Source organism: Oncorhynchus mykiss, chromosome 5 (assembly GCF_057628025.1).
Source record: "Oncorhynchus mykiss isolate SJ-2025 chromosome 5, ASM5762802v1, whole genome shotgun sequence".
NCBI classification, from domain to species: domain Eukaryota; kingdom Metazoa; phylum Chordata; class Actinopteri; order Salmoniformes; family Salmonidae; genus Oncorhynchus; species Oncorhynchus mykiss.
Window position 1 is genome coordinate 78089397 of NC_143026.1, and position 288358 is coordinate 78377754.

The 288358-nt window shown below is 42.1% G+C and overlaps 8 protein-coding genes, 3 long non-coding RNA genes and 1 pseudogene across 27 annotated transcripts; 9 read left to right on the top strand and 3 right to left on the bottom strand.

Moving 5' to 3' along the window:
- Nucleotides 1-13117: 13117 nt before the first annotated feature.
- On the top strand, nucleotides 13118-14506 carry LOC149983585 (uncharacterized). Its single transcript, XR_016496442.1, has 3 exons — nucleotides 13118-13640; nucleotides 14210-14276; nucleotides 14358-14506. It is a non-coding gene; the product is annotated as an uncharacterized LOC149983585 (long non-coding RNA).
- Nucleotides 14507-22160: 7654 nt separating this feature from the next.
- On the top strand, nucleotides 22161-24790 carry LOC110524585 (regulator of G protein signaling 21). 2 transcript variants are annotated; one of them, XM_021604386.3, is made up of 5 exons: nucleotides 22161-22354; nucleotides 22845-22914; nucleotides 22997-23088; nucleotides 23773-23939; nucleotides 24135-24790. In XM_021604386.3, exons 1-5 carry the CDS (start codon nucleotides 22288-22290, stop codon nucleotides 24309-24311), a joined length of 573 nt encoding a protein of 190 aa, XP_021460061.3. In that variant the 5' UTR covers nucleotides 22161-22287; the 3' UTR covers nucleotides 24312-24790. The 2 variants fall into 2 exon arrangements, with proteins under 2 accessions (XP_021460061.3, XP_021460062.3); XM_021604387.3 differs by having other exon boundaries at nucleotides 23018-23088.
- A 14679-nt stretch (nucleotides 24791-39469) lies between these two features.
- Nucleotides 39470-40663, top strand: LOC149983586 (regulator of G protein signaling 8-like; annotated as a pseudogene).
- A 2184-nt stretch (nucleotides 40664-42847) lies between these two features.
- LOC110524586 (regulator of G protein signaling 21) lies at nucleotides 42848-46564 on the top strand. Of its 2 annotated transcripts, none has more exons than XM_021604388.3 (5): nucleotides 42848-43941; nucleotides 44289-44345; nucleotides 44811-44875; nucleotides 45032-45198; nucleotides 45384-46564. In XM_021604388.3, the coding sequence occupies exons 1-5, from the start codon at nucleotides 43856-43858 to the stop codon at nucleotides 45570-45572; spliced, it is 564 nt and encodes a 187-aa protein (XP_021460063.1). In that variant the 5' UTR covers nucleotides 42848-43855; the 3' UTR covers nucleotides 45573-46564. The 2 variants fall into 2 exon arrangements, with proteins under 2 accessions (XP_021460063.1, XP_021460064.1); XM_021604389.3 differs by having other exon boundaries at nucleotides 42863-43941; nucleotides 44814-44875.
- Nucleotides 46565-54646: 8082 nt separating this feature from the next.
- On the top strand, nucleotides 54647-56667 carry LOC110524588 (regulator of G protein signaling 21). Its single transcript, XM_021604393.3, has 5 exons — nucleotides 54647-54840; nucleotides 54949-55038; nucleotides 55222-55283; nucleotides 55535-55701; nucleotides 55827-56667. The coding sequence occupies exons 1-5, from the start codon at nucleotides 54752-54754 to the stop codon at nucleotides 56013-56015; spliced, it is 597 nt and encodes a 198-aa protein (XP_021460068.2). The 5' UTR covers nucleotides 54647-54751; the 3' UTR covers nucleotides 56016-56667.
- A 2700-nt stretch (nucleotides 56668-59367) lies between these two features.
- Nucleotides 59368-66455, bottom strand: uchl5 (ubiquitin carboxyl-terminal hydrolase L5). Of its 4 annotated transcripts, none has more exons than XR_016496323.1 (11): nucleotides 66220-66358; nucleotides 65623-65686; nucleotides 63835-63940; nucleotides 63215-63340; nucleotides 63027-63088; nucleotides 62742-62802; nucleotides 61914-61977; nucleotides 61706-61808; nucleotides 60744-60857; nucleotides 60503-60601; nucleotides 59368-60277 (listed from the first exon to the last, which is right to left on the bottom strand). XR_016496323.1 is itself a non-coding variant. In XM_021604391.3 (11 exons), exons 1-11 carry the CDS (start codon nucleotides 66293-66295, stop codon nucleotides 60233-60235), a joined length of 990 nt encoding a protein of 329 aa, XP_021460066.3. In that variant the 5' UTR covers nucleotides 66296-66455; the 3' UTR covers nucleotides 59368-60232. The 4 variants fall into 4 exon arrangements, 2 of the variants coding, with proteins under 2 accessions (XP_021460066.3, XP_021460067.3); XM_021604391.3 differs by having other exon boundaries at nucleotides 62672-62802; nucleotides 66220-66455; XM_021604392.3 differs by lacking the exons at nucleotides 65623-65686; nucleotides 66220-66358 and adding an exon at nucleotides 64156-65362 and having other exon boundaries at nucleotides 62672-62802.
- A 137-nt stretch (nucleotides 66456-66592) lies between these two features.
- glrx2 (glutaredoxin 2) lies at nucleotides 66593-69415 on the bottom strand. Of its 5 annotated transcripts, none has more exons than XM_021604397.3 (4): nucleotides 69005-69415; nucleotides 68169-68238; nucleotides 67916-68092; nucleotides 66593-67460 (listed from the first exon to the last, which is right to left on the bottom strand). In XM_021604397.3, the coding sequence occupies exons 2-4, from the start codon at nucleotides 68235-68237 to the stop codon at nucleotides 67296-67298; spliced, it is 411 nt and encodes a 136-aa protein (XP_021460072.2). In that variant the 5' UTR covers nucleotide 68238; nucleotides 69005-69415; the 3' UTR covers nucleotides 66593-67295. The 5 variants fall into 5 exon arrangements, with proteins under 5 accessions (XP_021460072.2, XP_021460071.2, XP_021460070.3 ...); XM_021604396.3 differs by having other exon boundaries at nucleotides 69066-69212; XM_021604395.3 differs by having other exon boundaries at nucleotides 68789-69084.
- An 8118-nt stretch (nucleotides 69416-77533) lies between these two features.
- Nucleotides 77534-125426, top strand: LOC110524593 (volume-regulated anion channel subunit LRRC8C). 4 transcript variants are annotated; one of them, XM_090236039.1, is made up of 7 exons: nucleotides 77534-77733; nucleotides 97301-97443; nucleotides 102005-102379; nucleotides 102555-103153; nucleotides 103554-103875; nucleotides 106614-106976; nucleotides 107190-110835. In XM_090236039.1, the coding sequence occupies exons 2-7, from the start codon at nucleotides 97306-97308 to the stop codon at nucleotides 107754-107756; spliced, it is 2364 nt and encodes a 787-aa protein (XP_090092165.1). In that variant the 5' UTR covers nucleotides 77534-77733; nucleotides 97301-97305; the 3' UTR covers nucleotides 107757-110835. The 4 variants fall into 4 exon arrangements, with proteins under 4 accessions (XP_090092165.1, XP_090092167.1, XP_090092166.1 ...); XM_090236040.1 differs by lacking the exon at nucleotides 77534-77733 and adding an exon at nucleotides 88209-88356; XM_090236041.1 differs by lacking the exons at nucleotides 106614-106976; nucleotides 107190-110835 and adding an exon at nucleotides 125267-125426.
- A 1246-nt stretch (nucleotides 125427-126672) lies between these two features.
- On the top strand, nucleotides 126673-133725 carry LOC110524594 (uncharacterized). Of its 2 annotated transcripts, XR_016496324.1 has the most exons (4): nucleotides 126673-127296; nucleotides 128874-129033; nucleotides 129203-129436; nucleotides 130280-133725. It is a non-coding gene; the product is annotated as an uncharacterized LOC110524594 (long non-coding RNA). The 2 variants fall into 2 exon arrangements; XR_002473614.3 differs by lacking the exon at nucleotides 130280-133725 and having other exon boundaries at nucleotides 129203-129513.
- LOC149983587 (uncharacterized) lies at nucleotides 129192-130250 on the bottom strand. The gene is made up of 2 exons (XR_016496325.1): nucleotides 129445-130250; nucleotides 129192-129390 (listed from the first exon to the last, which is right to left on the bottom strand). It is a non-coding gene; the product is annotated as an uncharacterized LOC149983587 (long non-coding RNA).
- Nucleotides 133726-140206: 6481 nt separating the features above from the next.
- Nucleotides 140207-163986, top strand: LOC110524592 (volume-regulated anion channel subunit LRRC8C). Of its 4 annotated transcripts, none has more exons than XM_021604400.3 (7): nucleotides 140207-140945; nucleotides 147045-147190; nucleotides 154698-155093; nucleotides 157409-158016; nucleotides 158255-158576; nucleotides 158657-159019; nucleotides 159350-163986. In XM_021604400.3, the coding sequence occupies exons 2-7, from the start codon at nucleotides 147053-147055 to the stop codon at nucleotides 159914-159916; spliced, it is 2394 nt and encodes a 797-aa protein (XP_021460075.3). In that variant the 5' UTR covers nucleotides 140207-140945; nucleotides 147045-147052; the 3' UTR covers nucleotides 159917-163986. The 4 variants fall into 4 exon arrangements, with proteins under 4 accessions (XP_021460075.3, XP_021460076.3, XP_090092169.1 ...); XM_021604401.3 differs by having other exon boundaries at nucleotides 154698-155084; XM_090236043.1 differs by lacking the exon at nucleotides 147045-147190 and having other exon boundaries at nucleotides 140683-140945; nucleotides 154698-155084.
- Nucleotides 163987-174613: 10627 nt separating this feature from the next.
- LOC110524591 (volume-regulated anion channel subunit LRRC8D-like) lies at nucleotides 174614-187665 on the top strand. The gene is made up of 2 exons (XM_021604399.3): nucleotides 174614-175748; nucleotides 182529-187665. Coding segments are annotated over exons 1-2 (2544 nt in total). The 5' UTR covers nucleotides 174614-175747; the 3' UTR covers nucleotides 185072-187665.
- Nucleotides 187666-288358: the final 100693 nt, after the last annotated feature.

Below are 288358 nucleotides of genomic sequence, written 5' to 3' on the forward strand. Positions count from 1 at the left end.
CATAGCTTATCAATTATCAGAGAGTTTTGTGTTCATATTAGGGCATAAATAGTATGGCTATTGCTTACATGTGTAGACTAACTGCTTAACATTCACCAATCCGAATAAACAGTTAATTATTATCCACTAACTGCAATGGCAAATAACATCATTTTGGTGCCGAAAAGCAGGCTATAGTAGCTAACATCTCCTGTGAAGCCTTGTGTATCTTATTCTGTCTCTCTGAGGGATTGGAGCTTGCACCATGATGTTGCTACTGCCGGTTTCCTCATAGCCGATTGGAAGTCACAACGGGTATAAACAAGTTACAATCATAACATTATGTTCATGTTGGGCAAACTGACTAAGACACAAAGGTTAACTGATAGTGAGAACAGACTATTTATCTAAAAGCAGGCATATCTCCCACAGATCGTCAAGGGGTATTGCTAAACATGTGGAAATGCTAGTAATAAGTTCTAATGCTTTCCTCCCCATATGTCTGGATTTGTGCTGAGCATTTTTATAAACGCAGAGAGGCTGAGGCAGGGGTACATTTATTAGTGATACATTCAGTCTGAAACAGCGAGAGAGATACAGCTTGCCTCGCCTAACTCTGTGTTTCTCTGTGCATTTGTAAAGCAGAGAGAGAACGAGAAAGAGAGAGATAGAGAGAGAGAGAAAGAAGGAGAGAGAGAAAGAGAGAGAGAGAGAGAGAGATGGGGTGAAAGAGAAACAGCTAAATTCCCCAGGTGGGGGATAAAAATGTATTATATAATTTCCAAGCTGTCAGAAGTCTAATGTAACAGCCAGGTCACCTGTGATACAAGTCCGTATTCGACATCCATCCAGTGAGCATTGTTATCTTCAAGTAGCTTTTTAGGTTTTTAGGCTTTTTAAGTAGGTTTTGCTATGGCATCGTGGATGGGGATGGTGAATGTGTATAAGCATCTACCTCTGATTCCAAACATCAAGTTTGAATCCAGGCAAAAACATTTTTTTTTTAGATTTTTGTTTTAAGCCTATCCCAAACTTTAATCCTTACCTTAACCATTCAGAGTTAATGTCTAAACTTAGCTTTAAACAATATGACGTTTGCAACAACTTCGAAATTTGACGTTTGAGAACATGAATAAACATTCTGACGTAAGACTGTGAGAGCTAGTTGAATATAAGGTTAATAAACAAAATGCAGCCAATGGAACAGTAGGAAGTAAATGCATCATAGGTAGTATAGTGGATTGTCATAATTTTGTAGAGGAACTCATACATTGAAATTCTGTCCATGAAAGTATGACTGCAAAAATAACAGCCCAAGATTACAGTTTGGTGACATATATCAATTATCTCCCCCTCTCTCCATCCGTTTCTTCCCTTCCACTCTTCCTCCCTCCGTCTTTCACTCCCTCCCATACAGCAGTCACCTACTTATCAGCCAGTGACCCAGAACCCAGGTGACGTAGGACTCATTCATCCCACAGGTTTATATTCAGCGTCTTGTAAACTCTGTGTTATTAAAACACTTCCTTGGGACATCATTTACCACGGCCCAGTTAGCCTAGAGAAAGGCCAACAAGTTTAGAATCAGTTTCTTCTCCCGCTAGCGTTACAGGGTACATACAGTAGGGGTTACCAGACCTGCGATAATTGGTACAGCAAACTCTGGACCTCTCCAATTTTCACACAATTCAGGCATCAAGCGATTACTCTAAATATGGAAGCTTGCTAATATTGCATTGCCATTCAGAGAGTTTGTGTGTCTGGTTAAGCTGGTGTGTGCAGAGAGAGCAAGGGTGTGTGGCTGCTTCGCTTGCCTTCCGTCTGCCGCTGTTCAGTTCTGTTGGCCCTTGGGAATACACTGGTTCTGGGCAGGACGAAGGGAGTGCCAGGAATGAAATATGATTTAAACGCTTGCGCTGAAATGGCCAATATCACATTTGAAGCATATGTGTTTCCATGCCTTTAAGACACAAGGGTTCATTATGCCCAAGATTTGATGTATTTTGAAGAATTTCAATGTTTATTGTTGTATATTCCTCCCCTGACGTGGGCATTAATATCATACTGCCCATTGCCTTGTTTCTTTGCTATGGACTAAGCATGAGGAAGAATCATGTTCCCATTTATCCTCCCAGGCCTGTTTGGCTATTTCAGGTCAGCCAGAGAAAATAGCTGGTGAATTATGGCAAAGCTTCCTGTGATGGATGAGGATTTGGTCCCGTTTGAAAGACAAAGAAAATTAATGGGCTTGATCATTTGCAGAGTGACTGGGGATGAGGCCTCATCAGCAGAGCGGGCAGACCTGTCTGAAGTGAGCACAGTGTCATTGGGTGCTGGGACAGACATTAGGATTAGCTATCAATCTCATCTCATGTCTTGTCTGAGTCTGAGGGGGGCCAATCAAGACGGCTTAAGAGGCTTACATATTCCACCAGCCTGATGGATCTATCTATAAGCTGAACTTGGATCTGTCATACTGTGTATACAATATACATGTTACTGTCAAGATAAAGGAAACACTTGAGTCAATTAGGGATACAATGTATATTGAAAGCAGATGCTCACCTTAACACAATTAACATCTCATCATGCTTGGGGTCATGCCTTAATAGGGCAAGTTGTGGCCCAATGACCTATTCATTTAAGACACTTTATGTTGGTGTTTCCTTTATTTTGGCAGTTACCTGTAGATGTCCTCACTTGATGCATTTTCCATGTGGCTCAAACAATGTCCCTTTTCCAAAAGGATCCTACCTTGCCTTAGCCCTTCCTCCCTTTGTTTATTCCTTCCTTCCTCCATTACTCACCTCTTTCCTTCCTTCCTCCCTTCTTTCCTTCCTTCCCCCATTACTCCCTTCCCTCTCCTTCCTTCCATCCTTCCTTCTGTCCGATCTGTAGCCTGAGTAATTGAATAAGTGTCCAATCTTATTCTAAAAACTGAAAGTATTGTCCTCTGAGTCTGTCTCCTATTTTTACAAGGTCTAAAATCACTTTTATGTCCAAGAAGAGGTCAGGGGACTCTATTAAATTTGACTCTCTGACAAAAAAACTTTAAGGACACATACTCAGCTATAAAATGCATGCATTCACAGTCTCTCAAAATGAAGACAGCAGGAGACTTCCCAATTGCTGAGAGCCTATCTGAGAGGCATCCACAATCTCTCCTCTATCAGATGATGATCAGCCCACCATGACTAGATTACGTGGGGCTAACCCATGAGGCTTCCTCCATGATTACTTTACTGATTGGAAAAATAGGAGGCCCTTACAAGCTCTGTCAATCAACCATACTGGTGTGTTCAGATAAATTATAGGGCGAAATGTCACCCTTTCTTCTTGGTTTTACAGTCTGGGAAACACGCAGCATACCTAAAGGTTGGCCAATTTACCAATTTCACAAACAAACAATGGAAAATGCATCAAACTCATACACATAAATATGCATAAGTTTCAGCTCCAGTGATCACAGCCTGCAAACATGTGAACATCTCGAAACAGCTATGAGATGTTTGTGCATTTGTGTGTGTTTTTTGTTTGTGTGTGCATATGCTTGCATGCTGAGCAAACACTTAACATTTCATTAAAGATAGATTTTTATTTTTGTGGTTTTTGTTTACTTTGTTACATGACATGGCCTTGTTATCGGGACTGCTGTGGAATAGTCTGCTTGAAAGAACTCCGCCACTGTCACGTTCTGACCTCTATTTCCTTTGTTTTTGTATTTATTTAGTATGGTCAGGGCGTGAGTTGGGTGGGCAGTCTATGTTTGTTTTTCTATGTTTTGGGGCAGTTCTATGTTTTCGGCCTAGTATGGTTCTCAATCAGAGGCAGGTGTCATTAGTTGTCTCTGATTGAGAATCATACTTAGGTAGCCTGGGTTTCACTGTGTGTTTGTGGGTGATTGTTCCTGTCTTTGTGTAGTATTCACCAGATAGGCTGTATTAGGTTTTGAGTTCTCACGTTTCTTGTTTTTTCGTTAGTTTGTTCATGTATAGTGTCGTGAATAAAATACAATGAACAACCACCACGCTGCGCTTTGGTCCGCTTCTCCTCCTCCTACAGACGAACGCCGTTACAGAATCACCCACCACAACAGGACCAAGCGGTGTGGTAATGGGCAAAGGAAAAAGCAGCAGGAGCAGCGCGAGGAGGTATGGACATGGGAGGACGAATTAGACGGAAGAGGACCCTGGGCTCAGCCAGGAGAATATCGCCGTCCCAAAGAAGAACTGGAGGCGGCAAAAGCGGAGAGGCGCTGGTATGAGGAGGCAGCGCGGCGTCGTGGATGGAAGCCCGGGAGTCAGCCCCAAAAATTTCTTGGGGGGGGGCTAACAGGGAGTATGGCTACGCCAGGTAGGAGACCTGAGCCAACTTCCTGTGGTTACCGGGGGGCTAGAGAGACCGGGCAGGCACCGTGTTATGCTGTGGAGCGCACGGTGTCCCCAGTGCGGGTGCACAGCCCGGTGCGGTACATTCCAGCTCCGCGTATTGGCCGGGCTAGAGTGGGCATCGAGCCAAGTGCCATGAAGCCGGCTCTACGCATCTGGTCTCCAGTGCGTCTCCTTGGGCCGGCTTACATGGCACCAGCCTTGCGCACGGTGTCCCCGGTTCGCCTGCATAGCCCAGTGCGGGCTATTCCACCTCGCCGCACTGGCAGGGCGACCGGGACAATTCAACCAGGTAAGGTTGGGCAGGCTCGGTGCTCAAGAGCTCCAGTGCGCCTGCACGGCCCGGTCTATCCGTCACCACCTCCACACCCCAGCCCTCCGGTGGCAGCTCCCCGTACCAGGCTGTCTCTCCGGCCCATCCGTCCAGAGCATTCCTCCTCTCCAGCGCTGCCGGAGTCTCCCGCCTCTCCGGCGCTACCAGAGCCTTCCTCCTCTCCAGCGCTGCCGGAGCCTCCCGCCTGTCCGGCGCCGCTGCCGGAGCCTCCCGCCTGTCCGGCGCCTCTGCCGGAGCCTCCCGTCTGTCCGGCGCCATCGGAGCTTCCCGTCTGCCCAACGCCGCCAGCGCCGCCCGTCTGCCCGGCGCCGCCAGCGCCGCCCGTCTGCCCGGCGCCGCCAGCGCCGCCCGTCTGCCCGGCGCCGCCAGCGCCGCCCGTCTGCCCGGCGCCGCCAGCGCCGCCCGTCTGCCCGGCGCCGCCAGCGCCGCCCGTCTGCCCGGCGCCGCCAGCGCCGCCCGTCTGCCCGGCGCCGCCAGCGCCGCCCGTCTGCCCGGCGCCGCCAGCGCCGCCCGTCTGCCCGGCGCCGCCAGCGCCGCCCGTCTGCCCGGCGCCGCCAGCGCCGCCCGTCTGCCCGGCGCCGCCAGTGCCGCCCGTCTGCCAGGGGCCGCCAGTGCCGCCCGTCAGCCAGGGGCCGCCAGTGCCGCCAGTCAGCCAGGGGCCGCCAGTGCCGCCAGTCAGCCAGGGGCCGCCAGTCAGCCAGGGGCCGCCAGTGCCGCCAGTCAGCCAGGGGCCGCTAGAGCCCCTCCGCCCCGAGCAGCTGTCCCTCTGTCCCGAGCAGCTGTCCCTCTGTCCCGAGCAGCTGTCCCTCTGTCCCGAGCAGCTGTCCCTCTGTCCCGAGCAGCTGTCCCTCTGTCCCGAGCAGCTGTCCCTCTGTCCCGAGAAGCTGCCCCTCTGTCCCAAGCAGCCCCTCTGTCCAGTGGGGTCATTGAGAGGGGTGGGCATGGTGAGTAAGCCACGGAGGCGGACAATAAGGCGGACTGAGACAATGGCGAAGTGGGGTCCGCGTCCCGCGCCAGAGCCGCCACCGCGGACAGACGCCCACCCAGACCCTCCCCTATAGGTCAAGGTTTTGCGGCCGGAGTCCGCACTTTTGGGGGGGGGTACTGTCACGTTCTGACCTCTATTTCCTTTGTTTTTGTATTTATTTAGTATGGTCAGGGCGTGAGTTGGGTGGGCAGTCTATGTTTGTTTTTCTATGTTTTGGGGCAGTTCTATGTTTTCGGCCTAGTATGGTTCTCAATCAGAGGCAGGTGTCATTAGTTGTCTCTGATTGAGAATCATACTTAGGTAGCCTGGGTTTCACTGTGTGTTTGTGGGTGATTGTTCCTGTCTTTGTGTAGTATTCACCAGATAGGCTGTATTAGGTTTTGAGTTCTCACGTTTCTTGTTTTTTCGTTAGTTTGTTCATGTATAGTGTCGTGAATAAAATACAATGAACAACCACCACGCTGCGCTTTGGTCCGCTTCTCCTCCTCCTACAGACGAACGCCGTTACAGCCACTCTCTGCAGACCTGAGCACTGTTGGAAATTGTGTGTGCGCGCGTGTGTGCGTACGTGTGTGCATGCGTGCATGAGTGTCGGATCCTCCATTTAGCTAGCTAGCATTAGTAGGGCTCTGTCAGAGTTTACGAACAGAGGACCACAGTGAGGTGGGGAGAGCACAGAGCACTGGAGTGCAGAAAGCCAACATGTGGTGCGCTACAAACTGACACACAGATCTGCTCATCATTCTGACGCGACCAGGACAGGAGGACTGATGAAGATCCATGCCGTGGAGCTCTCAGTGTCTCTGCATTTAACACTGTAGGCAAGAGGTGGGCAACCCTGCAAGCAAGTATGTAAGATTGCACACCCTTGTATTAAAGTATTGTGGAATGAAATAAATGTTATTCATGATGTGTGTTGTGTCCTGTATATAAAAACAACAGCCTATCCATCACTAAATCGGCAGCAACAGCGAACAGATCCCGAAGTTACCAAGAGGATCAAAGGTGGATCAAGGGTCATGGTTATTCACCTTTATAATTTCTGTATTGTAAGACCACAGAACACACTGCTGTGAGGGTCTAATGAAAGAGAAAATAATGTGTTATTGCCCACATGTTGTATCTTCTCTCTTCTCTCTCATCCCTTTGTCCGTTAAATGACGCATTTAGTTCCCAGTACAGACCTAAGCACCTCTAGTGCTTGTCAAAAGGAAAGGGACCATAAAGCTTTTGTGGTGTGAAATCTACCATTACCCCCCTCCACTTTCTCGCTCTTCCCTCTGGTGTACTTACTAACCTTTTACTGCAGTGGGCTAAATCAGGGTCACGCAGTGATTCTTGGTAGTCTTAAGCAAATCTACTTGGAAGGAAAAGTATACACTACATCACACACATGGTTATGGGCTTACAAAAAAAGACACCTGTACTATGTCAGATATGGAGTTGAAATGAATTCAATTTTGAGATTGCATCCCAATATTGGCCTTTATATACTTCACAGAAGACTGAAATATAACAAAACAGTTTGACATAGAAACATTGGATTTTAGTCGTATAAAAAAAATATCTCTATTAATTATGAAAAATAACATTCCATTCATGAGGCCAGAGAAGGCACTTTTTGTCATTAACTGCAGAAAAGGGCTACGCTATATAGAGCGACACACAAAAGGGTTACTCCCTGGGAGAAGGTCTGTAACAGTACAAGAAAGAATGGAAAAGAGAAAGAGATGCTTTCTTCCTATTTCTTGAGAAACATTGTGAGCGACAGGACCCATTGAAAAATGAATTTGGCTTTGACATGGGCCCTTTCAATGGACATTTACTGCTGACACAAACAAATAAAGTGAAAACATAACAGCTAGTGCAGATGATGATGAAATTGAATTGCAACAAAGGTCATATGAGTACAACAGAGTCCCATCAAAACAAAATTCTAAAGTCGTATTCAGAGAGACATGGGTGAGACAAGATTAGATGTGGGGGTATTGGCATCCGTGGAAAATCCTCCAGCAGCTCTTGTAAGAGGTAGGTGCTTTTTAAAATCTCTGTTTTACAAGAACAAGAAACAAACTCTATGCCCTCAGGCAAAATATGCCACATATTGCCTAACTACCCACTGACGGATACATAATGGGTCGCAGGTGGCTACTGCAAGAACATTTCAACACAAAATTATATTTTAGGAAAGCCAAAAAGTCATTGACATATGCCGGCCTTTTGTAAACTTTTAGAGATCCCAAGAGAATAAACCAGTGTTGCTGCTTTTACTTCAGGATGAAAGAGCCCAGAAGACGTTCATTATTTGCTCATGCGTATTAGTCATTTTGTTGATAATGTAGAATGTAAACGGAGGTAATCTCGTTGATGAAGAGTTTCTGTCCATCCTCTTCCTCCCTGACATTAATCACATGGACTTCCTACTTCCTGTAAGCTTCAGTGAGGAGGACGAAAGTAATAGCTGCTCCCACAATAACTATACAAACTATACATTCACACAGACTAATAAATATTATTTATACATGGCACCATTAGATAAACTGGATGCTAATTGTACCATTCCACAGCTCAGAACAACTGGCGGCCTCCATTATTGTCAAGGTAATTAGTCATAATTTGCATAATTAAAAAGAAAACAACGGTGTAATAATTGATGAATACTCAATCAGAAGATCATTACAATGACTTGATCTGCATCTTCAGGCAGCAGACTGGAGAGGAGAGGAGGAGAGGAAACCAGCGGATTACAGGACAGCCTTGTACAAACTACAAAGGACCTTGATCTCTCAGTGTCTCTGCCTCTCTCTCCATCCCTCTCTCTCCAGTCCTCTGTGTCTTTATTGCTCTCTCTCTCTCTGTCTCTTTCTCTCTCTCTCTTTCACTCACTCTCTCCTGCACAGCTGAAGCAAACACACTCTAATAGAGTCATTGGGAAACGACAGTGTTTATTAATGTTTATTAACAAATGACTGCCTTACCTGGCTCACCAACTACTTCTCATACAGAGTTCAGTGTGTCAAATCGGAGGGCCTGTTGTCCGGACCTCTGGCAGTCTCTATGGGGGTGCCACAGGGTTAAATTCTCGGGCCGACTCTTTTCTCTGTATACATCAATGATGTCGCTCTTGCTGCTGGTGATTCTCTGATCCACCTCTACGCAGACGACACCATTCTGTATACTTCTGGCCCTTCTTTGGACACTGTGTTAACAACCCTCCAGACGTGCTTCAATGCCATACAACACTCCTTCCGTGGCCTCCAACTGCTCTCTTGACGCTACCCACATCCCTTAAGCGGGATAATTGTCATCAGCAACCGCTGAATAGCATAGCGCCACAGTCAAATAATACTACTAAAAAATATTAATATTCATGAAATCACAAGTGCAATATTGCAAAACACAGCTTAGATTTGTGTTAATCCACCTGTCGTCTCAGATTTAGAAATTATGCTTTACAGCGAAAGCAATCCAAGCGTTTGTGTAAGTTTATCGATCGCATGACAAATCATTAAGTACACTTAGCATCAGGTAGCTTGGTCACGAAAATCAGAAAAGCAATCAAATTAATCGTTTACCTTTGATGATCTTCGGATGTTTTCACTCACAAGACTCCCAGTTACACAACAAATGTTCCTTTTGTTCCATAAAGATTATTTTTATATCCAAAATACCTTGTTTGTTTGTCGCGTTATGTTCAGAAATCCACAGGAAAGAGCGGTCACGACAACGCAGACGAAAATTCCAAATAATATCCATAATGTCCACAGAAACATGTCAAACGTTTTTTTATAATCAATTCTCAGGTTGTTTTTAAAATATATATTCGATACTATATCAACCGAGACTGTAGGTTTTTCTATAGGACAGGGAGAAACAATGGCCGCTTTACTCTGTTGCGCAAAGCTCACTCTGAGAGCCCCCACCTATCCACTTACGCAATGTGATCTTTCTCGTTCATTTTTCAAAATAAAAGCCTGAAAATATGTCTAAAGACTCTTGACACCTTAGGGAAGCCACAGAAAAAGGAATCTGTTTGATATCCCTTTAAATGGAGGATAAGCATGCATAGGAACAGAGAGGTTTCAAAATAAGAGGCACTTCCTGATTGGATTTTCCTCAGGTTTTCGCCTGCAATATCAGTTCTGTTATCCTCACAGACAACATTTTGACTTCCAAACATACCCTCGTAAAACTGACTATCCTACCAATCCTTGAGTTCGGCGATGTCATTTACAAAATAGCCTCCAACACTCTACTCAGCAAATTGGATGTAGTCTATCACAGTGCCATTAGTTTTGTCACCAAAGCCCCATACACTACAAACCACTGCGACCTGTATGCTCTCGTTGGCTGGCCCTCGCTTCATCTTTATCGCCAAACCCACTGGCTCCAGGTCATCTATAAGTCTTTGCTAGGTAAAGCCCTGCCTTATCTCAGCTCACTGGTCACCATAGCAGCACCCACCCAAAACATACGCTCCAGCAGGTATATTTCACTGGTCATCCCCAAAGCCAACTCCTCCTTTGGCAGCCTTTCCTTCCAGTTCTCTGCTGCCAATGACCGGAACTAATTGCAAAAATCACTGAAGCTGGAGACTTAAATCTCCCTCACTAACTTTAAGCATCAGCTGTCATAGCAGCTTACTGATCATTGCACCTGTACACAGCCCATCTGTAAATAGCCCACCCAACTACCTCGTCGGCATATTGTTATTTGTTTTTCTGCTCTTTTGCACCCTAGTTTCTCTCTATTTACTTTCTACAGATCTATCACTCCTGTGTTTAATTGCTAAATTGTAATTATTTCGCCACTATGGCCTATTTATTGCCTTACCTCCCTAATCTTACTACATTTGCACATACTGTATATAGATTTTTCTATTGTGTCATTGACTGTACGTTTGTTCTTCCCACGTGTAACTTTGTGTTGTTTGTGTCGCACTGCTTTGCTTTATTTTGTCCAGGTTGCAGTTGTAAATGAGAACTTGCTCTCAATTGGCCTACCTGGTTTAAAAAAAGGTGAAATAAAAAATACATAAAAAAACATCTGTTGTCTTGTCGTGCAAAATTATAAAATACTTTTCCTTTGTCTCGTTTGTGTCCGTGAATATGTCAGGCACAATGGCACCAGTCTGTGGCGAGAAGACCATTACAGAGAACAAGTACAGAAACAGCAAAGACTGTGTTGAACAGGGGTATTGGCGGTCACCGGCGGTCACAAGTCATGACCGCAGTCAAATTCCACATTAATGTTTAGTGAAGGTAACTAGGCTTCTCCAAGCTCTAATGATGCTGATTTTATTTATTTATTTATTTATTTATTTATTTATTTATTTATTTATTTTTTTTTTTTTTTTTATTTTACCTTTATTTAACCAGGCAAGTCAGTTAAGAACAAATTCTTATTTTCAATGACGGCCTGGGAACAGTGGGTTAACTGCCTGTTCAGGGGCAGAACGACAGATTTGTACCTTGTCAGCTCGGGGGTTTGAACTCGCAACCTTCCGGTTACTAGTCCAACGCTCTAACCACTAGGCTACCCTGCCGCCCCAAAATGATGCTGATGGTCATTAGTAGCCTACCAAACTTGCTAACTGCCTGATACTCAGCAATCTATTGTTCCTCTAATCATTCTGACATCAATGCAAATGTAATAAAAAATCTTGACAGACCATGAGCTTATGTTAAACAAGATTTCTATAGGCTATGTAATTGCGTGAGAATAGTGAGTTTTGATGGCCTCTATTAAAAAGAGTAGGATCCCATCAGCTTTTAATAGGCTTACTGTCACTCCCTGACCTTAGTTATCTTTGTTTTCTTTATTATTTTGGTTAGCTCAGGGTGTGACGAGGGTGGCTTGTGTAGTTTTTGCATTGTCTAGGGGTTTTGTATGTCTAGGGGTTGTTGTATATCTAGGTGTTTATATGTCTATGGTTGCCTAGATTGGTTCCCAATCAAAGGCAGCTGTTTATCGTTGTCTCTGATTGGGGACCATATTTAGGTAGCCATATTCCTTGGGTATTTTGTGGGTTATTGTCTATGTGTAGTTGCCTGTCATTACTTGTTATTGTAGCTTCACGTTCGTTTTGTTAGTTTGTTAAGTGTTTAATTAAAAGAAGAATGTATTCTTATCACGCTGAGCCTTGGTCTCCTCCATACAACGAATGTGACACTTACCTACTATATTTATTGCTCAACTTTCCTAATATTAAGCACATTGCTTATCTTTACAACAGGAGCATAGCCTACATGGCTGGCATGAAAATGAACTACAGGAAAAGCGTCCTCCATTCGCTATTTAAGTGCATTGATGACAATAATGATAGTGGTCTTTTGTACTATGAGGGATAGTAGATTGACATAGACTAGTGTTTTTGCTGTTCGTTAGGCCTACTCATCTTGTTAGCTGACAAAAGTGAATGTGGACAGTTCTTCCAACATCTTCAATATGCGCCTCGGAATTCGATAAGTAGGACAAGCGCAGTTGTGTGGTTACTCAATTAAAAGTTTAGAGATTATGCCACGGACTTAGAGTTAATTTGTGGTTTAGTATGTTACCCTGCGTCACTGCTTCATTGCTCCAGACCACCGCAAGGGGGAGTTAGAGCACTGATTATGCTTTTGGAAGCTGTAAAAACGTTTGTCAGGCAGAGAACGACCTGTTTAAATTATGAGCAAAATATTCAATTTTATTTGGAACGGCACCCTCTGGGAAGAATTAAACTTGGTTAAGCTTTCATACTGTCCATTGAGTTTTTTACTCTGAGAATTAGAATCTAACAGAATGGCAAGCCAGACTAAATTAAAAGGGCCTATTGTCTCACCCCATGTTCAAGAATGGCCTTTTTCCCTTTATTCAGATTACAACCACTCACTTTCCATTATTTGAAAACAAAATCATCTCCAAAATATCGTTATTTTTTTAAACAAGGACATGAAAAGGAGATTGTGGACTCTGCAAACAACGTTTCCAGTCTGAGAATGAGAATGGTAAATGTCTGCAATTACGACATCCTTGAATACATTGGAATAGAAAAGAAGCCATCCATCCACCCATTATGAGCTGTTAGCAGGACAAGAGACTCTTGCCAAGAAGGAGGGTAGGGGGAGAATTGTATCATCACTTTCTCAAGCCAAAACGTCTTGATGGCCTTCTTTGCTTGTACTCTAGGCTTGGCAGAGTTGAATGTTTTCAGGTGATGCCAAACAAATTCGATCGGGTTTAACCTCTTTATCCTACCCCCTCCTTTTTCGAACATTCTGTTAAAAATCGCGCAACTTTTCAGCGTCCTGCTACTCATGCCAGGAATATAGTATATGCACATGATTAGTATGTGTGGATAGAAAACACTCTGAAGTTTCTAAAACGGGTTAAATCACGGCTGTGACTATAACAGAGCGTGTGTTTCAACGAAAAGCGCAAGAAAAACTGCTCACTGAAATCTGAAAAAAGTATCCATGCGCCCCTTTCATGGATTATTTAAAGGAAACCAAATTTAATATGGAGACGGATGCAATTCCTACAGCTTCCACACGATGTCGCCAAAAAGGTCATTTTCATTGACAAAAATCCATTGAGACATTACGAATAGATCATTGATTCCATCCAGCCTACCTCAATCGATTTTGGAAGATTGAAAAATGGACACTGTTTTCTTTTGTAGCTGCTATTGAATACAGATCGCCTAGTGATCAATTTGATCGCTTATTAACGTTTACAAATACCTAAAGTTGGGTTATAAAAGTAGGTTGAAGTTTTTTGTCAAAGAATATAGGCAACTTATATCATTTTTAAACATGACGTTGCGTGTTGGAAGATAGCTTTTTTCGTGATGCAGACAGGCCACACAAATGGATATTTTGGGCATTCATGGACGGATTTAATCGGGAAAAAGACCAAATTGTGATGTTTATGGGACATATAGGAGTGCCAACAAAGAATATCATCAAAGGTAATGAATGTTTTATATTTTATTTCTGCGTTTTGGGTAGCGCCGGCTACCGCAAAATCTGTTGTTTACGTGTCGTGCTGGTATTTTGAGGGGTGCATGCTATCAGATAATAGCTTCTCATGCTTTCGCCGAAAAGCATTTTAAAAATCTGACTTGTTGGCTAGATTCACAACGAGTGTAGCTTTAATTCAATACCCTACATGTCTATTTTAATGAACGTTTGAGTTTTAACGAGTACATTTAGCATTTAGCGTAGCGCATTTGCATTTCCAGGTGCCTACTTGAGACGCAGACATCTCAAGTAGGACCAAGAAGTTTTAAATCAGGAGACCTACATGTAGAAATGAAAAAAATTGTTGTAGAGATACTGTAGGTGTTGTAAGTAATTTAGTTATTTTTATTTAACCTTTATTTTACTACATAAAGGTCTACTTACTCTGCTGGCGTCTTGACCCAGTTTATGCCCTCATTTGCAACGCAAACCCAGGCAGCAGTGTGTTTTGGTCCAAGCCCTTTTCCGGCTTACAGACATAGCTTACAGCTTCTTTCTATGGTGCTACCCATTCCAGGGTTAGGACTGTAACCACCAGAGGACTTGAAAATGAGCCGGAGCTGAGAGGATCACCAAAACTTGGGGTATTTTGGTTTCAGTGCATTTTCTTAAAAATAAATGTAAATCGATAATTGTGTACTAAAAATGTGAACGTGTATTTGCAGAGCATACAACCATACGTAGGGCTGGACAACGGACAGCACCGAAAAAAACACATGGTTCCACAGAATACCAATTGGGATGGACCCCAAGGCAAATGTGGCTTCTTCGTCAACATCATTATGCTTTCGCTAATAAAATAATGGTAAAAATACTCTTTCAAAATGCAGATGTTTATTTCGTTATGGATCAATAACATATTTGTTTTACTTATTGTGTACATAATGTTGCTGCTACTGTCTCTTATGATCGAAAATAACTTCTGGACTTCAGAAAAATGATTACTCACCGCAGACTGGAAAAACAGTTTTCCTTTAACGAGTCCGACGAGAAGGATATCCTGCTTTCAATGGAACAGGCCCAGATCCACACCTTTTGTGTGAAGAAAAGACGCCGGACAAGGGGCCTCTTTTCCTTTTGAAAATCCGGAGGCTAGCGAGTAAACTCCCACTGCCTTCCATTCTTCTCGCTAACATGCAATCATTGGACAATAAAACGGAACGAATGATTAAGATTATCCTACCAACAAGACACTAAACTGTAACAACTTATTTTTCACTGAGGCGTGGCTGAACGGAGATACGGACAATATAGAGCAAGCAGGATTTTCCATGCACCGGCAGAACAGAGACGCTACCTCTGGTAAGACGAGGGGTGGGAATGTGTCTTTTTGTCAATAACAGCTGGTGCGCGATGTCTAATAGTAAAGAAGTTTTGAGGTATTGCTCGCCTGAGGTAGAGTACCTTATAATAAGCTGTAGACCGCACGATCTACCAAGAGAGTTCTCATCTGTATTATTCGTAGCCGTGTATTTACCACCACAAAACGAAGCTGGCACTGAGACCGCTCTTAACCAACTCTATAAGGCCATATGCAAAGAAGAAAATGCTCACCCAGAAGCAGCAGTCCTAGTGGCCGGGGACTTTAATGCAGGCAAACATGAATCAGTTTTACCAAATTTTTACCGCATGTCACATGTGCAACCAGGGGGGAAAAAATCCTAGACCACCTTTACACACACAGAGATGCATACAGAGCTCTCCCTCACCCTCCATTTGGCTAATCTGACCATAATTCTATCCTCCTGATTCCTTCTTTCAAGCAAAAACTAAAGCAGGAAGTACCAGTGACTTGCTCAATATGGAAGTGGTCAGAAAATGTGGATGCTACACTACAGGACTGTTTTGCTAGCACAGACTGGAATATGTTCCGGGGTTCATCCAATGGAAAGTAGCCTAGTGGTTAGAGCGTTGGACTAATAATTTAAAGGTTGCTAGATCGAATCCCTGAGCTGACAAGGTAAAAATCTGTCATTCTGCCCCTGAACAAGGCTGTTCCTAGGATGTCATTGAAAATAAACATTTGTTCTTTAACTGTCTTGCCTAGTTAAATATAAATAAATTGAGGAATACACCACCTCAGTCATCGGCTTCATCAATGAGGACGTCGTCCCCACATTGACTGTATGTGCATATCCCAACCAGAAGCCATGGATTACAGGCAATATCCTCATCGAGCTAAAGGCTAGAGATGCCGCATTCAAGGAGCGAAAGACTAATCTGGATGCTTATAAGAATTCCTGCTATGCCCTCAGACAAACAAGCAAAGTGTCTATTTAAGATTTTCTTCACATCGGCTACCGAGAGCGTTATCACACAGTCATCCAGAACAGCTGGTGCTCTCGTGCATGCTTCAGTGTTGCTTGCCTCGAAGCGAGCATAAAAGGCATTTAGCTCGTCTCTGGGTTTCCCTTTGTAGTCTGTGATAGTTTTCAAGCCCTGCCACATCCAATGAGCGTCAGAGCGGGTGTCGTACACTTCAATCTTAAACAGGTCAACATTCACAAAGCCATTGGGCCAGACGGATTACCAGGACGTGTACTCAAAGCATGCGTGGACCAACTGTTGAGTATCTTCACTGACATTTTCAACGTCTCCCTGACAGAGTCTGTAATACCTACATGTTTCAGTCAGACCACCACCAGACCTCCTCCAGGCTTGCCTGCCACATGGGGTCCCAAGGGACCGTTGGCCTTTGTGCAACAACACTTTTGGTGGCTTACCATGGTTCCTGTCATCGCCACTTTCATTGTCGCATGCACGATCTGTGCACAGAACAAGACGCCTCGGCAAGCTCCGACTGGTCTCCTTCAACCTCTGTCTGTCCCTCACCATCCCTGGTTTCACATATCCCTGGACATTGTCACCGGTCTCCCCCCATCTGATGGCAACACCGCTATCCAGACCGTAGTGGATCGGTTTTTCCAAAGATGCCCACTTCATTCCTCTCCCCAAGCTACCTTCTGCTAAAGAGACGGCCCAGCTCATGGTGCAGAACGTCTTCCAGATCCATGGACTGCCAGTGGACATGGTCTCCGACCGGGGTCCTCAGTTCTCATCCCAGTTCTGGAGGGGGTTCTGCACACTCATTGGGTCGTCGGCAAGCCTATCCTTCGGGTTCCACCCCCAGTCCATCATCCAGTCAGAGTGAACCAACCAAGACCTGGAGACGACACTGTGCTGCCTGGTCTCCGCCGAACCCCTCCATCTGGAGCCAGCAACTAGTTTGGGTCAAAAACACCTGCAACACCCTTCCTTGCTCTGCCACAGGTCTATCCCTCTTTGAGTGTTCCCTGGGGTATCAGCCCCCCTGAGCAGGAGGAAGAGGTCGGCATGCCTTCGGCCCAGATGTTTGTCCGCCGCTGTCGTTGAACCTGCAAGAGAGCCCGGTCGGCCCTTCTCAAGACCACATCCAGGTATCGACGACAAGCGGATGGCCACCGGACCCCGGCTCCCCAGTATCGGGCAGAAGGTTTTGCTCTTCACCCAAGATATGCCCCTTCACATGGAATCCAGCAAACTCTCCCCCTGGTTTATCGGCCCTCTCCCCATCTCCAAGGTCATTAGCCCCTCTGCTGTTTGTCTTCTGTTGCGCCACACCCTCAGTATACATCCCAATTTTCACGTTTCCAGAATTAAACCCATGTCTCACAGCCCTTTGTCTCCTGTTTTGTTTTGTTTCGTGAAACCTACCAGACTTTACCCTGTTTTCTAGTTTTTCCCGGTTTTGACCATTCTGCCTGCCCTGACCCTGAGACTGCATGCCGTTCTGTACCTTTCCACACAGCACTGGATTATTGACCCCTGTCTGCTCTGACCCTGAGACTGCCTGCCGTTCTGGACCTTTTTTCACCCTATCTGGATTACTGACCTGCCCTTGACCTGTTGTTTTGCCTGCCCCTGTACTAGTAATAAACTTGTGTTACTTCGACACTGTCTGCACCTGGTTCTTTCCTGAAACATGATACTTTCGGTTATTTGAAAACGAAATAATCTCGAAAATATCATTATTTTTTAATAAACAAGCCGTACTAGTTGGTTGCAATTTCAGTTTTATCCACCAGAAAAGACAGATACAACAAATATTGTGGTTAAACTCTATATACTCTATATACTCTATATACTCTAATATACTAATTGATTAAAAAAAAGGTGTAATCTTTGTAAATTGATGTCATAAATAGGACTGATGGAGTTATGTCACACGTGAAGCTAACACAAATATATGGAAATGGAAGTAGAATGGGGAAAAAGTTTTCAAACACTTGTTTTTCACAAGGGCTATATTAGCAGGACAATAGACAAGATGTAGTCCCAAAAACACATAGGGTCCAGCATATCTCTTGATGATGTCATTGAATGTCTTGCCAGCTTTGATCCATGCCTGGGCCTGCAGAACGTGAAGTTCATATTGAATAATGTGTTGCAAGCATTATTTTTCCTTATTTTACTTTTTACGAATGTATTTTATGGCTGACAAATTCTGCTATTCTGATGAATAGGGGCTCTATGACATCAGCCTCTCTATTGTTCTCTCTATGTGTGTAACAATGGGATGGTAAATGTGATCTGAATGGTTACAATGACCTAAATATTGGAATAAAGTAGGCTAATTATGGCAACTAATTGTTGCTTACTGAAACTCCCAAAATCATACACTTGTTATAATAGGATTGGAAGCAATAGCCTACCCGCGTGTGGTCAACTTTTTCAGTACAGTTTTGTGCTGCTCTGAAACATGCATGGCGACTGGTCTTGATAAATCAATTATATATTTTTTTTCACTGACTCTCCGTTAATTATTAAGGTATTGGTTAGCCTACAATTAGGGTGTGGAAATGTTAGGATTATTTTGATCTTCACTCGTCAGTAGCCCCAAGGCTCTCATTCCTATATGATCAGCCATTCATACAAATACTGCATGTGCGTTTGACCCCAGAGAATCTAGAACAGCCCTGCTCTGTTTTACCATGGGAGTTCATGTGTACTGCAGCACACAGCTATGTCAAATGTAGATGACAGTTCACAATGATTTAAAGGTTACACGTTGATTGTCACAGTCACATGTAAAACATATTTATGCAGCGTTTGGAGATGTGAATCTCCGACATCTACTAAAGATTCATTCCTCAACTGAATAATGTGGAAATTAGCAAATGATGGTGAACTGCGTTATTGTTTCATGTTAAAGACATGACAGCTTATTATAATGGAGTGAATGTATTGCAATATGGTGAATTACAATACAACGGTCACGTTGTACAGCGCCATATGTTCCTAATGATAACCCAGAGGGTTTCGTTTTTTGTTTTTTTGGAATAGAAACACCATAATAGTAATCAAATTAATTAAGTTACATTTCTTAAAATCAATCCCATATACTATGTTCTTACAAAAAAAATGCCTTAAGGACAGCAAAGTCAAGGTATTGGAGTGGCCATCACAAATCCCTGACCTCAATCCAATAGAAAATGTGTGGGCAGAACTGAAAAAGCATGTGCGAGCAAGGAGGCCTATAAACCTGACTCAGTTTCACCAGATCTGTCAGGAGGAATGGGACAAAATTCACCCAACTTATTGTGGGACGCTTGTGGAAGGCTACCCAAAACATTTGACCCAAGTTAAACAATTTAAAGGCAATGCTACCAAATACTAATTGAGTGTATGTAAACTTCTGACCCACTGGGAATGTGATGAAATAAATAAAAGCTGAAATAAATAATTCTCTCTACTTTTATTGAGACATTTCACATTCTTAAAATAAAGTGGTGATCCTAACTGGCCTAAGACAGGGAATTGTTACTAGGATTAAATATCAGGAATTGTCAAAAACTGAGTTTAAATGTATTTGGCTAAGGTGTATGTAAACTTCCGACTTCAACTGTATATATTTTTTCATTTCATGTTTTTTAGACCTGTCTGAAATAAATAATGTATGTATTGTGATGGTGTAGGCTGTATTAAATTGATTTAAAATGTCGATGTTCCCAAGGTACAAGGCTTGTAGGCTATTAACGGTAAATTACGGTGACACCTGTAGTTATTTGCTTGACAATCACAGGCTGACAAAATTTCATGACAGTCACAGCCCTTTGTACTGTACTGCGGCTCTGCATGGAACTGCTATTGTGGGGTGAGCCTGCAGTCAGACTGGTGTTACTGTGAAGGGACACAGACCCACGGAGGCCGCCAGATTACTCATTACACACCTACAGCCGGAAAGCGGCAGCAAACCAGGCAGACAAAACAACACATAAAATGGGAACCCAGACAGAGAAAAGGTAAAGCCTTTGTAAGTAATAACATTGATGCTCTGGATCAGGAGTCCCCCCCCCCCCCCAAACCAGATGGTATGTCCTGCCACAGAGCCAGAGAGCCAGAGAGCCAAACACTAAGGCCATGTATCAGTGGTCCTGGGGGCCGTCCTCCCAGCTGAGCTTTTAACATGAGCAACAGCGACCCACAGCCACTCTGTGCAAGGCAAACCCCACTGCCAAATGAGAGAGGAGAGGGAGAGAATCCTAGTAGAGACAGAGCTCCCCACAGTGGCTGATGGCATGGTGGTCATGGGATGTCATCTTGGGATGGGGTGATGCATTCAATCGGGTACTGTACTACTGTACACCAAATGGAAAAAGAGAGAGACAGAGAGAGGGGGGGGGGGGGGGGGGTTAGAGGGGGATATGGTTGTTATTGTAACATTGGAAGTGAACGGGGGTTTCTCCCTGTAAGCTGTGTGGTCAAATGCTAACTAGGGTGTAGTGTTGCCACAGAGTAAACAGAAGAGAGGAGAGAGAGAGGAGATAAAGCTGCTGGCTAGTCAACTCTCCAGTCAGTTTGGCATGGTAATCACCATGACTCCTTGTGAGAATACAAATCAAATGAATTAGATATGAACATCCCAGTCCTATTTCTCCTCTCATGAGAAAAATTAATTAAGAAAATAATAATGCAATTCAAATCGCTTGTTCGTATCCCCTGTCTCTCCATCTTGTTCTGTCTCTCTATTTTCCATCTTTCTCAATCTCCCATTTTCTCCCAATAGAGAGAATGAATTTGAGTGAATAGAGAGCGATTTGATCAGGAATCATTGCAATGTTATGATTTCTCTAAATAAAATAAAACATTTATTCAGTATGCATGGAGAGCAGTGTTTGTTGTTCAAAACAGAAGATGAGCTGAGCCAAACTAGTTCAGAGACGTCTCTTTTGCCTCTGTAAATAGCCGGAAGTTTACACACTGTTTACCTAAAAGTGTCTAAGGAGGTATAGGCTACTCAGGGATATCTTTTTGTTTACATTTACACTTGTGAAATCTTTGTTTAGCATTGTAGCTCATTTAAAAATCTCATGTTTGTTGATGCAGTGTTATAAACATTCATTATTTACTGCAGGTGTCTGCTTTAAGACTATAGATGTTGTATATTTTACAGGCATTATTTATCACTCATACTTGAGTCATTCCCTGCTGGCCCACACATCCTCTTCAGTGCACAAAGGTCAATAAATAAAGGTAAACAAATGAATTCATCACAAGCCTCAACAGGACAGAGATTTCTCACCTTGTGAACGGATGAATAGAGTGAGGTTGGCTGGGAGATGAAAGGCTGTTTCATTCAGCTTGGCCGAAGCACTGAGCCCAATGAATAAACTGGCCTTCACCTGCCATGGCAATAGTTCAGAGGGAACTAATGCAAGACAAATACATGACAAATAGGAAAAGGGCTAAGCCAGGTTTTATATCTGCTCCTGGACACAGACCAAGTAAAATGCCAGGGGAAACCACAGAACATGAATGGTTATGGAGGACAGCAGTGTGTACAGGCTTTTGTAAGACACCTGATTCAACACTAGCCACCTAATATATGCTCTTAAAAATAGTCCAACGTTAGTTGAATCAGGTGTGTAAGCGCTGGGCTGAACAAATACCTGCATACATTATGGAACATGGCACAGTGGCTCAGGGGAGGGAATGATCAGATCTGCCAGGTTTTGTTTGAGTAGCCAGATTCCCAGCTGCAGCAGTCTCAGCAGCAGTGTTTTACAGCACCTGTTCTCATTCTCCTAGCTGGCCCAGGGCGTCCCGCTGAGGGTCCATAAATCAGTCGTCGGTACTGGAGAGGGGTGGACAGGTAGAGACACTCTGCTGTCTCTGTCCCTGTTACTGTCATTCGTCTCGTTTTGCTCACTACACTGCCAGTTGTTCTGTCATCAGTAATTTTCAAAGCTGGGGGACGACAGTGTCTGTCTCGGTCCCCCCCATTTGGCAGAGATAGTGGTGTCTCCCTCCCTTCCTCCTCTCCTCTGCTGTCTGTGTTCATAGGAGAGTGATGGGTGAAGAGTTTGTCGTTGAACTGGGTCAAACATCTCTCTCTGATTTTTCAAGCTTCCCTGATTCCCATCCTAGGAATTTCAAAGTAAAAAAGCACAATAAAAACTCTGAGTCACCTCTTAACCCTCCCATCTGGCAATCCTCCTCCCAGCCCAACATGTGGATACTTGTGTGCTCTAGCCAGAGGGGAATAGCAAACAGGGGAATATAATAGGGAAGTCTAACTAGAACTGGGAAAAACATCAGAAGTTGTTGAGCATATATATGAGTGCTGATCTTCAGGACGAACAAACTCTGCTTTTCAGGGATATTGTAATCATATGCATACATTGTAAGTATTAGCTTTGAGCTTTGCTTTGGCTGTATAGAGAAATAGAGAAATGCTTGTGACATGACCACTCCTTTCACATTCCTTTCATTCCGTACTAAACATGGTTGGTGGACCTAGGCACGAATGAGTTATGCTTCATTGTAAGTGGTTAGTAGTTCATAGATAAGTAGTCTCTATTCACATTTGTGTATAAAATAAATGTTTGATACAGAACACTGCTCATGGATGATTGGTCAAAAATATTTTTTCTCTGGCTAATACTTATTATCGATTAATGAATCAATAATCATAATGGATGACCAGTCTTCTTAAACGGCTGCAGATTCTGACTGCTGAAGTTATGAGATTTCCTGTTTCTGTCCCATAATTCATAGCGAAACTGGCCAGTTGCTGTTCTGCTTTTGCATTTTTGGGGGGCAAAAAACATCTCTGACTAGACAGGCTTCCTGTGCTCTCTGTTGCCTCTGTCTTTCTTTCTCCCTCATTTTAGATCAGCTGTTTCCGTCATCACTCTCTCATGTTAGATGGTCTGATATCAGGCGAAGGGGCATGTACAGGAAGTAAGTCAACATTCTGTTCTGTATAAATGTAAACCATTTGAACATCATCATCATCCACAAAAAAAAAATTAAGAGTCTCTAGGCTTTTTTGTTGTTTTTGTAGGGCCCCCAAGCCCCCCATCGATGAAGTTGTTTCATGGCGACAATCCCTGAAAAAACTCCAGGAGTCTAAAAGTAAGACAATGTACTCTTCTTTACTCTCTCTCTCTACTACTATTGATACTGTTGATTGGTACTGTTGATACAGTCCTACCAAAACATTTGCAGGGAAGTGGTACCAGTATAAGCCTAAAGTCAGGGGGGACAAGCTGGCTGTCGTTGTACATATTTTGTCTTGTGTCGATTAGAGTCAGTTCTCCAGCAGTGATTTATATTAAGCAATTAGTGTGAGTAATGCAGTTTGCTGTTTGTTTGTGTTCCCAAAAGACTCATGAAAAATGGCACACCTGCATGGCTTTATAAGTAGGCTAAGCATTTTGAGAAGGAACAGTAGGCTACAAAGGACAATTATTCTCCCATAAGACATCTGCAATGGTTCACTCACATCTAAAACACGTTTTATGACATTGTACATGTTTTTTTAGGCAACAAAAGTTATTATACTGTTTGCTAATTTATTTGCATTGGTCAGCAAATGGAAGCCCAGAACATCTGTTGGTGAGCTTGAAAAAGCATCTCCTTAATAAACCCCTGTCAATTTCCTGAACCAGTTTGACAACTTTGTGGGCTAGCCTGCTCTCTCTAACTAAACCTGTGTTCTGCAGGTCATGGTCAGTGGCCATGCTTACATGTATGTGCCTGCCTGTGTGAATGTGAGTCTGTTTCACACCATCTCCTTTTTATGTCTCTACCGTGTAGCAGGGCAGCTGGCCTTCAGAGAGTTCCTGAGGACAGAGTACAGCGAGGAGAACATCTTGTTCTGGCTGGCCTGTGAGGAGTACAAGACCATCACCACCAGCAATGAGATAGCTATAGCAGCCAAAAGGATCTACGCAGAGTTTGTACATGTCGACGCTCCCAGACAGGTACGTAAAGACATCAGACGGAAATGTGTAGCTTAATCTTCTTTCCCCCTCTCTCTCTCTCTTTCTTTCATTTATTTTTTTAATCGTTAGCTCTCCGCCTCAAGCTGTCTCTCAATCATTCTGTCTATGTGTCCCTCTCTCTGTCCAACCTGATGGCTACACAAAGGCAATGTTTCATTCATTACTCAATTCCAGATAAACATCGACTGTGGGACCAGGCAGGAGATTACAAACAGCATGTCTCAGCCGACCCTGAGCTGCTTCGACAAGGCACAGAGACTGATATACAAGCTGATGAAAAAGGACTGTTATCCCAGATTCCTGAAATCTGAAATCTATCAAGGTCTTTTAGAACCATCAGAAGCCCGCTGAGGTTCCAGAACCAGGTGGAGAATAATAGCTGTTAACAACCAACAGTCTGTGGGCTGACAGGGATTCAACTCTCTCCGCTCTAACTAGCTGCCCATGTAAGTTCAGCATGGTTTAACTCTGGGCTGGAGCACAAAACACAGGCCCATGCTCTGTAGTCTGTCTAATAATAGTTCATCATCTAGCTCAGTGGCTCCTAATCTTATTCTGAGGTGTGGCCACCCAAAATATTTTCAACGTAAACATAAAGTGGAATACTCTCCATATAAATATGCTAATATTATAGATAATAGATATGATTACAAATGTTATACAGTACTGACTTTATTTAGAGTATAAAGCATTATGTATGTTTTATAACTTATTATTATCCATTGATTATCAATTGATCGTTACTTTTAACTGTAATAATTCATGGTATTCTCCTGATGTCTATGAAAACTAGGATATGTCATACCTGCCATTAAAGCCATGAAAAATAAGTTTCAGTCTATTTTTTGAATGTATGTGTTGTTTCTGTCTATGACAGGAATTCATCATGCCAACCCAATGCAGTGTTGTGTATGCGGGTGTATGTCATTAGGATTCAGAAAGCCAATCCAACACAATCAGTGCAGCATCAGCTGAGGTCATAGTCTCTTTCTCTCAGTCGTACCCTCATGTTGTTCTTCTTTATCTCTCAGACCCAGAGAAACCCCAAACGCTCTGTTCCCTAGGCAACCAGGCCAATGGGCCATCTTTGAGACCTCTCTCTCGCTCCTATCTCTGCCTCTCTCTTGTGTGTTGTGTTTTCACACATTGTACAGTGGGATTTCATGTTGTTTACAGTTCAATTGACCTCTCGGTGTTATGTGTAACACCAGTCCAGGTATGTATAGTTTCACCCCAGCAATGTCTGTGTACGCTATCCGTGATGCAGCAAAAATAATAATACTTTTTAAAAAATGAAGTAAGCTTTATGCAACATCTTTCTGAGTATGGACCCATCACACCTTTTATATCTCCCAGCAGGAGGCCATGTACTCTAGAAGGATCAACCGCCTGCCACTTCAACACACCAGACAGACACCATCTTCCCTCCACATACAGACCCCCACAAGGATATACACCTGGCATCTTCCACTTGTAAACATAGACACAATTAAATGTAACGCATACCAACCTGCTCTAGGATATGATACCATGTTCATTGCTTCCCTCAGTGAGTCCCACACATCCACACACACATAGGCACTTTAATTGTGTTTCCGGCCAAACTTATACAGTTTCAAGAAAAAGTATGTGAATTGTTCAAAAAACGTCACAATAGTCGACAAACACAGTGTTAAACTAACAACACACACATTTTTATTTTTATTGTCTATATTGAATACATAATTTAAACAATCACAGTGTAGGTTGGGAAAAGTATGTGAACCCCTAGGCTAATGACTTCTCCAAAAGCTAGTTGGAGTCAAGTGTCAGCTAACCTAGTGTCCAATCAATGAGACGGGATTGTTAGAGTTGCCCTCCAATATAAAAAACACTCACAAAATGTGAGTTTGCTATTCACATGAAGCATTGCCTGATGTGAACCATCCCTCGAACAAAAGATATTTCAGAAGATTAAGATTAAGAATTGTTGACTTGCATAAAGCTGGAAAGGGTTATAAAAGTATCTCTAAAAACCTTGATGTTCATCAGTCCACAGTAAGACAAATGTGTCTATAAATAGAGAAAGTTCAGCACTGTTTTTACTCTCCCTAGGAGTGGCAGTCCTGCAAAGATGAATGCAAGAAAATAGTGTGAATGCTCAATGAGAAGAAGAATCCTAGAGTGTCAGCTAAAGATTTATAGAAATCTCTGGAGCATGCTAACATCTCTGTTGATGTAAAACACTAAATACGAATGGTGTTCATGAGAGGACACCACGGAAGAAGCTACTACTGTCCAAAAGCAAACATTGCTGCTTGTCTAAAGTTCGCAAAAGAGCACCTGGATGTTCCATAGCACTACTGGCTAAATCTTCCGTGGACAGATGAAACTACAGTTGAGTTGTTTGGAAGGAACACGCAACATACTATCTGTGTAGAAAAAAGGCACAACACACCAACATCAAACCCTCATCCCAACTGTAAAGTAAGGTGGAGTGAGCATCATGGTTTGGGGCTAATTTGCTGCCTCATTTCCTGGACAGCTTGCTATCACCGACTAAAAAAATGAATTCCCAAGTTTATCAAGACATTTTGCAGGAGAATGTTAGGCTGTCTGTCCGCCAATTGAAGGACAACAACCCAAAAATAAGTACATCAACAACAGAATGGCTTCAACAGAAGACAATATGGCTTCTGGGGTGCACCATTCAGAGTCCTGACCTCAACCCAATTGAGATGCTGTGGCATGACCTTGAGAATGGTTCACACCAGAAATCCCAAGAATATTGCTGAACTGAAACAGATTTGTAAAAAGGAATGGTCCAAAATTCCTCCTGACCTTTGTGCAGGTCTGATCCGCAACTACAGAAAATATTTGGTTGAGGTGAGACTGTGATGGTACCCCTCTTATCGGCTCTTAACCAACCATGCTATTTTGTTTGTTTTTTCTCGTTTTTAGTATAAAAAAAATTTACATAATGTTGCTGATACCGTCTCTTATGACCAAAATGAGCTTCTGGACATCAGAACTGGATTGCTCACCTCAAACTGGAAGAATAGTTATTCTTCAATGAGTCGGACTGGAGGAATATAATACAGACACCCGACCATGCCCAGATCCCGGAGAAAGAGACTGAGATTTCATTGAAAGAGATCAGGGTGCCTTGTGAGGATTAGGTGACAAGTGGCTAATCCGCCATGACCTTCTATTCTGCTAGCTAACGTTCAATCGCTGGAAAATAAATGGGATGAACTGAAAACACGTTTATCCTACAAATGAAACATTAAAAATTGTAATATCTTATGTGTCACGCGGCTGAACGACGACATTAAGAACAGACAGCTGGTGAGTTATACACTCTATCGACAGGACAGAACAGCAGCCTCTGGTAAGACACAGGGCGGGGGCATTGATGTAAACAACAGCTGGTGCACGATATCTAAGGAAGTCTCGTGGTTTTGCTCACCTGAGGTAGAGTATCTCATGATAAGCTGAAGACCACACTATCTACCTAGAGAGTTTCCATCTGTATTTTTCGTAGCTGTCTACATACCACCACAGACTGATGCTGGCACTAAAACCACACTCAGAGAGCTGTATACCGCCATAAGCAAACAGGAAAACGATAATCTAGAGGCGGCGCTCCTAGTGGCAGGGACCTTTAATGCAGGGAAACTTAAATCAGTTTTACCTAATGTCTATCAGCATGTCAAATGTGCAACCAGAGGGGAAATAAATTCTCGACCATATTTACTCCACACACAGAGACATGTACAAAGCTCTCCCTCGCCCTCCATTTGGCAAATCTGACCATAATTCTATCCTCCTGATTAATGCAGACAAGCAAAAATTAAAGCAGGAAGCACCAGTGGCTTGGTCTATAAAAAAAGTGGTCAGATGAAGCAGATGCTAAACTACAGGACGATTTTGCTAGCACAGACTAGAATTTGTTCCGGGATTCTTCCGATGGCATTGCGGAGTACACCACATCAGTCACTGGCTTTATCAATAAGTGCATCGAGGACGTCGTCCTCACAGTGACTGTATGTACATACCCCAACCATAAGCCATGGATTACCAGCAACATTCGCACTGATCTAAAGGGTAGAGCTGCCGATTTCAAGGAAGTTTATAAGAAATCCCGCTCTGCCCTACGACGAACCATTAAAAGCAAAGTGTCAATACAGAACTAAGATCGAATCGTACTATACCGGCTCGACGCTCGTCGGATGTGGCAGGGCCTGCAAACTATTACAGGTTACAAAAGGAAGCACAGCTGAGAGCTGCCCAGTGACATGAGCCTACCAGACGAGCTAAATAACTTCTATGCTCGCTTTGCGGCAAGTAACACTGAAACATGCATGAGAGCATCAGCTGTTCCGGACGACTGTGTGATCACGCTCTCCACAGCTGATGTGAGTAAGACCTTTAAACAGGTCAACATTCACAAGGTCACAGGGCCAGATGGATTACCAGGACGTGCACTCCGAGCATGCACTGAGCAACTGGCAAGTGTCTTCACTGACATTTTCAACCTCTTCCTGTCTGAGTCTGTAATACCAACATGTTTCAAGCAGACCACCAGGGGTGCGTGCTCAGTCCCCTCCTGTACTCCCTGTTCACTCATGACTGCATGGCCATGCATGACTCCAACACCCTCATTAAGTTTGCTGATGACACAACAGTGGTAGGCCTGATCACCGATAACGATGAGGCAGCCTATAGGGAGGAGGTCAGAGTGATCACATTGGGAGAATGTAATGCTGATGTTAATGCCAAAACGCAGGTTGTTCTGCAATGCAACCCATCTGTTACTAAGGCTCTAAGTGTGTGTGTGTGTGTGTGTGTGTGTGTGTGTGTGTGTGTGTGTGTGTGTGTGTGTGTGTGTGTGTGTGTGTGTGTGTGTGTGTGTGTGTGTGTGTGTGTGTGTGTGTGTGTGCGTGCATGTACGTACGTGCGTGCGTGCGTGCGTGCGTGCGTGTGTTTAGCAGATGTTCTAGTAACATAAGCATTTTGCTGCACCCACTATCTCCTAACAATGCAGTAATGCCAAACAAGTACACAAATAATAAACAAAATAAATATATATTTATATATATCAAGAAATCAAGAAAGTTAGGAACGAGTCTAATTAACAATCCAAATAGCACTGTAACAGTAATCCAAATGCAATTTAATGTATTTACAATGGGGTAATTTACACAAGATCAGCTAGGAATGAGATGTACAGCAGTAGATTTATTAGAGTGAACTATGTCAAGAATCCAGTATATTCAGTACCAGTCAAAAGTTTGGACACACCTACTCATTCAAGGTTTTTTCTTTATTTGACTATTTTCAACATTGTAGAATAATGAAACAACACATATGGAATCATACAAGTGTTAAACAAAAAATACTAAATAAAGAAAAACCCTGGAATGAGTAGGTGTGTCCAAACTTTGACTGGTACTGTAAATAAATATGCAGTGTGTATAAACAGTGTAACTATAATACAATGTACAGTAGATTAAATGTTAGAATGAGCTACATCTGTATGTTGAGAATGCAGTAGGGTCCAGTGGTTTATTGTCTATACCATGGAAGAGCAGCGTTGGCTGTGTGAAAGTGTGAGAGTTTGTGTGTGAGTGAGTGTGTGTGTGTGTGTGTGTGTGTGTGTGTGTGTGTGTGTGTGTGTGTGTGTGTGTGTGTGTGTGTGTGTGTGTGTGTGTGTGTGTGTGTGTGTGTGTGTGTGTGTGTGTGTGTGTGTGTGTGTGTGTGTGTGTGTGTGTGTGTGTGTGTGTGTGTGTGTGTGATAGCTTGTGTGTGTGTTTGTGATAGTGAGTGAGTGTGCATCACCTGGTAGATGGCTAGTGATGTCTCTTCAACAGTCTATGGTCCAATAGAAGCTCTCGGTCTTAGCTCTGATGCAGATGTGCTGTCTCTTTCTGTCAGACGGTGACCAAGTGAACAGTCCGTGGCTCGGGTGACTGAGGTTGTTAATGTTCTTGTATGTGCGTGCGTGCTTGTGTGTGTGTCTGTTTGTGGTATGTGCATGTGTTTCTGTCTAACTACAGAAAAGAGAAACGTTCTCTTACCAAGACGGCGTCTGCCATTCGGAATATGAAACTTGAAGACAGAACATTAATAAGACAGTAGGGTTATAAAAGAGATTAGACCAGTGACCAACATCTACATAATACCACACCAGCCCAGGAATACAGCAGGGATTTAGGTCTCTACAAAACATACTATTGCACTAAAATAATCTGTTCCTCTGTCTATCTCCCTTTCAGGGCTGGAATGATAATACAAATCTGCCTGAGCCAATACAAAGATTGGATCAAAGCAACATAAACAATATCTCTGTCAATTATAGGACAGGGCATTGTTTGGGCCTGAAGAAAAGACAATAACACAGCATAATATATTTGGAAACAAAGAAACTTCAAGTTCCTAGTGTGAAGTGAAGTTTTCATTTGGTTGTTGAAGGTGACATTACATAGAGAAACACTATTGTGTCTTCATTCCTTTAACACCTGGTTACATAAACAAGTTAGAGCAGGCAGGGACAGACAAAAACACTGTGAAATCTCACAACATGGTAGAGACTTCATGCCATGCTAATCACATGTCCCTCTGAGTTGGCAGAGGGCCAGGGACATTGGGAAGAAGGATAGTTGTGAAAGCCTCTCAATCATCTCTTGGTGTGTGTGTGTGTGTGTGTGTGTGTGTGTGTGTGTGTGTGTGTGTGTGTGTGTGTGTGTGTGTGTGTGTGTGTGTGTGTGTGTGTGGGTGTGTGTGTGTGTGTGTGTGTGTGTGTGTGTGTGTGTGTGTGTGTGTGTGTGTGTGTGTGTGTGTGTGTGTGTGTGTGTGTGTGTGTGTGTGTGCGTGTGTGTGCGTGTGTGTCCTGAACTCCCTATTTGTAACATTGCACTGATATTGCCTAAAAATAAATACTTTACCCAAGACTATAAGGATATTTCCCATTGACTATCAGGGTTTTTCAGATCCCCTAACAATACAGTTTGCAGGTCCATCTGAAATATTATGAGATAGTAAGTACTATTCCTGGACCTGACTCCAAAAGCGAGCCATCGATGGACAGTACCAACAAATATGCTCTATGGATTCTGTTTAATTTAATCCCATACCTATTCTGATAGACCCCTGTGATGGCTGGGTGCTGATTTGGGAGACAGACAGGGAGGGGATAGAGGCCGTGAGGCCCCAACAGATTGGCCTTCTCTGGGCTGCAGAGTAGAAGAGATAACTCCCTGGGACTTTGGGTCTGGTAAAGTAGCAGCGGAAGAACTCACGGAGGGAAGGAGATAAGGTGTCTGAGTCTCTGCTGAGTCCCACAAATTGTCCCTGGTCCTGACTGGGAAAGGCTGAAGTCCTTTCACAGCTTACCTCCTGCAGTAGGGCTTTCTGCACTCTAATACCAAGCATTAAAGGTTTAGAAATGGGTTTCTTACATTATCTGGGAACATACCTTATCCCTAGTTCCTTCTGAACACCCCATTCTGAACAAACACACTCGCACACACACTCCCCACCTCTGATTCCCTCATCCCAGATGCTGCTTTGACAGTAAAGGTTAACAGTTCAGTATGTATGATGAAGGGTTCGCAGGTATGTTTGGAACGTCAATACTTGAGGAGAGTTAGATTCAAATTTTTCCAATTATATTATTTTAACATATTCGCTCCCTTCTCAGCATTACTCTACCACTGAATGTACAGCTCGGTTTCTTATTAATATCCACTAGATGGAAGCAAAGACGCCATTTCAATTGCACCATGTAACAGAAGCAGTAACTTTTTTCTGAACAAATGATTAATTATGAGTCAAAGTTTCAAAGAGAAATTCAAATTCATGAGCAAATGAACCATGGACCAGTTTAGTTTTTTTTAAATATATCATTTATCTCAACCTATACATTTAACAGGGCCCTATGCTATTGTTTCTGAATAATGTCATTGCATAAACTCATTGCATAAACTCTAAGTGAACCAAGTCTCTAGTCCTTGCAACCACACTATAGATTCTGCTGACCAAGGCCCGACAGACATGAGAATTTGAATCATAACGCCTGAGCTGTGTTTTCTATGGGGGGATTTCAGAAACCACAAAATATAACACTGTCAGTCTGACTTCTCCTGAATCTCCTGTGTTTCCTCGGATGCCAAGCCGTTTCACTTCCACCTCAGTTCAGAGGAAGTCTGTGAGGGTTTTGACGACACAGACACCCACCCTGTCCTCAGAGCTGTGCAGAATGGTGTCCCTCATCCCAACACTTAGATCTATGGAAAATGGTGTCCCTCATCCCAACACACTATAACCCTGACAATGGGTGCCAGATCGCTGTTGTGCTTTTACCTCTCCACTAGTTTTCCTATTGCAGGAAAAGGAAAGGAGGAGAACAGGAAGCCACTTTAGACTATTGGGACCCACGTTGAGTCCTGCATCACAAAACTATGATAGCCTCACCTATCGTGGGTGTGTACGTCATAAGCGGCAGCAGAATAGTAAGTGTGTGCACGTCCACTTGTTTTATGTGTCAATAAAGTTTCAGCAGCACACGGGCATTTGAAAGTTGCTTTGCATAGTTTGACAATACCATTGGCACTCCTGAGATGAGGTTGTCCTCATATATTTGCAGTTTTTCCTCAATATACAATAGTTATTCGATAATATGCCTCTTTACATTGTCTACTGCACCTTCATGTTGTAACACTGTAGTCATCTGCCTTCCTGTTCTTACACTATGTAAATGGCTGTGTTGTAACCAGGTTATTATTGTAAAGATGATTTATTTAATGAGATGTTAGTGAGATGCTAGTGCAATGCAACAACTCCTGCTAGCAGGTCAGATATTATTGACAGTAAGAACAAAACAAAACTGAGAACTGAGGCAAGACTGAGTCTCCTTTCTCAAAATGTTTAATATTGAAGTACAGAATTTCACAATTGACGCTATGTTGCTAAATTGAGTTAAAATCAGTCGCACTTTCACAATAGGGATTGCCAAAACACTGTAATTGGTGGAAATAAAAGGTTACATTGACATCCTGAGGCGTTAGTTCACTCATGGTTATTGCGAATGTGAGAAAGCTTATGTTTCTAGTCATGTCAGAGATGATTAGGTGCAAGTTGATTTGAGTGCATTCTTTGTAAACCAAAATTATATTTACCAAGCACATCTAGAACCTCTTTCTTGGTACCACACCATCTCACAAGGAAGCAGACAAGACAATGACAAAACAATAACCTTACCAACTATCTGCTGACACAATAACAAAATTACAGAACATAACAAATTGTCTCTACAAAACTTAATGCTCTACCACAAATACAACTGTATGGGTTCAATGTACATAATGGACAGTGGTGTGGCCGTCCCTCTCCCAGATAGACCCAGACAGACTAACAGAGCTAACAGAGTCCTACTCTATTCACAGGCCAGGCAATTAATGAATTGACTGTTTCATCTGCTGTCTCTTAGCTACTCATTATAATTTAATTAGCCAGTAGTCTAAAGACCTCATAATAGGTGTCACAGCCTGAGGCTCCACTTGAGAGAGAGAGAGAGAGAGAGAGAAGCAGAAAGAGGAAAAGCTGCTCTAAGGGTAACTTTCTCTGCTGGAAGATACAATAGCACAGTATAGTTCCACTAAACATGTAGGAATGTCACATCAGATGTCACAATCTAAAATCCCTCTGTCAGGGTTTATGAATAAATGTAGACTTCGAATAAATAGACTTCGATTGTAAAAAAAAATCTAATGAAATTTGACTGAAGTAATTGCCTGCTATAATGTGTCCAAGTGCTAGAGTAAAAATACACATTCCAAGAATTGAGCCATTTACAATGTAAATATACTTTTAATCTGTCTGTTTGTATATTTCAAGGCATGGCATATGAGGGTGCAGAGAGATACCGGATGGGTTGGATGATACTTTTCTTGTTAACCATTTCTAAAAAAACATATACAGTACTTCAAAACGGGAAATCAACCAATCCTCCATAGTTAACACAGTGGAAATGTCAAATTATTTATTATCTAAATGTTGAAAGTGTGTGGGCGACAGAGAGAAACAAAATGGTACAGTTTGAAGCCATGTGGCCGAGAGTGATGCTGGCGCTGGAGATGGGGGTGTGAGCAGGTGTGTCTGGCCAGGGGTGATGTTGTGGGTGTTTGTGTGGGTCTGTATCTTGTCATTTGTATGTGTATGTTTGGTTTTTGTATTGTAAAAATAAAATACAAAAATAAAATAAATGCAGCCATTTACAGTATCAATATAGTTCTCTGTCAATCATGTTGACTGTGGACTGCAAGTCGACATGTCCCAATGTCCGCATCCTATGATGCAACATCATGGCTGACTGGTAGTTACACACCCTGTGATGAAATAATACAACAAAAAAATGACAATACAGTGTTCTCTCCTGGAGGGCCGTGTATACAGACATTTGATTATTTGTAGCCTACATGTTCAAATCAAATCAAACTTTATTTGTCACACGACGAATGCAACAAGTGTAGACCTTAACGTGAAATGTTTTTTTAGAAGCCCTGACCAACAATGCAGTTCAAGAAAGAGTTAATAAAATATTTACCAAATAAACAAAAGTAAAATATAATTAAAAGTAACATAATAAAATAACAATAATGAGGTTATATACAGGGGGTATCGGTACCGAGTCAATGTGCGGGGGCACCGGTTAGTGGAGGTAATTTGTAGGTAAGGGTAATGTGAAGTGATTAATGCATAATGTATATAATGAATAGCGAGAAGAAGCAGTGTAAAAACAAAAGGGGGTTGCGGCAATTTTATCAATTGTTCAGCAGTCTTACGGCTTTGGGGTAGAAGCTGTAAGGAGACTTTTGGTCCTAGACTTGGCGCTCCAGTACCGCTTTCTGTGCGGTAGCAGAGAGAACAGTCTATGACTTGGGTGATTGCAGTCTTTGAAAAATGTTTGGTATTTCTTCTAACACCGCCTAGTATAGAGGTCCTGGATGTCAGGAAACGTGGCCCCAGTGATGTACTGGGCCGTATGCACTACCCTCTGTAGTGCCTTGTGGTTGGAGGCCGAGCAGTTGCCATACCATGCGGTGATGCAACCGGTCAGGATGCTCTCGATGGTACAGCTGTAGAACCTTTTGAGGATCTGGGGACCCATGCCAAATCTTTTCAGTCTCCTGAGGGGGAAAAATATGTTGTTGGGCCCTCTTCACCACTGTCTTGGTGTGTTTGGACCATGATAGTTAGTTGGTGATGTGGACACCAAGGAACTTGAAACTCTCGACCCGCTCCACTACAGCCCCATCGATGTAATGGGGGCCTGTTCGGCCCGCCTTTTCCTTAAGTCCATGATCAGCTCCTTTGTCTTGCTCACAGTGTCTTGCTCACACATGTTGCATGTGTTGGTGTCCCTCTTTACCACCCTGAAACTCAGTTAAATTAGATACACCTGAATGGAATGGATGAAAAGATTGGAAATAGAAAAATTATGGAAAAACAAACAGGAAAACACAATTACTTCTGTTCCAGGTAATCACATCAATAAACATTGGATGAGTGTCTGGATCACCCATAGTGATCTTTTCCATCCTGCTACCCAAACTTCAAAATAAACTAAACCAAACACACACAGAGCTCAAAGGGTGTCGTTGTAGATTACTTCTGTTAAGAACCAGTCATACATCTCAGATTCATAATCTAATCTAAATATGGTTCAGATTGAATTACGGCATTAGACACTAAGTTTAGAGCATCATTGTTTTATACATTGATTTTTTTTTATTGTTGATTACTGGAGAACTTATTTGTAACGCTTTTAATCTTTTTAATGAACTTATCTTATTAACACCTTATTCTAGCTAGCTATTTGTGTAGGTAGCTATCAAGTAAACCCAATGAAATTGACACATGTTCAATAAATGTAGAATAGTTGGACCTTTGTTGTACCACAATTATAGAATATTCTATTTGTTTATACAAAAATGAATAATAGGCCTATGTAAAGCACTTATGATAGCTTGGTTCGTTTTTTTGGGGTGACATTGTGTTCCAAAAGTGTTTTCCCCATAAGAGACCATTGTTGTGTTTTCTCTCACACCTTTACTCTGTTACTGATACAATGTCAACACACGGGTAGTGATATGATATGGGGCTGGTCATTGGTGTTCATGTGAGGGGAAGTAGAGTGAAAGAATGCTGCACATGCACATGTGCACACACACACACAGGCACACACGTACGCTACAGTACATACTGTACCTAGGGCATGACTCATCTGTTCATCCTTGTCCAAATCTGATTCGCCAAGACACGCCTCTATTTAGTTTTTCATAGTATCTGCATGTATGTATCTAATGGAAAACTTAGTTAGTTCATAATGAATCCCTAAAATATGTATGGAATTATAATTCCACATATAACCACATTATTGGTGCAAAACACATGACACAAGAAACACAAATCAAATCACCACAAAAGGTCACATCTATGTGAGTATATTCATTATTTCTACCTGGAGTTTAGTTTTTCCATTTCCACTAGCACAAACAACATGAATTTTCATATCCTCTGATGTCAGGGTTTATCTGTGGTCATTGTGAGCCCCTTTGGGACCCAGCCATTAGTCAAGCATGTCAAATGAGATACACATGAGGAGATTCTCAGTAGGTGGGTTGTCCTTCTGCTTTTACCCCTCCACATCACACACCATCTTAGTACCAGGGTTTGTAGCTAGGAAAGTTCAAAATACTCACACTAACTATAGGTAGATGTGACCAGACGATCTCTCCACAGGAGTCCACAAACACACCACAACACTCTAGGGGGAACTCAGGGGGAAGCTTCAAAAAAAATTATTTGCATGTTATGAAATTCCATATGCCTACAATTTCAGTGAGTCTTTCTATTCTTATCTATGGCTAGGGTAACCTAAGACAAAATAAAGCAGCAATAATAAGATCAACATAATCTGAGTCACAAGCCTTGTTGCAATAGATGAGAATATCGGACCACTCCCAGTTTTACAGACACACCTTTTTAGGACAGTATGATGGTTACCCATTTAGACTGCCAATGGCCATGGCCCCTTTTTCTATTACATATTATTCCCCATCTTATGTTACCAAAGTTACCATTCACAGTAAATGACAGATGTTCTCAGGAAGTTGTATGTGGAGGAGTATAGATGTGAGTAAATCCTGACGATCATATTAAGGTGGGCAGACAGACACTGCTCCTTAACATCTTCCTGTTTTAAAATATGGTCATTTCCATTCACTGGCATGCAATGTCTTCAGAGGGATTTATTATAGTGTTGAATCATGGAAGATGTGTCTTCATAGTGTGATTTAGTAATATATGTAGTATTTATACTGTAATACACAAACACTGTAGGAAATATCTCTCAAATGTTCCATTATATTGATGAATGGAAAAAACGGTGGAAGAAAGTGGGGCCCCGCGAGTGGTGCAGTGGTTTAAGGCACTGCAGTGTTAGCTGTGCCACTAGAGATTCTTGGTTCGAGTCCAGGCTCTGTCACAGCTGGCCGCAACTGGGGTGGTGCACAATTGGCCCAGCATCGTCTGGGTTAGGGGAAGGTTTGGCCGGCAGGGATCTCCTTGTCCTATCGTGCACTAGTGACTCCTGTGGCAGGCCGGGCGCAGTGCATGCTGGCACGGTTGCCAGGTGTACGGTATTTCCCCCAACAGATGGCTGGCTTTTGGGTTAAGTGGGCATTGTGTCAAGAAGTAGTGCGACTTAGCTGGGTTGTGTTTTGGAGGACGCACGGCTCTCGACCTCTGCCTCTCCCGAGTCCATAAGGAAGATGCAGCAATGAGACAAGACTGTAACTACCAATTGGATCCCACGAAAAAAGGGTAAAAAAAATACAGTTTGGACACATCTACTCATTCAAGAGTTTTTCTTTATTTTCTACATAGTGAAGACATCAAAACTTTGAAATAACACCTATGGAATCATGTAGTAACCAAAAAAGTGTTCATAAACAAATCAAAATATATTATATATTTTAGATTATTCAAAGTAGCCACCTTTTTCCTTGATGACAGCTTTGCACACTCTTGGCATTCTCTCAACCAGCTTCATGAGGAATGCTTTCCCAACAGTCTTGAAGGAGTTCCCACAAAAACGGAGTACTTGTTGGCTCCTTTTCCTTCACTCTGCGTTCCAACTCATCCCAAATCATCTCAATTGGGTTGAGGTCAGGTGATTGTGGAGGCCAGGTCATCTGATGCAGCACTCCATCACTCTACTTCTTGGTCAAATAATCCTTACACAGCCTGGAGGTGTGGTTTGGGTCATTGTCCTGTTGAAAAACAAATTATAGTCCCACCAAGCGCAGATGGGATGGAGTATCACTGCAGAATGCTGTGTTAGCCATACAGGTTAAGTGTGCCTTGAGTTCTAAATAAGTCACAGACAGTGTCACCAGCAAAACACCCCCCCACCATCACACCTCCTCCTCCATGCTTCATGGTGGGAACCACACACGGGAGATAATCCGTTCAGCTACTCTGCATCTCACACAGACATGGCGGTTGGAACCAAAAATCTCATATTTGGAATCATCAGACCGAAGGACAGATTTCTACCGATCTAATTTTCTACCGGTCTAAAGTTCATTGCTCGTGTTTCTTGGTCCAAGCAAGTCTCTTCTTATTATTGGTGTCCTTTAGTAGTGTTTTCTTTGCAGCAAATTGACCATGAAGGTCTGATTCACGCAGTCTCCTCTGAACAGTTGATGTTGTGATGTGTCTGTTACTTGAACTCTGTGGCGTATTTATTTGAGCAGCAATCTGAGGTGCAGTTAAATCTAATGAACTTATCCTCTGCAGCAGAGGTAACTCTGCATCTTCCTTTCCTGTGGCAGTCCTCATGAAAGCCAGTTTCATCATAGCGCTTGATGGTTTTTGCGACTGCACTTGAAGAAACGTTCAGTTCTTGAATTTTTCCACATTGACTGACTTTCATGTCTTAAAGTAATGATGGACTGTCGTTTCTCTTTGCTTATTTGAATAAACTTATACCATATAGGGCTATCTTCTGTATACCACCCCTATCTTGTCACAACACAACTGATTGGCTCAAACATTAGGAAGGAAAGAAATCCCACAAATTAACTTTTAACAGGGTACACCTGTTAAATCAAATGCATTCCAGGTGACTCATGGTTGACTGCATTCCAGGTGACTCAACCTCATGGTTGAGAGAATGCCAAGAGTGTGCAAAGCTATCATCAAGTCAAAGGGTGGCTACGTTGAAGAATCTCACATTTGTTCGACACTTTTTCAGTTACTACATGATTCCATGTGTTATTTCATAGTTTTGATGTCGTTACTACTATTCTACAACGTAGAAAATAGAAATAATAAATGAAAACCCTTGTATGAGAAGGTGTGTCCCAAACTTTTCACTGGTACTGTATATATCTAGGAAAGGGGCCTTTTAAGCATTCAATATATACAAACACATGAGGACAAATATAATATAATAAAATGAAATGCAGTAAGTGTTTTATATTTACACCAATACAGAAATAAAGAAAAGCTGTTGGTAATATATCAAGATCAGATCTTAATGTATACTACTTCCTCAATTTCCACAGGATCGATATCATTTTAAGCCGAAAAAGATAGAAAAAAGACATTCAGTGTATTCTGATACAGAAGATAAATGATGACTCCTTTTCTACAAAAATCAAGTAAGTACAGCAACATTAGAGACTATTTCACAACAATAACATGTCAAATAGTGATATTGATTTACAAAACCCATCTAATGCAAAAACGTGTCGTCAAGAGGACAGTAGAAGAATTCAACTAAGTCTTGAAGGACAAAAAGTAAGGACTGTTTTAACTACGTTGGCCCAGAGTACATTCATTATCTTCAATAGTGCAGTCTCATAAGACCACCTTCTGACTTTAGCATGCTAATCCCATAGGGTTCTTTGCAGCCTTCAGATCCTTCCTGCAGTCTGAATTCCGTGAGGAGAATATTGAGTTCTGGCTAGCATGCCGTGACTACAGAGAGAACACCTCGCCAGCCGACCTTTCCTGGAAAAAGCAAAATAGATCTACCAGGAGTTCCTCCATCCCCAGGCCTAGTGAGAGGTCAGTCTATGCTTCAGCTTTCACCTTGGTAGTAGCAGCTATCCAAATGCTAACATATTACAAGCTAAAGTAGCATACCCACAAATGTAGCTATAATTCCTAAAGTGTATACCATGTACAGTACTTTGCTGATGTGGGAAAAGGCTATTTTGTAATAGAGATAGCAAGATGACGGGCAAAGATAACAGCCTCTCATCAGAATCAGTTGACAACCATTGTAACTTTCTGACGTGGGACATTTACTCTTTCAAATACAGATAGCAAGCAGATGGGAAAATATATGATTTGAGCAAGCTCATGCAATGAATGAATGAATTGGCAAGCTTAGGGTGGAAAGATTACCATATCGTTCAGCTCAGGCCTTTCATAAAATGTTCATTGTCATTGTTTGCGTCTCGCCCCTACAAATTAACGTTGACCACCACATCCGTGAGAAGATCAAAACATCCATGAAGTCTCCTGGTCTGTGCTGCTTTGATGAGGCAGTGAGAAATGTGTACAGACTGATGGAAAGAGACTCATGCCCCAGGTTCCTCAGGTCAGATGCCTACCTAGGGTTCAGACGCAAAGCCAGGACCCTCTGATAGAGGTCAGGGATCAAGGGTTTCGGAGTCAAGATTCACACAGTCAAACAAGGAGAATGACCACAGGAAATGACTTGTGAGTTGTGGATAAAGATTAAATTAATATAAAGTATGGAGAAGGATTAAAGATGAGTGGTGTGTGGTGATGAGTGGTGAGTGGTGTGTGGTGATGTGTGGTGATGAGTGGTGTGTGGTGATGAGTGGTGACAATGATTCAGAGTACTAAACAGTACATTCATTCAAACCTCTAGACCACGTGTCAAACTTATTCCACAGAGGGCTGAGGAAATGCGTGTTTTTCGCTCCTCCCTTGTACTTGATCGATGAATAAGGGTCACTAATTATTAAAGACTCCCCTCACCTGGTTGCCTAGGTCTTAATTGAAAGGAAAAACTAAAAACCTGCATACACTAGGCCCTCCATGGAAAGAGTATGACACCCCTGCTGTAGACTGACTGACGAGTCAAAAGTGGCGTTTGCACCAAAAGTCAAATTCTAGGGAATGTATATAGATTGGAACTTAAGTTATGAATGGTTACAGAAATAACTTGCATATGGTTGCAAAAATGCAGAACATAAGTCTGCACTTCTATTAAAGTGTCCTTTGTTGTGGAAAAGGAACAAGTCTGTCTCTTCATTCCATGCTAATTGGACATTATATGTATGTATGCCAGCAGCATACCACCATGCATACCACTGCTGGCTTGCTTCTGAAGCTAAGCAGGGTAAGCATCAGTTCCTGGATGGGAGACCAGATGCTGCTGGAAGTGGTGTTGGAGGGCCAGTAGGAGGCACTCTTTCCTCTGGTCTAAAAAAAATATCCCAATACCCCAGGGCAGTGATTGGGGACACTGCCCTGTGTATGGTGCTGTCTTTCGGACGGGACGTTAAACAGGTACCCTGAATCTTTGAGGTCATTAAAGATCCCACTTATTCTAGGGGTGTTACCCTGGTGTCCTGGGTAAATTCCCAATCTGGCCCTCAAACCATCATGGTCACCTAATAATCCCCAGTTTACAATTGTCTCATTCATCCCCCTCCTCTCCCCTGTAACTATTCCCCAGGTCGTTGATGCAAATGAGAACGTGTTCTCAGTCAACTGACCTGGTAAAATAACGGATAAATAAGTGTATCTGTCAACAATAGGAAATATGAGTAACTGTTATTTGTTTAACTCTGTTAATACTAATATAGCATGGATGTTTCAATTTACATTATACTTCCATAAATCAGGATGTAAACGTTGTCAGGAAGGTTATCATTGACTTGTCCTATGACACTGAGTAATTGTCTGTGGTCGGTGGGCAGGGAGACTCACACAAAAACATTTTCCACAGCCTGCTACCTGCCTACCTGTAAGGCTGTTGTGCTCACATGTCAACTGTCTCAGCTAATTAGCCAGAGCTAGCCCATTAACAGTGTCATGAAGTTGGAAAAAAATGAGCCCTGTCACTCTTGACCCCTCTCTGTAGATGGCTCTATTCCTCAAAGTTGTGTCTTAAAAAGGCCATCTGGATGGCTCTAACAATAACTGTGAGTTTGACTCAGGACACCCACCAGTGGATTCAGTCATATGCCGTGATGCGTGGCAAATCACCCTGAATTTGTCCCCTTGTTAGGGACGTAATCTCATCACCAAGGAACAACTGTTTTTTTCTATGGCGACTTTTAGCAACTATGCACACTTCTTCGCTCCATCTAGATGTCCAAACCGCTGAAAGACACAAATGCCTGGAGGCTAGCTCAGCAGGATCTTCAATTGAGCATTGCATGACGATTCTGAGATAAACTACATTTTATTACACATACAAGGTTATGAATAAAAGCAGACTTCAATGGGATTGTATTATGTGAGAGTTGTTATTCTATTGGATAGAGGGAAGACCAGACAATAGTGCCTCATCTTACTATTCATTTGCTCAGTAAGCCTAGAGCATGGTATAATATATTATATTTACAAACATTATTTATTTATTTTTTGGAGGGGCTGAGGGCAGCTGGTGTAAGGCGATGTTCTTGCTAGATGACCAAGAGCTCACCTCTCCTATATCACCACAGCACGTAGGCGACATTGCTCCACCTTGTCCCTCACACACAGTCTGACACAGTTTTGCCCAGTCCCTAGTGGTTGTCATAACAGCCGAAGGGAAGTGGGTAATGTGCAGTGCATTTCAGACACTGTCTGAGTTACTCAATACCATCACTCAGGAACCTCTAGAATGGATACTGTTTGTATGGTGTTAATCACACAGGCGATTGCGGTGTGTTCATTTAAAACCTCTGATCAGTTGAGCTTTACTGTATTATATAAAAGTATTTGTGATGGTGTGGACGAGAGGGCACAAGGCACATTAAATATAATTGGACATGTTTTGATGTCCCTTGGTTGTGCTTGACTGCTTGTGGCCATCTTTGGGCAAGTTGAGGTGGGCCAAGTCAGTTACTGTGCAGAATGACAGACAGGCCATTGGACATGGCTGCCTACTGGTAAAGATCATTTGGCAAGTGAGGTTTATATGACTTTGGCTACTGTATGCAAAGGCTAGTTAGAAGAGAGTGAAAAATCTGATGTTGCCTACTGTAATCGCTCTATATTGATCAGACCAAAAACTGCTGTTAATATTTGTCAATAGAGCAAGTTTGCCTTTGATAATCCATTCACAGGTGTTTTACCTGTAAACCATCAACCTTCAGAAAAAGAAACACAACGTGTGGTACATATGATGCTTTTGGATATAACTTAAACATCCCAATGATGTTTCAACAGGGTACCAAAACGCAGAAAGTGAAGGTCATGATTTGCCTATCCCTCTCACTGTGTTTGTCATTTGCATCTGAGCAGCGAAGATAAAAAAGACTGTGGACATACAGAGCATGCTTTTAACAAGGGGACATTAGACCCTCCCTAAAAACAGAGGGAGAGAGAGAGCATGTCACAGAGAGAGGGGGAGAGAGAGTGTGTCGCAAAAAGAGAGAGCGTGTGTCACAGGAAGAGAGAAAGAGAGCGTGGAGGTTTCCTCTCTCGCTACGGTTTGCTGGGCCGGGTCTGATGTTTCAGTGTTTCACCATCCAGCCCCTAAGCAACGGGGCGCCCTGCATATAAGGCCTGAAGTGGGGGGAGACCCCTCCATACAGAGAGTGATCCATCGCAGCATGAGCAGCACCAGGAGACAGAGAGTGTGGAGTTAAAACATGCCCAGCCTAATCATCACAGAGACACTGACACAAACACAGCACTTCAATATGGAGCAGGACGACAGGGGGAGGAACAAGAACCTGTGAGTTTTTTATGCAGTCAACAGCTGGGGAATTTGGAAAATGTATTGTGGAGCTTTTGTATAAGTAATAAGCTTTATATTCAATGTAGTCTAGTAATACTCTGGATGTGTAATATACTTTCTAAATACAAAATACTTTGTATAGTTTCTTTTAAAATGCTTTTACATACGTATTAGCTTAATACTACATACTATAGGCCACATATTGTATATAAACACTGCATATGTTATACTAAACCTGTAAATACCTCCTACCTAGATACTACATACTGAGATGTCCTTATACAGCAATGGAATAAGTCTTGTTTTATGAGACGATCATGACATTTCTCTTTTTCTCTCCAAAGGGGAAAGAACTTTATTTGCCGACTGCAATGCATGTTCTCACACTCCACATCTGAGAGGTAAGTATTCTTACTCTTCCTTACACTGTCACTGCATTGATGCTAATTGTTATAATTTTGCATGTATTTTATTGTTCAAATGCCATGTGTATTCTAGCGTCCATCTATGGTAGTGTGTGAGATTCAAATGAAACTTCAGGACTTATGTTAACTTTGGCACAGCACAGGCACACACAAGCACACACAAGCATGCACACGCGTACACACGTACGCACGCACGCACACACACACGCACGCACACAAGCACGCACGCACGCATGCACGCACGCACGCATGCACGCACGCACACACACACACACAAAGCCCCAAGTGTTTGATACGTGAAATAATTTGATAACTGTGTGGCTATAATAATTTCTTAATTATGTTGATTCTATGTGCCCTTTTGTCCTCACGTCAAATACCAGATTATTTTTACCCAGATTTGACTCTAGTTGAGTCATCAAACACACATTTTCTTCCCAGCAGGCTAAGTTTAGAAGATACCCAACAATGGTCTCAGTCACTGGAGAGACTCCTTGAGTCTAAATGTAAGTTTTACTTCACGAGACGATCAAAATAGTTAGAGATAAGTAGCTAAATCAGATATTAAAAAATCTAAAAATGTGGAACAAAAACTCCATGTGTGCAGGCTTGGGGCTGTATCAGTGTTTCATTTCTTGGTTTGTTTTTATTCTTCCCCACAGATGGACTGGCCACCTTCAGAACCTTTCTGAAGTCTGAATTCAGCGATGAGAACATTGAGTTCTGGCTGACGTGTGAGGAGTACAAGAAAATCAAGTCATCGTTCAGAATGTCATCGAAGGCAAAGAAAATCTATGAGCAGTTCATAAAGGCTGAGGCTCCTAAAGAGGTAAGACTGTTATGTATTACAGTACATGGCTACATGTTAGAGATTCAAATAACCCTCTGTAACCTCATTGATGTTTCAATCTATTTCATCAACACCATCCAGTTATTAAACCACCCTCAAATGTCTCCAGACATGCTATATGAAATGCTTCTGTACTTTGTAAATCTAAATTAATCTTGTTCCAGATTAACATTGACTACTACACAAGGGAGCAGATCAAGAGTGCTGTGAAGACTCCTAACCTCCAATGCTTTGACGATGCCCAGAAGATTGTCTATGGGCTGATGGAGAGAGATTCGTACCCTCGCTTCCTGCGCTCAGACATTTACAGATCCCTCCTGGAGTCCCTCGCCGCTGACGCCGTCAAGGGATGATAGGAGAGGAGAAGATGACAGGAGAACATGAAAACAGTAACTGGAATGTTTGGGCTTCTACAGGATGGAAGGCTGACCCAGCACAGAGAGACTGGCAGGCCATGCCCTACAAAACATGGTTCCCACAATGCAGGACCACACCCTGAAACACTCTGCAAACAGCATTAGCCAAGAGAAAAATAAAGAAGCAAAGACAGAAGGAAAAGCAGAGAGGATATGGGGAACTCTACGGTGATGCGTGTTTGACCTGGATACTGCTGTCCTATCAGTGACTCTGGGAGTGACGTGTCGTATCATAAGTGATCAGATCATCTTTGACAGTGAATGAATCACATAGTGAATGACGATTGAACTGAAACACAACGTCAGAGAACCATGCAGTCCCCACTCAACCGGAGGTGCTTCCTGTCTTGATAAAGACAGAGAAGAGTGTGTCCGTGTGTGCGCGCGTGTGTGTGTGTGTCTGTGTGCGCGTAACAGGAAGCCTATGATACTGTGATAAGACATGAGATGCAGGGTGGACTTTCACTAGCAGTACTAACCTACGTGGTCAGGAGGAATGTAATGAAGGAAGGAGCATGTATTCAGCGGATACCGGCCAAACAGAATATACTCTCCTTTACACTATGAATGTTTAGTCTCTAAAATCAATCAAGTTTTGTGAAAGGCATTTTGATATTTACACTTGTAAGGAAGTTAAAGACTTCTTTCACTGTCTATCTTTTAAGAATGACCTATTGAGAAGTATAGGTTAAGTTGTGCAATTGTAGAGAGAAGAATAGTCTATGTCCAACTTTGTATATTGAACTTAACTCCTACTTATTTGATACAGAATGTTTCTGATTGCTTACTGAGCTAGAATGTTTATTCATTCAGATTTGCATGTTGTACTATTTATAACACACAGTCACTGTCTGGATGCTGACTTTTGCAATGCTTGTTAAAAAAAAAGTTATGATTATGTAGGATGACATTAAATTATTTGCAGACAAGGTACTTGTTGTCAATCACTAATTAGCAAAAATCTTTTCGGGTTCACTCTCAACAACTAAATTAAAAACCAACATTACACATAGTGATTGCTTTAATCTTTACAGCTCATTACATAGTAAATGTCTCAGACAGTCCATGATTTATCACAACAATGTTTTACCAGCAAAACATAAGCAAAACATAAGTATAATATATATATATATTATATTATATATAATATAATTCCATGAAGCGTGGTATACATTTATAAATGTGTGGCAATAGTACAGCCAAATCAATGTCACATGCTAATGTTAAATCATATCGCTTGACACACCACCTTCCCAGAAAGTAGTGAGAGGGCTATTACCATATAGTAAATCATGAGTTTGAGCACACTTGATGGTCTCCAATGCACGTGAAATCATCTCAATGTGCAAAAATAAAATTTCGCAGTTTATTAGGTACACCCATCAAGTACTGGGTCGGACCCCCCTTTGCCTCCAGAACAGCCTGAATTGTTCGGGGCATTCCACAAGTTGTCAGGAAAATGTTCGACAAGAATGGTGGTCCATGCTGACGCAATGGCATCACGCAATTTCTGCAGATTGGACAACGGTACATTCATGCTGTGAACAGTCCGTTCCTTCTCATCCCGAGTGGAACCCGGTGTAGTCGTCTGCGGCAATAGCCCATCCGTTACACGGATCGACAAGTTGCGCATTCCAAGATGCTGTTCTGCACACCACTGTTGTACTGTGCCAATATTTGTCTTTTTGTGGCCCACCTGTTAGAATACATGATTCTTGCCATTCTCCTTTGACCTCTCTCATCAACGAGCTGTTGTCGCTCACAGGAATGCCACTGACTGCATGTTTTTTGATTGTCGCACCATTCTCGGTAAACCCTAGACACTGTCATGCGTGAAAAGCCCAAGAGGGCAGCCATTTCTGAGATACTGGATCCAACACACCTGGCACACCTGGCACCACACTCAAAGTCACTTAGGTCAATCACTTTGCCCATTCTAACGTTAAATCAAAGAGTAACTGAATGCCTCGATGCCTGCCTACCTACTTTATATAGCAAGCCACGTGACTCACAGTCTGTAGAAGCGATTCATTTTCGTGAATGGGGTGGTGTACCTCATAAACTGGCCGGTGAGTCTATACACTTACATGCTGCACATACATCTGCTGCTACCAGACTCTTATTTACTATGACTAATGATGCACAATTTAAAAACTTGCCCCCATATCCCCCGTTACCTGATACATGTGTAAATATTGTATTATAAATTGTGCCTTCCTGTGTTATACTTATGCTAAAATGTCTATTCTATTCTACATGCTTTTGTTTTTGTCTGAAATAGTTATCGTCTTGTTTCAAAAGTGTTTTTTCTGCACCATGAACAACAGAAACAGGAAGAGCTGCTGCGTTTCAGTTTCTCGTCACAAGACCATGGTGATTATGAGAAGTAATGTGTTTTTACAGTAAATGGATATCTGATAAGAGACTGTGATCCTTCTGTTAATACCTATGACAACATGACACTGCATGTAAAGGTGTTTCATCATGGCAATGGCAGTGGGCCTAACATGTTATTTAGCATGGCTAGAAAAGTGTAGTGTTTTATGTGACCATTGTACACCACTGTAATGTATGCCAAGTTATACATAGTTGCTTCAAATACCTTCAACCAAATTAATACATTTGAAGCACCTTTGATTTTATTTGGCCTCAGAAACAAAATAGCACTAATAGTGCTTCCTGACTATGCTTAGAAATCGTAGTTGGAGACAAAATATACTTCACTGGTGGGAAACAGTGCTACGTAAGGCTTTTTGGAAGCATTACTGTCTTGGTAAATCACAATAAACACACCAGACCAGTTCCCTCTCTGTGTTGTGGTCCTCAATACCTTTGGTGATTTACCTGCTAGTGCCAATTCACAATGGGAATCATGACACACACACACACATACCTTTTTTTTCCCTCACCATTGGTTAGAGCCTGTAAGTAAGCATTTCCCTGTAAGGTGTTGTATTCGGCGCATGTGACAAACACACTTTGATTTGATTTGACACACAGAGACGCAGATGTACTGTGCTAATAATGATCTAGAACAAAAATACCAAAGTGTTAATACTAAGTCCTTGCTTGCTGCAACCACATGCATGGCCTCTGCTCAAAGTTGGTCAACGATGAATGGATGCTGTGACAGCTGAATACGTGACTCATACAGTATGAGGAAGGATTATGTACATGTGAGAGTTATTCCAAGGAAAACAGATCCCTCGCCAAGCATATCAACAAGAATGTACTTTCTTAATGTGGCTATTGTCTGAGAAGTGACTTAACTTTTCATCTGATTGGGTGAGTACAGTATGCATGGGCTGGCTGGGCAGAATATTATTTACATAGGATTAGGCTACCATGTTACCAACACAGAATCAATATTGAATAAAGGCAAATCTGCAACACATTGCAGGTGTTGATTTTTTTCAGCATTGAAAAAGGTAAATATAGATAAAATGACGCAGTTATTGATTTTAGAGGTTGTGATTGTGAGTCAGGCACTCTCCCTTTTCAGGTACTATGATGAACACATGTCCGGATATCATGTGGTTAACTGCCCTTAACCCTAACCTAACATCAACATCAACCCCAACTTGAACCCTAACGCTAACCCCAACCCACACACCACACTGCTGGATAAGACGGTTGTGGTTTAAATTCTGTGCAGCAGGATGGTCTAGGCCTATCTATATAACTACAGTTGAAGTCAGAAGTTGACATACACCATAGCAAAATACATTTAAACTCAGTTTTTCACAATTCCTGACATTTAATCAGAGTAGAAATTCCATGTCTTAGGTCAGTTAGGATCACCACATTATTTTAAGAATGTGAAATGTCAAAATAATAGTAGAGAGAATAACTGATTTCAGCTTTTATTTCTTTCATCACATTCCCAATGGGTCAGAAGTTTACATACACTCAATTAGTATTTGGTAGCATTGCCATTAAATAGTTTAACTTGGGTAAAATGTTTCTGGTAGCCTTCCACAAGCTTCCCACAATAGGTTGGGTGAATTTTGGACCATTACTCCTGACAGAGCTGGTGGAACTGAGTCAAGTTTGTAGATCTCCTTGCTCGCACATGCTTTTTCAGTTCTGCCCACAAATTTTCCATAGGATTGAGGTCAGGGCTTTGTGATGGCCACTCCAATATCTTGACTTTGCTGTCCTTAAGCCATTTTGCCACAACTTTGGAAGTATGCTTGGGTTCATTGTCCATTTGGAAGACCCAATTGCGACCAAGCTTTAACTTCCTGACTGATGTCTTGAGATGTTGCTTCAATATATCCACATAATTTTCCATCCTCGTGATGCCATCTATTTTGTAAAGTGCACCAGTCTCTCCTGCAGCAAAGCACTCCCACAACATGATGCTGCCACCCCCGTGCTTCAGGGTTGGGATGGTGTTCTTTGGCTTGCAAGCCTCCCCTTTTTCCTCCAAACATAACGATGGTCATTATGGCCAAACAGTTCTATTTTTGTTTCATCAGACCAGAGGACATCTCTACAAGAATTACACATTATCTTTGTCCCCATGTGCAGTTGCAAATGGAAGTTTGGCTTTTTTTATGGCAGTTTTGGAGCAGTGGCTTCTTCCTTGCTGAGCGGCCTTTCAGGTTATGTGAATATAGGACTTGTATAGATACTTTTGTACCTGTTTCCTCCAGCATCTTCACAAGGTCCTTTGCTGTTGTTCTGGGATTGATTTGCACTTTTCGCACCAAAGTATGTTCATCTCTAGGAGACAGAACGCGTCTCCTTCCTGAGCGGTATGACGGCTATGTGGTCCCATGGTGTTTATACTTGCATACTATTATTTGTACAGATGAACGTGGTACCTTCAGGTGTTTGGAAATTGCTCCCAAGGATGAACCAGACTTGTGGAAGTCTACCATTTTTTTTCTGATGTCTTGGCTGATTTCTTTTGATTTTCCCATGATATCAAACAAAGAGGCACTGAGTTTGAAGGTAGGCCTTGAAATACATCCACAGGTACACCCCCAATTGACTTAAATTATGTCATTTAGCCTATTAGAAGCTTCTAAAGCCATGACATAATTTTCTGGAATTTTCCAAGCTGTTTAAAGGCACAGTCAACTTAATGTATGTCAACTTCTGACCCACTGGAATTGTGATACAGTGAACTTTAAGTGAAATAATCTTGCACAAATTATATGTCCTAACAGACTTGCAAAAACTATAGTTTGTTAACGAGAAATGTGTGGAGTGGTTGAAAAAATGAGTTTTAATGAGTCCAACCTAAGTGTATGTAAACTTCTGACTTCAACTGTATATATTCTGTCATGTGGTTGTGTAATTTCTTCCCATGCCCTTTCTATCCTGCAGAGGACACTTTTGTATTTAATGATTTCTTCCTAACAGTGTGATTGCCAGCATGTGTGGCTGTCGTCGATGGCCACTCTCAAATTACGGATCAAATTTAACAAGCTTTTATCATGCCTTAAGATCAGTTCCCTTTCCTCCCCACTTTAAATCCCTCAACAGCAACACAGTGTCTCCGCCGTGACTACCACAAGACCACATCCTAGAGAACTACAGTGCATTCGGAAAGTATTCAGACCCCTTGACCTTAAAAAAAAAAAGACATTGCAGCCTTATTCTAAAATTGATTAAATTGTGTTTTCCCCTCATCAATCTACACACAATACATTTGAGCAAATGTATAAAAAAATATAAAAAAACTGAAATGTCACATTTACCTAAGTATTCAGACCCTTTACTCAGTACTTTCTTGAAAAACCTTTGGCAGCGATTACCGCCTCGAGTCTTCTTGGATATGACGCTTCAAGCTTGGCACACCTGTATTTGGGGAGTTTCTCCCATTATTCTCTGCAGATCTTCTCAAGCTCTGTCAGGTTGGATGGGGAGCGTCGCTGCAAAGCTATTTTCAGGTCTCTCCAGAGATGTTCAAGTCCGGGGTCTGTCTCGGCCACTCAATGACATTCAGAGACTTGTCCTGAAGCCACTCCTGCATGGTCTTGTCTGTGTGCTTAGGGTCGTTGTCCTGTTGGAAGGTGAATCTTCGCCCCAGTCTGAGGTTGTGAGCGCTCTGGAGCAGGTTTTCATCAAGGACCTCTCTGTGCTTTGCTCCATCAAGGACCTCTCTGTGCTTTGCTTTGCTCCATCTTTACCTGACTAGTCTCTCAGTCCCTGCCACTGAAAGACATCCCCACAGCATGATGCTGCCACCACCATGCTTCACCGTAGGGATGATGCCAGGTTTTCTCCAAACGTGACGCTTGGCATTCAGACCAAAGAAATCAATATTGGTTTCATTAGACCAGAGAAATGTGTTTCTCATGGTCTGAGATTCCTTTAGGTGCCTTTTGGCAAACTCTAAGCGGGCTGTCATGTGCCTTTTACTGAGGAGTGGCTTCCGCCTGGCCACTCTACCATAAAGGCCTGACTGGTGGAGTGCTGCAGAGATGGTTGTCCTGGAAGGTTCTCCCATCTCCACAGAGGAACTCTGGAGCTCTGTCAGAGTGACCATCGGGTTCTTGGTCACCTCCCTGACCTCCCTCCCTCTCCCCTGATTGCTCAGTTTGGCCGGGCTGCCAGCTCTTGAAAGCGTCTTGGTGGTTCCAAACTTCTTCCATTTAAGAATGATGGAGGCCACTGTGTTCTTGGGGACTTTCAAGGCTGCAGAAATGTTTTGGTACCCTTCCCCAGATCTGTGCCTCAACACAATCCTGTCTCTGAGCTCTACGGACAATCCTTCGACCTCATGTTTTGGTTTTTGCTCTGACATGTATTGTCAACTGTGGGACCTTATATAGACAGGTGTGTGCCTTTCCAAATCATGTCCAATCAATTGAATTTACCCAGCTGGAATCCAATCAAATTGTAGAAGCATCTCAAGGATGATCAATGGAAACAGGATGCACCTGAGCTCAATTTCGGGTCTCACAGCAAAGTGTCTGAATACTTATGTAAATATGGCATTTCAGTTTTTTTTTTTTATATATATATATATAAATTTGTACAAATTTCAAAAAATCTGTTTTGTCATTATGGGGTATTGTGTAGATTGATGATGAATTTAAAAAAAAAACATTATAGAATAAGGCTGTAACATAACAAAATGTGGAAAAAATCAGGTAGTCTGAATACTTTCCGAATGCACTGTTAATGGGCAATCTGATTTCAATCACTAGCCCTCTGGTATCAATCCCATGGCAAGATCCAAACACTTGTAATCTCTTTTGAGGAATTCTGCCTACTTGTAATACCACCGACTGACTATGACGTTGAGCAGTAATTAAATGACACTGAAGTAAAATATACCACTTTGTGTTTACGGAACATTTAAAACATTGTTCCCGTATTTATGCAAATTCACAGATTTTCCATTACTTTTTGTGGTGGTGCCACAGTGACATACAGTACTACACCTGCAGTATGCTGTATTTTCTGGTTAAGGACAAACATATTCAAATCACATCCACCATGCATTTGCATGAACCCAGACATCTTCTGACAGCTTCAAATACATATTAACATAGTAAAATAAATAAAAATGTGGAAAGATGCAAAGCTAGTGCGAAGCCAGGTGATGTGTGCGCTATTAAATGACCATGCTGGTGGGGCAAGAACCAGTCATTCAGGTTGTAGCACTATGCTGATAACTCACTTATCACTCTGAGTCAGTTGGACGAATACAACCATCTATTCAGGAAGATATAGTGTGTGTGTGTGTGTGTGTGTGTGTGTGTGTGTGTGTGTGTGTGTGTGTGTGTGTGTGTGTGTGTGTGTGTGTGTGAGTGTGTGTGTGAGAGAGAGAGAGAGAGAGAGAGAGAGAGAGAGAGAGAGAGAGAGAGAGAGAAAGAGGGTAAGAAGAGATAAGTAGGGAGAGAGGGAGAAAGAGGAGAGGGGGAGAGCAGAGGTAAAATAGTTTAGAGGTGAAAGGGTTTAGGTCATCTGTACAGAAAACAATGTGGTTAACCTCAAAATCTGACCAGTGACCCTCCTAAGATAGTCCACAGATAGTGGTTAACTGCATTACCTGGCACATTATTGCATCCGGTAATGTCCCTCCTCTTTCATATCAATCTAACGAAGGCAGTTACTAAGTTAATTGCAGGTTAGATCATTTCTAACTGGAAAAAATGGGAAAAAAACTTGGAGAATCAAATTGTATTCGTCACGTACATAGTCTACATCAGGTATAAAATAAGCAGCGAAATGCTTACTTTCTAGCTCCCTCAACAGTGCAGTATAATATCAATCAATTTATTTCCAACCCCTTCTTCCCATGTTGCTATTTTTTACAACCAAGAAACAGGAATGTAAGAAAACGTGTTTGATGGGCTACAGCATTCCAATCAGTATCAGGGCATATACTTTGTGTTGTGAAGCGGATATTGCATCATGTTCAGTCCTCCACATTATCATACTCTACATGCATTCTTTTGTTACGACATCTCCTACTGCTTGATTAGATCTGATTGGTTTAGTTAATCAAATATAAGTTTGTCTTTATAACTGCTATTGGGTGGGGGTTGGGGAGATTTGAGACTTGCACTTAGGAGCAAAATACGTTTTTAATTGTATGAAGTGTATTACAGTTATTTCCTTTGATGTTGCTGTAACTTTTATCCTGAGACTTTGAGAATTTCAGTTTAAGTGGATAGGAAAGACCCCAACTCAGAAAAGGCATCAAGGCCCCATGATAAACAAATGTTCATGTTGACAAAACAAGGTTTCAAACTCACCCTCTGACCAATCCTATCCTCGTCAGTCCTCTAAACTTTAATATGGTTTTGGAGGGCCTTGGTGTGCCTCTACGTCATTGGCTCACCGTCTCACCCTGAGTTAAAAATGGAAGCACAAGCACTCAGTAGTGTAAACATTTACACTAACCAGCCAATCACATTCCCTAGCACTGCCTTTTTCTCCCTCAGGCTCTTACCATCAGCGGATGGCCTAGTCAACTGTTTACATAGAGTGGGCCAATCAGGTTACAGATCTGTTACTCTAGTCTAGGCCCACCTTTCTAGCATGACGATATCAGAGAGAAACTATAAAGTGCTCTGACTGCTCTAGAGGGAGGTAGATTAACTTGCTTGCTATAGTCAGGACTATATTCAGTGTTTCCCCACAGAATCATGAGAGAGTGTGTTGTATCAGAAAGGGACATGGCGTGTACAGACTGTATGAAGGCATCGGATTTCTCTATTGATACAAAAGGAATCAAGTAAGTTATTTAATGATTAATGTTTGTATTATTAATGCTGGTTGTTATGACATTGTTCAGCGATGATAGCAGTCACAGTATCCTAACAGAAATTACTGAATTTTTCAGGAAAAGAAATTGGAGGACAAGGATACGCTATCTTTTGAAGATCACCTCTTCTTTTTCTTCTTCAAAATGCATGGCAGGAAGATCTTACAGGTGAGGCTCAGGGATTTGAATTAGGTACTATTATGGAAGTAAAGTAAGGACTATGATAAGGCTCTATATTCTGATTATGATCCAACTTAATATGTATCACTGTTAGCAGTATTTACTACTACTACTACTACTGTATGCTTCTTGTACATGTTGCTCGGATATGACTGTTCTCTTCTTCCTCAGGCCAACAGTGGAGGAAGTCAACCAATGGGCACAGTCACTTGACAAACTCCTGAGTCACAAATGTAAGTGCCACCCCCTGAGTGTTATAGCTCATATGATAGCAGCATGATTGTATGAAACTGGCACAAAGGTCATTGGGTAACAATTTATACGAATTAAGTGAGTCAACTTGAAGTGAAGTACAGTTGTAACTAAACTGTACCTCTGATTGGTTGATATTTGACCCTTGACCTCAACTTAGCTTGAATGTTTCTTCCACTGCTTGCTTTGTTCTGTTCTCTCTCCCTAATTCCTTCCTCGTTCTGTCCTGCAGATGGAAAGGCAGCGTTTCAGATATTCCTAAAGTCAGAGTTCTGTGATGAGAACATAGAGTTCTGGACGGCCTGTGAGGAGTTCAGGACCATGACGTCTCTAGGGAAACTGTCGTCGAGGGCCAGAACCATCTATGAAGAGTTCATCCAGTGTGATGCTCCTAAAGAGGTGAGATTACCTTTCACTACTGTTATTTGTTGTTTTTTCCCAAATCACATTATCTAATGCCATTATGTGATCATTCTGATTGTACAAAGACTTACTGTGGTTCTTGTCTCTATGTTTGGCTGCAGATCAACCTGGACTACCAGACGAAGGACGCTATCATCCAGAGCCTGCGTCTGCCCAGCCTGACGTGTTTCCTGTCGGCCCAGAAGAAGGTGTTTAACCTGATGGAGAACAACTCGTACCCTCGCTTCATCCACTCTGAGCTCTACAAGGAACTGTGTGCCGTCACCAGGGGAGAGGGGAAATATCTTTAAGATTACTACTCGCAAGGATTGACTATGTAGTCAAGCATTACATGAAGTTACATGGAATGTAAAACCATTTCACATTTGAGCCATGTGGCCATTGGCAATGCTGTAGCGCACTATTTATAAACAGTACTGTAGTGTAGGAAGTACAGCGAATAACTAGCTGTAAATGGCTTAGCCTTTACACTTGAAAAATGTTCATTCAACTGTGCATCCTTGGTTTTGCAGAGTCAGCCAAAACAACACCGGGACCTTTGTGCACATGATTATGCAGATCAGATGTAAAGTTGTTTTGTTATTGGCTCAAAATGGAATTGCTTATCCAGTTGTTTTTGAATGCACTTTAGTCAGTTTCACCAAACACCAGTACCGGTAAATAACTGGCTACTAACTATTTGCAATTGATTGTATACGATGTGCGCAAGTACTTTCTGGGACCAGTCATATAGGTTTACATTGGCAACTGTTTTGCTGGAGAGGTGAATGGAGGTGAATGTTTTGCATTGCATAGAGGTGTTTACACTAAACATTGTAGCGGAAATGGTTTTAACCATTCCAATGAGTTCCGTTCATCGTGGGTGCAGCTGGACTGCAACACTATTGTTTTTCCTTATTTATCGTACATACATGTCAAATAAAATAATGTTGAATTCAGAAACAATGTATTTTCTAGTTACTGGGCCCAGAAGGTGGGCCCAGGTGGGCCCAGAAGGTTTTAACACAGTGTTAGTAATGATAAAAAAGACCACAGATCCAACTGAAATAACAAACCATAATTTCAATATGACAGCGAATGACTGTCCATGACATGATAAACTATACAAATCAAATGTATTAATATAGCCTTTCTTACATCAGCTGATATATCAAAGTGCTGTACAGAAACCCAGCCTAAAAACCCAAACAGCAAGCAATGCAGGTGTAGAAGCACGTTATACCTTACAACTTCCCAGCAGTAGGCCTACCTTGAGGCAGCTGAGGAATGGAATGTTTTGGTGTAAAGAGACTACATATGAGGTCTCCCCAGTCTTCTCCCTTCCAGGCCTAATATTTACTCAACAAACTCAAACTTCCAAGACATAAATACCTGCATCAGATCAATTCTCTTTCTCACAACTCCTGCATGAAATCCATCTACTGTACTCTACCAGTAAAATAATGTCTGCAGAACGCGTAATTCTGCTTCCATCGGAACAGTGTGTTCCCGCAGCGGGATAGGGAGGTTCCAGGAAGAATTGTTCTGTGGTCCACATGCAAACGAGAACATCATGACTGACGTAAGGTACTGTATCTCCGTACCGCTGAGGATGTGCAGACTTTGTGTCACTTTCCTGACATGACAGAGCGCCGTTAGTAAGGATGTGCATGAGCTCATAGTAAAAGCTGACACTGAACAGACAGCCAGACACCTCTCCTCTCTGACAGCTGGCCTGTAGTACTAGGACCCATGGCTTGTGTTGATATTTCACAGGCCTAATATAGGACAATTTCTCTCCAAACACATCTCAACCCAAACAGCTCAAAAATAACTCCATACACTCTAACATGAAGGCATAATAAGACATCCATCTAACACATTAGTCCAAACAGACCAGAAACAACTGAATATGTTTCTTAGCAACGGGCTAATAGTTATGCAAAAGGTCAGTTTTTCCCCCCACTAAACATCCAGTCAAAACTGTGCAAGAACTATCGTGGTGGATACTAATACACCACCACGAGAATCAGAAAACATATCCTTGCATGTCTTTCTCCCTCTGAGTTTGTGCTTAAGCTATATATGGACTCACCCATATCAGGACAACAGAGTACTACAATGTATTCTCTAACTGTGCAGAGATGTCAGTGACATAGCACTTAACACCTTAAAATAACATATTAAAGCTCAGTTGGTATGTATTCCAAACATACACTATCTATTCATGACACATGCACGTGGCCTAAATTTCGGGAAGTAAGTGTTCCTTCTTTTCTTTCGGGTGGATTGCAAAAACTTGTTTTATATGCTCCTACAGTGGAACTGGGCAGGCCTGCAAATAGCAGATTCTGCTGCTTAGGTTCTTGTATACACAGAAAGGATACACATAGAAGAGGGTAAGTTGTAAACGTCAGCCTAAGTACAGTAAATTCAAACCCAGAAAGGCAGGAGTAAAGCATCAGGCACATAATTTCTTAATTATTAGTACACATGGAGCCATAAGATTGAAGAGGTTTCATGCTTGAAAAGGACTCCCAAGTTTCTTACAGGTTGGCAGCTTGAGAACAGGATCTACAGCAACCAACTAAAAGGAAACAAATAAATGTTCTGATCGTATCTATTGCAGAAAAACATCATTCCTCATAAGCTTTAAATCATATATAAATGCATGTTCATTGGCAGAACTTTAGTGTACTTTAATGCTGTAGGCTACAGATCAGGCATACAAAAACCAACCGAGTATTAGAAAATGAAATACAAATTTGGTCACACAACATGGCTATCAGTGAAAAACAGGGGAAGGACAGCGTCTGGCTGTCTGCAAGTCATGGCCCTATGCAAGGCACAATCTGCAGAAGGTAAAAGGAGGAAATGACTGTTTGATGCAGTTAGCTATAGTCTGCCAGTGTTGTGGACATGGCGGACTACAACGAGCCAACTCTGCGTCAGAATTCTGCGTCATTGTGTCAACCTAACGTCACATGGTCAAAACTCACTGCGCCAGCTAAGAGGTTCAGTAATGGTCTCTAAGGTGAAACATGACTAATGTCCTGATCTAAAGAATTTTAACCTGATTTGGTGTGCATTTTTTAGACTGAGTGGCACTTATCAAAAGGCAGTTGGATGTGACACTGTTGCTTGTGTACAGTCAATTATTGATAGGTTGCCTGTATAATACAGAGTTGCCTGTATATTTGTGACATCGTAGGCGGCTCTTAGTGATTAGACACAGGTTGACATTTGTCATGAGTCATGTCTGAGTGATTGTCTTAGATAGCCAATTTTAATTTTGCAGCTGGTCTATAATATAAACATTTCATGAAAACAAGAAAAATAGCTTTTTGATCTTAATTTAAGGTCAGGGTTAGGAGTGTAGTTAAGGTTAGGATTAAAATCTGATTTTATGACTGTGCCAGCTAGTGTCCACTGCAGAGCTGCCTCCAGAACAAGATTCATGACGAAAAATGCTAACCTGCTGATAAGGCCAGCAGCATCAAGGAATTTGGGGATCATGGGATAGAACATGATCTGTGACATGAATGACTATTTATGGGTACTAATAATGATGGGAGTTGAATACTATTAAACCTGAAAACTTACTTGCATACACACACAAACTTGAAGATGTGGGCCTACACTATGACAGAATGCAATTAACAATCAAACTACAACACATTTTATTATGAAAATAAGACAGGCTCATTTAAACATCTTTCCAGGCATACATTACAGCTTAGCGGTAGACGTGGGTGGGAGTCAACACAGTTCTTGTCTATCCCACTGCCCGTGTGCTCATGTCTGTGGGGGGTGGGGGGTCACATGAATACGACGACTGATGAGTGTGAGTGTTAGTGCTGAGCAGAGTTGTGCTTTTTGAGGTCGGTTCGGTTTCGGTTCAATTATTAAAAAATATCACGATTTTCGATTATTTTTTTCAACATTAAATGCATTATGATAGATATTTTTAATGGAAATTCCAAAGCCAAAAATAGTCAGCATTCAATTGCCAAAACATTAAAAATAATCCATTGTCTTTGTCAGGTCCACATTGGCTAGATATCAATAGAAAAACAGGAAATTACTATGAAATACAATATTTCAGTTCTGTATATTACTAAGTTTTTATTTGATTACTTTATTATCTTTTATTCTTTAAAGTCGTCATCTCATCTCTGCTCAGGCAGTAGCAGTCTGAAGCAGCCAGTAACGTTATCTATGTGCTCCCTATAATGTACTGTCTTTAGTCATCATATTTAGCTAGCCTGCCTAAGTAGCCTATGATGCAGAGCTGTCTGATGAAATCATTTGACTAGTTCTTCAAAGTAGATAAGGCATACTTTCACAAACTGTCTCTATCCCTCTTGTCATTGTGGGTCTGTGTGTATCAGACCAGCGTCCCACATAGTTCTTGACTTGATTTCTGCGTTGGGCTCACAAAAAACTAAATGGAATTAAAGTAATTAAACTGAAGTCGTCGATTAGTTGTTTTATAACCCCCACCCTCACTCAGCACTAGTGACTGTGTTCACTTGGCTTCCTGGACTTTTTTGGCACTCTGCTTCTCCTTTGCCTGTGGAGATGACATACATTAGTCAGTGAGCAGCTGTCTGTGAGAGGTAAATATCACCCTCTAGTGGATATAAGTTATATAACACTATACTTCAAAACAGTTTAAAAAAAGACTAAAAGGTTTGCCATATATTGCATGTACCTTGTAGAGAACCTTCAACTACCATCATACAACAAAATTATATACACAAAATTCAAGTTTCTGCATCGACTAAAGAGATCTCACCTTTTCCACCAAAGGTATCAACTGCTGGTATTCTGCCAGTGTCTTCAGTAGTTCCATGATGAAGGGTAGGTAGTTATGCTTTCGTCGGATGTTTTCGATCTATAATAAAGTAAAAATAATGATATTTAAGGCAAACATTAAAATGTGTAATAACCCCACTAAATGCTCACATTGTTTTTGTTGGCTAAATGCCCATACCATTGTATTTGTCGGCTATTTGACCCATGGTCAGTGAACACACCTTGTATCGTTTGAGTTTCTGATTCTCCTCATCAATCAGCAGCTGATACTTGGCAATTTCTGATTGGATCGAGCTGAGGAGGGTGCTGCTCTGGTCTGTGTCCATTGGCTCTTCCTGGAAAAAAAGGGTGAGACAGTGTTTCCATTCGGTCAAATGTCCAACCAGATTTATATTTTCCGGACAGATGTGAGACTTCCCAGCCATAACAAATAGAAAACCATTTGAATGCCATCACATGTATGGTAATGCTTTTTAGGAGTGCCCACTTGTCAATATCCTATTTCCATGTCAATTTATCTTTCCAAATGTCTGTGCCTCCATGCTTGATACAGTAGCTAGTTGACAAGCTAGCTTGATTTGTACAGTTGTCATTTTTAAGATTGCTGCTCGACCAGGCATTAGATTAAAGAGAAGGAAAGCAAAAATCACTTTGTCTTAATACTCCTCGGTGTAAATGTCTGTAAGGGGGATTCATCTAGCAAACTAGCTAAACATTTCTCCTCTGCCTGCATACAGCAGTGCCTGACTAACTGGTGATGGGAAACTTTGCGTGATAGTACCATGATACCATTTTTTAAGTTTGTTAGCGAGAGTGCAAATTCAAAAGACAGGCAGAGTAGATGATGATACGATTGAAATACAACCTGACCCAAACTCTATGCATAGCAATGTGATTTATAGAGGATTTTATTTTTATCAGGATATTTTCTGCCGGATTGCAATGTTTTTATTTTTTGGTTATTTATTCATTTTATCTGCCAAAAGTCGGCAATTACCGGCTAATGGAAAATGCTGGAATGAGACCAACGTTACTTACTGCAGTTAGACTACATCTTTCTTTCATCATTAGCAGCAATTTTAAAGGACTTGATAAATGGCCCTGGAGGGCTGGTAATAGAAAATTCCTGGCCTGAAGACTGCCCCATGGGCATCATGGGTAACAGTGACACCACTTACAGTACCTCTGCAAGCTGGATCTGCAGCTCCGCTATCTTCCTCTCATAAATCATCTTCCTGTCTGACACGATGGCCATCAGGTTGAAGCGGATCTCTCCCTCACTGTACCTGAGAAGAGTGACGGAAGATGCACGAGCAAGCATAAACACAAACAGCATCAATATGACGCACTATTCAACAGTGGTCAAAATGTAATGGATCCAAAATATTTACTTCTGTATTCTTTTCTCAATCACTGGCCGAACTGCGTTGATCCAATCGTCCTGGTTACATACACCTGAAACACAAAACAAGAGGGGGTGAAACTATAAATAACGTTATAAAAAAATATATACATTTCATGGTAGAGCAGTGAGTGACTAGACACATGCAAGCATGTATCCTACTTTCCCACAGTCATACAACCAAAGAGAAAATCTATAAATCAATGGCCAACAAGCATATAGTGTAGAATAGGGTTTGTCTGGTTCAAGACATCACTACCCACACTCCTAATTCACTAGAAAAAATGCTGAATCGCCATCCAAAAGAATCTGAAAGGGCAGCTTATTTCAAATTCAGTTCTCGCTATTACTTGTAAAATGATGTAGGACAATAAAACAACTTTCTCTCTCTATACATCTAAATACACTGAGTATACCAAACATTAGGAACACCTTCCTAAAATGGAGTCGTCGTCCCCCCGCCACCCTTAGAACGGACTCAATTCATCGGGGCTTGGAATCTACAAGGTGTCGAAAGCGTTCCACAGGGATGCTCACCCATGTTGACTCCAAAGCATCCCACTATTGTGTCAAGTTAGCTGGATGTCTTTTGGGTGGTGGACCATTCTTGATTCACACAGGAAACTGTTGAGTATGAAAAACCCAATGATCAATAAAGGATCATAGTTTTCACCTGGTCAGTCTGTCATGGAAAGAAGTGTTCTTAATGTTTTGTATACGCAGTGTATATGACCCGTATGTGCATACCGAGGTCGATGGGCCCTTCACGTAGTCCGTCCAGCTCATAGAGCCTGCCATTGACAGGGACATAACTCACAAAGTGGAATGCTTCCTCATCCTTCGCTGAAGACTTTGCGTCAAACTCAAACATCTGCTGTCTGAAAACAAAGAAACAATCAAATAAGAAATTGACAGTTATATCTCATTAGCAGAGCAACTAACATCGTATTAAAACCAAAGCCTTTTTTCTCCCAAACTCTGTCTATTGAAAAACTACATGCAAACAAAATGGCAGGTTGTCTGCTTACAGCCAACCCTTCGATTTGTCTTGTGATGTCTGCGGTGAGACTATCATTCTCTGAAATCAAAAGAGTCAACTCACCTGGCAAAGCCGTTGTGAACTTGTCGAATAACTTCAGAGTTGCTGAGAGCCAGACCTTTCATCTTTATAGAAGAGAATATAATCAATGTGTGGGTGTTATGCAAATCCCAAGGACAAAACACTGACTGACAATAAAGAAAGAACAGCCTGCACAAAGTAAACGCTAACCAGAATCAGGCACAACTTACAGCAGCATCGAAGCTGAGTGAGAATTCGCTGAACTCTGTGAGTGTCTCTCCCAGCAGCATGTCAGAGTGAGTGCAGTTCAGCAGCACACTCACAATGGCCTGGGTAGCACACGCGTTATTTATCACCTGAAACAACACACAAAGACATTAGACATATGAGATCCTGCCAGATGCCCTTAGTGAGTGAGTTTTTATTTTTTTATTAACTTGGCAATACAGTGAAAAACAAATTCTTATTTACAATGATGGCCTACCCCGGCCAAACCCTCCCCTAACCGGACGACGCTGGGCCAATTGTGCGCCGCCCTATGGGACTCCCGATCATGGCGGGTTGTGATACAGCCTAGGATCGAACCCGGGTCTGTAGTGATGCCTCTAGCGCTGCGATGCAGTGCCTTAGACCACCGCACCACTCAGGATCCCAAATGCAGTCAATACATTGAACACAGTTACTGCAAGTAGACTCTTCTTCAAAATAGCTGCTATCAGCAAAATCAGTGCCAGGAAGAAAGTGACTTCTGAAAACACTTCTGAGGACTTTGAATATGTGCAAACTCTGCAATACATACAATGAATATATAATTTCCCCCTAGTCAAAGATGTCTAACCAAACCATGTACCTGCTTGGCAAAGAAGATGTTGTCAAGTCTTGAATCCTGAACGATAGAGCCTGCTGGTGCCTCACCTGGCTGCCACTTGAACAGGAAGATCAACCCATGAACTGGTCTGGAGAAAGAAAGAGAAGCCTAGTAACGTAAACTCACCCCATTCCGTACAAATGTGCGCAACCGTAACATTCAAACGAGGCTACAAAGAAAACGAATGGGACTGTAGCGACTGTGGTAACGTCAAAATCTGGGGTGTGAACTAGGTTTCTATTCAAGCGTTGATCGACATGGTAATGACTCTATAGTATTGGAGAAGAGTTGAAAAAAACTGACCCTCCGTTACATCTTGACGTGTCATGTCGTAACGTACAACACGCATAAAGCAAATATTTCTGTCTTACAATCTATCTCCACCAGGTGTAGCACTTCTATCATCGTTTAAAAACAAGAAATTGACAGTGACGGGGGTAAGGGGGGACACCTAGTCATTTTTTTCCTCATCATTGCATGCGATCATCATTCTCAAAGCCGCTGTTAACTTCTAAGATCACTTTAGCACTGCCCTAAAAACCCGATTCAAAGTCGACACACACATTCAAATAGGTATGTAATGACACATTATATAAACTCTTTATAGTGTTTTATTAATTACGTTTTAGAGGCAATAAGGTGATAAGTTGGAAAGATCTAGTGAAAAAAAATTAGCTATTTTCCAACACAACATCTCTCCTTCTCACTATCACGCATTAGTTTCGCTTCCCCAACCCGCCATTTTTAAAAAGACCCGACGGGGCTCATTGCCTGCTTGAATTATGCAGAAACAAGCAGCGTTTAGGTCATGTAATTGATTCTGTTGGAAAGGAGAGAAATTGTGCTTTACAATGGTGTTGACATTACAGTTGATCTGGAAGTATTACGTTTTTGGGGCCTAAAATAAGGCAAATTGTACGGACCAAGGCGATGTACGAGTTTACGTTAGCTAACACTTTTGTACATTGCGCTGTAACTTATTATTCGACCTAATTTTAGCGCCCAAAAAACAGAATACTTCCAGGTCAACTGTAATTTGACAAAACGCACAATTTCTCGCCTTTCCAGCAAAATCAATGACCAAACCGTCATGCTGCCCTTCTCTGCATGATTGAAGAAAGCAATGAGCTCCGTCGATCTTTTTAAATATGGCGGGTAGGGAAGTGAAACCTACTGCGTGATAGTGAGAAGGAGAGATGTTGTGTGGGAAAATTGCTTTTTTTCACTCGATCTTTCCAACTTATCACCTTATTGCCTCTAAAATGTAAATAAAACAATATAAAGAATATATATAGTGTGTCATTACATACCCATTTGCAGGTTTTTAGGGCGGTGCTAAAGTTATCTTCAGAAGTAAACAGCAGCTGTCGCGGCTTTTGAGAGTCATGATGGCTTGCAGTGATGACGCAGAAATACATCCGTTGTACTAGGTATCCCCGTATCCACTGTCCCTTTCTTGTTTTTAATCTGCACGACACAGAATGAGTTGCATTATACGTTACGTCACGACAGGTCACAATTTAACGTACAGCGTCAGAGGGGTCCGTTTTTTAAACTTTTCTCCAATACTATCGGGCTATTACCATGTCAATCAACGCATGAATAGAAGCGTAGTTCTCACCCCAGATTCTGATGCCAGCAGTCCCACTAGTTTTCATTGGAGCCTCGTTTGAATGGGTTGCGCAAATGTGTACGGAATGGGATTAGTCAACAGCATCACAGCGATATTATGTATTTGTGTTTCAAAGCAGAGATTAGGGCATGGCTTACTTCAGGTTTTCAAAGTTCTCTGGTTCCATACTCCATATTTCTTCAACCTGAGCTCCTTTACAACCTGGGTTAGTAGAAAGGGGAAATATGGGTTAGTTACTATGATAATTTAAAGCAATAGCTAACTAACTATATGGATAGAGGACAGGACACTAGCTATTCAATTTAACTAGTCTAGCCGTTTGAATTCGCAGAGGATTGCATCAACTATGACCAGTTTATCTAACTAGTTAGGCCTTCTTAATGTGTACAATATTCAACTGGAATAGCATGCAGTAAAAATGTCAGCTTTTAAAGGAATTTCAGTAGTCAGCTAGCTAACCCAGATACAGAGCCAGTGGGTGTCATGCTTAGTTAGCTACCACACTGGAATAAATTACGCCACCTAGTTAGCACGTTAGATAGCAGATGGCTAGATGGTGTTCAATCTGATTACAAAAATAGTTATGTTTATGAAATTTGCTGCACTGCAAACTAACACTACGGTCACAAAGGATGTGCGTAGCCAAGGCTACTTAATTAGCTCAGACTTTGCTATGGTTTGTTGGCGAACTTGCTAGAAAGTACTAGTAGCATGCTAGCATATAGCACACTCACCAAAGCCTTTGATCAATTCTGTGAAAACCCCAGGATCACTTTCCATAAGACACCATTCTCCTGCGCTTCCAGTCATTTTTATTTATTTCAAGAACAACCGTAGGGCAAGTAATTGTATTGCAGTAGACAAGCCTATATCTGTAGTAGCTAGTCAAATGAATCGATCCGCTGCGTAAATTGTGTTCAAGCGAAATCTCCCGGCATGTCTTTCAACAGGAATCGTGTGCAAATCGCGCAAGGGGGGCTGTCTGTGCAAATTATTTGTCATCATAGGCCTACATTTATTTTCTACATACTATTATATATAGTTGTCATTCCATTGGGCATTTCAAATGTTGCCACAACGTTACTAAAAATAACACATTGTAACAAGTAACACATTGTTGCTTTTATTATGAAGCGCTACCATAATTTTAACCAGTGTATCATGTCAAACCAGTTAATGTATTTCTTACTTCACAGGCATGCAAATAATTAGGCACAGTCCTCCTTTAAAAGATTGTGGAGTTTAATGGAATCCTGACCTGTTCACCGGACGTGCTACCTGTCCCAGACATGCTGTTTTCAACACTAGAGACAGCAGGAGTGATAGAGATCCTCTTAATGATCGGCTATGAAAAGCCAACTGACATTTACTTCTGAGGTGCTGACTTGCTGCACCCTCGACAACTACTGTGATTATTATTATTTTACCATGCTGGTCATTTATGAACATTTGAACATCTCGGCCATGTTCTGTTATAATCTCCACCCGGCACAGCCAGAAGAGGACTGGTCACCCCTCATAGCCGGGTTCCTCTCTAGGTTTTTTTCCTAGGTTTTGGCCTTTCTAGGGAGTTTTTCCTAGCCACTGTGCTTCTACACCTGCATTGCTTGCTGTTCGGGGTTTTAAACTGGGTTTCTGTACAGCACTTTGAGATATCAGCTGATGTAATAAATTTGATTTGATTTAATTCATTAAAATACTGTACATTCCCTGAATGTAGACGAAGGGTGACGATAACAAGTGATCACACAAAGTCGAGGAAACATTAAATAAACACAGGATAAATTACAGTGAGAATTAGAACGGTTAGTCATTTGGTGGACTCGAACTGTCCGCTGCCCGAGCCTTCAGTGTTAATTTTCACGCAGCACGGGGTACATTGTTCTATCAGAGGCAGCAGCTTTCCCTTCTGGTGTAGTTCCTTTGTGTCAGAGCCTCCTCCAATGCAGTTTCCATTGATGAAGACCCTCGGAACCTGTAACCACAAGTAACCCCATTAAAAATAACACACTAAATGGTGCTCATTAAACTAGAGCTCAGTTCAGCTGTTCTCTGTGTGCATAATAATAAGAACAATGTCCCTACTGGTCTGGTGCCAGTTGTGTTAACTTAGTGCTATTGCTATCAACAACAAGATAGCAACATACAGTCAGGTCAAATGTCAGACTCACCAGTAGAATCAGCAGATACATACTGTACATCTATGTAGCGTACATATGGCATTTAGGGTAAAAACATGAACAGTCCTCAATCAACAACCTACTTTTCACTTTGAGGGTTACAGAGAATGATCTATCATACTAAAGCTAAGGTGGCATATGTGAGATAGAATGTGATATGTAATTCAGCACATAGCAATGTAAAACACCATGGCAAAATTGATTGGAGAATGCAAATTGGTCATGATATAAACATGAGGTTGTTTCATACTGTTCTGGCACCGGTCATCTGCGCCAAGGCCTCTTGTAGTCGTCTTCCATCGTTGTGTTCATCCAGCTCTATCACCTTGTATGTAGCACCAATTTCATTGAATACATTTTTGGCCATTTTGCAATATGGACAAGTGGTCTTGGAAAATATGACAATGCAGTTATGAGACACCACCTCCTGAAGAGAAGAAAATCAATGTCAGACCAAGTCACCAACACACACAGAATCATGAGATGAAAATGTTAAATCTTACCTGTAGAAACTGACCACATGCTGTTGTGCTTGACAGACCACTTGAGCTGAAGGATGTGAAGTTTCCCATCCTGAAAGGACACACACAGGTTGTTAACTAGCCAACGTTATGTCAGTAAATAGATAACTAGCTAGCTAAAGCACCGATACAGACATGCACCAACCCATCAATGAAAATATTGTAGCAATAACCTTAAACATTTCAAGGCGTGTGCAGAAGATATTATCCCCATTATCAGTGATAATAGAACAATCAAACAGGTGAGACTGCGTTTGTATTTGGTGTCCATTCTGATGTCAACTAGCTATCTGTAGCGTTCGCTAGCAACCAGTCGAACATTCACAGCAAGGCAATGGCTGTGTACTAATCTGAAGGATTAGTTTGCGGTGGGATAAGGATTATCGCAACCATCAATTAACGTTAGCTAACGTTACCTATTTTCACGACACTCGTAAACATTAGCATGTTGGTCACATTTGATTCGCTAGCTTTCAAGTTTCGCCGTCAAATATATTACGATAGTTTAAAATGAATAACACATGGCTGCCTACATACATTATATTATACTGACAATATTATTTTATATTGGCATTTCAATGTTAAATAGCAGGGAAAGTGACCTTCGGCAACCGTTCCATACGAATCTGGACAGGAGTCCTCCTCGCGCTAACATCATTAGCAACGAAACCGCAAATAACATAGAATCAAACGGTTGGCCGAGGTAGAACACGCGGCTAATATACACGAAGTAGTGTAGAAAAAACATTAGCGTTTCTGTGTGACCACTACCTCCACTTGCTCTGTTTGCGATTTTACAATTGGCCGCACATGCTTACCTTGACTACCGGAAGTACATTATTATACAAGAGGGGTGGATCAAAGATATGTATAACTAACCCAAGAAAGTTCATCTCCCAGTGGGAGGAAATGAAGCGTAGTGGGAAGAACAAGCAAGGAGGTGGGCAAAACCAAACACAAACGATCGAGATCCTATTGGTGCGTTGTAGCATGTATTTGTATATTTCTGTTAGGGAACGCCTCTGTGAAGTGTGCGTGTGCACAAATTCGATTCGACTTTGCGCTCCTTCTAAAAAAAAGCTATTTTTCAACTAACTTTGGTAAACCGTCAAGTCTTTGCAAATTAGTGCACTGTTTTCGTTACATATTTTAAGTTTGGGAACAGAAACATGTATCCATCCTCTCCCATTGCCTGCACTGAACTTCCTCTCACTACCATATTTGGGGTTGAAAAAACTTAATTTTTCTTCTTCTTCTTTAAGATTGGGTTGACAGATCGCATCCAACTTTTAATGTGCATACACCTCCATCTACTGGAGTGTGAGGCCAGTCACGGCCTACCTAAATTAAACATTTCTTGTGTTACTTTTTGATGGATTAGATTTTACTTTAGTTTATTTAGTAAATATTTTATTAACTCTATTTTGTGAACTACATTGTTGGTTAAGGTCTTGTAAGTCTTGTAATTAAGCATGTTGTATTCGGCGCATGTGATAGATAACATTTTATTTGATTTATCTATGTCATACAGTTCACAAAATATCAACACATCCACTGTTTCCTCCACTAAACACTCATCACACAGATCTATTTTATGTCTCCCTATCATTCACAACTTGGCATTCAAACCTGTGTGCCCTAACAGGGTTCTATTCCACACAAATTCATCTCTCCTACATCCCATACTCCCTGCCTCATCCTTAACTGACCGGTACACATTATAAAATTGCCTCCCCTTACTACTAGCATCCCACTCCCTTTGCCAAAGATCGAGCCCTTTCGCCTGGATCAAGGACTTGACTGTGGCCCAACAGGACCTGAATATCTACCCCCTCTCTTCTCACAGCATTCTTAGCCACCACATCAGCCTTCTCATTACCCTCCACACCCACATTGACGGGAACCTAGCAAAAGCTTACCACCATTCCCATCCCCTCCAATCCTATTAACATCACCATCATCTCCACAAACAATTTCCCCCTATCCGACCTGCCAGTCTTCACACTACTCAACACTGCAGCTGAATCAGAGCAGATCCCCACTCTGAGTGGTTTGACCTCCTCCAACCATCTAAAACCTATAATCTTTGTCATCAACTCGGGTGCATACAGTGACACATAATCAGTTAACTGCTTAGATACTCTAACATTGAAATCTGGGATATACACCCCTGAAGCAACATCTCAAGACATCAGTCAGGAAGTTAAAGCTTGGTTGCAAATGGGTCTTCCAAATGAACACTGACCCCAAGCATACTTCCAAAGTTGTGGCAAAATGGCTTAAGGACAACAAAGTCAAGGTATTGTAGTGGACATCACAAAGCCCTGACCTCAATCCTATGGAAAATGTGTGGGCAGAACTGAAAAAGTGTGCGCGAGCAAGGAGGCCTACAAACCTGACTCAGTTACACCAGCTCTGTCAGGAGGAATGGGCCAAAATTCACCCAACTTCTTGTGGGAAGCTTGTGGAGGGCTACTCTAAACATTTGACCCAAGTTAAACAATTTAAAGGCAATGCTACCAAATACTAATTGAGTGTACGTAAACTTCTGACCCACTAGGAATGTGATGAAAGAAATAAAAGCTGAAATAAATCATTATGTCTACTTTAATCAGACATTTCACATTCTTAAAATAAAGTGGCGATCCTAACTGACCTAAGACAGGGAATTTGTACTAGGATTAAATGTCAGGATTTGTGTTAAACTAAGTTTAAATGTATTTGGCTAAGGTGTATGTAAACTTCCGACTTGAACTGTACAAATGAGATGAGTAATGCAAGGTATATACACATTATTAAAGTGGCACTATTAAAGTGACTAGTGATCCATTTATTAAAGTGGCCAATAATTTCAAGTCTGTATGTAGGCAGCAACCTCTCTGTGTTAGTGATGGCTGTTTTACTCCCCAACATTGGGTTGATACTGATAGGATCGAAAGAAAGGCAGGGCTGCTCTCAGATCAGCTTTCTCCATTCAAATCTTACCTTAGCATTATAATTATTCCTCTATACTGACAACGGATCAGCTCCTAGAGATACACTATATTTACAAAGTGGATTTGGCTATTTCAAGCCAGGCCCGTTGCTGACAGATTTATAAAATCAAGCACACAGCCATGCAATCTTCATAGACAAACATTGGCAGTAGAATGGCCTTACTGAAGTGCTCAGTGACTTTCAACGTGGCACCGTCATAGAATGCCACCTTTCCAACAAGTCAGTTCGTCAAATTTCTGCCCTGCTAGAGCTGCCCCAGTCAACTGTAAGTGCTGTTATTGTGAAGTGGAAATGTCTAAGATTAACAACAGCTCAGCTGTGTGGTAGGTCACACGAGCTCACAGGACGGGACCACCAAGTGCTGAAGCACGTTTTGTGTAAAAATTGTCTGTCCTCGGTTGCAACACTCACATTCGATTTCCAAATTGCCTCTGGAAGCAACGTCAGCGCAAGAACTGTTCGCCGGGAGCTTCATCAAATGGGTTACCATGGGCGAGCAGTTGTACATAAGCCTAAGATCACCATGCACAATGCCAGTCATCGGCTGGAGTTGTGTAAAGCTCGTCGCCATTGGACTCTGGAGCAGTGGAAATGCGTTCTCTGCAGTACTGAATCACACCATCTGGCAGTCCAATGGACGAATATGGGATTGGAGGATGCCAGGAGAACTCTATAGTTCCAACTGTAAAGTTAGGTGGAGGAGAAACAATGGTCTGGGGCTGTTTTTCATGGTTCGGGCTAGGCCCCTTAGTTCCAGGGAAGAGAAATCTTAACGCTACAGCATACAATGACATTCTAGATGATTCTGTGCTTCGAACTTTGAGGCAACAGTTTGGAGAAGGCCCTTTCCTGTTTCAGCATGACAATGCCCCCGTGCACAAAGCGCGGAAACTTACAGAAACTTTTTTTCGTGATTGTTGTGATCGGAACTTGACTGGCTTGCACAGAGCCCTGACCTCAACCCCGTCAAACACCTTTGGGATGAATTGGAACGCCGCCTGCGAGCCAGGCCTAATCGGCCCAACCTAATGCTCGTGGCTGAATGGAAGCAAGTCCCCGCTGCAATGTTCCAACATCTAGTGGAAAGCCTTCCCAGAAGAGTGTTGGCTGGTATAGCAGCAAAGGGGGACCAACTCCATATTAATGCCCATGATTTTGGAATGAGATGTTCGATGAGCAGTTGTCCACATACTTTTGATCAGGTAGTGTAGCTTGACCATTCTTCCACTGCTGAAACAGCAGTTTGATCAAACAAGAAATCCATTATTAATTTATATATTCTCCCACCAATAGCTTACCCATTCCATTTAATTTAACCTTTTACTGCAGTGGGATGAATCAGGGTCACGCAGAGTGTTTCTTGGTTGTGTTTCCCATCAACGTGGTAGGCCTACCATTTGTAAAACAGGCAGTTGCATTGGCTTTATTAGTCCTGATTCCTGTGACTAATAATTTTGGCTATTTAATTAAGCTAAATATCAGCTACCCAACTTTATCAGGAGTTATCCTGAGCCTAATTGCAATGGGAATCAAAGTGTTTACACATTAGGAAATGCAAAAGCATTTAATCATCTCGTCACAAAATTGATGGATACTAGCTTGAAACCTTGACTATCATGACAATTTAGCCCACGGGGTAAACCTCCTGGAGAGCAGTTGTGAGTAGCCTGATTTTCCGTTCCATATTGTCCATTTTACTTTGACCTTGTCCTGGTTTTAGGATGTTTGTTAAAATGCCATATTTACATCAAAGCTCTTTTTTGTTTTCTTATCAAAGTGTAGTGCCTTCAGAAAGTATTCATACCCCATTGACTATTTACATATTTTGTTGTGTTCAAGATGGGATTAAAATGTATTTAATTGTCTTTTTTGTGTCAAAGAGCTACACAAAATATGCATAGTGGAATGTGAAAGTGTAAGAAAAATTATAATATATATATATATTAAAAAGCACGAATATCCGAATATATCGAATATAATATAAAACACGAATATATCTGGATTACATAAGCATTCATCTCCCTGAGTTTATACATGTTAGAATCACATTTGGCAGCGATTACAGCTGTGTGTCTGCCTGGGCAAGTCTCTTAAGAGCTTTGCACACCTGGATTTTACAATATTTGCAATTGATTATTTTTACAATTCTTCAAGCTCTGTCAAGTTAGTTGTTGATCATTGTTAGACAGCCATTTTTGAGCTGATTCGAGTCAAAACAGTAACCAGCCCACTCAGCAACATTCAGTGTTGTCTTGGTAAGCAACTCAAGTGTATATTTGGCCATGTGTTTTAGTTATTGTACTGCTGAAAGGTGAATTTGTCTCCCAGTGTCTGTTGGAAAGCAAACGGAATCAGGTTTTCGTTTAGGAGTTTGCCTATGCTTAGCTCTATTCCATTTATTTCCATCCTACAAAACTCCCTAGACCTTGTCGATGATAAGCATACCCGTAATATGATGCAGCCACCAGCGTTCTTGAGAATTTGAAGAGTGGTTCTCAGCGATGTGTTGTGTTGAATTTGCCTCAAACGTAATGCTTTGTATTCAGGACATTATTATTTATTTTTTTACACATTTTAGTGCCTTAATTGCAAACAGGCTGCATGTTTTGGAATATGTTTATTCTGTACAGGCTTACTTCTTTTCACTCTGTTAATTAGGTTAGTATTGTTGAGTAACTACAGTGTGTTGATCTATCCTCAGTTTTCTCCAATTACAGTCATTAAACTCTGAAACTGTTCTAAAGTCACCATTTGTCTCATGGTGAAATCCCTCAGCGGTTTCCTTCCTTTTCGGCATCTGAGTTAGGAAGGACGCCTGTTCTTTGTAGTAACTGGGTGTAGTGACTGGTTGTAGTGACTGGTTTTATGTGTTGTTGGAGGTGTGTCTTATTCAGTCAAACTGCCGCCCTCCTCAATCTGCCCCTAATGGGCGGGCCGGCCCTGGGCACGTGCACAGATGGGGCTCTACCTGTGCCGGGCACATGCCCCTTTTGGCAATAGGCCTAGCTGATTATTGAATTGGAGCTGTCTATTTGTGAAGATAATGTGTTTTCTGGGCCGACTCTATGCCTTTTCGGGGCCCTAAGCGAGATTTGATTGGGCACCTTGCGGGTTAAACATTTTTGTGGTCTCCCCCTCTTGATGGCGGAGAGATAAATTAACATTTTGCAATGGGGCACAGAGAAACATTTTTAAGTTTTACAGCTAATTTACTGCAACTACACTCATTTTGCCATGCGGTGGAGAGACAGGTTTTCAGTTATAAAGCAAATTTCCTGCAATTCTACACGTACATATTACAATTCTACAAGTACATATTAGATTATATGGAATTCTACAAGTACATATTAGATTATATGGAATATATCATACAATGAAATGCACAAAACACAAGCTGTATATAATTTGTTAAAACATGGATTAACGCACAAAGAGATTCAATAAACACTAAAGAAATGCATAGCATAAAAGTGGCAAAAAATGTGCCGTTTCTACTGCACTGATATCTGAGTGAGAGTGACTAACAAAATTAATGAGGGCTCCCTGAAGATCAGGGCCCCTGGGCACATGCCCTGCGTGACCGGTAGGTATCAGGCCATGATTACTACAAGTTTAGATAGCTGGCTAGACTACTTTACCAATCTAAAAATTGTTAGCTGACATGGCTAATTGAGTGACTGTCAGTGACTGACATGACAAGGGAAAAATGTATGATGCACAACCCAATTTCGAACTAACACCTTGTGTATTCTACTATTCTAACTCTCAACAGTAAGTTGAGACCCCAACTGAGATCTTAAAAATATACATACATTGTTTTTTTTCCATTCTTATGCCCAGTGCCGGCTCTGTGTGTCTTGAATATAATTTAAAATGTTGAGACAAGAAGAAGGGGAGACGTGTGGCTAAGATATGGTGGGTCTCTCTCCATTCCAGAATGCATGCTCTCAGCTCTCCAGAATGCACTCAACGGTCTCCCGTCAATTCTTGTGCATTCATTTTTTCATTGTGTGAATTGTTTGCCCTTTGATTGTTTATTTTTATCACTGCCCCATTATTGTCACCAGTAGGTCTAGTAAATGTATTGTTAATCCCCATCATTTGGTTACATTAATTTATGTTAATGCGCGTATTAATGACAGAGTTCACAATCTGCTACACTTGTGAGAATCAAGTTTTGGTTTATTTCCTGACCATCATTTATGAGTTTTGTCAATTTTTGCATTGTCTTTTGTTTGGAGTGCTCCATGTGAGCAACGGGCATGTGTCTGGTTTCTCTGTCCTGATAACGTTGAGGAAGCACACACCTGAGCATGTATAGAAATTGGCCTACCTGGCCTGCTATGTGCAAATGCAGGGAAGTGCCCATTTGGGGATGTCTGTTTTCTGATTGTCTTAACTCACCACTATTAAGCTAAGTTTTTAATTTTTTCTTCACCTCACACAGTAAGTCAACAGTTTATTTTTTCAACATCCATTGCAAATGATAATTGGTCCTCACAATATCTGAAAAAAGATTTTTCCAAAATCTCCCAGGCCTCGATAATAACCAAGCCTCAGAATGAAAGAACAACATATCATGCATGATCTGATGATCCCATATATCCAATAGAAACGCCACAAAAACAGCTGTCTGTCCCAACCTCACTGGCGTGGGAAACTTTGAGACAATTTAGACATGATTTGTGTATGTGTAACGGATGTGAAACGGCTAGCTTAGTTAGTTAGCGGTGCGTGCTAAATAGCGTTTCAATCGGTGACGTCACTTGCTCTGAGACCTTGAAGTAGTAGTTCCCCTTGCTCTGCAAGGGCCGCTGCTTTTGTGGAGCGATGGGTAACGATGCTTCGTGGGTGACTGTTGTTGATGTGTGCAGAGGGTCCCTGGTTCGCGCCCGGGTATGGGCGAGGGGACGGTCTAAAGTTATACTATTACATATGTGTGTCATTCAGAGTGTGAAAGGGCAAAACAAAAGATTGAATTGTGGGGTATGGTAGTAGGTGCCAGGCGCACCGGTTTGAGTGTGTCAAGAACTGCAACTTTGCTGGGTTTTCACAACAGTTTCCCGTGTGTATCAAGTATGGTCTACCACCCAAAGGACATCCAGTTAACTTGACACAACTGTGGGAAGCATTGGAATCAAAATGGTCCAGCATCCCTGTGGAACGCTTTCGACAACTTATAGAGTCCATGCCCCGAAGAATTGCGGCTGTTCTGAGGGCTAAAGGAGGTGCAACTTAATATTAGGAAGGTGTTCTTAATGTTTTGTACACTCAGTGTATGTTTTATGTTTTGGGGGGTCAGTTTCAATTCACCTCAGAATAATGTCTTACATTGTGGCAATGTGGTTGAGTGGGTAAAATGTTTATGAAATGTACCATCTTACTGCCTCTCCTGTTTCTGATCTGTCAAAATAAAGCATAAATAATTAAAGGTGGTATTCTACCAAAAAATATTCTCCATAGAGCCTCATCAAACATTTAAGCTATAAACCATTTGTATTTTGATTGTATGAAAAACACAGTTTTTGTGTTTTTATGCTTCCTTATACATGCGATGAAACTCCAAAAAGGGCTTTCACAAAGCTTTCTTAAAAACACTTTTGGTGTTTCAGAGTACTGCATTTCTGTTTTAAAACACATTCTGTGTGTAATCCCACTTACATTGGGTTTACATTCAAACACCCTCCCAAGATCTCAGATCTCAGAGTCCCTACTTTTCATGATTTCAATACACAATCATGGTGTTTTAAGACTTTCTATTTTTACAGTGTATAACGGATGGCTACAGTATTTTTTACAATATTTTATTTTGACTGGAATTGTGTTGGGTCATTGTTAATAATACGTGCATCATTTATTGCAGTTCAAAAAAGTTTTTGCTAAATACTTAACTCATGCTGCTTTACCCTCTTAATTTAAAATAATAATTTCTCAAAGAGTGACCTATTTTTTGTTTGAGAACTTGCCCCCCAAAAGGTCTGTGCACAGCCTTGACTATTGACATCCCTTCCTTCATTGCCAAAGCTTTGGTTCTTTCTAACTGGAACCAATCAAGGGTAGTCCTTCCTTTTCTGGAACAAATCTGAGATGGCCTTCCAGATAATAAAACAGTCTACCGCACAAGCAATTTTCCATTAGCATTGAACTAGCTAGCTCACAAAAAGCGGAGGACACACCACTGGTTCGTTTAGTTAGATTAAACGTTTGCTATATTGCGTGGTTGTTTATAATGGAAGACACGTTTCCCAAAAACGATCTTCAACGTTCCTGAACAGACTTTCGACAGGTCTACATTTGCTTGGTTTGATGGGTGTGGCGGGGTGTGGCTTGAAGCAATTAGTGACGTATTTAAAGGGAAGCAGCCATTCCGAAAGCGTTCCCCAACCCCTCCCCGGTTTTCAACTGGTCATAAAGAACAGCACAGTTTCCGTTAAGTTGAATGTTGCACCCCGATTTTTCGTAGCCTACTGAACGCAGCACTGGTCCACAATGACATGATCGCTGCCGTTACGCTAAAAAAACAGTACCTATAGGCGGACGAACAGCAAGGGTAAGGAATATTTTGTTATTGTACTGATGGTAACGGTCAATGTTGTTTACATAGGGCAAATTTCGTAACATTATCTGTGACTGTATTTAGGTTTTACTGTAAATTAGCCTACACATTGTTGCCGGTAAGCGATATAGATAAACATTTTAACTTTCGCCTGTCTATAGCCCATGTAACCTGAGCCTCCTGCACTAGCTGGTACTGCTACTGAAGAGTGTTAATATTGAGTTAGGCAAACACCACATATCTCAATTAGTTTTATGCCCACACATTGTCTAGGCTTTATTATTTTGTTTAAAGGCAAGAAATATGAAAAGTGGTGGGGATTTCTCAAGTTTGGATAATTATATCACCTATTCCCGCATCTCCTACCCCTCTTCTCAAAAAGAAAATAGGAGAAAAGTAGTTGTGAAATGGCTTCACAGGCCATATGAATACCTGGTTAACTGTATGAGTGCCTATTTATTATACGAGGCAGATAATTCACACCATAGATTATTAGCCTTATACTGTATAGCCTATGACTAACTCCTTGAGTTTGTCGATATCCTGTCTAGAGGGAATGTTATTTTTTAAAATGTATATCTTATATTATAGACTATCGTATAATAGTGTAACGACAATTATTGACAATAACCTTGAACCCCCCAAAAAGTATTGTCATAATCGGGCTTCGGTAGGCCTAGGTTGTTGGGCCATTAACCGAAAGGTACACTGGTTCGAATCCCAGAGTCGGCAAGGTGGAAAAGTCTGCCTTTCTGCCCTTGAGTCAGGCAGTCAACCCCCAACAACAACTGCTCCCGGGCACTGATGACGTCGATTAAGGCAGCCCCCCGCACCTCTCTGATTTAGAGGGGTATGGTTAAATGCAGAAGGCACATTTAGATTGAATCGATTCCGTTGTGCAACTGACTAGGTACCCCTTTCCCTTTCTTGTGGCGGGGTGTGGCTTGAAGCAATGAGTGATGTATTTAAAAGGCAATGCCCATTCTGACAGTGTTCCCCAACCCCTCACCATTTTTCAACTAGTCGTTCAGAACAGCACTATTTCCGTTTTAATTGAATGTTGCATTCTGATTTTTTTGTACTGAACGCAGCCCGGATCCACAAGAACACAGCTGCCCTAAAAAACACCCATCGACATCCACTATAGAACCAAGGCTGTCAGACGGACATCACTAGGGACAAGCCCTGTACACATTGTGACTTATTTCATTACACCGTACGTCATCTTCATACAATCTTGTTCTGCTACGGAGAGCCTAAGATTGCCATTTTAGTAATTTAGCAGACACTCTTATACAGAGCAACACACAGTATTGAGTGCATACATTTTCATTATTGTTTGTACTGATCCCCCGTGGGAATCGAACCCATAACCTTAGCATTGCAAGTGCCATGATCTACCAACTGAGCCACATGGGACTAAGCCTCACAATGCAGAACATGATGGAGGAGAGTCTAGTCTCTCATCAGTGATCGCATTTGGTTTGGGAGATTGCAAAATTAAACCTTTTCATTTAAAACCTGTTGCGACTCTAGGGGCAGTATTTTAATTTTCGGATAAAAAAAAACGTTCCCGTTTTAAACGGGATATTTTGTCAGGACAAGATGCTAGAATATGCATATAATTGACAGCTTTGGATAGAAAACACTCTAAAGTTTCCAAAACGGTAAAGATATTGTCTGTGAGTATAACAGAACTGATGTTGCAGGCGAAAGCCTGAGAAAAATCCAATCCGGAAGTGCCCCAGGTTTTGAAAGCTCTGCGTTCCAATGAGTCCCTATTCAGCTGTGAATGTGCCATCAACGAGCTTACGCTTTCTACGTATTCCCCAAGGTGTCTACAGCATTGTGACGTAGTTTTACGCATTTCTGTTGAAGAATAGCCGTAGGCGGCCACATTGCGTAAGTGGCCACATGGTGGCTCCGAGAGAGATTCTCGCGTAAAATACAGAGGTAGCCATTACTCCAATCGGTCCTACTGAAAAACGAATTGTCCCGATGGATATATGCTGATTCCATTGATCATCCTTGAGATGTTTCTACAACTTGATTTGAGTCCACCTGTGGTAAATTGAATTGATTGGACATGATTTGGAAAGGCACACATCTGTCTATATAAGGTCCCACAGTTGACAGTGCTTGTCAGAACAAAAACCAAGCCATGAGGTTGAAGGAATTGTCCGTAAAGCTCTGTGAGAGAATTGTGTCGAGGCACAGATCTGGGGAAGAGTACCACGAAAATGCAGCATTGAAGGTCCCCAAGAACACAGTGGTCCAACATTCTTAAATGGAAGAAGTTTGGAACCACAAGCCTTGGTCAGGGTAATGATCAATAACCTGATGGTCACTCTGAGAGAGCTCCAGAGTTCCTCTGTGGAGATGGGAGAACCTTCCAGATGGACAACCATCTCTGCAGCACTCCATCAATCAGGCCTTTATGGTAGAGTGGCCAGACAGAAGACACTCCTCAGTAAAAGGCATATGACAGTCTGCTTGGAGTTTGCTAAAAGGCACCTAAAGGACTCAGACCATAAGAAACATGATTCTCTGGTCTGATGAAACCAAGATTGAACTATTTGGTTTGAATGACAAGCCTCACATCTGGAGGAAACCTGGCATCATCCCTATGGTGAAGCATGGTGTTGGCAGCATCATGATATGGGGATGTTTTTCAGTGGCAGGGACTGGGAGACTAGTTAGGATTGAAGGAAAGATGAACAGTAGAGTACAGATGAAAACCTGCTCCAGAGAGTTCAGGACCTCAGACTGGGGGCGAAGGTTCACCTTCCAACAGGACAACGACCCTAAGCACACAGCCAAGACAATGCAGGAGTGGCTTCGGGACAAGTCTCTGAATGTCCTTGAGTGGCCCAGCCAGAGCCCGGACTTGAACCCGATCCAACATCTCTGGAGAGACCTGAATATAGCTGTGCAGAGACGCTCTCCATCCAACCTAACAGAGCTTGAGAGGATCTGTGGAGAGGACTGGGAGAAACTCCACAAATACAGGTGTACCAAGCTTGGAGCGTCATATCCAAAAAGTCTCAAGGCTGTAATTGCTGCCAAAGGTGCTTCAAGAAAGTACTGAGTAAAGGGTCTGAATACTTATGTAAATGTGATATTTCAGTTTTGAATTTTTATGAAATGTGTAACATTTCTAAAAGCCTATTTTTGCTTTGTCATTGTGGGATATTGTGTGTAGATTTTTTCATAAGCTATTTAGAATAAGGCTATAATGTATCAAAATGTGGAAAAAGTCAAGGGGTCTGAATACTTTCCGAATGCACTGTAATTTGCTTAACAGCCAAAGTGTATTATTTAACATTACTATTAATTTAGTGTTCACTTAACGGAATGGGTAATTGTTTACACATTGCTACTTATTCGATAAAGCCATCACGAAAACCTCATTTTCATCTTGTTCTGTGGTTTGGTAATTCCTGTTCTTTTGACGGACTCTAGCTGCACTAAAGACAACTCAAAGTTTGTAAAAAATGATATGTATGCGGCATCCGTTTCTCAACAGAGCCTTCAACTGAAACATTGCGATACGACTCCGTTGCGACGGTCCCCCTTGAAATTAATGACATCCGGCGCCATGCAACGGACTGCTCCGATATAATGTGAATTAGGCATAAGGCACATTTTGTTATTGTATTATGATTGATTGTAAAGGTCCATGTTGTTTACATAGCGCATATTTCGTTAGAATGAGTAGTTACATGCACACAATAATACGATTGTTGTGAATAGTCAGATTAATTTGATAGTTTGATTTTAATGTTTACATCCGTTGCAAGAACAGCAATTGACCTAATAATCCTGTTTACATGGACACATCTGAAATAGGCTACTTGATGGGGAAATCGAAATAAACTTTCTACCACAGAGACCATGTTATTTTAAGAAATATAAAGATTTTTACTGTCTATAGCCCATGTAACCTGAGCCTTCTGCACTCTGGTACTGCTACTAAAGAGTGCTGATATTGAGTTTAGCATATACCACATAACTCAATTAGTTGACTGCTCACACTTAGCCTATATTATTTTGTTAAAAGGGTAGAAATATGAAAGTGGTGGGGATTACTCTAGTGGATAATGATATCACCTATTCCCCATTTCCTACCCCTCTGCTTCTCCACCCCATGGCTTCACAGAGTATATGATTAACTGGTTAGCAGAATGAGTGCCTATTTTTGCAAGGCAGAGAATTCACACCATACATTAGCCTTATACTGTATAGCCTAATACTAACACCTTTGAGTTTGTCAATATCCTGTCCAGAGGGGATGGTTTATGGTTGTTGTTTTTTGGGAAAGACCATTCATAGTATGTGTTTTGAAGTTGAACAAGGATAACAGTCTGCTTTAAGATCAGAAAATAGGCTCAGCAGTTTGCATTATGCAGTTGAAAAATATTTACCAGTTGTAGCTTATAATATATTTCCGGTTTCCATTGTACAAGTTATTTTTAAAAGATTTGTCCTACGTAAGTCTGACGTTATTGCATTATTGTTAACATTTAAGACCTATTGTTACAAGTTCACTCCACTATTCTCTCAAAGGGACCCTAGAGACTAATATTTTCTACAGTGTTTTTCCCTGGTCCTAATGAATATCTAATGAACCGATATTGAACAGGATGTGTTATCCTGGGGACTGACTGGGGACTGGGTGTGATCTAGCGCTGGCAGAATTGTCGTATTATAGTGTAACCCGGCATCCATGGACAATAACTGTGAAAAAATAAATGAACGTCAAATCATCTTAATACATTGATTTTAAGAGAAAGGGACATTCAACGTTATATTCAAGTAGCTATAGTTTACCCAATAGCAGTTTTACATTTTTTTTTACATGAAATGGGTAAAGTTGGTAGTCCTTTTACTCCTTAACTTGGTGGTCCTTTTACTCATGAACTCTTCAAAGAAACAATGAGCAAACACATAATAACATGATTATTGTGGATTGTCAGATTAATGTAGTTCATATAATAAAAATCAGGCTACCTGATGGGACTTTTGATGAATGCAGAACATCGACAATCAAAATAAAAATTCTACCACAGTGACCATGTTATTTTTGCGAAACCTTTTTGATTCTGAGTTGGGACATATAAGGTTTGTATGTGAAAACTATTTCTAAGATGCATACTTTCAGTTTTTCCGAAATCACTTCACTCATAAAAGGGAGGCTTTGCTAACGGTGCTGGCATATGTGTAGATGAAATACACAGCTGCAATGCCAATTAAGCTGTTTACATGTCCTAATAATTTGAAAGATTGCTTAGAAAACTAGATGTTTTAATCGGCTTATGCTTACTTCAATTTTAACCTTATGCCAATTAAGATAAGCAAGGTAAGGTGTTAACATGACTATTTCAATACTGGGCCTACTGCTACAATCAGTTTAACATCTAATTATTATTCTGCATGTAAACATACTCAATATTGTGAAGTACAATTAGAGATGTTAGTAGTACTGTATAGTCTCCACAGTGAAATACTCAGAATCTGTCTGTGACTTTCAGACAAAGTTGTATGCTGACCAACCCTGGTTAAAGATGATTGTTTTTTACTGGCATGGTGGTCTATTTAAAACAGTGCAGCTGTTTTTAATTGAACCTTTATTTTAAAACAGAGTCATGCTGAGACCAAGGTCTCTGTTTCAGAGCAGTCTTGTAATTATAAAAATATTGAAGGAATCTCCAGAGTAAGCCATCCCTTAGACCAGGCCTGGTCTGGATGCTCTAAATCCCCACTACAGATAAATTCATATTTTGGCGTATAGAAACATCTATAACAAAAATATCTAATTTTTGGCTTGAAAGTGCTAAAATTTTAGTGTTATTTGATGTACTAAAATATTTTTCTGTAGCACTCTTGAGACATGTTTTGATAGAGTTGTTTAGTGCTAAAGACTACATACACATTAATGGGTTGCTGGCCCATGTTGACGACAATGTTTCCAACAGTTGTGTCAATTTGGCTGGATATCCTTTGGGTGGTGGACACTTCTTGATACACAAGGGAAACTGTTGAGCATGAAAAACACAGCAGCGTTGCAGTTCTTGACACAAACCGGTGCACCTGGCACCTACTACCATACCCCGTTCAAAGGAATTTAAATATTGTGTCTTGGCCGTTCACCCTCTGAATGGCACACATACACAATTAATGTCTCAATTGTATCAAGGCTTTATAAATCCTTCTTTAACCTGTCTCCTACCCTTCTCCACTGATTGAAGTGGATTTAACAAGTGGCATCAATAAGGGATCATAGCTTTCTCTTGGATTCACCTGGTCAGTCTGTGTCATGGATAATATTTTGTACACTTAGTGTATATGTCAACAATCCTTCCTCCAAAGGACCCTTCTATGGATTACATTTCGTGAAAATCCCCAATATCATGGTTTTTCTTTGTCCTGATTTCAAATGGAAGCATTCAAGAACAAAATGAAAATTACTGTCAAACAATGACCATCTAGTTTGCTAATCTTCTTTCTAGAATATGATAAATCTGTTAATTCTTCAGTTGCTTCCTTAAACATGCTATTAGGGCTGGGCGATATGGCCAAAATATTATATCACAGTATTTTCCCAAAAATTTACAGTATGACGATATTTTATGTTTTTTTAATAATAAAAGTTGTAAATTTGCTTTATGAGCAGTGCGTGACCCTAGGGTAGCAACACATACATTCTAAGTGATTTCAATGGGTCTTTCTCCATTCTGATTGTTTTATACTGTTCAATTCAACCCCAAAAAAGTCATACTTTTCATTAATTTCCACACTGCCACATAGGGCTGCACAATATGGGCAAGCAATCTGGGCCTAATTTTTAACCAAATGTTGCAATTTGACTTACGATTTAGAGGAAAACACATGGGTTCACTGTTGGAATCATGTAAATAGAATGTCTATTCTAATTATATATTTTTGTCCACATTTTGTTACATTACTGACTATTCTAAAATTGATTAAGTAAAAAACAATCCTCAGCAATCTATACACAATACCCCATAATGACAAAGTGAAAACAGATTTTTAGAAAAACAGATAAATACCTCATTGTCCTCTTGCTCAGTTGTGCACTGGGGCCTCCCACTCCTCTTTCTATTCTGGTTAGACCCAGTTTACACTGTTCTGTTAAGGGAGTAGTACACAGCGTTGCATGAGATCTTCAGTTTATTGGCAAAGTCTCGCACCGTCATTTCTCAGAACAAGAATAGACTGACGAGTATCAGAAGAAAGTTTTTGGTTTCTGGCCATTTTGAGCCTGTAATCGAACCCACAGGTGCTGATGCTCCAGATACTCAACTAGTCTAAAGAAGGACAGTTTTATTGCTTCTTTAAGCAGAACAACAGTTAACATAAATGCAAAAGGAATTTCTAATGATCAATTAGCCTTTTAAAATGAGAAACTTGGATTAGCTAACACAACGTGCCATTGGAACACAGGAGTGATGGTTGCTGATAATGGGACTCTGTACACATATGTAGATATTCCATAAAAATCAGCTGTTTCCAGCTATAATAATCATTTACAACATTAACAATGTCTACACTGAATTTCGGATCAATTTGGTGTTATTTTAATGGACAAAAAAATTTGCTTTTATTTTGAAAACAAGGCCATTTCTAAGTGACCTCAGACTTTTGAATGGTTGTATATATAAATCAAATTAAAATATAGGACAAAACACACATCACGACCAGAGAGACAACATCAGACTACATAAAGATAGAGCTTAGACAACAACATAGCAAGGCAGCAACACATGACAACACAACATGGCAGCAGTACAACATGGTAGCAGTGCAAAACATGGTACAAGCATTATTGGGCACAGATAACAGCACAAAGGGCAAGAAGGTAGAGATAACAATACATAATGCAAAGCAGCCACAAATGTTAGTAAGAGTGTCCATGGCTGAGTCTTTGAATGAAAAGATTGAGATAAAACTGTCCAGTTTGGGTTTTTGTTGCAGCTCATTCCAGTCTCAAGCTGCAGCGAACTGAAAAGATGAGCTAACCAGGGATGTGTGTGTTTGGGGACCTTTAACAGAATTTGACTGGCAGAACAGGTGTATGTAGAGGATGAGGGCTGCAGTAAATATCTCAGATAGGGGGAGTGAGGTCTAAGAGGGTTTTATTAGTAATCATCAACCAGTGGGTCTTGCAACGTGTATACAGAGGAGTATAGATTGCAGTGATGTGTCCTAGAAGGAGTGTTGGTGGAAAATCTGATGGCCGAATTGTAAATAACATTTAGCTGCTCGAGAGCACCCTCACCCTTTACATATCAATTATGTCTCCGTAATCTAGCATGGGTAGGATGGTCATCTGAGTTAGGGTTATTTTGGCAGCTGGGGTGAAAGAGGAGCGATTACAATAGGAATCCAAGTCTAGATTTAACTTTAGTTTGCAGTTTTAATATGTGCTGAGAGAAGGACAATGTACCGTCTAGCCATGCTCACAAGTACTTGTATGAGGTGACTACCTCAAGCTCTAAACCCTCAGAGGAATTAATCACATCTGTGGGGAGAGGGGCATTCTTCTTACCAAACCACATTACCTTTGTTTTGGAGGTGTTCAGAACAAGATAAAGGGTAGAGAAAGCTTGTTGGATACTAAGAAAGTTTTGTTGTAGAGAGTTTAACACAAAATCCTGGGAGGAGCCAGCTGAGTATAAGACTATCATCTGCATATAAATGGATGAGAGAGCTTCCTACTGCCTGAGCTATGCTGTTGATGTAAATTGAGAAGAGTGTGGGGCCTAGGATTGAGCCTTAGGGTACTCCCTTTGCCGACAGGCAGTGGCTGAGACAGCAGATGTTCTGACTTTATACACTGCACTCTTTGATAGAAATAGTTAGCAAACCAGGCCAAAGACCCCTCAGAGACACCAATACTCCTTAGCTGGCCCACAAGAATGGAATGGTCTACCATATCAGAAGCTTTGGCCAAGTGAATAAAAATAGCAGCACAACATTGATTAGAATCAAGGGCAATGGTAACGTCATTGAGGACCTTTAAGGTTGCAGTTACACATCCATAACCTGAGCGGAAACCAGATTGCATACCAGAGAGAATAACATAGACATCAAGAAAGCCAGTCGGTTGATTATTGACAAGTTTTTCCAACACTTTTGATAAACAGGGCCAAATAGAAGGCCTATAACAGTTAGGATCAGCTTAATCTTCCACTTTAAATAAAGGACGAACTGTGGCTGCCTTCCAAGAAATTGGAACCTCCCCAGAAAGGAGAGACAGGTTTAAAAGGTTGAAGGTTGAAGGCTTGGAGATGACAGGGGCAGCAACCTTAAAGAAGAAAGGGTCTAAACCATCTGATCCAGATGTTTTTTGGGGGCCAAGTTTCAGGAGCTCCTTTAGTACATCGGACTCAGTGACCACCTGCAGGGAGAAACTTTGTTGTGGGCAGGGGAAAAAGTGGGAGAAGCGTCGGGGCTAGTCGCATTAGAAGGGGTTGGACGGGCAAGGAGGCATGGCTGAGTCAAATAGGAATCCTGACTTAATGAAGTGGTGATTAAAGTGCTCAGCCATGGGGGGGGGGTACTGTCACGTTCTGACCTTAATTCCTTTGTGATGTCTTTGTTTTAGTATGGTCAGGGCGTGAGTTGGGTGGGCAGTCTATGTTCTTTTTTCTATTATTTGGTATTTCTGTGTTTGGCCTGGTATGGTCAAATCAATCATTTCTGTGTTTGGCCTGGTATGGTCAAATCAATCAGAGGCAGCCGTCAATCGTTGTCCCTGATTGAGAACCATACTTAGGCAGACTGTTTTCACCTTTGTGTTATGGGTTATGAGTTATGGGTGATTATTTTCTGTTTAGTGTGTTTTGCACCTAATATTTCACCTTATTTCAGTTTCTGTGACAAAACAAGTGTAGATAATCATTGTACCATGTAAACTGCTGCAACAACCCAAAATAAAGTATTTTATTTTTAGCTGTTTAAAGCTGGTATAAAAAACGAAATGTAAAATATAAAAAAAACTGAACTTAAAAACAGGATGCATAGAAATAGTGCACATAGAACACATCTACCACTTCATAGACTTTAACGTGAAGATCTATAACTCACCTTTCTATGTGCATTTGGTCTGTCACCCAAAAGTTACATATTGCAGCTTTTAGCTAAAACTATGGACTTTATATAGTAAATTGCACATTATATGTTTCGACTATTTGTGTCTGAAGGACACATGACTAGAAGTCTAGGAGAGAGAGTGAGAGAGAGAGAGAAACTGGGACAAAGAGGCACAACTTTGGGACTTCTAACTGCACAAAGTAGGCCCCCCACTCCCACTGGAGCCATAAACTTGCACTTCACACCTCTGTTGCCAGGCCAGGTTGCTAGGGTTGCCTTATTCAACTGTGGGGTCAGCCAATCACAGCCAGTCATCTGGGGTCACAGATACCCAATTCCTGCCACTTTCTCTCAGTCTTCAGCAAGCAGTGGCAGAGTGAGGAGCTCTCTTATAAACCTCTGCCCTGCACACCAACAGCTGGGACACACCCAACTAACCTTTTTCCAGAGCCCTGGACTCTGACAACACACGCTAGTGTTAGTGCGTGCGTCCATGATATAGTAAGTGGACTTTGCTGGGTGTGGGAAACTGCTTGTTTATGTTTAGGCCAGCCAGTAGGTCTACGGGGGTGTAGTCATTATGGAAATCGTTTACCGTTTAAGAACCAAATGGAAGCAAACAAAGCAAAACCAGTTTCTATTGGACAAATTCTGGTAGGTCCATCCCCGTTTCATTCTGCTTGCTTCCGCTTAAGAAACATTTTGCAACAGAATTGGCAGAATGAATACACCCCAGGCTTGATCATATAGGCCTCAAGATGGCTGCTGTGTTGTGATGGCTGCCCCATGGCCTTTTGTTGTTTACATAGCATAGTCACATAGCATACTAGCCCTAAGCTATCTGCTATTGTATATTGTCATTCTGTGTGCCGTCTTAGTCCTTTGGTCAATGGTAGCTCTTTTCCCTGGTAGCCATCGCTGTTAGCCTTGCTAATTGTAGCTTCCCTGTATGCCTTGTACTGTACCTAGTTTACAAGCCCCTGGCCTAACGTGCTAGCCCACTGCTATATTGTTTATATTGAGTGTTATGTTTAAAATAGAGGACTCATCTTTATATCTGTACCATTATAGGATTTGTGACAGCATGGGCAGCGCTAATGAGGCTACAACCCATAGGAATCCCAACCCAGTTGACTTCTTTGACAATTTTAAAATGGTGGACGCCCTCAATGGCGCTGCTTATGCTAAAATGGCCTTTTGGTCACTAGAGGCCTATATCTTTCTCTATGCCTATTCTACATGCATACTCTCTATCTTCTGTTCTATTACAGATACCACCAGCACTACCACTATTACCAGTCCCCTCTTGCTATGTTGGTGTGTGTGTGAAATGAAATGTTTTCTGTGCATCCGTCTCCTACTGGTATTGGCACACCTTCTAACAGAGGCGCTGGGACGATTGTACCTACAGTTGAAGTCGGAGGTTTACATACACTTAGGTTGGAGTCATTAAAACTCGTTTTTCAACCACTCCACAAATTTCTTGTTAACCTCTCTTGGGTAGGGGGCAGTATTTTCACGTCCGGATGAAAAGCTTGCCCAAAGTAAACTGCCTGTTACTCAGGCCCAGAGGCTAAGATATGCATATAATTGGTAGATTTGGATAGAAAACACTCTAAAGTTTCCAGTGTCTGTGAGTATAACATAACTGATATGGCAGGCGAATCCCGAGGACAAACCATCTAAAAAATAATAATTTCAGCCTGCCACTGTTTTCAATGGCTGTCACTTTTATTATAAGGCGAAATCCTCCCAGATTGCAGTTCTTAGGGATTCCACTAGATGTCAACAGTCTTTAGAAAGAGTTTCATGCTGGTCTTTGGAAAAATGAGCCAGAAATGGTAGTTTTTCTAGGTGGCTCGCATTTTGGCTGTAGTGTTTCCAAGCCTGTGGAAGAGAGCGCGTTCTTTGGTATTTTTCTCGGGTAAAGACAATAACGATTCTCCATCTTAAATTTGATTGTTTATTTACGTATTAGGGTACCTAAGGTTGTTTGACTTGTTTGGAAAAGCTTATTAGTAACGTTTGTGATTAATTTTGTATGCATTTTGATGGAGGGAAACTGGGTGGATTATTGACTGAAGCGCGCCAGCTAAACTGAGTTTTTATGGATATAAAGAAGGACATTATCGAACAAAAGGACCATTTGTGATGTATCTGGGACCTTTTGGAGTGCCAACAGAAGAAGATCATCAAAGGTAAGGCATTTATTATATAGCTATTTCTGACTTTCGCGGCGCACCTGCCTGGTTGAAATATGTTTTTCATGCTTTTGTATGCAGAGCACTGTCCTCAGATAATCGCATGGTGTGCTTTCGCACACAGCGGCTGGATTAACAAGAAGTTAAGCTTGATTTTGATGTATTACACTTGTGATTTTATGAAAGTTAAATATTTATAATTCTGTAGTTTGAATTTCGCCCTCTGCAATTTCACCGGATGTTGGCCAGGTGGGACGCTACCGTCCTACCTGCCCATAAGAAGTTAACAAACTATAGTTTTGGCAAGTCGGTTAGGACATCTACTTTGCGCATGACACAAGTCATTTTTCCAACAATTGTTTACAGACAGATTATTTAACTTATTATTCACTGTATCACAATTCCAGTGGGTCAGAAGTTCACACACACTAAGTTGACTGTGCCTTTAAACAGCTTGGAAAATTCCAGAAAATTTGATGGTGGCTTTAGAAGATTCTGATAGGCTAATTGACATCATTTGAGTCAATTGGGGGTGTACCTGTGGATGTATTTCAAGGCCTACCTTCAATCTCAGTGCCTCTGTTTGAAACCATAGGAAATTCAAAAGAAATCAGCCAAGATCTCAGAAAAAATTGTAGACCTCCACAGGTCTGGTTCATCCTTGGGAGCAATTTCCAAATGTCTGAAGGTACAAACAATAGTATGCAAGTATAAACACCATGGGACCACGCAGCCGTCATACCGCTCAGGAAGGAGATGCGTTCTGTCTCCTAGAGATTAACGTACTTTGGTGTGAAAAGTGCAAATCAATCCCAGAACAACAGCAAACGACCTTGTGAAGATGCTGGGGCAAACAGGTAGAAATGCATCTAACGAGTCCTATATAGACATAACCTAAAAGGCCGCTCAGCAAGGAACAAGCCACTTCTCCAAAACCGCCATTAAAACGACAGACTACCGTTTGCAACTGCATATGGTGACAAGATTATACTTTTTGGAGAAATGTCCTCTGGTCTGATGAAACAAAAATAGAACTGTTTGGCCATAATGACCATCGTTATGTTTGGAGCAAAAAGGGGGGGCTTGCAATCCGAAGAACACCATCCTAACTGTGAAGCACGGGGTGGCAGCATCATGTTGTGGGGGTGCTTTGCTGCAGGAGGGACTGGTGCACTTCACAAAATATATGTCATCATGAGGATGGAAAATTATGTGGATATTTTGAAGCAACATCTCAGGACATCAGTCAGGAAGTTAAAGCTTGGTCGCAAATGGGTCTTCCAAATGGACAATGATCCCAAGCATACTTCCAAAGTTGTGGCAAAGTGGCTTAAGGACAGTAAAGTCAAGGTATTGGAGTGGCCATCACAAAGCCCTGACCTCAACCGTATAGAAAATGTGTGGGCAGAACTGAAAAAGCGTGTGGAGCAAGGAGGCCTACAAACCTGACTCAGTTACACCATCTTTGTCAGGAGGAATGGGCCAAAGTTCATACAAGTTATTGTGGGAAGCTTGTGGAAGGCTGCCCGACATGTTTGACCCAAGTAAAAAAAATGTAAAGACAATGCTACCAAATACTAATTGAGTGTATGTAAACTCCTGACCCACTGGGAATGTGATGAAAGAAATAAAAGTTTAAATCAATTATTCTTTCTACTATTACTCTGACATTTCAGATTCTTAAAATAATGTGGTGATCCTAACTGAGCTAAGACAGGGATTTTTTTTTTTTTTTACTCTGATTAAATGTCAGGAATTGTGAAAACTGAGTTTATGTATTTGTCTAAGGTGTATGTAAACTTCCGACTTCGACTGTAATTTAACTCTTTTGGAGATCACCACCAGTTGGTGGAGCTCTTTTTAAATCAGGGATAGTAAATTATGAGTCATTGTAGGCATGAGAGGCATACACTTATAAGGCCTTGATGATGCTACTAGCATAGCTCCATAAACAATGCATTCGGAAAGTATTCAGACCCCTTGACATTTTCCCCATTTTGATATGGTGCAGCCTTATTATAAAATGTATTGCATATATTTTTTCTCATCAATCTACACACTACCTGATAATGACAAAGCAAAAACATTTTTTTTTAAAGAAATGCTTGCATAAGTATTCAGACCCTTTGCTATGAGACTCGAAATTGAGCTCAGGTGCATGCTGTTTCCATTCATCATCCTTGAGATGTTCCTACAACTTGATTGGAGTCCACCTGTGGTATATAGAATTGATTGGACATGATTTGGAAAGGCACACACCTGTCTATATAAGGTCCCACAGTTGACAGTGCATGGCAGAGTAAAAACCAAGTAACATTGTCCATAGAGCCCAGAGACAGGATTGTGTCGAGGCACAGATCTGGTGAAGGTTTCCAAAACGATTCTTCAGCATTGAAGGTCCCTGAGAAAACAGTGGCCTCCATCATTCTTAAAACAAATTTGTTTGGAACCACCAAGACTCTAGAGCTGGCCGCCTGGCCAAACTGAGCAATCAGGGGAGAAGGGCCTTGGTCAGGGAGGTGACCAAGAACCTGATGGTCACTGAGAGAGCTCCAGAGTTCCTCTGTGGAGATGGGAGAATCTTCTCGAAAGACAACCATCTCCACCAATAAGGCCTTAATGGTAGAGTGCCCAGACGGAAGCAACTCGTCAGTAAAAGGCACATGACAGCACTCTTGGTGTTTGCCAAAAGTCACCTAAAGGATTATCAGACTATGAGAAACAAGATTCCCTGGTCTGATGAAGCCAAGATTAAACACTTTGGCCTGAATGCCAAGCATCACATCTGGAGGAAACTTGGCACCATCCCTATCGTGAAGCATGGTGTTGGCAAGATCATGGTGTGGGGATGTTTTTCAGTGGCAGGGACTGGGTACTCAGAGCACTCAGGACGTCAGACTGGGGCGAAGGTTCACCTTCGAACAGGACAACCCTAAGCACACAGCCAAGACAACGTAGGAGTGGAAGGAAAAAGAGGACTACAGAAAAAAGAGGACAGAGCACGCCCCCATTCTCATTGACGGGGCTGTAGTGGAGCAGGTTGAGAGCTTCGAGTTCCTTGGTGTCCACATCACCAACAAACTAACATGATCCAAGCACACCAAGACAGTCGTGAAGAGGGTATGACAAAACCTATTCCCCCTCATGAGACTGGAAAGATTTGGCATGGGTCCTCATATCCTCAAAAGGTTCTACAGATGCACCATCGAGAGCATCTTGACTGATTTCATCACTGCCTGTTATGGCAACTGCTCAGCCTCCAACCGCAAGGCACTACAGAGGGTAGTGCGTACAGCCCAGTACATTACTGGGACAAAGTTTCCTACCGTCCAGGACCTCTATACCGGCGGTGTCAGAGGAAGGCCTTAAATATTTTCAAAGACTCCAGCCACCCTAGTCATAGACAGTTCTCTCTGTTACCGCACAGCAAGCGGTACCGGAGTGCCAAGCCTAGGTCCAGGAGGCTTCTAAACAGCTTCTACCCCCAAGCCACTCCTGAACATCTAATCAAATGGCTACCCAGACTATTTGCATTGCCCCCCTCCCCCCTTTACACCATTGCTGCTTTCTGTTATCATCTATGCATAGTTACTTTAATAACTCTACCTACATGTACATATTACTTCAATTACCTCGACTAACCGGTACCGGTACCCCCCTGTATATAGTCTCGCTATTGTTATTTTACTGCTGCTCTTTAATTACTTGTTACTTTTATTTCCCTCTGTTTTTAAACTGCATTGTTAGGGGCTCGTAAGTAAGCATTTCACTAAGGTCTACCTGTTGTATTTGGGGCATGTGATAAATACAATTTGATTTGATTAAAAAAAAAATATATATATATATATATATATATATATATATATGTATGTATGTATATTGTATGTATGTATGCCATTTTACCTACCGGGAAAGAGATTTCTATTTTCAGAGAGCACAGTCTGGTTTTGAAAAATCAAGCATTGAGGCAATGGTGGTCTTTTTGCAACAAAATAAACAGTTTGGGTAACAAAATCAATTTTGTTTGTAAGTATATATGTCAAATGGCAGCCAAGCATCGATGATCATGTCACCAGAATAAGACCCTCAATGTTTATTGGAAAGGAGCATCTAGCTCATCACCTAGCACTTTCACCACCTTGTTAAGTTAATCATAACTTTTTTCATCTTTAGCCTTATAAGACTTCTCGGGGTGGGAGGACCACACGTCATCACATGACTCTAAGTTTACTTCGATATGATGGTTATTATATCAATATTTGCACATTAAAAGCATTTCTCGCATAATTAATTTTACCCAGACAAAAAGATACTACCTTGTCTGGCTATTTTGTTTTGTCAACAATCTGTAAAGTTTACCAAAAATGTACTGTTTCCATCAGACATGTCATTACATTTTTTTAAATCCGGAATGTATTTTACTTGCATAAAACAGTTGGATGGAAACCTGGATAGTAAAGCAAATGTATTCTGTTATGAGGATTTATTTATCCTGTCTTTTGTTAAGATTATAGCTATCTTAATTTCAGTCAACTGCTCCTGCTTAGGTCAGGCTCCTTTTAACGTTAGGTTCTAACTTCTTCCTTCTAGCCAGCTAGTTATAGCTAATGTTAGCTAGCTATCTGGCTAACAGTAGCTAGAGCCCTTGAACTAGCTAGCTAGCTAGCTAGCCACCTGACTGAAATATATTTTTTTTTTGTTTGTTTGAGGGATGTCTGTTGACAAGGCAGGAGTCGATGAACATTTTGCCAGCTTTGGCCTGGGCTGAGGTAGTTTGTTTCACGTCTCGGCCTGTGCCGTGGGCAGTTTTCTGTTGGTGAATGAATGCGCTACTAACAATGCAAATCTGGGGGTATCAGGCAAACATTTGTATTTGTATTTACTATGGATCTCCATTACTCTTCCTGTGGTCCAGCAAAATTAAGGCAGTTTATACCATTATAAAAACATTACAATACATTCACCGATTTCACAACAGACTGTGTGCCCTCAGGCCCCTACTCTACCACTACCACATATCTACAGTACTAAACCCAGGTGTATGTGTAGTGCGTATCTTATCGTATATTTGTGTGTGTGTGTGTGTCTGTGCCAATGTTTGTGTTGCTTCACAGTTCCCGCTGTTCCATAAGGTGTTTTTTATGTGTTTTTTAAAAATCTAATTTTACTGCTTGCCTCAGTTATTTGATATGGAATAGAGTTCCATGTAGTCATGGCTCTATGTAGTACTGTGTGCCTCCCATAGTCTGTTCTGGACTTGGGGACTGTGAAGAGACCTGTTGTGGCATGTCTTGTGGGGTATGCATGGGTGTCCGAGCTGTGTGCCAGTAGTTTAGACAGACAGCTCGGGGCATTCAACATGTCAATACCTCTCACAAATACAAGTAGTGATGAAGTCAATCTCTCCTCCAGTTTGAGCCAGGAGAGATTGACATGCATATTATTAATATTAGATCTCTGTGTACATCCAAGGGCCAGCCGTGCTGCCCTGTTCTGAGCCAATTGCAATTTTCCTAAGTCCTTTTTTGTGGCACCTCACCACATGACTGAACAGTAGTCAAGGTGCGACAAACTAGGGCCTGTAGGACCTGCCTTGTTGATAGTGTTGTTAAGAAGGCAGAGCATCGCTTTATTAAAGACAGACTTCTCCCCATCTTAGCTACTACTGCATCAATATGTTTTGACCATGACAGTTTACAATCTAGTGTTACTCCAAGCAGTTTAGTCATCTCAACTTGCTCAATTTCCACATTATTTTTTACAATATTTAGTTGAGGTTTAGGGTTTATTGAGTGTATTGTTCCAAATACAATACTTTTAATTTTAGAAATATTTAGGGCTAACTTATTCCTTTCCACACACTCTGAAACTAACTGCAGCTCTGAGTGTTGCAGTCATTTCAGTCGCTGTAGTATAACAAGCATAACGTAATCATGATTCCATTCGTTTGCAGAGGCAGGCGTAATTAGAACTCAGATCAATAATATGAGCATTCTGACCGTTGATAAACGCTCGGGAACGCAATAATTTGTGGGCAAACGATAATAAACTAAATAAAAGCTGAGTAAATGCAATTTCACAAATAAAAAGGGGCATAAATGGCATTTACCCTTGCAGCCAGGGACTTAGTGGAACTACCAAACACTTGCTCTGTCTAATTTGTAGACAAACTGTATCAACTGTATTAAATTGTACCTATTTTTAAGTACACAAATGAACACCCATCAAAATAAAGTTATTTCTTCTCTTTCTTGTGATGTACAGTAAGTGTCGAGACGGTGTGTTAAATCTTAAGACTAAGCTTTGGCGTTCTTATAGATTCAACTTTAAGCCAATGTATTCCATGAAACCCATTTCAGCCATTACCGGGGTGTTTTTGACAGATCATTACTTAAACATTTCTGAGGTCGTAATGTTACCGGGAAAAAACGACAGTCACAAACAAAAGTATGAAAGAGTCACAGGAGTAAAATCATAGTAATCAATCCAGCAAGATTTAACTGACAAGTGGATTTGGCACCCCTAAACACAGGAAAAGACAGATCCTCAGGTGGGCAAGGCATGCATGTTGCTTTTATCATGCCTCAGTTTATTGATACATCACACCAGTTTATTGAGTGTGGTTGTTGTACAGTCAAATCTTTAACGTTATCAAACTAGTCTGGAAGCTGGCCATATTTGTAATGAGTGCGCTGAGAGTCGGGAAGCAAGTACAGGGAGTGAGTGTTTTAAAAAATAAACAAAACACTACACGCCAAACTCAAACAACGCACCGACATGAAACAGAGTCAATAACACCTGAGAAAAGAACCAAGGGGAGTGACAGATACAGGGAAGATAATCAAGGAGGTGATGGAGTCCAGTTGTGTCATGAGGCGCTGGTGCACATGACTGGTGACAGGTGTGCGGGATAATCAGCAGCCTGATGACCTAGAGGCCAGAGAGGGAGTATACGTGACAATATTGAAAGTATAGGTCAGAATCCTCAAGGAAAGTGATAAGGGGATTTAAATGGAGGCTTAAAGGCAATATCCTTAATTTGTTGGGGAATAAAATCTGCCCTGCTACTTGGTTTGCTCCAAAGCAAAGGGATGAGGATGGAGAAATGTCACCACACATTAAATTCATAAATTGAGCTATGGTTGTAATAACTGGCACGCAAGGACTAAACATATTTTGAAGCTATACATTGTTTATAAATACATTGTTTGCAAACAATCCCAATGTCAGCTCTGTCCCAGCAGGAGCCATGATTCCTGTGACGGAGTTCCGACAGTTCTCAGAGCAGCAGCCACAGTTCCGGGTTCTGAAGCCCTGGTGGGATGTGTTCACAGACTACCTCTCTGTGGTCATGTTAATGATCGGAGTGTTCAGATGCACCCTACAGGTTAGTGCACAGACTACCTCTCTGTGGTCATGTTAATGATCGGAGTGTTCGAATGCACCCTACAGGTTAGTTCACAGACTACCTCTCTGTGGTCATGTTAATGATCGGAGTGTTCGGATGCACCCTACAGGTTAGTGCACAGACTACCTCTCTGTGGTCATGCTAATGATCGGAGTGTTCGGATGCACCCGACAGGTCAGTAGCATCAGACAGCTTCAAAATCTCTTGTTTCTATGAGGTGCATACACATTCTAAACATTTTGTAGCATACGCCTATACCCAGAGGTCAAAACTGGTTGAAGTTATGTTATGTTTCAGATTTCTGGTTGTAATTATGTAATTTTAAATTTTACTCTTGTAGTTCATATAGTCTGCCTTATGTTCTGTGTATAGTACAGTCATGTTTTTATAGCATATATTATGTATACTTCATCTGCTAGTACCACCTAGCTATAATTCGAGATATGTTGAAATGCTTAAATCAAGTCTTAAAGTGACTTGCTGAACAGCAGATATTAAAATAAATGGTAAATAAGAAGTCATTAGGGTGACAGCTCTAGACCTTTTATTGTGGCCGGTCCTGCAGTGACAAACAACCCAATGTTGGGTTCATGTTAATCTCACCCACCAGCGGGCTCTCTCTGGCGAGACATCTGGTTTCAGAGCACCTCAGAACGGGACTTAAATGGCAGTCAATGGCAGGCCTGGAGAAAACATCTGCAGGTTTTAATTGGCTGATCTTTCACTCCAGCACCATCTAGAACCTCCCCCTCTTTGTGGATTTCAATGTGCGACCATAGCAAGTAATGTGCTAAACAAGGAAGTGAGTTTGGGAATTTCAGAAAGTTATCAAATATAAACTTTATATCCCCGAACTAAGAATAAATTGGGCACTGCAAAAATAGTATGTATGCTGTGATAGAACATTCATTTTGATGGGTGATTTTCATTTCTTTCTTTTTTTTCTTTTTTTTTAACTTCCCATCAATTCAAGCCTGGGGAGGAGGTTAGGTTCATATAAGCAGCAGTCTGGCTGGCGTTTACCAGCGGAAGGGGAGGAAATTTCTGCACTCCACAAACAAACACACAGAAACACACACAGACCACACCGTGCACCAAACATGGCCCCCACCACCTGTCCCACCTCCTCTTCATAAACACATGGGGAACACATGGGAAACACACACTGCACCGCGCACCAAAAATGGCACCTCGCCTGCCCCACCCCCTCTTCATAAACAGATGGGATTTGTCCAAAATGGCACCCTATTCCCTATAGTGCACTGGTCAAAAGTAATGCAATAAATACAGAATAGGAGGCCATTTGGGATGTAGTCATGATTCCAGCTGCCCATAACCTGTCACTTCTCTTCACCACTCTGATCAATTGGAGATGGTGGAACTCGATCTGCCGATTCTGGGTTACATCCCAAATTAACCCTATTCCCTAAGTAGTGACCTACTTTTGACCAGTGCTCATAGGGGCTCCATCTACAGTGGGGCAACAAAAAGTATTTAGTCAGCCACCAATTGTGCAAGTTCTCCCACTTAAAAAGATGAGAGAAGCCTGTCATTTTTTATCATAGGTACACTTCAACTATGACAAACAAAATGAGGAAAGAAAATCCAGAAAATCACATTGTAGGATTTTTAATTTTATTTTTTTTTATTTTTTTTATTTTACCTTTATTTTTATTTTACCTTTACCTTTATTTTACCTTTACCAGGCAAGTCAGTTAAGAACAAATTCTTATTTTCAATGACGGCCTGGGAACAGTGGGTTAACTGCCTGTTCAGGGGCAGAACGACAGATTGTCAGCTCGGGGGTTTGAACTCGCAACCTTCCGGTTACTAGTCCAACGCTCTAACCACTAGGCTACCCTGCCGCCCCCTACCCTGAATTTATTTGCAAATTATGGTGGAAAATAAGTATTTCGTCACCTACAAACAAGCAAGATTTCTGGCTCTCACAGACCTGTAACTTCTTCTTTAAGAGGCTCCTCTGAAAGTCACCCAGTAAAATCCTACTTGAGTAAAAGTAAAAAAGCATTTGGTTTTAAATATACTTAAGTATCAGAAGTAAATGTAATTGCTGAAATATGCTTAAGTATCAAAAGTATAAACCATTTTAAATCCCTTATATTAAGCAAACCAGACACAATTTCATTTTTTATTTACTGTCAGCCAGGGGCACACTCCAACACTCAGACATCATTTACAAACAAAGCATTCGTGTTTAGTGAGTCCACCAGATCAGATGCAGTAAGGATGACCAGGTATTTTCTCTTTAAGTGCGTGAATTAGACTATTTTCCTGTCCTGCTAAGCATTCAAAATGTAACGTATTTTTGGGTGTCAAGGAAAATGTATGGAGGAGAAAGTACATTATTTTCTTTGGAATGTAGTGGAGAAAAAGTACAAAAATATAAGTACAGTACAGATACTCCAAAAAAATGACTTTACACCACTACCTGGGACCAGTCTGTCAAAACACCACCCATGTGATAACTTCCATTAGTTTATATTGGTGAACTGCAGCCTTGTCAAATAAGACAGTGTACTAGCTCTAATTAATACATTTCCTGCCTTTATGGGACTGTGTGTCTGAGTTTAGATTGGCAGAACCAGTGTTAACCTTCACCAAAGGGACATTTTAACAGAGAGAAGCCAAAGAATAGCTCTACACGCTAGCTACCACATATAGGGAGAGAAGGAGGGAGGGTAGAGAGAGACAGAGCAGGAGAATGAGTGAGAGTAAGAGAGGGGAGAGAGTGAGAGGGAAAGGGATAGTGAGAGTGAGAAAGATGAGAGATTGAGAGAGAGAGAGTATATATGGAGAGAAATAATTATGCTGCTCCTCTCTCCAGAGATTATACTCAGCAGGCCTGACTGTGTTTCTCCTTTCCTGCCCTGTACTGCTGCAGCACAACCATGAGGCTAATTTCCTCTGTCCCATAAACCACGTCACTGATCTGGATCTATGTAAAACCTTTCGAAGCTGAAGAAGAAAACAATTACATTTTTTTTTTCTCACTATAATTACATCACCACAACTTGGGTCCATGATTCATCTATGATCTCAATAGAAACAAATATCTATATGTTGTAAGTGTTTATAAAAGATGCAATGGCAGGTCAAAGCATAACAAATGAATTTGTTGGTACAGTATTGCATTAGAGTGAGTGTCTCCCTCTTCAGTCTGCGGTTGGCTAAAGCACTAATTGGTTATTTCCTGTCTGAGTCACATCTCTACCAGTGACGTCAGAGCAGAAAATGAGACATGGCCTGGTTTCCTGATAACAATGAAACTTAGGCTTACGATTGTTTTAACGATGCATCATTCCTACAACAGCTAAAGATGTAAAATGCGTTTCCCAAACACCACATAGAGAGAACGTTCGCTAAATGTGTCGTTAGACCATTTATCGATACTGATAAAATCAAAAGAAAAGCAGCGCTGCTCTCGGATCAGCTTACTCCATTCAAATTTTACCATAACATTAGATTTACGCTGCAATACTGATGACGGATCAGCTCCTAGAGATATTACCACATATGGCTTCAAATATCGAGTCGGCTTATAATGCTTACCCAATAAGAATGCGCTAAATTACCGATCGGGGACATCCTTGTGCACATGTTACACATGCAATACACTGAGTCATTAATTAGAGACCGTAGCCTATTGTCAAAATAGAACTCAATTGATTGAACATACTGTAGAATCTATTTCAATATGATTTGAAATATATAGGCCCATGTAACCTATTTATCTTCCTCTATGGGATTGGTGTCCCCTCCACTGGACGGTTGAGCTAACGTAGTCTAATGTGATTATCATGAGGTTGTAATTAACAAGAACATTTCCCAGGACATAGACATACAGTATCTGATATGAGTAGAAAGCTTTAATTTGTGTTAATCTAACTGCACTGTCTAATTTACAGCAGCTATTACAATGAAAGAATACCATGCAATTGTTTGAGGAGAGTGCATAGTTATTGTCACGACTTCTACCGAAGTCGGTCCCTCTCCTTGTTCGGGCGGTGTTCGGCGGTCGACATCACCGATCTTCTAGCCATCACTGATACATTTTTCATTTTCCATTTGTTTTGTCTTGTCTTCCTTCACACCTGGTTCCAATCCCATGAATTACATGTGTATTTAACCCTCTGTTTCCCATCATGTCCTGGTCAGAGATTCTGTAATAGCGTGTGTGTAGGTGGCAGGGAAGTCATGTGCAGGAGAATCGAACTTGGTATAAATGGAGTTGTTTAATAGACTTAACAAAACTCCATAACCAAAATTACAAGATAAATAAAAGTGGGGACAAGAGCCTGTCGCGCACCAGTACATAATACACAAACATACAAACAATCTCCGACAAGGACATGATGGGAAACAGAGGGTTAAATACATTCAAACATTGTATAATCATCAGCACAACTGGACAGTTTTTGTGTTATGAGAACATTTGTTGTGACCTAACGAATGTTCTTGGAACTTTCACAGAAACAATTTTGGTTTACGGAGTTATTGTTTGTTCTTTGTCTTCTTTCAGGTGAGGCAGGACAAAATCATCTGCCTTCCCCAAAAAATGACCATCTACAACCAAACAATACTCTTACCAAATAAAACTGCTGTGCAGCCGGATGTGCACGAGATGATGGGCCGGAAAACGAACCTGGACTTCCAGCAGTATAGCTTCATCAACCAGATGTGCTACGAGAAAGCTCTGCACTGGTACGCCAAGTACTTCCCTTACCTAGTCCTCATACACACCCTCATCTTCATGGTGTGTAGCAATTTCTGGTTCAAGTTCCCAGGCTCCAGCTCTAAGATAGAGCATTTCATCTCCATCTTGGGAAAGTGCTTTGACTCCCCCTGGACTACCAGAGCTCTGTCTGAGGTGTCTGGAGAGAACCCAGAGGAGAAGGTATTGTTGGTATGTGTTTGTATGTCTTGTATGTATTTACTGTGTGTGGGTGTGTGCATGCGTAAAATTATGTTTTGTCCAGGATTAGGCTCAATCTGTATCCCAGAAAACATCCCTATATTGTATATATTTGAAATAAAATGCATTAATCCATTAATTCATGAATTGATTCAAGGACATCAAGAAGAGTAGGGCGATCCTCAATGTGTCTGTAGAGGGGAACCTGGACAACCTGGAGAAGACCCAGTCCCTCAAATCCATTCCAGAGAAGATCGTAGTGGACAAGCCCACAGCCAGCGCCCTGGATAAGAAGGAAGGAGAACAGGCCAAAGCTCTATTTGAGAAGGTGAAGAAGTTCCGCCTGCACGTCGAAGAGGGGGACATCCTCTATGTTATGTATGTTCGCCAGACTGTTCTCAAAGTGTTCAAGTTCCTCCTCATCATCGCGTATAACAGTGCTTTAGTCTCTGAGGTACAGATCACAGTGAAGTGCAGTGTGGACATACAGGACATGACGGGATATAAGCATTTCTCCTGTAATCACACCATGGCCCACCTGTTCTCTAAGTTGTCGTACTGTTACCTGTGCTTCGTGGCTGTGTACGGATTCACCTGCCTCTACACTTCCTATTGGCTCTTCTACCGCTCACTGAAGGAGTACTCCTTTGAATACGTGAGGCAAGAAACGGGAATCGATGACATCCCAGACGTGAAGAATGACTTTGCCTTCATGCTGCACATGATCGACCAGTATGATCCACTGTATTCCAAGAGGTGCAAAACTTTTTCTTAAATTAGACAATTGTAAATTCTTTCAAGTGATTCAGATCTTTGTTGTTATTGATAAGTATGTAATACCTCCAGTTATAAAATTAACTATTCATGTGCTAATGCATAGCTGCCCTCTGCTCCAACCCATTGAAGGGGTTATTGTGTTACTATTTTTCCTTTAGTTTTTTTTCAAACTTACTTTTTAAATACTCTGCATTGTTGGTTAAAGGGCTTGTAAGTAAGCATTTCATGCTAAGGTCTACACTTGTTTTATTCAGCGCATGTGACAAATATGATTTTGATTTGAATAAAGCAGAAGAAAAGTTTCCATTGCACATCATTTTACATTGTTTTTTGGACAATAAAGTAATCTTCTTATTCTCTCTTTCGGTCTCTCTCTCAGGTTTGCAGTGTTCCTGTCTGAGGTCAGCGAGAACAAACTGAAACAGCTGAACCTGAACCACGAGTGGACACCAGAGAAGCTGCGTCAGAGACTGCTGACCAACCACAATGACAGACTGGAGCTGCAGCTGTTCATGCTGTCTGGGCTCCCGGACACCATCTTCGAGGTGACAGAGCTCCAGTCCCTGAAGCTAGAGATCATCAACAACGTAACCATCCCAGCCTCCATCGCCCAGCTGGAAAACCTCCAGGAGCTGTCTCTGTATCAGTGTTGCTTAAAGATCCACACCACAGCCACTTCCTTCCTCAAGGAGAAACTCAAGGTATGCTTTTCTGGTAGTGAATTTGGTGTGGCATGGTTTTTTATTTCTCTTGACATTGTTTTCTGTTTTTGTCTCGTACAGTATGTGTGTCAGCATTCCGTCTCAAACCACCCAGTTTATCATGCAGAATATACTATAGTAATTTCTGCAGTGTTTTGCGGACTGTAGTGTTTTTGATGACATTACTGTAGTATTTACTGTAGTGTTTTTGATGACATTACTGTAGTATTCACTGTCGTGTTTTTGATGACATTACTGTAGTATTTACTGTAGTGTTTTTGATGACATTACTGTAGTGTTTTTGATGACATTACTGTAGTATTTACTGTAGTGTTTTTGATGACATTACTGTAGTATTTACTGTAGTGTTTTTGGAGTCAAGTATTGTTATGAACCCAATAACTAGCCTATGGATATTGATGCACTCGCTTTGTCTAGAGGTCCTAGGCCTAGTTATAGAGCCTTCAAAAGTTATTCACACCCCTTGTCATTTTCCACATTTTGTTGTTACAAAGTGGGATTCAAATGGATTTAATTGTTATATTTTGTCAACGGTCTACACGAAATACGTGATAGAAGAAAAATTCAAACATTTGTAAAGATTTTTTTTTTTGCCAATTATTCTTTTCAAAATTCAACCTCTGACAAATTGGTTGTTGATTGTTGTTAGTTAACCACTTTGATTTGTAAGCAGATTTAAGTCAAAACTGTAACTCGGCCACTGATGAACGTTCACTGTCTTCTTGGTAAGCAACTACAATGTAGATTTGGCCTTGTGTTTTAGGTTATTGTCCTGTGAAAGGTCAATTAGTCTTCCAGTGTCTGGTGGAAAGCAGACTGAACCAGGTTTTCCTCTATGATTTTGCCTGTGCTTAGCTCCATTCTGTTTTTGCTTTTTATCCTGAAAAACTCCCCAGTCTTTAACGATTACAAGCATACCCATAAAATGATGCAGCCACCGCTATGCTTGAAAACATGGAGATTGGTACTCAGTAATGTCTTGCATTGGATTTGCCCCAAACTTAACACTTTGTATTCGGCACAAAAACTGAATTGCTTTGCCACATTTTTTGCAGTATTAGTTTAGTGCCTTGTTGCAAACAGGATGCATGTTTTAGAAAATGTGCATTCTGTACAGGCTTACTTCTTTTCGCTCTGTCAATTCGATTAGTATTGTGGAGTAACTACAATGTTGTTGAACCATTCTCAGTTTTCTCCTATCACAGCCATTAAACTCTGTAACCGTTTTAAAGTCACCATTGAGTGGTTTCCTTCCTCTCCGGCAACTCCGTTAGGAAGGACGCCTGTATCTTTGTAGTGACTGGAAGTATTGATACGCCTAGCAATCGGTGCCCTTTTTTGCGAGGCATTGGAAAACCTGGCTGGTCTTTGTGGTTGAATCTGTGTTCAAAATTCACTGCTCGACTGAGGGAACTTACAGATAATTGTAAGTGTGGTGTACAGAGATGAGGTAGTCATAAAAAAATAATGTTAAACACAATTATTGCCATGCAACTTATTTTGTGACTTGTTAAGCATGTTTTTACTCGTGAACTTATTAAGGCTTACCATAGCAAAGGGGGTATATACTTTTTGACTCAAGACATTTCAGCTTTTCATTTTTTATTAATTTGTAAAAAATGTTAAACATAATTTCACTTTATGGGGTATTCCAGTGACCAAAACATACTTTTATCAAGTTCATATTCCGGCTGTAACACAACAAAATGTGAAAAGTCAAGGGGTGTGAATACTTTCTGAAGGCACTGTACAAGGTCTGTAACCTGAAGGAATATGTGCATCTATGTGAGTAATCAGTGTATGCGCCTCGGTGTTGAATGTACACTACCGTTCAAAAGTTTAGGGTCACTTAGAAATGTCCTTGTTTTTGAAAGAAAATCTTTTTTTTTTTGTCCATTAAAATAACATCATATCGATCAGAAATACAGTGTAGACATGGTTAATGTTGTAAATGACTATTGTACCTGGAAACGGCAGATTTTTTTTATGGAATATCTACATAGGCATACAGAGGCTCATTATCAACCACCATCACTCCTGTGTTCCAATGGCATGTTGTGTTAGCTAATCCTAGTTATTCATTTTAAAAAGGCTAATTGATCATTAGAAATCCCTTTTGCAATTATGTTAGTACAGCTGAAAACTGTTCCCCTGATTAAATAAGCAATAAAACTGGTCTTCTTTAGACTAGTTGAGTATCTGGAGCATCAGCATTTGTGGATTTGATTACAGGCTCAAAATATCCAGAAACAAAGATCTTTCTTCTGAAACTCGTCAGTCTATTCTTGTTCTGAGAAATGAATGTGCGAGAAATTCCCAAGAAACTGAAGATCTCATACAACGCTGTGTACTACCTTCACAGAACAGAGCAAACTGGGTCTAATTAGAATAGAGAGGAGTGGGAGGCCCCGGTGCACAACTGAGCAAGAAGACAAGTACATTAGTGTCTAGTTTGAGAAAGACGCCTCACAAGTCCTCAACTTACAGCTTCATTAAATAGTACCCGCAAAACACCCGTCTCAACATCAACAGTGTAGAGGCGACTCAGGGATGCTTTTAAAATTCAACATTTGTGTACAATTTATACTTAAAATATCAAAGGGACTCAAAAGGCACTCAATGTATTGTAACAACCCATGTGTATTTTGTCTGCTGTTGTCGTTGACATTTAATTTCCACACAGGGATTAATGAAGTATCTATCGATCTCTATCTAAGGTGCTCAGGGTAAAGTTTGATGACAGCAGGGAGCTGCCTCATTGGCTGTACCACCTGCGGAATCTAGAGGAGCTCTACCTCTTTGGCTCATTGAGTCCTGACGCTTCGAAGAATGTGGGTCTGGAGTCCCTGAGGGAGCTGAAGCACCTGAAGACACTCTCGCTCAAAAGTAACTTTACAAAGATCCCCCAGTCCATCGTAGATGTGTCCAGCCACCTGCAGAGGCTGTACATCTACAATGATGGCACCAAGCTGGTGATGCTCAACAACCTGAAGAAAATGGTGAACTTGACTGAATTGGAGCTGGTGCACTGTGACCTGGAACGCATCCCACATGCTGTCTTTAGCCTCACGAACCTACAGGTATGATATACCATACTATGACTGCCTGATATGATCGTCTACAGTGTCTCAAAACTCTGAGTAGTCAGCCTACAGGCGTGATTTACTATAACTGCCTGCTATGATTGCATAGTGTCACACAACTAGGGTTGCAAAAAAATATATGTATGGCCAATTGCTGTAATTTTGTGGAATGACACTTATAATAAAAATGTTTTACTCTTAACTCTACAGGAGTTGGACCTGAAGGAAAACAACCTGCGCTCCATTGAGGAGATAGTCAGCTGCCAACACCTCCACAAGCTGACGTGCCTGAAACTCTGGCACAACAGTATCTGCTACATCCCTGAGCACATCAAGAAGCTTGGCAGCCTGGAGCGCCTCTACTTCAGCCACAACAAGATAGAGATCTTGTCCCCGCACCTGTTCTTATGCAACAAGCTTCGTTACCTGGACCTGTCCAACAACGACATCCGGTTCATTCCGCCGGAGATTGGCATCCTACAGAGTCTTCAGTATTTCTCTGTCACGTGCAACAAGATCGAGAACCTCCCAGACGAGCTCTTCTTTTGCAAGAAGCTCAAAACCCTCAAGCTGGGCAAGAATATGCTGTCTTTGCTCTCACCAAAGATCTCATACCTGGTTCTATTGACACACCTTGAACTGAAGGGCAACCATTTTGAGCTCCTGCCTCCAGAGCTGCGGTTCTGCCGGGCGTTGAAGCGTGGCGGTCTAGTGGTGGAGGACGTCCTGTTTGAAACCTTGCCTTCGGATATCAGAGACAAAATGAAGGCTGAGTGAAATGCTTTACAGTATCTATGCAAAAGGCCCTGCCATACACTAGCTTCCTGTCCAGGGGGTGTACTTTCACATCAAGCTGCCTTACATAAACAGGAGATTGGCTTCTGCCATATGGGCCATTCCGGCTTGGACAAGCCAATTTACATGTCTGTGCAAAAATAAAATGCCAATCTTGTCTTAATCTGACAATCATAGTCGACCAAAATGGTAGATTTTACTGTATACTTAGTTCATCATGATCAAACTCTAAACACTATATGCCCTCAGTTCGTAATGGGGAACAGTTATGATATTCATTGGTGTATGTTTTTGAGTATTATGTCTAAGTGTTGCTATATAACAGAAGGAAATATGGCTTTATGTTGTAATTTAATGGTTCTTAACAATATAATTAGTCACAGGCAAGGAATACTTAGCCCTGGTACCAGCCTATTTGTGCCAGAGGACAACAAATGCCCACTTTCATTGAAGCCACGGAAGTTCATGGCTGACTGCATTTTTGCAGGCATTGATAGCAAAAAACAGGATCCCCATTATAGTGAATGAAAAAAATTCAATCTTCGTGGTCAATGCGCTATTGCATCTTCACATAGGAATGAATGGTGTCATGTGATGGATGTCTTTGTCCATTCATATATACAGTCATTGATTTGTGCAACATTCGACTGCTTGTACTCGTAATGTTTTGCATGACATGGAGTGGCAAGGAGTGGAATGATAGCATAAACAGATATGGGACCAAGCTAAGGTATACTGTCCATCAGATGATATCAATTACTAGATTGCTTGTTCTTGAATTTATTACACTGTAATGTATTGTATAGTTTGTCTAGCATGCTTCATTCAACATAAACTGGATGGATTGCAGGCTTATAATCAGAAAATTAGAATGCATACTAGAATGGAAATTGTTAAGAATTCTCTAGTCTGTGGGGTAAAAGTGGAGAGAAGCATTCAAGGCAGTTGTGTCCTCTAGCCATCTCTATGGTCACTTGAGGACAGATGGCATTCATGACAGTTGTGCCCTCTAACCAGCTCTATGGCCAGATACAAAAACGGGCAGGTTTGAGGGCACCTCCTTTCTATTCCGGCAGAGAAGCGAAACATCCCACACCCACATTTTTCCTGATCTAGGCGGGGCCACTCTGGTCTACTTATTGCCCTCACCCTGCGGAAGGGGTGCCCCAGAGACTGTAGGGAAAGGAGATATCTCACTGGCTTTTTTTTTGGTCGCGGAGGGTGGAGCGAGTGGGATAGGGGACAATAAGTAGACCAGCGACAGCTGTTCCCTCTCATGTGAGCATGCCAGATATTATAGAGGCAGTGAGCTCACACTAGAAAGCATGCTTAAAGTATTTTTAGCATATTTGAGCATATTAACGTATGTGCTACTGTGCATCTGCTGGTGTGTGAATATCTTTTGAATGCATCAATGTTAACTCTTTAGGGACTATTGTGATGAGTCCAAAGACCAACATTGGAGTGAATCTGACTTTTGTCTGAGAATATTTTTTGATGATAAGTGTTACATAGTTAATTGGTAGTAGTTTTTTATAAAATACTACATTTATTAGTGGGTCTTATGCTTGTGGAAGGCTTATATTGAGCCTAAATATAATTTTGCTGACTATTTAAAATGCAGTGTATTTTACCATTAATTGTACAACAAAGCATATTTAGAGAAAACATTTTTAAAAATTGAAAGATATATATATCGGGAATCACCCACAAGTTTAAAAAAAAATCGAGATATAATTTTTAGGCCATGCCCAGCCCTAACTTCAAGTAGTAGAAGAAGAAAATGTACTACTTCAAAATGGAGATGGCGCTTCCCATAGTCCACACTTCAGTACATGACACACTCACATCAGGCAAGGATGCACAGGATTCTTGGAGGCAGAAAGACCCCATCGTCAACTGCGACCATTTTTGTTTATAAGTAATATCTAGATTTACGTCTCAACAAAAACCCTACTTTGGGTTCTTGTATGCTTACAATGTTGTTTTGATTATTGCATGAACAGTCGTTAAGATTATATTTGTTTGTGACCTTAGCAAAAATACCTATTTGTATCCAGCTAGAATGCTAACACCCATTTTAATGGTTGAAGTTGAGCTTTTTAAGTATAATGCAGTTTTTACATTATATTAAGCAAAACATTCATACGAGTCTTAAAATCAAATTTTAATCCTAAAGTTGTCTGAAATGTACTCATAAGCAACATGTAAATGGAGGCTTCTTTTGCTGGTGCTCTATGAGAACTCCCCCGTGTTCTGCAACCAATATAATACATGGTGGATTATATTTTTCCTTTTGGAAATGTGTTTTTTGCGTATCCCAACTCCCCCTGATACACCCTCGGAGAGTGGGGTCATGGCCATTATCAACGGCAACCTTGGCGCAATTAGGGTTAAGTGCCTTGCTCAAGGGCACATCCACAGATTTATTTCACTTTCTAGGTTCGGTTACCCTAGGTTCGGTTAGCCTCTCACAGACGACATAATGGGATATATACAATGTTTCGTCCTCTAACTATCTCTATGGTACCAACACCAAGTCAAGTAGCCATTTTGATTAATTTATCTGTTTTTTCTGTTACATGTAGTTGCTAATTGACACACCTTAAATCACTGTACACACCTTTTGATCGTTTGCTTATATTATGCTAATTAAGGCCTCTTTTTTGTGGCTATTGCATTGCTGCTTGAAATCTTTTCGTGAGCTTTATATTGTTTGATTGCCTGCCATATGCTATGCTATGTAGCCACCGCTAGCTTGCTCTAGCTTTTGTCTTCTATGCCACATGCTATTGCAGCCTCTTGGCCATGAGATTTGTTGCATTGCTGCACTAATTATGTATAACTTTACTCATTTACATTGTATTTGTATATTGTCATTGCATTGATATTCATATTATACCAGTTAACAGCCACATAATTATTCACATTATTGCGTGTTATTATTTGTACCTTTTTACTTTTGTAGATAAACCACACAATGCTACCTACCAGTAACTCGAGACCTCGGGGCTATAAGGTTCTGTCATTTTGGTTCAAATAAACTCAGCAAAAAAAGAAACGTCCTATCACTGTCAACTGCTTTTATTTTCAGCAAACTCAACATGTGTAAATATTTGTATGAACATACGATTAAACTGAGACATAAACTGAACAAGTTCCACAGACATATGACTAACAGAAATTGAATAATGTGTCCCTGAACAAAGGGGGGAGGGGTCAAAATCAAAAGTAACAGTCAGTATCTGTTGTGGCCACCAGCTACATTAAGTACTGCAGTGCATCTCCTCCTAATGGACTGCACCAGATTTGCCAGTTCTTGCTGTGAGACATTACCCCACTCTTCCACCAAGGCACCTACAAGTTCCCGGACATTTCTGGGGGGAATGGCGTTAGCTCTCACACTCCGATCCAACAGGTCCCAGACATGCTCAATGGGATTGAGATTCGGGCACTTCGCTGGCCATGGCAGAACACTGACATTCCTGTCTTGCAGGAAATCACGCACAGAATGAGCACTATGGCTGGTGGCATTGTCAAAAATCAAATCAAATGTTATTTGTCACATACACATGGTTTGCAGATGTTAATGCGAGTGTAGCGAAATGCTTGTGCTTCTAGTTCCGACAATGCAGTAATAACCAACAAGTAATCTAACTAACAATTCCAAAACTACTGTCTTAAACACACAAGTGTAAGGGGATAAAGAATATGTACATAAAGATATATGAATGAGTGATGGTACAGAGCGGCATAGGCAATAGTAGATGGTATCGAATACAGTATATACATATGAGATGAGTATGTAAACAAAGTGGCATAGTTAAAGTGGCTAGTGATACATGTATTACATAAAGGTGCAGTAGATGATATAGAGTACAGTATATACGTATACATATGAGATGAATAATGTAGGGTATGTAAACATTATATTAGGTAGCATTGTTTAAAGTGGCTAGTGATATTTATTATTTTTTTTTTTTTTTTTTTCCCAAGATGGCATAGCAGTTCAGACGTATTTTTGTCCTCGTCCTGTCGTGTATATAAATATATAGATATATTTACAACTTTTTTTTTTCACATACATTTTTAATTTTCCAAAAACTCATCTTCAGAACACTCTCCTGAAATCCGCTTCACCAATTTATATTTAAATAAAATTGTATTATTTACCTCAGATCTGTAATCCTCCGAGAGGCTAGCCAGAAATTAGCCAGTAGCTAGCCGGGAGCTAGTCAGAAGCTGGTCCAGAAGCTACTCTGAAGCTGGTTCAGAAGCTAGTTAGCTTATTTACTGGCTAATCGTTAGTACTCAGCTAACCACGGTTTGTGGTCATCGGCTGTCCTTTGGCTCGAGAATCTATCGCCAGTTTTGTACGGCGCAGCGCAGCGTGGCTCGGAACGGAACATACCGGATTTCGGCCGCTGGCTCTGGACATCCATACCTGGATCTCACAGCTAGCTAGCTGCTATCCGTGTGACTATCGGCTTTCGTCGATTCCGGAGCTAACATCAATTGTTCCGGAGCTAGCCAGCTGAAGAGTTCCATCAATCACTCCTGGGCTGCAGTCACCTATCCGGACCCGTTTTGCTGCCTACGCGGAGCCCCACCGGGCCTTCACAGTTGGACTGCCGACGTTGTCTACCCGAGGGAATTGTCCGGTTGGCTCCTCCGGCGCAACGTTGCCTGGGCGCCCATCTGCGGCCTGCTAGCCGTTGGCTATCTTATCGGCTGCTATCTGAATAAACAATCGGACAATTTTTATTTTGTTTTATTTTTATTTATTTATTTATTTTTCTTCTTGGGCCTCTATAACTATATCTATTGTTTTTATTTTTGTTGTTGTTGTGTGATTTGGATTAATCCCCTCTACCACACGGAAACCCACTAATCTACTGACGGAACGCAAGAGTTGGCTAATAACAGACCTCCATTCTATGCTAGCTTGCTCCTATGCTAGCTTGCTACCGATTTAGCTGTCTAAATCGCCGTGACCCCCAACCAACCTCTCCACTCACTGGACCCTTTTGATCACTCGACTGAGCATGCCTCTCCTTAATGTCAATATGCCTTGTCCATTGCTGTTCTGGTTAGTGTTTATTGGCTTATTTCACTGTAGAGCCTCTAGTCCTGCTCATTATACCTTATCCAACCTATTAGTTCCACCACCCACACATGCAATGACATCTCCTGGTTTCAATTATGTTTCTAGAGACAATATCTCTCTCTTCATCACTCAATACCTAGGTTTACCTCCACTGTATTCACATCCTACCTTACCTTTGTCTGTACATTATACCTTGATGCTATTTTATCGCCCCCAGAAACCTCCTTTTACTCTCTGTTCCAGACGTTCTAAACGACCAATTCTTATTGCTTTTAGCCGCACCCTTATTCTACTCCTACTCTGTTCCTCTGGCGATGTAGAGGTGAATCCAGGCCCTGCAGTGCCTAGCTCCACTCCTATTCCCCAGGCGCTCTCTTTTGACGACTTCTGTAACTGTAATAGCCTTGGTTTCATGCATGTTAACATTAGAAGCCTCCTCCCTAAGTTTGTTCTATTCACTGCTTTAGCACACTCTGCCAACCCGGATGTTCTAGCTGTGTCTGAATCCTGGCTTAGGAAGACCACCAAAAATTCAGACATTTTAATTCCAAACTACAACATTTTCAGACAAGATAGAACTGCCAAAGGGGGCGGTGTTGCAATCTACTGCAAAGATAGCCTGCAGAGTTCTGTCCTACTATCCAGGTCTGTACCCAAACAATTTGAACTTCTACTTTTAAAAATCCACCTCTCTAAAAACAAGTCTCTCACCGTTGCCGCCTGCTATAGAACACCCTCTGCCCCCAGCTGTGCTCTGGACACCATATGTGAACTGATTGCCCCCCATCTATCTTCAGAGCTTGTGCTGCTAGGCGACCTAAACTGGAACATGATATCATCCTAACCAACTTGCCAACTTGCCCTCTAAATACACCTCTGCTGTTTTCAACCAAGATCTCAGCGATCACTGCCTCATTGCCTGCATCCGTAATGGGTCAGCGGTCAAACGACCTCCACTCATCACTGTAAAATTCTCCCTGAAACACTTCAGCGAGCAGGCCTTTCTAATCGACCTGGCCGGGGAATCCTGGAAGGATATTGATCTCATCCCGTCAGTAGAGGATGCCTGGATATTTTTTTTAAATGCCTTCCTAACCATCTTAAATAAACATGCCCCATTCAAGAAATGTAGAACCAGGAACAGATATAGCCCTTGGTTCTCCCCAGACCTGACTGCCCTTAACCAACACAAAAACATCCTATGGCGTTCTGCATTAGCATCGAACAGCCCCCGTGATATGCAGCTATTCAGGGAAGCTAGAAACCATTATACACAGGCAGTTAGAAAAGCCAAGGCTAGCTTTTTCAAGCAGAAATTTGCTTCCTGCAACACTAACTCAAAAAAGTTCTGGGACACTGTAAAGTCCATGGAGAATAAGAACACCTCCTCCCAGCTTCCCACTGCACTGAAGATAGGAAACACTGTCACCACTGATAAATCCACCATAATTGAGAATTTCAATAAGCATTTTTCTACGGCTGGCCATGCTTTCCACCTGGCTACTCCTACCCCGGTCAACAGCACTACACCCCCCACAACAACTCGCCCAAGCCTTCCCCATTTCTCCTTCTCCCAAATCTGCTCAGCTGATGTTCTGAATGAGCTGCAAAATCTGGACCCCTACAAATCAGCCGGGCTAGACAATCTGGACCCTTTCTTTCTAAAATTATCTGCCAAAATTGTTGCCACCCCTATTACTAGCCTGTTCAACCTCTCTTTCGTGTCGTCTGAGATTCCCAAAGATTGGAAAGCAGCTGCGGTCATCCCCCTCTTCAAAGGGGGTGACACTCTTGACCCAAACTGCTACAGACCTATATCTATCCTACCATGCCTTTCTAAGGTCTTCGAAAGCCAAGTCAACAAACAGATTACCTACCATTTCGAATCTCACCATACCTTCTCTGCTATGCAATCTGGTTTCAGAGCTGGTCATGGATGCACCTCAGCCACGCTCAAGGTCCTAAATGATATCTTAACCGCCATCAATAAGAAACATTACTGTGCAGCCGTATTCATTGATCTGGCCAAGGCTTTCGACTCTGTCAATCACCACATCCTCATCGGCAGACTTGACAGCCTTGGTTTCTCAAATGATTGCCTCGCATGGATCACCAACTACTTCTCTGATAGAGTTCAGTGTGTCAAATCGGAGGGTCTGCTGTCCGGACCTCTGGCAGTCTCTATGGGGGTGCCACAGAGTTCAATTCTTGGACCGACTCTCTTCTCTGTATACATCAATGAGGTCGCTCTTGCTGCTGGTGAGTCTCTGATCCACCTCTACGCAGACGACACCATTCTGTATACTTCTGGCCCTTCTTTGGACACTGTGTTAACAACCCTCCAGGCAAGCTTCAATGCCATACAACTCTCCTTCCGTGGCCTCCAATTGCTCTTATATACAAGTAAAACTAAATGCATGCTCTTCAACCGATCGCTACCTGTACCTACCCGCCTGTCCAACATTACTACTCTGGACGGCTCTGACTTAGAATACGTGGACAACTACAAATACTTAGGTGTCTGGTTAGACTGTAAACTCTCCTTCCAGACCCATATCAAACATCTCCAATCCAAAGTTAAATCTAGAATTGGCTTCCTATTTCGCAACAAAGCATCCTTCACTCATGCTGCCAAACATACCCTTGTAAAACTGACCATCCTACCAATCCTCGACTTTGGCAATGTCATTTACAAAATAGCCTCCAATACCCTACTCAACAAATTGGATGCAGTCTATCACAGTGCAATCCGTTTTGTCACCAAAGCCCCATATACTACCCACCATTGCGACCTGTACGCTCTCGCTGGCTGGCCCTCGCTTCATACTCGTCGCCAAACCTACTGGCTCCATGTCATCTACAAGACCCTGCTAGGTAAAGTCCCCCTTATCTCAGCTCGCTGGTCACCATTGCATCTCCCACCTGTAGCACACGCTCCAGCAGGTATATCTCTCTAGTCACCCCCAAAACCAATTCTTTCTTTGGCCGCCTCTCCTTCCAGTTCTCTGCTGCCAATGACTGGAACGAACTACAAAAATCTCTGAAACTGGAAACACTTATCTCCCTCACTAGCTTTAAGCACCAACTGTCAGAGCAGCTCACAGATTACTGCACCTGTACATAGCCCACCTATAATTTAGCCCAAACAACTACCTCTTTCCCTACTGTATTTTATTTATTTATTTATTTTGCTCCTTTGCACCCCATTATTTTTATTTCTACTTTGCACATTCTCCCATTGCAAATCTACCATTCCAGTGTTTTACTTGCTATATTGTATTTACTTTGCCACCATGGCCTTTTTGCCTTTACCTCCCTTATCTCACCTCATTTGCTCACATCGTATATAGACTTGTTTATACTGTATTATTGACTGTATGTTTGTTTTACTCCATGTGTAACTCTGTGTCGTTGTATGTGTCGAACTGCTTTGCTTTATCTTGGCCAGGTCGCAATTGTAAATGAGAACTTGTTCTCAACTTGCCTACCTGGTTAAATAAAGGTGAAATAAATAAATAAATAAAAAATATATTTTACATCATTTCCCATCAATTCCCATTATTAAAGTGGCTGGAGTTGAGTCAGTGTGTTGGCAGCAGCCACTCAATGTTAGTGGTGGCTGTTTAACAGTCTGATGGCCTTGAGATAGAAGCTGTTTTTCAGTCTCTCAGTCCCAGCTTTGATGCACCTGTACTGACCTCGCCTTCTGGAAGATAGCGGGGTGAACAGGCAGTGGCTCGGGTGGGTGTTGTCCTTGATGATCTTTATGGCCTTCCTGTAACATCGGGTGGTGTAGGTGTCCTGGAGGGCAGGTAGTTTGCGTTGTGCAGACCTCACTACCCTCTGGAGAGCCTTACGGTTGTGGGCGGAGCAGTTGCCATTACCAGGCGGTGATACAGCCCTCCAGGATGCTCTCGATTGTGCATCTGTAGAAGTTTGTGAGTGATTTTGGTGACAAGCCGAATTTGTTCAGCCTTGTTCAGCAGCAGCGCCTTCTTCACGATGCTGTCTGTGTGGGTGGACCATTTCAGTTTGTCTGTGATGTGTATGCCAAGAAACTTAAAACTTGCTACCCTCTCCACTACTGTTCCATCGATGTGGATAGGGGGGTGTTCCCTCTGCTGTTTCCTGAAGTCCACAATCATCTCCTTAGTTTTGTTGACGTTGAGTGTGAGGTTATTTTCCTGACACCACACTCCGAGGGCCCTCACCTCCTCCCATGCTGGAGGGTCATGTCAGGATGAGCCTGGGAAGAGGATGTCTTCCCTGTAACGCACAGCATTGAGATTGCCTGCAATGACAACAAGCTCAGTCCGATGATGTGTTGACACACCACCCCAGACCATGACGGACCCTCCACCTCCAAATCGATCCCGCTCCAGATTACAGGCCTCGGTGTAACGCTCATTCCTTCAACGATAAACGCGAATCCGACCATCACCCCTGGTGAGACAAAATCGCGACTCATCAGTGAAGTGCACTTTTTGCCAGTCTTGTCTGGTCTTGCGACGGTGGGTTTCTGCCCATAGGCGATATTGTTGCCGGTGATGTCTGGTGAGAACCTGCCTTACAACAGGCCTACAAGGCCTCAGTCCAGCCTCTCTCAGCCTATTGCGAACAGTCTGAGCACTGATGAAGGAATTGTGCATTCCTGGTGTAACTCGGGCAGTTGTTGTTGCCATCCTGTACCTTTCCCCCAGGTGTGATGTTCGGATGTACCGATCCTGTGCAGGTGTTACACGGCGGCAGGGTAGCCTAGTGGTTAGAGCGTTGGACTAGTAACTATAGTAACTGGAAGGTTGCAAGTTCAAACCCCCGAGCTGACGAGGTACAAATCTGTCATTCTGCCCCTGAACAGGCAGTTTACCCACTGTTCCTAGGCCGTCATTGAAAATAAGAATTTGTTAGTTAGTTAAATAAAGGTTAAAAAAAAAAAAAAAATTTGGTCTGTCTCCCTGTAGCGCTGTCTTAGGTGTCTCATAGTACGGACATTGCAATTTATTGCCCTGGCCACATCTGCAGTCCTCATGCCTCCTCGCAGCATGCCTAAGGCACGTTCACGCAGATGAGCAGGGACCCTGGGCATCTTTCTTTTGGTGTTTTTCATTCAGGGTCTCAACCTACTGTGAGAGTTAGAATAATAACATTTCTAATTTGGTTGTGCATCACCCGTTTTTTCATGTTACGTCAGTTACTGACAGTCACTCCATTAACCCATGTTCGGCTAAAATATTTTAGTTTGGTAAGTTAGTGTATCCACCGACCTACAGTAAACTGCCCCCTTTTATTTTGTTTGTCACTCTCGACTCTGATATCATTAAAAAAGGCCAAATGTGTAGAATTGCAGGAAATTATCTGTAGCCCATTCGTGCCTCATGGGTGGACTGTTATTCATATTTTAAATGAATAACAGTCATGTAAATGTATATATGATGTAAATGTAATATGTAAACTTCTGACCCACTGGAATTGTGATACAGTGAATTGTAAGTAAAATATCTGTAAACAACGGTTGGAAAAATCACTTGCCATGCACAAAGTAGATGTCCTAACCGATTTGCAAAAACTATAGTTTGTTAACAAGAAATTTGTGGAGTGGTTGAAAAGGGAGTTTCAATGATTCCAACCTAAGTGTATGTAGGCTTCCGACTTCAACTGTACATAAAGCTTATTTCTCAAATATTCTGTGCTCAAATTTGTTTACATCCCTCTTAGTGAACATTTCTCCTTTGCCAACATAATCAATTTACCTGACAGGTGTGGCATATCAAGATGCTGATTAAACAGCATGATCATTGCACAGGAACACCTTGTGCTGGGGACAATAAAAGGCCACTCTAAAATGTGCAATTGTGTCACATAGCACAATTCCACAGATGTCTCAAGTTTTGAGGGAGTGTGTATTTAGCATGCTGACTGCAGGAATGTCCATCATCAAATTCCTTAATTTCTCTATCATAAGCCACTTCCAACATCGTCTAAATGAATTTGGCAGTATGTCCAACCGACCTCACAACCGCAGACCACGTGTAACCATGCCAGCCCAGGACCACCACATCCGGCTTCTTCACCTGCGGGATCGTCTGAGACCAGCCACCCAGACAGCTGATGAAACTAAGGAGAATTTACGTCTGTTTTTGGAATATATGCCTTTTAGATGTCTTTTCAGCATCATTTTTTGCTTACTAGGACTTTTCTAGTGTTCCTGGGCGTGTAGGAGGAGGTTGGTCTCGCCTAGGGCAGCAGAATGTACAGGACCGGGCCTGTTTCTAGTCTACATTAATGTGATAAATGTTGTCTCCTGTGAACTGGAACTAGCTAGCTAAGTGCTAACCTTAATGGTTTGCATATGTCAGACGTTGACACTATTAGCCTTCTTTGCCTCAGAAGCTGCTACTTCATGGCACTAGTATTCCACAAAATGTGCATTCTATCTGACACAAACTGTTTACATTTTCATTAATAGATATCATCAAGACCAGAACCACTTTCCGACCACATACCAACCCTGTATTACTACGCACTTGTCACTAGTAGTATAAGTGTGCGGTACTACACCCCCTTTTCATTCTTAAGGATATCAAGAAACATTCATGAAAAATATTATTTTGGCTAAATAAAATCATGACAAACTGTCATAATTTCAAATAAAATACTAACTTAATGTTTCTATTCAGCGTGAAACAGATATATGATTTAACTCTGTTCTTCTGCTTACTTTTTCTCCCTACGTTCACTTCAGAACACTTGTAATAATGAGCATTCTTTTCACATTCAGTTCCGTTTTTTTCAATGTCTCTTCTCTCTTTTTTTCACTTTTTTCATGAGAGTATATACATTTATATTTAGCTCTCTTTTCAAAGTGATTTTTCATGAGAGAATGGAAGGAATAAGGCTATAGAGTCAGAGGTTACTGGCACTTAACCCTTTGGTGGAGTTCGATCTTTACCACCAGCTCAACTCAACTGGACCTCGAAGCCAGTGCCACTGGGTTTTTTCATTGTTCCCCTGTAATCAGGCACTGATTTAGACCTGGGACGCCAGATGGTTGTAATTAATGATCAGGTTGAACAGAAAAACAGCAGGCTCCAGAACTCATAGGGGATACCTAGTCAGTTGTACAACTGAATGCCTTCAACAGAAAATGTGTCTTCCGCATTTAACCCAACCCCTCTGAATCCGAGAGGTGTGGGGGGCTGCCATAATCGACATCCACAGCGCCCAGGGAACAGTGGGTTAACTGCTTTGCTCAAGGGCAGAACGACAGATTTTTACCTTGTCAGCTTGAGGATTTGATCCAGCAACTTTTCGGTTACTGGCCCAACGCTCTAACCACTAGAATACACCTGATTTATACCATACCAGTGGTTTGATTTCTTTGCCATTTCTGGTGTGTGTGGTGCTTGTAGTGGATGAGAGCTCTGTGTTCTCTGGAAATGTAAGTCAGTGTACACGTTGTGTTGCTTGGTGTGCTTCTCAGGTATCTCATGTTGCGTCTACTGCTGACCTAATAACGATCCGATGGTGTAAGACCATGGCTCACTTGTCTGGGCCAAGACTACAGCTGGATGCCATCCTTGTGGACACTCCATGTGCACTGTAGCACCTGGTAGCAGCTCTGGGAGCTCTGGGAGTGGTTTTGCACCTTTGTTATAGTAGTGGTTTAATTAACCCACATACAAATGACAACATACAAATGCACACAAACATCCACAACATCACCCCTGTCCAGACTCACCTGCTAACACCTCATCTCCAGCACCCGCATCCCTTTCCGTCTCAAACTGCACCATTTTATTTCTCTATGTCGCCCACACACTTTCAACATTCGGACAATAAAGCACTTGGCCTTTCCATTGTGTTAATGATGGAGGATTGGTTGATTTACAGGTTTTAAGTATAATTTTTTTCAAAATGATTGACTAGAAAAGTAACATCCAACCCACCTGTTATCTCATTGCACCCTCATATGCCATGTGCCAGTATCAGTTATTTTTAAGTCTTGGTTCCAATTGTTTATATTTTTTTATATTTTTCTTCTAAGAGACTGTGTTGCTACTCTTGGACAGTATATGCTGTAGCGTTGTGTGGATACCATGTGGTGTGGTATTGCATGTTGGTGGACTCTGCTGGAACTTTGAAGAGTGCTCCTGAGTACTCTGCCTATGAGGACCTGTGCTGGGGAGAGTCAGTCCATTCGATTGTGCTTAGCCAGGGCTTGAATGAGTCAGTTTAATACCAGAGGCTGATGTAAAGCTTCTAATTTTATTGCTTGGCATGCCATTAGTGCTTTGTATGCCATTTCTAGGGTGCACTCCCTTCATTATGCTGATTGGCTGTATGTGCTGTTTTGTCTTTAATGTTCATCACTTTGGGATACTTGGTCATGTAATCAACAGGTATGACTAACCCCTGATCTTGAAGATGTCTACAGCCACTTTCAGCCAAGGGAACTCTGGAATATCATGTGAGAGTGGCGGCTCTTTCTGATTCTTGGGCTGATACTGTTGGCATGTGGTGCACATTTCAACCATTTGTTCGATGTCTCTTGTCATTCCAGGCCAATACAGGTGATTCCTGGCATGAGCTTTTGTGCGCTGCATTCCTCGATGAGCACCGTTAAGCTTCTGTAGCATGACTGTTCTCCTTGTTTTGGGAATGATGATTCTGTCTCCTGCAAGCATAACTCTGTTTTGTTCTGCTGCTGTGTCTCTGATTGACCAGTACTGATACAGTCTTGGGTTGAGCTGATTTCTCTGTTGTGGCCAACCTTTCCCGTGAACCTTGTAGCAGTTGTAATGTCATCTTTCTGTATTGCCTCGTTGAGATGTTTCAGCATGTCTTCATCAAGGGCGTCTGTTGCCTCCAGAGTGTAGATGATTTTCTCGTCTGTGACTTCATCAGTCTCTGTGTGTTGACTCTCCACGACCGCTCGTGGCAGCGTATCGGCGAGCAGCATGTTTTTCCTAGGTGTGTAGGATACGTTCAGGTCCTACCTCTGCAGCTGGAGGAGCTTCCTCTGGAGTCTGGATGGTGCTATTCCCAGTGGCTTCTTGAGTATGGACTATAGCGCCTTGTGATTGGACTGTACGTTCACTTTCATCCCATACACATACTGGTGGAACCTTTTGGCAGAAAACATAATGGTTAATAGCTCCTATTCTACTGTGCATTGACGCGTAGGCGATCGGTCGTCCCTCTTGTAGTAGACAGTAGACACGCCCCTACTCAGTCTTTGGATACGTTGGCCTGTATGACGAGTTGTTTCTGTGGATCAAAGAATTTCAGTGTTGGAGCAGGGATCAGAGCTGTTTTGAGCTTCTTCAGCACTTCCTGGAGCTCGTGCTGCCATTGCCAGGCCATGTCTTTGCGTAGCAGCTATCGTAGTGATGCTGTGAGTGATGCTTCATCAGGGATGTACTGTCAAATACTTTGTCATGCCCAGCAGTCATTGTAGTGCTGCTTTGTTAGCAGCTGGCTGCATTTCAGCTATTGCTCGCACCTTCCCTTCATCTGCTTTCACGCCATCTAGTGTAATTACGTGGCCCATGAACTTGACAGTGCTCACCTTGTACTTTATCTTCTCCTTGTTGAATGTCACGTTGACCTGCTCATCTCTTTCCATCACATTTTGTATCTTGTTATGTTCTTGCTCTGTGGCTACAGCGATGATCATGTCATCTGCAATGGTGTGAACAGCTTCGATGTCTCTGAATATGTCACAGTTGTGTTGCTGGAACACTTATTGGATGATTTGATCCTGCAGAGTAGGCATTTGACCCTGTATGGTCCCCATGGAGTGTTACATGTACACAGCAGTGAGGACTCTTTGATTAGCTTCACCTGCCAGTAGTCGTCCTTTTCAACCAAGATGATGAATATATTTCCAATCAGATTACTCAGCATGTCCTCTGTAGTTGGGATGGAGTAGTGTTTCCGGAGAACAGCTTTGTTCAGGTCGTGGGGATCCAAGCAAACTCGTAGTTTCCCAATCTTCTCTGTGACTGCATACCCTGCAGTGGGCTCTGTCACATGGTCTATCCTATGACATCAGCCTCCAGTAGCTGATTCAGTGATCTTTTTAGTCTGTCCATGACTGCCCATTGAATATTTCTGCAGCCATGTATGACAGGTGGGACGTCTGGGTTTACATGGATGTGATGTTCTCCAGGATTAGTTTGTCAGTTCAGTCATTTGCCTTGATGAGCCCTACCCAGCTAGCTAGTTCGTGCTTGTGGCTAGAAACTTCAGTGAGAATTTGAAACTTGTCTGCCGAAGTCGGGACTTATCGGACTACAAAATTAACAGATGTGCTTTAGCTGCCTGTCACCCTGGCCTGATATTAGCTACAGTATCTAGTTACTTCCCTCTTAAGTTACTGCAGGACAGCAGTGCTCAGCAGGTGGGAATCAGGAGCGAAGGACACACTGTGCCCCGTGTTGTTGTGTTGCCGGCTTGCAGGGCAAACGCTCCCCTTTGAGCAGCAGTACTGTGACATCCAGATTCTAGATGGTGATCCAATACTGCAAGTTATTTCTCCCTCGCCCATCGAAATGAAGACTTTCTTTTACAAGTTTTAAATCGCACCATGCTATTGTTGCTGGCTAGCTAAGAAGGGTTCATCAGGACAATTTACTGAACCGAATCCATTCGACATAAGTCATCAATTTCGGCACCAGGCATGTCCATATAGCCTCTCCCCTTTAGCTTGGCAGCTGTTTTTATGTTAACTCCGTTGTTTGTGCTCGACGAAATTCTGAAACCGGACCATGTTGTGGATTCGTATGAGTGGAGGACTCATTGACTAGGTAGGTATATAGATGACTAGTGAAGCTTGACTTTAAATACAAAATAATAATAATCTAATGACTTTTATCCAAAGTGACTTAGTCATGCTTGCATACATTTTACTTATGGGTGGTGCCAGGAATCAAACCCACTACACTGGCATTGCAAGGCTCTACCAACAGCTACAGAGGACCAAATTAAGTTACTTAGTTGACCTCAGATTACATGTTCATTCATCGATAGCTTCAAGACCAGAACCACTTTACAACTGTATGACAACCCTGTATTACTACGCGCTTGTCACTGATAGTATAAGTGTGCGGTACTATATACTACAACAACCAGCATCAGCTAAAATATTTAGATTAATCATGAAAATAAATTCACGTTCATAGAACTCTGGTTGCTATTACATGAACATTTCACAATCAGCCATGTGTTAGCTATAACCTGTGAATGCACATTAGCCAATATGAATGCAAAGCTTACGCCTATTCAACATGAATAATTGTTTTGTACAGTATGTCATGCATGGTCATTTCATGTGTATGTGAAAACAAAACTCATAGTCAAAGTAGATGAAGGAAGGTTTTGTAGGGCCAACATTTATGATATAGCCATTAGCCACTGATTGTAATAGATTATGACTAGACTAGATAATGACTTTACAAACATTTGTAAATAAAAATGTATTGCATTCAACATATCTTTATAACTCTTATTTGGATGTCAGACTTGCATCCAGAGCCTTTTCTGTGAATTTGAGAATGGTAACATTTCTCTAATCTACACTTTTTGTAAACTCAATTTTCAATGGCTGGTCACTCACTTTTTGTACCATTAAAAAGAGTTGATCCTCGGTTTTTAAATGTGGACCCTTTATCACTCTTTCCTTAATTGTAGAATCTCCAATGTATTTTTTTAATGGATTATTGGAGTTATTGATGTAATTGTCAATCCATGTTATGTTGTCAACATTGCTATTGAACTCAATGCATTCTGAAAATGGCTAAAACACCTTATAAACACTCCAAACCAACTTATTGTGTCTGAACCCAAGGTGTCAGACGTTGACACTACGAGCCTTCTTTGCCCCAGAAACAGCAACTTCATCGTGGAATACTAGTGCCATGAAATGTGCATTCTGACACAAATTGGATCATGACAATGAACGTGAGCTAATATACTTTGACTAATCATTTAAAATATTTTGCATTCAAAGAGGTCTGGTTGACATTACGTGAAGACAACACAATCAGCCATGTTATAACTTGTGAATAGCTTTGTTCCGCCTATTCAACATAGGCTAGGCTATTTCATGTGGATGTGAAAATAAAAATAGACTACTGACTGTTTTTAAAAAACATTTAATTCAATTAATTTCAAGGCAAATGTGGACAGCACACCTTTTAGACACCTACTCATAAACAGAAATGCATAAAAGGATGACAGCCAGGTCATCAAACCCGGGGACTTTGGGAAATGAGGAGCTGTGTTATTACTTTGACGGACTTTACAGGAAGATCTTGCGTTTTAAAGTTTTTTGTAAGGCAGACTGACAGTTTTATTTTGACATTCCTCTTGTTTCCCACCTCAGCTGGCTACAACAACCTGGAGGTGGCAGAGTATCTCCAGAAGCAAAGGGCTAACATTAACGCACAGGACAAGGGAGGCCTCATCCGTTTGCACAATGCTGCCTAATACAGGGTCCGTCAACTCAAAGATTACATCAGGCTTTTGAAGACGTTTTACATGCTGTACGGTTTGTAATATGGTTTTATAACAGACAATGCATACAGAATTGACACTGATCTGTTTCTGTCTGACCTGTCTTTGTGATTGTCTCCTTCCCCCTCCAGGTGTCGCCCATCTTCCCTATTATACCCTGTGTATTTATACACATGTTCTCTGTTAATCTGTTGCCAGTTTGTCAAGTCAACCAGCAGTTTTGCCTCAGCTCCTGCTTTTCCCAGTTTCTCCTTTTCTTTGACCCTTGCCTGTCCTGACTCAGAGCCCGCCTGCCTGACCACTCTGCCTGCCGACCTGCACCATTGCCCCACCTCTGGATTATTGACCTCTGCCTACCCTGAGCCTGCCTGCCGTCCGGTACCCACCTCTGGATTATTGACCTCTGCCTACCCTGAGCCTGCCTGCCGTCTGGTACCCACCTCTGGTTTACTGAGCCCTGCCTGTCTATTGCCTGCCCCTGTTGGATTATTAAACCATTGTTAATTCGACATTGTCTGCATCTGCGTCTTACCTTCATACCTGATACAGAATACCTACAGTGTGACCTTGGATATTTAACAGCTTAGGTGTCATCAGGCTTTAGAAGACATTGTGTGATTGTTGTGTTTACAAAACCGTACAGCACATACAATGGAAAAACACCCACAATGTGACCTTGTGGAAAGCCTAGCTATGTAACCGCTTGGATGTCATCAATTTTTGGGCAAGTCATTAGGTTAAATCATATCCTCTCCCCGCTGTCACTTGAGGGAAAAATTGTATTCACCTTATGTTGGATATGTAACAATTATTTACTTAACAGTAAGATATGTCTGTCCTGCTAATGTTGTGTTGTATGGTCTTCCCTCCACTCTAGCACCCTGCAGCTAGTCTGGGTGTTGAGGGCATGGGTTCTACTAGAGATGGCTTGAAGCTGACAATTGATCTTGGTGATTAAAAACCTAAAAGCTGGCATTCTATAGACAAGATGTGGTGTGTGACTCAAGAGAGCCTGGAAGAGTTGAGAACAATGCCTCATCTTCCTGGCATCTGTGAAACTAAGTAAAAGACCATCCTGTGTAGATAACCAAGGTGGCTTATGGGAAGGTTAAATGACTAAGCAATCTTGGTATCAGCTATATAAAAACTGTGCAACGTCAGTAAAGGCTAGACTGTCAAGACTGGTGGGCTGACGGTCTACTTGCAATAATTAATCGATATTAAATAAAGATGATTGAAGAAATGACCAAGTCTCTCCTGTCCTCTCTTCTACAGCACGTGGACATTGCGGCCCTCCTGATCAAGTTCAACAAGTGCGTGTGTGTGTGAACCCCACATACAACTGGGCCTTCACCCCTCTCCACAAGGTGGCTCAGAAGGGCTGTAATCTGCTGTGTGCTCTACTGCTGGCCCACAGAACTGACCCTATCATGAAGAAGCAGGAGAGACAGACCACCTGATCTGGCCACGATACCCATCCTTTCTCTGCTAGTGCTAACAGTAGATAACATGATTGTTACGTACACCTCTTCCTAGAGGGAACGCAACACCCTGCTACAACTCCCCTTTGAGCAGCAGTACTGTGACATCCAGATTCTAGATGGTGATCCAATACTGCAAGTTATTTCTCCCTCGCCCATCGAAATGAAGACTTTCTTTTACAAGTTTTAAATCGCACCATGCTATTGTTGCTGGCTAGCTAAGAAGGGTTCATCAGGACAATTTACTGAACCGAATCCATTCGACATAAGTCATCAATTTCGGCACCAGGCATGTCCATATAGCCTCTCCCCTTTAGCTTGGCAGCTGTTTTTATGTTAACTCCGTTGTTTGTGCTCGACGAAATTCTGAAACCGGACCATGTTGTGGATTCGTATGAGTGGAGGACTCATTGACTAGGTAGGTATATAGATGACTAGTGAAGCTTGACTTTAAATACAAAATAATAATAATCTAATGACTTTTATCCAAAGTGACTTAGTCATGCTTGCATACATTTTACTTATGGGTGGTGCCAGGAATCAAACCCACTACACTGGCATTGCAAGGCTCTACCAACAGCTACAGAGGACCAAATTAAGTTACTTAGTTGACCTCAGATTACATGTTCATTCATCGATAGCTTCAAGACCAGAACCACTTTACAACTGTATGACAACCCTGTATTACTACGCGCTTGTCACTGATAGTATAAGTGTGCGGTACTATATACTACAACAACCAGCATCAGCTAAAATATTTAGATTAATCATGAAAATAAATTCACGTTCATAGAACTCTGGTTGCTATTACATGAACATTTCACAATCAGCCATGTGTTAGCTATAACCTGTGAATGCACATTAGCCAATATGAATGCAAAGCTTACGCCTATTCAACATGAATAATTGTTTTGTACAGTATGTCATGCATGGTCATTTCATGTGTATGTGAAAACAAAACTCATAGTCAAAGTAGATGAAGGAAGGTTTTGTAGGGCCAACATTTATGATATAGCCATTAGCCACTGATTGTAATAGATTATGACTAGACTAGATAATGACTTTACAAACATTTGTAAATAAAAATGTATTGCATTCAACATATCTTTATAACTCTTATTTGGATGTCAGACTTGCATCCAGAGCCTTTTCTGTGAATTTGAGAATGGTAACATTTCTCTAATCTACACTTTTTGTAAACTCAATTTTCAATGGCTGGTCACTCACTTTTTGTACCATTAAAAAGAGTTGATCCTCGGTTTTTAAATGTGGACCCTTTATCACTCTTTCCTTAATTGTAGAATCTCCAATGTATTTTTTTAATGGATTATTGGAGTTATTGATGTAATTGTCAATCCATGTTATGTTGTCAACATTGCTATTGAACTCAATGCATTCTGAAAATGGCTAAAACACCTTATAAACACTCCAAACCAACTTATTGTGTCTGAACCCAAGGTGTCAGACGTTGACACTACGAGCCTTCTTTGCCCCAGAAACAGCAACTTCATCGTGGAATACTAGTGCCATGAAATGTGCATTCTGACACAAATTGGATCATGACAATGAACGTGAGCTAATATACTTTGACTAATCATTTAAAATATTTTGCATTCAAAGAGGTCTGGTTGACATTACGTGAAGACAACACAATCAGCCATGTTATAACTTGTGAATAGCTTTGTTCCGCCTATTCAACATAGGCTAGGCTATTTCATGTGGATGTGAAAATAAAAATAGACTACTGACTGTTTTTAAAAAACATTTAATTCAATTAATTTCAAGGCAAATGTGGACAGCACACCTTTTAGACACCTACTCATAAACAGAAATGCATAAAAGGATGACAGCCAGGTCATCAAACCCGGGGACTTTGGGAAATGAGGAGCTGTGTTATTACTTTGACGGACTTTACAGGAAGATCTTGCGTTTTAAAGTTTTTTGTAAGGCAGACTGACAGTTTTATTTTGACATTCCTCTTGTTTCCCACCTCAGCTGGCTACAACAACCTGGAGGTGGCAGAGTATCTCCAGAAGCAAAGGGCTAACATTAACGCACAGGACAAGGGAGGCCTCATCCGTTTGCACAATGCTGCCTAATACAGGGTCCGTCAACTCAAAGATTACATCAGGCTTTTGAAGACGTTTTACATGCTGTACGGTTTGTAATATGGTTTTATAACAGACAATGCATACAGAATTGACACTGATCTGTTTCTGTCTGACCTGTCTTTGTGATTGTCTCCTTCCCCCTCCAGGTGTCGCCCATCTTCCCTATTATACCCTGTGTATTTATACACATGTTCTCTGTTAATCTGTTGCCAGTTTGTCAAGTCAACCAGCAGTTTTGCCTCAGCTCCTGCTTTTCCCAGTTTCTCCTTTTCTTTGACCCTTGCCTGTCCTGACTCGGAGCCCGCCTGCCTGACCACTCTGCCTGCCGACCTGCACCATTGCCCCACCTCTGGATTATTGACCTCTGCCTACCCTGAGCCTGCCTGCCGTCCGGTACCCACCTCTGGATTATTGACCTCTGCCTACCCTGAGCCTGCCTGCCGTCTGGTACCCACCTCTGGTTTACTGAGCCCTGCCTGTCTATTGCCTGCCCCTGTTGGATTATTAAACCATTGTTAATTCGACATTGTCTGCATCTGCGTCTTACCTTCATACCTGATACAGAATACCTACAGTGTGACCTTGGATATTTAACAGCTTAGGTGTCATCAGGCTTTAGAAGACATTGTGTGATTGTTGTGTTTACAAAACCGTACAGCACATACAATGGAAAAACACCCACAATGTGACCTTGTGGAAAGCCTAGCTATGTAACCGCTTGGATGTCATCAATTTTTGGGCAAGTCATTAGGTTAAATCATATCCTCTCCCCGCTGTCACTTGAGGGAAAAATTGTATTCACCTTATGTTGGATATGTAACAATTATTTACTTAACAGTAAGATATGTCTGTCCTGCTAATGTTGTGTTGTATGGTCTTCCCTCCACTCTAGCACCCTGCAGCTAGTCTGGGTGTTGAGGGCATGGGTTCTACTAGAGATGGCTTGAAGCTGACAATTGATCTTGGTGATTAAAAACCTAAAAGCTGGCATTCTATAGACAAGATGTGGTGTGTGACTCAAGAGAGCCTGGAAGAGTTGAGAACAATGCCTCATCTTCCTGGCATCTGTGAAACTAAGTAAAAGACCATCCTGTGTAGATAACCAAGGTGGCTTATGGGAAGGTTAAATGACTAAGCAATCTTGGTATCAGCTATATAAAAACTGTGCAACGTCAGTAAAGGCTAGACTGTCAAGACTGGTGGGCTGACGGTCTACTTGCAATAATTAATCGATATTAAATAAAGATGATTGAAGAAATGACCAAGTCTCTCCTGTCCTCTCTTCTACAGCACGTGGACATTGCGGCCCTCCTGATCAAGTTCAACAAGTGCGTGTGTGTGTGAACCCCACATACAACTGGGCCTTCACCCCTCTCCACAAGGTGGCTCAGAAGGGCTGTAATCTGCTGTGTGCTCTACTGCTGGCCCACAGAACTGACCCTATCATGAAGAAGCAGGAGAGACAGACCACCTGATCTGGCCACGATACCCATCCTTTCTCTGCTAGTGCTAACAGTAGATAACATGATTGTTACGTACACCTCTTCCTAGAGGGAACGCAACACCCTGCTACAACTCAACTCCCCGTGGAGTGAAAGGGGTATGGGACTGTAGGTTTGACAAAGGCTGAGAATGGTACCGTTTACAAGGAATTTATTCTGTCACATGGTAATTTTTGGGAAAAGGGGCTGGATGGAACCAAAGCGAAGAAAGTAAATATCAAATCCCCCTCTCCTACCTTACCTGCCTACCCACTACTTAACTTAGCACCACCTGGTGCGCTAACCAAAATACAAGGGGTGGTCCGCCCAGGTCTTACCTAGTGGGCAAAGACAGTGAATACTACGGGTTATGTATGCCAGCAGGCCTCTTTCCTAAGCACTCCCTAGGTGCCTTCCCCTTCCCCCCTGGGAACAAATGAAACAGAATAATACAAACTACTTCACAACAAAAACTGAGAAAAAACTCAAGACATTAAAGAAACACTCTCTCTCTGAGCAACAAACTAACACATAACAATCAGCTCTCTTAGCAACAATTAACATAGTACATACCAAATCTCTTTCTGAGAAACAACCAACATATGATATAACCCTCAGCTCTCTTCTGAGCAGCAGAACACTGGCTTATATAGCTGGAGAAGGAGTCTAATGGGATACACCTGTATCCTGACGAGGGGGCGGGGTCAGCTCTCCAATCATCATTGGGGCCGACCAATCAGCTGCTTGTGGGAATTTCATGAAGCCATCCTGCAACACACACATACAAAACCACAACACAGAAACTGGGGAACGTAACAAAGATGTTAAATGAAAAGTGTTACTATCAGTATTATATGTTGATTTTCAACATAAACAAGAGCTGTCATTCGTTTTTTGTTCAAAATGGTAGACATAGTGAATGTATGCATGTGTTATATTTTTCTAGTTACACAACTGTCTGACAAGGACGTAGTCTGTTCATAATAATTCCCATCAAATATATTTTGACACACATGGCTGGGGAAACCCCTTATCACCCAGTAACTCTCCCTCTGACCACATCCTCCTCCTTCCTCAGGCTGATGATATCCGTACCCTGTTGATGTACACAATGCCCTCAGACGCAGAGAAGAGAGATCACCAGTTCATCAAACTCTCCATTCTCGGGACAACATACATTGCTCGATCAGTACATACATTGCTCGATTGGTACTTGATTGGCCCATTTGCCACCTAGCCAAACAGACTGATATTTTAATGCAGAAATCCATGACCTATTGTATTTGAACATTTTGTGTGTATTTCTTAGAAGCTCGCAAGCTAGTGGCGGGCTGTTCTGAGGTTCAAGCAGTTTAATTGTTTTTAATATCTGCTTATAATCAGTTATCAGTTAATACGCATGAAAAGATTAGCTGTGGAATTTTCCACTCCATTAGGATATTATTGTCTTGTAACTCATGTAAAGTGGAGTGCCTCCTCCACCAGGCCTTTAGGGTTGCAATGTTAAATGTAAAACTCTCTTCTCTTATAAGCTGAGGTGAACCAATGGACAGTAGACCAGCAGCAGTCAGTATGTAACCTGACGCAACTGGAGGTCATGATGGTATTTGTTTAGAACAAGAAAGAATACAAGTAGTTGGCCACTACAATGCAGAAAACTATATATTTACAGTGGCTCCAGTTCCAAACACAGTAGTTAAGTGCTACTGGAGGTCTTTATGGTGTTGAAGAACTCTTGGAAGTGATCCAGGCTGAGCTTGTGGGTGAGCTTGTTGTTCAGTAGGAGGGGGAGCTGGGCTGTACCAGGCTGTGGTTTGAGCTTGACGAGGCCCTCCCAGCAAGGACACGTAGTCTTATGCCTCAAACAGGAAGGAGTAGAGTACACAGTATTCATCATGGAAATGACTTGGGTGCCATATATACGGAACTGGGTGGAGTCTTGTGCAACTGTGTTGACTCCACAGAGCTACAGAAGAAAACAAGGGAGGAGAACTATTAATTGCCTTATCGCTTTACAACTTAGGCCCATAACCTATAGTTAATTATATTGGTTTTGAGTACCACCTTGGCTCATATATCCAGCAGGGCCCTTTCTGAAATGAGATGGGATAAAACTATTAGTTGTTTTAGCGGTGTAATGGCTCAAACTGTATTGTCCCCAGATGTTCATTTTGTTACATGTAGGGCTAAAATAATACAGAATAATTGAGTTGTTTATTGCACCGCTCTCTGCTTGACACACTGCAAAGTGGGTCAACTATTGTATTCATCTCCTTTGATTTGATATATGAAAATGTCTCCATGTTTTTATTTGTTTAGTTTTGTCAGGTGTACCTCAGTTGGTTGAACATGTTGCTAGCAATGCCAGAGTTGTGGGTTTGAGTCCGGCCTGGACAGTATAACAGATTTAGCTGGGCTTCTCCTCAATTACTCTGCAGCGCCGGTCGAGGGCTTCCAGGTGTAAGATTAACAAAACACGGCTATTGTGAACAATGTGCTGGCCATATTTGTTCGAGCTTTGGGTGGGCACTGGATTAGGCATCCTCACATAAAACAAAAGACGATAGCCCTGGCCTATTCCTGCGTGACAGAGTTCATCACACCCCGTTGGGAAAGTGTTTTTTAGATGCCATACACTATTGTCTTTAACAGTTGTTATAGAGGCAGCACATAATAGGCCAGGGCTTTATGTAAGGAATGAATATGATTGAACCCATTCTTACTCTGATGCAGCACTTATTGCATGTTTTGAATAGCAGGACAGAAATCAAGTACCTCATGCTGTACTCATGTTGAAAAGACAGGTCAAAGAGATCTCCTGGCAGGGGTTAGAAAGGATGGCCCCCCTACAGGTACAGCAAACGCTATGTTGGTTTGACTTCCCTGCAGTGAACAATGCTCCCCCCCAGTCCAGGTAATGCCAATGGCTTGTATGTGACAGTTATTTCAGTGGCTCTGACAATACATTATATTGAGCATCTTATAGAATCCTTGAGTTGGTATATTATACTACTTATATGAATATTTTTTATCAAACGCTGTCTATCCCTTAGAATCTACTAACATGTTATACAAGGCAACTTTACTGATTAATTGATTGATTAATTGGGACAAGGCTCGAATTTAAAAAGACATGTCATATACTGCATAACTTTTATCTGCTTTAGATTGGCATATGTTGACTTTGGAGGAAGGTGGTTAGATGGATTCAGATGCTAAACTTCTCCAAGACAGTATTAAAATAAGTCAAATAAATCTGATTTGTGTTTAAATTCATGAATTCATTTGTTTTGGGTTATAGAATATATAAATCATGAATTACCTTGATCCATGCCAGCATGCAATAACTTTACATTTTGAAACGAGAGTCATGCAATTGCATAGGACAGACTACATCATACATCTGCATCATAACTGCACACACATGCAAGTAATTACCTTCCCTGGTGTAAATCAATACTGAGAAGTTGTTTCACTCGTGCATAAATTAGGCTTGCGCCTCATGCACTAGGAGTAGCCTGTGACCGTATTTCCCATAATTATTTCGGCACCTAGTAAATGTCAGGTCTGTAGAGCGCTAACTTGAACATTATGAAAATTCTGTGCAACTTCCAGTGCGTGATTACTGTGAACACTGAGGCTGTATCAACCGTTTCTTACATTGGTCAAGTAGGCTACTGTGGCTATTTGATCACAATGTAAGCCTTCCAGAATGACCAACCATCAAAAACAATAGATAAAATACACGCATTAAACTTTTTAACACGGAAAAAGCTGTTATATCATTCAGTCTACAATAGCAGCCAGTGTGTGGTGTTCAATGACATTCCATGACTTTTGAAAAACAAATAGCATGCAGGGCTTGACATTAACCTGTTAATCTACTTGTAGTTCAGACAAGGAGGTGACTGAATGTTGTGTTTGATGCAAGAAACCACTTTACAAAATAAAATGCATTATTATTCCCATACCATTATTACGGAGAATCAGACAAATTATGCTACCGTCTGCCTATTGGCGATTTAGTTCATTCAAGCCTGTCTCAAAATACAACACTGCTCCTTGAAGACAAAAAGCTATTTACCAGACTCGCTTTTCAAAGATATCTAGATATGTAAACGTTTTGAATTATTGTAGGAAGCAATCACTCCCGATTACTGACAACAAATTGTCTGTAACTGGGCTAATAACTCACTAACTAGAAAAGGACATGAACAGGATATGAGCTTTGATCTCAAAACAAGCCATATTGGTTATTCTGCACCGGTCTATGTAGAGTATGGCTGAGTTATGCATGTCAATGTAATAGAATCCTACTCCGATGCGTTGCGCCTACAATAAAACATATTGCATAGTTAGTTTTACATACTAAGTCTTGCATAGTTCGTTTTGCTTCGGTATGTTGCATTGAAATGTGCTAATATTGCGTTGATTCGATCACACAGTAAAGGGAAACGTCGATAGTGTTAACGAGGAAAACTAGTTCAATGTCGTGCTTCTCTTAGCAGGCTCATATTTATTCTACATTGCAGTCTCGGGGAGCTGCGCGCAGTTTAGAGGAAACATTGCCTATGACCATATATATATATATATAGTTTAGTAAATAAGCTCCCCAAAAATGCCATATTGTTCGATTTGGTTTTGAAGCGTGAAAATTGGCATACTTGTATATTTTTTTTTACCTTGAACAAAACCTGATAGTGCCAGTTCAACAATTTTCAGGTTGGCCTGTAGCTCTCCCTATAGGTCAATAGTGAAAATGCATTTGCCTGCTCTTACAGATCTACATGGTCCCAAATATTTGTGGACACATGCTCGTCGAATATCTCACTCCAAAATCATGGGCATTAATATGGAGTTGGTCTCCCCTTTGCTGCTATAACAGCCTCCACTCTTCTGGGAAGACATTTCACTAGATGTTGGAACATTGCTGCTGGGACTTGGTTTCATTCAGCCACAAGCATAAGTGAGGTCGGGCACTGATGTTGAACGATTAGGCCTGGCTCGCAGTCGGTGTTCCAATTCATCCAAAAGGTGTTCGATGTGGTTGAGGTCAGGGCTCTGTACAGGCCAGTCAAGTTCTTCCACACCGATCTTGACAAACCATTTCTAATGGACCACACTTTGTGCACAGGGGCATTGTCATGCTGAAACAGGAAAGGGCATTCCCCAAATTGTTGCTTCAAAGTTGGAAGCACAGAATCGTCTAGAATGTCATTGTATGCTGTAGTGTTACGATTTCCCTTCACTGGAACTAAGGAGCCTAGTCCGAACCATAAAAAACAGCCCCAGACCATTATTCTTCCTCCACCAAACTTTACAGTTGGCACTATGCATTCAGGCAGGTAGCATTCTCCTGGTATCTACCAAACCCAGATTCGCCCGTCGGACTGCCAAATGGTGAAACGTGATTCATCCAGTGAACGCGTTTCCACTGCTCTAGAGTCCAATTGTAGCGAGCTTTACACCACTTCAGCCGATACTTGGCATTGCACATGGTGATCTTAGGCTTGTTTCCATCGGCTGCTCGCCCATGGAAACCCATTTCATGAACGTCCCAACGAACAGTTATTGTGCTGTCATTGCTTATAGAAGCAGTTTGGAACTCGGTAGTGAGTGTTGCAACCGAGGACAGACGATTTTTACGAGCTTCGCGCTTCAGCACTCAGTGTTCCTGTTCTGTGAGCTTCTGTGGCCTACTTCTTCTCGTCTGAGCCGTTGTAGCTCTTAGACATTTCCACTTCACAATAACAGCACTTACAGTTTACCGGGGCAGTTCTAGCAGGGCAGAAATTTGACGAACTGATTTGTTGGAAAGGTAGCATCCTATGACGGTGCCATGCTGAAAGTCACTTAGCTCTTCAGTATGGGCCATTCTAATGCCAATGTTTGTCTATAGAGATTGAACGGATGTGTGATCGATTGTATACACCTGTCAGCAGCAGGTGTGTCTGAAATAACAAAATCCACTAATTCGAAGGGTTGTCCACATACTTTTGGCCATGTAGTGTAGATTAAAATGTTTGTATTGGTTTGGGGAGCAACCAGAACCACATGGTCTTTGCGTCTACCTTGATGATCGCAACAATGATGAAAAGCCAGTATTAAATACAAAATAACCTTTAACACTCCAAGAAAGGTATATACATCATCCCCAAAGTCTACTGGTTACAATGATATATAATATATTATATACTGTGTCACTTTGAGGAAATTTGACAGGAAATATGTAATGTACACATCACTATAGGTAAAATCCCTTTAGGAATGCATTATATCCAGCAGGAAGATACAGTTCCAGTCAAAAGTCTGGACACACCTGGTGCCATATCGCAGCAGACCGGGAGAAGCGGCACACAATTGTCCCAGCGTCGTTCGGGTTAGGGGAGGGTTTGGCCGGCCTGATTGTCCTTGTCCCATCGCGCTCTAGTGACTCCTGTGGCGGGCTGTGCGCAATGCACCCTGACACGGTCGCCAGGTGTATGGTGTTTCCTCCGACACATTGGTGCTGCTGGCTTCCGGGTTAAGCGAGCATTGTGTCAAGAAGCAGTGTGGCTTGGCGGGGTAATGTTTCAGAGGATGTATGGCTCTCGACCTTCGCCACTCCCACGTCCGTAAGACTGTAACTACCAATTGGATATCACAAAAAAAAAAAATGGGGGTGGGGGGGGGGGACATCTACTCATTCAAGGGATTTTCTTTATTTGTACTATTTTCTACATTGTAGAATAATAATGAAGACACCAAAACTATGAAATAACACATGGAATCATGTAGTAATCAAAAAAGTGTTAAACAAATCAAAATATGTTCTATTTGAGATTCTTCAAAGTACATACCATTTGCCTTGATGACAGCTTTGCACACTCGGTATTCTCTTAACCTGCTTCATGACGAATGCTTTTCCAACAGTCTTGAAAGAGTTCCCACATATGCTGAGCACTTGTTGGGTGCTTTTTCTTCACTCTATGGTCCAACTCATCCCAAACCATCTCAAATGGGTTGAGGTCGGGTGATTGTGCAGGCCAGGTCATCTGATGCAGCACTCCATCACTCTCCTTCTTGGTCAAATAGCCCTTACCCAGCTTGGAGGTGTGTTTTGGGTCATTGTCCTGTTGAAAAATAAATGATAGTCACACTAAGCACAAACCAGATGGGATGGCGTATCGCTGCAGAATGCTGTGGTAGCCATGCTGGTTAAGTGTGCCTTGAATTCTAAATAAATCACTGACAGTGTCACCAGCAAAGCACCTCCACACCATCACACCATCTCCTCCATGCTTCACGGTGGAAACCACACATCCATTCACCTACTCTGCATTTCACAAAGACATGTTAGAACAAAAATCTCAAATTTGGCCTAATCAGACCAAAGGACAGATTTCTACCGGTCTAATGTCCATTGCTCGTGTTTCTTGGTCCAAGCACGTCTCTTCTTCTTATTGGTGTCCTTTAGTAGTGATTTCTTTGCAGCAATTCAACCACAAAGGCCTGATTCACGCAGTCTCCTCTGAACAGTTGATGTTGAGATGTTTCTGACCTCTGTGAAGTATTTTGGGGGGCTGTAATCTCTGCTGCAGTTAACTCGAATGAACAGATAATCTGCAGCAGAGGTAACGCTGGGTCTTCCTTTCCTGTGGCGGTCCTCATGAGAGCCAGTTTCATCATAGAGCTTGATGCTTTTTGAGACTACACTTGAAGAAACATTTAAAGTTTTTGAAATGTTCCGCATTGACTGACCTTCATGTCTTAAAGAAATGATGGACTGTTGTTTCTCTTTGCTTATTTCAGCTGTTCTTGCCATAATATGGACTTGGTCTTTTACCAAATAGGGCTATCTTCTGTATACCCCCCTACCTTGTCACAACACAACTGATTAGCTAAAGTGCATTAAGAAGGAAGGAAAGCTGTCATTAAGGCAAAGAGTGGCTACTTTGATTTGTTTAACACTTTTTTTGTTACTACATGATTCCATTTGTGTTGTTTCATAGTTTTGATGTCTTCACTATTAGTCTACAATGTATACAAGAGTAAAAATAAAGAAAAACCCTTGAATGAGTAGATGTGTCCAAACTTTTGACTGGTACTGTAAGTAACCCATTTGAACAAAATTCCTTTATGATGACACAACATGTCTAAGTATAGTAACAATGCAGATTTAATCTATTACACTGTAGGGCAGCTTTTTTCCAATATGGCCAGCAACCAGTTCCATGGCACCAAATAGGACAGGATTCATATGGCTGTATTTCCATAAATATATAATGCCCAATGACTGCTTAAAATGTTTGACCAGGTGTGGAGAGATATGGCATATATAATTTATGTGTCCTTAAAAAAAATCTTGAAAGTGGTGAGAAAGTGCTCCAAAATCTAACCGGATTATATTTTTTTGTCAATGATTTCACTCTCGTTTAAGTTTTGTTTTACATTCAAACCCTTAAACATTTTCTTTAGTATTATCTGAAGTCTACTGGTTACAATGATAGATAATATTATATACTCTGTAACTTTTAAGGAATGGGACAGCAAACCTGCCCAGTATATGTCACTCTAGGTAAAATCCCATAGGAATGCATTATAAATCCAGCAGAGAGATTAGTAACCCAGGGCCACAAACCAAGCCCCAGCATCAGCCACTCAGCAGATAAAACTCACCTCTCACTAAATCCAATAGTTTACTATCGCCATCTACCGGACGTAGTTAATCCCTACCACATGCATGTGAACTCCTTTTCTGTCCTAGATCCCTTTCATCCTTTTCTTTCCTCCTATCCAAGCTCCCTTTCGTTCCTCCTTTTTTAGCTTCCTTTCTTACTTCATTTAATCTTTTCCAAGCTCCCTTTCATTGCATCCTATGATAGCACCCATTCCTTTCATCCCCTCCCCAACAGTGCTTTCCTAGCTCCCTTTCTCCCTTTCCTTTCCAAGGTCACCTTATAATTGATAGCTCCTTTCCTCCTTTCATAGCTTCTCTTCCTATCTTCATTCCTCATTTCCTTTCTTCCTATACATTCTAAACTTCCCTTCCTTGATCCCTTTCCTAGCGTCCTTTCCTCCTTTCCTAGCTCCCTTTAATTTCCTCCTTTCCATTCCTCCTATTCATTCCTCATATTCTACTGTCCATTCCTCCTATCCTTTCTGGGATTTGTTTTCTTTCCTCCTTTTCTTTCCTAGCTCCCTTTTATTTCCTCATTTTCTAGATCCCTTTCTTCTTTCCTCTCCAGCTCCATTTTCGCCTTTCCTTTCCTAATTTCCTTTCCTCTCAAATGTTAACTGTCAAGGCTAAGGAGAAGAACCAGATGCAGACAGTTTCGAATTAACAAAAGTTTATTACAAAAACAAAGGGGCAGGCCAACGACAGGTCAAGGGCAGGCAGTAGTCCAGGGCAGTAGTCCAGGTCAGTAGTCCAGAGCAGAGTCTGAAAGGTACAGAACGGCAAGCAGGCTCAGGGAAGGCAGAATGGTCAAAACCCAGGAAAGCTAGAAAACAGGAACTAATGACAGACAGGCGCACAGGAAAAGCCACTGGTAGGTTTGAAGAAACAAAACGAAATGGCAGCAAACATACAGAGAACACAGGTATAAATACACTTGGGATAATGAGGAAGATGGGCGACACCTGGAGGGAGGTGGCGACAAGCACAAAGACAGGTGAAACAGATCAGGGTGTGACATTAACACCATTTTTGACAAATCCATCGTTTTTCTACATACAGATTTATGCTAGGAAAGGAGGAAAGGAAGCTAGGGAAGGAAATGGATCAAGGAAGGGAAGCTACTTTTTAGTTTTACTTGTAGTTTGTTTTACACCAGTAATAGTACTGCTACTTGAGTAAAATGTCATTAAAGTAACAGTACTTCTTCTTGAGTAGTATATATCAGTACTCTTTCCATCCTTGATGAAGATGCAAAAAACTGCATGAAATAAATAATATATATACTGAGCTATATTGTATGCTCCAAAAAATAGGGAAATTATATTATTTTGTGCTAATACAATTGCTCAGAGAAATAGATTTTGTTTACCAAGTGATGTTTATTTCTCAAAAAGATAGGGGTCAAAATGATTGGCACCGCTGTTCTCAATTCCTTTTAATGCCTCACCTTGCGAGGATAATGGCACTGAGCCAAATGCTTTATGAGATTGGAGAACATATTGGGCGGGATCTTAGACCGTCCCTCAAAACAGAGCTTTTCCTTGATATCCTTCGTCTGCATTTATGGACTACCCTCTTCAATTCAAACTAGCCCTAAACGTTTACCGGCTAGTCCCCGCCCTGACCGCGTCAGTCAGTCAGTAGGCTATAGTCTTTGTGCATCACAAACAGGAACATTGAACTAGCTTGCAGTCAGAAATAACGGAAAGCTGAGGACCACACCAGATCCACAAGGACATGATTGCCGCTGCTGCCCTAAAAAACACCCATCGACAAACCGCTACAGAATCTAGGCTGTCAGGCGGATATCACTAGGGTAAGGCACATTTTGTTATTGTATTCTTACATGATTGATGATAAATGTACATGTTGTTTTCATAGCGCATATTTCGTTACATTGTATTCGGGTTTTGCTGTAAATTAGCCTACACATTGTTGCCATGTTTGCATAGCAATATAAATATACCTTTTAACTTTGTCCTGTCTATAGCCCATGTAACCCGAGCCTCCTGCACTAGCTGACACTGCCTCTGAATAATGCTAACATTGAGTTAGGCATATGCCATGTACTGTAACTCAACTAGATTTAAACCCACACATAGGCTTTATTATTTTGTTTAAAGGCTAGAAATATGAAACGTGGTGGGAATTTCTCAAGTTTGGATAATGATATCACCTATTCCCCCATCCCCTCCCCCCTCTTCCCAAAAAGGAAAGAAGATGAAAAATAGTTCTTCAATATTATTCTCCATATGAATAACTGGTTAGCAGTATGAGTGCCTATTTATGGAAGACAGAGAATTCACACCATAGATTAGCCATATACTGTATACCCTAATACTAAACCCTTGAGCTTGTCAGTACCCTGTGGAGAGGGAATGGTTTATGTTTTGTTTTTTGTTTTTTGGGGATGGTGTCATATTTATCTTAATCTTATCTAGAGATGCAATGTTGTTACCTTCTATTATGTGGTTTGACGGTGAACTAAGAAAAGTCGGCTAAGGTTAACCTATAGGCTCCGCATGCAGTATGCAGTATGTAGTTGAATAATACTGGTAGTATAAGACATTTGGGATTTTCATTGTACAAGTTATTAAAAGATGTCCCAAGTCACTTACATAAGTCTGACGTTATTGTTATCATTTAAGACCTATTGTTACAATCACCCCTATTCTCTCAAAGTGACCCTGGGGTCTAATATTTTCTACATAGTTTTTCCATGGTCCTCCTAACTAATAAACCCATCTTGGACAGGATGTGTTATCCTTGGGACTGACTGGGGACTGGGTGTGATCTATCCAAGCATTCATGTCTGTCCCAAATGGAACCCTATTCCCTATATATTGTATCCCGAGAGCACTCTGGTTAAAAGTAGTGCACTATATAGGGTATAGGGTGCCATTTGGGACACAATCATAGTCTGTTTTGGGCAGGCCCAATAAGTCAGTGTTGGAGATTTGCAGAGTTTCCTGTCAGGAAGAGCCAGGCAAAGGATAAAACCCAGGCGGCCCAGACATCCAGGCCAGCTCACTGAGTTGACAAAGCAAATAACTTATCTTGGCTAGGGAGGAATCATTTGTAAAAAATGATCAAAGGCTATGTACAGTTTTTCCCACTATAGTTGATTGGAGTTAAACCGATACAGAGTGTTTACTAATGCCTTATACCCATTGGAACTTCATATACATTTGTATTATACAATATACACTGAGGATACAAAACATTAAGAACACCTGTCCTTTCCATGACATTGACAGACCAGGTGAAAGCAATGATCCCTTATTGATGTCACTTGTTAAATCCACTTCAGTCAGTGTAGATCAGGTATTCCCAAACTGGGGTACAATGACGTCGGGGGAAACGCCAAATAAAAATGTAATTCACATTTTTTAAACACATTTTCAAACAGTGCATTTATATTTTCCACCGGGGCTATACATTTGGGCGAGTGTTCAGCTAAATAACAGCACAAAGAAAAATTGTAATGAATACTCAGGGAGAAAAAGGTGTAGATTCACACGCAGAGTGCGGGAGATGTTAATTTCACCTTCGCAGAAGGCAGGAATCGTGGTCACAGGCAGGCAATGGTCATACACAGGTAGGTAAACAGGCAGGTGAGTCAAAGCTAGGACTGAAGGCTACAACTGCTTCTCACAAACGACCTAGGAAAAGGCTTAGTAGAGTCAAAATGAACAATACCTCACAAAGGCACAAACAGAATGAACTGAACTAAATAAGGAGCTGATGAGACCAGGTGAGTAACTAACACAGGTGAAATCAATGAATAAAAATGAAAGACAGGGCTACGTTCAAGAACAAAACGAAACAGAACACAAGGTTGACTAAGAAAATAAATACAAAACCTTACACAAATACAGGTAGCCTAGTCAAATAATTAACATCCAATCACAATAACAGTTACTCTGTCGCAGGAAATGTTCACTCTTGCGCAGACATTTAGAAACGAAACATGACAATTTGAAAAACAAGCCACAGGAGTTTTTTGAGCGAGAATAAAGATGACTTCCGAGTAAGACATGTATGAAAGCAACTGATACCATTAATAAGAAGATGCTAGAAGCGTCTTATATGGTGAGCTACCGAGTGGCTAAGACAGGCAAGCCCCATACTATTGTGGAGCACTTACACTACTGTTCAAGAGTTTGAAGTCACTTTTGGTCAGAAATACAGTGTAGAGGGTGTTAATGTTGTAAATGACTATTGTAGCTGGAAATTACAGATTTTAATGGAATATCTACATAGGTGTGCAGAGGCCCGTTATCAGCAACCATCACTCCTGTGTTCCAATGGCACGTTGTGTTAGCTAATCCAAGTTTATCATTTTAAAAGGCCAATTGATCATTAGAAAACCCTTTTGCAATTATGTTAGCACACCTGAAAACTGTTGTTCTGATTAAAGAAGCAATAAAACTGTCCTTCTTTAGACTAGTTGAGTATCAGCATCAGCATTTGTGGGTTCGATTACAGGCTCAAAATGGCCAGAAACAAAGAGCTCTCTTCTGAAACTCGTCAGTCTATTCTTGTTCTGAGAAATGAAGGCTATTCCATGTGAGAAATTGCCAATAAACTGAAGATCTCGTACAACTCTGTGCACTACTCCCTTCACAGAACAGCACCAACTGGCTCTAACCAGAATAGAAAGAGGAGTAGGAGGCCCCGGTGCACAAATGAGCAAGAGGACATGTACATTAGAGTGTCTAGTTTGAGAAACAGACGCCCCACAAGTCCTCCACTGGTAGCCTCATTAAATACCAGTCTCAACATCAACAGTGAAGAGGCAACTCCGGTATGATGGCCTTCTAGGCAGAGTTGCAAAGAAAAAGCCATATCTCAGACTGACAAATAAAATATTAAGATGTGCAAAATAACACACCCTTCAAGTACACCCTTCCCATTAACCTGTGGTGAGTTATTCACAATTTTTGACGAACAAATAAGGTGTTATATGTAGGATGGCTAAATAAAGAGCAAAATTATTGATTTTTATATTATTATTTGTGCCCTGGTCCTATAAGAGCTCTTTGTCACTTCCCACAAGCCGGGTTGTGAGAAAAACTCACACGGATTCTTATGTCTAATAGATGTATCGCAGAGTGTGTGTATGGCAGGCTTACAATGATGACAAAAAACAACATTTGAGAGTGCGCTGACCCTGGTGCTTGAGGGGGTACGCAGCTGGAGGTTGAATGTTTGAAAGGGTATAGGACTATAAAAAGTTTGGGAACCACTGGTGTAGATGAAGGGGAGGAGACAGGTTAAAGAAGGAGTTTTAAGCTTTGAGATAATTTTTTACATTTATTTTATTTCACCTTTATTTAACCAGGTAGGCAAGTTGAGAACAAGTTCTCATTTACAATTGCGACCTGGCCAAGATAAAGCAAAGCAGTTCGACACATACAACGACACAGAGTTACACATGGAGTAAAACAAACATACAGTCAATAATACAGTATAAACAAGTCTATATATGATGTGAGCAAATGAGGTGAGATAAGGGAGGTAAAGGCAAAAAAGGCCATGGTGGCAAAGTAAATACAATATAGCAAGTAAAACACTGGAATGGTAGATTTGCAATGGAAGAATGTGCAAAGTAGAAATAAAAATAATGGGGTGCAAAGGAGCAAAATAAATAAATAAATTAAATACAGTAGGGAAAGAGGTAGTTGTTTGGGCTAAATTATAGGTGGGCTATGTACAGGTGCAGTAATCTGTGAGCTGCTCTGACAGTTGGTGCTTAAAGCTAGTGAGGGAGATAAGTGTTTCCAGTTTCAGAGATTTTTGTAGTTCGTTCCAGTCATTGGCAGCAGAGAACTGGAAGGAGAGGCGGCCAAAGAAATAATTGGTTTTGGGGGTGACTAGAGAGATATACCTGCTGGAGCGTGTGCTACAAAGTCTTGTAGATGACATAGAGCCAGTGGGTTTGGCGACGAGTATGAAGCGAGGGCCAGCCAAGGTCGCAATGGTGGGTAGTATATGGGGCTTTCGTGACAAAACGGATTGAGGGATGGACTGTGTTTGTGTGGCATTCAGAGGACATGCAGTCATCTTGATACAACTGTGGGAAGCATTGGTGTCAACATGGGCCAGCATCCCTGTGGAATGCTTTCGACACCTTGTAGAGTCCATGCCCCAACAAATTGAGGCTGTTCTGATTGCAAAAGGGGGGCAACTCAATATTAGGAGGGTGTTCCTAATGTTTGGTATACTCAGTATACATTTCCATTAATATATATAGTTAAGTGTCATGTTAAAAATAATTGTATTGAACCTGAACTTTCTTCCACCCTTAATGTCGAGGTACGTACATGCATTATTTCCATATCTCAGGAACTCCTCAAGGGAACAGTGTGTTCAGTTGTAGGACAATAAAAGGACAATAGAGATGACACTATAGGTCTAGTTTCCACAGTAAAATCAGTATATCTGTGACTTTGAGACAAAGTTTTAGGCTTTCCAACTGGTTAAAGATGGTTGTTTGTTTCTAGTACGGTGGTCTATCTAAACAGTGCAGCTGTGTTATTAAAAGTCTCACATATTTAGCTGTAGCTCTCTTGAGATATGATTTGATAGACTATACACTTGTGTGGTTGTTTAGTGCTGAAGACTGTATATACTGTACATGAATTTAGAACAAAATTAAAACCATCGACAAACAAACACAGTCAAGTATATCTAACTTCTAGAATATGATATATTTATTAATTATTTAGTTGTGTCCTTATACATACTTATACACATACATATATTTATACGTAAGTAGCCTATATACATACTTTATCATGTAAATGTGACATTTTACAGAGTAAACTATATAGGCTAACTAATGTAAATGCTTCCCACTGGGCACAGATGTCAGTTCAACGTCTAGTTTTGTTTTACATTTCATTCAGTTGTCAACTAACGTCAAGTCAAAATGAAATCAACATAAATGTTAACCATCTTATATGATTTAGGGTAAAAGTTGGGTGAAAAAAAGACAACAATTCCTGATAATCCATTACCTTCATGATTTTTTGTATATGTAATCAGTTTTGATTTAACCAGTTTGTGCCCAGTGGGTTACTATTCTGGTTGTATTGTTTTACATTTTCATTAATGTGCAAACAGAGTAGAATCATACTCATGCTTTAAGAAATAACTTTCCAAAATAAGAGATTATCATAGGAAAAACATTTGACATCCTTTTCTCTTAATGTTGAAGAATGTTCCTCTGACTCAGATGCTGTTGATGAGAGAGGTGCTTATAAGGCCTTGATGATGCTACTAGCATGGCTCTATATATTATGTTATGATTCAGTTATCCAACAGGCAGATTGTTTAGTGTATGTCAGCCATGAAGTTTTGATCTAGACCAACTGCCAAAATCATGCCTCGGTTTATTGTTGTACAGTCAAATCATTAACAGTATCACCAGTACGAATTGACACACATGTTCATGTACGCAGGTATAGGTGCAACATGGTTTCTTTTCATGTTTAACAGCATGACAGGAAGCAGAGTTTAATTCACCCAAACCCCACACACAAAGGAAACCTTATTAGTTCCAAGTATTGTCTTGTGAAGGCTAGCTACATTTCCCCCTACAATTCCCCCTGCGTGTTCAACTAGTCTGGAAGCTGGCCATGTTGAACATATACAGTAGGTCAGCATCCTCCAGGAAAGTGACAAGGCCATTTAAATGGAGCTTCCAGACTTTTTTTCAACCAAAAGGCAGCCCTGCCACTTGGTTTGATAAAAATCTAATGGATGGGGATAGAGAAATTTAACCACTTTTAAATTCATAAATGGAGCTTTGATTGTAAAGATTGGCACATATAAGGACTAAACATATTTTGAAGCTATACATTGTTTATAAATACATTGTTTGCAAACAATCCCTAAATCTCTGTCTCAGCGGGAGCCATGATTCCTGTGACGGAGTTCCGGCAGTTCTCAGAGCAGGAGCCAGCATTCCGGGTTCTGAAGCCCTGGTGGGATGTGTTCACAGACTACCTCTCTGTGGTCATGTTAATGATCGGAGTGTTCGGATGCACCCTACAGGTTAGTGCACAGACTACCTCTCTGTGGTCATGCTAATGATCGGAGTGTTCGGATGCACATGACAGGTTAGTGCACACACTACCTCTCTGTCATCATGCTCATGATCTGAGTGTTCAGATACACAGTACAAGGTCAGTATCTTCAAACCTCACAATGTCTGATTTCCCCGCCTCAGAGTGTCCAAAAGGCCTGACTATCTAATGAACAATGTGCATACACATTATAACTTTATATTGTAGCATAGTCCTATACCTAGTCGGGCAAAAGTGGTTGAATTGATGTCATAATGAGAAATATGTTGTAATTCACACAGTATGCCTTGTGTGCTGTGTAGTTAGGATGTTATAGCAGATATTAGCCTTTAAAGTAACTTGCTGATTCACTGCTCTGTAGATCTACTGTGTCCTGTCCTGTAGTCACAAACAGCCCAGTGTTGGGTTCATGTAAGTTGCACAGTATAGTGGAAGTTTACCAACGGAAAGGGGAAAACATTCCTGCACTCCACACATACAAACACTCACACAGACACTGCGCACCAAAAATGTCTCCCGCCTGCCTCACCACGTCTTCATAAACACATGGGCTTCATCCGAAATGGTACCCTATTCCCTATATACGTAGTGCACTTCTTTTGTCCAGAGCCATCTGGAACACAGCCATGATTCCAGCGACCAGTGGCCTGTCACTTCCCTTCCCCTCACGACTCTGACCAGCTGCAGAGAGAGGGTGGAACCCTCCCTTATGGAAAAAAAAACATGAATTTCACATGATCACATGTGAGTGTTCCACAATCACATTTTGATCTGGTCACATGTGATTATATGTGAAGTTAATGTTATAACATGTGACAACATGTGAAGCAACATGTGATAACATGAAACTACACAGTGAAATCATGTTTTTCCACGTGAAATTGTAAGGATTAACCCGAGCCGCTATCCTTCTCCTCTTATAAACCCCTGTAGATTATAAGTCATTCTTTTTAGAAAAGCCCAAAACACCATTGACAGGAACTTGTTTATTGTGGTGAGAATATTCCGTGTTGTCCCTTGAAACAAGGGAAGGATCACTACAAAAATAATGACTATTTTGAAAAACTGTGTTCACATGACCCATCTGATGACCCTCATTAGTTTACATTGGTAGTTTACATGGTGAACTGAACCGCAGCCTAGTCAAAGCAGACAGCACTGTCCCTAATTAATACATTTCCTGGCATTATGGGATTGTTTGTCTCAGTTTACAGTAGTGGAGGTAAACACTGGCTCTGCCAAAGGGACATTTTTTAGCTTTACACACACAAGTGTAGCTACCGGATGTAGATGAACGGTAAGGGGGAAGGTGAGAGAGAGTGTGTGTGAGAGAGAAAGAAAGACAGAGAGAGAAAGAGAGCAGGACAGAGAGAGATAGAGACAGAGAGAGGGAGAGAAAGTAAAAGAAGAGAAAGATCAAGAGTGAGAAAGAGAAGTGTGTGTGTGTGTGTGCGTGCGTGTGTGCGTGTGAGAGAGAGAGATGGCCAGGGTGTGTAGAATTCTGCTGATCTCTGTTGTCATGACGTGGCTCTTTCTGGGTATCGATCGTGGCTTCCCCCTCTCACTCTCTCCTACACCCAGGTTCTGTTATCTCAGGTCGTAAATTCCTGGCGGAGACTATCTCCCCCTGGCCATGCTGAAAGAGAGACCACAGAGTGAACAAAGGATTTCATGTGGTTGAACTCCTAAATCCCCAAAATGTGAAAATGAAACTATATGTCCACTTGTGAGAATGTGGGAAGAGTCCGTGGACACTTAAAGGACAGTTATGTTGAGTGTGTTTCATTTGGTGACCTCACTAACGACAGGAAACACACATAACTATATCTCTGAATGTGTACATTTCTCAATTATGGTGTTTGCATCTAATTCTTGTATAAAATTAATGAGACATGAAACATTAAACTATTTGTGAAATGATGTAATGTGATGTTAAACCTTTAATGTGAGAGAATTGTATTCCCTTTAAAGCTTAACTAAGTCATTGGCCCACTCCCATAAGCACAGACATGATCTGGCGTCATGGAACACCCCTTTCCTATTGTTACGAATAAAACCCCCTCCTGAGGAAATCCTCTTCAGACTACGCATACCTCGGTGTAAGCTGAGGTGGCACAGGTTTGAGTACCAAGACTAAGCAAATCCACAGCGTGAGATTTGATTGCGAATAGTTATTAAATTACCATACCACGTGGAGCATTGGCTACATGGCTGGAAATGGTTAAACCCTGAGACTAGCGATCCCTACAGAATAAGAGCAAATCTTAGATAATGATTACTAGTCTGCAGCTAGACATGATGTAAACCTGGGACGAGAATACAGACAACCGCCAAAACATCTATTCTCTGACAACATTTCTGAATGGTACTCTGAAGTATCCATTCTAACCATGAATGACTTTGATCTTCGGGGAAACAGAAAGCGAGAGAGAGACTCGGATTAACTCTCCAGCAGATGGACCGGATTCCAACAGAGAAGATCACAACGACACATGGGCGTAATATATATTGATTGCAATTATTCCCGAATGAGTGAGCGTTGTGTGCAAAGGATTAGCATTTCAATTAATATAATTACAGTGGGGCAAAAAAGTATTTAGTCAGCCACCAATTGTGCAAGTTCTCCCACTTAAAAAGATGAGAGAGGCCTGTAATGTTCATCATAGGTACACTTCAACTATGACAGACAAAATGAGAAAAAAAAATAAAGAAAATCACATTGTAGGATTTGTAATGAATTTATTTGCAAATTATGGTGGAAATAAGTATTTGGTCACCTACAAACAAGCAAGATTTCTGGCTCTCACAGACCTGTAACTTCTTCTTTAAGAGGCTCCTCTGTCCTCCACTCGTTACCTGTATTAATGGTACCTTTTTGAACTTGTTATCAGTATAAAAGACACCTGTCCACAACCTCAAACAGTCATACTCCAAACTCCTCTATGGCCAAGAACAAAGAGCTGTCAAAGGACACCAGAAACAAAATTGTAGACCTGCACCAGGCTGGGAAGACTGCATCTGCAATAGGTAAGCAGCTTGGTTTGAAGAAATCAACTGTGGGAGCAATTATTAGGAAATGGAAGACATACAAGACCACTGAAAATCTCCCTCGATCTGGGGCTCCACGCAAGATCTCACCCCGTGGGGTCAAAATGATCACAAAAACGGTGAGCAAAAATCCCAGAACCACACGGGGGGACCTACTGAACGACCTGCAGAGAGCTGGGACCAAAGTAACAAAGCCTACCATCCTACCAGTAACACACTACGCCACCAGGGACTCAAATCCTGCAGTGCCAGACATGTCCCCCAGTACATGTCCAGGACTGTCTGAAGTTTGCTAGAGAGCATTTGGATGATCCAGAAAAGATTGGGAGAATATCATATGGATAGAACTTTTTGGTAAAAACTCAACTCGTCGTGTTTGGAGGACAAAGAATGCTGAGCTGCATCCAAAGAACACCATACGTACTGTGAAGCATGGGGGTGGAAACATCATGCTTTGGGGCTGTTTTTCTGCAAAGGGACCAGGACGACTGATCCTTGTAAAGGAAAAAATGAATGGGGCCATGTATTGTGAGATTTTGAGTGAAAACCTCCTTCCATCAGCAAGGGCATTGAAGATGAAACGTGGCTGGGTCTTTCAGCATGACAATGATCCCAAACACACCGCCCGGGCAACGAAGGAGTAGCTTCGTAAGCAGCATTTCAAGGTCCTGGAGTGGCCTAGCCAGTCTCCAGATCTCATCCCCATAGAACATTTTTGGAGCGAGTTGAAAGTCCGTGTTGCCCAGCAACAGCCCTAAAACATCACTGCTCTAGAGGAGATCTGCATGGAGGAATGGGCCAAAATACCAGCAACAGTGTGTGAAAACGTTTGACCTCTGTCATTGCCAACAAAGGGTATATAACAAAGTATTGAGATAAACTTTTGTTATTGACCAAATACTTATTTTCCACCATAATTTGCAAATAAATAAATTAAAAATCCTACAATGTGATTTTCTGGATTTTTTTTTCTCATTTTGTCTGTCATAGTTGAAGTGTACCTATGATGAAAATTACAGGCCTCTCTCATCTTTTTAAGTGGGAGAACTTGCACAATTGGTGGCTGACTAAATACTTTTTTGCCCCACTGTATATACTGTGTATAGTGATCCCTTTTGTCAGTCCACACCCACTTCCCTTTGTCCACCAAGCCGTCATATCGGCTTAGCCCACTTGGGAATCTTCCCTCTCCTTGTTAGTAAGCAATATCTACTGTTTGTTTGTTTATGCATTTCTGTGATTATTTAGTTAGTAAATAAATGATTAAGCCAATTGGTGTTGTCACACCCTGACCATAGTAAGTTGTTTATTCTCTGTGTTGGTTTTGGCGTGATAGTGACTTGGGTGGGTCATCTAGGTGAAATGTATTTCTATGGTGGCCTGATATGGTTCCCAATCAGAGGCAGCTGTTTATCATTGTCTCTGATTGGGGATCTTATTTAGGTAGCCTTATTGTCCTTATTGTGTTTGTGGGATCTTGTCTACATTTAGTTGCCTGAGTGCACACCAGTAGCTTCACGTTTCGTTTGTGCTTTATTGTTTTGTTTTGGTGAGTTTCAGTTTATTAAAATATGTGGAACTCTACTCACGCTGCGCCTTGGTCTACTCATTACAACGAGCATGAGAGAAGAACCCACATAAAACGGACCAAGCAGCATGGCCAGGAGGAATGGTCATGGGAGGAAATCCTGGATGGAGAAGGACCCTGGACGCAGGCCTGAGAGTATCGGCATTCAAGGGAGCAGTTGGAGGCAGCGAGAGCGGAACGGCGACGATACGAGGAGTTAGAACAACAACGGAAGCACGAGAGGCAGCCCCAAAACTTTTTTGCGGGGTGACACACGGGGAGATTGGCGGAGTCAGGGTTTAGACCTGAACCAACTCCTCGTGCTTACCGTGGGGAGCGTATGACCGGTCAGGCACCGTGTTATGCGGTGATGCGCACAGTGTCGCCAGTGCGCCTTCACAGCCCAGTGTGTCCTGTGCCAGCTTCCCGCACTTGCCGGGCTGGAGTGAGCATCCAGTCAGGAAGGGTTGTGCCAGCTCTGCACTCTAGACCTCCAGTGCGCCTCCACAGTCCAGTGCGTCCTGTGCCTCCTCCCCGCACTCGCCCTGAGGTGCGTGTCATCAGCCCGGTGCCACCTGTACCGGTCCCACGCATCAGGCCTCCAGTGCGCATCCACAGTCCAGTACGTCCTGTTCCTCTTCCTCGCACTCACCCTGAGGTGCGTCATCAGCCCGGTGCCACCTGTACCAGTCTCACGCATCAGGCCTCCAGTGCGCCTCCACAGTCCAGTACGTTCTGTGCCTCCTCCCCGCACTCGCCCTGAGTTGCGTGTCACCAGCCCGGTACCACCAGTGCCGGTACGACCAGTGCTGGCACCACGCATCAGGCCTCCAGTGTGCCTCCACAGTCCAGAGCTTCCGGCGACAGTTCCCAGTCCAGAACTTCGGGCAACAGTTCCCAGTCCAGAGCTTCCGGCGACAGTTCCCAGTCCAGAGCTTCCGGCAACAGTTCCCAGTCCAGAGCTTCCGGCGACAGTTCCCAGTCCAGAGCTTCCGGCGACAGTTTCCAGTCCGGAACCTCCACGACGGTCCACAGTCCGGAACCTCCAACGACAGTCCACGGTCCGCAACCTCCAGAGACGGTCTGCGGTCCGGAGCCTCCAGCGACGGTCGGCGGTCCAGAGCCTTCAGCAGGGTTCTCAGTTCAGAGCCTCCTGCGACGATCTACTGTCTGGTTCCTCCAGTGACAATCCACGGTCTGGAGCCTCCGACGACGATCCACGGTCCGGAGCTTCCGCCGACGATCCACGGTCCGGAGCTTCCGGTGATGTGCTCCGCACCGGAGCCACCCCCAATGCCCTGTGTCATCCATCATAGATGCCCACCCGGACCCTCCCCTATTGAGTCAGGTTTTGCGGTTGGAGTCCGCACCTTTGGGGGTGTACTGTCACACCCTGACCATAGTAAGCTGTTTATTCTCTGCGTTGGTTGGGGTGTGATAGTGACTTGGGTGGGTCATCTAGGTGAAATGTATTTCTATAGTGGCCTGATATGGTTCCCAATCAGATGCAGCTGTTTATCATTGTCTCTGATTGGGGATCATATTTAGGTAGCCTTATTGTCCTCATTGTGCTTGTGGGATCTTGTCTACATTTAGTTGCCTGAGTGCACACCAGTAGCTTCACGTTTCGTTTGTGCTTTATTGTTTTGGTGAGTTTCATTTTATTAAAATATGTGGAACTCTACTCACGCTGCGCCTTGGTCTACTCATTACGACGAGCGTGACAGGTGTATGGATAATTCATAGTTTAGGCTGGGTTCATGCAGATAACAAACAATTTACGATGTTTGGAATGAGAATGACGTGAGGTAAATAATAATTCATTTAATAGAAGACTAATTGATCAGATATTAAAATATCTGAAGTAATATTCGGAAAATTATAATTTTGTAATCTGAAGATTTTCCGTGGTCCCCCGGCTTCCTAGTTAATTACATTTACATTATTAGTTGAATCACGTAATAATAATTACAGAGAATTGATTTGATAAAATAACAGTCAACACTTTTAATGATGCCAAAGACACAACACTGTACTCAGCAAGTCTGACTTTTAATTTCTCCTGTCCTGCATTAAAAGAGAGAGAGCTTCCCCCTTTTCCAGCTGATTAGGCATTTTCTTTAGACACATTTTCCAGACAGAGTCCACATGGTATTTAGGCTATATCACTGGTCTGGCTCATAAGAAAAGCAAATATTTACAAAGCTGAAGAAAAATAAACTATATACATCACCACATTCATGATCAGTCTATAATTGCAGTAGAACAATTGGTAATGTTGTAAGTGTTATAAAAGTGCAATGGTAGGTCAAAGAATAACATATCATTTGGTGGTACAGTATTGCATTGCGTTACAATCAGTCTGACTCCCTCTTTAGTCTGCGGTGGCTAAAACACAAATTGGTCATTTCCTGTCTGAGTCACAGTCCTACCAATGTTGTCACAGAAGGAAATGAGAAATAACATCCGATATCCCCCTCTGTTGTTTGTATTATCATTGTATCTAATTTACTATAAGATACTGTTTTGTAATGAATTCATTGGAAATGGTACTCACTTTCCCACTGGGCACAGACGTCAGTTCCACATCTATTCCATGTTGATTCAATGTAATTGCCTAGTGGGTTAGCTCATTATTAAAAAATAAAAAAGAGCGAAAAAATAAATGTGCCTAATAAAATCTTAGGAAAATTACAATCAGTGAAGAATTTCAATATTGCAGAACTGTTTACTACTCAGTTATTGTGATATTGTGTATATATTGCCATCATTGGGTCTTGTTTGACAGTTCTATTGTCATCTTACATTAAGGTTGCTTGCTTTATTGTGAATGTCTTTTTTCACATTTCTTTTCATTCAGGTGGTGCAGGACAAAATCATCTGCCTTCCACAGAGAATATCAATGAACCAAACAATACCCTTACCAAATAAAACCGAGCTGGTCTCACCTGTTGTGTCGCAGGATGTGCATGAGATGATGGGCCTGAAAACCAACCTGGACCTTCAACAGTACAGCTTCATAAACCAGATGTGCTACGAGAAAGCCCTGCACTGGTACGCCAAGTACTTCCCTTACCTAGTCCTCATACACACCCTCATCTTCATGGTGTGTAGCAATTTCTGGTTCAAGTTCCCAGGCTCCAGCTCTAAGATAGAGCATTTCATCTCCATCTTGGGAAAGTGCTTTGACTCCCCCTGGACTACCAGAGCTCTGTCCGAGGTGTCTGGAGAGAACCCAGAGGAGAAGGTATTGTTGGTATGTGTTTGTACAGTATGTACTTTATGTTAGAATGTATATATGTTTCTATGTACACTGAGTGTACAAAACATTAAGAACACCTTCCTAATATTGAGTTGAACCCACCCCTCCACAGAGATGCTGATGCATGTTGACTCCAATGCTTCCCACAGTTATCTCAAGTTGACTGAATGTTCTTTGGGTGGTGGACCATTCTTGATACACACGAAAAACTGTTGAGCGTGAAAAACCAAGCAGTGTTGCAGTTCTTGACACAAACCGGTGCGCCGTTCAAAGGCACTTCACTATTTTTTCTTACCAATTCACCCTCTCAATGGCACATATACACAATCTCAATTATCTCAAGGCTCTAAAATTCTTCTTTAACTGGTCTCTTGCCCTTCATCTACACAGATTGAAGTGGATTTAACAAGTGACGTCAACAAGGGATCATAGCTTACACGTGGATTCAACTGGTCCAGTCTATATCTTGGAAAGAGCATGTGCTTATAATGTTTTTTACACGCAGTGTATAAATGTACAGTTGAAGTCGGAAGTTTACATACACTTAGGTTGGAGTCATTAAAACTCGTTTTTCAACCAATCCACAAATTTCTTGTTAACAAACTATAGTTTTAGTCGGTTAGGACATATACTTTTTGCATGACACAAGTCATTTTTCCAACAATTGTTTACAGACAGATTCTTTCTCTTATAATTCACTGTATCACAATTCCAGTGGGTCAGAAGTTTACTTACACTAAGTTGACCATGCCTTTAAACAGCTTGGAAAATTCCAGAAAATTATGTCATGGGTTTAGAAGCTTCTGATAGGGTAATTGACATCATTTGAGTCAATTGGAGGTGTACCTGTGGATGTATTTCAAGGCCTACCTTCAAACTCAGTGTCTCTTTGCTTGACATCATGGGAAAATCAAAAGAAATCAGCCAAGACTTCAGAAAAACAATTGTAGACCTCCACAGGTCTGGTTCATCCTTGGGAGCAATTTCCAAACGCCTGAAAGTACCACATTCATCTGTACAAACAATAGTACACAAGTATTAACACCATGGTACCAAGCAGCCGTCATACCACTCAGGAACAACAGCAAAGGACCTTGTGAAGATGCTGGAGGAAACAGGTACAAAAGTATCTATATCCACAGTAAAACGAGTCCTATATCGAAATAACCTGAAAGGCCGCTCAGCAAGGAAGAAGCCACTGCTCCAAAATCTCCATTAAAAAAAGCAAGACTACGGTTTGCAACTGCACATGGGGACAAAGATCGTACTTTTTGAAGAAATGTCCTCTGGTCTGATGAAGCAAAAGTGGAACTGTTTGGTCATAATTACCTTTGTTACATTTGGAGGAAAAAGGGAGAAGATTTCAAGCCGAAGAACACCATCCCAACCGTGAAGCACGGGGGTGGCAGCATCATGTTGTGGGAGTGCTTTGCTGCAGGAGAGACTGGTGCACTTCACAAAATAGATGGCATCATGATGAGGAAGGAAAATTATGTGGATGTATTGAAGCAACATCACAAGACATCAGTCAGGAAGTTAAAGATTGGTCACAAATGGGTCTTCCAAATGGACAATGACCCCAAGCATACTTCCAAAGTTGTGGCATTATGGCTTAAGGTCAACAAAGTCAAGGTATTGGAGTGGCCATCACAAAGCCCTGACCTCAATCCCATATAATTTTTTTGTCCAGAACTGAAAAAGCATGTGCAAGCAAGGAGGCCTACAAACCTGACTCAGTTACACCAGCTCTGTCATGAGGAATGGGCCAAAATTCATACAACTTATTGTGGGAATTTTGTGGAAGGCTACCTGAAACATTTAACCCAAGTTAATCAATTTAAAGGCAATCAAATACTAATTGAGTGTATGTAAACCTCTAACCCACTGGGAATGTGATGAGAAATAAAAGCTGAAATAAATAATTCTCTCTACTATTATTCTGACATTTCACATTCTTAAAATAAAGTGGTGATCCTAACTGACCTAAGACAGGGAATTTTTACTGGGATTAAATGTCAGGAATTGTGAAACTGAGTTTAAATGTATTTGGCTGAGGTGTCTGTAAACTTCCGACTTCAACTGTATGTATTGTTGCAGTCAAATGGCTGATGAAACTATGGGGCAGTTTCCTGGACACAGATAAAGCCTAGGCCTGGACTGAAAACTCAATGGAGAATCTCCTTTCAAAATTCTGTTTCGTCCAGGACTAGGCTCAATCTGTATCCGGGAAACAGCCCTGTATTGGATATATTTGAAATATTTCAAATAAAATGCATTCATTAATACATTTATTTATTTATTCATTCAAGGACAACAAGAACAACAGTGCCAGCAAAGCGATCCTCAACGTGTCTGTAGAGGGGAACCTGGACAGCCTGGAGAAGACCCAGTCCCTCAAATCCATCCCAGAGAAGATCGTAGTGGACAAGCCCACAGCCAGCGCTCTGGATAAGAAGGAAGGAGAACAGGCCAAAGCTCTATTTGAGAAGGTGAAGAAGTTCCGCCTGCATGTCGAAGAGGGGGAAATCCTCTACGTTATGTATGTTCGCCAGACTGTTCTCAAAGTGTTCAAGTTCCTCCTCATCATCGCGTATAACAGTGCTTTAGTCTCTGAGGTGCAGATCACAGTGAAGTGCAGTGTGGACATACAGGACATGACGGGATATAAGCATTTCTCCTGTAATCACACCATGGCCCACCTGTTCTCTAAGTTGTCGTACTGTTACCTGTGCTTCGTGGCTGTGTACGGATTCACCTGCCTCTACACTTCCTATTGGCTCTTCTACCGCTCACTGAAGGAGTACTCCTTTGAATATGTGCGGCAAGAAACGGGAATTGATGACATCCCAGACGTGAAGAATGACTTTGCCTTTATGCTGCACATGATCGACCAGTACGACCCACTGTACTCCAAAAGGTGTAAAATATATATTTTTTGAAAATGGTAAATTGTTTCAAGTAATTCAGCTCTTCGTTGCTGTTGATAAGTATGTAATGCCTCCAATTGTAAAACAAACCATTCGGGTGCAGTTGTATGGCTACCCCCTGCTCCAACCGTTCGGGGTTGGAATAAAGCAGAAGACAAAAGAAGAAGTTTCCATGGCATATCTGTCTACATTGGACAATAACGTATTCTTCTTCTTTCTTTCTCTCAGGTTTGCAGTGTTCTTGTCTGAGGTCAGTGAGAACAAACTGAAACAGCTGAACCTGAACCACGAGTGGACACCAGAGAAGCTGCGTCAGAGACTGCTGACCAACCATAACAACAGACTGGAGCTGCAGCTCTTCATGCTGTCTGGGCTCCCGGACACCATCTTCGAGGTGACAGAGCTCCAATCCCTGAAGCTAGAGATCATCAACAACGTAACCATCCCAGCCTCCATCGCCCAGCTGGAAAACCTCCAGGAGCTGTCTCTGTATCAGTGTTGCTTAAAGAGCCACACCACAGCCACTTCCTTCCTCAAGGATAACCTTAAGGTATGCTATTCTGGTAGTCTTTGGTGTGGCATGTTTTTATTTATTTTTTATAATAAAGTATCATTCTATCTTTATGTAAGGTGCTCAGGGTAAAGTTTGATGACAGCAGGGAACTGCCTCATTGGCTGTACCACCTGCGGAATCTAGAGGAGCTCTATCTCATTGGCTCACTGAGTCCTGACGCTTCTAAGAATGTGGTTCTGGAGTCTCTAAGGGAGCTGAAGAATCTGAAGACCCTCTCGCTCAAAAGTAACTTTACAAAGATTCCCCAGTCCATCGTAGACGTGTCCAGCCACCTGCAGAGGCTGTACGTTTACAACGATGGCACCAAGCTGGTGATGCTCAACAACCTGAAGAAGATGGTGAACCTGACTGAACTGGAGCTGGTGCACTGTGACCTGGAACGCATCCCACATGCTGTCTTTAGCCTCACGAACCTACAGGTATGATATGCTGTACCTTGACCGCCTGCTATGATCGCCTACAGTGTCTCAAACTCTATCTAGAATGGTCAACCTACAGGCATGATATACAGTACTATGACTGTCTGGTACGATTCCCTACAGTGTCTCCACACTGAGTGGCCCACAATGTGGTTTTTAAATATATAATGACTTTAAGCTCCTAGTTGAGCAAAGGGCCTTAAAGGTGCATCTCCAGCTAACTCTCTTCTGGGCTGTTTTCTTGACTTCAAATATGTCATATGTATTGCCAATTCCTGTAATATTGTGGAGTGACACTTAAAATACATTTGTATAACTCTAACTCTACAGGAGTTGGACTTGAAGGAAAACAACCTGCGCTCCATTGAGGAGATTGTCAGCTGCCAGCACCTCCACAAGCTGACGTGCCTGAAACTCTGGCACAACAGTATCTGCTACATCCCTGAGCACATTAAGAAGCTTGGCAGCCTGGAGCGCCTCTACTTCAGCCACAACAAGATAGAGATCTTGCCCTCGCACCTGTTCTTATGCAACAAGCTTCGTTACCTGGATCTGTCCAACAACGACATCCGGTTCATTCCGCCGGAGATTGGCGTCCTACAGAGTCTTCAGTACTTCTCTGTCACGTGCAACAAGATTGATAACCTCCCAGACGAGCTCTTCTTTTGCAAGAAGCTCAAAACCCTTAAGCTGGGCAAGAATACGCTGTCATTGCTCTCACCAAAGATCTCATACCTGGTTCTATTGACACACCTGGAACTGAAGGGCAACCATTTTGAGCTCCTGCCTCCAGAGCTGCGGTTCTGCCGGGCGTTGAAGCGTGGCGGTCTAGTGGTGGAGGACGTCCTGTTTGAAACCTTGCCTTCGGATATCAGAGACAAAATGAAGGCTGAGTGAAATGCCTTACAGAATCTGTGCAAAAGGCCCTGCGATACATTACTATCCTGTCCAGGGGGTGTACTTGTGCATCATGCTGCCTCACACTACATAAACAGGAGATTGTCTCCTGTCCTATGGGCCTATCTGGCTCGGACAAAGCAAGTTACTTATATGTGCAAAAATAAAATGCCAATCTTGTCTTAATCTGACAATCATAGTCTACCAAAATGGTAGATTTTACTGTATACTTAGTTTATCATGATCAAACTCTAAGCAGTATATTGTTCTGGGGTGGAAATTGTGATATTCATGCACAGCAAATTCTCCAGTGTTAAATCAACACTTACAGTGACAATTTTTTCTATACAGATCCACATGATTAACACTTTTAGTGTTATGCAATAACACTTCATATAGTATTTTTAACACTAGGAAGTGTATATAGTTTACACGAATGGTGTTATGCAATAACACCTTATACAGTATTTTTTTTAACCATTACGCAAAGAGGTCTGTATCTGTTGACAATGTCGCTTGTGTTGGATTAAGGAGATTACAATAATAATAATGTCTTTAATGCTACTTGTTATTATGTAAGCATTTACAAAGACTTCAGGACTAGCAGAAGACATATTCTAACTTAAATAAGTATAACCATAGACCACTTAAACTGATACAACACTTCCATTCATGGGTGCCAAAAACAACTAATTTAAAGCCATGCCTCAACTAAGCCACACCTCCAATATAATTTCCCAGTGCCTTGCCTTTTCAAGTTAATTGTAGATTTACCACCCATGAGAGTATTTGTTAGTGACAGAGACATGGTTGTTGAATTTATTAATGTCACTCCTGTGGACTTCCCACTAGGGCTGAATGTTATCATTAAAATATAATGCTTTAGGACAATACATTAAATATATAAGGCCTTACTTTGATGGCCAAGTTTTACCCTAACAGTGGTGCTAGGACAATCCTGGTTTACAGGCCACATCTGCAAGTCACATTATGCAGGCTTGCAAAGGGATGTAATTCCTATAGGAAACCAGGCAGATTTTTAATCATTCAGAATGACTGTAAGGGTTAGGAACATTGTGAGGAGACTACCTAAGTCAGGGATGGGCAACTCCAGTCTTCAGGATCCAGAAGGGTGTCACACTTTTCCTCCATCCCTAGCAAACACAGCTGATTAAACTAATTACGTTCTAAATTAGCTAGGGCAAAATGGTGACACCAATCAGGCCCCTCGGGGCCCGAGTTTTCCACCCCTTATCTAAACCATTTAAACTGGAACAGCCATTTAAGTAATAGTTGCATTTATTGCATCCATCTGATTGGATTAGTTGAGAAAAATGTATGTTATTTAAAAATTGTATTTGTGTACCATAATATTAATCAATCAATGTACATGCAAAAACACAGATTTTAAAAACAATCCTAAAAATGACTACCTCCAGTAGAGAATGCTGGGAAATGTGATAATGATGGGCATGGTTTTATTGGGAATGTTTTACTCTCCACAGAGTAAAACTGACACAATCAATTTCTCACACTTAACATTGGATATAAACACTAACACTGGGGTTATTGTACACTACTGAGTGTTAATTTCAGATTTAATTTAACTCCTGAATCAACACTAGAAATGTTACACTGACAAATCAACACTAGGTAACACTGGCCAATTTGCCTTGTGGGTGTATGTTTTGAGTAATATGTCTAAGTGTTACTTCATGTCAGAACGGAATAAAGCTTTGTGATGTAATTAAATGGTTCTTAACAATATAATTAGTCACAGGAAAGGTATATTTTGTAATGGGGCGTTGTTCATCTGCACCTGCCCGCAATTGCTAATAACCCATCCGCAAACGCCCGTCTATATGTGATAAAGTGAAAATCTCAATTGCTAATATAAAAAAAATGTGCTGTAGGATAGTGTGAGATGTCGGAACGATTTGACAGGGGGTGCAGTATTCTTTTTTGCCTGATTTAGATTAGTTTCTGGTTATAATTTCCAAAATTTTGTAGGCTATTTGTTATTCAACTTGTCATTAGGTCGATATGTTGCCCTAGAAGACTAAATAAACCTTTGATCACCAGAATAATGTGATACATTGATAGAAATAATGCTTCAATCTAGTTGACATAGGTAAAAAAGATTCTCTGTGCAAAATTTCGAAATTACATCAGTTTGACCGGTTCTAAGGAAACAGAAAAGTGTGAAAACGACCCAACATGTTTCTGATAAGATTTCAGTTCAGCTTGGATGCATATTTTATGTGGTTGAAATAGCTTAATGTCAGCTTTTATGATGCTGATAAAGATATCACCTCTACAGACACTATCTAACTGCCCATTCACATTCTCTCAAGATGCTGAAAGAAAGAAATCTAATTTCTCCACTCTTGTTCCCGAGTTCAAATTTTGCTTACATTTGATGTATCATTTTACTTAAATAAATGCTTAATTATGCAGGAGTTAATATTAAGTCTATGTGAGAGGTTATAGACCTACAGTCAGTGTTCAGATTTCATTTTCCATTTAACTCATCTGAACAGTAGGCTACAGTTCCCTTGACGTGCCATAGGCCTATTTGAAGTCCGTCTTGTGACTGTGGAATTTGTATAGTGCCTCACAATCATCACACACAACATTGCCAGCACTGCTATCATCCTCTTTAACCACTTCACCAATTCTTTCCCAAACATTACTTTTCTGTCCCTCTCTTCTCTTTATGTTCAACTCTCCATTTCACAGCTTTTCTCTTATTGAATTAAAGTCTGACATTGTCCTTTTTGCCTCCATGGATAGACGCTCACTTTTTTCTGCCCATTCCCAAGTGCATTTGGGTTTTGGCGTGTAGGCTATTTGGCACACCGACAGTTAGGCCCTAAACATTAAGCTTATGCACCAATGCCAGATAGCCTAAAATAATTAAAGAAAAACGTCAATGTAGCCTATAGATATACATTTCACAAGAATGATAGGTTACATTTACAGATTTTTTAAGTATTGTTTTCTTTTTAATCAAGCCGCCCGCTACCCACCCACCCTTCATCCCCACAATATTTCATGACCCTAAACCCATATAACCACGGGGACTGCTGGTTATGAGTCAACCCGCGCATCACTAATACTTAGCCTGGCTACCAGTCTATTTGTGCTAAGATTTGACTCCTTGTACTCTGTGTCTTATGCCAAACATAATGTTTGTGGAATGATAGTACAAACAGATCTGGGACCAGGCTAAGGTATACTGTCTATCAGAGGAACTCAACAACAGGATTGCTTGTTCTTGTATTATTGATATTGTTATTTATTACACTTGTTATACCGTATTATGCAGTGTCTAGCACAAGCTTCAATGAACATACACTGGATAGAATGTAGACCTATAATCAGAAAGATTGAATATATACAAGAATCAAAAGATTGAATGTATTATCCTGAAGGGCCTCATATTTGGACTTAATTTACTGTCCAAAGATATTCTAAAATAGATATACTAAAATGTTTTTTGAAATAACTTTTCTACTCAGTCTCTATATTATGTAGTACTCGGATAATGAAAGTACTTTATATAACAGTGTAGTTGGCTACAAGTGAAATGTGGACTCAGCTGTAACTGTTTGTCAATAGCCTGTGGCAAGACCATATTTATCAGGAGGGATAGCTAGTTTTAGTTAGTCACAGTTTACACAAGCTAAAAAAGACCAGCCATGTTGTAATTAACATATTTTTATTACAATCCACAAACCCCTTGCACACGCCTTATAGATAGAGAGGACAATAAAGTCCACGCCTTAGACATTACAGTGTATCATAATCAGAGCTGTGGATCACTGCAAAGGTGCCATGGTTAGCTGCTATCGTCATTTATAAAAACAGTCTCCCTACCGTATTTAGGGCGTTATATTCTAATGTTAAATATTCCAACCAAATTAATACAGATGGTAAAGAGTGAAAGATAATAAAAAGGCATATCTTTTGTGCATGTTTTTTTATCAGATCACCTTTGCTGTGTTTGGTTCTTCATGTTGATTAATAAAAACAGCCAGATGGCAGCTGCTTTAAATGTGGCACAAATATTTTGTAGTCTGTGTTATCCTATACCTATAAACCATGTTGCATCCCATTTCATGTATAGCTGCACTCCTGGTTTCCCTCAGAGAAAGTAAACCAAGTGTATTGCTGTTGTGTGTGGAATCAAAGTTGCACCCTAGGTGGCAGTGTTGTGCTTTGAATATAGACATGTTCAAGTGTCTGAGGGAAATTCTTTACTATAGGGGTACTCAATTTCTATTTTAGAAGGTCTGGTCACACAAATTTCCTAGGTGGCAAAGGTCAGGATGAATATTGTCATTATGCAGTGTAGTAACAAACCCCCACCTCACAACACATGTAACCCCAAACTGTTCAAAATATTTTAAAGCTAATTTCCTGCAATTCTACACATGTATATAAGTATCCAGACCCTTTGCTATGAGACTTAGATTTAGTTCAGATGCATCTTGTTTCCATTGATCATCATTGAGATGTTTCTACAACTTGATTGGAGTCCACCTGTGGTAAATTCAATTGATTGGACATGATTTGGTCACACACCTGTCTATTTAAGGTCCCACAGCTGACAGTGTACGTCAGAGCAAAAACCAAGCCTTGAGGTCAAAGGAATTGTCCGTAGAGCTCCGAGACAAGAGTATGTCGAGGCACAGATCTGGGGAAGAGTACCCAAAAATGTCTGCAGCATTGAAGGTCCCCAAGAACACAGTGGCCTCCATCATTCTTAAATGGAAGAAGTTTGGAACCACCTCTTACTAGAGCTGGCCACCAGGCCAAAGTAAGTAATCGGGGGTGAAGGGCCTTGGTCAGGGAGGGGCCTTGGTCAGTGAAGGGCCTTGGTCACCAAGAACTTGATGGTCACTCTGACAAAGCTCCAGAGTTTCTCTGTGGATAGGAGATAGGAGAAACTTCCAGAAGGACTCCCCCAATCAGGCAATTATGGTAGAGTGGCCAGATGGAAGCCACACCTCAGTAAAAGGCACATGACAGCCCGCTTGGAGTTTGCCAAAAGGCATTTAAAGGACTCTCAGACCATGAGAAACAAGATTCCCTTGTCTGATAAAACCAAGATTGAAATCTGGCCTGAATGCCAAGCTTCAAGTCTGGAGGAAACCAGTCACTGCTCATCATCTGGCCAATACCATCCCTATGGTGAAGCATGGTGGTGGCAGCATCATGCTGTGGGGATGTTATTCAGCGGCAGGGACTGGGAGACAAGTCAGGATCGAGGGAAAGATGAACGGAGCAAAGTACAGAGAGATACTTGATGAAAACATGCTCCAGAGTGCTCAGGACCTCAGACTGGGGTGAAGGTTCACCTTCTAACAGGACAACGACCCTAAGCACACAGCAAAGACAACGCAGTAGTCTCTGAATGTCATTGAGTGGCCCAGCCAGAGCCCGGACTTGAACCCGATCGAACGTCTCTGGAGCAGACGAGCGACCTGAATAATTTTGCACGCCCAATTTTTCAGTTTTTGATTTGTTAAAAAAGTTTGAAATATCCAATAAAAGTTGTTCCACTTCATGATTGTGTCCCACTTGTTGTTGATTCTTCACAAAAAAATACAGTTTTATATCTTTATGTTTGAAGCCTGAAATGTGGCAAAAGGTCGCAAAGTTCAAGGGGGCCGAATACTTTCGCAAGGCACTGTAACTCTGGGTCTTTCTTTTCTGTGGTGGTCCTCATGAGAGCCAGTTTCATCATAGCGCTTGATGGCTTTTGCGACTGCACTTGAAGAAACTTTAAAAGTTCTTGAAATGTTCCATATTGACTGACCTGGACTGTCGTTTCTCCTTTCTTATTTGAGCTGTTCTTGCCATAATATGGACTTGGTCTTTTACCAAATAGGGCTATCTTCTGTATACCACCCCACAGTACATTGTCACAATTTTTAATTTTCTTTTAATTTTTTAAAATTTAACCTGTATTTAACTAGGCAAGTCAGTTAAGAACAAATTCTTATTTACAATGACGGCCTACCCCAGCCAAACCCAAAAGACACTGGGCCAATTGTGCGCCGCACTATGGGACTCCCAATCACATCCAGATGTGAAACAGCCTGGTTCATGAACCAGGGACTGCAGTGACAATGTCCTTTAAGTGTGTGCCATCAGGCCACTACTCTATTACCACATACAGTTGAAGTCGGAAGTTTACATACACTTTAGCCAAATACATTTAAACTCAGTTTTTCACAATTCCTGACATTTAATCAGAGTAAAAATGCCCTGTTTTAGGTCAGTTAGGATGACCACTTTATTTTAAGAATGTGAAATGTCAGAATAATTGTAGAGAGGATTATTTATTTCAGCTTTTATTTCTTTCATCACATTCCCAGTGGGTCAGAAGTTTACATACACTCAATTAGTATTTTGTAGCATTGGCTTTAAATTGTTTAACTTGGGTCAAACGTTTCAGGTAGCCTTCCACAAGCTTCCAACAATAAGTTGGGTGAATTTCGGCCCATTCCTCCTGACAGAGCTGGTGTAACTGAGTCAGGTTTGTAGGCCTCCTTGCTCGCACACACTTTTTCAGTTCTGCCCAAATATGTTCTATAGGATTGAGGTCAGGGCTTGGTGATGGCCACTCTAATACCTTGTCTTTGTTGTAAGCCATTTTGCCACAACTTTGGAAGTATGCTTGGGGTCATTGTCCATTTGAAAGACCCATGTGCGACCAAGCTTTAACTTCCTGACTGATGTCTTGAGATGTTGCTTCAGTATATCCACATCATTTTCCTTCCTCATCATGATGCCATCTATTTTGTGAAGTGCACCAGTCCCTCCTGCAGCAAAGCACCCCCACAACATGATGCTGCCACCCCCGTGCTTCACGGTTGGGATGGTGTTCTTTAGCTTGCAAGCCTCCCCCTTTTTCCTCCAAACATAACAATGATCATTATGGCCAAACAGTTCTATTTTTGTTTCATCAGACCAGAGGACATTTCTGTCATGTACTGTCATGTTGTCTTGTCTCTGTCCTTTCCCTTCACCCTGTCTCCCTCTGCTGGTCGTGTTAGGTTACCTTTTCTCCCCCGCTTTCCCCCAGCTGTCCCTTGTCTCCTCTAACTACCCATTCACCCCGTTCCCCACCTGTTCCCTTTTTTCCCTCTGATTAGGTCCCTATATCTCTCTCTGTTTCTGCTCCTGTCCTTGTCGGATTCTTGTTTGTTTGTGTCATTCATGCCTGAACCAGACTGTCGTCATGTTTGCTGTAACCTTGTCCTGTCCTGTTGGAATCTGCCGGTCCATCTGAGCCTACCTATGTTTGGTAATTAAAGAAGCTCTGTTTAAGTTGATTCGCTTTTGGATCCTCATTCACGCACCGTAACAGAAGAATCCGACCAAGAATGGACCCAGCGACTTCGGATCCTCTCCACTCAGCCGTCGAGATCCAGGGAGCGATGCTAGGCAGACACAAGCAGGAATTGTCTGCTGCTCGACATGCCGTTGAGACCCTGGCCACCCAAGTCTCCAACCTCACAGAACAGGTTCACCATCTCCGCCTCGATCCACCGGCCACTTCCAGGGCTTTCGAATCTCCGGAGCCCAGAATCAATAACCCGCCGTGTTACTCTGGGGAGCCCACTGAATGCCGCTCGTTCCTCACCCAGTGTGATATTGTGTTTTCTCTCCAGCCCAACACTTACTCCAGGAGCACTGCTCGTGTCGCCTACGTCATATCTCTCCTTATTGGACGGGCTCGTGAGTGGGGCACGGCAATCTGGGAGGCAAGGGCTGAGTGTACTAACCAGTATCAAGACTTTAAGGAGGAGATGATACGGGTTTTTGATCGATCTGTTTTTGGGGAGGAGGCTTCCAGGGCCCTGTCTTCCCTATGTCAAGGCAATCGATCCATAACAGACTACTCTATTGAGTTTCGCACTCTTGCTGTCTCCAGTGGCTGGAACGAGCCGGCCTTGCTCGCTCGTCTTCTGGAGGGTTTCCGCGCAGAGGTAAAGGATGAGATTCTCTCCCGGGAGGTTCCTTCCAGCGTGGATTCCTTGATTGAACTCGCTATTCGCATTGAGCGACGGGTTGATCTTCGTCACCGAGCTCGTGGAAAGGAGCTCGCGCTCTCCGTCGCCTCCCTCTCCGCATCACTACCATCTTCCTCTGCCGGCTCGGGTGCTGAGCCCATGCAGCTGGGAGGTATCCGCATCTCGACTGAGGAGAGGGAACGGAGAATCACCAACCGCCTCTGTCTCTATTGCGGTTCCGCTGGTCATTTTGTCACTTCATGTCCAGTAAAAGGCCAGAGCTCGTCAGTAAGCGGAGGGCTACTGGTGAGCGCTACTACTCCTGTCTCTCCTTCAAGATCCTGTACTACCTTGTCGGTCCATCTACGCTGGACCGGTTCGTCAGCTTCCTGCAGTGCCTTAATAGACTCTGGGGCGGAGGGCTGTTTTATGGACGAGACCTGGGCTCGGGAACATGACATTCCTCTCAGACAGTTAAAGGAGCCCACGGCCTTGTTCGCCCTGGATGGTAGTCCTCTCCCCAGGATTCAGCGTGAGACGCTACCTTTAACCCTCACTGTTTCTGGTAATCATAGTGAAACCATTTCTTTTTTAATTTTTCGTTCACCTTTTACACCTGTTGTTTTGGGCCATCCCTGGCTAGTTTGTCATAATCCTTCCATTAATTGGTCTAGTAATTCTATCCTCTCCTGGAACGTCTCTTGTCATGTGAAATGTTTAATGTCTGCTATCCCTCCTGTTTCCTCTGTCTCTTCTTCACAGGAGGAGCCTGGTGATTTGACAGGGGTGCCGGAGGAATATCACGATCTGCGCACGGTGTTCAGTCGGTCCAGGGCCACCTCTCTTCCTCCACACCGGTCGTATGATTGTAGTATTGATCTCCTTCCGGGAACCACCCCCCCCCGGGGTAGACTATACTCTCTGTCGGCTCCCGAACGTAAGGCTCTCGAAGATTATTTGTCTGTAGCTCTTGACGCCGGTACCATAGTCCCCTCCTCCTCTCCCGCCGGAGCGGGGTTTTTTTTTGTCAAGAAGAAGGACGGGTCTCTGCGCCCCTGCATAGATTATCGAGGGCTGAATGACATAACAGTGAAGAATCGTTATCCGCTTCCTCTTATGTCTTCAGCCTTCGAGATCCTGCAGGGAGCCAGGTTTTTCACTAAGTTGGACCTTCGTAACGCTTACCATCTCGTGCGCATCAGGGAGGGGGACGAGTGGAAGACGGCGTTTAACACTCCGTTAGGGCACTTTGAATACCGGGTTCTTCCTTTCGGCCTCGCTAACGCTCCAGCTGTCTTTCAGGCATTAGTCAATGATGTCCTGAGAGACATGCTGAACATCTTTGTTTTCGTTTACCTTGACGATATCCTGATTTTTTCACCGTCACTCCAGATTCATGTTCAGCACGTTCGACGTGTCCTCCAGCGCCTTTTAGAGAATTGTCTTTTTGTGAAGGCTGAGAAGTGCACTTTTCATGCCTCCTCCGTCACATTTCTCGGTTCTGTTATTTCCGCTGAAGGCATTAAGATGGATCCCGCTAAGGTCCAAGCTGTCATTGATTGGCCCGTCCCTAAGTCACGCGTCGAGCTGCAGCGCTTTCTCGGCTTCGCGAACTTCTATCGTCGTTTCATCCGTAATTTCGGTCAGGTGGCAGCTCCTCTCACAGCCCTTACTTCTGTCAAGACGTGCTTTAAGTGGTCCGTTTCCGCCCAGGGAGCTTTTGATCTCCTCAAGAATCGTTTTACATCCGCTCCTATCCTTGTTACACCTGACGTCTCTAGACAGTTCGTTGTCGAGGTTGACGCGTCAGAGGTGGGAGTGGGAGCCATCCTTTCTCAGCGCTCCCTCTCTGACGACAAGGTCCACCCATGCGCGTATTTTTCTCATCGCCTGTCGCCGTCGGAACGTAACTATGATGTGGGTAACCGCGAACTGCTCGCCATCCGGTTAGCCCTAGGCGAATGGCGACATTGGTTGGAGGGGGCGACCGTTCCTTTTGTCGTTTGGACTGACCATAGGAACCTTGAGTACATCCGTTCTGCCAAACGACTTAATGCGCGTCAGGCGCGTTGGGCGCTGTTTTTCGCTCGTTTCGAGTTCGTGATTTCTTATCGTCCGGGCTCTAAGAACACCAAGCCTGATGCTTTGTCTCGTCTCTTCAGTTCTTCAGTAGCCTCCACTGACCCCGAGGGGATTCTCCCTGAGGGGCGTGTTGTCGGGTTGACTGTCTGGGGAATTGAGAGGCAGGTAAAGCAAGCACTCACTCAAACTCCGTCGCCGCGCGCTTGTCCTAGGAACCTTCTTTTCGTTCCCGTTCCTACTCGTCTGGCCGTTCTTCAGTGGGCTCACTCTGCCAAGTTAGCCGGCCACCCTGGCGTTCGGGGTACGCTTGCTTCCATTCGCCAGCGTTTCTTTGTGGCCCACCCGGGAGCATGACACGCGTCGTTTCGTGGCTGCTTGTTCGGTCTGCGCGCAGACTAAGTCCGGTAACTCTCCTCCTGCCGGCCGTCTCAGGCCGCTTCCTATTCCCTCTCGACCGTGGTCTCACATCGCCTTAGATTTTGTCACCGGACTGCCTTCGTCAGCGGGGAAGACTGTTATTCTTACGGTTGTCGATAGGTTCTCTAAGGCGGCTCATTTCATTCCCCTTGCTAAGCTTCCTTCTGCTAAAGAGACGGCACAAATCATCATCGAGAATGTTTTCAGAATTCATGGCCTTCCGTCAGACGTCGTTTCGGACAGAGGTCCGCAATTCACGTCTCAATTTTGGAGGGAGTTTTGCCGTTTGATTGGGGCTTCCGTCAGTCTCTCTTCCGGCTTTCACCCCCAGTCTAACGGTCAAGCAGAACGGGCCAATCAGACTATTGGTCGCATCTTACGCAGTCTTTCTTTTCGCAACCCTGCGTCTTGGTCAGAACAGCTCCCCTGGGCAGAATACGCCCACAACTCGCTTCCTTCGTCTGCGACCGGGCTATCTCCTTTTCAGAGTAGCCTCGGGTACCAGCCTCCGTTGTTCTCATCTCAGTTCGCCGAGTCCAGCGTCCCCTCCGCTCAGGCTTTTGTCCAACGTTGCGAGCGCACCTGGAAGAGGGTCAGGTCTGCACTTTGCCGTTATAGGGCGCAGACTGTGAGAGCTGCTAATAAGCGTAGAACTAAGAGCCCTAGATATTGTCGCGGTCAGAGAGTTTGGCTCTCCACTCAGAACCTTCCCCTTAAGACGGCTTCTCGCAAGTTGACCCCGCGGTTCATTGGTCCATTCCGTATCTCTCAGGTCATTAATCCTGTCGCAGTGCGACTTCTTCTTCCGCGATATCTTCGTCGCGTCCACCCGGTCTTCCATGTCTCCTGTGTTAAGCCCGTTCTTCGCGCCCCCGCTCGTCTTCCCCCCCCCCCCCCCATCCTTGTCGAGGGCGCACCTATCTACAGGGTCCGTAAAATCTTGGACATGCGTCCTCGGGGCCGTGGTCATCAGTACCTAGTTGACTGGGAGGGGTACGGTCCTGAGGAGAGGAGTTGGGTTCCCTCTCGGGACGTGCTGGACCGTGCGCTGATTGATGATTTCCTCCGTTGCCGCCAGGTTTCCTCCTCGAGTGCGCCAGGAGGCGCTCGGTGAGTGGGGGGGTACTGTCATGTACTGTCATGTTGTCTTGTCTCTGTCCTTTCCCTTCACCCTGTCTCCCTCTGCTGGTCGTGTTAGGTTACCTTTTCTCCCCCGCTTTCCCCCAGCTGTCCCTTGTCTCCTCTAACTACCCATTCACCCCGTTCCCCACCTGTTCCCTTTTTTCCCTCTGATTAGGTCCCTATATCTCTCTCTGTTTCTGCTCCTGTCCTTGTCGGATTCTTGTTTGTTTGTGTCATTCATGCCTGAACCAGACTGTCGTCATGTTTGCTGTAACCTTGTCCTGTCCTGTTGGAATCTGCCGGTCCATCTGAGCCTACCTATGTTTGGTAATTAAAGAAGCTCTGTTTAAGTTGATTCGCTTTTGGATCCTCATTCACGCACCGTAACAATTTCCCCAAAAAGTACTATTTTTGTCCCCATGTGCAGTTGCAAACCTTAGTCTGGCTTTTTTATGGCGGTTTTTGAGCAGTGGCTTCTTCCTTTGCTTTGCGGCCTTTCAGGTTATTTCGATATAGGACTCGTTTAACTGTGGATATAGATACTTTTGTACCTGTTTCCTCCAGCATCTTCACAAGGTCCTTTGCTGTTGTTCTGGGATTGATTTGCACTTTTCGCACCAAAGTAATTAATCTCTAGGAGACAGAACGCATCTCCTTCCTGAGCGGTATGACGGCTGCGTGGTCCCATGGTGCTATACTTGTGTGCTATTGTTTGTACAGATGAACGTGGTACCTTCAGGCATTTGGAAATTGCTCCCAAGGATGAACCACACTTGTGGAGGTCTACAATTTTTTTTCTGAGGTCTTGGATAATTTATTTTGATTTTCCTATGATGTCAAGCAAAGAGGCACTGAGTTTGAAGGTAGGCCATGAAATACATCCACAGGTACACCCCCATTTGACTCAAATTATGTCAATACGCCTGTCAGAAACGTCTAAAGCCATGACATCAAAATTCTGGAATTTTCCAAGCTGTTTTAAGGCACAGTCAACTTAGTGTATGTAAACTTCTGACCCACTGTAATTGTGATATAGTGAATTATAAGTGAAATAATTTGTCTGTAAACAATTGTTGGAAAAATTACTTGTGTCATGCACAAAGTATATATATATCCTAACCGACTTGCCAAAACTATAGTTTGTTAACAAGAATGACTCCAACCTAAGTGTATGTAAACTTCAGACTTCAACTGTATCTACACAAAATCCATGTGTATGTTTTCATGGGTGTGTGTGTGAATGCATGTGCCTGTGCCTATGTGTGTGTCTATTCACAATCCCCGATGTTCCATAAGGTGTCTTTTTATAATTGTTTTATCTGATTTTACTGCTTGCATGAGTTGCTTGATGTGGAATAGAGTTCCATGTAGTCATGGCTCTATGTAGCCATGAGCCCCACCCAGCCTATTGTAAACCATCTCCATCCAATTCACTCAGTTTAGCAAATGAAGGGGAGAGGCTGTGACTATAATTAATGCAGTAAATTACTTTTCCTGTCTATGACTTTATTTGATTAACACCCTTTATTGTGTATGGTTGTCCATGTTTTCATTGATGAAATATTCAGAACAAGCATGTACAAATGAGATTAATTCGTTTTATTGCAGTTGTGTGTGGTGCTGTTGCCATTCAGCCTCATCTAGCATTGGTAGAGAATAACTGATCATTGACAAAGTACTTAAGCCTTAGGAAATAATTTGGGAAAGAAGTCACATATCCAGTTTGTACGAATCTTTATTTGATTTGCTGTAATACAGAGATACAGGCAGTATAAAAGCATACATTCTATCTAACAATGTCTTCATTGTGTGTTAATTGAACATGAAAGCATAGTCTTCCTTTATCCACCATTTCAATAGGGAAAGGGCAATACCAGTATTAATGGCCAGCAGGCTCAGGCAATATCCATAATGGCTATAGAGAAAGTACTCACACTTCAAGACCCTATTCCAAAGACTTGTGGTAAGCAGACGATCCCAATAATTTAGGTTACCTAGTAAATGATGCCCCCTCTGGTATGTTCTATTGCGAACTGTCTAGGGCTCACTGTTGTTTCCCTGTTGACTACTCAAAGATATTTGACTTATTAAGTCAAAGATGAAATTAACTGTGATACACTGGTCTCAAATATATTAGCATAACTAGGCAACACATAACCACAGATTTTGGCTGACATTCTGCACATTTTCTCATCGATGAAACACTTGATCTCAATACAGTTTTCTGTTCCCAAAACTACAATATGTTATGAACAGAGTGGACTAAGTTTTGTAGACTTTACCCTTTGGAAAATATTTTTAAAAATCACATTGTTTAGAACGAGTGCAAAGGCAAATTTAGTTATTGCACACCCGCACTTCACAGAGGAGGCATTGCCTTACGGAAATATATATTTTACCTTTATTTAACCAGGCAAGTCAGTTGAGAACAAATTCTTATTTTCAATGATGGCCTAGGAACAGTGGGTTAACTGCCTTGTTCAGGGGCAGAACGATAGATTTTTACCTTGTCAGCTCGGGGATTCAATCCTGCAACCTACTAGTCCAATGCTCTAACCACTAACAACTAGGCTACCTGCCGCCCCATATAGATGCACCACACGGGCTCCTGAGTGCACAGTGGTGTGAGGCACTGCATCTCAATGCTAGAGGCGTCACTAGAGACCCTGGTTCGATTCCAAGCTGTATCACAACCGGCTGTGATTGGGAGTCCCATAGGGCGGTGGCGCACAATTGGCCCAGCGCCGTCCGGGTTAGGGTTTGTAAATAAGAATTTGTTGTTAATTGACTTGCCTAGTTAAATAAAGGTCAAATAACATTTTTTTAAATATATCAAAATAGGATCTCGCTAGCTCGTGCTTGGCTCTGTCCACCTCCTGTCTTGTTCTGCCCACTTTGACTAATTTGTTCACATTGGAAACGAGAGGCTGTGGTCTATCTTGGTTAAGTAATACAAATCTTCGGTGTCCCAGTCCAACATGCCTAGCTCTGCCCACTGGGGCGTGGCTTAAGGAGCGCTCTGAAATATGCGCTCGTATCATCGTATTCCACCGGATCAAGTTCTCATATCACACCGGCCCTCAAACCATCCGCTCCGACAAAAATTATCCCGCGGCTGAATCTAGTTGCCTACCCCTGTCCTATACGCTCTAGCGTTAGGCTCAGAGACGGAAGAGGAATCGAAATATTCCACTCGCTGTTTTTTTCTGGTTCAATGAAAGTCAATGAAGAATTTACTATGTAGACCAGACCCAGCTGCTATTGCATTGGTGTCTATGGGAGACCCACCCCGTTAAGTAGACCGGAAGTGACACTTTTATTCAATGGTAAACGGACTGAGTGAACTCTTTATTTATCCATCATCTTTGGTTGGCTAAAACCATTTCTATTTTCAACGTTCTCCGCCATAGCCTGGCTGGCGCGACTCAAGTGTCTCATAGCGCAAAGAGAGATGTACTTCGAGGTGTTTTAGACAGACCTTCTTCGCCCCGTCAGAACATATTTCAATGCAGATTCAGGTGCGCAATATTGGATCTCCCGTAGGCTACCTCGTATGAAGCACAAACTATACATTCGAAATTGAAAATAGAACACATGTTGTGTTACCATTTCACTCCCAAACAGGACATTCAATGGCCGAGATGTATTTCCCAAGTCGGCATTGAGCAATTCCGTACATGCGCTATCGGGCTATAGGATTTTGGGGTAAACGAATCCAAGTGGACCGCGTAGAAATAGCTTGTGGATGTTATCCTAATACCTTGGGCAATGTGCATTGAACTGTGCTATTTGGATATAATTCAAATACGCTGGATAAGACATCATCCATTCGCAGTGCTATCAAAATGCTAGAGCGAGGAGGAAAAATGCTGTGTCACATTTGGAGGCCACTCACGCGCATCCCGTGCCAGCCAGTCTGAGCCAGAGCCAGTGCATGCGCTCAGTGCGCCATCGATGATGTTGTGGGATGTATCCAGTCTGGTCGACTAAACCGGCGATGTATTTACCACGCTATGTGTTATAACATTTTTAAAATCGACATAGTCACATACAGCCACTGGACTTTTCATTCAATCTATGTAGCCTACAGTAGCGCTGGTGAACATTATGTTTTATGTAGGAGGAGGTGGTGGGTAGCCTATGCAATTTCAGTTGTCGGCGTACTGATCCCATTTTGGAACACAGTAAGTAGCCGAAGCTCTTCATAATATAGGAACCATATAACCTACAGTAGCTGATGTATAACGCAGTGTCTAGCCTTTCTGTCACATGGCAATGTAAACAAGGCATATTTAAAATCTGACTACTGCCCTTAAATGTGGTCCAGCAGCTTGTGAATACAGTAGCCTACAGTAGTGTAGACGAATTTTTAATAAACTCCACGATGTTGAGAAACCCAGTTAACAGCGTAGCTACCGGAAACATGGCCACTTTTGATTGTGGGATGCTGTGGAATTGGGACAAAGCCCCAGCTGATGTTAAAACGCTATAGGCTACCTCTATCAATGCTTTGCGTTAAAACGCTATAGGCTACCTCTATCAATGCTTTGCATATCCCACATATGTCCCACATATTTGTGAATACTACATCAGCATTGTACTGCCTATGTTATATTTACAACGAAATAGTTGACATGGAGTTCTATTTTTATTCAGGATAAGACATTGGATCTATGGTAGGCCTAAAATGAATATTTTACTGTCTCTGAAGTTCAAATGTCAATTTCTCCTCTCACCTACCCAGGCTTTGAACAGATTTTCATTACATTTTGTTTGTGTGACTGCTCTTGCCTATCAGTGTATCAGTGTTTTGTTACTTGTCGTGTTTTATGTTTTTGTGTGGACCCCAGGAAGAATAGCTTCTGCTTCTGCAAAAGCTAATGGGGATCCGAATAAATCAATTACATGCAACAATCTAATGCATATGATTGCTCAGTTTAAAATATGGGCATGTTGCACAACACAGTTGCCTATTCTTGACACCAAGAGGCTGGGTAGAGTAGTGATCTGCCCAGCAAACCATAGCCTTCCTCAGTGTGATAATGCTCACCATTGGGAGATCATATGGTTGATTTCATGTCAATGGGTCTACTGAGTGCTCTGATTGGAGTTTTTAGATGCCAATCATTATCTGTTGACAAATGAGTGATTTGCATAGCTCTTCAGCACTTGACCTACTTTGGAAAATGTCCATACTGAGGTTAGCTTAGGTCTTCAGTCAGTATGCCAGCCAAATTCTACATAACTAGGCATAATCCTCCAAGCTGCTGTTCTAGTCCTAACCCTCTTGTGCACAGCTGGCAATATAGCTGAAAATATAGAGTTGGCATAGTGGTTTATTTGAACTTGGAATATATGTCTGCTTTAGTTGCACATTTATTTAACTAGGCAAGCCAGTTAAGAACAAATTATTATTTACAATGACAGCCAAGGGACAGTGGGTTAACTGCCTTGTTCAGGGGCAGAATGACAGATTTTTACCTTGTCAGCTCGGCAATTCGATCTTGCAACCTTTCGGTTACTGGCCCAACGCTCTAACCACTATGCTACCTGCCGCTCCAATTTATAACAACATAAATGTTCTCAACCAATGTATAAAGGTAAACTATAACAAATGCGTCACTAAATCTTGAAGCTGGGACAAGTACACAGTGTACTGTCTACATTTCTGCTCACTCAAGAGTTCAGTTCCGTCTTAAAGCAACCCCAACATCTGGGCCTCTGTGTAGTGTGTAGGGAATAGGGCAAAAACTTTATCCCCAACTTGCACTGCCTCTGAAGTACAGAAATGTGTACCAGTTGATTTCCATTATATTTCAGCATTTGGATTTCCATTATATTTCAGCATTTGGATTTCCATTATATTTCAGCATTTGGATGTGGAAAACTGACTTTTGCATCCACATGACTTTTCCACCAACACCCTTAACCACATTTGACTGAAACTAAACCACAGTCTAGTCTGCTTGCAAGTGTGACCTTCATAAAAACACATGGGCATTGTTCTAATCACTAGTTCTCTCTGGCATGGTGTCAGTGGGCTCTGCTTTTGTCTTTTACACATTTATATGCAGTGGAGAAAGGCTAGCTAGAGGAATTATACACAGATGTTCCCTATATAGTGTACTACTTTTAACCAGGGCCCAAAGGGCTCTGGTCAAAAGTACTGCACTATATAGGGAATGTGGTGCCATTTGGGACACATCCTTAGTCTTGTGGTAAGCAGAAGGACATTTAGGGCATTGGTCATGTTGGTATTATGACGGCACTAGGGAATATGTGGCATGCTATTCCTGTAGGCTGTGTCGATAGGTTACCCTCTGGATGAATGAATGATGAACCACTGAAGGTGATAACATGGGCCAAGTGCATCACTCTGGACAGCAGGTCTCAGAGGAATGTATTGTAGCGATCCTTGCTATATGAGCCATGTTACAATTCCCAGAAGTGGGATGGCGGCTGTGAGGCCTTCGGAACGCACTACCCAGACTGTTGAGGAGGCTGAGTAGTTGAAGCATGGAGACATGCATTACCATTGGGAGGGGGCAGTGTAGCGATCCTCGCTCTATGAGCCATGTTACAATTCCCACCAAGGGGGTTAACCCTACTTGCAGGATGCGTAGGGTGTTTGCCTTTCACGCCAGCAAACCCGGGTTCCCTTTACTGCACTGCCTTTCCCTACAGTATCATGAATGAAAGTGTATTCAGTTCACTTCCAAGACTACTGCCATCTTGGACAGGTTTCTCTTGCAAAATGGATTTGAACTCAGTGAGACTAAACTGTATTTATAAAGGTTAAAAGATGATGGTACCCATTAATGACATTTGAGAATGAATGTTGAATTATCCTATAGGGTATCAGAATTTAAGGATCTCAGATGATATAGTCATTATATTGAAGTATTTATTTATTTGAAGACAATATGTACAATTAGACATACAATGTTTGAGAACGCAATTAGCTTAAATGCACACAATTACAAATGAGCTACAGAGTACTCTGCCTATAGCAAACGTGTGACTGATTGTCTGACTGTTCACTTTACTTTCCAGGTCTCTATTCAAAGGACAGAATTAGGGACCACCATTAGTTTTTTTTTTTTGTTCTCTGCAAGACAGACATTCTTAATTCCCCTGCCATCTTTTCTATCTGGCTGTCAGTTTTTAGTAAGGCTTTGGGTTTGTTCTTAACGCGTGGGTTAGTCACATCAAAGCCCAAATAAGTTTCATATGATGAAGGGTATGTATAAAGCTAGAGCTCACGAAGACAAGCAAAGACAAAGAACAAAGACAGTAATGACAAACCGTTTTTGATTAGATAATAAAGTTTTAGATGGAACATGTCATGACTACGCCTATGTCGATTAGCTTCAGAAATGGGAAAAAAATGCAGAGCCCTAGGAAGCCAATTTATCAGCATTGATCAAAACTCGTTTTCTCATGGCTCGCTCTTGTCCCTCTGCAGCAGATATACAGAGTCTTTGGAAAGTATTCAGACCCCTTAACTTTTTTGTTGTTGTTACAGCCTTATTCTAAAATTTATTAAATTGCTTTTTCCCCCTCATCAATCTACTACACACACTACCCCATAATGACAAAGCAAAAACAGGTTATTAGACATTTTTGCAAATGTATTAAAAATAAAAACGGAAATATCACATTTACAAAAGAATTCAGAACCTTTACTCAGTACTTTGTTGAAGCACCTTTGGCAGAGATTACAGCCTCAAGTCTTATTGGGTATGACTCAACAAGCTTGGCACATTTGTATTAGAGGTCGGCCGATTATGATTTTTCAACGCCGATACCGATTATTGGAGGACCAAAAAAGCCGATACCGATTAATCGCCCAATTTTTTTGGTTTAGTTTGTTGTTGTAATAATGATAATAACAACAATACTGAATGTACATTTATTTTGACTTAATATAATACATCAATAAAATCAATTTAGCCTCAAGTAAATAATGAAACATGTTCAATTTGGTTTAAATAATGCAAAAACAAAGTGTTGGAGAAGAAAGTAAAAGTGCAATATGTGCTACGTAAGTGCTAACGTTTCAGTTCCTTGCTCAGAACATGAGAACATATGAAAGCTGGTGGTTCCTTTTAACATGAGTCTTCAATATTCCCAGGTAAGAAGTTTTAGGTTGTAGTTATTATAGGAACTATAGGACTATTTCCCTCTATACCATTTGTATTTTATTAACCTTTGACTATTGGATGTTCTTATAGGCACTTTAGTATTGCCAGTGTAACAGTATAGCTTCCGTCCCTCTAGTTAGCGCGCGCTAACTAGCTAGCCATATCACTTCGGTTACACCAGCCTCATCTCGGGAGTTGATAGGCTTGAAGTCATAAACAGCGCAATGCTTGATGCACAACAAAGAGCTGCTGGCAAAATGCACGAAAGTGCTGTTTGAATGAATGTTTACGTGCCTGCTTCTGCCTACCACAGCTCAGTCAGATACTTGTATGCTCAGTCAGATTATATGCACAGCTCAGTCAGATACTTGTATGCTCAGTCAGATTATATGCAACGCGGGACACGCTACATAATATCTAGTAATATCATCAAGCATGTGTAGTTAACTAGTGATTATGATTGATTGTTTTTTATAAGATAAGTTTAATGCTAGCTAGCAACTTACCTTGGCTTACTGCATTCGCGTAACAGGCAGTCTCCTTGTGGAGTGCAACGAGAGAGAGGCAGGTCATTATTGCATTGGACTAGTTAACTGTAAGGTTGCAAGATTGGATCCCCCGAGCGGACACGGTGAAAATCTGTCGTTCTGCCCCTGAACAAGGCAGTTAACCCACCATTCCTAGGCCGTCATTGAAAATAAGGTGTTGTTAACTGACTTGCCTAGTTAAATAAAGGTATATATATAAAAATAAATACAAATAATCTGAAAATCGGCGCCCAAAAATACCGATTTCCGATTGTTAATGAAAACTTGAAATCGGCCCTAATTAATCGGCCATTCCGATTAATCGGTCGACCTCTAATCTGTATTTGGGGAGTTTCGCCCATTATTTTCTGCAGATCCTCTCAAGCGCTCTCAGGTTGGTTGGGGAGTGTCGCTGCACAGGTATTTTCAGGTCTCTCCAGAGATGTTAGATCGGGTTCAAGTCCGAGCTCAGGCTAGGCCACTGAAGGACATTCAGAAACTTGTACTGAAGCTATTCCTGCATTGTAATGGCTGTGTGCTTAGGGTCGTTGTCCTGTTGGAAGTCGAACCTTCGCCTCAGTCTGAGCGCTCTGGAGCAGGTTTTCATCAAGGATCTCTCTGTACTTTTCTCCGTTCATCTTTCCCTTGATCCTGACTAGTCTCCCAGTCCCTGCCGCTGAAAAACGTCCCCACAGCATGATGCTGCCACCACGACACTCCCCAGGAATGGTGCCAGGTTTCCTCCAGATGTGATGCTTGGCATTCAAGCCAAAGAGTTCAATCTTGGTTTCATCAGACCAGAGAATCTTGTTTCTGAGGTCTGAGGTGGTCTGAGGGTCCTTTGGGTGCCTTTTGACAAACTCCGAGCGGGCTGCCATGTGCCTTTTACTGAGGAGTGGCTTCTGTCTGGCCACTCTACCATAAAGGCCTGATTGGTGGAGTGCTGCAGAGATGGTTGTCCTTCTGGAAGGTTCTACCATCTCCACAGAGGAACTCTGGAGCTCTGTCAGAGTGACCATCGGGATCTTGGTCACCTACCTGTACAAGGCCCTTCTCCCCCGATTGCTCAGTTTGGCCAGGCGGCCAGCTCTAGGAAGAGTCTTGGTGGTTCCTAACTTCTTCCATTTAAGAATGATGGAGGCCACTGTGCTCTTGAAGAACTTCAATGCTGCAGAAAATGTTTGATACCCTTCCCCAGATCTGTGCCTCGACACAATCCTGTCTCCGAGCTCTATGGACAATTCCTTCGACCTTATGGCTTGGTTTTTGGGACCTTATATAGACAGGTGTATGTCTTTCCAACATCATATCCAATCAATTATATTTACCACAGGTGGACTCCAATCAAGTTGTAGAAACATCTCAAGGATGATCAATGGAAACAGGATGCACCTGAGCTCAATTTCAGGTCTCGTAGCAAAGTGTCTGAATACTTATGTAAATAAGGTATTTCAGTTTTTTTTATTTTATACATTTGAAAAAATAAAATAACTGTTTTTGCTTTGTCATTATGGGGTATTGTGTGTAGATTGATGAGGGAAAAATGAAGAGGTCTGAATACTTTCCCGAATGCACTGTATGGTGAGCAATATGTTTGGCACATCGAATTGCAATAAAATCACAGTATTGAATCGCAATATATATAGAATCATGAAAATCGCAGTACATATGGTATTGGCACCTACGTATCGTAATAATATCGTATTTTGAGGTCCCTGGCCAGTCCCAACCCTAATGTTCATGTAGTAATGAAAGAAATGAGTGGCAGATAGCCTCTAGGCTATGTCGTAAAAATACTAGTCATAATAGGGAATGTTGCCATATGCAATTTTTTTTCTTTACTAGGCAATTTGGTTAAGAACAAATTCTTATTTACAATGACGGCCTACCGGGGAACAGTGGGTTAACTGCCTTGTTCAGTGGCAGAACGACAGATTTTTACCTTGTCGTCTTGATCCGGCGACCTTTCGATTACTGGCCCAACTTGCTAACCAGTAGGCTACCTGCCGCCTCATGTTTTTGAAGATGTATTGTTCTTTTCTTCAATGATGTGTGTTCTGCATTTTTATTGCAAAAATCTGAGTTTATCAGTGATGACTGATTTTCCAAATTGCATGTAGTCAAATTAGGACCCATAGTGAATCTAATCAAGACATTTAATGTAATGTAAATCCCGCAGATTTAACATTTTGGGCTTAATTCATTTTTGGAAGGTTTAATTGCACTTGTTTGTTAAATCATGTGTCAATTATGTTTGTCGCTGTTTAATTAATACGTCTGCTTTCTGTTGCAGTGATGTTTACTCTTACCGAGGTAGCCGCCCTGAATGACATCCAGCCAACCTATCGGATCCTGAAACCATGGTGGGACGTCTTTATGGACTACCTGGGCGTCGTCATGCTGATGCTGGCCATATTTTCTGGAACCATGCAGTTAACCAAAGACCAGGTGGTTTGCCTTCCTATCCTGGAACCAGCTTCAGAGGACCCCAGCGGCTTCACAACACCGCAGCCAGCGGAGGGGTCTGGTTCTGGGTCAGGGAACGGAGGAAGTAGGGTGACGCTAGCCGCCACTCCCCTAGTGACTAAGGATCTACCGGATAGTGTTGTTCATCAGATTCACTTTACACATTCTGGTGGTGTTGGACAGCAGCCTCTGCCAACAGGCGTCAGGACAAACCTGGACTTTCAGCAATATGTTTTTGTCAATCAGATGTGCTACCATGTCGCCCTGCCGTGGTATTCTAAATACTTCCCATACCTTGCTCTCATACACACCATCGTCCTCATGGTCAGCAGTAACTTCTGGTTCAAATATCCAAAGACTTGTTCGAAAATAGAGCATTTTGTGGGGATTCTGGGGAAGTGTTTTGAGTCTCCTTGGACGACCAAGGCATTATCTGAGACGGCATGTGAGGACTCAGAGGAGAATAAGCAAAGGCTCACTGGTGCCCCTTTCCTGCCAAAACATTTCTCAACCAGCAGTGAAGAGGGAAGTCCTAACCAGTCCACCCCGATGCTGGCTAAGTCTGGGGTCAAGTTCACTGCTGATAAGCCTGTCATTGAAGTCCCATGCATGACCATACTAGACAATAAAGATGGAGAGCAGGCCAAGGCCCTATTTGAAAAGGTTAGGAAATTCCGTACCCACGTGGAAGACAGTGATTTGATCTACAAGCTATACGTTGCCCAAACAGTGATCAAAACTGTGAAGTTCATTTTGATCTTGTGTTACACAATGACGTTTGTTGCTGCCATTGACTTTGACCATGTGTGTGAGCCTGACATAAAACATTTAACTGGATACACTAAATTCCAATGCACACATAACATGGCATTCATGTTAAGGAAGCTGCTTGTCAGCTATATTTCCCTCGTCTGTATATACGGCCTAATCTGTATATACACTCTCTTCTGGCTCTTTCGACGACCTCTCAAGGAGTACTCTTTCGAGAAAGTCAGAGAGGAGAGTAGCTTCAGTGACATTCCTGACGTGAAGAACGACTTTGCGTTTCTCTTGCACATGGTGGATCAGTACGACCAGCTGTACTCTAAGCGTTTTGGTGTCTTCCTCTCTGAAGTCAGTGAGAACAAGCTGCGGGAGATCAGCCTGAATCACGAGTGGACATTCGAGAAACTGAGACAGCATGTAACCCGCAACGCTCAGGACAAACTGGAGCTCCATCTCTTCATGCTGTCAGGTTTGCCAGACGCTGTCTTTGACCTGACAGATCTGGAGATCCTGAAGCTGGAGCTGATCCCAGAGGCCAGGATAACAGCCAAGATCTCCCAGATGATCAACATTCAGGAGCTACACTTCTACCACTGTCCTGCCAAAGTCGAGCAGACCGCGTTCAGTTTCCTTCGTGACCACCTCCGGTGCCTTCATGTCAAGTTTACGGATGTAGCCGAGATCCCCACTTGGGTGTACCTGTTGAAAAGTCTGAGGGAGCTGTACTTGGTCGGGAATCTGAATTCTGAAAACAACAAGATGATCGGTTTAGAATCTCTCAGAGACCTGAGGCATCTAAAGATTCTGCATCTAAAAAGCAATTTGACGAAGGTCCCGACCAACATAACAGATCTCTCTCCACACCTGATCAAGCTGGTGGTACACAATGACGGTACTAAACTCCTGGTACTGAACAGTTTGAAGAAAATGATGAACCTAGCTGAACTAGAGCTTCACAACTGTGAACTGGAGAGGATACCCCATGCTATTTTCAGTTTGACCAACCTGCAGGAGCTGGACCTGAAATCCAACAACATTCGTACCATTGAGGAGGTCATCAGCTTCCAGCACCTCAAGAGGCTGATCTGCCTCAAACTGTGGCACAATAAAATCATTACCATTCCATTGTCAATAAGCCATGTCAAAAACCTTGAGTCCCTCTACCTTTCTCACAATAAACTTGAATCTCTGCCCGTACCCTTGTTTAACCTGCTCAAGCTGAGGTATCTGGACATTAGCCACAACTCCATAGCGGTGATTCCGCTGGAGATTGGTTTTATGCAGAACCTCCAGCACTTTGCCATTACAGGCAACAAGGTGGAGGTAGTACCCAAGCAGCTGTTTAAGTGCACCAAACTGAGGACACTAAGTCTGGGACACAATTGTATCGCCGTCCTTCCAGAGAAGATCAGCAATCTGGTGCAGCTAACAAACCTGGAGCTGAAGGGAAACTGTCTGGACCGCCTGCCGCCCCAGCTAGGCCAGTGTCACCTCCTCCGCAGGAACTGCCTGGTGGTGGAGGACCACCTGTTTGACTCACTCCCCCTAGAGATCAAGGAGAGTATCAATCAGGAAGCCAACGTGCCCTTTGCTAATGGGGTGTGAGTGTGGCAGGACAGTGAGAGTCACTTTACCCATACAGGAGTGGGATTACAAAAATGAGACAACTGTCCACAGTCAATGTTTGTAATTACAGCAAGTGAACTGAAAGAAAGGTTTTTGCTCAGGGCTGACTCGTCGTGAAAGAACATTATGGTTTAGACGGGTATAAAATGGCACTGTGATCACTCATTATGAAAGAAGATCCCAGGTACTGTGGAAAAAGCCATAAGTATGGTCTAGTTCAAAAACGGTAGGTTAGTTCCACAGTTATGGGCTGGTTCCATAGTGATGGTCTGGTTCAAGAGTGATTGGGTGGTTCCAGAGTGATTGGGTGGTTCCAGAGTGATTGGGTGGTTCCAGAGTGATTGGGTGGTTCCAGAGTGATTGGGTGGTTCCAGAGTGATTGGATGGTTCCAGAGTGATGGGCTGGTTCCAGAATGATGGACTGGGGTGTAATCATTAGTCCAAACAGTTGCAAAACAGAATATTTTGCAACTAAAACTAGTGTTTCTATTGGACAATTCAGGTAGGTCCTTCCCCGTTTCATTCCACTTGCTTCTGTTTAAGAAATGTTTTGCAACAGAATCGGCGTAATGACTACATCCCTGGTTCCAGAATGAGGGTCTGGTTCCAGAGTGACGGCTAGTCCTAGAATGACGACCAAGTTTGTGTTAGACCACACAATTATTAGTCAATGTTCTGAGGAAAATGGATGCTCCTCTTAATTATGGAACAGAGAATGGTGGTGTAGAATTTATAGATGCGAGGGATACATGGTCTGATGAGATTTTATGTTTGTTTTCTTTTGTTTTCTTTGTTTTATAGCAACATTTTATGGAACGCCGTTTGGGTCTTTGCGTGTCAAAAAAGATACATGTTAAATTTGTCGTGTCAAATAACACTATTTGACGTGTCAAATAAGCTTGTTGACCAATCAGGACCTGAATATGACTGCACGTCACATAATAATTTAACGTGTTCATAATTTGTTTTACGTAGTTATTACACATTGATTACACTCACTCGTATTTCATATGTCACAACGATTCATCGATACGTATGCTATGATACTAGTACAGTGCTGGTCATAAAAAAGCTAGCTAGCTCATGGATGCAAACAATGTCTTCCCCAAAAACATAGCAAAACAACAATCTGTTTCAGTAGCTATAGTTAGCTAGCTAACTATATAGCTAGGTATCATCATCTAAAATAACCCTAATTTACGAGACAGTTCTTATTTGATTAATGGTGGTCGGACCCATCTATGTGAAGCTATCCGCAATAAGGATTTGCCACAGTAGTGGACTTTGCGGTTAGCCTTCAAAATAAAAGTATGTGAATGACAGTGTTGCAAATGAATACAAATTGTAGAATTATGCCATAATTGAATAGATCATGATAAACGAGTTTGGAATGGTATATAAAATCAACAAAATACAATCATTTGTTAATTTGACAAAAATTTGTTGAAATCACACTGGATGTATTAGACTTTATAATTTCATTGGGGCATACTTATTTCACTGTACAGCCTTACCTAAGGATTGTGGATCAATGACATGGGGTATCAGTCTACTCAGTGACACACAGAGAACATTAGCATCGTAACTCTTATTGTGGGACTCTGAAACTGTGAATTGAGACACATTTATTGTCAACCTATGTGTATTGAACACTATTCCAGAGGAAAAATATACTGTGTGGATATTTGAGCCTGATAACTCTGAGGAGGACGTTGGGGAAAGAATGTATTGAGTAGACTGATACCCCATTTCTTTGATCCCCAATCCTTAGGTAAAGCTGTATAGTGCAATATGAATGTCAATACAAACAATAGGCTGACTAGGGAGGTGATTTCACACTGTCACACTCCTGCAATAAGAGCTACAACAGTAATACTTGCGTAAACTCTTCACAGTTGTGTTCTATGGGTGTCACCGAGTAGACTGATACCCAATTTAATTGCTTCACATTCCAAACTTGTTTAACATGATCTAGTCTAAATATGGCATGATTCCACCAATTGCAGACTTCTGCATCACTTTCAAATAGGTACTATTATTTTGAAGGCAAATCGCAAATTCCACAATTGTGCCTAATCCTTATTGAGGCTAGCTTCACAACACATAACCCGGTCAGGTCGAGCCTAATGAAGCTAGCTGGCTGCTTACAACGTTAGCTTTTGGCAACAGGGTTTAGTAGCTGAACTGAAGTTCAGTTGTAATAGGTGAACAACAAGTGGCTACCTAGCTAATAATTACTCACAAGAATCCCTAAATTATTGCTAAGAATTTTAAAAATGAGTGCAGTTTCTACTTCTATTGTTTTCAGGCTGGTTGTATTGGTGTTAGCTAGGTAACGTAAACTCACCCCATTCCGTACAAATGTGCGCAACAGCAACATTCAAACGAGGCTACAAAGAAAACGAATGGGACTGTAGTGACTGTGGTAACGTCAAACTCGTGGGTGTGAACTAGGTTTCTATTCAAGCGTTGATCGACATGGTAATGACTCTATAGTATTGGAGAAGAGTTGAAAAAAACGGACCCGCCGTTACATCGTGACGTGTCATGTCGTAACGTACAGCACACATAAAGCAACTATTTCTGTCTTACAATCTCTCTCCACCAGGTGTAGCACTTCTATCATCGTTTAAAAACAAGAAATGGACAGTAACGGGGGTAAGAGGGGGATACCTTGTCATTTTTTTGCGTCATTCCATGCGATCATCATTCTCAAAGCCGCTGTTTACTTCTAAGATCACTTTAGCACCACCCTAAAAACCCGATTCAAATTCGACACAAACCTTCAAATAGGTATATAATGACACACTATATAAAGTCTTTATAGTGTTTTATTTACATTTTAGAGGCGATAAGGTGATAAGTTGGACAGATCAAGTGAAAAAAAGCAATTTTCCCACACAACATCTCTCCTTCTCACTATCACACATTAGTTTCGCTTCCCCACCCGCCATTTTTAAAAAGACCCGACGGGGCTCATTGTCTTCTTGAATTATGCAGAAACGGGCAGCATGGGGGTCATGTAATTGATTCTGTTGGAAAGAGGAGAAATTGTGCTTTACAATGGTATTGACATTACAGTTGATCTGGAAGTATTACATTTTTGGGGCGCTAAAATAAGGTCAATTGTACGGACCAGGGCGATGTACAAAAGTGAGTGAGTTTACGTTACCAAGCTAAAGCTAGCCAGCTACCCCAGAAGTTGCGGTCCAACACAACATTCTACAATTAAACTGTGTTATTTGACATGTCAAATTTAAAAGCTTATTTAACGTGTCAAATAGTGTTATTTGACGTGTATCTTTTTTGACACACAAAGACCCAAACGGTGTTCCATAACGTTTCTCTACGTTTTACCTGAATCCAGGAAAGTCCATATCATGGCTGTCTGATGGAAACCTCTCATAATTGTATGTTCGTTATTGGGTAAATAGGGTAATTTTTTTCTATTCCCTGAAAAGTGTGTTTGAAGATAAAACTTCATAAGCTATTTTGAATACATTGTTTTGTCATTAAATGTTCAGAGTACATTGAGGGGAGTTAATGCTTTCAATAAATCTACAAAAGAAAATGTTAAGGTTTTCATCAGACAGCAACTATATGTGGCAGTTTCGGTGGTCCTCTCTCGATTTTTACTTTGGTCTTTTGTTATGTATATTTCATTCAGTATATTACCTGCAGCTGTGTGAAAGGAACCACTAAACTCTCCGACAAATGCGACAACCCAGTCAACAAGCCTGCCTATGCCCCTATTGTGGTAGTACTGTGTACTGTACTGTCAGAACCACACGGAACAGACTGAAGAATCCATCAACAAGGATGATTATAAAACACTATTGCAGGGTTTCCCAAACTCGGTCCTCGGGACCCCAAGGGGTTCACGTTTGTTTTTTTGCACTAGCACTACACAGCTGATTCAAATAATCAACTAATCATCAAGCTTTGATAATTTGATTTGGCTGTGTAGTGTTAGGGCAAAAAACAAAATGTGCACCCTTGATATGACAACTCCTATGCATAATTGATGTGCTATAATATGGTCTTGGCTGCTAACTAAATGACTGTGCATGTATATGTTTACTATCCTAGTATTTTGGTCATAAATGTGTCAGTAAAGTATTTAACTGTTTTCAGCAGACATTTTCAACACATGTTCGTAACCCTATGACGCATTCATACTCAAATAAATGTCCCGTATGTCTAGTGATTTCACAATATGTTTCAAGCATTTGGACTAGCCTACAACCACTGATATGGTTGTAGGCTACCAGAATGTGATGCAGGTCATGCCAGGTCAGTTTTAATTGTTTTGCACCTTTCAATCAGTCAAAATGTTCTTATTTTCTTGCATTCCATTGGTGGTGCACATTTAGTTATATGGCACGTATCTTTTCCATTCATTTGGGATTCGGACCTGCAGATATCTCCTAATGCATTTGGGTTCTTCTACACAACCGACGCGGTTAAATATGGATTCACCTCAACATAATACCACTTTTTTGTTGCATGGTATCATCTGACAAACGTAGATATTTGGGTGAACGTTCCCTTTAATTTGAGTCTCGTGTAGTTAAACTATTTTGAATGTTAAGGTATGACAATTGCAACTCAATAAAGGAATTGCTAAGCAAATCAACGGTGTCCAGTCTTGCATGGATTTGATGACAAGCTCATGGATTTATGAGTAGTAGATTCCACTTGCAAAGTATAGATTTCAATTTTTGGAGCCCAAAATCAAAATGTATCACTTTGGTCTCAGAAACAATCACAATGTCGACCATCGAAAGATTAGAATGATAGAATATTAGCATGTACAGTACCAGTCAAAAGTTTGGACACACCTACTCATTCAAGGGTTTTTCTTATTTTGACTATTTTCTACATTGTAGAATAATAATGAAGACATCAAAACTATGAAATAACACATGGTATCATGTAGTAACCAAAAAAGTGTTAAACAAATCAAAATATATTTTAGATTTGTCAAAGTAGCCAGTATTTGCCTTGATGACAGCTTTGCATGCGCTTGGCATTCTCAACCAGCTTCACCTGGAATGCTTTTCCAACAGTCTTGAAGGAGTTTCCACATATGCTGAGCACTTGTTGGCTGCTTTTCCTTGACTCTGCAGTCCACCTCATACCAAACCATATCAATTGGGTTGAGGTTGGGTGATTGTGTAGGCCAGGTCTTCTGATAAAGCACTCCCATCTCTCTTCTTCTTGGTCAAATAGCCCTTACACAGCCTGGAGGTGTGTTGGGTCACTGTCCTGTTGAAAAACATATGATAGTCCCACTAAGCGCAAACCAGATGGGATGGCGTATCGCTGCAGAATTCTTTGGTAGCCATGCTGATTAAGTGTGCCTTCAATTATAAGTTAATCACTGACAGTGTCACCAGCAAAGCACCCCCATACCGTCACACCTCCTCCTCCATGCTTCATGGTGGGAACCACACATGCGGAGATCATCCGTTTACCTACTCTGCGTCTTACACAGACATTGCTCATGTTTCTTGGCCCAAGCAAGTCTCTTATTCTTATTGGTGTCCTTTAGTAGTGGTTTCTTTGCAGCAATTTGACCATGAAGGCCTGATTCACACAGTCTCCTCTGAACAGTTGATGTTGAGATGTGTCTGCTACTTGAACTCTGTGAAGCATTTATTTGGGCTGCAATTTCTGAGGCTGGTAACTAATGAACTTATCCTCTGCAGCAGAGATAACTCTGGGTCCTGTGGTGTTCCTCATGAGAGCCAGTTTCATCATAGCGTTTGATGGTTTTTGCGACTGCACTTGAAGAAACTTTCAAAGTTCTTGAAATTTTACGGATAGACTGACCTTCATGTCTTAAAGTAATGATGGACTGTCGTTTCTCTTTGCTTATTTGAGCTGTTCTCGCCATAATATACACTCGGTCTTTTACCAGGGCTATAATCTGAATACCACGCCTACCTTGTCACAACTTATTTCATAGTTTTGATCTATTAACTATTATTCTACAATGTAGAAAATAGTACAAATAAAGAAAAACCCGTGAATGAGTAGGTGTGTCCAAACTTTTGACAGGTACTGTACATATTTGATGCATTATTGATGAACTGCATTTTAATAGTGTTAATATGGAATAATGTGATGACATTACCATTTCCAAATGATTACTATATTCTCTCCATGATTGTGTTTTGAAACTTGTTTGAGGGAAATGTTTGTTCCTTGTTTTATATTGTATACATTTGTAGTACATGTTTTTAGCAAGGTATTGATATTTAAAATCATGAGAATAATGTCTAACCAGAAGGTTAGTATGAGGGATACAGGTGATTCATTGTTGTAATGGCCTTCAGCAACCATCTCTAGTCAAAGCTTGATTTCTGACTTATAATGTTTGACAATCCGTAAATTAGGTGTGCTTGTCTGTGTATGTGCGTGTTTGTGTGTGTGTGTGTGTGTGGCAGGGAATGATTACTTAAGTTCCAATAAAAAAATAATATGCATTGTTTTGTAAACCACATAAATAATAATGGGGTCTCATATGAAGCCATTGTGCTTTTATTTTTGTTTAGTATTCTATAGTTTTAAAAAGGGAGTATTTCCACAGTTGCTGAAAAACAACAACTGCATTTGAGGTTTTTTTTATTATTATTTTAAGCATTTGAATAGAATATTTGGTCTTTTAACCATCTGATATTCTAATGTATCTCTTCTATATCTGTTAAACCAACAGAAGCTAAATTTGAGTCCACTTACACCACCACCAAAAATACATTAGTTACAACTACATACTTCCTTCCTAACAGATCATTCCAGGTTATGCAATCCTATTTGTGTTGACAACTGTCATTGTGTAATATTATTATTTTACAAACCACACTGTGTACCTGACAATGATTAATGCCATTAGGATAGACGATAACAATGTAATCCCTGCAGCACTCTCAAACCACTCCTAATCAAATTCCTCCTGGTTAGGCCTACCTGTCAATTTAATTTTCAGATCATGTATTACAGGCAAGAGATTTTTTTAAATGAACAATAAACGCAATGAAATACATTGTTGACCTGTTTCATCTTCTGACACTTACAGTAGTTACCAATATTACTTTTTATTATTTCAATGAATGATCAGTTTATCGATCTGTTTTGAATGGGGTTCTCAGATCTGCACTTCTGCTTTCTCTTGGGAATGAGGATGCAACATAAAAGTTAATATAGTTTAAATAAAATAAACAAATAAACATAAGAAAAGCCTATTGGAGGCCCTGATGGAGTGCAGGCCTAGTGGTGAACTGTCTCGGAGTGCCATCGTGTGGGCAGATGACGTTAATACAGGTTATTTCCTCGTCGATAGGCATATTTACATGGCAAAATCAAAATATTGATCTTACTTCACTGACACTACTGTTATATAGATATGTTTCTCTTCAAATACAATGGAATTGTCTGTTTTTAATCCATATGGCAAATAATGCAATCAAAGTTACGCGTGGTCCCGCCCGCCCCACAGGTGTTCAGGTGTGTCAATCATCCCAGTTGCTGGCTACGCATGTAGACAGGTAGCCTAACTGAGGTAATTAGCATGTTTCATCGTAGGTAGACTATTTGACTGGTACTATTAAAATCATCACAGAGTTAATTTCGTCATCAAAAAGAGTGACTAAAGTATTTTTAATAAAGACATTGAGAATAAAGACACTTCGGAGGGTCATCTCATCATGAAACACTGGACTATATCCGGAAGCAAGCCAAATATAAAGGGAGTAATCAAGTTTTTGCATGTAAATCCAGGGTTCTCCAATGCCTAGTATTCATTTGGGATTTCTTTGTTCATGTTTTTTGTACAGGAGTTCAAGTTGAGTAAATTTTGGAAGATAGTGTCTAAGCAGACAAAAGAGGAGCTCCCAAAAGCAGTCATGAAAGGTATGATCGTATGGCTTTTCTTCAGAATACCCACATGCCCTGGATTGTGAATGTCAGAGGAGGCTGGTGGGTGAAGCTATAGGAGGACATGGTAATTGTAATGGCTGGAATGGAATAAATGGAATGGAGTCAACATGTGGTTTTCATATGTTTGATGTGTTCAAAACCCTTCCATGAATGCCATTCCAGCCATTACAATGAGCCTGTCCTTTTATAGCTCCCCATTCAAAATCCATAACTTAATCCAGTCAATCAGATGGTCAGTCAGTCAGTCTGATCACAATCAGTCTGTAATGGAAATATTCCTTCAGTAGCCTGTCTCTCTATACCAGGAGTGACAGAGGAAGACTACATGAGAAAGATCAAGATGGTCCACTGTGCTTCCTGTGAAATTCACCTCCCTGCAGTCCTGTCTTCAACACTTTACTCCAGTTGTTGTCCTTCACATAACAGGTCTCGGCTCAAATGGTTTCAGGTCTACAACATTTACCAGTATGAGTAGAATTTCTGTTCATAGAAAATATTGGTGATGTATATCCAGGGAGTGGTTACATTTGAAATTGACGTATGGGAAGGAGGAGGAGCTGTTGAGTGAAGACCAGGAGGAAAGCAGCTCCAATGAAGCAGACCCAGATCAAGATGAGGCTTGGCACATTGCAGAGGAGGTACAACTGTAGGACTGTAGGGCTGAGAACATCATGTTTCACCTACTGTATGCTGTCCTCAGGTTTCTGTCAAAACAAAACAAGCATTGTATGGATGATTTTAAAAGTAATTGTGCAGTGAAAGTCGCCCTTTTAAAAATTAATATTCTTTTAACTAATGATGTTGTTGACTCACCCTATACTCGTACTTGTGGCCAAAGCATAAATTGGAGAAAACCCTACCACATAAAACCCCCACCTCAAACTTGTATCAAATAGACAGTTTCAAAATGCTTGCCATTTCCTTGCATTAATATTCTTAATGACCGGTTAATGCCCACACCATTCTGTTGTTGGGGTACGCCCACACCATTCTGTTGTTGGGTTACGCCCACACCATTCTGTTGTTGGGGTACGCCCACACCATTCTGTTGTTGGGGTACGCCCACACCATTCTGTTGTTGGGTTACGCCCACACCATTCTGTTGTTGGGGTGCGCCCACACCATTCTGTTGTTGGGGTACACCCACACCATTCTGTTGTTGGGGTACGCCCACATCATTCTGTTGTTGGGGTGCGCCCACACCATTCTGTTGTTGGGGTATGCCCACACCATTCTGTTGTTGGGGTACGCCCACACCATTCTGTTGTTGAGGTACGCCCACACCATTCTGTTGTTGGGGTACGCCCACACCATTCTGTTGTTGGGGTACGCCCACACCATTCTGTTGTTGGGGTACACCCACAACATTCTGTTGTTGGGGTGCGCCCACACCATTCTGTTGTTGGGGTACACCCACACCATTCTGTTGTTGGGGTACACCCACACCATTCTGTTGTTGGGGTACGCCCACACCATTCTGTTGTTGAGGTACGCCCACACCATTCTGTTGTTGGGGTACGCCCACACCATTCTGTTGTTGTGTTACGCCCACACCATTCTGTTGTTGGGGTACACCCACACCATTCTGTTGTTGAGGTACACCCACACCATTTTGTTGTTGGGGTATGCCCACACCATTCTGTTACTGGGGTACACCCACACCATTCTGTTGTTGGGGTACACCCACACCATTCTGTTGTTGGGGTACGCCCACACCATTCTGTTGTTGGGGTACGCCCACACCATTCCAACACTGAAAAGCTGCTTTTTAACATACTTAATGTTACAAAATTGGAAGGTTACTATTTCATATTGTAATGAATTATAGGTCATATTTCATAGAAATCTGGAAACACAGTAGTTACTTTAAAGATAAGCTTGATTATGAATAGATTCACAAATGTTGTTGTCTATATCAATTCATATTTATAAGTGTGTGATTGCTTTGTGGTTCCAGGGAATCAAATTACTGGACACATTATTTTGTAATCTCTACAGAATATGCTGTCATGAAGTGGTGTGACTGACCATTCACCAAGTACATGTATGGTATGTGTGGTTTCTTTAAGTAAACTTTTCAGATATTATGGCTTCTCTTCTTGTTGCCTTTACACCCAATGTCTTTCATAAACCACTTTTAGATCCAAACATTTCATGCGGATGAATTACCTGACACAGGAGAAAAGTCACCACTGAGCTGATGGAAACTTGAAATGCAGACAATTTGTTCGTTTGACAAGGTGGGATCATTTTGTCGGTAAAATGAATTACACGATGGAAACGCCTTTATGAACAAATATTGATATTATTGAGTACCACAGTATGAGTAATAATACCCATAAAACCTAGTGGTAAAACCCGTCAATGGTTCCAATCGTTTTTTTCACCATTCACTTTTGTCACGCCCTGACCTTGGTTATCTTTGTTTGCTTTATTATTTTGGTTAGGTCAGGGTGTGACGAGGGTGGTTTGTTTAGTTTTTGTATTGTCTAGGGGTTTTTGTATGTCTAGGGGTTGTTGTATGTCTAGGGGTTGTTGTATGTCTAGGGGTTGTTGTATGTCTAGGGGTTTATATGTCTATGGTTGCCTGGATTGGTTCCCAATCAGAGGCAACTGTTTATCGTTGTCTCTGATTGGGGACCATATTTAGGTAGCCATATTCCTTTGGTATTTTGTGGGTTGTTATTCTATGTTTAGTTGCCTGTTCTTCACTAGCCATATACTGTAGCTTCACGGTTCATTTTGTTGTTTTGTATAGTTTTGTTCAGTGTTCTCTCTTTCATTAAAGATTTATGTACGCTTACCACGCTGCGCCTTGGTCTCCTGTTCATGACGACTGTGACAGAACAACCCACCAAAAAAAAGGACCAAGCAGTGTGTCAAAGAGGAGTGGACATCCTGGATCTGGGAGGTAATGGCAGGGGACAAGACCCTGTCATGGAAGCAGGTGGAGATAGCACAAGAGGAACGGCGACGATATGAGGGTACATGGCTAGCACGGAAGCCCGAGAGGCAGCCCCAATATTTTTTTTGGGGGGGGGGCACACAAGGAGCTTGCATGAGTCAGGTAGGAGACCTGAGCCAACTCCTCGTGCTTACTGTGGGGAGCGTGTTACTGGTCAGGCACTGTCTTATGCGGTGCAACGCACGGTGTCTCCAGTACGCTATTCTAGCCTGGTGCGCTCTATTCCAGCTCCTCGCATTGGCCGGGCTAGAATGAGCACGAGCGCGATGATCCACGGGTCAGTGCTACAAGAGCGGACTCAGTGTAAAGAAGGGGCGCGGCGTCCAGAACCAGAGCCGCCACCGAGGTTAGACGCCCGCCCAGACCCTCCCATATAGGTTTAGGTTTGCGGCCAGGAGTCCGCACCTTTGGGAGGGTTACTGTCATGCCCTGACCTTAGTTATCTTTGTTTTCTTTATTATTTTGGTTAGGTCAGGGTGTGACGAGGCTGGTTTGTTTAGTTTTTGTATGTCATTGGGTTTAAATGTCTATGGTTGCCTGGATTGGTTCCCAATCAGAGGCAGCTGTTTATCGTTGTCTCTGATTGGGGACTATATTTAGGTAGCCATATTCCTTTGATATTTTGTGGGTTGTTATTCTATGTTTAGTTGCCTGTTCTGCACTAGCCATATAGCTTCACGGTTCGTTTTGTTTTGTGTAGTGTTCAGTGTTCTCTCTTTCATTAAAGAGTTATGTTTGCTTACCACGCTGCACCTTGGTCTCCTGTTTATGACGACCGTGACAACTTTACCATCAGGGATTTTAGAACTACTTCATATAAGGTTTGACTTTCGTGTAGGTTTACCCCGGCGTGATGTTTTGATAACAGCGCAAATCTCTCTCGGACAAGGTATCTTTTATCAATATATTTGCCTGTATTTACCCCTAAAAAAATGAAATGCTAATTAGTCGCTGTTGTGGCTATCACACAGAACTACAAATCCTGTCAAAAGCTTAGCTTTCATCCCTCTACCATTTGTAGTGAACTAGCTCTCCGTCGATCTGAAGCAAGGATGGTTCTTTGCTATGTAGCGGATTGTAACCACTACTCCAATAAGCACACACGCATGTTATCATTTTCCGACCTCTGTAATCGAGAGGCGTCGCTGGAGCCGTGTGATAAGGTAAGACCTGTTTGCTAGCTGGTAACAAGCTATTTTGGTTAGGTCAAAAATCTGTTCTTATCTAACGTTTAGTGCTTGTGAATATTAACTAGTTAGATAACCACTGACTGTAGTTACGTGAACAACGCACATTACCTTCCTGACAAGTAAAAAAAAAAACAGCAAAATGACTTGTGACCTTATTATTGACGAGTCCTTTGTGAGCTAGCTAGTTAACGTTAGCTAAGGGTTTGTGTAGTCATACTTTTTCACGAGGTGACTTGCTAGCTAACGTTAGACCACCAGGGAAAGGGTATAGCTAGTTGGTTACATTAGCTAACGTTGCACCACAGATAGGTTTAGTTATAAAATCCTTTGGTTGCACAGTTTCCAAGGTTGGGTAGTTTACTTTCTAAATGTATCTTCAAGAATAGGACTTGGAAATATGGAAGTATAGATTATCCAAATTGTTTTACCTGAGCATAACCTCAAAAGTAAGTATTTATTAGCCAGCCTTACTTGTTTATGATTGTGTTGTCATGGAGGACTGATTGGGCTCATTGATTCGAGTTGAAAATGAATGCCATATGCTTCATTTGCTATAAACCAATTGTTGAACTTTTTGTTGGTGACACTTTGATATCTTGATAATATGCAGCTGTTTTAAAGGACAATTCAATTGATGAAACAATAACACAACGGTTGCCCTGCGTCTGTTTTGATAAAAAGCTGAGGGCCTGGAGAAATGTAACTGCTCTCAGATTAATAGACAGAGCTATGTTATAACCATGTTATGAGGCAGTGTTTATTTACATTTACAATGATTACCAACATCAGAGAAAAACAAGTTTATATTTTGGGTTCTCATGGAGTGTGACTGTTGAACTAAGCTCATGGAGCCATTTCTAAGTTATATTTTTCAAGAATCAATGGATATATATCATTTATAAATCCAAAAATTGATGTAGAAACTACATATGTCCCCTTTCAAAGTCTTTCAAAAGTGTGCGAGTTTGAACATGTGTCCATTAGGTCTATGGATGTATTTATTTTATCAGCATGAATTAGATTGAACAATAAAAATCCCACTTTTATTCCATAGGCTGGGATCCGCACTGTGCAGCTGTTGCAAGAGCGCATTTTTCACTGACTGTCCACTAGTTTCAAAAACAATGATTGATAGGCAGTTAATTTTTTTTTGATTAAAACAATTATTGGGTTCAAATACACATTTAGATTTGAACATTCATCCACAACAACCACAATCCGTGGTTGAGAGAATAGCAGTGTGATTCACATCAATGCTCTTATTTAGATAATAATAAGCGATATCTGTATCGCAGTAGACAACACCACTGCTGTCATCCTTACCTCCAAGTGTTTATTCAAATTGGATAATCTTTGGAGCCGACAGCAGTTGGCATCCAAATACATAACTTGGACTGTACCCTACAACAGCCTATTCCTGCTCTTTTCCCATGATCCATCAAACACATTTGGTATAGTGGTCTCTGACTTCTGGTCAAACTCACTCAGGTGGAACAAATGTAAATTTGCACCATTTTTTAATGCTGATTTGAATATTAAGTGTCAAATATTTTTTTTCCACTAACCTCCTTTCTGAATGTAAAAGTAATCCTCGAAGTAATCATCTAGTGTGATTACAATATTTGTGCGGGTAACCTAACGGATTACAGTAACAGATCTTGTAATCCCTTACATGTAATCTGTTACTCCCCAACACTGACAGTTTCTCACCGTAGCGTAGACGGACTTTCCCTACAGGCGGTGACATGCTAGCAATTAGCACTAACTGGCTAACGTTAAATATCCTTTCCCTCGTGGACTAGTTAGCATGTCACCACCAGTGGGGTCTGAGGGAAAGTCTGACTATACGAGCGATGAGCTCACGTAACTAGGCAACTAACTGTTAGCTAAATATTTCTGCCCTAATGGGTTAACATTAGCTAGCATGTCACCTCGTGGAAAATGTACATGAACTGTGAGCTGGCCAACTAGCTCACAAAGGACTTGTGGACTCAATGTTTTACACAAACAGTTTTGTTCCACAAGTGCGTCTTTTGTACAATACTAATCAAATGACCTGTGAAGTCAGTTATACATGTCAGCAGGGATGGAAATTAAGGTAGCCCGAGTCTAGTATTTTTCAGACCTGGCTAGTATAAAATGTGTCAAACTAGCCTGAGACAGCAAACATTTAGGACCTGAATGTAGAAATTGTGGTCTGCTGGGCTGTGCCCCTAATCCTACATCACTGCATGTCAGTCCCTTTCAGACAATCACTGTTGGTCCTCCTCAATAACCTCAAGGCTGAGGGTTATAACTTTCCTCTTGAGAATTAGAATTACAGTCTTAACTCATCACAATACCTCTCCTCTTCGGGCAAATAGTACCCTAGACTGTCCTGATCATCTAGTTGAACATTCCAGATAATTCCTCAAATTCAAGCTGCCTCAATGGCATGAAAAACATTGTGTCAATATTGCCAAAGCAACAATGTATACAATATACATCGTAATAAAATAATGAAGAATAATAATATAAAATGGTAGTAAATAATAATACATTTAAAAAATAACAACAATAAAATGGTAAGTCAATAGTAGAAATATAAAAGGCTAAACATGGAAAATGAAACTATAACTAACTGTCATCCTCACCATTACATTAGTGCCACAACTATCATCATCATTACTACTACTACCACCACCATCATAAAATTATGATTTCCATCGCCCCTACTACCCATTCCTCTACTATTTGCAATAATTACAATAACAATAATAGTAATAACAACAATAATAAGTAAGTTACTGCTTACTATGCAGATGTTGTAATTAAGTGTCCCGCAGGCTATGGCAGGAAAATACTTATTTGGCTGCAAGAGGAGCTGTTGCTCCTTCGCCCATGAGTATTTTTTGTTTTTCCTCTGGGTATAATAAGTTAAGAAATTGTCTCACTATCTCTCTCTCTATTTTTTTTACTTATTATACCCAGAGGAAAATAAAAAAAATACTAATGGGCAAAGGAGCTTTTTGCGTTCTTGTTGGCAGTTCATTTGAAATGTTGTCATTTAAATGTTGTCATTTGATTTGAGTTAATCATTCCACTTAAACTGGCTGGTTAGTTACATACAAATTCCCCTGGCTAAATAATAGTTTGAGGGGAAGTGGCATGATGCTGTGCTATGACATTTGAAAATGACCTGGTATAAGGTCAAAATCAGTTAAGCGGAAGCATCTGCTAACTACTTTAATTATGTAAATACTCAGGCAGCTTCCATTTTCCATTGCAAAATAAAACCGTCCCTGCATTTACTATAAAAGGAATCTCCACACAACAAAGAAATAATTTAAACATCACATATAAAAATTCATAGTATGCCCATGATAAAATAAAATGTGAATTGTGTTGTACTACTGAATGAAATTGTGAGGAGATGCACTCAGACCACCCTTTGTGATTGAACTTAGGTACAGGCAGGGATGACTGGGGACTTCAGGAGGTAAGACACATGGTGTAACAAATGATCTGAACATCACAGATATAAATTCCCAATGTGCCCATGATAATGTTAACTACATGACTTTAGTTGGCTGCTTTGAGAAATCTAACATAACCTTTTCTGGGAGGCTAATGTGTTTGTATGAACTATGTGGAATATTTTTTGACCATTGGCTTCCCTGAAAACAGGTACTGACAGGAGGCAAGACGAGAACGCTGATCCAGTGCACTCAGGATCCCAGACCCTGTGACTTAAAGCCCTGACCACTGCACATCCTTCACTGTAGCCATTTTTAATGCCTTGATGTCCTTATTGTTATCTGTGCCCCACTTTACTGACAACACTCCATCCAACGACTGTAAACGCCTTGAAATGCATTTGTTCTAAGAAATGTGCTATATAAATAAAGTTTGATTTGATTGATGACATTACAGCTATAGAATATTTAATAAACTGTCATTTTCACATGAGGACAAGTGCAGTTTTTCCATAAACTTGGAATTGATAACTTGGGAATGCATGTAGCACATCAAATGAGTACTGTGCCTTTGAAGATTTGTCTCTGGTCATGAAACTACAATACAGGCTGGATGTCTAAACAAAGTCAATTTTGAATGTCAATAGATTTTTAGATTAATTATTATCAATGACAACATTCTAGAACTGAAGTCTGGTATTTGGGGTAATCTGATTAATGAATATACAGTATAATTTATTACGTGGCTCTTTCCTTGTAGAATGTTGACAGCTGATTAGAAAGCATTGTATTGCTAAGATGCTCAAACTTAACTTAATAGCTACACTCTCTGACACAGGATAAACTTTATCCCTCATTCTGGCCCTGACCAAACTGGTAAGTTGCCCCTCGCGATAGCTGCACTTTTCCACATGGCCAGACTTATAGTGGTGTTCTCCCCTTTAATGTTCTTATGCTCATCCTTGAAAAATGCCATAAGGTCTGAAATAGACAAGTCTACATACTGTACAAAAAGTATCTCGTCTATGTAAAGCAAAATGCTTTTTTGATCTATTGCTCTGCTTAATTGTAGTCAGTGGCAGGCAAAGACCAAGAATGGGGACGCAAATTCATCGATTGGGCACAGGTTTCTCTGATCACGCTGGTGAAAGAAGATGTGCAGGAGCTTCCTGCAGGAATTTGTGTTCTTGCTACAGTCTTCTCTGTTTCTAATGAGCATTTCACATTTGTTTGCGTAAATTGAGGTGAATATATTGAGAACTCACCTTGTCTGAGAGAATTACTTGGCTATCAAAACACCACGCCCGGTTAAGCCTACATGAAACAGATATGAAGTACTTTTAAAATTCGAGATGCAAAAATGAACGTGGAAAAAATGATTGGAACCATTACCCGGGTTTTACCGCTAGGTTTTATGGGTATTATGACTCGTCCACTGTGGCGGCACAGCTAGAACAATGAGACAGATATTCCACCGGATTTATAAATGTGAAGCCTCCGCTTGGCGATTCCACTCACTACCAAATAATAGTTTTCCGGTGGAATATTTGTTTTGGTAGTGAGTGGAAACGCCAAGCGGAGGCTTCACATTTATAAATCCGGTGGAATATTTGTCTCATTGTAGTGAAAGCCCAGTGGCCGGCAGTGGGAGATAGATGGTGGAAGGAGATGGATTTTCGCCGACATTCTGCAAATTCTCTCATCAATGAAACATTCCATCTCAATACAGTTTTCTGTTCCCAAAACTAGAATCTGTTATGAACAGAGTGGACTACGTTTTGTAGACTTTAACCTTTGTTAAAAATGTTTGTTTTTTTGCATTGTTTAAAAGGAGTGCAAAGGCGAATTGAGATATTGCACAAGCGCACTTCACAGAGGTTTTCCCTAATGGAAATATGCAGATGAATGCTAGAACGGGCTAATAGGATCTCGCTAGTTCGTGCTTGGCTCTGCCCACCTCCTTGCTTGTTCTGCCCACAGTGACTCATTTGTTCGCATTGGAAGTGCAGGCTGTGTTCTATCTTGGTTTAGCTACAGATAAAATAATGTATGTTATGATGAATGTCACAGGGTGGTGAATGTGCACGGTGATAAACTTGATGTTCCTTTCCAATAAATATTGAGGGTCTTATTCTGGTGACATGATGATTGTTGCTTGCCTGCCGTTTTGAAAATGACAAATAATATTCATAATAATCTCATAATGTAGGTCGCCAACCCGCATTGTGTCTGCGAGATGTTGGCTAGAGCGCATGTGCCAAGGTCAGAGTGGGCCCATTTTCTATATAACGCAACGCAACAGATTTTGTGACAAAACCACCAGTGCAGTTGAAAATGTGATGCCATTTAACTTGTATTTTTCATTCGGTACATGGGAATTTAATGGCAAGAGTTATTTTTATGTGCTCTACGTCAGCATGCGCAGACTTTTATCCGCATAAAGTCAGTTTGATGGAAAAAATCTCCGGGGGGAAATGCATATGCACATATTGTTTTATGCAGAATGTAGAATATTTACATGAAAATCTGTCACAAATATACTATACAACTTGATACAGGTCATGGTGAAGTGTTAAATATGGGTGGGAGGAGCTATAGGATGGCTGGAATGGAATAAATGTGATGGAGTCAAACATGGTTTTCATATGTTTGTGTTTGATACCATTCCATTTATTCCATTCCTCCTATAGCTCCTCTTACCAGCCTCCTCTGGTGGGCAGATGATTTTGACCTAGAATGACAGTGTGTTTGTTATGACTCCTCTCCTATCCGGTTGACCAGGGGAAAACACTGCCTAGAGTCCAGCCCATTATTTCCTTGAAATCAAAGAATAGGAATAACCTTGTCCTTGGTCACAAACATTCAATGTACTCTTCCATCATGGAAGACTCCTGCCATGTTGTCCATTTGTGAGGTGGTCATTGACCATACCGATGGCTTTCAACTCATCCTGTGTGGCCTGGGGACAGAGACAGCATATCCAGTGTTAAAGGGTACTTTAAGGTTTACTGGCAGCCCAAACTGTGGCTCGGCAGTCTAATAGGTCTACAGAGGTTGACATGTCCAACAAGGAAACAATGTTATTGTTTTAATGACATGGTATGCATGGAGGAATCACTGACTGCTCAGTGTGGAATGTGATTGGACAGGGTCTGTGGTTGCACACCTATTTGACCTGAACAGTGAGGAATACGAGAATGTAGTGGTTTTATGTCTTGGGGCTTTTACATGTGGAGTTTCCGGGGCACAGGTTAATATTAGTTCTGGACTAAAAACAATTTCTATGCAGATTCTCCATTAAGCAGGTGTTTTTAGTCTAGGACTAGGCTGTTAACAGGAAGTGTGATAATATGTATTTTGTTTGAGTCCCAAATATTATAGCACACTATTCCCTTTATTGTACTGTGGACCCTGGTCAAAGTAGTGCACTATAAAGGGAGAAGCTAGAGTGATGGCTGGGTTGTGAAGGGGAATTTGGATGAGTGTATGGCCTGTTACGCCATCTCTGCCCGGAGGTACAGGGAGTAGATCTCCAGCGATAGCACTTTGATTAAAATTATGTTTTAATGATTTCTTTAGGGCATCTTTCTCCCCCCTTCTGTGCGAATCCCTATCCCCTCCACCTTCCCTCTTTCCCACTACAAATTAAGACGTAGAGTAATTTGAAAACATTTAGTGATGAAACTCTCTAGCAGCTTCCTAAATGGCATCCTATTCCCTTTATAGTGCACTACTTTTGACCAGAACCCTATGAGCCATGGCCAAAAGTCATGCACTAAAAAAGGAATAGGGTTCCATTTGGAACACAACCTCTACTCTCTATGAAATCTACTAATTACCACAGTGTGAACCTCGCATGGGCACAATGGGCACCCGCGGTATGTTGGTTGGCAGCTTTGATGTCTCCAGTCTGCTGCCTTCCTGGCCAAAGCGCCTGATAGTTTAGGGCCAAAGATCGCCCTGATTGGCTATAATTGGGACAACTTGTTTTAGAAAAAGGGCATCGGATGACTTTGACAGCTGTGTCGCCCCGTCAATGCCCCTAGTCACTGCTAACCACCCACTCCCTCATTCCTCGTCTTCCGATTGCGTGCCCAGGGGCATCATGGGTAGCTGTGTCACTTATTAAGGAGACTGTGGCTGTAAAGTGACAGATGTCCTGATGCAATCTGGCTGCCTCTTTGGCCTCTGTCTGTCTAGTTAGTACACATGGTTTAGGAGTGTGTGGGGACTAGCAGACAGACCAGGGTGCTGTTGTCTAATAACTGTACATTTTTGGGGAGAGCCAGCCATTCCTTTTGCGAGGTGGGTTCAGTGACAAGACTCAGAGCACTTCATCTCTTTGCAGTGTTGGGGAGTAGTGAACTACATGTAGCTCAACTAGTATATGATCTACATTTTGTAGTAGCTTGGAGGTAGCTCAACTCAATTGTAATCATTAGTTAATAATTTCTTTAGCATGTAGTGGTGTAGGTAACTACTGAAACTACTTTCTTTGTGAAAATATGGGTGAAGGAGGCAACAATTTCCTTTTTTTCTCTTTTTGATCAGAACGGCCTAATTCTCATTTAAACATAATTTTTGTATTATAGGCATATTTACACATGACAAGATGGCGCCGATAGAGATGGCAGCTTCGCTTCAAGTCCTTAGGAAACTGTGCAGTATTTTTATTTTTTTTATGTATTATTTCTTACATTGTTAGCCCAGAAAAACTTTACATACAGCCGGGAAGAACTATTGGATATCAGAGAGACGTCAACTTACCAGCACAACCAGCACTATGACCAGGAATATGACTTTCCCAAAGCGGATCCTTTGTCTGCACCTCCCAGGGCATTTGAACTGTTTCCAGAGGCCGATCCAAAGCAACGCCGTCGGAGTAGAGGGTGCTGGAGCGGTCTTCTAGTGAGGCATCGGATGTGCACACACAACCCACCGCTTCCGAGTATATTACTCGCTAATATCCAATCCCTAGTTAACAAAGTCGACAAAATTAGGGCAACTGTTGTTTTCCCAAGAGATATCACGGGATTGTAACATACTCTGTTTCACGGAGACATGGCTAGCTGTGGACATGCTGTCGGAGTCCGTACAGCCATTGCGCCGACAGGAACAAGCATCTGTCTGGTAAGAAGAAGGGCGGGGGTGAATGTTCCATGATTAACATCTCATGGTGTAATTGGAACAACATACACAAACTCAAGTGCTTTTGTTCACCTGACCTATAATTCCTCACAATCAAATGCCGACCGTATTATCTCCCAAGAGAACTCTCCTCGGTTATCGTCACAGCCATGTATATCGCCCCGCAAGCGGGTACCAAGACGGCCATCAAGGAACTTCGCTGGACTTTATGCAAACTGGAAACCATATATCCTGAGGCTGAATTTATTGTAGCTGGGGATTTTAACAAAGCTAATCTGAGGCTACCTAAATTCAAGGCTACCTAAATTCTATCAGCATATTGATTTCAGTACGTGAGTGAGTAACACACTTTACCACGGCTACTCTAACTTCCACGATGCATACAAGGCCATCCCTCACCCTCCTTTTGGCAAATCTGAGCGTGACATCTTGTTGCTCACCTCCTATAGGCAGAAACTTAAACAGGAAGCGCCCGTACTTAGGTCTATCCAACGCTGGTCTGACCAATCGGATTCCACGCTTCAAGATTGCTTATATCACGTGGACTGGGATATGATCCTGGTAGCCTCAAACAATAATATTGACTTATACGCTGAGTTTATAAGGAAGTGTATAGGAGATGTTGTAACCACGGTGAATATTAAAACTTTCACTAACCAGAAACCGTGGATTGATGGCAGCATTCACGCAAAACTGAAAGCACATACCATCACATTTAATGGAAACATGAACTTATACAAACAGTGTAGTTATTCCCTCGGTAAAGCAATCAAACAAGCAAAGCGTCAGTATAGAGACAAAGTGGAGTTGCAATTCAATGGCTCAAACACAAGATGTATGTGGCAGGGTCCACAAACAATCACAGATTACAAAAAGAAAACCTTGCTCCCAGACATATTAAACAGCGTCTTTGCGTGCTTTGAGGACAACACAGTGCCACCGACACGGCCCGCTACCAAAGATTGTGGGCTCTCCTTCTCCGTGGCCGACGTGAGTAAAACATTTAAACGTGACGGCACCCCTAGCTGTGTCCTCAGAGCATGCACAGACCAGCTGGCTGGTGTGTTTACAGACATATTCAATCAATCCCTATCCCAGTCTGCTGTCCCCACATACTTCAAGATGGCCACTATTGTTCCTGTTCCCAAGAAAGCTAAGGTAACTGAAGTAAATGACTTTTTCCCCATAACAATCACTTCTGTCATCATGAAGTGCTTTGAGAGACTAGTCAAGGATCATATCACCTCCACCCTACCTGACACTCTAGACCCACTCCAATTTGTTTACCGCCCCAATAGGTCCACAGACAATGCAATCGCCATCACACTGCACACTGCCCTAACCCATCTGGACAAGAGGAATACCTATGTAAGAATGCTGTTCATTGACTACAGCTCAGCATTCATCACCATAGTACCCTCCAAACTCATCATTAAGCTTGATCATTAAGCTCCTTCCTGAGCTGTATGACGGCTGCGTGGTCCCATGGTGTTAATACTTGCGTACTATTGTTTGTACAGATGAACGTGGTACTATCAGGCATTTGGAAATTGCTCCCAAGGATGAACCAGACTTGTGGAGGTCTACAATTTTTTTCTGAGGTCTTGGCTGATTTATTTTGATTTTCCTATGATGTTAAGCAAAGAGGCACTGAGTTTGAAGGTACACCTCCAATTGACTCAAATTATGTCAATTAGCCTATCAGAAGCTTCTAAAGCCATGACATCATTTTCTGGAATCTTCCCAGATGTTTTAAGGCACATTTAATTTAGTGTATATAATCTTCTGACCCAGTGGAATTGTGATACAGTGAATTATAAGTGAAATAATCTGTCTCTAAACAATTGTTGGAAGTATTACTTGTGTCATGCAAAAAGTATATATCCTAACCGACTTGCCAAAACTATAGTTTGTTAACAAAAAATGTGTGGAGTGGTTGAAAAACAAGTTTTAATGACTCCAACCTCAGTGTATGTAAACTTCTGACTTTAACTGTATGATAATATTTCATGAGGTAGTTTGGATGTAAAAGCAACTTTAGTTAACTTTAGTTAAATAAACTATACTTTTCGTAGGCGTAGCTTTAGCATATCTTAACTTCTTTGAGTGTGAAGTAAGAGACACTGTCTCTCCCAAATGGCACCCTATCCCCTATATATTGTACACTACTTTTGACCAGAGTCCATAGATAGTGCACTATGTAGAGAATAGGGTGCCATGTGAGATGTAGCCATTACCCCCAGATTGGGAGATGTATCCCCTCTCTCTTCTCTTCTCTCCCCTGTGATGCAGACCTTGACTTTCAGGGGTTCACTGCCATTTAAGTACACTACATGACCAAAAGTATGTGGACACCTGCTCGTCAAACATCTCTTTCCAAAACCATGGGCATTAATATGGAGTCGGTCCCCCCTTTGCTGCTATAACAGCCTCCACTCTTCTGGGAAGGCTTTCCACTAGATGTTGGAACATTGCTGGCGGGACTTGCTTCCATTCAGCCACAAGAGCACTAGTAAGGTATGGCATGGATATTGGGCAATTAGGCCTTGCTCGCAGTCAGCATTTCAATTCATCCCAAAGGTGTTTGATGGGCTTGTGGTCAGGCTGTGCAGGCCAGTCAAATTCTTCTACATCAATCTCGACAAACCATTTCTGCATGGACCTTGCTTTGTGCATGGGCCCATTGTCATGCTGAAACAGGAAAGGGCTTTCCCCAAACTGTTGCCACAAAGTTGGAATCATAGAATCGTCTAGAATGTCATTGAATTCTGTAGTGTTAAGATTTCCCTTCACTGGAGCTAAGGGGCCTTGCACGAACCATGAAAAACAGCCCAAGACCATTATTCCTCCTCCACAAAACTTGGCACTATGCATTCAGGCATGTAGCGTTCTTCTGGCATACACCAAACTCAGATTCGTCCGTCGGACTGCCAGATGGTGAAGTGTGATTCAAAACTCCAGAGAATGCGTTTCCACTGGTCCAGAGTCCAATGGTGGTGACCTTTACAACACTCCAGCTGACGCTTGGCATTGTGCATGGTGATATTAGGCTTGTGTGCGGCTGCTCGGCCATGGAAACCCATTTCAAGAAGCTCCCGACGAACAATCCTTGTGCTGATGTTACTTCCAGAGGCAACTGAACTTACACTTGACTGGGCCAGCTTTAGCAGGGTAGAAATTTGACGAACTGACTTTTTGAAAAGGTTCCATTCTATGCCACATTAAAAGTTGTTTAGTTTTTCAGTACGGGCCATTCTACTGCCAATGTTTGTCTATGGAGATTGCATGGCTGTGTACTCGATTTGATACACCTGTCCGCGTTGGGTTTGGCTGAAACAGCCAAATACACTAATTTGAAGGGGTGTCCACATACTTTTGGTCATGTAGTGTATTTATCAATCTAAATTTGGGCTGTGTGTTGCCCCCTGCATGACACGGGATAAATTAGGGATTGGGTCCCATGCCCGTCCTCACTATCCTCACACCCTCCCCCTTCAACCAGCCTAGGAGAATCTGACCTTTTTAGCTTCTTCCACAAGTAAAATTATCAAGGACTTTGCGAAATGGACACTACCGTTCAAAAGTTTGGGGTCACTTAGACATTTCCTTGTTTTGAAAAAAAATAAATAAATTGCCCATTGAAATAACATCAAATTGATCAGAAATACAGTGTAGACATTGTTAATGTTGTTAATGACTATTGTAGATGGAAACGGCTGATTTTAATGGAATATCTACATAGGCGTACAGAGGCCCATTATCAGCAACCATCACTCCTGTGTTCCAATGTTGTGTTATCTAATCCAAGTTTATCATTTTAAAAGGTTAATTGATCATTAGAAAACCCTTTTGAAATTATGTTAGCACAGCTGAAAACTGTTGTTCTGATTAAAGAAGCAATACAACTGGCCTTCTTAAGACTAGTTGAGTATTTATTTAATTTTTTATTTAACCTTTATTTAACCAGGTAGGCCAGTTGAGAACAAGTTCTCATTTGCAACTGCGACCTGGCCAAGATAAAGCATAGCAGTGTGAACAGACAATATCACAGTTACACATGGCGTAAACAATAAACAGTAATCAAGTCAATAACATAGTAGAAGAAAAAAAAATAATCTATATACATTGTGTGCAAAAGGCATGAGGAGGTAGGCAATAAATAGGCCATAGGAGTGAATAATTACAATTTAGCAGATGTATCTGGAGCATCAGCATTTGTGGGTTCGATTACAGGCTCAAATGGCCAGAAACAAAGAGCTTTCTTCTGAAACTCATCAGTCGATTCTTGTTCTGAGAAATGAAGGCTGTTCGAGAAATTTCCTTAGAAACTGAAGATCTCGTACAACGCTGTGTATTACTCCCTTCACAGAACAGCGCAAACTAGTAACCAGAATAGAAAGAGGAGTGGGAGGCCCCGGTGCACAACTGAGCAAGTACTGGATAAGTACATTAGAGTGTCTACTTTGAGAAACAGACGCCTCGCAAATCCTCAACTGGCAGCTTAATTAAATAGTACCCGCAAAACACGCCCCAACGTCAACTTTGAAGAGGCGACTCTGGGATGCTGGACTTCTAGGCAGAGTTCCTCTGTCCAGTGTCTGTGTTGTTTTGCCCATCTTAACATTTTATTTTTATTGGCCAGTCTGAGATATGGCTTTTTCTTTGCAACTCTGCCTAGAAGGCCAACAAATCTGATATGTTAGTATGATAACCCTTCCCCTAAATTAGTATGATATGCTAACCCTTCCCCTAACCCTAACCTTAACCCTTTAACCTAACTCCTAACCCTAAGCTTCATCCTAACTTGACCCCTAACCTAGCCACCTAGCTAACATTGGCCACAACAATTGGAATTCGTAACATATCATATTTTTGCAAATTTGTAACATATTATGAGAATTACCATTTGTAACATATTGGATGAATTGCAATTCGTAACATATCATACAAAGTGTATTTTGTAACATATCATATAAAAAGGATATGGAAATCCACAAATGAATACATACCATACGAAACGTAACATATCATACTAATTGGATTTCAATATGTACATTTACTATGTTACGTCTACCCCTGAGTCCAGGTCGGAGCCCTGGGTTCCCCTGGAGGTAAAATCAATAATGGAGTTTTGATTTGAGCTACACAGGCCTTGACAATGGACTTCTTTAATTTATCCACATGCCTGCTGCCTCACAGAAGGTTAGAACAAGACATCAACTGCAACAGTGAGGGAAACAGAGAGAACAATAAGAAACGGTTTTAGTTCATAAAGGGTGAGCTGTAGATGTTAAAAAATAATAATAATTAAAAAATCAAACGTGTTCTGCTGTTTCTTAAATTTGAACACCCTCAAAATGATTTATGCACACCATAAAACACCCAGCGTTATTAGTCGTAGGGCTTGATATAATCTCCGGTGGGCAGATTCTGCATATAGCTTATCAAATTCCGTAAGATTTTATTTCCTGGTTTAACAGAGGCCGGATTAGGCCTGGATCTGAAGTTTCAACCTGGTCTCAGAGCATTTCATATTATTCTGAATATTACATCTGAGACTATCCATTATATGTTGCAATATGTTACCAATTAGGAAACTGTATGATATGTTATGAATTCTAGCTAACTTTAGCTAGCTGGCATACTTTAGCTTGGTTAGGGGTTATGGTTAAGGTTAGGGTTGAGTTAAGGAGTTAGGTTAAAAGGTTGTAATTAGGGTTAGGGGAAGGGTTAACTAACATGCTAAATAGTTGCAAAGTAGCTAAAAAGTGGTAAGTAGTTGAAAAGTTGCTAAAATGCTAAATGTATACATGATGAGTTTCAAACTCTCAAACTTTGGGTTACTAGACGTTCACATTGTGCGCCCCACCCAGACAAACCACCCTACTTTCATTTTTGCCTTAAGTAACAATTTGTCTTATGTAACCATACCAAACGTAACATATCATTCTAATTTCAGTGTCCCGTATTTAAATTTTTCTATGTTTCTTCTAGTCTATGACATCAGGCTGGAAATCTAGTAGGCTATATGATCTGCACCCCCAGTTCTTTTGTTGCATGCTCAAACACCTAACCGTTGTCCGAACTGTCTGGTTTCTGTGGAAAATCAGAGTTAAATATTTGGTAGTAAAATCAATTAGGGAAATTGTACATACCATTAAATAATTTGCTATTTGAGATAATCACAATAACCTGGAGCTCTCTGTTGTGGAGAGTGGACCTAAACATTTCACAGTACTAGATAACAGTTCATGTATGTTATGTTCTATATCTACCGCTAGAGGGCGCTCAAACCATAACATTAGATTGACTCCTGACAGATTTTTATTTAGCCACATGCAAAGGTTGTAGTACAGTGAAATTAAACTCCAGCTCCAACAGTGCAGGTGTGAATGTAACAATAAAAATCACATTATTAATAATATAAACATGATTTAAAGTGACTGAACAATCAACATACTGCTTACTACTTGAGATTCATCAGGTTATATATTTTATATCGCTTGTGGTGAGTAGATAATGTGGCTTAACATTTTTATTTTGACATTTCATTTGATTACAACAATTGAAAGTCATTATTTTCATATTTTATCACTCCAAACACTCATTGCTATACCTGCAATATACGTATTGAGTTATAAAAAAAGAAATGCATCACAATATATTACAACTAGTCAGTAGGGTTTCACTGCTGATATTGTCCCGAGATAATAATCATACGCATTTTGAACCAAGGTGCCTTATTTTGCACAAGACTTGCTAAGATGTTTGCTCAATGTCAATTTCTGAATTTGAAATTCCACACAAATGGTTTATTACCACTTTATTGATGTATCCTCCGCTGACTTTGTTAAATTATTCATGAATCTACCCCTCAAGAAAACACTGTTTGCTCTGCCTCAATCTGTGTTTGGTATCAACACAGGAATTCACAGAGCCATCACAGCTATAATCGTAGTTTATCATCTCATTTAATGTACTCAGTGTTGCGTTTTTTCATATCTTAATAAATGTGCACAAAAAATAATTTCCCCTTGTCAAACTTGTCATTGGTGGTGGTTTGGGCTTGTCAAAATTACATGATTGGTCAGAATGTAATTCCTTTCAATCAGAGTTTTTTGGGACCTAATGTGATGTGACAGTTGAATTGAGGCTCTGAGTTTCTCTCTAAATACTTCTCATAGCGATGACTTAAACACCCCCAGGAGGCTCAGTAGAGGTTCCCTTTGAACAAACACCTGAGGGAGACTAAACTGGGACTGAACCAGCACCTAGAGGTCTTACCAACCAGCACTGGGACCGCTACACCAACTAGACAGATTAACCCAAATGGCACCCTATTCCCTATATAGTGCACTACTTTTGACCAGAGCCCTCTGGGCCCTGGTCAAAAGTACTGCACTATAAAAGGAATAGGGTGCTATTTGGGATGCACAACCAGGCCTGTTTGGGTTTATCAAACAGTACAGTGGGTAATTTCTCCTGCCACTGCGGAGGACAGAAAAAGGGAAGAAAAAAGAGAGAAGGGAGGATGTTTAAGAGAGAATCTTTATCTGAGCTTAATGTTCCATGCTCTAGCAGAGTGGAGGATATCTCCCCCAGTACAGATCTCTTTGTCAGATCCTACGTACCCAGAATAGACCCAGGGGTGCTTAGAGAACATACGCATCACCTAGATTTGCCTTCCAGCTCTCTTCACTTCTCTCCAGTGATTGCTCTCTCTCTCTCTTTCTCTCTCTCTCTCTCTCTCTCTCTCTTTCTCTTTCTCTCTTTCTCTCTCGCTCTCGCTCTCGCTCTCCCATTCTCTTTTCTCTCTTGCTCTCCCATTCTCTCCCCCCACCTCTCTCTCTCTCTCTCTCCCATTCTATTTCCCCCCACCTCTCTCTCCCTCCCCAATGGCTTCTTTGTGTAGAAAGAGACGAGCGAGCATTTTGGAAATCAAATCTCAGTTTGTCGGAGTAAAACTGGAGCAGACTTCAATTTGAATAGATTTACTGCAACATAATTGTTCTGAGCACATATACACACACACAACCCCCATCCTCCCCTAGCTACCTCTTTCCAACTTTGGTGCAAACCAGGCATCACAGTCATTAAAGGAAAGACTACAAATGAAATGTAATGTCTCTAGCAATGCACCTCCCAATATGTGAATAACTGCAGTATGGAAATATTATTTAATAAGTTCCAATAAAGTACATGTCTGTGGGGAAAACAAATAGGTTAGTAGCTTGTCTTTTATGAGACAAGCTACTACCAACCTTGCTCTTACCTGGAATTGCAGTGACCTTCCAGCCTTAATGACCTAGTTCTTGTTAGATCTGTCATCGCACTCTGATGACTATTAATTATGCTCCTTACTGTCGTGCTTTTATGACGCGCTAATCATGACACTCACTGGAGCTCTGTAATGACACGTGCAATGTCTCTCATGACCTCGTCACGTTAGCTACAAGAGAGGACTGGAGAGGACTAGGGTAGTGAATGTTGTCACCAGGGAGTCCACAACACTGCTGGGACATGGGAGGTGGTGGTAGAACACATGAGGTGGGTGGTGAGATAGAGAGAGGCAATTTTGGAGGCTTGGGTGGAGAGGTGTGGTGTGTGTGTGTGTGTGTCTGCTTACATGTGCATGTTTCCGTGTATGTCTATGTGTGTATAGGGCTGAGGTAGAGGGGTGTATAGAAGGTTGTGAGGAGTCCCCCAGCTCTCCTCCTGTGATGACCAGAGTGTCCATCAACGAGGTCTCACGGGTGCCACGGAAACAGCAGCGCTAGCACAAATAAAAAAACATACCCTGGGAAAGTGCTTTTTCTCCCGTCAGACACAGAGTGATGGATCAGCCTGGCCGCAGCACACAATGCATTTCTGAAGAGAGGAGAGGGGGGGGGGGGGGGGGGGGGCAAAAAACAAGGTCTGTCAGAAAAACACTTCCACTTAACTACTAGTTGGCTCTGAAATATTAAAGAGTTAGATGTTTATTTCATTATTCGAGAGGCTGGATTTAGAGATCAAGAATAGGCACACACAACACAACAAAAGAATAGACACAACACAACAAAATAATGGACACAACACAGCAGACACAACTGACTGAAAATGAACCATATTGTTTAATAACACAGAGGGACACATTCATATTCACATATGCCTAACTCGTATAAAATGTACATACATCATACTATTTAGCTAATATAATCTAATCTGATAGAACACTATTAGACTACTAGTAAGTACTATTATTAATCGCACCCAATTCCCACAGATGACCTTGGGGATAAAACTGTCTCATTTGTGTAGTCTTACAATGTTTGTGTGTGTGTGTGTGTGTGTGTGTGTGTGTGTGTGTGTGTGTGTGTGTGTGTGTGTGTCTGTGTGTATGTATGTATGTATGTGTGTGTGTGTGTGTGTGTGTGTGTCTCCTTACTCTCCCTCTGCTCTGAGCTCGGGGCATGGGCAGCCTGGGTTCACACTCTGATTGATGGAAGCTTTATTTTCTTGAGGCGTCCCGAAAAGAAATAGAGAGGAAAAGAGAGAGAGATACCTGCTTGTCTTCAGAGAGTTACGAGACAGCCAGCCGGGAGAAAAATAACGACTGCTTCCTCCAATAATTGTCCCTGTTTCCTTTGAAGTAAATAAATTATCCTTGATATTCAACCAACAGCTTATTTAGGGATTTCTCCTCTTTCAATCTAAGGTTGTTTTAATGAATGCATGCCTTTCTTAAATTAGCCCTCTAAGGAGCTATAACTCAAATTCTTGTATTTAAGGAAGTAATAGGTTGGAAAAAATGCTAAACTGAAATAATTATGCAGTCCAACACTTTGCTTTGAGTATAAACTGCATGAGACACCCGATGAAATAGGAATGTTTGTAGGGTGCAAAGATATTTAAATATTAACCACTCAGTGTTTGTCTACAACCCCAGTAAAGATGCTAGTCAATGGCAATAATTGCTTTGCTGCAAAACTTTGTACTTAATTTATTGGTTTGCAGTGTACACAGAAGTTTAGGCAAAAAAAAAAAATCTCTCTCGATATGCAGAAAAATATTGATATTTGTCAATGTACTCAATTATGCTAATTCACAATGCCAAGGTCTGTGTGATTTAATAATACAGCAGGTATGTGCATCTCAAAGAACATCTTAGGTTATGGTACACTCCAGTCCATAAGGAAGAGAGGAGGGAGAGGAGAGGAGAGGAGAGGAGAGGAGAGGAGAGGAGAGGAGAGGAGAGGAGAGGAGAGGAGAGGAGAGGAGAGGAGACCCCTTGGGGACTGATCCTGTATCAGGAGATTGCATATTTCTACGCTAAAGCTATTCAAACCCACCAAAGCTTGAATTATTTAAGACACTGTTTTTCAAAGGCTTGATTTAGCTGTGTGTGTGTGTGTTTGTGCGTGTGTGTTTGTGTCTGCGTGCGCATAGGGGGGTTCTAGGCTATCGTAGTCCTGGATTGTTTTATGTTTCCACCCCACCCACTCGCCTGGTTGGCTAAAATGGCCTTTTACTTTCTAAGCATGCTTTTACTGCCTCCAAATAGTTATTTTTGTTGATGAAAAAGATATGCCTTGGTAAAGTGAACACCGGCTATTCACAAGGTTGTTTAATACTTTCCCCTCAGTTTGCCTTATAAATTTATCATCAGTAAAGTATACTAGTGGTCTCATGCCTTAGTGCAGGCTTAAAGCTAAGTGGTAATGTTGAATAAAGAGAGAGAGAGAAGGGAGAGAGATGGAGAGAGAAAGCGAGAGAGGGAGTCAGAGTGAGAGAAGTGAATAGAATATAAAGGGAGAAGAGAGAAAGCAACAGAGAGTTTATATGGTGGATGATGGTTGATCCCATCCATTCTGCAGTAGAGAGGAGCTTTAGTTCAACGTTTAAGAACATTGACAATCCTGTACCGGCTTCATCGATGCATCACTTGATTCACAGATACAGTACAGAGGCCACACTTGTTAAACAAGTTGTATGTTAATGACTTGTATTAGAACTGATCAATCCACTGTGGACGCAGGCGCTTCCAATCTCTTTGAAGTGAACGCATTGATCGTCCAGAATATAAAGGAATTAAACAATTGGTTCACCAAAGAGTTGAGTGTCTGGAACTAATAATTCATTTAAGCCGCTTTTCCATGTGATTGAGGAAGAAAAAAAATCAACAAACAAACAAACAAGTAAACCTACAAAATGTTTACCCAAATTAGGGCAGTACACCCGTGAAGAATAACTTTGCAAAGTGCACCATTGAGAATAAACAAATTATTAAACAGGTATGGTTTCGGTCTAGTTCTTCTTGAGGTGACAGGAAAGGACTACATGTGACTCTCTCTCTCTCTCTCTCTCTCTCTCTCTCTCTCTCTCTCTGTCTCTCTCTTTCTCATTCTCTCCCTCTTTCTCTCGGGACAGACTTCCATTTAAGCAGGTTGAATAATATTCTACTTATTATTTAGGAGGATTTAATAAATATGAACTAGAGTAAGTGTTAATTGATATGTTGCTTCTCCAGGGAGTCTCTGTGTGAAGGTGCTGGGATTGGGACACTGGGACACGCTGCGATTTACAGACAGATTGATCTCCATTAGCAAAAGGGTCTGGTGTGGCCTTGTGGAGTGAATTAATAAGCAGTACATACAAGTTATACCACTGAATAGAACAGGGAATAGAGAAAAAATATTCAATGTGGAGCTAGTTGTTGTTGTTTTCAAGCCTTGACATGTGGATAGCTGTTTGAGATGGTTAGAGCTCCTGAAAGATTGTATGGTGGATGAATGTGTCCCAGTTGGGATATATTTGTTGTTGTCTTGCCCTTGTGGCAGATGTTTACTCCTGAATTAGCTAGCTTTGCTTATTCCCTGAATGGGATGGGGGAGGGAACGGTACTTCCTGATACAGAACTGGAGCGCAGTCTGTGAGCAGATAAAATATGACAATATAATAATATTGATAGATCAGTTTTGAACATCTATCACGTTCATGGATCACAGTTTGAGAAATATTTTGTTGGTGCTGTTAAACTGTAAGTTATGTGTGCATCACCAATATTTGAAAGACTGTCTGGAAAAGTCTGAATGTATAGTATAGTGTTTTCCAACCTGAGAGACATCATCATCTCATGAGCTTCCAGTATTGTTTGCCGCAGTGGAATTAGGTAGGAGGGGCCTAGTAGCAGTATCATAGATGACTGCTATTTGTTCACTATTAGGCTACAGGAACTCACAATGGAGGTGAATGCTTCTAACTTACAAGAACCACCTTAATTAAGCACCTTAATCACCTATGAACCAACCCGATTCCTTCTTTCCTCCTTTCCTCTCCATTTCCCCCACCTCTAATGACGCTGTGGAGGCCCTTGACAAAGAGTGCGTCCCGTATGGCACCCTATTCTCTATAAGTGTGCTGCTTTTCGCATAGGGCTCTGTTCAAAATGAGTGCACTATTTTGGGAATAGGGTGCCATTTGGGATGTAGACAAAGCGTTGGGTAATTAAAGCAATAACACAGAGAGGATGTCGTTGATGTCATCGATAAAGATTGGTAGCAAGGCACCACTCTGTGGTGTGTCAGGCTCATCAGCCGAGCAGAGCAGCGGAGGAGAGGAGCGTCAGGCTCTACCCTTCCCCTGCAACCATCCACCCGACACTCTCCTTTCATCTTCTCCACTCAGACATGAAAAATTAATCCAAGACCTGCAGAAATATTTATTGTGAAATCTAAGTATGGAGAAGTGGTAGCACTGAAAAATGTATGTCCTCATTTGGCCTCCAAGAGCTGTGGACCCCTTCATTACTTTGATTGCTCACACTATACAATAAATTCATTGATACAATATTTACCTGGCCTTTTTCTCTTTCCCTGTTCCCAGCTCTACCAGGACTGATCAGATAGTCAAAGATGAGAAGATATTATCCTCCAAGCCTTGTCTCTTCCCAGCTCTACCAGGACTGATCAGATAGACACACATGAGAAGAGGCTAGCCTTCGAGTCTCGTCATTTCCCAGCTCTTCGAGGACTGATCAGATAGACACACATGAGAAGAGGCTAGCCTTCAAGTCTTTTCTCTTCCCAGCTCTACCTGGACTGATCAGATAGACACACACGACAAGAGGCTAGCCTTCAAGTATTTTCTCTTCCCAGCTCTACCTGGACTGATCAGATAGACACACACGACAAGAGGCTAGCCTTCAAGTATTTTCTCTTCCCAGCTCTACCTGGACTGATCAGATAGACACACACGACAAGAGGCTAGCCTTCAAGTCTTTTCTCTTCCCAGCTCTACCTGGACTGATCAGATAGACACACACGACAAGAGGCTAGCCTTCAAGTATTTTCTCTTCCCAGCTCTACCAGGACTGATCAGATAGACACACACGACAAGAGGCTAGCCTTCAAGTATTTTCTCTTCCCAGCTCTACCAGGACTGATCAGATAGACACACACGACAAGAGGCTAGCCTTCAAGTATTTTCTCTTCCCAGCTCTACCTGGACTGATCAGATAGACACACACGACAAGAGGCTAGCCTTCAAGTCTTTTCTCTTCCCAGCTCTACCTGGACTGATCAGATAGACACACACGACAAGAGGCTAGCCTTCAAGTCTTTTCTCTTCCCAGCTCTACCAGGACTGATCAGATAGACACACACGACAAGAGGCTAGCCTTCAAGTCTTTTCTCTTCCCAGCTCTACCAGGACTGATCAGATAGACACACACGACAAGAGGCTAGCCTTCAAGTATTTTCTCTTCCCAGCTCTACCAGGACTGATCAGATAGACACACACGACAAGAGGCTAGCCTTCAAGCCTTGTCTATGAATAGTAGTGTTATTCTTTCCTAGTCCTCTTTCGTTCTCTGTCTGATTATTTCATAAATAAGCAGATACATCCCTCTCCTATGGGACAATTGCTGTTGGTCCAGAGGTGTCCTTTATCATACAATGAATGACTAGGATGGATTATTATACAATACTCGTGCATTTTCATGCTTTACATGTGTGAGTGTGACCATACTCAGACTAGCGGCGTGCATTTGATACATAATCCTATTGTCAGACTTTTCATTATACTTTACCTGGGATTATGGGATTGGATTATCATCAGAGTGTGACCATACACACAGTGTATTATGTATTTTGTTGTTATGTACAGTATAAAGGATTACATGGCTTAGGCCGGGTGGAGGTTTATCACAGTGTTGATATAGCATTCTTCTGCAACGGGATTGTGATATCCTAGACTACACACATTGGCAAACACAAACACACACACGCACGCTTCTTGATTAGACAGTGTTAAATTCACATGGATACAGAAATCCTCATAGTAGAACAAAACAGAGATGACATACTACTCTACAGGCCCATAAGAGACGTTTAGCTCCTAGTGACTCCTGTGTGCAGAAGCAACCTTCCTTCCTTATCTCCCCATGCTACTCACGCACCACACCGCACAGAATAACAGTAAACTCAAGTCTTGGCTCTGACTAAAGAGAGCAGGTTATAGCCTAGCTGTGTCTCTGTCTGAAATTCCCAAATACAGTACCTTCTTTTCTATTCCCTACCTAATCAATATCAAAAGCAACAAAAATGCGGGTGAGGGGAAGATGCACAAGAAAACAAGGCGAAAGCAAACAAATGCGTGTCTGTTTAGTGGGGGGAGAGAATTAGAGCTTGGTTTCGTCTTCCTCTCCTTACCTGTCGTTATCTGTTTTAGCTCTCTTAATGAGAGCTTCTCTATTCTCGGTCACATCACATTTGTCTTATACCAGTCCCTTTGAACAGCTGAGATATATTGAGCCCCCTTTGATCATGGAATCCTTCTGAATTCTAAATCAGAAATGAGCCTCCCCTCCCCTCGAAATATCTCTTGCTAGGTCGTCTCCTCATTTTCTGCGACTATTTTGTTTGTTTACTATGTACAAACCAAACGATGCCAGAAAGAAGGGGGTAAAATGAAACAGAAAGAAGAGAAAGAATGAAAAACATTAGATAAAGAGAACATGAGAGCCATGGGAGAGCCTGGGAGAAAGGAGAGAGCCCACGTGGGTTGTGTAAATTTTCTTCATTTATGTTTATAAATTTAACAAAGAGAGAGGAAAGGGAGTTGAAAGGAAAAAATTAAAGAGAAACTTTGCCACCAGACGCAGTGGCGGCGCGCCTGCCTACTTTGCTTTTCTCTCATTCTCTTTTTTTTGAAGGCGGCGTGCGTTTTCTAATGATGACCGTTGGCATGCTGTGACACCTGGGACTTCCCCCAGCATCCACCGAGGATGATGGAGGCTGATCAAAATTAGCTCATTCTCATTTCAAACAGAATTTGGCCTGGGCCCTGATCACAGTGAAACACATAGATAGCCTGGACCCTGGGCCCCTCATGGTCCTGCAGAACTGGAGTAGAGAGACACGCATCAACCAGAGAGTTCTCCACCCGGTTGGAGGGAGCAGAAGGCTCTCCCCTGGAGAGGGTGGCGTTGCGGCGAAGGGAGCAGGGGGAAGACGGCACAGTGACATGGCTGTGGGACACCAGGGGCCTGGATGTTCTCTGGCTGTTATTCCCTGTTAAAAGATTTAAACCATCGGGTATGATAGGTCCCTTTGATGTTTGCTAAGCATAGAGCCAGGGTACAAGAGAGAGACTGATAGAAAGAGAGGGAGAAAGAGAGGGAGGGAGGGAAAGAGTGGTGAGGTGGTGAAGGGGTGAGGCAGGGGGATGTTACCAGGAGGCAATCATCTTTATAGGAGCCATAAGCAGGAGGAAGAGGGGTGAGGAAGGGGTGAGGATGGTGGAAGAGGGTGAGAGAACCCCTGTCTCAGTGCAGCCGCTCCAACAAAGGAAAGATAAAAGTGATGAGGTTGAGGCCAGGGCCAAGGCTGACTGTGAAGCAAAGAGAGGGAGAGAGAGAGAGAGAGAGAGATAGAGAGAGATTACTGGCACAGAGGAGAGGAGAAGAGAACTGATGCTTCTAACCACTCCTGCAACTTTTGCCTTTTTAAATCTAACTTTGACTTTCATTTTAGAAGGAGGTAGAAGAGGGGGTGGTGGATAAGTCTGTAGTCTTCATCAGTATCAATGGTATTTTGGTCTGCTAATATACAGGGAGAGAGAGAGAGCCTGAAACCTTATGGGAAACTCACCTCTCGCCTCTCTTTGCTGACACAGGCTCATTAGCTTTACAAGGTAAACTATTCACCTAGACAGGTTCTAGGCACAAGGTAGTCACGTCCGCAATTAGCCAGTCTGTAATAGCGTGACCCTCACAGATACACACAAGTCCTCTCCTTCCTCATTTTCTACAACTCACAACTGAATACTGCTTGTCATTATTCAAGAGTATGTTCAAACCCCCTAACCTGGTGTGTGTATGTGTGTGTTTGAGTGTGTGCGTGTGCACGGACGTGTGTGTACCGTATCCCTTACTCGTGCAGTGTTTGGGAGACAGATGGAAGCCAGTCTCAGCAAAGGGAATAGTAAAGATCTGAAAGTGTTTAAGCAACAATTAAAATCTTTGATGGTTTAATCTGTTCACATCAAAAGCAACAACCCTACTGTTTGATTTTCTTTTGATGACACAGAGTATAAAAACTGATCTGCCAATTGTCAGCAAACACAGAGCTTTGTAGAGTAGAGGCAGAAGGCAGAAGGCAGAAGACTGTGGGTGAAGCACTGTGGAAAAGGATTAAAGGCCCAGTGCAGTCCAAAACAAGATTAGCATGTGTTTATATATATTTCCACACTATGAGGTTGGAATAATACTGTGAAATTGTGCAATTGATGATAATGCCCTTCCCCTGGGCACACACTGGTTGAATCACATTGTTTCCATGTAAATGCAATGAAATGACGTTGAACCAATGTGAAATAGATGTTGAATTGACGTCTGTGCCCAGTGGGCTTTTAGTGTAAGAGCTGTTTGAAAAGACCGCCTGAAATATCTGCCTGTTAATAGACCAATAAGAAAGAGTTCTAAATACCTTTGCCAATAACAGCTAGTTTTCAATTTTGCCCTCCCTACTCAGACCGAGCAATATTCTTGCTTGATAAATCGCCCTTGCTAAGAAGCAATTTTTGTTTATTTTTGACCATTTTGATTGAAAACAATCACACTAAGGTACTTAATTGTTACCCAGAAATGATTTGAAATTGAGATTCAAACATCTACATTGGGCCTTTGAGCAAGAAACCAGAAGAAAAGGGCATAACTCCAATTGAGTTTGAATGGAAAGCCTGTTGATGCAAACTACTTTAGCAACACAAAAATGTGCTAACAAAAATCACCAAAATGCAATATAAGCCAAGAAATATATATTTGTATGGAATCCAAAGTTTCAATTAAATCATAAAGACATTAAGAATAACAAAGTCAGTTATCTGTGGGTTCTGCAAATTCTTATTACGTTATTATATTGTTGTCTATGCCTGTGCTGATGTGGTAAAGCTTGATTTTCCATCTCTCTTCCGATGTCCTGTTGAGATGTATTCATCTATTAATTACACATTCGAAAGCATAATGGAGTGTTGTGAAGCTTGTAAGAAAGAGGCAGAGATACACACTGGAGTGATTATTACACCAGTTAAGGCTGGGCTGCCATGTTGTTTTATTGGGGCTAATACTCTAGTCAAATATTTGTCTTCTTCTGGGAGTTTCTTGCCAAAGAAGAATTTATTATCCACATAACATTAAAGGACAAAAGTCTATCAGTGTGCATCCCAAATGGCACCATATTTGCTATATTATTCAATACTTTTGACAAGAGCCCTGTGGGCCCTGGTCTAAAGTAGTGCACCATATAAGGAATAGGGTGCCATTTGGGACAGTCCTTCAGACTGGCTAACGACGGTTCCTCTAACCTATTTTCCTGTTCTCCCTCCGTCTTTGTGCATGTTCATTAGGAAGTTAATCACAGGAGAGGCTTCTCCTCTCTTTCCCGGTTCGTGCGCAGGATTAGTGGAGTCAGGGAAGCTTTCTAAAACTCTGACAGGGCTTTTCTCTGGGCTGGGGTATCACTCATTTTCAAGACATTACTTTCCTCTAAAAAGTCTCTCTCTCTCTTTCCACATGGAAACACATTCATTTACACAGCTGCCCTTTTATTTGAAGAGAGCATCAACCACAGAAACATCAGTAACAGCAGTAGAGCCCCAAACAACCTCATATCCAGCATTTTCAAACTCCGAGTGTGGGACAGATTTGTTCTATTTAGTTATATCTGTATATTGGGATTCAAAAGGAGTTTGACAGTACTTGTTTGACAGTGACTTTCTGCTGCATAATTAGAAAAAGTGTTTTCACTGCAAAGGGGCTTTGGAGAGATTATGCATTGTTTTTAATATAACATATACCTGGTCTAATTTACACTTCCTTTGTGCAATCACATTCACAAAATCACATTCCAGCATGCTTGGGGTTGACGACCCTGTGCTCTGGAGATTTGCAGCTGCGTGCAATATGTTTACATTCGTCTAAAAGCAGTGTAAATTGAATTATCCTGTATGTTCCCGACGGTGACTGTTGGTGTAAAGTGGTGTGTACAGAGTTGTACACTACACAGCACTCCTCTGGGACACAAACCCTTCCCTGTTTTTCCATCAAGCCTCCAAACGGAGGGAGGGAGAGATGGAGGAGAGGAGAAAATAATCAATGAATCACATGCCATCCGTCCAGCATCCAGGAAAACACTGTACAGACCTAAATGAATTTGACAACAGGGATGAAAAACAGGAGAAAGCTCCTCTGGATATCAGTTTGTGTTTCTTTGTTCTTCACATGGCAGAGGAACAACGACCAAATAGGGAGTAATTGAATTCAAAGTGCTTATTTTCTCCTACGTCTTCTCTTTCTAATGCAGCCCACACCCCCGAGCCCTCGGGGCGAGACCAGCACAAACCACATCACATCAGAAGGTGACATATCAAAAACTGTGTCACAAAATCACAAGAAAGGCTGTAATGGCTGCCAGAGACATGGCAGCAGGCAGTAGTTCAGGGTGTTTTCAGTCTAGTGGGCTCTGTTCTATCGCTCCCTTGCCTATTGGGGTTGTAGGGGAATCAGAGGGAAAGCTAGCAGTGCTCTGCTCTGCTCTCAAGCCTGCCAAACGAACGTGGCATCGGCGGGATTTGATGTTGATGGCTTAGTGACAGTTAGGATGAAGGATGGTGGTTAGTGTTGAACACGAGACTCAGGGCTGATCAATGGGACCTCTCAGACAGACAGGCCTGTGTGCAGCCGACTCACGGGTTATAGAATGATTCCTCCATGCTGTTCAAAAAGACCCCCCTTCCTCTCCTTTCTCGCCCTCTCTCCCCTTCTCCTACCCCATCTCTCACTGTAACCATCCCTTTCTCGCCCTCTCTCCCCTTCTCCTACCCCATCTCTCACTGTAACCATCCCTTTCTCTTTCTCTCTTTCTTCCACCTCCAAAAGCATTAAATGACAAATCCATGCCCCCAGTACAGAAAGATGTTGGCCCGCTGTCTAGTTCGTATCCTACGGCATTGCACGAGTCAGCTGCATTTTCTGATAGACGTGCTGCTGAGCTAACATCAGGACCAAAGACCATCAAAACAATAAGGAGATAACAGTGGTATGGAAGACCGTCCATCCACAATAATATTCCTCCTCCAGGGGACATTATGTCCATTTTGAAGACAGTGGTTTGTTTCTCTCTAACTTCAGGTTATTACTGTACCTTGATAAACTGACATTTTCGCCATCTGACATTTTTGACATCAATTACCTCGTCAGACTTTGAAGCGTAGTTACGTTCGTTTTCCATCATCAAGATCATGTTCCTTTGTCAAGAGAGATGGGATTCTTCTTAAATATCCTTAAAATGACCTCCTGTAACTGGTCAAAAGGCCCTTCATCAAAGCGTTGTGGTAAAGGCCGGGGATGAGTATTGGTGAGACCAACGCCTCCCAGAGATGCTACTGTAGCATGATGGCAGGTCCTGGGGGTCCAGGGAAGTATCACAACTCGTGGTTACAGAAGAAGAGACACTTTATGGATCAAATGCCAGCGGCCCTGTGAAATCAAAGGGAAAGGCGTACGGCGAGGCAAGCGGCTTCTCCCACTTAGAGTTCAGCTGCAGAGGAAGAGAGGGTTTTATTATGGACGTACTAGAGAGGCAGCCCAGGTCAGGAAGCAATCACAGCTCTGACAACTAGCAGACACCTAGCCCAGCAGGTAGAGGCCAGCGTCAGCCATAAGAGATGTCCTTCTCTCTGGACCACCAGTGGAGACAAGGGACCAAAGGGATAGTGGAAGGCCACCGTTCCAATGCTGACAGTGGAAAAGACCCATAAGAGTATTTTCTAAAAGCAGAAAAATAGGGCCTGTAAATGGGTTTCCATGTTAGTCTATAACTGACAAACATATCGGAGGGGAAAGTTCATACACGGACGTGCATCCAGGGTTTGATAGGAAAGCTGAATACATATTGTACGTCACTGGATCTATAAGTAAGCGTGGTTAGGTTGACTTGATAAAACTCCACCTTCAAAGCTACCGTTATGTATGTCAAAAAATGACCTGATATAAGCCTTCTCTCACAGAAGAGACAATCAAACCCCATGCAGCATATGGCAGTATGCTGAGACAGACCAGGCACAGAGACAGACCAGGAACAGAGACAGACCAGGCACAGAGACAGACCAGGCACAGAGACAGACCAGGCACAGAGACAGACCAGGCACAGAGACAGACCAGGCACAGAGACAGACCAGGCACAGAGACAGACCAGGCACAGAGACAGACCAGGCACAGAGACAGACCAGGAACAGAGACAGACCAGGCACAGAGACAGACCAGGCACAGAGACAGACCAGGCACAGAGACAGACCAGGCACAGAGACAGACCAGGCACAGAGACAGACCAGGAACAGAGACAGACCAGGCACAGAGACAGACCAGGCACAGAGACAGACCAGGAACAGAGACAGACCAGGCACAGAGACAGACCAGGCACAGAGACAGACCAGGCACAGAGACAGACCAGGCACAGAGACAGACCAGGAACAGAGACAGACCAGGCACAGAGACAGACCAGCACAGAGACAAACCAGCTCAGAGACAGACCAGCTCAGAGACAGACCAGCTCAGAGACAGACCAGGCACAGAGACAGACCAGGCACAGAGACAGACCAGCTCAGAGAGAGACCAGCACAGAGACAGACCAGGCACAGAGACAGACCAGCTCAGAGACAGACCAGGCACAGAGACAGACCAGCTCAGAGACAGACCAGCACAGAGACAGATCAGGCACATAGATAGACCAGCACAGAGACAGACCAGCTCAGAGACAGATCAGCCACTAGCCCATTCAGGTTCCAGACATTATGCTGCTGCCATCCCTTAAGAGCAAAGCATTCATTAACAAGGGCTAATTAAATGCAGGACTGAGACTAATGTCCCCTCTTCCCTCTCCCAGGGATGGGAACTAGGACTTGGCAGGGCTCAGGCAGGGTGACATACTGTAGAGGCTAGACTTCAACAGCGCTGAACATGGATCCTCTGAACAGCCATTAACCCTGACCTCTGCACGGCCTGGCCATGGACAGATCTCCCCTCAGGCTTACATCTGGTCAGGACTGGACCAGTACCAAGTCTCAGTGGGCAGCAGGCTGCACTGGAACACTGCTGCATCGCCTATGTGCAGACTGGTAGCCGGGCATGGGTCTGAGAGGAGTAGGCTAGCTAATTGTCTGGCATGGGTCTGTCTGAGAAGAGTAGGCTAGTGGATTGTTTGAGTTTGCAAAACCGACCAATTCTCCATAAATGTTGTGGCTTTACTGAGTGGTATTACTACAATAAAATATACACTGAGTGTACAAAACATTAGGAACACCTGCTCTTTCATTGACATCCAGGGGAAAGCTATGATTCTTTATTGATGTCACCTGTTAAATCCACTTCAATCAGTGTAGATGAAGGGAAGGAGACAGGTTAAAGAAGGATTTTTAAGCCTTTAGAGAATTGAAACACGGATTGTGTATGTGTGCCATTCAGATGGTGAATGGGCAAGACAAAAGATTGAAGTGCCTTTGAATGGGGTATTGTAGTACGTGCCAGGCACACCAGTTGGATTGTGTCAAGACTGCAATGCTGCTGGATTTTTTACGCTCAATAGTTTCTTGTGTGTATTAACGATGGTCAACACCCAAAGGACATCCAGCAGCTGTGAGAAGCATTGGAGTCAACATGGGCCCTCATCCCTGTGGAACGCTTCGACACCTTGTGGAGTCCATGCCCTGATCAATTGAGGCTGTTCTGAGGGGAAAAGGGGGTGTAACTCAAACTTAGGAAGGTGTTCCTAATGTTTTGTACACTCAGTATATAAATCTAGTTTAAGCAGAATCTCACTAAAACAATCATAGCTTTTCTATCTATTCTACACTATTCAGACCAAAAAAAAATGCTGCACCTTGTAAGTTTGAGACAGACAGCAATAGATGGGTGGTTTCACATTTAGACATTTAAACTTTTTTAGAGAACTGATTTGAAAAATGATTCAGTCTGTTTCTGCTCGCATTGCAAGAGGTCTCAGTGAGGACTGCCATTGCATTTACAATGGTATTTTGGGACACAATCTCATAGTATATCAAAAGCATGTACTCCTAGTCATAGGATAGCATTACATCTCAAATAATGAAACCATGGAAGTGTGGCAATGATTATGCATCTTCTTCCTAGCAAATTCAAGATATTCTCCCTCCAGATGCTTATGTTTTAAAATCATTCTCTGGTCACCCTGTGGCTCTGACATTGATAAGAATATGATGTTGTATTGTGTGTCTATCCTTTTTGGCTGTTTTTAATGTACTACAAACACTGCACTTACATCACATGCACTTATAAACTCAAAACGGTGCATTGTAACAGAGATAGAGCTAAAAAAAAAACTATGTCTGTGGTACTTTACAGTGTTTTATACTGTACTTACAGTACTTATGCTCCTCAGACAAGCCTTTTACTTCTGTTTCTGTACATTGGTTTTTGTCTTGACCTTCACTGAGTACTGAGCAACACCTCTCCAGTCATAGCCAGGCTAGCTCTGTAGTCTCTCTGTGCTTGGAGGAGTCATAAAATATTCAGACTCCATGTTTCCCTCAGACCAGACTGGTGGCGGTGGCTTTGTTAGCCAGGCTGCTCTCTCAGCTCTATGTTGTGTTCCACAACCGGGAGGCTAGCTAGCTGCTTGCCTCTGTCTATGCTGAATACTCCATAACAACACAGCCTGTCAATAATCCGTGGTTTGTGGTAGTATTGGTAGAGACGATGTGTGGCGTGGACTGCAGTATGCAACTAGCTAGCTCCCTGTAGTGAGACTTAGCTAGTCTTGCTGCACACTGCTGTCCATTCTAGGTGTCGTCAGTGCTCCTTACCATCACAAACCACTGATTAGTAACAAGCTGTGTTGTGGTTAGTCCACTCCCAACACACCTACACCACCAAAACACACCTTCCTTCATTCTCTGGTTATCACCAAATGTTTATTGGGTCACTCCCTCTTTCTTCTCAATCCATTATTTCCTTTGAGATATTGTCTGTCTTCTGTTTGTGTGATGGTCAGGCTGTCTGGTTTTTGTGTTGTTCTGTCCATCTGATATTGTTGGATATTGTTGCCCTCTGTGTGGACTTTGTCAATTCATAACCAATGGCGAGGTCGTGAATTATACACTAAGCTAGTCGAGCAGGAGAAACAGGCCTGGTTCACAAACCTTGTGAATTCAAAAAGATTGTTGTGGCTGAGGAATTGAAGCAGGAAGCTATCATACAGGGTCCAAGACATAGCAAGAGAACAGGCAAGAATAAAGTATGTACAAAAGCACAGGTAATCTTCAGCCTCGGGTGAAGATACAATGTTATACCCTCCCAAAAGCCACAATCAATTCTAGGTTTTACTGTTTTGTATGGTTGTTGTTTTTTGCTCTATTGAAAGATAATGACAGCTTACACTGGACAGCTTGTTCAGAGAGATTATACTGGCCTAACTCTCAGTGGTATTACTGTAGACCCCTGTCTGGTACATGTCACTAACAACCTACCCGGGAAAACATACCTGGCTTGTTAAAATCTGGAAATACAATTGCCCTTTGATATCAAAGATAGGGATTTGTACATAATGGACAATGGAGAAGTGGGACCCACTCTTCAAATCAGGTGACATGACAATAACACACATATAGGCTTTGTCCTAAATTATACCCTATTCCCTATTTAGTAGACTACTTTTGACCAGGGACAACAGGGCTCTGGTCAAAAGTAATACACTGTATAGGGAAGGCTTTTTGGGACACAGAAAAATAACCTCATATCTTTTACATTCATAACATACAGATGACTTCCAAAGTATCATCCAGGATATCTAATCCCAGCATTATTTTCCGAGCATCTCCTCGTTCCTGGAATGATCAAACGCAGTCCCATGACTAAAGCCTGTAACAGGGAGAGGACGAGAAGGCGGTGGTGGATGAGTAGGAGCAGGAGGAGGAAGAGAAGGAGGTGGTGGTGAATGAGGAAGATGATGAGGAGGTGGCAGCGGAGGAGGATGATGAAGAGGATGATGAGGTGGCAGAAGAGGATGACGATGAGGAGACGGTGGTGATGGAGGATGATGAAGATGAGGGGGATGATGAGGAGGTGGCGGAGGAGGAGGAGAGTGTGTGTATGTGTCTTTCGGTTAGTAGAGGCTGAGCTACAGAGGAGGAGGCAGCACAGACCCAAATCCTTCCCCATCAAACCCTATCTCCCATCCCTCCCTCACCCTCAACCATACCACCTCCATAAGTATAACATTAACCCCAGTCATACCTGTCTGAAGAGCTGCAGGGCGTAAAGCAAAGTGTGTCTGTCTCTCTCTCTGTGTGTGCGTGTGTGTGTGTGTGTGTGTGTGTGTGTGTGTGTGTGTGTGTGTGTGTGTGTGTGTGTGTGTGTGTGTATATACTGTATATATTTGTGTGTGTGTGTGTGTGTATATACTGTATATATTTGAGTGTGTGTGTGTGTTTAGCTCTCCTTACGCATTATTTCTGCAGTCTTCCCTCCTCATCAGCATGGATGGGGATTCAGGTTGTAAACAAGGCCTGAGCTGCCGGTCAACTGATGGGTGGCTGGGTTTCTGCACTGCACCCCTTCTGCCCCCCTGTCCCACTCTACACTGGACCCTTCTACACCGGCAAACTTGACCTCCTCCCCAAACAAACAGGACTTGCAAGGGCCTCGCCTATTCGGAGAAGGTATTACTATTGTGGTGCTCACATTATATTCCTCATGTATTCCCAATTATATAGCAATCGAACTGAATAATAATTTATTCAGCTAATTACAGGTACATCTGTTTTATCTATCTTAGTTGTTATATATGTGCTATCAACCTGACAAATACTGACAGAGAACACAACATAACAATTCATTCAATGTATTAGTTATGGTGGTCAATTATTTTCTAAAATATGTTACTGGTAGCTAAACTAACAACGCATTCTTAAAATAATACACACATGCACACATGCATGGACAGAAGCACTGTTGTGTAGCACAATAATACCTACGCTTTATGCTTTCAATTAAATAATCAGGGTTGGGTAGGTTACTTTCTAAATGTAATCCGTTACAGCTACTAGTTACAAGTCCAAAATTGTAATCAGTAACGTAACTTTTGGATTATCCAAACTCAGTAACGTAATTTGATTACATTCCGATACTTTCAGATTACTTTCCCCTTAAGAGGCATTAGAAAAAGACAGAAAAGTACGTTACCAATTGAACCACATCTAATGCAGGATAAATCAATGTTAAAGTTTACATAGTGGGTATACATCAATGGATGTTACATTTTACTCATGGGTTGGTAATGTAGGCTTCTACTAACCCATCGCTTTCACCAACATACAATAATACGATTAAATTATATCTTTACATTAAAAAACAAAGTCTATCAGAATTCCAGTCATTCCAATAAATGTTATACCCCTTAATCTTCACGAATAGGACTTGGAAATATGGAAGTATAGATTAGCCAAATTGTTTTACTTGAGCATAACCCCAAAACTATGGACTTATTAGCCAGCCCTACTCTGTTGTTTATGATTTTGTGGTCATGGAGGACTGACTGGGCTCATTGCTTCGAGTTGAAAAATAAATGCTGCGCTCATGGAATGCCATGCTTTGAGCACTACTGAAAAGTTATATTTACATATCAAATCAAAATGTATTTGTCATGTGCGCCGAATACAACAGGTGTAAGCCTTATAGTGAAATGCTTACTTACAGGCTCTAACCAATAGTGCAAAAAAAGGTATTAGGTGAACAATAGGTAAGTAAAGAAATAAAAACAACAGTTAAAAGACAGTGAATAAAAGTAGCGAGGCTACATACAGACACCGGTTAGTCGGGCTGATTGAGGTAGTATGTACATGTAGATATGGTTAAAGTGACGATGAATATATAATGAACAGAGAGTAGCAGTAGCGTAAAGAGGGTTTGGTGGGTGGCGGGACACAATGCTGATAGCCCGGTTAGCCAATGTGCCGGAGCACTGGTTGGTCGGGCCAATTGAGGTAGTATGTACATTTGTACATGAATGTATAGTTAAAGTTAATATGCATATCTGATAAACAGAGAGTAGCATCAGCGTAGAAAGGGGGGTTGGGGGGGGGGGGACACACACACAATGCAAATAGTCCGGGTAGCCATTTGATTACCTGTTCAGGATTCTTATGGCTTGGGGGTAAAAACTGTTGAGAAGACTTTTTGTCCTAAACTTGTCACTCCGGTACCGCTTGCCATGTGGTAGTAGAGAGAACAGTCTATGACTGGGGTGGCTGGGGTCTTTGACAATTTTTAGGACCTTCCTCTGACACCGCCTGGTGTAGAGGTCCCTGATGGCAGGCAGCGTAGCCCCAGTGATGTATTGAAACCAGTGATGTACTGTACATGTGAAAATGAACGCCATATATAGGCCTATTGTTAATTTTTTTGTTGGTGACACTTAGATATCTTCATAATCCACAGATGAAACAATAACAAAACGGACGCCTGCCTCTGTTTTGGTAAAAAGCTGAGCGATGAGCCTGGAGAAATGTAACCGCTCTCAGATGATTAATAGACAGCTGTGGATGCATGGACTGACCATCCATGATATCAAAATGATTGTTTTAACCATGTTATGAGGCTGTACAGTGTTGTTTACATTTACAATGTTTACAAACGTTAGAGTGAAAAAAGCTTATATTTTGGGTTCTCATGGAGTGTGACAGTTATATATATATATATATAAAATGCATGTCCAAAAATGGATGTAGCAACTACAGATTGCCCCTCTAAGTCTATCAAAAGTATGCTAGTTTGACCATGTGTCCATCAGGCCTATGGATAAAAAAAAATATCAGCATGAATTAGACTGAGCGATAAAAGCCCCACTTTTATTCCATAGGCTGGGATCCGCACTATGCAGCTGTTGTAAGAGCGCATTTTTCACTGGCTTTCCACTGGTTTCAAAAACAATGATTGATAGGCAGCTTAAACTTCTTGAATTCAATCATTACTGGGTTCAAAAATACATTTAGATTTGTGAACAGCCATCCACAACAACCACAATGCGTAATAGCTAAATGAGAAAGCAACAGTGTGATTCACATCAATGCGCTATGCAGATAACAATAGTAAGTGATGTCCGTATCATCCTTACCTCCAAACTTTTATTCAAATTGGATAATCGTTGGATGACGACAGCAGTCTTTCCATTGGAAGACATAGCTTGGACTGTAGCCTTCAAAAGCCTATCCCTGGTCTTTTCCCACGATCCATCACACACATTTGCTGGGTCATCATAGTGGTCTCTGATTTGTGGTCAGACTCACTCAGGTGGAACAAATTTAAACTTGCACCTTTTTTCAATGCTGATTTGAATGTCATTGAGAAAACAAAGAGGTGTTCTGTATTTAAAAGTAATCCTCAAAGTAATCATCTAGTTTTTCAAAAGTACCTGTAATCTGACTACAATATTTTTGCTGGTAACGTAACGGATTACAGTTACCATTTTTTGTAATCCCTTACATGTAATGAATTACATGGAATCCGTTACTCCCCAACCCTGGAAATAGTGGAAACTGACATACCCCATCTCTGTCCATCTCTAAGCCTGTAAAATTGTGTTTGGTTACCAACAAGCATATATGTCATTCCTTCCTTAGATCAATTTATTCCTAGAGCTACAATGGTTCGGTATTCACTGTATTTCCCACAGGAGCCATCTGCCTGCCATACAGCCGCTCAGTCAGTCATACCACCACAATGCGGCAGGGGGCAGTAAAGGACTTAAAACATATTATATTGGATCGTGGTAGACATGGAAGGCCTCAGCACTATTCAAGACACGTAGACAGGAAACCAGACTGACTCAATGTTCTCCTCAGTAAAAGCATTGCTTACACTGATTCCTATAAAAGTCAAGTAGGTTTTTAGTGTGTTACCTTGCATGTTTGGATCTCCTCTAAAACACCTGAAAATATAACAGATGCACTGTATGTGTTGGACTGACAACATTGATTTAACACAGCATCATTACGCAAATAGCATAAAGCCTTTTCGTGGCTCAAAAGGACGTTTCCTAATTTTCAACTTCTTTGTTTAATGCTTATGAACACTGTATGCTTTGACTTAGTTTGATGCATATGAGTAGTGTACATTTGTACTTAGTTTGATGCTTGTGAATAGTGTACGATCTGAATAATATACCTTAATTGGCAACAACAGTCCACAGTGTATTTATAATAGAGAAGCTCAAAGTTTCCTCATCCAGTCGGTTCTTGCCAGGACGGAAGAAAACGCAGGTCTCATGTTTACCGGTCTAACGGAATGTGAGCAGCGGGTAACCTCTTAGTGAACACTCCATACAAAATATATAACTTTATGCAGGACTATTAAATGCAGCTCTAATAATCTGAGAGCGCTCAGCCAGCCGCTTGTTTAGCACTGTTTTAGTAGAACCCACGCTTTCCCAAAGAGACAAGCAATAACCGCCACAAAATCCCCCCTGTGGAAGATATATTTGGAAAGCAGTTTCTTGGCAATAAACCAAATCATTCAATTTTGAGTGTGTCAACATGATGTTTTATTTGACGTCTATTAAATGATGGGTGTTCATGTTTCTGCACCGAAAGATGTCGGCATTGAAGACTCTCCATGAGGCCAATCATGTTCATTTCATAATGTCAATTCCTGGAAAATATATGTACAAAAACAAATGTAAAACATTCCAAACTTTTATCTGGGTAATTTATCGACTGACATGTATCCATGTAGCGCTAAAACCTATTTACCTCCTAATTTGAAATGCAGATGGGTGTGACCACTGTTCTGACACACGGCTGGTCTATGAACAGTCAATTAGGAGAGGCTGTAGTTCTTTGTAAATTAAATAGGGGGGTGTAGAAAGAGAGCGAGGGAGAAAAAAAAGAGAGAGTGAGGTCTGTTCATTAAGCAGTGATATCTCTCCTGGGTTTGTCCACCTGTCTTGATCACGTTAACATTAATAATGCATGGTGGGGTGCAGTAATACAACCATTACGTTCGCTCTGACTCTTTCCTCTCTCAGCCTCCTCTCACACCGCTACACGGGGGACAAATGTCATCTTTCCCCTTTATCTAGTGTCTTCTGTTGTATATTACCACCCAAAGAACACGTCTCTGGTGACACACGAACAAACAAATGAACACACACAAAGATACAGAGACACACACACACACACACACACACACACAGAAATGGGTTTACCCTTTCTTTTTAGGTTCACTACACTCTGAAAACAATACAGCATCCGTGGTTTCCACCAGATGAAAGTTGTCAATTTGGAGTCAGTGAATCTGAAGAATGTCCATTCCGCTGCAATTTCCTATCTACTACGGTACAGAAGAGAACACAGAACAAGAGGAATGTTCTCCACAGAGAAATGCCAAGAAGGAGATAAAGAGAGAGATAGAGAGAGATAGAGCGACAGAGGTAGACTGTAAAATAAAAGCCAAGAACAATATAGACTTATCATACACAGACATGCCTTTCAATACGGTTACGGTTAATTAAATCTCAAAGTGACCACTATACATTTATATGTTAGCAGAAATTGTTTTAGGATATTGCCTTAAAACACTGTATCTGCCTCTTAAGAATAGATTGGAGGGGATTTACATATATCTCTCAAACAAGAGAGGGCCAGAAAGAGACAGAAAATGCAGAAAAGCACAAGGATGAAATCCTTTTCAAAATCGACATTGTACGTTCCTTTTTACCAGGCTATATCCAAACAGAGACCAAACCAGTTGCATCGCATAGTATTAATAGGCTGCAGATGCTTTTCAATTGGGTAAATAATACTTATTATATTTTTATGTAACGGTCCTAAGCCGGAGCTCAGATTTACATTTGGAGGCAAACATGAATGAGATTGAGGGGTTCATAGGAACGGCCAAGTAATTAATGTGAGGCCCCATGGCCACCTGGCCAGGACATTCAGCCGGGTCTCATAGGCTAGATGTAACATAGTAAACGTAAATCCGTGACACTCAAATTAGTATGATATGTTACGTTTGGTCGGGTTACATAAGACAGAAGGTTACTAAAGGCAAAACGTGAACATCTAGCAACCCAAAGGTTGTGTGTTTGAATCTCATCACGGACAACTCTTAACTAATCAGCAACTACTTACTACTTTTTAGCTACTTTGCAACTATTTAGCATGTTAGCTAACCCTGCCCCAACCTTAACTATTTAAACAAATTCCTAACCCTAACCTTAACCCCTAGCCTAGATAACATTAGCCACCTAACTAACATTAGCGTTAGTCACTTAGTTCATATTAGCCACAACAAATTGGAACGAGTAACATGTCATATGTTTTGCAAAGTCAATACATACTGTACAAATTGCAAGTTGTGTAACATATCATACACATTGCAATTCGTAACATACCCTACATGACCAGAAGTATGTGGACACCTGCTTGTCGAACATCTAATTATCAAAATCATGGGCATTACTTTAGAGTCCCCGCTTTGCTGCTATAACAGCCTCCACTCTTCTGGGAAGGCTTTCCACTAGATGTTGGAACATTGCTGCCAGACTTGCTTCCATTCAGCCACAAGAGCTGAGGTCGGGCACTGATGTTGGGCGATTAGGCCTGGCTCACAGTCGTCGTTCCAATTCATCCCAAAGGTGTTCGATGCGGTTGAAGTCAGGGCTCTGTGCAGGCCAGGTAATCGATCTCAACAAACCATTTCTGTATGGACCTCACTTTGTGCATGGGGGCATTGTCATGCTGAAACAGGAAAGGGGCTTCCCCAAACCCTTGTCACAAAGTTGGAAGCACAGAATTACCTAGATTGTCACTATATGCTGTAGCCAGTGGTGAAAATAGTACCCAATTGTCATACTTGATTAAAAGTAAAGATAACTTAATAGAAAATGTCTCAAGTAAAGTGAAAGTCACCCAGTAAAATAGTACTTGAGTAAAAGTCTAAAAGTATCAAAAGTAAATATAATTGCTAAAATATACTGAAGTATCAAAGTAAAAGTATAAGTATAAATCATTTCAAATTCCTTACATTAAGCAAACTAGACAGCACAATTTTCTTGTTTTTAAAATGTATGGATAGACAGGGGCACTCTCCAAAACTGAGATACAATTTACAAACGAAGCATCTGTGTTTAGTGAGTCTGCCAGATCAGAGGCATTTGGGATGACCAGGGATATTCTCGAGATAAGTGTGTGAATTTGAATATTTTCATTTTCATGCTAAGCATTCAAAATGTAAAGAGACCTTTTGTGTTTCAAGGAAAATGTATGCAGTAAAAATAACATTATTTTCTTTAGGAATGTATTGAAGTAAAAGTAAAAGTTGTCAAAAATAAAAATAGTATAGTAAAGTACTGATAGCCCAAAAAACTACTTAAGTACTACTTTAAAGTATTTAGTATTTACATAGGGACTTTCCCTTCCCTGGAACTAAGGGGCCTAGCCCAAACCATAAAAAAAAGCCCCAGACCATTATTCCTCCTCCACCAAACTTTACAAGTCCTGAGTGGTGCAGGAATCTAAGGGACTGCTTCTCAGTACTAGAGGCATCACTACAGACCCTGGTTCAATTCCAGGCTGAATCATAACCGGCCGTGATCGGGAGTCCCATAGGGTGACGCTGTAACGGCTGTTGTCGGAAGGATGAGACCAAGGAGCAGCGTTCCTTGAGTTCCACATAATATTTATTGTTGAAGTTAAACTTCCAGACAAAGGAAGGAAGGAAGGAAGGAAGGAAGGAAGGAAGGAAGGAAGGAAGGAAGGAAGGAAGGAAGGAAGGAAGGAAGGAAGGAAGGAAGGAAGGAAGGAAGGAAGGAAGGAAGGAACAGCTTCGTAGTACAAACCACCTGGTCACAAACAAAGAACAAGATCCCACACAGAAGGAGGGAAAAAAGCTACCTAAGTATGATTCCCAATCAGAGACAACAATAGACAGCTGTCCCTGATTGAGAACCGTACCTGGCCAAACACAAAGAAATAGAAAACATAGAAACATGAACATAGAATGCCCACCCAAATCACACCCTGACCAAATCAAAAATAGAGACATAAAATGCTGTCTACGGTCAGGGCATGACAGACGCACACTTGGCCCAGAGTTGTCCGGGTTTGGCCGGGGTAGGCCGTCATTGTAAATAATAATTTGTTCTTAACTGACTTGCATAGTTAAATTAAAGGTTAAGTAAATTTTTTAAAAATACAGTTGGCACTATGTATTCAGGCAGGTATAAATCCTGGTTTGGTGTCTGCCCAGATTCATCCATTGGACTGCCAGATGGTGAAGTGTGATTCATAACTCCAGAGAACGTGTTTCCACTGCTCCAGAGTCCAATGACGGTGAGCTTTACATTACTCTAGCCGATGATTGGCATTGCACATGGGGATCTTAGGCATGTGTTCCGCTGCTCGGCCGTGGAAACCCATTTCATGAAGCTCGTGACGAACAGTTATTGTGCTGATGTTGCTCCCAGAGGCAGTTTGGAACTCGGTAGTGAGTGTAGCAACCGAGGACAAGCAATTTCAACGCACTTCGGCCCTTGGCGATCCCGTTCTGTGAGGCTTGTGTGGCCTACCGCTTCGAGGCTGAGCCGTTGATGCTCCTGGACGTTTCACTTCCTAATACCAGCACTTACAGTTGACCGGGCCAGCTCTTGCAAGGCAGCAATTTGAAAGGTGGCAAGGTGGCATCCTATAATGGTGCCACATTGAAAGTCACTGAGCTCTTCATACTGCCAATGTTTGTCTAAGGAGATTGCATGACTGTGTGCTCGATTTTATACACCTGTCAGCAACGAGTGTGGCTGAAATAACCAAATTCACAAATTTGAAGAGCTGTCTGCAAACTTTGTATATATAGGGTATCATAGAAAATGGATGATTGACATCCACAAATTAATACTAAATATAACATATCATACTAATTGGAGTGTCCCGGATTTACATGTACTATGTTACGTCTACCCCTGAGTCCAGGTTGGGGCATTAGAATGTTAACAGTGTGTGAGGGAGGGATCCATGTGAGAGGGCATACAGAGTGAGGGCTTTATTACTGAGGCCTAGACAGGGGGTGACATCACTCTTAATTGGGGACATCACAGTTCCTACTGCCACTTCTTATCCTCCATTCAGATCTTCTCTCTCTCCCTCTTTTAAAACATTTATTCACTCATTAATTCCCCCTCTCTCGCTTTCGCTGTCCCTTTCTCGCTTGAGCCCTCACTTTCCCGTCTCTCTCTCTCTCTCTCTCTCTCTCTCTCTCTCTCTCTCTCTCTCTCTGTCTCTCTCTCTCTCTCTCTCTCTCTCTCTCTCTCTCTCTCTCTCTCCCCCTCTCTCATTCTCCCCCTCTCTCATTCTCCCTCTTTTCTCTCTCTCTCTCTGTCTCTCTCTCTCTCTCTCTCTCCTTATCATTTGTTCTCATTAGCAGTCGGCTGCATGCATTCCCCTCGTTTGCATTTCAAGTGGCGGCGCTGTGCAGGAGCAGCCCTGTATTACCATCATGGGAAAAAGGGAGGGAAAAGGGGAGAGAGCAAAAGAGGGCAAAAGACAGACAGAGGCAAAAGAGGTAGAGAGTAAGATAAAAATAGGTAGAGAGAAATAGAAAAGGAGAGGGGGGGAGAGAAACAGGAAGAGTCTACGTGCGTAACTTATGCAGGCGATTGTTCATCACAGCAAGAGGGGCAGACATCTGGGGCCGTGTCTTTTCCCACAAGCTCCACTGTGTCATTAACGGGATTAATATAGGCCCTAATTTGGTAATGATGGTTTTTAATGTATGTAATGATAGCTGATTTAATGTATGTGATCAAGCACGGTCTCTTGACTCATTACCGACAATTTGTCTGAGACACATAATCAGGCTCTCTTACATCCCCCTCACATTTATTTTTGCTAGTAGTTTTTCTTTTATTGTGTGGTGTGAGCAAACAGTTTAGTTCTGTCTGAGTGCCTTCCCAATCAGTCCTTAATGTATGCTTTACAAATGCAGGCTGATCAGCATGCAGATGAGATGCATGCAGATGAGAGCAGCATGCAGATGAGAGCAGTCTACTCTAAATGCAACTAAATTAATATGTCGCTGGATGTATAGTTGCTTATGTCGACAGACATTATCTAGGGGCGATTAAAATATGGTGAAATATTTGCTTAAAAGACAAGAAAGGCAGAGCCTGTATAGGTTGTTGTCACTCATTTAGCCATAGTGTTCAAAGCCCATGCACATGTGACCAACAGGGTATCGAACCCGGGTCTTCTCTACACCTCAAGGATATTTTTGAGGTTAAGGGCTCTATTCAATCAGATCCACTTTACCCAACATCCGCATTGTGGTTTGGAGGTGTCGGAGGTGGAACTGCGTTAGAACTGTCAAATCCAAAAACGCCTCTTTTAAGATTATCCCGCTTCCTTATAAACATCTACACTGAGAGGACCGCAAGGGGTCTTTAGGGGAAAGCATTAGGATATGTGGCTATAGTAGGTACCACAGTGTCCCATAAACAGGTAAACGCATTCTAGCCCTGAGGCAGCTCGGGGGTCTGGCCTGTGAAACCCTGTAGAACCCTGCTAGACCCTTGCCTTGGTGTCTGAGGAGAGAGGTCTCTGAGATGATCACCCTATAGGATATGCCCTAACAGTTGACCCCTGACTTCAAACTAACAGCAGGTGCAAAAGGGCACTCAAGTCAAGTCTTACCCTGGCAGGTCAGGTGCATTACGGCACATACTGTACTTTAGTAGTGAAACTATTACAAATGTTTTGCAACGGAAAACGAAAACAAGAGTTTATTTTTGGTAGATGAGAGTAACTCCCTGTTTCACTGAATACAAAGATGATGAGCTGTCAACAGAGAGAGGCTAAAAACCCTCATCGCAACCCATATCTTCCTACCCACCACATTCCCCAACCGCCACCTCCCCACCCATCCCACTGCCTATCAGACATTCAATTTCATCAGTGACAAATATTAATTAAAGCCCTCTAAATGCCAGCTTGTTAATTGGTTTGCACCTGCATTCAAGCCACAAGCAGATTTTATCATTAATCTCCCCCCTCCCGATATACAAACATGCACGAATGCACACACACCAACGTCCTCTGTGTAGAAACTCAAGGAACAAGTAAAGGAGGAGCACTGGGTAAATATTGAGAGAGACACAGAGAGAGAGAGAGGGATGGAGGGAGGGATGTGTGAGAGTTGGTAAGCGCTATCTCATTAAGTAGCTTCTAATCAGGCTCTGAACTGGGGGGTGGGGGGGGGTGGGGGGGGGGGGGGGTGAGATGGTTCCCTGGGTGTCATCTGTTATATTAAACCATGCTACTCCTCTGTCCTCCTATCTCTGTTTGTTGTGGCTCGCATGACTAAAACTGATCCCTTTAATAAAGCTGGCAAATATACACCCCTCAAACCCAACCCTGCAACCCAGGCCAACTAACTAAGGGGGACTTTGTGTGGAGATGGATTTACTGCTTCTTAAGATGCTCGAGGACTAAGCTTCTTCTTCTTGAGTTTGTTCTGCTCCATGGTCACTGGATACACGTGGCTCTATGATGGTCATTGGCCACATGTTGAGCAAAGTCATTTGTTGTTGTTGTTTCTGTTATGTACACACATATAGCATGTATATGTTATGGTGAGTGAATGAGGACCCAAAAGCGAACTAACTTAAACAGAGCTTCTTTAATAACCAAACATAGGTAGGCTCAGATAGACCGGCAGATTCCGACAGGACAGGACAAGGTTACAGCAAACATGACGATAGTCTGGCTCAGGCATGAAACACAAACACAAACAAGAATCCGACAAGGACAGGAACAGAAACAGAGAGAGATATAGGGACCTAATCAGAGGGAAAAAGGGAACAGGTGGGAAACGGGGTGAATGGGTAGTTAGAGGAGACAAGGAACAGCTGGGAGAAAGCGGGGGAGAAAAGGTAACCTAACAACGACCAGCAGAGGGAGACAGGGTGAAGGGAAAGGACAGAGACAAGACACAACATGACAGTACCCCCCCACTCACCGAGCGCCTCCTGGCGCACTCGAGGAGGAAACCTGGCGGCAACGGAGGAAATCCTCGATCAGCGCACGGTCCAGCACGTCCCGAGAGGGAACCCAACTCCTCTCCTCAGGACCGTACCCCTCCCAATCGACAAGGTACTGGTGACCACGGCCCCGAGGACGCATGTCCAAAATCCTGCGGACCCTGTAGATGGGTGCGCCCTCGACAAGGATGGGGGGGGGGGGGGAAGACGAGCGGGGGCGCGAAGAACGGGCTTAATACAGGATACATGGAAGACCGGGTGGACGCGACGAAGGTATCGCGGAAGAAGAAGTCGAACTGCGACAGGATTAATGACCCGAGAAATACGGAACGGACCAATGAACCGCGGGGTCAACTTGCGAGAAGCCGTCTTAAGGGGAAGGTTCTGAGTGGAGAGCCAAACTCTCTGACCGCGACAATATCTAGGACTCTTAGTTCTACGCTTATTAGCAGCCCTCACAGTCTGCGCCCTATAACGGCAAAGTGCAGACCTGACCCTCTTCCAGGTGCGCTCGCAACGTTGGACAAAAGCCTGAGCGGAGGGGACGCTGGACTCGGCGAACTGAGATGAGAACAGCGGAGGCTGGTACCCGAGGCTACTCTGAAAAGGAGATAGCCCGGTCGCAGACGAAGGAAGCGAGTTGTGGGCGTATTCTGCCCAGGGGAGCTGTTCTGACCAAGACGCAGGGTTGCGAAAAGAAAGACTGCGTAAGATGCGACCAATAGTCTGATTGGCCCGTTCTGCTTGACCGTTAGACTGGGGGTGAAAGCCGGAAGAGAGACTGACGGAAGCCCCAATCAAACGGCAAAACTCCCTCCAAAATTGAGACGTGAATTGCGGACCTCTGTCCGAAACGACGTCTGACGGAAGGCCATGAATTCTGAAAACGTTCTCGATGATGATTTGTGCCGTCTCTTTAGCAGAAGGAAGCTTAGCAAGGGGAATGAAATGAGCCGCCTTAGAGAACCTATCGACAACCGTAAGAATAACAGTCTTCCCCGCTGACGAAGGCAGTCCGGTGACAAAATCTAAGGCGATGTGAGACCACGGTCGAGAGGGAATAGGAAGCGGCCTGAGACGGCCGGCAGGAGGAGAGTTACCGGACTTAGTCTGCGCGCAGACCGAACAAGCAGCCACGAAACGACGCGTGTCATGCTCCCGGGTGGGCCACCAAAAACGCTGGCGAATGGAAGCAAGCGTACCCCGAACGCCAGGGTGGCCGGCTAACTTGGCAGAGTGAGCCCACTGAAGAACGGCCAGACGAGTAGGAACGGGAACGAAAAGAAGGTTCCTAGGACAAGCGCGCGGCGACGGAGTGTGAGTGAGCGCTTGTTTTACCTGCCTCTCAATTCCCCAGACAGTCAACCCGACAACACGCCCCTCAGGGAGAATCCCCTCGGGGTCAGTGGAGGCTACTGAAGAACTGAAGAGACGAGACAAAGCATCAGGCTTGGTGTTCTTAGAGCCCGGACGATAAGAAATCACGAACTCGAAACGAGCGAAAAACAGCGCCCAACGCGCCTGACGCGCATTAAGTCGTTTGGCAGAACGGATGTACTCAAGGTTCCTATGGTCAGTCCAAACGACAAAAGGAACGGTCGCCCCCTCCAACCACTGTCGCCATTCGCCTAGGGCTAACCGGATGGCGAGCAGTTCGCGGTTACCCACATCATAGTTACGTTCCGACGGCGACAGGCGATGAGAAAAATACGCGCATGGGTGGACCTTGTCGTCAGAGAGGGAGCGCTGAGAAAGAATGGCTCCCACGCCCACCTCTGACGCGTCAACCTCGACAACGAACTGTCTAGAGACGTCAGGTGTAACAAGGATAGGAGCGGATGTAAAACGATTCTTGAGGAGATCAAAAGCTCCCTGGGCGGAAACGGACCACTTAAAGCACGTCTTGACAGAAGTAAGGGCTGTGAGAGGAGCTGCCACCTGACCGAAATTACGGATGAAACGACGATAGAAGTTCGCGAAGCCGAGAAAGCGCTGCAGCTCGACGCGTGACTTAGGGACGGGCCAATCAATGACAGCTTGGACCTTAGCGGGATCCATCTTAATGCCTTCAGCGGAAATAACAGAACCGAGAAATGTGACGGAGGAGGCATGAAAAGTGCACTTCTCAGCCTTCACAAAAAGACAATTCTCTAAAAGGCGCTGGAGGACACGTCGAACGTGCTGAACATGAATCTGGAGTGACGGTGAAAAAATCAGGATATCGTCAAGGTAGACGAAAACAAAGATGTTCAGCATGTCTCTCAGGACATCATTGACTAATGCCTGAAAGACAGCTGGAGCGTTAGCGAGGCCGAAAGGAAGAACCCGGTATTCAAAGTGCCCTAACGGAGTGTTAAACGCCGTCTTCCACTCGTCCCCCTCCCTGATGCGCACGAGATGGTAAGCGTTACGAAGGTCCAACTTAGTGAAAAACCTGGCTCCCTGCAGGATCTCGAAGGCTGAAGACATAAGAGGAAGCGGATAACGATTCTTCACTGTTATGTCATTCAGCCCTCGATAATCTATGCAGGGGCGCAGAGACCCGTCCTTCTTCTTGACAAAAAAAAACCCCGCTCCGGCGGGAGAGGAGGAGGGGACTATGGTACCGGCGTCAAGAGCTACAGACAAATAATCTTCGAGAGCCTTACGTTCGGGAGCCGACAGAGAGTATAGTCTACCCCGGGGGGGGGTGGTTCCCGGAAGGAGATCAATACTACAATCATACGACCGGTGTGGAGGAAGAGAGGTGGCCCTGGACCGACTGAACACCGTGCGCAGATCGTGATATTCCTCCGGCACCCCTGTCAAATCACCAGGCTCCTCCTGTGAAGAAGAGACAGAGGAAACAGGAGGGATAGCAGACATTAAACATTTCACATGACAAGAGACGTTCCAGGAGAGGATAGAATTACTAGACCAATTAATGGAAGGATTATGACAAACTAGCCAGGGATGGCCCAAAACAACAGGTGTAAAAGGTGAACGAAAAATTAAAAAAGAAATGGTTTCACTATGATTACCAGAAACAGTGAGGGTTAAAGGTAGCGTCTCACGCTGAATCCTGGGGAGAGGACTACCATCCAGGGCGAACAAGGCCGTGGGCTCCTTTAACTGTCTGAGAGGAATGTCATGTTCCCGAGCCCAGGTCTCGTCCATAAAACAGCCCTCCGCCCCAGAGTCTATTAAGGCACTGCAGGAAGCAGACGAACCGGTCCAGCGTAGATGGACCGACAAGGTAGTGCAGGATCTTGAAGGAGAGACAGGAGTAGTAGCGCTCACCAGTAGCCCTCCGCTTACTGACGAGCTCTGGCCTTTTACTGGACATGAAGTGACAAAATGACCAGCGGAACCGCAATAGAGACAGAGGCGGTTGGTGATTCTCCGTTCCCTCTCCTTAGTCGAGATGCGGATACCTCCCAGCTGCATGGGCTCAGCACCCGAGCCGGCAGAGGAAGATGGTAGTGATGCGGAGAGGGGGGCGACGGAGAGCGCGAGCTCCTTTCCACGAGCTCGGTGACGAAGATCAACCCGTCGCTCAATGCGAATAGCGAGTTCAATCAAGGAATCCACGCTGGAAGGAACCTCCCGGGAGAGAATCTCATCCTTTACCTCTGCGCGGAGACCCTCCAGAAGACGAGCGAGCAAGGCCGGCTCGTTCCAGCCACTGGAGACAGCAAGAGTGCGAAACTCAATAGAGTAGTCTGTTATGGATCGATTGCCTTGACATAGGGAAGACAGGGCCCTGGAAGCCTCCTCCCCAAAAACAGATCGATCAAAAACCCGTATCATCTCCTCCTTAAAGTCCTGATACTGGTTAGTACACTCAGCCCTTGCCTCCCAGATTGCCGTGCCCCATTCACGAGCCCGTCCAATAAGGAGAGATATGACGTAGGCGACACGAGCAGTGCTCCTGGAGTAAGTTTTGGGCTGGAGAGAAAACACAATATCACACTGGGTGAGGAACGAGCGGCATTCAGTGGGCTCCCCAGAGTAACACGGCGGGTTATTGATTCTGGGCTCCGGAGATTCGAAAGCCCTGGAAGTGGCCGGTGGATCGAGGCGGAGATGGTGAACCTGTTCTGTGAGGTTGGAGACTTGGGTGGCCAGGGTCTCAACGGCATGTCGAGCAGCAGACACTTCCTGCTCGTGTCTGCCTAGCATCGCTCCCTGGATCCCGACGGCTGAGTGGAGAGGATCCGAAGTCGCTGGGTCCATTCTTGGTCGGATTCTTCTGTTACGGTGAGTGAATGAGGACCCAAAAGCGAACTAACTTAAACAGAGCTTCTTTAATAACCAAACATAGGTAGGCTCAGATAGACCGGCAGATTCCGACAGGACAGGACAAGGTTACAGCAAACATGACGATAGTCTGGCTCAGGCATGAAACACAAACACAAACAAGAATCCGACAAGGACAGGAACAGAAACAGAGAGAGATATAGGGACCTAATCAGAGGGAAAAAGGGAACAGGTGGGAAACGGGGTGAATGGGTAGTTAGAGGAGACAAGGAACAGCTGGGAGAAAGCGGGGGAGAAAAGGTAACCTAACAACGACCAGCAGAGGGAGACAGGGTGAAGGGAAAGGACAGAGACAAGACACAACATGACAGTATACATTAGTTTCAAGTTTTATTAGTCGTATGTACTGGATACAAATGGTATACACCATCCAACAAAATACTTACTTGCAGTTTCCTTCTCGACAATACACAACAGTAAGAAATAAGAAAATGTGACTATAAAGTAAATGGCTCAGTAGAATAGAATAAACATTTCAGCATAAGTATAGTACAGGAAGGAACAATTTATAGCACAATATTTACAAATGTATCAGAGAAAGGGGGAATTCGGGGCCAAGTGTTAAATTGTGCAGTATTAACATTTGTAAATAAGAGTCTGGTAGCAGCAATTAAGATGTGTGTGTATTCCATTGGTGGTTTGGTATACACCTACAGTGCATTCGGAAAGTACTCAGACCTCTTGACTTTATCCACATTTTGTTACGTTACAGCCTTATTCTAAAATGGATTCAATCGTTTTTTCCACCAGACACTGGAAGATTCATTTACCTTTCAGCAGGACACTAACCTTAAACACGAGGCCAAATCTACAACGGAGTGGCTTACCAAGAAGACAGTGAATGTTCCCGTGTGACCGAGTTGCAGTTTTGATTTAAATCTAATTGAAAATCTATGGCAAGACCTGAAAATGTCAACAACCAATTTGAAAATAATAAAGGACAAATGTTGCACAATCCTGTGTGGAAAGCTCTTAGAGACGTACCCAGAAAGACTCACGTCTGTAATCACTGCCAAAGGTATTTCCTTTTCAATAAGTTAGCTAACATTTCTAAAAGCATACCTTGTCATTATGAGGAATTGTGTGTAGAAGGGTGAGAAAAATGTTTTATTTCATATATTTTGAATTCAGGCTGTGACACAAACAAATGTTGATTATGTCAATTTGTATGAATACTTTATGAAGGCACTGTACAGCTTGACCCCTGTTGGACCAGATCTGTAAGCAGCCGTGGTTGTTTATTAGGATTTCTTTTAAAGTCAGTTGTGGTGCTGTATGTGTTTTGTTTACTCATGGCAGGAAAACAATCATAGCCATAAGTATATAAAAATAACAGTTTGAATAACTGCAATAGTTGACATTGTATTGGGCCAGTTCCCCCAAGCCCAGACAAACGCCATGTCATACTGGAGACACGAAGAATAACTATGCGTAGAAAGACCCAGAATCATCTCTACATCACTGAACAGATTCCCGTCTGAGGATGGGGTACAAAAGGCCAAGTACCCCACAATGAAGGAATAAACATGTATATCCTAGCAGCTGAATACCTTCATAAACAATGGATGAAGGTGCAGCTCTCTCCCATCCTTACTGTGTATTCACATGTCACCACCGACTCAATGATGATGCCATATGGTGTTTCCAAAATGGCAACCTATTCTCTACATAGCGCAGTACTTTTGACCAGAATCCAATTTGGTATGCAGACCATGGCGAAGTAGTGCTGTAGCTGAGTAAGCTGAGGCCTTTTCTGTCAGAGTCTCAGGATAAAGAGGGCTAACAGTACCAGGAGACATTAGTATGGTCTGTGGGGAATACTTTAGAATACTGGTGGAACAAAAAGAGCTGCTCTCAGCTGCTTAACCCAGTCAACTAAAAGCATTCTAAGAATTCAGGTAGTTGCTGCTGTCAAACTGATGTTGTGAGTATTACAAGCACTGAGCTAAGCCCACTTAAATTCATGCCCCATTTTTAGGAGTGTCATTGTAAACACAGGAATTTTGAAGCAGGCCAGTCTTGCTAGATTTGATAGGCAAAATAGGGTGAGATGCACATGATAAAGCTAATATGTTAAAGTCACAGATTAGGGCCACTAAAAACACTGATCAATGAGTAATGTGGGGGACTACTCAATGATCAACTGACTACGCCAGTGTACAGTATCATGTGGTACACAAATGATTCCTGATCATTATTCCTGACCAAACAGTATACAGTGCAAAGTATTCAGACCCCTTCCCCTTTTCCACATTTTGTTAGTTACAGCCTTATTCTACAATTGATTAAATAAAAATGTTTCCTCATCAATCTACACACAACACCCCATAATGACGAAGCAAAAACAGTTTTTTTAAATGTTTTATTACATTTTTGCAAATGTATTTTAAATATAAAAACAGAAATAACTTATTTACATAAGTATTCAGACCCTTTGCTATGAGACTCAAAATTGAGCTCAGGTGCATCCTGTTTTCATTGATCGTCCTTGAGATGTTTTGACAACTTGATTTGACTCCACCTGTGGTAAATTAAATTGTCTGGACATTATTTGGAAAGGCAGTTGACAATGCAGGTCGGAGCAAAAATGAAGCAATGAGGTTGAAAGAATTGCCCGTAGAGCTCCGAGACAGGATTCTGTAGAGGCACAGATCTGGGAAGGGTACTAAAAAATCTCTGCAGCATTGAAGGTCCCCAATAACACAGTGGCCTCAAATTATTATTAAATGGAAGAAGTTTGGAAGCACCAAGACTCTTCCTAGAGCTGGCCAAACTAAGCAATTGGGGGAGAAGGCCCCTGGTCAGGGAGGTGATTATGAACCTGATGGATACTCTGACAGAGCTCCAGCATTCCTCTGTGGCGATGGGAGAAACATCCAGAAGGAAAACCATCTCTGCAGCATTCCTCCAATCAGGCCTTTTCCTCAGGAAAAGGCTTGGAGTTTGCCAAAATGCACCTAAAGGAATCTCAGACCATGAGAAACAAAATTCTCTGGTCTGATGACACCAAGATTGAACACTTTGGCATGAATGCCAAGCGTCACGTCTGAAGGAAAGCTGGCACCATCCATACGGTGAAACATGGTGGTGGCAGAATCAAACTGTGGGGATGTTTTTCAGCAACAGGGACTAGTCTCGATTGAGGGAAAGACGAACAGAACAAGTGCAGAGAGATCCATGATGAAAACCAACTCCAGAGCGCTCTGGACCTCAGACTGCTGCAAAGATTCACCTTCCAACAGGACAACGATCCTAAGCACACAGCCAAGACAATGCTGGAGTGACGGACTCCATCCTAGCTGGAGGGGTGCTCTGATCTTATCTACCAACATAGACAGGGCTGTAACTCCTCTAGCTCCACAATGAAATAGGGTGCAGGCCAGGCAGCAGGCTGTTAGCCAGCCAGCCTGCCAGCTTAGTGGAGTCTGCCACTAGCACAGTCAGTGTAGTCAGCTCAGCTATCCCCCATTGAGACCGTGTCTGTGCCTCGACCTGGGTTGGGCAAAACTAAACATGGCGGTGTTCGCCTTAGCAATCTCACTAGGATAAAGACCTCCTCCATTCCTGTCATTATTGAAAGAGATCGTGATACCTCACATTTCAAAATAGGGCTACTTAATGTTAGATCCCTTACTTCAAAGGCCATTATAGTCAATGAACTAATCAATGTTCATAATCTTGATGTGATTGGCCTGACTGAAACATGGCTTAAGCCTGATGAATTTACTGTGTTAAATGAGGCCTCACCTCGTGGTTACACTAGTGACCATATCCCCCGTGCATCCCGCAAAGGCGGAGGTGTTGCTAACATTTACGATAGCAAATTTCAATTTACAAAAACAAAATGTTGTTTTCGTCTTTTGAGCTTCTAGTCATGAAATCTATGCAGCCTACTCAATCACTTTTTATAGCTACTGTTAACAGGCCCCCTGGGCCATATACAGCGTTCCTCACTGAGTTCCCTGAATTCCTATCGGACCTTGTAGTCATAGCAGATAATATGGTGACTTTAATATACACATGGAAAAGTCCACAGACCCACTCCAAAAGGCTTTCGGAGCCATCATCGACTTCGGGTTTTCTCCAACATGTCTCTGGACCTACTCACTGTCACAGTCATACTCTGGACCTAGTTTTGTCCCATGGAATAAATGTTGTGGATCTTAATGTTTTTCCTTATAATCCTGGACTGTCAGACCACCATTTTATTACGTTTGCAATTGCAACAAATAATCTGCTCAGACCCCAACCAAAGAGCATCAAAAGTTGTGCTATAAATTCACAGACAACACAAAGATTCCTTGATGCCTTTCCAGACTCCCTCTGCCTTCCCAAGGACGTCAGAGGACAAAAATCAGTTAACCACCTAACTGAGGAACTCAATTTAACCTTGCGCTATACCGTAGATGCAGTTGCACCCCTAAAAACTAAAAACATTTCTCATAAGAAACTAGCTCCCTGGTATACAGAAAATACTCGAGCTCTGGAACGGAAAGAGCGCCACACCAAACTGGAAGTCTTCCGACTAGCTTAGAAAGACAGTACCGTGCAGTATCGAAGAGCCCTTACTGCTGCTCGATCATCCTATTTTTCCAACTTAATTGAGGAAAATAAGAACAATCAGAAATGTATTTTTGATACTGTCGCAAAGCTAACTAAAAAGCAGCATTCTCCAAGTGAGGATGGCTTTCGCTTCAGCAGTAATAAATTCATGAACTTCTTTGAGGAAAATATCATGATTATTAGAAAGCAAATTACGGACTCCTCTTTAAATCTGCGTATTCCTTCAAAACTCAGTTGTCCTGAAGGTCAGGTCTGTGAGAGCCAGAAATCTTTGTTGTTTGTAGGTGACCAAATACTTATTTTCCGCCATAATTTGCAAATAAATTCATTAAAAATCCTACAGTGATTTTCAGGATCCCCCCCCCCCCCCCATTTTGTCTGTCATAGTTGAAGTGTACCTATGATGAAAATTACAGGCCTCTCTCATCTTTTTAAGTGGGAGAACTTGCACAATTGATGGCTGACTAAATACTTTTTTGCCCCACTGTATATATTTAAAAAAAATCTAAATGCCTGTTTTTGCTTTGTCATTGTGAGGTACTGTGTGTAGATTGATGAGGGAAAAAAGCAATTTAATCTGTTATGGAATAAGGCTGTAACGTAACAAAATGTGGAAAAAGTCAAGGGGTCTGAATACTTTCCGAATGCATTGTATGTCTGTCTTTGAAGTCATTAGTTACATAAATACTGTATGTTCCAAGGACAGTGACGTAAAAATGATTATTCTGTAAGCACGCATGGACAGTTATATTGCTTTGTCAGCTGAATATACAGTACTGGGTAGCTTGTCACTCACGGGTATTAACCACGGAGCAAGGTTATGACCGAGTGTTAATCGCAGGCAGATACATCACTAGGTGTGAATGAGGTGAAAATTAGCAAACCAAGAAACATCTGAGACCATCCATACAATGCATACAAAGTGTGTGTGTGTGTGTGTAGATTAGGTACATCGGAATATTACTGGGAGTTCTGAATATATAGTAGAATTGTGATACAGTAGATTCCAACATGCTTTATGGTAAACACTGCAGCCCTCTGTAACCATTCAGGTAGCTCAGTATAAAAGCTACTTCAGCGGCTAGATCATGGTTAATTATTAATTGTCAGTAAGACACAGGTGACATCATTAAAATCATTGTTATGTCTGAGGGTAACACACCAAAGCTGGGGGTAACTGCAGTCAGAGCACTTAGGCACACAGATGGTCCTGTAACACTACTCAATAGCTGTACCCGTACACAGGAAGTGCGGGCAGGATAGTGAAACTGGTATGGGTGTACCATTAATCACAGTGTCAGAGTGTCTCCGCTAAGGATCTGTGTATCTGCTTCAGGGGAGCTCACAGCAACAGCTACAGACAAGCTCCACAAGGAGGGCTTGGTAAACGACATGTTTCACTCTGGTTTAAAGGGAACGCAGTGATACCTTGAAAGATCTTGATGTAGATAGAGCCATGGCTGTCATTTACTGAGGCTATTCCAAGTCACATAGGCTATACTCCAATGTGTATCCCAAATAGCACCCTAGTCCCTATTGTGCAATTCTTTGATCAGATCACTATGGGCCCTGGTGATAAGTAGTGTACTATATAGGGAATAGCGTGCCATTTGGGATGTATGCAAAGTTGGGTGGAGGTGAAATCAAAGTCCAGTCATGATCTTGCTGGATGTAAACATCCTGTCGTTTTACCCTCAATGTAACTCCACCGCATGTCAGTGATGGTTATTATTATGATCAGAGAAATGGACACAGATGGAGACATTATGTTAAACTTTTTTGTATGATTTTTCTTCTGAAATGATCCCCTACAAAAAAGCATTAATGGTATAACGGAATTGCACGTTACAGAAGAGCAAACAACTGTGGCTTATACTGAAGCCAGGTAAAACAATTTGGAAATAGGGGTTGTTAAAATTTTCTGAAGAAGTGGAAAATCAATAATGAAAATGAAAGAAAGCAATTTGTTGAAGAAAAAACTGAATTCCAGCTACAGTTATCTAGGTCAGTTGAACTAATTGCATATAGGTCCCAGAATTATTCAACATAATTGGGATAACTACTTGAAAAGCTGGAATCAAAGAATTTAGTATTATTTTTTAATAAGTTAAGGTTTACATTTTCTGTACTCATACTTTTTGAGGATCGAAGTAGAGCAGGAAGGACTGGTGTTTCTGCTGTCAATATGTTCTGTTCCATCATGACTCTCCAATACTGTATGTTCCAACATAACACTCTGTATAACAACAACACTGTACAACATGGGTACCACTGGTCAATGTCGTATGTAGGCCTACAGAAGAAATGTAAAAGTGGAACAATTGCCATTTTTCAGGACTCAGGATAAGACTCAGATCCAGACAGTTCGAATCACAGATGTTTATTTACAAAACAGGGGCAGGCAAACGACAGGTCAAGGGCAGGCAGAGGTCAGTAAACCAGGGCAGAGTCAGAAAGGTACAGAGTGGTAGGCAGGCTCAGGGTCAGGGCAGGCAGAGGTCAGTAATCCAGGGCAGTGTCAGAAAGGTACAGGATGGCAGGCAGGCAGAATGGTCAAAACTGGAAGAAATAGAAAACAGCAACTCTAGAAACTCCAAACTGGGAAAACACGCAGGTCAGACTTGACGGGACAAGACAAACATGCAACAGACAAACAGAAAACACAAATATTAATACACAGGATATAATGGGGACAAATGGGAGACACCTGGTGGGTGGTGGAGACAAGTACAAAACAGGTGAAACAGATCAGGGTGACACCATTGGGTTTTTGGGTGCACTCAGAGATACTGTAGACTTACAGTATTCATTACCCTTGACCTATTCCACATTTTGATGTATTACATCCTAAATTCTAAATCAATAAAATAAAATGATCACCCATCTACACACAATACCCACGTAATCACAAAGTGAAAACATGTTTTAAGAAATGTACTTACACCTCTGGGTAAATACATGTTAGAATCACCTTTGGTAGCTATTACAGCTGTGAGTCTTTCTGGGTAAGTCTCTAAGAGCTTTGCACAACTGGATTGTACAATATTGGCACACAATTATTTTATAATGTTTTGGGCCTTCCTCTGACACGCCTAGTATATATGTCCTGGATGTCAGGAAGCTTGGTCCCAGTGATGTACTGGGCCGTACGCACTACCCTCTGTAGTGCCTTACGGTCAGATGCCGAGCAGTTGCTGATATGTGACATGTATTAATGCCAAAATAACATGCCAAACATTTGAGGCTCAAAACAGATTCTGCCCTACCTGCCCTGGTTCTGCCCCACCTACCATGAATGATGGGTTGCGACTGGACATTGCGCACCAGCAGTTATTGACAAATAGACACACACCCCTGCCCCTCATCTTACTAGACATAACTACTCTGTCCTGCTGAAACATGGAGAAGCCAGCCAGCTCCATATTATCCATGCTGTCGTTCAGCCAAGTCTCGGTGAAACATAAGATATTACAGTTTGTAATGTCCCGTTGGTAGGATAGTCTTGATCATAGATCGTCCGGTTTGTTTTCCAATGATTGCACGTTGACAAATAATACACACTGATGACGTGAATTTGGGCCTTGTCTTGACAAAGCAGTATATCTTTCGCGTCAGACTCATTAAAGGCAACATTGTCCTTATGGCAAAATCCCTGAGTGGTTTCCTTCCTCTCCAGCAACTAAGTTAGGAAGGACGCCTGTATATTTGTAGTGACCGGGTGTATTGATACACCATCCAAAGTATAATTAATAACTTTTCATTTGTTACCCATCTACCGTTAGGTGCCCATCTTTGCGAGGCGTTGGAAAACCTCCATGGCCTTTGTGGTTGAATCTATGTACGAAATTCACTCCTCAACTGAGGGACCTTACATATAATTGTATGTGTGGGGTACAGAGATGAGGTAGTCATTTAAAAATCATGTTAAATACTGTTATTGCACACAGAGTGAGTTCAGCAACTTGTTAAGCAAATGTTTACTTCTGAACTTATTTAGGCTTGACATAACAAAGAAGTTGAAAACTGAATGACTCTTCACATTTCAGCTTTTCATTTATAATTAATTTCTAAACAATAAAAAAAATCACTTTGACATTATGGGGTATTGTGTAGGCCAGTGACACAAAATCTAAATGTAATCCATTTTAAATTCATGCTGTAACAAAACAAAATGTGGGAAAAGTCAAGGAGTGGGAACACTTTCTGAAGGCATTCTACATGATTATTGTCTTCATTTAGTCTTTCTTCGATTGTAGCGTCATACCGAAGAATACTCAAGGTTGTAATCACTGCCAAAGGTACTTCAACAATGTACTGAGTAAAGGGTCTGAAAACTTATGTAAATGTGATATTTCAGTTTTTTATTTTTAATACATTTGCAAAAATGTCTAAAAGCCAGTTTTTTCTTTGTCATTATGGGGTATTGTGTGTACATTGATGAGGAAAAAATATCAATTTAATCAATTTTAGAATAAGGCTGTAACGTAACAAACTGTGGAAAAGTCAAGGGGTGTGAATAATTCAGATTGGACTGTAAACTGTACAGGGCTCTGTATCATCAAACAGACGTTTGACATTCAGATATATCCAAAATCTAAAATACAGGGTCGTGTACACTATTTAATGCTAGTTCAAAAACAGAACTGGGTATTCAACAAGAATGTTATGTGGTAAAAGTTACATACAAAAAAATCTAGTGTGAACAGTTTAGTACAGTTCAGTGTGTCTCCTGTGTAGAACTGTAGCTACAGATTGTTACAACAGATCATTTGATTTAACCAAATATTTTTGGTGTCCATTACTGGGAGATACAGGATAGGCACTGTTTGGTGAAGCACATAGGATTTACGACCAACCTAAAATTGGCAATTCTGTCATCGTCCTCGATTTGTGGAGACAGGAGTTTCAAAATGTCTTTTTCCTGTCTTTTTCCTGTTTAATGCTAAAAAGACAGCATCGCCAAGCTAAGATTGGTTGAAAATTCTGTGCTACACAAAACAGTACCTATCCTGTAACTACCAGTAATGGACACCAAAAGTCTTTGGAGTCAATGCCCGTGCCCCCGCAGAAATCTAATTAGCATAATACAAATCCAGATAGATATATCTGTTTTTTTATTTGGATGTGTCTCAATTCACCGCATCCACCAATGTTGCACTTCTGCAACAGCGGTGAAAGGTGACACAGTGGTGTTTGTCAGACCATGAGACATCCCGAAAATTGGTCTTCTCACAAAATCGTCTGTTGTGTCCGAACGGTTTGGCCTAGAAACTTTTTATGGAGAGATGAGAATTTCACAACCGTCTTGGGACTTTGCTTTTCTGATTTCCGTGACAAGGTTGCCTGCTGCTAGCAAGGCATAATGCTATGCTAGGCTATGATAAACTTACACAAATGCTTGTCTAGCGTTGGCTGTAAAGCATATTTTGAACATCTGAGATGACAGGGTGATTAACAAAAGGCTAAGCTGTGTTCCAATATGTTTAACTTGTGATTTTCATGAATAGGAATATTTTCTCATATTTTTATGTCTGTTGCGTTATGCTAATTAGTGTCAGATGATATCAACGGTCCCGTTCACGGGATGGGGTGTCACTACAGGTTAATATGAGTCACCTAGGTATTTGTAGTCCACATATTCTAGGTCAGAATCATCCAGAGTAGTGATGCCAGTCGGGCAGGAGGGTGCGGACAGCAATCGGTTGAAAAGCATGCACTTAGTTTTACTAGCATTTAAAAGCAGTTGGAGGCCACGGTAGGAGTGTTGTATGGCGTTGAAGCTCGTTTGGAGGTTTGTTAGCACAGTGTCCAAAGAAGGGCCAAAGGTATACAGAATGGTGACGTCTGCGCAGAGGTTGATCAGAGAATCACCAGCAGCAAGAGCGACATCATTGATATGTACAGAGAAAACCCGTTGGCACCCCCATAGAGACTGCCAGTGGTTCTGCAAGGGGTGCTGAGATGTTAGCAACCTAAGTTAGCAAACAGAAAAATTATTTAATTTCCCCCCACTGTAACACAGTCATATGTTAGCTAGCAATACACAATATTTGTTTACAGAGATACACTAAAATTAGCTAGCGAGCTAGGTAGCTTGCAGAAAAAATAACTTACATAGCTAACCACCGTATTTGTCATCTGCTCTCTTGGTGCTGGCATCGGCTGTAGCTGAGCTTCTAGCCAAATCCAAATCTTTGTTTCGAATCTTCTTCAATATATTTCAGTTGAGACATGTATGTTTGAATGTCACTATGTAGCAAAACAAAAAATGCTCCATCGTCAAATTTGTCTTGATGAGAGGAGTCACTTGAAGCCATTGTGGCCTGGTCAGTTCTTTCAGTTTTGCCCAAAGGATTGTGTTGTTAGTGTCTGCCTCCCTTTCAAAAAAGCCTGCCTTGGGGGAGAGACAGGGCCAGGACACAAAGCACCATCCCACAGTCTTACAGAGACGGGAAAGAATGTATGAGCTTGTACTGTATATTTAGCAATGAATCTGCTGATAGGAAGATCGCTGAAAGACAATGGCTCTATCGAGCAAGGACAACCATATCTATTCACTCAAAATTTATAGTGCAATCAGTATCACATAGAGCCTTCACAAAATGCCATAAAGAAGGACTACATTTATTTTCAGATCTTGCCCCCCCATCAATACACCGGAAGCCGTCACAGGGTGTATCATTCAGCATGCAAAGCCCAGACCTGCCTTCCTCCTGGGCAATCATGTGTGAAACACATCTCACTGACCTAGAAATGCCTCAGACATGATGAAAACAAGCCCAGATTCCTCCGGGGTGAAATTCCCCTTTAATTGTAATGTTGGGTCGGGGAGGAGGAGGAGAGTGGAATCATCTCTTCCTCACGAGGTGAAACAGGTTAAATTGAGTTGAAAATTAGTTTATAGCATCATCCCCTAGCTGGTCTAATAACATCCAGCAGCATGTGGGTATGCTTTGTGTTAATAGCGTGAGAACACAGGAGAATACAGTGTTAGTTTGAGAGAGAGAGAGAAAGTGACAGAGAGAGAGAGAGAGAGAGAGGGAGAGAAGAGAGAGAATACGGTGTTAGTTTGTGAAGAGGGGCAGAGCAAGTGGAAACCAGACAGATCCTCAACATGATCAGGCATGAAGTCAATTAGAGAGAATAGAAGGACTGTGAAGGGGAGAGAGAAATGGGGTGAGGGAGATAGAGAGTGAAGACGAGAGCTAGAGAGAGAGAGAGAGAGCGAGAGAGAGAGAGGGGGGAGAGAAGAGAGAAACCGAGAGAGAGAGGGGAGCGAGAGAGAAGGGGGGTGAGGGAAATGGAAAGAGATTGAAGATGAAAGAGAGCAGGCGAGAAAGAGAGAGGGGGGGGGGTGAGAGAAGGGAGAAAAATAAAGCATATGTAAAGCAAGAGGGAGAAGGTACCAAGAAGAAAACAGACACTATACTCAGTGGCATGTACTCATGAGTCCAAGGGAATCCAGGCTTCCCCAAAAAATGTACCAGGAAAAAAATATATATACAGTACCAGTTAAACATTTGGACACACCTACTCATTCAAGGGTTTTTCTTTATTTTTTACTATTTTATACATTGTAGAATAATAGTGGAGACATCCAAACTATCAAATAACACATATTGAGCCATGTAGAATGCAAAAAGGTGTTAAACAAATCAAAATATATTTTATATTTCAGATTCTTCAAAGTAGCCACCCTTTGTTTGATGAGAGCTTTGCACACTCTTGGTATTCTCTCAACCAGCTTCATGAGGTAGTCACCCAGAATGCATTTCAATTAACAGGTGTGCCTTGTTAAAAGTTCATTTGTGGAATTTATTTCCTTCTTAATGCGTTTGAGCCAATCAGTTGTGTTGTGACAAGGTATGGGTGGTACACAGAAGATAGCCATATTAGATCAAGTCCATATTATGTTAAGAACAGCTGAAAAAAGCAAAGAGAAATGACAGTCCACAATTACTTTAAGTCAGTATATCCGGAAAATGTCAAGATCTTTGAAAGTATCTTCAAGTGCAGTCGCAAAAACCATCAAGTGCTATGATGAAACTGGTTCTCGTGAGGACCGCCACAGGAAAGGGTTACCTCTGCTGCAGAGGACAAGTTCATTAGAGTTACAAACCTTATAAATTGCGGACCAAATAAATACATATCTCAACATCAACTGTTTCAGAGACTGCATGAATCAGGCCTTTATGGTCGAATTGCTGCAAATAAACCACTACTTAAGGACACCAATAGGACTTGCTTGCTTGGGCCAAGAAACACAAGCAGTGGACATTAGACCGGTGGAAATCTGTCCTTATGAATCTATGAATCTTATAATCTATTATGAATCTGTCTTATGAATCAAAATGTGAGATTTTTGGTTCCGTGTCTTTGTGAGAAGCAGAGTAGGTGAACAGATGATCTCAGCATGTGTGGTTCCCACCGAGAAGAATGTGGAGGAGGAGTGATGGTGTGGGGGTGCCTTGCTGGTGACACTGTCTGTGATTTATTTAGAATTCAAGGCACACTTAACCAGCATGGCTACCACAGCGTTCTGCAGTGATACTCCATCCCATCTGGTTTGCGCTTAGTGGGACTATCACTTGTTTTTCAACAGGACAATGACCCAACACACCTCCAGACTGTGTAAGAGCTATCTGACCAAGAAGGAGAGTGAAGGAGTGCTGCATCAGATGACCTGGCCTCAACAATCACCTGACCTCAATCCAATTGAGATGGTTTGGGATGACTTGGACTCCAGAGTGACGGAAAAGCAGCCAACAAGTGCTCAGCATTCCAGGTGAAGCTGGTTGATAGAGTGTCAAGAGTGTGCAAAGCTGTCATCAAGGCACATGGTGGCTACTTTGAAGAATCTAAAATAAATTTAAAAAATGTGATTTGTTTAACACTTTTGGGGGTTTATGTGATTACATGTGTTATTTCATAGTTTTTATGTCTTTACTATTATTCTACAATGTAGAAAATAATAAAAATAAAGAAAAACCCTTGAATAAGTAGGTTGTAACGTCTGCTTCCAACTAACACTCACTCACTTTCCAGCCCACTTTCCAGCTCACACTCTCAAATACATAGATCCCATGAACTCAGCTCACTCTCTAGATCCCAATCACCTGAATTCTAATCACCTGTTCACACACCTGTATGTCACTATCACACACTATTTAGTTGAGTTCTTTGCACCCCATTACTGTGAGGTATTGCTTGTTTTGTGACACACTTCTATTTAGAGCGCTGGTTTCCCCAGTAATTTACTCCTCCCGTGTATGATAGTTTCGCCTGCCTCACTAATGACTCCTTTTGCCTATTCCCTGCCTGTACTTTAGCCTATCAGATTTCCTGTTATCAACCTATTGCCTGACCTCCCGGACAATGTTACTAGCCTTTTCCCTGCCTGTTCTGTTGCCTTTTGGACCCCCAGTGGATGACCTTCTGCCTGCCCCTGGACCCAGCTTACCTGCCTCCTCCTGTGGTCCTTTAAATAAACACCTGCCACGTACTGCGCTTGAAACCAGCTCTCTGTCTCCCATCGTGTTCATTACATAGGTGTTGTCAAACCTTTGACTGGTACTGTGTGTATATATACTAAATAATTGATATTTTGTCAATCTGTGTTTTATACATGTTCCCCTCTGTCTCAATATGCGTAGCGTATCTATCTGTTGGTGTAAGGTATGACATTGTTACCGCCCATAGCATTGAATGCAAGTGAAGCCAGTGAGCATTTGACCTCCCTTGATCATTTTTTAAATAAAATAATAGCCAAGCAGTGCTGAGCTAAACTGAGCGAGCTCAGCTGTGGTTCTGGCGCCCCCAAAAAAAACGTATAAAGGGAAGAAGGTTTGGATTTGGCTTCAGACCAATCACATCAGAAGCCAAATGTTATTGACAGAAAAAAATTGTTCTGTGATTGTCCTCCGGTGTCTAGCTAGCTAAAAATGTCCCTTTCCTAAATTAGCCATGGATGGAGATAGGGATTTGGACTTGTGGCTTTACTTAATTCTCGGTACAGGCCAATGATTATAATGGAGATTCTGATCCAACCATTAATTTACACATTGTGTCCCTGGCCTGAGAGGTTTGAAGTTCAACATGTAGCTAGATGTAGTATGCTAATGTTAACTAGCTGGCCTGACACACCGTTGCCCATGAAAGGGCTAGTTAGGCTAGCGAGCAAGCATTTTAGCCAGGTAGCCCAGGACAACAAAAACTAAAAATGTGTACTCTATGACAGAGTCTTTGGCCATTTAGGCAACATGAAAGAGGAAGATGGCATTGGCTTTTCTCTACAAGTAGGGTGAGTAAACATGTTTTTGTTCTACTTGCACGCACGTACACACACACACATAAACATAAATCAGTACCATGGACAGCCACACCGTATTTAGCTTATGTTGATTGGACTAAATCATTTTGGGTATCTTTTAGTTGTCACTGTATGACAAAGAATAGGTGACTAGATGATGAAGTTGAGATGGTGCTGGAATAGTGGAGGCAACTCTTGCGGTAACTCTATGTAGTTCTAAATCAATATTTGTTTAGTGGTCTGAAAATATCAGAAAGAGGTGTCTCGCCGGCTTTGTAATGACACAAGGGTGTGGTTGAATTTATTCTGCCTCTTTATTCTGCGTTTTCTTATTGTCTCGGCCCTGTGCCTATCACGGCGGCAAGGCATATGAAGGGGTTGTAGAGCAAACTACACCGTAGTTTGTAATATAGCTTTTTGGGGGGGGCGTGATTTTACCCTCGTACCTCAACGGACTATACTACAATGGAGGTCAAGTGAGGGAACAACCTTGTCAGAGGTTTACTGGGAATTAAAATGCAATTTTGAAAAGAGATGATTATTTAAAAAAATAAGTCCATTGTCTGTGAGGATGATATGGTTTTCAAGTGTTTGAATAACCATGTTACCTGGGCTGATGGAAACATGAAACGCCGATACAATTTTATAAATGGCAACAGACAATTTGTTCATTTGACATGGTGGGGGGGGGGGATCTTTTTATGTTGGTAAAATTAATTATGCGAGAAATGGTGGTGTTTTTGTGGAAAAAAACATCAGTCGAGTTGAAAATGCGATAGAACCCATTTAATTTGTATTTTTTATTTGGTACATGGGAATTTAACGGTAAAAGGTATTTTTATGTCCACTACGTCATCACACAGAGCCGTTTAACCAGAAAAGGTCAGTTTGATGGAAACATCTCTTGTGGGAAAATGTGTATTTTGTTTTATGACCATTTTTAAATATCCACATGAAAATCTGTCGGAATTGGACGGAAAACCAGCTAATGAGGATTTGCTCTGTCTAATCGCTGAACGAATGAAAACTAAATTCATGTAATTTCTACACTTTCTAAGAAAGTACAGTAAAAATTCAGTATGCTCTTCAGAATAAAAATGACATTTACATTATCTTTTAAATAACTCTGTTTCCGTCCATAAATATAAGAAAAATCACAATCAATTAAAATAGTCTTTGGGGAATTGAGCATGTCCCCCAATTATCACTTTTAACATTCAAAATATGCAGTAAACTAATTTTTAAAGCAGAGACTAGTTCACCATTTAGGGGTTGATGAGGGGTGAACGTCAGTGCCCCCCTTACCGCTCATCCCCTGCCCCTTCTCTCCTCATCCCCTCATACAGAGCACTCTGGCCCTCCCTATTAGGCCCTGTTATCCCCAGTGGAGGGCCATCTCCCTGTGTTACACTGTAGCTTGTTAATAATACATTAATGAAGAGCAGAGAAGAGAAGCTTCTCCAGATTAGGTGGCTGACCTCTGTGATAATGGGGCCTTGGAACAGTGCCAGACAACCACCACACTGGTGTCAGCTAACCTCGGGTTAAATAAGCTTCTGGTAGAGAGAGGGGGGAGGTAGAGAAGGAGGAGGAGAAGAAGGGGAAGAGGGAGAGAATGAGGTAGAGAGCAAGAGAGGGATGGTAGAGATGGAGAGAGAGAGTGAAACTGCTAAGGGAAATGTAATTTACTATTTTGTTGCAGACACATACGAGTGAGAATATGAAATACTTAATGTAGAGAGAGAAGAATAAGCCTGCTCTTGTTTCCACCCTCAGACTAGATAATTTGTGGTAGAAACACCATTATCAGATGCTTAGGAAATGACAGGCCAATGCAGGTTATTGTTGTGGAAGTGTGTGTGTGTTGTCTGCCTGTGAAATATAACGCAGACACAGTGAAATGATATGCTGGTTTTCGGATGGTGCTGTCAGCGACGGCGTGGCAGGGGTGTTCCTCGCGTGTCACTTCCTCTCGTTCCCTCAGAGTGACGTCCGTTGTTTCACACCAGACGTGTCACACACACACACACACACACACACACACACACACACACACACACACACACACACACACACACACACACACACACACACACACACACACACACACACACACCTACGTTGTGTTGCTGAGTGTTTGGCAGCATCCTTCTCTTGCAAATGTATAATGATGCAAACTGTGCCAGTAAATGTAATCACCTAACAATAGGCAACCACGACAAACAATGCCAAACAGCTTGGCTTAAATATTTTAAAGAACCTGCGTCTCTATTCCTTTGGACGGTAGGTATCTTATCTCTCAGCCAGCAAAGATGTATTTGCCCATCTTGTCTGTCTGCCTGCTGCTCTATTATGGCAGTATTTCTCCCCCAGCCTGTCTGTCTCTTAATAGAAATCTTGATAGAAATATCAGACAGAGATTTTAATCACATGGGTGTTTCACAATACTTACATACTTATCTGAAACACAAAGGAAGAAAGATGCTGGAAGCCGATGCTGTCACCTCCGTATACCAGCCCCCGTCAGGGAGGAGTAATGCGCCTAAAGACACATCATCTTCCATCCAGGCTATGCACTAGACTGGGGTTGTGTCCCAAATTACACCCTATTCCCTATGTAGTGCACTACTTTTGATCCATGTAGGGAAAAGGGTGCCATTTGGGATGTAGCCTGGAACGCTGTCTTGCCAAACTGCTGCAAACTTAACAGCCAGTCACTAAGAACAACAAACGGAATGAGAAAGAAGCGACAGGAAAATAAAACATTTCCTACAGTCAAATATATTTAAAGATGCCTTGAGAGAAAACTTTGTGTGTTTGTGTGTTGGAGGGGGGTTGGTAGGTAGGTAAACAGACCATTACATTTGTAACAGAGACAGAAAGCACAGGGAATTTGGCTATGTGCCTTCATCGTCTCAATATACCCCCCTCTCCTCCTCACCTCTTCTTGGTTAAGTTTTGTTCATCAAGGTGTTTTGATCGTAGCAGATTTTAAGATCCACTAACTGAAGTGCTTAATTTGAGCTTCTGAGCCAAAGGAGATGAAACAGGAGATAGTGAATATGTTGGGGTGAGACCCAATCAAGCAAACACACAGTAAACACACAGCAACATCCCCTCACCTCTCTCTCTACATCCCAACACACAACTGCACTGCACTGTGATGTACTGTACAGCACTTGTCACTCGTTTCCCCGCTGTCTAATGCCTCCATTTGAAAGTTGCTATATGAAAAAAAGAAACCAGACAGAATTGGATAAAAACTCTGGTACTTTAGTCTGTAAAATATAAATAACTGCACAAATACAACTTTTCAGAGTGGATTAAAAAGAAGGACTGTTGGAGGAAAGTCAGTCGTGTTCAATTAAGCCCTAATAACTATGTCTGGCTCTCTGTAAAGTTGGGGTAATTTGAAGTTCCCTGATGTTTTCAGATATCCCTTTTCTACTCATCTCCACATAAAAGGGCCAGTTCAGAAAGTGTTGTCCCAGAGTAAGTTCTTAAAAGACCCTCAAATCATTAAGTATGAGTGTTCGAAGAGGCTGAAGGCCAATAGGAGGAAAGTCCTGGGACTTTTATCTTGGACAGTTAAAGAAAATGATGAGGATCTTGAGCCCGGGCCCTCAGATAAGTGAATATATTACATTTTTGAAAGAATCACAGAGTGTGGTGTCTTTGGTCCTCGATGCCTACTGGGACTTAGAAGCATGAAGGAGCCTTCTCTCTCCCTCTTTCTGCCCGGCTGGCGTTGGTTGGTTCATGAAGAGGAATGTAGAGGCCCTGAAACCTCAGCAGGCCTCTAAGTTGATTTATTTATCAGGTTTCTATCTAACTCCCGAGTGGCAGCTGAGCCCTGCAGAGCCGTGTGTGATGGAAGCCAAGGGGTTGGTCTATATGGCTGCACCCCACTGCACTGCAGCACAGTAGTTTGACACCCCTCAGTACCGTGTTCTCTCTGTCTCCGTCTCCATCGCCGTCTCTGTCTCTCTCGCTCATTCTCTCTGTCTCTCTCTCTCTCTTTCAATGGAGTATGTATTATCCCATGGAGTATCTACAGAAGAGCAGGCTGGACTAAATATATTCTGAAGAAAAATATAAATGCAACAATATGTAAAGTGTTGGTCCCATGTTTCACGAGCTGAAATGAAAGATCCCAGACATTTTCCAGATGAACAAAAAGCATATTTCTCTCCAACTTTGCACACAAATTTGTTTTACATCCCTGTTAGTGAGCATTTCTCCTTTGCCAAGATAATCCATCCATCTGACAGGTGTGGCATATCAAGAAGCTAATTAAACGCCATGACCATTTGACAGGTGCACCGTGTGTTGGTAACAATAAAAGGCCACTCTAAATGTGCAGTTTTGTCACATAACACAATGCCAAAGATGTCTCAAGGTTTGAGGGAGCGTGAAATTGGTATGTGACTGCAGGAACTTCCACCAGAGCTGTTTCTAGAAAATGGAATGTTAATTTCTCTACCATAAGCCACCTCCAACGTTGTTTTAGGGAATTTGGCAGTACATTAAACCGGCCTCACAACTGCAGACCATGTGTAACCACCTAAAGGATTCTCAGACCATGAGAAACAAGATTAATTGGCCTGAATGCCAAAGGTCACGTCTGGAAGAAACCTGGCACAAACCTGGCACCAGAGATCCTTGATGAAAACCTGCTCCAGAGCTCTCAGTACCTCAGACTGAGGGTGACGGTTCACCTTCCAACAGGACAACGACCCTAAGCACACAGTTAAGACAACGCAGGAGTGGCTTCGGGACAAGTCTCTGAAAATAGCTGTGCAGCGACACTCCCCATCATACCTGATAGAGGTTGAGAGGATATGCAGAGAAGAATTGACTCCCCAAATATACAGTGCCTTGCGAAAGTATTCGACCCCCTTGAACTTTGCGACATTTTGCCACATTTCAGGCTTCAAACATAAAGATATAAAACTGTATTTTTTTGTGAAGAATCAACAACAAGTGGGACACAATCTTGAAGTGGAACGACATTTATTGGATATTTCAAACTTCTTTAACAAATCAAAAACTGAAAAATTGGGCGTGCAAAATTATTCCGCCCCTTTACTTTCAGTGCAGCAAACTCTCTCCAGAAGTTCAGTGAGGATCTCTGAATGATCCAATGTTGACCTAAATGACTAATGATGATAAATACAATCCACCTGTGTGTAATCAAGTCTCCGTATAAATGCACCTGCACTGTGATAGTCTCAGAGGTCCGTTAAAAGCGCAGAGAGCATCATGAAGAACAAGGAACACACCAGGCAAGTCCGAGATACTGTTGTGAAGAAGTTTAAAGCCGGATTTGGATACAAAAAGATTTCCCAAGCTTTAAACATCCCAAGGAGCACTGTGCAAGCGATAATATTGACATGGAAGGAGTATCAGACCACTGCAAATCTACCAAGACCTGGCCGTCCCTCTAAACTTTCAGCTCATACAAGGAGAAGACTGATCAGAGATGCAGCCAAGAGGCCCATGATCACTCTGGATGAACTGCAGAGATCTACAGCTGAGGTGGGAGACTCTGTCCATAGGACAACAATCAGTCGTATATTGCACAAATCTGGCCTTTATGGAAGAGTGGCAAGAAGAAAGCCATTTCTTAAAGATATCCATAAAAAGTGTTGTTTAAAGTTAAAGCCACCTGGGAGACACACCAAACATGTGGAAGAAGGTGCTCTGGTCAGATGAAACCAAAATTGAACTTTTTGGCAACAATGCAAAACGTTATGTTTGGCGTAAAAGCAACACAGCTGAACACACCATCCCCACTGTCAAACATGGTGGTGGCAGCATCATGGTTTGGGCCTGCTTTTCTTCAGCAGGGACAGGGAAGATGGTTAAAATTGATGGGAAGATTGATGGAGCCAAATACAGGACCATTCTGGAAGAAAACCTGATGGAGTCTGCACAAGACCTGAGACTGGGACGAAGATTTGTCTTCCAACAAGACAATGATCCAAAACATAAAGCAAAATCTACAATGGAATGGTAAAAATAAACATATCCAGGTGTTAGAATGGCCAAGTCAAAGTCCAGACCTGAATCCAATCGAGAATCTGTGGAAAGAACTGAAAACTGCTGTTCACAAATGCTCTCCATCCAACCTCACTGAGCTCGAGCTGTTTTGCAAGGAGGAATGGGAAAAAATGTCAGTCTCTCGATGTGCAAAACTGATAGAGACATACCCCAAGCGACTTACAGCTGTAATCGCAGCAAAAGGTGGCGCTACAAAGTATTAACTTAAGGGGGCTGAATAATTTTGCACGCCCAATTTTTCAGTTTTTGATTTGTTAAAAAAGTTTGAAATATCCAATAAATGTCGTTCCACTTCATGATTGTGTCCCACTTGTTGTTGATTCTTCACAAAAAAATACAGTTTTATATCTTTATGTTTGAAGCCTGAAATGTGGCAAAAGGTCGCAAAGTTCAAGGGGGCCGAATACTTTCGCAAGGCACTGTAGTTGTGCCAAGCTTATAGCATCATACCCAAGCAGACTTGAGGCTGTATTCGCTGCCAAAGGTGCTTCAACAAAGTACTGAGCAAAGGGCCTGAATACTTATGCAAATGTGATATTTGTGTTGAATACATTTTTTTTTTAAACTGTAAAAATCAGTGCGGCTTAATCTAGATGATGATTCTTGATATATATCAACCAAAATAATTAGACATGGAAAATAATTGTTCTGTCTATTTCTCTAATCTACTCTGTATGGCTGAGGCCTGGTGAGACATGTTGAGACACGCTGAGGCGTTTTGAGACCTGGTGGTACCTCCTATCCATATGTCACAGCTGTTTGTTTGGCCCTGGTAGAGATCTCTGTCACCTCACCAAAGCTTTATTGCTTGAGAAGTACACTCACTTAGACACATAAAAAGCATACGGCACGCACTGTACACAATGCACATATACGGCAGCACTATTCCCTCTTTGACCTGCTTCAGAGAGGGAGCGATATAGAGATACGATGATAGGGGGAAGAGAGAAAGAGAGGGAGAAAGAGAGCGATATGGAGCGAGAAAGATAGATAGATGCCTCAAAATAGCAGTCTTTTGTGTGTTTGTTTTGGAGCCAAGTAATACAATAAAACTGTGAGGCACCAGTTTTGGTGCTCATGCCATTAAGAAACTCAATCAGTCCTGTTGTAGTTTGTTCCAAAATGGCTCTTATTATTAACAGAATAACAGAAAGCATTTCTGTTGTTGTTTTCTTTTTTCCCCAGCATCTCGTTCCAGCATGTTTACCACACAGGACCTCACTGATAAAAAGAACATCTGGCTTTTACGCATAGCTGAAAGACTACACATGTATAATGCATGATGATCTGTAAGTCAGCCTAAACACAGACACAAGTGCAGCCATTTCTCTACAGTATAAACACACATAGACTGCTTGTACAGCCATATTCCTCTACCAACAGACATAAAATACATGCACACACACACACAAACATTTGTATCCCTGTTATGTATAGGCAACTGGCCTGGAAGGATGGGTATAGTATAATTGCCAAATATGTAATTTTTTATTACGACCAAAAATGTGTATTTTGATATTAGAATATTTTTGATGTTATACAAGGGCAGGGAAAATCATACAATGCATCTGTGAAAACAATTTTCAAAAGTCTAAGCTGTTGAAACGCATTGAATAACACATTCATACATTTTTAAAAAGACAGTCAAAAAATTGATCATAAGGATTAATGTGTTAAAGTGTCTGTCCTTGATCTATAAGAAAGAGATATAAGAAAGCTCAGGAAATACAAATATATATATATATATATATATATATATAGATATATACACACACACAGTACCAGTCAAAAGTTTGGACAAGATGGCGCAGACAGAGATGGTCGCCTCACTTCGAGTCCTTAGGAAACTGTGCAGTATTTTATTTTTTTATGTATTATTTCTTACATTGTTACCCCAGGAAATCTTAAGTCTTACCTCATGAAGCTCATGAAGCTGGTTGGGAGAATGCCAAGAGTGTGCTAAGCTGTCCTCAAGGCAAAGGGTGGCTACTTTGAAGAATCTCAAATCCAAAATATGTCTTGATTTGTTTAACACTGTTTTGGTTACTACATGATTCCATATGTGTTATTTGATAGTTTAGATGTTTTTACGATTATTCGACAATGTATAAAATAATAAAAAAGAATGTTTAAAATAATTTTAAAAAACCTTGAATGAGTAGGTTTGTAGAAACTTTTGACTGGTACTGAATTTTTTTACACATATATATTTAACCCCTTATTTTTGTTGGAACAAAACTACCTCCATTGTTCCTTCATTTGTATGGATTTCATTTAGACGAGTCCTGTGACACTTAGACGAGTCCCGAGAACATCATCGTGTTCGTGAGGGTGTCCCCTTTCTATAGATATCTCTATCTGAAACTGACAGATTTTGTTGGGAATTTTTATTATTTTACATAGATTGACGCAGCAGTGCGCCAATAGACTCTAGGAGGTTGTAAGAGGCAGGTAGGGCGGCAGGCAGCACAGTCAAATATTGGGTTAGGCATTTAGGTTTCAGTGTGATAACAAATGGATTACCCATGGTGTCAGAGGCAACACCTGAACTCTGTCAATACAACATGATACACCAGTGCACTGTGTTTGTCACAGGGGGCTGGTGAGGGGAGGACGGCTCATAATAGTTGTGTGAATGGAATGGTATCAAATACATGGAAACCATGGCAGTGTTTCAAAATGCAAACTTGTGTTCAAGTGTGTACTATTCTCACGCCCTGACCATAGAGAGCCCTTGTCTCTCTATGGTGTAGTAGGTCAGGGCGTGACTAGGGTGTATTCTAGTTTATATTTTTCTATGTTGGTGTTTTGTTTGATTCCCAATTAGAGGCAGCTGGTATCGTTGTCTCTAATTGGGGATCATATTTAAGTAGCTATTTTTCCCAACTGTGTTTGTGGGATATTGTTTTGTGTTTGTGCATGTGCACCACGCAGTCATGTTTAGTTGTTTGTTTATTGATTTATTGTTTTGTTTTGTTCTTGCTACGTTTCACTTTGCAATAAATATGTGGAACTCAACATCCACTGCGCCTTGGTCCCGTTCTTACGACAACCGTGACAGAATATCCCACCAACCAAGGACCAAGCAGCGTGCAACGATGGGAAAAACAAGTTGGACCTGGGAAGAAATCAAATCAAATCAAATGTATTTATATAGCCCTTCTTACATCAGCTGATATCTCAAAGTGCTGTACAGAAACCCAGCTTAAAACCCCAAACAGCAAGCAATGCAGGTGTAGAAGCACGGTGGCTAGGAAAAACCCCCTAGAAAAACCAAAACCTAGGAAGAAGAGCATACTTAAATTCACACAGGACACCGGATAAGACAGGAGAAGTACTCTAGATATAACAGACTGACCCTAGCCCCCGACACATAAACTACTGCAGCATAAATACTGGAGGCTGAGACAGGGGGGTCAGGCGACACTGTCGCCCCATCCGATGATACAATGGACAGGGCCAAACAGGCAGGATATAACCCCACCCACTTTGCCAAAGCACAGCCCCCACACCACTAGAGGGATATCTTCAACCACCATCTTACCATCCTGAGACAAGGCCGAGTATAGCCCACAAAGATCTCCGCCAGGGCACAACCCAAGGGGGGGGCGCCAACCCAGACAGGAAGATCACGTCAGTGACTCAACCCACTCAACTGACGCACCCCGCCTAGGGACAGCATGGACGAGCACCAGTAAGCCAGTGACTCAGCCCCTGTAATAGGGTTAGAGGCAGAGAATCCCAGTGGAGAGAGGGGAACCGGCCAGGCAGAGACAGCAAGGGCGATTCGTTGCTCCAGAGTCTTTCCGTTCACCTTCACACTCCTGGGCCAGACTACAATCAATCATATGACCCACTGAAGAGATGAGTCGACAGTAAAGACTTTAAGGTTGAGACCGAGTTTGCATCTCTCACATGGGTAGGCAGACCATTCCATAAAAGAAGACCTCATGTAATGCTTTGTAGGTTAGCAGTAAAACCTTAAAATCAGCCCTTGCTTTAACAGGAAGCCTGTGTAGGGAGGCTAGCACTGGAGTAATATGATCAATATGATCTAAATGAAGTTTATTTAGTGCTTTATCCGGGTAGCCGGAAAGTAGAGCATTGCAATCTAACCTAGAAGTAACAAAAGCATAGATTAATTTTTCTGCATCATTTTTGGATAGAAAGTTTCTGATTTTTGCAATGTTACGTAGATGGAAAAAGCTGTCCTTGAAACAGTCTTGATATGTTCATCAAAATAGAGATCAGGGTCCAGAGTTACGCAGAGGTCCTTCACAGTTTTTTTTGAGACGACTGTACAACCATCAAGATTAATTGTCAAAGTCAAGAGAAGATCTCTTTGTTTCTTGGGACATAGAACGAGTATCTCTGTTTTGTTCGAGTTTAAAAGTAGAAAGTTTGCAGCCATCCACTTCCTTATGTCTGAAACACATGATTCTAGCGAGGGCAATTTTGGGCTTCCCCATGTTTCATTGAAATGTACAGCTGTGTGTCATCCACACATCAGTGAAAGTCAAAATTATGTTTTCGAATGACATCCCCAAAAGGTAAAATATCTAGTGAAAATAATAGTGGTCCTAAAACGGAACCTTGAGGAACACCGAAATCTACAGTTGATGTGTCAGAGGACAAACCATTCACAGAGACAAATTGATATCTTTCCTTCAGATAAGATCTAAACCAGGCCAGAACTAGTCCGTGTAGACCAATTTGGGTTTTCAATCTCTCCAAAAGAATGTGGTGATCGATGGTATCAAAAGCAGCACTAAGGTCTAGGAGCACGAGGACAGATGCAGAGCCTCGGTCTGAAGCCATTAAAAGGCAATTTACCACCTAAACAAGTGCAGCCTCAGTGCTATGATGGGGTCTAAAACCAGACTGAAGCATTTCGTATACATTGTTTGTCTTCAGGTAGGCAGTGAGTTGATGCGCAACAGCTTTTTCAATTTGGCTCTTCGATACTGCACGGTACTATTTTTCCAAGCTAGTCGAAAGATTTCCAGTTTGGTGTGGCGCCTTTTCCGTTCCAATTTTCTGGAAGCTTGCTTCAGAACTTGGCTATTTTTTGTATACCAGGGAGATAGTTTCTTATGAGAAATGTTTTTAGTTTTTAGGGGTGCAACTGCATCTAGGGTGTTGCGCAAGGTTAAATTGAGTTCCTCAGTTAGGTTGTTAACTGATTTTTGTCCTCTGACGTCCTTGGGTAGGCAGAGGGAGTCTGGAAGGGCATCAAGGAATCTTTGGGTTGTCTGAGAGTTTTGATGCTCCTTGGTTGGCGTCTGAGCAGATTATTTGTTGCGATTCCAAACGTAATAAAATTGTGGTCCGATTGTCCAGGATTATGAGGAAAAACATTAAGATGCACAACATTTATTCCATGAGACAAAACTAGGTCCAGAGTATGTGACAGTAGGTAGGTCCAGAGATATGTTGGACAAAACCCACTAAGTCTATGATGGCTCCGAAAGCATTTTGGAGTGGGTGTGTGGACTTTTCCATGTGAATATTAAAATCACCAAAAATTAGAATATTATCTGCTATGACTACAAGGTCCGATAGGAATTCAGGGAACTCAGTGAGGAATGCTGTATATGGCCCAGGAGGCCTGTAAACAGTAGCTATAGGCTGCATAGATTTCATGACTCGAAGCTCAAAAGATGAAAAAGTTTTTTTTTTTATGTAAATTGAAATTTGCTATCGTAAATGTTAGCAACACCTCCGCCTTTGCGGGATGCATGGCGGATATGGTCACTAGTGCAACAAGGAGGTGAGGCCTCATTTAACACAGTAAATTCATCAGGCTTAAGCCATGTTTCAGTCAGGACAATCACATCAAGATTATGATCAGTGATTAGTTCATTGACTATAAATGCCTTTGAAGTGAGGGATCTAACATTAAGTAGCCCTATTTTGAGATGTGAGGTATCACGATGTCTTTCAATAATGGCAGGAATGGAGGAGGTCTTTATTCTAGTGAGATTGCCATGGCGAACACCGCCATGTTTAGTTTTGCCCAACCTAGGTCGAGGCGCAGACATGGTCTCAATGGGGATAGCTGAGTTGACTACACTGACTGTGCTAGTGGCAGACTCCACTAAGCTGGCAGGCTGGCTAACAGCCTGCTGCCTGGCCTGCACCCTATTTCATTGTGGAGCTAGAGGAGTGAGAGCCCTGTCTATGTTGGTAGATAAGATGAGAGCACCCCTCCAGCTAGGATGGAGTCCGTTTGTGGGTGAGAAAGAGGGCTAATTATCTACAAATTCTATCTTTTGGGAGAATATTTGAAATTACAATTTGAATTTACCAACATAGCAATCAAGTGCCTCAAGCTAGCTTTGTTGACACCGGCTGCAGCCAGCGCTGTGTGATGATGCAGTTTATTGTTTAGGTTGGAGGTCAATACCATAATGATGTAAAGTATGTTTCAAAATTGACGGATTTTAAGCGCTCTCCGTTCTCCCATACTAGACAGTATGCTCTCTCTCAGGTGTTCTTGGAAGATCACCCTTGAAAGAATGGGAGAACGCAGGACGCAAATGCGCATTTTGAAACACAGCCCATGTGTTTGATTTGCTTGATACCATTCCATTGATTCCATTCCAGCCATTACTATGAGTCCGTCCTGCTCAATTGAGGTGCCACCAGCCGCCTGTGGTCTGTGTGTTTGTGTGTGTGTGTGCTTTTGCTCCCCAAAATATAATATTTATACCCCTATGTATGTACAGTTGAAGTCAGAAGTTTACATGCATTTACAACTCATTTTTCAACCACTCCACACATTTCTTGATGACAAACTAGTCGATTAGGACATCTACTTTGTGCATGACACAAATATTTTTTCCAACAATTGTTTACAGACAAATTATTTCACTTATAATTCACTGTATCACAATTCCAGTGGGTCAGAAGTTTACACACACTAAGTTGACTGTGCCTTTAAACAGCTTGGAACATTCCAGAAAATTATGTCATGGTTTTCGAAGCTTCTGATAGGCTAATTGACATAATTTGAGTCAATTGGAGGTGTACCTGTGGATGTATTTCAAGGCCTACCTTCAAACTCAGTGCCTCTTTGCTTGACATCATGGGAAAATCAAAAGCCAAGATCTCAGAAAACAAATTGTAGACCTCCAAGTCTGGTTCATCCTTGGGAGGAATTTCCAAACACCTAACGGTACCACGTGCATCTGCACAAACAATAGTACTCAAGTATAAACACCATAGGATCACGCAGCCGTCATACCGCTCAGGAAGGAGACGCGTTCTGTCTCCTAGAGATGTATTTTGGTGCACAAGTGCAAATCAATCCCAGAACAACAGTGAAGGTGCTGGAAGAAACAGGTACAAAAGTATCTATATCCACAGTAAAACGAGTCCTATATCGACATAACCTGAAAGGTTTCATAACCTGAAACCTGAAAGGTCCTATAAAGACATAACCTGAAATTTTCGGGTACCACGCTTAGCAAGGAAGAAGCCACTGCTCCAAAACCGCCATAAAAAAGCCAGACTATGGTTCGCAACTGCACATGGGGACAAAGATAGTACTTTTTGGAGAAATGTCCTCTGGTCTGATTAAACAAAAAGTCAACTGTTTGGCCATAATGACCATTGTTATGTTTGGAGGAAAAAGGGGGATGCTTGCAAGCCGAAGAACACCATCCCAACCGTGAATCACTGTTAAAATTGGTCGCAAATGGGTCTTCCTAATGGACAATGACCCCAAGCATACTTCCAAAGTTGTGGCAAAATGGCTTAAGGACAACAAAGTCAAGGTATTGGAGTGGCCATCACAAAGCCCTGACCTCAACCCTATAGAAAATCTGTGGGCAGAACTGAAAAAGCGTGTGCGAGCATGGAGGCTTACAAACCTGACTCAGTTACACCAGCCCTGTCATGAGGAATGGGCCAAAATTCACCCAACTTATTGTGGGATGCTTGTGGAAGGCTACCCGAAACGTTTGATCCAAGTTAAACAATTTAAAGTCACTGCTACCAAATACTAATTGAGTGTATGTGATGAAAGAAATAAAATATGAAATAAATAATTCTCTCAACTGTTATTCTGACATTTCACGTTCTTAAAATAAAGTGGTGATCCTAACTGATCTAAGACAGGGAATTTTTACTAGGTTTAAATGTCATGAACTGTGAAACACTGAGTTTAAATGTATTTGGCTAAGGTGTATGTGAACTTCTGACTTCAACTGTAAATTACTTTTTAACACTTCATATCTAACATGGATATGAATAAGCTATTCCACAGCTGGTATTCTTTATGTTTACTGTAAGTAGAGGTCCATCCAAGGGAGGAGCAGTCATGCACCTGACCTACTTATACAGTATATAACGAGAGTGTAATCTAAAATAATTCAACTGACTTTTAACTATACTGATGTAAACAGTGAGATTTGGTCTCTATGTCAACAGATATGTGGACCACCTTGTGTGTCCCTCCCTGCCTGGCCAGGTGGCTGACACTGGCTGAATGGTAACTATGACAGAAAGGGAGCATGGAGACTGTGTGTGTGTGTGTGTGTGTGTGTGTGTGTGTGTGTGTGTGTGTGTGTGTGTGTGTGTGTGTGTGTGTGTGTGTGTGTGTGTGTGTGTGTGTGTGTGTGTGTGTGTGTGTGCGTGCGTGCGTGCGTGCGTGCGTGCGTGCGTGTGTGTGTGCGTGTGCGTGAAGCCTGAGTGTGCACATTGGTACCCTCATTAACTTCCTACAGCTTCCTCCCTCCTTCCCTGGTATCACATTTCTGCCGATCTGGGGCACATGCCAGTTCTGCGGAAGAGGGGACAAGTGCCACAGTGTCACTATACTGTCACAGTTGTTTGTTCCCTCCTTTCCTCCTTACCTCCCTTGCTCCCCTCCCTGGCTGGCACACCTGCCCTACTAGCCGTGTCAGATTTGATACCCGAGTCGTCATGAAGCCCTCAGTGTATAGGGACCATAATTACCCTCTGCTCAGTATAATCCCTTGTCTCCCAAACAATGGTTTCCTCTTTACACAGTAGCAGTAAACAGATCAAAACAAATCACTGTGACTGCGTCCCATATTGCACCTTATTTCCTAGTCAAAAGTTGTCTGGTCAAAATCAGTCTGCTAAATACAAAATAAGGTACCATTTGGGATCCAGCCTGTGACACCTCTTGCGCCAGCCTCTCGCTATGGATGCTTTGCGCAAGTCAAAATGGACTTGTTCAGAGAGACGTCTGTGTCTGTCTGTCAGAAGGGTTTTTAATGGCATCCTAACGTTCTAACTGCTAGTTGGAATTATATGGCCCTACCTCCATCTCGTTTGGGAATTTGGACTGATCCCTGGGTTCTCACCTCGTAAACAGGATCTTTGATCACCTTGTTGCAGGAGAACTTTCCTGCAATTCAGGACATTTAAAACGTATAGTGTTTTTGGGGTTTAAAAAGGTTTCTGAAGTTTGCAACTTCCAACTTGATTATTCTGTTACGAAAAACTACTTGCAAAAATGTCCATTGATTACAATCCACATAATAATTCACATTTCCTGTTGCTGCAGGATTATTTTCCTGCTTTAATGAAGTTGCTCAAATATACATCCTAATCTGTATGTTAACCAAGAAAACAACTTCGCACAGTACTGAGTTCAGGCTTAATCAGAGGGCCACTGGTTACTTAGAAATATAAATTCATAATTTAATGGAAATGCAGGTTTATTGTTCCGCCGACCTAATTTTCGGGTACCATGATGACAACCATTGGAAGCTATAGTGATCCGAGACGACTAACCTTCTGAGTCCAAAATATTTAGTGCACTACTTTTGACCAGGGAATATGGTGCCATATTGGATGCCACACACTGACAGCCATACTGCCTGTCCCTGCAAAGCTGCAAAGCTTCAGTACATGACTGGGAAGACGGCCAAAGCCCTTGGTAAATAAAGAGGGAAAGATGAAATGTGAGCGACAGAAAGGCGAGACAGCTGAACAAACACAGTGACTTAGAAAATGGGCCTAACAGCTACCCGCTCTGGCTCACCCCCCCACTCTTTACACAATCAACCGTGTAAATTATTGAAATATCATGAAAAAGAAATTGTTCCATGAAAAAATGCCTTACAATGCCCCAATTATGCATTTTAGCTGCATATATCCAGTGTTATTTATTATTCTATGGTAATGAAAAATATGGGATGTTTTCCTAGAAAACAGAACATGGGAAGGAGGGGTGTATGTGTGTGTGTGTGTGTGTGTGTGTGTGTGTGTGTGTGTAAGTGTATGTGTGTATGCGCATCTGCATGTGTGTGTGCCCGTAGGAATGTTTCAGAGAGCGTATTGAAGTCACTATAAGTCCTAAACAGAGAGGACTTAGTCCACATTAAACAGATAACTGTCTGTCTCTTTTTATCTGAGGAATAAAACCAGGTGAATTTGATGTGGCTCAATCCCAAGAGAACCAGGGAACTCTCTCTCTCTCAATTTCAATTCAAATGGGCTTTATTGGCATGGGAAACATATGTTTACATTGCCAACAAGTGAAATAGATAATAAACTAAAGTGAAATAAACAATCAGAAATTAACACTCACAAAGTTTCAAAGGAATAGAGACATTTAAAATGTCATATTATGGCTATGTATAGTGGTGTAACAATGTGCAAATAGTTAAAGTACAAAAGGGAAAGTAAATAAACATAAATATGGGTTGTATTTACAATTCTGTTTGTTCTTCACTGTTCACAGATCTTGCTGCTGTGATGGCACACTGTGATATTTCACCTAATAGATATGGGAATTTATGAAAATAGATTTTGTTTTCAAATTCTTTGGGGGTCTGTAAGGGAGATATGTGTCTCTAATTTGGTCATACATTTGGCTGGAGGTTAGGAAGTGCAGCTCAGTTTCCACCTCATTTTGTGGGCAGTGAGCACATAGGCCTGTCTTCTCTTGAGAGACAGGTCTGCCTACAGTGGCCTCTCTCAATAGCAAGGCTACGCTCACTGAGTCTGTACATAGTCAAAGCGTCTCTCTCTATCTCTCCATTCCGCCCTCTAGTCATGTTTAGTTTTGAAGCAGAAGGTTGAATGAAGGAATATTATAGGAGAGGTATGAGGCTGCAGGCTGAATGAATGAATACTACAGGAGAGTTATGAAGCAGCAGGGTGAATGAATGAGTACTACAGGAGGGGTACTGTATGAAGCAGCAGGCTGAATGAATGAGTACTACAGGGGAGTTATGATGCAGCAGGCTGAATGAATGAGTACTACAGGAGAGGTACTGTATGGAGCAGCAGGCTGAATGAATGAGTACTACAGGAGAGGTACTGTATGAAGCAGCAGGCTGAATGAATGAGTACTACAGGCGAGGTATGAAGCAGTAGGCTGAATGAATGAGTACTACAGGAGAGGTATGAAGCAGCAGGCTGAATGAATGAGTACTACAGGAGAGGTATCAAGCAGCAAGCTGAATGAATGAGTACTACAGGAGAGGTATTGTATGAAGCAGCAGGCTGAATGAATGAGCACTACAGGAGAGGTACTGTATGAAGCAGCAGGCTGAATGAATGAGTACTACAGGAGAGGTATGAAGCAGCAGGCTGAATGAATGAGTACTACAGGAGAGGTATGAAGCAGCAGGCTGAATTAATGAGTACTACAGGAGAGGAGTGAAGCAGCAGGCTGAATGAATGAGTACTACAGGAGAAGTATCAAGCAGCAGGCTGAATGAATGAGTACTACAGGAGAGGTACTGTATGAAGCAGCAGGCTGAATGAATGAGTACTACAGGAGAGGTATGAAGCAGCAGGCTGAATGAATGAGCACTACAGGAGAGGTACTGTATGAAGCAGCAGGCTGAATGAATGAGTACTACAGGAGAGGTATGAAGCAGCAAGCTGAATGAATGAGTACTACAGGAGAGGTATGAAGCAGCAGGCTGAATGAATGAGTACTACAGGAGAGGTATGAAGCAGCAGGCTGAATGAATTAGTACTACAGGAGAGGTACTGTATGAAGCAGCAGGCTGAATGAATGAGTACTACAGGAGAGGTATGAAGCAGTAGGCTGAATGAATGAGTACTACAGGAGAGGTATGAAGCAGCAGGCTGAATGAATGAGTACTACAGGAGAGGTATGAAGCAGCAGGCTGAATGAATTACTACAGGATAAGTATGAAGCAGCAGGCTGAATGAATGAGTACTACAGGATAAGTATCAAGCAGCAGGCTGAATGAATGAGTACTACAGGAGAGGTATTGTATGAAGCAGCAGGCTGAATGAATGAGCACTACAGGAGAGGTACTGTATGAAGCAGCAGGCTGAATGAATGAGTACTACAGGAGAGGTATGAAGCAGCAGGCTGAATTAATGAGTACTACAGGAGAGGTATGAAGCAGCAGGCTGAATTAATGAGTACTACAGGAGAGGTACGAAGCAGCAGGCTGAATGAATGAGTACTACAGGAGAAGTATCAAGCAGCAGGCTGAATGAATGAGTACTACAGGAGAGGTACTGTATGAAGCAGCAGGCTGAATGAATGAGTACTACAGGAGAGGTATGAAGCAGCAGGCTGAATGAATGTGCACTACAGGAGAGGTACTGTATGAAGCAGCAGGCTGAATGAATGAGTACTACAGGAGAGGTATGAAGCAGCAAGCTGAATGAATGAGTACTACAGGAGAGGTATGAAGCAGCAGGCTGAATGAATGAGTACTACAGGAGAGGTACTGTATGAAGCAGCAGGCTGAATGAATGAGTACTACAGGAGAGGTATGAAGCAGCAGGCTGAATGAATGAGTACTACAGGAGAGGTATGAAGCAGAAGGTAGACGAAGAGAGAACTAAAGGCCCATGCTAAACGTCCATTGTTTTATATAATTTGAGGCTTTATACTTACGGTCTTCTGCAACTCCCTCCTCAAAGAGTTGATTCCCTGGGAGTCTGTGGTGCTTTGAGCCAGAGGTACCCACCAACCCCTCTTCCTCTGGTCTTTACATCCTTAGATCTCCCTGATTTTAATGAGGCCCGCTCTCTTCTGAGGTAGGCTGTGTCCCAAATGGCACCCTTGATCGTGGTTATGCCATTAGCTGGCCAAAAGTAGGCTGCATGGAAATAACAATACTGTGAATATAACCATGTGTTAGTGTGAGTTTTCAGTGAATTTATGTAAAAGCTCATCTGCATTATCTCAACAAAAACAATGAATTCTCAGCAACAAAATAGTGATCGGATTAACATCCTACATCTGTAGTACATCCCACCCTTTTCCCATAGGGCCAAGGTTAAAAGTAGTGCACTATATAGGGAAAAGGGTACCATTTGGGATGCATATGTACTGTAGTGGAGGTGCTGTGTAAGGCCGTTGAACACCAGTGACCCCTGCTTTCCCCCCTGCCTCCCCTGCCTCCCCTACCCTTCTCAGGTGGTCGTCTCAGGCTGTCTCTAATGTTTTATTAACCAAGTTCAGAGGTTCACACTCTTCAAAGAGATCACTGTAGCCTGTCAATCTAGTGTTAAAGTGGGCTGCTGCTGTATAGCGCTGTAGTGGACTGGGACCTGCATGCCTGCACATATCACACACTGTACATCGATATACACATTTCTGGGATTGTCTCTTACAGCATATTGACAATACAATACGGCCGGTGGGACATCAAATAAAATCTGTGAAGGTCTTGGATGTGTTGTTCTTATAAGGATAGTACAAGTACATCGTCACACTGTGTCTGTTCAGTCCATATGTAGATGCTTTACAGATGGTCAAACTATCAACAATCTGTTGATAAGCAACTGGTGGCTAAGGTTATGCTTAGGGTTAGGATAAGGTTTAGAATAAGGGTTAGGGTAAAGGTTAGCGTTAAGGCTAGGGTTAGGGTAAGGGTAAGTTTAGGGTTAAGATAAGGGTTAAGGTTAGGGTTAGGGCTACGGTTAGGGTTAGTATATACAGTGCCTTGCGAAAGTATTCGGCCCCCTTGAACTTTGCGACCTTTTGCCACATTTCAGGCTTCAAACATATAGATATAAAACTGTATTTTTTTGTGAAGAATCAACAACAAGTGGGACACAATCATGAAGTGGAACGACATTTATTGGATATTTCAAACTTTTTTAACAAATCAAAAACTGAAAAATTGGGCGTGCAAAATTATTCAGCCCCTTTACTTTCAGTGCAGCAAACTCTCTCCAGAAGTTCAGTGAGGATCTCTGAATGATCCAATGTTGACCTAAATGACTATTGATTACTTGTGTAATCAAGTCTCCGTATAAATGCACCTGCACTGTGATAGTCTCAGAGGTCCGTTAAAAGCGCAGAGAGCATCATGAAGAACAAGGAACACACCAGGCAGGTCCGAGATACTGTTGTGAAGAAGTTTAAAGCCGGATTTGGATACAAAAAGATTTCCCAAGCTTTAAACATCCAAAGGAGCACTGTGCAAGCGATAATATTGAAATGGAAGGAGTATCAGACCACTGCAAATCTACCAAGACCTGGCCGTCCCTCTAAACTTTCAGCTCATACAAGGAGAAGACTGATCAGAGATGCAGCCAAGAGGCCCATGATCACTCTGGATGAACTGCAGAGATCTACAGCTGAGGTGGGAGACTCTGTCCATAGGACAACAATCAGTCGTATATTGCACAAATCTGGCCTTTATGGAAGAGTGGCAAGAAGAAAGCCATTTCTTAAAGATATCCATAAAAAGTGTCGTTTAAAGTTTGCCACAAGCCACCTGGGAGACACACCAAACATGTGGAAGAAGGTGCTCTGGTCAGATGAAACCAAAATTGAACTTTTTGGCAACAATGCAAAACGTTATGTTTGGCGTAAAAGCAACACAGCTGAACACACCATCCCCACTGTCAAACATGGTGGTGGCAGCATCATGGTTTGGGCCTGCTTTTCTTCAGCAGGGACAGGGAAGATGGTTAAAATTGATGGGAAGATGGATGGAGCCAAATACAGGACCATTCTGGAAGAAAACCTGATGGAGTCTGCACAAGACCTGAGACTGGGACGAAGATTTGTCTTCCAACAAGACAATGATCCAAAACATAAAGCAAAATCTACAATGGAATGGTTCAAAAATAAACATATCCAGGTGTTAGAATGGCCAAGTCAAAGTCCAGACCTGAATCCAATCGAGAATCTGTGGAAAGAACTGAAAACTGCTGTTCACAAATGCTCTCCATCCAACCTCACTGAGCTCGAGCTGTTTTGCAAGGAGGAATGGGAAAAAATGTCAGTCTCTCGATGTGCAAAACTGATAGAGACATACCCCAAGCGACTTACAGCTGTAATCGCAGCAAAAGGTTGCGCTACAAAATATTAACTTAAGGGGGCTGAATAATTTTGCACGCCCAATTTTTCAGTTTTTGATTAGTTAAAAAAGTTTAAAATATCCAATAAATGTCGTTCCACTTCATGATTGTGTCCCACTTGTTGTTGATTCTTCTCAAAAAAATACAGTTTTATATCTTTATGTTTGATGCCTGAAATGTGGCAAAAGGTCGCAAAGTTCAAGGGGGCCGAATACTTTCGCAAGGCACTGTAGCTAGTTTAAATTTTACTTATTGTCTGTATGTAATCTTTTGAGAATGTACAGATGGACTGTCCAAATAAATGATCAGAACATGTATAGGACAGTATGAGATTATAACAATATGTATTGTTACTAATGAATATGTAATAGTAGTACTGTAATAGAAGTATTTATTTGTACAGTAGCAGTAGCATTAACCAGCTGTACTAATGAACTCTGTCATGTACGCCAGATGAAGACGTAGCATTCAGTAATAACTGTCACTCATCATTTAGAGCTTCAACATAGTACCCAGCTTCGGTTCCTGTTCCTGTGTGTGTGGGAGTTGTGTGTACAGTATTACGTGTGTGTATTTCACAGCAGCATAGGAAATTATGGCATAGTAAGAGGTGACAGTAGCACCCCTGACACAGGAAGGTAGAGGGGAGACATGGGGGTGTGTACCCCCGAACGTGGAGAAGGGGAAAGCGTGCCCCCGTGGAGAGGATCACAGAGTGGCATGTCACTTCACCATAGAGACCACCACCTGCCTAGGGAGCCCACGATGCCCACCTCACACGTCTCTCTCCCTTCCTTCCTTGGAGAAATATCTTGAAGGACTGAATAACATTATAAAAGCATGCATTGAAGCCTTATTGTATTTGTAATACTGAAAATACATATGATATACACTCGTATTTACACTCACACGTGACTCAAGCCTAATACATTTTCCTATATGAATTTTATATAAATTAAATTAAAGAGTGTCGCACACTCTATATTAACTCCCAGTAATGTATTAGGTAAATCACCAATGTGTCAGCATCACTGTACCTTCTTCAGGGTAATGTCATGAATGTTAACATAACATACATTTTACATAGCATACAATACTGTATTTTCCATTCATGAAGTCAAACTAATGGATCAAATATTTTATCTCATTGGCATTGTCTCTGCAGGTTGCTGTCCTCTCCAAAACCCCTGTAGAATATATCTGCATCCCAAATGGCAACCCATTTGATCCATTTAGTGCAGTACTTTTGACCAGGGCCCCTAGGGCTCTATATAGGGAATAGGGTGCCATTTGGGACACAGATTGTAATTAGACTCCAGCATGTGGAAAGCAGTGTTATCATACCTGGTTCCTTGTAGGGGACGGTAGGCAGAGCGCAGGGGAATGAGATTATGATACAGTACATCTCTTTATATTCTGCGCCATACCGTTAGAAATACCATATTTATTCTGCAAGGATGAGCAAGAAGTGCTGGTGTCGACCGCAAACCCCTCTTAGCAGTTAGAGAGAGTGAAGGGGAGAGTGAAAAAGAGAGAGAGAGGGAGAGGGAGAGAAAGGAAGATAGAGAAATAGAGATCTAGATCACCATATCTGGGTCCACTAATGTATCCTATTATGATTTGTGGGCATGTTCAGCCAGAAAGTCCCCAAGTCATTCCATTGCTGGTGGTTAATATGAGGCGCTTGCCACGTTAACATCCTCTCATGTATTCAGGGAGATGGGGGAAAGTGGTCTCACTTCACGCACACAGGCATGTACAGATATATGTCAGATATATGCCAAATGGGCATGAGAACACAGGCATACACACACATACACACACACGTTGAGCACACAGGCCGTGCATACACGTGCGTGCACATACATTTCATTAACTTAATTGTTACACTCTCTCATTTTTCCTTCACAACACTAAATACACATGATGGCCATCCGGACAGACTACAACCACCAGACTTCCCCCATTTCCAAATGTACCCTGTTTTGGTACAACAATGACAAGAAAGCTTTTCTCTATGTCCCTGAGTGGCCAGGCTCCGGAGAGGGAAGTGACATTTAGTAAGAGCTAAAACAATGGAGCAGCAGTGCTTTAATGTGTCATAAGACGTCCTCTAAACATGGCTTTTCCATCTGAGAGCGTCTCCAGGCTGAGTCAAGTGCACTAACTGTGCATGAAAGAGTATGGTCCCCCTCAGGACCACCAGGCCTGATACCCACAAGAATAAACTGGCCTTTAACTCTACAGAGCTCCGAAGAGCAGAAAATACATCAGGCCTGTTTTAAAGCTTCCTGTGCCACAGGAAAAGAACAACACCAAACTGTGGCTCTATATTTCTGGAAGGCTTTGACTGAGGACAGCCTTCGTTATTGACAGTTGCATCATCATACATTGGTTATGATACAAACTCTTACGTTGAAAACCTTACATGTTTTAGATTAAAAAATATATTTATATACAGTACCAGTGAAGAGTTTGGACACACCTACTCATTCAAGGGTTTTTCTTTATTTTTACTATTTTCTATATTGTAGAATAATACTGAAGACATCAACACTATGAAATAACACATATGGAATCATGTAGTAACCTAAAAAGTGTTTGTTTATACATTTATGTTTTAGATTCTTCAAATTAGCCACCCTTATCCTTGATGACAGCTTTGCACACTTTTCCCATTCTCTCAACCAGCTTCATGATCTCTGTAGTTCCCACCGTGAAGCATGGAGGAGGACTTGTGATGGGGTGGGGGTGTCTTGCTGGTGACACTGTCAGTGATTTATTTAGAATTCAAGGCACACTTAACCAGCATGGCTACAACAGCATTCTGCAGCGATACGCCATCCCATATGGTTTGCGCTTAGTGGGACTATCATTTTTGTTCCAACAGGACAATGATCCAACACACCTCCAGCCTGTGTAAGGGCTATTTGAAGGAGAGTGATGGAAGGAGAGTGATGGAGTGCTGCGTTGTTAATTAAATTAATAGCTCAATTCAATACATAGCGCTGAAGATAAGCGTTACAGTGCAATTGACAATTAAAGGAAATGGTCCCACGGTCGCGGAGACTGCATTCACGTTAAACGCTGCATATCGGCTCTATCGGAAATTACCTTAATGTGAACCGCTTTACGGCGTAGATATTCTGCGCTATGTATAGAGCCAGGCCCTAAATAAAGTGTAATGTTGACAATAGTATATTTTTAGATATAGTGTAAAAGTATTAATCTACACTGAACAAAAATATTAACACAACATGCAACAATTTTAACAATTTTTCTGAGTTACCGTTCATAAAAGGAAATCAGTTCACTGAAATAAATTCAATAGACCCTAATCTATGGATTTCACATGAATGGGAAGATAGATATGCATCTGTTGGTTACAGATACCTTTAAAAAAGGTGAGGGTGTGGATCTGAAAACCAGTCGGTATCCGGTGTGCCAACCATTTTCCTCATGCAGCGTGACATATCTCCTTTGCGTAGAGTTGATCAGGCTGTGGATTGTGGCCTGTGGAATGTTGTCCCATTCCTCTTCAATGGCTGTGCGAAGTTGCTGGATATTGGCGGGAACTGGAACACACTGTCGTACACGTAGATCCAGAGCATCCCAAACATGCTCAATGAGTGACATGTCTGGTGAGTAGGCAGTTTCCAGGAATTGTGTACAGATCATTGCGACATGGGGCTGTGCATTATCATGCTGAAAAATAAGGTGATGTTAGCGGACGAATGGCACAAAAATGGGCCTCAGGATCTTATTACGGTAATTCAGTTCATTCAAATTGCCATCGAGAAAATGTAATTGTGTTCGTTGTCCGTAGCTTATGCCTGCCCATACCATAACCCCACCACCACCATGGGGCACTCTGTTCACAACGTTGACATCAGCAAACCACACTTCTCCAGCGTGCCAGTGGCCATCAAAGGTGAGCACATGCCCACTGAAGTTGGTTACAACACCGAACTGCAGTCAGGTCAAGACTCTGGTGAGGACAATGAGCACTCAGTTGAGCTTCCCTGTGACGGTTTATCACAGTTTGTGCATAAATCATTTTGTTGTGCAAACCCAGTTTCATCAGCTGTCCAGGTGGCTTTTCTCAGACCATCCCGCAGGTGAAGAAGCCGGATGTGGAGGTCCTGGGCTGGCGTGGTCTGCGTTTGTGAGGCCAGTTTGACGTACAGCCAAATTCTCTAAAACTCCCTTTAAACTTGAGACAAATTCTCGAAAACTCCCTTAACACTTGAAACATCTGGGACATTATGTTTTGTGACAAAACCACACATCTTAGGGTGGCCTTTTACTGTCTTGCACAAGGTGCACCTGTGTAATGATAATGCTGTTTAATCAGCTTCTTGATATTCCATATCTGTCAGGTGGATGGATTATCTTGGCAGAAGATAAATGCTCACCAACAGGGACGTAAACAAAGTTGTACACAACATTTGCAAGAAATAAGCTTTTTCTGCGCATTGACATTTTCTGGGATCTTTTATTTCAACTCATGAAACATGGGACCAACACTTTACATGTTTCTTTTATATTTTTGTTCAGTATACATTGTTAACATTAGGTTAGGATCAAGATAGTTTATTCGTTTTAGGATACAGGAGATCTCTAACCAAGGGATCATGGAAATGAACATTGGAAATATAAGGAGAATAATTCTGTAGTTTCTTGCCTTCTGATGCAAACTACATAAAAAGTTTAGGGAACTATAATATCAGTAAGTATTACAAACATGATATTGCTAGGCTTGAAATTACATCAATCCAGGATTTAACCTCTGAATTCTGAACACCAACATGCTTAAGATATGTTGCTTTTTTCAGGAACGCTCTCTATATTTAAACAAACTATTTTCAAGAAGTGCTCTTTTCTCAAGGTAAGATTAAAATTGATGGAGGAGTGCGTTACGCATCGCCTCTCACCCCGATCGGCAGCCAGCTAGATCACAACAGCTTGGTGATGACTGCAGCCTGCATGGTGCTACTCGACAAAACAAATCTTTTTTACCAAGTGGCTGTGGTTGTGAAGCACATACGTCCCGCAGCTCAGATTTTACATCCTGTCACATTAATGATTAAACCACTCAATATAAATATTAAAACTAATAGCTTCACTATTCAGCTATTACTCTGTCATTCCCTGAAATCATCATAAAACATTCAGAGCCTTTTAGAAAATTTACACACTTGAATTTGATGGCAGGAGAGGGAGTATGTCAGAGTGCCCGGCACTGGAATCTTAAATAATAGTGGAAAGCTGTTTATGGAACATGCTTTATTTATTCATCGTCTCGCTCCGAATAACGGCTTCAATCTAGATGGAGGGAGGAAGAGAGAGAGAGGGGGTGAGAGAGAGAGGATAGACAGGAGAGAAAGATAGCGAGAGAGAAAGGGAGGGAGAAGGAGGGATAGTGAGTGAGAGGGAAAGA

Coding starts and splice junctions, on each gene's coding strand:
- LOC110524585 (XM_021604386.3), top strand. CDS start 22,288: ATGAGTGCTGATCTTCAGGACGAACAAACTCTGCTTTTCAGGGATATT. Junction 22,915..22,996: donor CGAAGGGGCATGTACAGGAA/GTAAGTCAACAT, acceptor AAGAGTCTCTAG/GCTTTTTTGTTGTTTTTGTA. Junction 23,089..23,772: donor AAAACTCCAGGAGTCTAAAA/GTAAGACAATGT, acceptor TCTACCGTGTAG/CAGGGCAGCTGGCCTTCAGA.
- LOC110524588 (XM_021604393.3), top strand. CDS start 54,752: ATGAGAGAGTGTGTTGTATCAGAAAGGGACATGGCGTGTACAGACTGT. Junction 55,284..55,534: donor CAAACTCCTGAGTCACAAAT/GTAAGTGCCACC, acceptor TCTGTCCTGCAG/ATGGAAAGGCAGCGTTTCAG. Junction 55,702..55,826: donor AGTGTGATGCTCCTAAAGAG/GTGAGATTACCT, acceptor GTTTGGCTGCAG/ATCAACCTGGACTACCAGAC.
- glrx2 (XM_021604395.3), bottom strand. CDS start 68,934: ATGTTTTTTCTACACTACTTCGTGTATATTAGCCGCGTGTTCTACCTC. Junction 68,093..68,168: donor CATGTGGTCAGTTTCTACAG/GTAAGATTTAAC, acceptor TCTTCTCTTCAG/GAGGTGGTGTCTCATAACTG. Junction 67,461..67,915: donor AGATGACCGGTGCCAGAACA/GTATGAAACAAC, acceptor TTGTGGTTACAG/GTTCCGAGGGTCTTCATCAA.
- uchl5 (XM_021604391.3), bottom strand. CDS start 66,295: ATGACTGGAAGCGCAGGAGAATGGTGTCTTATGGAAAGTGATCCTGGG. Junction 61,978..62,671: donor TGAAGGGCCCATCGACCTCG/GTATGCACATAC, acceptor TTTGTGTTTCAG/GTGTATGTAACCAGGACGAT. Junction 60,602..60,743: donor AGAAACTCAAACGATACAAG/GTGTGTTCACTG, acceptor ACTTTATTATAG/ATCGAAAACATCCGACGAAA.
- LOC110524586 (XM_021604388.3), top strand. CDS start 43,856: ATGCCCAGCCTAATCATCACAGAGACACTGACACAAACACAGCACTTC. Junction 44,346..44,810: donor TCACACTCCACATCTGAGAG/GTAAGTATTCTT, acceptor TTTTCTTCCCAG/CAGGCTAAGTTTAGAAGATA. Junction 44,876..45,031: donor GAGACTCCTTGAGTCTAAAT/GTAAGTTTTACT, acceptor TCTTCCCCACAG/ATGGACTGGCCACCTTCAGA.
- LOC110524592 (XM_021604400.3), top strand. CDS start 147,053: ATGATTCCTGTGACGGAGTTCCGGCAGTTCTCAGAGCAGGAGCCAGCA. Junction 147,191..154,697: donor TGTTCGGATGCACCCTACAG/GTTAGTGCACAG, acceptor CTTTTCATTCAG/GTGGTGCAGGACAAAATCAT. Junction 155,094..157,408: donor CAGAGGAGAAGGTATTGTTG/GTATGTGTTTGT, acceptor TATTCATTCAAG/GACAACAAGAACAACAGTGC.
- LOC110524593 (XM_090236039.1), top strand. CDS start 97,306: ATGATTCCTGTGACGGAGTTCCGACAGTTCTCAGAGCAGCAGCCACAG. Junction 103,154..103,553: donor GATCCACTGTATTCCAAGAG/GTGCAAAACTTT, acceptor TCTCTCTCTCAG/GTTTGCAGTGTTCCTGTCTG. Junction 106,977..107,189: donor TTAGCCTCACGAACCTACAG/GTATGATATACC, acceptor TTAACTCTACAG/GAGTTGGACCTGAAGGAAAA.